A 275081-nucleotide genomic window follows, 5' to 3' on the forward strand; every position below is an offset into this window, starting at 1 on the left:
TTCAGAGTAGAGTTGAATGATTTACACAAAGAAGCAGATTATGTATTGCTGAAAAGTCCATGTTTATCTCACCTGAAACTGTGAATAAGAAGGAAGTCATAGCAATAACAGGACAAAAAAGAGAAGCTGATCATGGATTATCTGACCATTGAAGCTGAGGAAGAAGGTAAGAATTACAGAAATAGCCTTGGAAGAGAGAATATTCCATTTTGCTTGCTTTTGTGATAAAAGGTCACACTTTTCTACTCTCTGTTAGACTATTCCAAGAGGCTGATGAATTGTGGGTCTACAAGTTTAGCTTTTTGGGCAATGCACTTTCACTTTATCATCTTACTCTATCTTCAACCCACCGTTTTGAGTTAAATTGAATAGGCCTTGAGTATATAATTTAGCTGGCTTGTGATAGCTTTTGTCTTAGTGAATAGAGTTTACCTTCTTCATGGCTTTTTCTCCCTCTAGTCCTTCCAGCCATTACTACTGAGGATGCCTCTCTGCCCCAAAAACAGGACACAGAAGAAATGGAACCTACTGTTGAGCTCCTTCCTGTTGAGTTCCAGGCAAGTTAGTTTAAGTTCCCTCCTCTGAAATCTTAGCTTGGTGTTCACGGTGTGTTGTTTCCTTTTTTCATCTTGCTTCAGAGGTCCACAGCAATCCCAGCTACAGAACTGAACCAAAGTAATTTTTCCTTGAAAACTTGAAGGTCTGGGGAGAGCTCAGGCTCGAGCCTTGAATTTGGGAGTAATCTGTGTGAAGGGTATTTTAAGCCATGAAACTGTGATCTCTAAGGGAATAGAAAAGAGATGAAATTTTATTACTGAGTCCTATAGCTTTTCAACTCTTAATGGTCAGGGAGATGAAGAGGAACCAGCAAAGGAGACTGAGAGGATGTGGCCAGTGAGGTAGGGGGAAGTCAAAAGTGTGGCATCCTGGTAACCGAGTGGAGAAAGTGTTTCAAGGAGCAGGGAGTGATCAGCTGTGTTAAACACTGCTGCTAAGTCAAGTAAGATGAGGACTGAGAATTAACCATTGGATTTAAAAATATGAAGATCATTGGTGACTGCCAAGAACAATTGCATTGAATGACAGGAATGAAAACCTGATTGGAAAGGATTCAGGAGAGAATAGGAGAGAAATTGGAGGCAGGGACTATGGACAACTATTTTGGAGAGTTTTACACTAAAGGAGAACAGAAATAGGGTGATAGTGGGAAGGAAGACCAAAGAAGGTTTGTTTTTTGTTTTTTTGTGGGGGTTTTTTTGAGGATTTTTTTTTTTTTAAATATGGGTGAAATAACAGATTGCCTCTAGGTATATAAGAATGGATGGAGAAGAGAAGATGTCTAATGACTGAGTTCAGGGGAACTCTAACATTTAGAGCCACTTTCCAAACATTATTTTAAACAAAAAATCATGTGAGTTAGGGATGATGCCTATTTCACAGTAAAAATGAGATTCACAGGGGCACCTGGCTGGCTCAGTCAGTGGAGCATGTGACTCTTGATCTCAGCGTTGTAAGTTCAAGTTCCACATTGGGTGCAGAGATTACTTAAAAATAAAATCATAAAAAATATCCCAAAACTGAGGTTCACAGTAACTTGCTCAGAATCATAAGGTAGTTGAATCCTAATCAGAACCCAGGTATGTCCGATCCTAAATCCTATGCCTCTAAACCACTGTAGTCTTTTTTTTCTTTTTTTTAAGATTTATTTATTTTAGAGAGACAGCATGAGCAGGGAGAGGGGCAGAAGGAGAGGGAGAGAGAGAATTTTAAGCAGACTTCATGCCAACCGCGGAGCCCAACGTGGGGCTTGATCTCAACACCCTGAGATCAACACCTGAGCTGAAACCAAGAGTCAAATGCTTAACCAACTGTGTCACCCAGGGGCCTCTTAACCACGGTATTCTGTTGATTGACTTTCTCACAAAGTATTCTCCAGTTAATTTTGGTCAACAAAATACACCCACATGACTGTCAATATAACATAGAATATGAAGAACAGTTGATCATTTTTAGTTTGCAATCAGCAAATCCACTCATTCAGAACAACTGTAGTTACTAAAGGATAACTAAATAAATCAAAAAGTCATAGCCTTAAGTACAGAGAAAGAAGAAGCCTGTGTTAGAACAGGATGGCTGTCTATATACATCAGGATATCAAGCAGAATTTCTATAAAATCTCCGAATATTCCAGGAATCAGTATAAATTACATACCTGAGAATTATCCCATCTATAACAACTAAGTACAATTAGTAATTAACATTTGTTTGCCATTCATTGGTTAATTTATATTAGATTTATTTAGTAAACTATGTAAGAGACAGAAAAATATAGTTAAGATATAGCTTTGATGTCAGATCACTATGTTGTATTCCTGAGACAATATCTATGTCAACTATCCTTCAATTAAAAGAAAAAGAGTATAGCTTTGGAGTCAGGCTGCCTGGGTCCAAATCTCAGATCTGATCCTCACGCCTATAAATAATGTTAATAATAGTGCCTGCTTCATAGAGTTATCATTGCAAGAGGTTGTTCAATGGACTTAGCACATAGAGAATATATTATAAATGTTAGCTATTATTATTTTCCTTAACACAGACTAATACTTAGAAATCTTAGGCTGTTCCATTAAATAAAGGTTTAACTTTCAGATTAAAAAATACTTCCTCTTCTAGGTTGTTCTCTTCCCTAAGTCCTATAAGAATGTGCTTGTTCTTCCAGGAATTGGTGACAGTCAAGGATGAGGAAATGGATTTCACTCATGTGGAAGAAGAACAGCTGAATTCTGCCCAAAGGTACATGGGCATGGATATGAAAGTGGAGACTTGTGGGAGCCTGGTATTTTGGGGTAAGGAAGTTATTTTGTAATGCAAACTGCTTACTGGGACATAAGCTTCCTCTATAACTAACAGCGTCTAAAGTGCCATAGTTTTGCTTCAGCTCCAGAGAGCGTTAATCCCCTAGGAGATCCCTGATCACTCTGGGCTCAGAATTGGCTTCTTTTCTCTTTTGGCAAGAAAACGTTCACTATCTCTGGTACTGAAAAAGGACAGCTTCATTACATTGGTTTTAAGATTTATAAAGTTATAGTAATCAAAACAGTGTGGTGGTACTGGTGAAAGGATAGATGTAAATCAATGGAACAGAACAGATGGCCCAGAAATAGACCCATACATATATGGTCAATTAATTTCTGACAAAGATGCAAAAATCAATTCAATGTTAAAAGGAGAATCTTTTCAATAAATGGTACTGGAACAATTGGACATCTATATGCCAAAAGAAAATCCATACCTCCCACCGTACAGTTACTTTCAGTGGATCACAGAACTAAGTATAAAACCTAGAGGAACCATTAGAGATAGTCTTTGTGACCTTTCGTAAGGCAAAATTTTATTAGATATGATATCAAAAGCTCAATCTAGTAAAGCCATCTGGGTCTTGGGTTTGCTTTATTAGAAGATTTTTAACCTTGAATCCTGGTCCCTTGCTAGATAGAGGATGATTCAGATGATCTGTTTCTTCTTGAGTGAGCTCTGGTAATGATTTACTGTCTTTCATTCCCGATATTGGTAATCTGCATCTTCTCTGTTTTAATTTTTTTGGTCTTCCTAAGAGTTCAACAGTTTTATTGATCTTTTCAAAGAACTAGTTTTTTTATTTCATTGATTCCTTCTATTTTCTGTTTTCAATTTTATTCATCGATGCTCTTATCTTTATTATCTTTTCCCTTTGCTAACTTTAGGTCTAATTTTCTCTCCTTCCTTTAGTTTCTTAAGGTAGAAGCCTCATCACTGGTATACAATCTTTCTTCTCTTTTAATATGAACATTTAGTGCTATAAATTTCCTTCTAAGGACTGCTTTGGCTGCATTCCACAATTTTGATATGTGGTGTTTTCATTTTTGTGGTTCAAAATAACTTCTATTTTCAATTGTGACTTCCTCCTTGACTCATGGATTGTTTACAGATTTCCAAATTTTAGGTGATTTCAATAAATTTGTTTTCAATTTTGTGGTTTGGTTCTGTGTGGTCAGAGATACTTTGTATGATTTCAGTTCTTTTACATTTCTGAGATTTGTTGTATTACTCATAATATAGTCTTGATGAGTGTTCCATGTGAACTTGAAAATAAATTTAATTAGGTCAGGTTTGGTTGAGATTATTCAGGTCTTCTATATCCTTACCAATTTCCTGTCTACTGGCTTCTACTGGGTACTGACAGAGGAGTGTTGAATTTTCCAATTATAATTGTGGGATCGTCTATTTCTCCTTTTAGTTTGATCAGTTTTTGCTCAATGTATTTTGCTAATGTACCTGAAACTCTTTTGTTAGGTGCATACACATAACAAATTATCTTCTTGGTGAAATGACCCCTTTATCATTTTATAATGTCCTTCTTTAACCTTGGTAATATTTCTTGTTTGGAATTTTATTTTGTCTGATAGTAATATAGCTACTCTGGCTTCCTGTTTGCATAGTATATTTTTTCCATTTTTAAAACCTATTTAAGGTAAGTTTCTTGTGGACAGCATATAATTGGGTCTGGGTTTTTTTTTTTTTTTTTTTAAAGATTTTATTTATTTATTTGACAGAGAGAGAGACAGCCAGCGAGAGAGGGAACATAGGCAGGGGGAGTGGGAGAGGAAGAAGCAGGCTCCCAGTGGAGAAGCCTGATGTGGGGCTCGATCCCAGGACTCCGGGATCACTCCCTGAGCCGAAGGCAGACGCTTAACGACTGAGCCACCCAGGCGCCCCTGGGGCTGGATTTTTTAAAATTAATTTATTTATTTATTTGAGAGAGAGAGTGAGCAGGGGGAGGGGAAGAGGGAGAAGCAGACTCCCTGCTGAGCACAGAGCCCAACATGAGGCTCGATCCCAAGACCCCAAGATCATAACCCAAGCTGAAGGCAGACACTTAACTGACTGAGCCTCCCCGGCACCCCTGGGTCTTGTTTTTAAATACATCCTAACAATCTCTGCAATTTTCAACTGGTGTGTTTAGATCATTTACATTTAAAGTAACTACTGGTATAGTTGGATTTAAATCTTACATATAGCTAGTTGTTTTCTATTTGTTCCACCTTTTCCTTGTTCATTTTTCTTTCTTTTTCTGTTTTTTGATTGAGTATTCTTTGTTTTTCCATTTTATCTCCACTATTAGCTTATCATTAAACCTTATCTAAAGTTTTTTTAATGGTTGTCCTAGAGTTGCCAATATGCTTCTTTAATTACAGTTTTTTCTTTTTTCTTTTCTTTTTTTTAAGAGAGAGTGCGAGTGGGAGGGAAGGGGCAGAAGGAGAGGGAGAGAGAATCCTAAGCAGATTCCATGCCCAGCCAGCATGTAGCCCACTCAGGGCTCTATTTCATGACCCGGAGATCATGACCTGAGCTGATATCAAAAGTCAGATGCTCAACTGACTGAACCACCCAGACGTCCCAATCACAGTATATTTTTAAAGAATATTATATACCACTTCATGTCTAGTATAGGAACTTACTTCTGGAGACTTCTAATTCCTCTCTCCCATCTTTTGTATAATTGTTCACATGCATTTTACCTTTACATATGCTATAAAATCACAGGACATTGCTACTGTTTTTGTTTAAAACAGTTATCTCTTAGAATAATTAAAAATAAGAAAAAAATAATCATATTTATTTTCATTTATGCCATTGCCAGCACTATTCATTTTATATATAGATCAGGGGCCAGCAAACTTCCTGTGTAAAGTACCAGATGGTAAATATTTTTTGCTTGGTGGGCCATATACTCTCTTGCAATTACTTAACTTTGCTATTGTAGCATGAAGGCAGCCATAAACAATTTGTAAACAAGCAGGAGTGGCCAGATTTGGCCTGTGGTGGGTCAGTTTGGCCCATGGGCCATAATGTGCTGACCCCTGGCGTAGGTCCAAATTCTTGACTTGTATCAATTACCTTCTGCCTATAAGAACATTTCTTGTAGTGCACACCTACTGGTAATGAATTCTCTCAGCTTTTGCTTATCTGAAAAAGTATCTTTCATCTTATGTATTTATTTTTTATTTTTAAGATTTTATTTTTAAGTAATCTCTGTAGCCAGTGTGGGGCTCGAACCCACAACCCCAAGATCAGGAGCCACATGCTCTTCTGACTGAGCCAGTGAGGCACCCCTTTCATTTTCATTTTTGAAGATGAAATTATATTTTCACTGAATATAGAATTCTTAGTGACAGGGCTTTTTTTCTTTCATCAATTTAAATGTGTCACTTCATTGTCTTCTGGCTTACATAGTTTGTGACAAAAAGTTTGCTGTAATTTTTATCCTTGTTCTTCTTTCTTTTTCTATGGCTGCCTTTAAGATTTTCTCTTTATCTTGGTTTTCAACAGTTTGAATACGATGTATCTAGAGTTATGTGTGTGTGTGGGGGTGCACGCACATGCATATGTGCCCATATTCATCCCAGGTAGGGTTCTCTGAGCTTCCTTGGATTTTTGGTTTGATGTCTTTCATTAGTTTTGGAATATTATCAGCCATTAACTCATCAAATACTGTTTCTGCCCATTCTCTGTTTCTTTTCCTTCTAGGATTCCAATTACATGGATTCTGAGCATGAGATATTGTCTCACAGCTCTCAGATGCTCTCTTCTGGTTAGTTTTTCACTGTTTCTTCCTTTTTGTGCTTTAGTTTGAGTAATTTCTATTGACCTATTTGCAAGTTTACTGATTCTTAGCTTTATTGACTTTAATGATGCACCCATCAAAGATATTAATCTCCATTACCACGTTTTTTCATCTCTAGCATTTTCATTTGACTTTTATAGTTTCCATCTCTTTGCTAAAATTCTCCAACTGTTAATGAATGTTGTCCATCTTTTTCACTGGAGACTTTTACATATTTATCATAGTTACTTTAAGTTCCCTTATAGTTCTAACGTCTAGGTAATCATTGAGTCTGGTTCCATTTATTACTCTGACTATGGTTTTATACAGATTTGAGTGGGGTTGGAGAGGGATGCATGGAGAAAGGATACAACTAGATCCACTATGAGCCTGTTGAATTAGGGTAGGGGAGAGATGATGGTAACTGAATTGGGGTGGTAATAATGGGGAGGGAGAGTACAGAATGGGTGAGAGAGATTTGGGAAGTATAATCCGTAAAACTTGGTGATTTATTTGTTGTGGTTGTTAGAGTAGAGGGAAGAGCTCAATATGATTATCAGTTTTCAGACTCGGAGCCAGAAAAGCTCTTTGGGGTTTTGTGAGGATTAGATGTGTTCATATATTTAATCTTTTAAAACAGTAGCTTACACATAATAAATACTATATATACACATATATATATGTTTTCCTAATAGTATTATAGTTCATAGCATATATTAAGCTTTAGGTTGCCATGATATTTTCAACTTCTGAAAATTATGGCAGCATTAAGAATATATTTTGCTCAAACATTGGTTATGTTTCTGAAATGGGATAAAAGGATCTTAAGAAAGGCTTATTACTCTCCAGATTTGCTCACTGCTTGTATTATTTGTGTTCAACTCAGTTCATACAGCATCTATTTCTTTCTTTCTTTCTTTCTTTCTTTCTTTCTTTCTTTCTTTCTTTCTTTCTTTCTCTTTCTTCTTTTCTTTTCTTTTTTATATTTTATTTATTTGAGAGAGGGAGAGCATAAGCCGGGGAGAGGGGCAAAGGGAGAGGGAGAAGCAGACTTCCCACTGGGCAGGGAGCCCGAAGCAGGACCGATCCCAGGACCCCAGAATCATGACCTGAGTTGAAGGCAGATGCTTAACTGATTGGTCCACTGAGTGCCCCCATACAACATCTATTTCATGCATACTTTTTCTTTACCAGAACTATGATAGGCCCTGAGAAATATCAATGAACCAAAGAGGTGTGATTCCTGCCCTCAGAAAACTGCCTTTTTGTGGTGGAGTTCATAATCTTATATCAGTATCTTTTTGTTAACAAGAATGATGGTGGTGACATTTTGTCATAGATGATGAAAGCTGGGAAATATACAGATTGAGGTATAAGATGAATTAAGGTATGGGTATATTGAATTTGAGATTTCCAGATGGATACATGAAGTAAATAGCTGGATATATGGGTGTGAGGGACAGCACTAAGCTGAAGATAAGAATTTGAGATCACTGATATATAGAAGGCAATTGCAACTAGTAGACAAATAAGTCCTAGAGATCTAATTCACAGTAGTGAATACAGATAACAATATTGTGCTATAATCATCAAACCTGCTAAGGACTAGATCTTAATTATTCCCATCTCAAAATAAAAATGATAATTATGTGATGTAATTGAGGTGCTAAGTATCACTACATCGGCAATCATTATATAAATACATCAAATTAACACGTTGTGTTTTAAACTCACACAGTGTTATATGTAAAATATATTCCAATTTTCTAAAATGCAATTAATATCATGGACTGAATGAGGTCTTTAATGGAGACAATGTTGTGGAGGATGGGGCGGGGCAAAAAAGGAGAATTTAGACTGAATACCAAGAAGCATCAACATTTAAAAAGAAGAAACAGAAAAAGTCCCAAATAAAGAGCAATCAGGAGTAAAACCTGGACAGCTTAGAATCACAGAAGTCAAGAGAGAACATATGTCAATTATATCTGAATAAAGTTGGGGGAAAAAGGTGGGGGGAATGTTGTTAGGAGGGAGACATGGTCACCACTGTCAAGTGCTGTTGAGAGGCCAAGCTAAAGAAGGAATGAAAAGAATCCACTGGATCTGGGTCACATATAAATGGTTAGTAATTTCAGTGAGAGCAGTTACAACTGAGTAGTAGGGAGAGAAGCCAGACTACAGCGAGTACAGGAGCAAGGATGTGATGAGAAAATGTACAAAACCTTTTTGAGAAATTTGGGTATGACAAAAAAATAAGGAAGAGGGGAAGGAAGGAGAAAGAGAGGGAAGGAAGGGAGGAATGGAAGGAGGAAGGAAGGAAGAGGAGGAGGAAGGAAGGAAAGAAGGAGGGGAAGGGAAAAAGGAGGGGATAGTGGTTAGTGGAAACACAACATCATATTTAAAGTGTATGGTAAGGGGCGCCTGGGTGGCTCAGTCGTTGGGCGTCTGCCTTCAGCTCAGGACGTGATCCTAGTGTTATGGGATCGAGCCCTGCATCGGGCTCCTCTGCTGGGAGCCTGCTTCTTCCTCTCCCACTTCCCCTGCTTGTGTTCCCTCTCTCACTGGCTGTCTCTCTCTGTCAAATAAATAAATAAAATCTTAAAAAAAAAATAAAGTGTATGGTAAACAAAAATAAAGTGTATGGTAAACACGAAAAAATCTGTGCCTTTAAAAAGGGACTGGAGTGGGGTGCCTGGGTGGTTCAGTTGGTTAAGTGTCCAACTCTTGATTTCAGCTCTGATCATGATCTCAGCATGGTGAGATTGAGCCCCCTCATCAGGCTCCATGCTGGGCGTGCAGCCTGCTTAAGATTCTCTCTCTCCCTCTGCCCCTCCACCCCCTGCCCCCCACTTCTTGCTCTCTCCCTCTAAAAGAAAGAAAGAAAGAAAGAAAGAAAGAAAGAAAGAAAGAAAGAAAGAGGAAAAGAGAAAAAAAGGGGAGGATCCAGAGGGAACTATTTAAAAAGTCAAAAGTGGTTGTTTCTGGGTGATTATTATAAGTGATTTTTTTCATCTTGAACTTTTTCAAAACTGCCCAATCTCAACTTATGTTTTCATCTTTCCACCCTTCCTCAGATATTTTATATTAACATTCCTTCTCATCCCTCTGGCTTATCCTCCTTCCTGACTTGTCTGCTCAGTTTTCCATTCTCTTAGGTAAAGCCTCCTCATTGTCCTCTTATTGTGCCTTGTATTAGCCATTCTCCCATCTCTGTTAGTCCCTGAAACTTCCTCTGCCATTGCCAGGAGGTGCTTTCTGAAAACATTCTAAAAACATGTACAATAAGCATCATTTTTATTTTCTTTTCCTCTTGCCAACTCTGCCGGTTTTTTCTCTCAACACAGAGAACACAACACTTGTACTCTTTTACTTATTTCAGATTCTGAATCTATACCTGAAACTAAAGAATCCTTTCCAAAGCAGGGATTTTATGAAGATGTGTCATCTGAAAGAGAGCTGATAATGGAGAGACTTAAAAAGGATGAGTCCTGGGACTCCAGACTGATAGAAGCCTGGCAGTGTGAAGGCACATTAGAAAGGCAGCAAGGAAATCAGAAGAAAGATTTAAGGCAAGTCATAATTAAACGCAAGAAAAACCCTGTGGAGGATTGTAATGAAACTGGGGAAAGTTCAAACCCAATTCAATGTCACAACATTTACTCAGTGAAAAAGCCTTGGAAGTGCAATGAATGTGGGAAGACCTTCAGCTACTACTCAGCCTTTATCCTACATCAGAGAATTCATACTGGAGAGAAGCCTTATGTATGTAACGAGTGTGGAAAGGCCTTCAGTCGGAGCTCATCACTTATTCAGCATCAGAGGATTCACACTGGAGAGAAACCCTATGAGTGTAATGAATGTGGGAAGGCTTTCAGTCATCGGTCAGCCCTCATCCAACATCATATCATTCATACTGGAGAAAAGCCCTATGAGTGCAATGAATGTGGGAAGGCCTTCAACCAAAGCACATACCTTCTTCAACATCACAGAATCCACACTGGAGAGAAACCCTACAAATGCAAGGAATGTGGGAAAGCTTTCAATGATACCTCATCCCTTATTAAACATCAAAGGGTTCATACTGGAGAAAAACCCTATGGATGTACAGAGTGTGGGAAAGCCTTTAGTGACAGGTCGGGCCTCACTCAACATCAGAGAACTCATACAGGGGAAAAGCCATATGAATGCAGTGAATGTGGGAAAGCTTTCAGTTACTGTTCAGCTCTTATTCAACATCAAGGAACACATACTGGGGAGAAACCTTACAAATGTAACGAATGTGGGAAAGCCTTCAGTGACCGCTCAGCTCTCGTAAGACATCAGAGAATTCATACTGGAGAGAAACCTTACAAATGTAAAGAATGCAAGAAGGCCTTCAGCCAGAGCTCATCTCTTACAAAGCATCTGAGAACTCATACTGGAGAGAAACCATATAAATGCCATGATTGTGACAAAGCCTTCAGCCAGAGTTCATCTCTTATTCAACACCAGAAAACCCATATGGGAGAAAAACACTACAAGTGTAAGAAATGTGAGAAAACCTTCAGTGTGCGTTCAGCCTTTCATCAACACAAAGAAATTCATGATGAATAGAATGCAGTAAATTCATGAAATAACTGCGTAGTCTTGGGGCACCCAGGTGGCTCAGTTGGCAGAGTGTGCAACTCTTGGTCTATGGGTTGTGAGTTCAAGCCCCATGTTGGGCATAGATTTTACTTTAAAAAAAGGAAAAAAATATGTATTCTCTCCTAATTGTGTCGATCTTTTCTAAGTATTACAGGGTATACTAAAAAAACATGAGGCTGTGTCATGCGAAAAAATAGCTCTCTTCCTTGAAAGGCTATTAGGTATGGGAAGAGAACAAACCCCAAAAAGCTGAAGCAATGAAGAGAAATCCTAGAGAAGCACAGAAGGAGGAAGTCTGGTTTAGTCAGAGAAACAGACTCAGAACTAAGCATCTGATATCATAGAAAAACTAACCAGAGGAGCAGACTGAACAGTACTTGAGGCTGATGGCTGTCTAAATAGTAGTTTCAACCTGAAGCCAAGTGGGAAGGATCAGGATCCCAAAGAGGAAAATCACCAGAAAGTTTCTCTAGGGAAATAAAGAGAAAGGAAAAAACAAAAAACAAACAAACAAACAAACAAAAAACAAAGAAACTAAGCCCAGGAAATCCTCCTTCTTCTCTGTCCCTACACTCCACTTGCACACTTGCAAACATTTACACCAGTGTTTGTTAACCCTGGATGTACAAAATCATCTGAGAAGCTTAAAAAAGCTTAAAAAGCTTAAAAAAAAAAATACCTGGCTCCCAGCCCCAGAGATTCAGATTAAATTTGGACTAGGGGGTAGCCTGGGCATCAGGAATTTAAGAATTCCTCAGGTAGTTCCAATATGCAGTCAAGATTAAGAACCACTGATTTAGGCTCTTTCTGCAAAGGATCAACTCAATAAGGTAGGCGGAATTCAGGCAGCTGATAGGATAATAACAATCTACATCAGCTCTCCAGAGTTCTTTGTGTCTTTGTTTCTGCCTTTCCTTTCTGTTGCTAATTATATAATGTCATCTTTTCTTTTACCTGACTTTGGATCCTTTTGTTTGGACCTATTTCATTTTCTCTGACTTTGTGTGAATTGAGCTGCCTGATACTAACTTCTGTTCTGGCCCACACTTTTGCTAAATGTGCTCCTTTAAGCCTGGTTACAGTTTTCTCAACCACTCCTGCCTATGAGGATCATATATTGTGCTTGCTACCTATGGCCTAATGGTGGCAAATATTAACCATAAGAAACAAGAGGAGGACCTACAGACCAGAAATCAGGAGTGGAGACAGAGTGACTAGGAAGGAACCTCAAAGAGTTAAACTTATTTTTTTTTTTAAGATTTTATTTATTTATTTGACAGAGAGAGACAGCCAGCGAGAGAGGGAGCACAAGCAGGGGGAGTGGGAGAGGAAGAAGCAGGCTCATAGCGGAGGAGCCTGATGTGGGGCTCAATCCCAGAACGCTGGGATCACGCCCTGAGCCGAAGGCAGATGCTTAACGACTGCGCCACCCAGGCGCCCCTAAACTTATTTTGTTTTAAGATTTTATTTATTTATTTGAGAGAGAGAGAGAGAGAGTACTAGTGGGAGGAGGTACAGAGGGAGAGAGAGAAGAAGACTCCCAGCTGAGGGAGGGATCTCTACTCAGGGCAGAAGGCAGACACAACCGACTGAGCCACCCAGGTGCCTCCAAAGAGTTAAACTTTTTTTTTTTTAAGATTTTATTTATTTATTCGACAGAGATAGAGACAGCCAGCGAGAGAGGGAACACAAGCAGAGGGAGTGGGAGAGGAAGAAGCAGGCTCATAGCGGAGGAGCCTGATGTGGGGCTCGATCCCTCAACGCCGGGATCACGCCCTGAGCCGAAGGCAGACGCTTAACCGCTGTGCCACCCAGGCGCCCCCAAAGAGTTAAACTTTTGACTCCAATTGTATTGTTGGTATCTTAGGATTTCCTGAAATTGTAATAAAATTTAGTTGTGTGCATGAACTAATAGTGAACTTCAAGGAATGTAGGTGGGAAGAAGGGTGAATAAAAAATGTTTCTACATTTAACATGACCAAGAATAATAATGCTAAGGAGATTATGAGAAATTACAGATGATACTGTAATCCCTATAGAATATCCATTAAGTGATAATGCAAGTAGAGGAATGAAATTACATGTTAAAAAATGTTTAATCCAAAAAAGGCAGGAAAGGAGGAAGAGAGGCACAGGTGGGACAAATCCTAAACAGGTAGCAAAATGGTAGACCTAAATTTAACCCTATCAATAATTACACTGAAGTAAAAGAAACACTCCAAATAAAACTCAAAGATTATGAGACTGAATAAAGAATCATGACCCAACTATATGCAAAAGAGCCACATGTTAAATACAGAAACACAGGTTGAAAGTTCAAAAGATAAAGATACACAGTGAAAACACTAATCTTAAGAAAGCTGGAGTAGATATACTAATATCAAATAAAATAGAATTCAAGAAGAAGGGTATCATCATAGATACAAAGGACATTTTGTAATGATCAAATGGTCAATTCATCAAGGTTGGGAATTCTTACAATGTGTTACTGGGTTACAAATATATGTTAATATTGTAAGTTTTATAATTTTGAGTTATTAATATATTATGTGCCTCACATCAGGGCTTCCAAAATCACAAGGTAAAAACTGACAGAACTAAATTTTTAAAAAGAACAGTCCACAACTTTATAATTAGAAATTTTTTTTAAAGATTTTATTTATTTATTTGACAGAGATAGAGACAGCCAGCGAGAGAGGGAACACAAGCAGGGGGAGTGGAAGAGGAAGAAGCAGGCTCATAGTGGAGGAGCCTGATGTGGGGCTCGATCCCATAACGCCGGGATCACGCCCTGAGCTGAAGGCAGACGCTTAACCGCTGTGCCACCCAGGCGCCCCCTAGAATTTTTAACACTCCAGGAGCGCCTAGCTGGCTCAGTTGGTTGAGCATCTGACTCTTGGTTTTGGCTCAGGTCATGATCTCATGGGTCATGAGACTGAGCCCTGCATCAGGCTCCATGTTCAGCGGGGAATCTGCTTGAGGATTCTCTCCCTCTGCACCCTCCCCCACATGCTCGCGCTCTCACATGCTCTCTCTCTAAAATAAATGGTGAGTCTTTAAAAAAATTTAATAACTCATTCTCAGCAGTTGATAGAACATCTACACAAAAAATATTAAAGACCTAGAAAAGCTGAACAACACTGTCTACCATCTTGAATTGATTGGCATATGTAGAATGCTTTATAGAATGCACATGGAACACACAACAACGTCAGACTGTAAATTCCCTTCAACTGCATATGGAATGTTCACCAAGTTAGGTTATACACTGGGTCTTAAAGCAAGGCTCAGTTAATTCAAAGGACGAGAAAATTCTCTACTACATTTAATGAAAATAGAGATCAATAAAATAAGATAGGAAGTCCCCAAATACTTGGAAATTAAATGCCATACCTCTAATTAACCCAAGTCAAAAATTTTAAAGGAAAATGGGTTGAAATAATATACATTGTACTCTTTGACTGTAGAGGGATTTACCTAGATACCATTAACAGGTATTGGGGGAAGAAGCTTCAACTTCCTAAAAATTAAGAAAAACATTATTAAATAACCAAAGAGAAAAGAAGAAATAAAAATAGAAATTCAAAAACATTTTTTGACTGAATAATAAAGAAGATGCAACATACCCAAACTTGTGGGATATAACTAAAGCAATGTATAGAGAAAAATCGCATTAAACCACCTAACTTTGGAAAGAAGGTTGAAAATCCATCGGCCCAATTTCCATTGAAAGACTAAAAGTGGAAGCAAGTTAAACACAGAGTAAAAGGAAATACATAAGAAAGAGCAGAAATTGGGCGCCTGGGTGGCTCAGTCCATTAAGCATCTGCCTTCGACTCAGGTCATGATCCCAAGGTCCAGAGATTGAGCCCTGAGTCAGGCTCCCTGCTCAGCGGGAAGTCTGCCTCGCCCTCTGCCCCTCCCCCACCGCTATGCTCTTTCTCTTTCTCAAATAAGTAAAATCTTAAAAAAAAAATAAAGAGCAGAAACTTTAAAATACAAAGCAGATACACAATATAGAACTTCAACAAAGGCAAAGGTTAGTACTTTGTGTATGGCTGCTTTTAGAAAACAAAGCAAAACAAAACAAAACTGAAAGAACACATAAGACAATTACATGTGGGGGTTGGAGGGAATGGAGTGAATGGAGCAGGGTAGAGTGCCACCCTTCACTGTATTTGGTTTTGACTTTTGAGCCACTCAAAAAAAATGTTTTTTAGGATTTTATTTATTTTAGAGAGAGAGCATGAGCAGGGCGAGGACCAGAGGGAGGGGGAAAGAGTCTCAAAGAGACTCCACATGGAGTGCAGAGCCACACAGAGCTTGATCCCAGGACCCTGAGATCACGACCTGAGCCAAAACCAAGAGTCAGATGCCCAACCAGCTGAACCACTTAGGCACCCCTCAAAACATTTTAATGCCCCATCAGTGCTATTCCAAGCCATATTGGATACTGAGGCAAAAAGAAACATATGTACCCCTATATACACTTACCAAAATATCTTACCATGTTTTGAACCAGATTGGAAAAGTTAATACAAACTCCATCATTTAAAAGAATGACTATGGGACGCCTGGCTGGCTCAGGCAATAGAGCATGTGACTCTTGATTTCTGGTTTGTAAGTTCAAGCCCCTTGTTGGGCATAAGGTTTAATTAAAAAAAAAAAATTTAAAAATGACTACGTACAAAGTCCACATTGCCCAGCCTGTTTGCACACCACTGTCAACCTGTACAAAGTGAGGGCTTCATGGCCCAGGAACCAGGAGCTGATTGGAAATAACTTCCCAGTGCACAATAACCCTGGGTTATAAAACAAGCAAACAACAGCTTGTCTTATTTAAAATTTTGATATTTTGTTTTTCATGGATTTTTTTCATTGTTTTAAGGATTTTTTAAAAAAGATTTATTTATTTGAGAGAGAGAGAGGGGAGGGGCAGAGAGGGTCCCAAGCAGACTCTGAACTCAGTGCGGAGCCTGATGGGGTGGGGGTGGGGGTGGTCAATCCCACGATGCCAAGGTCATGACCTGAGCCGAAATCAAGAGTTGGCCACTCAACAGACTGTGCCACCCAGGTGCCCCCTTTTTAAAGATTTTTAAGATAATCTCTACACCCAGTGTGGGGCCCGAACTCACAACCCTGAGGTCAAGAGTCACATGCTCTACTGACTAGGCTAGTCAGGAGACCCTGCACTCATTTTAATTTAGAAAATATTGCATCAAAACATTTCTCTTGATTACTGTTTTTTTTTTTTGGTGCCCTCTTACGTTTTGCACCCAAGGTGAATGCGCCACTTGCTTCACCCTAATCCCTGCCCTGAACACATTATATGGGATCACCTGGAAGTGGGAGAGCTGGAATGGAGGAGATTCGGTGATTTTCATCATGCCTGAGGAAAGCAAAGACTCTTTCTGGACATATTTATTTAAAAACTCATTAAAAAACTGTAAAGACAGTGGTAGATTTTAGGAAATTCTAAAACCTCATTTGTACTTTTTAAACTCAGAATCACAGCCTGGAGTTACTGGCCAGTTTGGGTCTTCATCTTTGTGACAGAGGAAATCAAGAGAGACATCCATTTGTTACCAGTCTCACCGTAGGATTTTCCATTGGGGGTCTGGGAGCTTCATCTCAGGGGCCCTTCAGGGAACCATATGCCTCCTGACAGGGTCTGAAAACCCCATATCCAACTACAGCTGCCGAGCTCACCCTCCTCTCCCTGTTCTGATTGGGGATCTCAGCTGGTGCTGTGCATGCCGGTGGCGAGATTGCTGGGACTATACATTTCCCCAGGTGAGCGATTTGAAAGCTCGTTTTCATTTTATCACCCTTTACCCACCAGCCTGACCATCCTCCTTGCAGGTCCAACCCAAAGTCACAGTGCAGCCCCTCTCAAAATGTAAACGAGCACACAGGCATTCCTCCTGGATTTGGCAAACATTTTCCCGCGATCCACTTTCCTCATGTTTACCATGAGGAAAACAGGAGCACCTACTTCACAGAGTTGTTATGTGGCTGCTGTAAATTAATTCATGTAAAGCACATGGAAGAGTCCCTGGCACACAGGGAAATCCTCAATAAATTCCAAGATATTATCTATTAGTTTTGGTCACTAAATAAACTTTTAATAAAAATATATGAATGCTTTTAACGGAGTGCCATCATTGGCAAAGAAATAAAATGCATCATTCAGATAACCAGACAAGTGGTCAGTGACAACTTTGTTCATAGTTTCAAGGAAGAAATGAAAAAATTTTGAGAGCCATGGGAATGAACTGAGCGCCATGGGAAAACACCAAAAAGAAGTTCAAGGAAATAATCAAACTATTCTGCAAGAGAACAAGATATTGCTGAACAGGAAGATGTTCAATCCAGCAAGAGCCTAGAATCTTCATGTATTTGCTGAAAGGAGCTGAGTAGTAAATCACTTAAATGATTTAATCTGAGTCTAGTCACCCTTGAGAATGATATTACTGTACATTACTGCACACACTTTACATGTACACACATTTGCTGTGTACAGGTGTTCATACAAAATCATGTATCCTGTACTTTTGGGATAAGGTAAAGGATTTTACGGATATAATTTTGAAGTCATTTGATTTATCTTACCATCTAACTTCAGAACCTACCCTCCACCTAAGATGTATGTTCACAATAAACAGAATATTTGGGGAATAATAGGATAACTGGTTTGGCTGTATTATGACAGAAAAAGCGTGACTCATATTGAGAGGATCCTGAACATTCGGATAAGAAATAGAGGGACGCCTGGGTGGCTCAGTTAAGCGTCTGCCTTCTGCTCAGGTCATGATCTTGGGGTCCTGGGATGAAGCCCCACATTGGACTCCCTGCTCAGCGGGGAGTCTGCTTCTCCCTCTCCCTCCGCACCTCCCCCCGCTCATGCACTCTGGCTCTCTCTCTTGCTCTCCCTCAAATAAATAAATAAATAAATAAATAAAATGCTTTGATGAGCTGCCTTAGATTAACACTTAAAAAAAAAAAAAAAAGAGGGGCGCCTGGGTGGCACAGCGGTTAAGCGTCTGCCTTCGGCTCAGGGCGTGATCCCGGCGTTACGGGATCGAGCCCCACATCAGGCTCCTCCACTATGAGCCTGCTTCTTCCTCTGCCACTCCCCCTGCTTGTGTTCCCTGTCTCGCTGGCTGTCTATCTCTGTCAAATAAATAAATAAAATCTTAAAAAAAAAAAAAAAGAAATAGGGACTTTATTTTGGGGCCTTAGTTATCTAATGATTTTTTTTTCCTTAAGCAGAGGGATGACAATGGTGACATATACAGCAGAACACCAGTTGCTCAGAATTTCTGGGAACATAGCTATTCCAAATTTATAAAAGCATAATTGTTTCAGCGTCAACATCTTCTGGGTGCATTTTTTGGCTTTTCTTTCCAGTATGTGAATTAAAGATACAATATTGCAATTCACCATCTTGAAATGGTTGTAACTTGCCAAAAAATAAAATGGCTCAAAGGATCAGAACATATGCATTACTAAGCAGGCCAGTTATGAGGTTAGTTCAATTGTCCATTGTAATATACACCATCTTGTCCATATTGTGTGGACAGAGCCATTGTGACATCATCTGTTGGTCACATTAAGCTTTTAGATTTACCATCTCCTTTGCTCCATATGCCATAGGAAATCTTTCTTAAATTATTTCGATCACATGATATTCTTTAATGGGTGATTATTGAAAAGATCCTTTAATTTTTTAAAATCAAGATTATTTATTCATTTATTTAAGTCATCTCTATACCCAACATAGGGCTCAAACTCATGACCCCAAGATGAAGAGTCACATGCTCCTCTGAGCCAGCCAGGTGCCCTGAAAAAAATCATTTTAGATATATACTTTTATTTGGCTACTTTCTGTATTTAAATTCCCACATTTAAAGTAAATAAATCTTCTGTATTCTTTTTTTTTGGTTTCCTTTAAAGTAGGATCCATGTCCAGCAGGTAGCCCAACATGAGGCTTGAACTCACAATCCTGAGATCAAGACCTGAGCTGAGATCAAGAGTCAGACACTTAACTGATTGAGCCACTCAGGCGCCTCTAAATTTTTTGTAGTCTTGTTAGTCTAGGGATGGACTGACCAATTGACAAAGAAATTGCAGTTTAAGAATAAACCAGAGCATTTATGAAATGAATGAAAGTACTCCAAGCTGCTAACACAGCTATGAACTAAAAGTCATCTGTTGATTGGAAACAACAGATTCCACATTGTTTCTATAGCAATGACTCTCCCCCTTGACAATCAGACATGTAGTTAACATGGTTCCACATCCCTCAGGTCCCATCCCTTCCTCCCACAGACCTGCTCAAGAGGAATGTGGTGGTCGTAATCTCGAGTGGAGCGGGAGGGTGTTTCCAGGGCTGTTCTGGTTTCTCACAAGATTCTAAAACAGTGAGGGTGGGTAGCATGGAGGGCAGAAGAAGTGAGCGTGTTGTTGGGGTTAGGCCGCTTCACACCATGCTCTAATTTTCTACCAGAAGAAAGTTCACTTAGGAAACGAACAATAACGATTTAACAGGTTATCGACTTTTTGACTACTTTTGTCAACTTATGTGGAGTTGTGTGTGCCTAGGCCCTTATACTTGGGCCAGTTTTACATTATTATGTTGTCAATTTGTAAATGTGTTCCTAAATAATAAATGAAGCTTTAATAAAGCACTCAAATATCTGCATGACATCTAATTTGAATCAGGTTTTGATTGGTTTAAATTTAACTGTAATTTGAGGCGATCCCTGATTTTGTGCCACCTCCAAATCTATTACCATCTTTTAACCAAGACTTAGCTGTATTTAAAAGATTAATGGGGCACCAGGATTTAGGGTAAAATTTGTGAGTAAAAAAGAAGCAGCAAGCAGATAAAGAAGTGATTGTAATACATCAGGGGCAACTAAAGCCGAAGTTACCACAGTAACATAGTTGAGGGAACAGAAAGAGGGAACAAGTATGAAATAAATTACATGTGAATTATGGGCAGAACTTGCAGAAGCTTAGAGATATAAGATTCAAGATAACTTTGATGTTCTAAGCTTAGGTATACAAGATACCACTGAGGCAAACAGGGAAGTTAGATTAGGATGTCAACTTTGAAGGGATAGACAAATGAATGGAAAAGTCTTGACAAGCATTGTGAGATAGAGAGAATGGAATCCGTGACCCTAAAATAAAGCAGGAAACTATATGGTTAACTTGGGATACCACTACCGCAAGTCAAATTCTCCTATTCGGTGGTTGTCTTTAGACTCCAAGGAAGGTTTGACATCCCCAGTTCTGACTCAGAAACCTATTCTACTTCTATCACCTAAATCCATTTGCATCTTAAGAGCCTCCTGAGTGAACCGCATAGAGCAGAGGTCCTCACGTTTTAGCAGGCATATGGACCACCTACAGTGTTTGAAAAAATTCACTCTCCTGGGCCTCTCCTCCAGAGATTCAGATCCAGCAGATTTAGCTTGGGACAGGTGGATCCTGTTAGATTGTAACACGTGTCTCTGATAATTCTGATGCAGATGACTGATACAACTTGTAAAACACTGTTGAAAAGTCTATAAACATGTGAATGCAAAAGAAAAGAAATGGTTTTCCAATGAAAAATCACCTCATTTCTCAAGACCATTTGCATAGAGAAGCTAGAATTTTGAAGCTCTATTTCCATCAGTCCTTAGAGTTCTTAGGTCCTATCTTCTAAACTGGCTGTTCCTCAATAGCAGAAATACGTTTGTCTTGGGGCGCCTGGGTGGCACAGCGGTTGAGCATCTGCCTCCGGCTCAGGGTGTGATCCCGGCGTTATGGGATCGAGCCCCACATCAGGCTCCTCTGCTGTGAGCCTGCTTCTTCCTCTCCCACTCCCCCTGCTTGTGCTCCCTCTCTCGCTGGCTGTCTCTGTCGAATAAATAAATTTAAAAAATCTTAAAAAAAAAAAAAGAAATACGTTTGTCTTAAAGCTTGGGAATTAAAGTCTAAGAGGTGTGCTGTAGTTGAACCTAGATTACACTGCCCCCTCCTCAGAGAAGTTTAGGGAGAAATTCTTTCCAAGGGCTGAGAACTGCCCCACCTTTATTTAGAAAGTAAGTGAACTGGAGAAAATAATTTATATGTATGTTACGATTTCACATAGAAAAATCATCATACATGTCAGAAACTCTAACTGTAAGGACAGACTTTAGTATTCCTTCTATATGCTTCTGTCAGAATTCATTCTGATTTCTGAAAAAGATGTATTTGCTTTCCAGGTCAGTTATGCACCCACTGAAGTCAGCCTCAGTGATAAGACTGAGTTCCTGTCTTTCATAAGACAATACCCGGTGAACAATCCTAGGCCCAGGGGGTGGCCCTAATCCCAAGCTACTTTAACTGGACCTGAGTGGGCGCTTTGGCTCAAGATGGTGATTTGGGAACCCCGGGGAGCTCCCCTGTTGATCACTGAGCTAAAGAAAATGGGAGCCTGGAAGGATTCCTAATTATCATTCCCACCTCCAAGTCCTAGGAGAACATAGAATACAAGGAACTGTGAAGGGCATCAACTTCAAGGGTCATTGTGAGGTTTCTTAACAGTGTGAGTTTTCACCACATCTAGGCGAGCCACCCAGTAAGTGATATAAGGCGGGAGATATGGATTAGAAGCAACGTTCAAGAAAATGAAATTAACATGTCCCACAAAAAATGGAGCATCTACAAGGATAGTTCATGAGTGCTTTGGTAAGGACTTACATGCCTACACTGCTGTCTAGAGCATTGCCCACACTCTTTAAGGCCTGAGTTCTTGGGATAATGGAAGTAGGCCCTCAAAACACGGGGCACATGCAAAAAAAAAAAGGGGGGGGGGTATGTGCACAGGACAGAGCCATCCAACCCTGGCAAACAAGCTTCCAATCAAGTTTTCAAGAGATTACTCAATACTGGGAGACAATCTGTTCTCCTTCTAGCATGCCTGTTGGCTGCTGTTCTTATTCCCTGGTTTGAAAGAGTGTTATTATAGAATTGTAATAGTAAAATTAACCAGATTCCTCACAAGATGGTAGCAAGTAAGCCAGTTCCCTCTTCTGGTCAAGTTGAATAATACACCACTCCTGGATGGATAGGAGTCAGTAAATTGTCTTCCCTCCCATGTACTTGCTTAATGGTGCCAGAGGTGAATGGGGGTGAAGCTAGGAGAATAATCCCATCATCCAGGACCAAGAGGTCCTCTTATTGGATGGAAATATACATGATTCAGCTTTCAATCTCCTGTAGAGAACAAGCTAAGGGTACATAAAATAGCTTGGCCTTTTCCTTTGGAGAATGCAGGCTTTGGGAAAATTGCTCTTTCTGTGATATTAGTCCAGGTCTCCCAAGAAGCTCATGGCAAGATGGGATGAAATATGCAAGTATTTTATCAGAAGGCATGCTTGTGAGAAAGGAAATGGAGGGGGGAGTCTTAAAGCTGGGGACAGCCCAAGATGCAAGACGACTGCATGTGAAGGAGAGGGGAGAGAAGGTCAGTGGAAGCATTATGCTGCCCTGCAGTTTAAGGAAAAATCAGCAAAGTCCTAGGGGAATCTTGAGTCAATAGCAGCTGACAAAGAGTCCCATGCCTTCCAGGGATGGTCTGCCTTAGCGTCCACCTGCACTTAGTGCCCGGAAGCAGCACCTAGGAGGCATGTGGTGAGGCAGTTAGGACCTCGAGCCAATTGTTCCTGTAGCAAAGGCTCATAAGGCACTCATGGCCACTATGCGAGGCTTAAGAGAATATCCCCGTGGAGACCTAAGAGTATTAGTTTGTGGGGCATATGGCTGGCTGGATCCATACAGTGTATGACTCTTTATCTCAGGGTCATGAGTTTGAGCCCGACCAGTATAGAGACTACTTAAAATAAGTAAATAAACTTAAAAAAAGAGTATTCAGGGGTGCCTGGGTGGCACAGCGGTTAAGCGTCTGCCTTCGGCTCAGGGCATGATCCCGGCGTTATGGGATCGAGCCCCACATCAGGCTCCTCCGCTATGAGCCTGCTTCTTCCTCTCCCACTCCCCCTGCTTGTGTTCCTTCTCTCGCTGACTGTCTCTGTTGAATAAATAAATAAAATCTTAAAAAAAAGAGTATTCATTTGTTAAAATATGATGACAGAGTGTGTGAAAAAATACATAGGACAAATGACTATCAATTTAGGTAAGGCCATAGCCTCAAGCCCATATTGAATTTTCTTTTTCTTTTTTTTTTTTTTTAAGATTTTACTTACTCATTTGGGGCAGAGAGATAGAGAGAGAGCATGAGCAGGAGAAGGGGCAGAGGGAGAGGGAGAAGCATACTCCCCGCTGAGCTGGGAGCCCAACGTGGGGCTCGATCCCAGGACCTGGAGATCATGACCTGAACTGAAGGCAGATGCCTAATCATCTGAGCCACCCAGATGCCCCCCCGCCCCCGTATTGGATTTTCATTGCTAAAAAAAGCTTCATGGTATAGAATTATTGACCTGTCTCATGCAGTTCTAGACGACATTCCTCAAGAGATGTATTTTCCTTAAAAACACACTGCAACTTGGCAGAACTGTGTTTTGGATCCAGGCATGTTTTCAGTGTGGTTGATTTCATATGTTTTGGAGAAAATAGATAAAGTATAGTCTCTACTTATCCCAGCTAAACTCCATTCTTTTTTTTTTTTTATAGAAGTAATCACTTTTCTTTTTTTTTTTTTTTTAAGATTTTATTTATTTATTTATTTATTCGACAGAGATAGAGACAGCCAGCGAGAGAGGGAACAAAAGCAGGGGGAGTGGGAGAGGAAGAAGCAGGCTCATAGCGGAAGAGCCTGATGTGGGGCTCGATCCCAGAACGCCGGGATCACGCCCTGAGCCGAAGGCAGACGCTTAACCGCTGTGCCACCCAGGTGCCCCAGCTAAACTCCATTCTTGCTCTCTAATTCCAGGAAAGAGTGAGGGAAGTGGGGTTATGAATGGGCTGGAGTCACTTGGGTGACAAGAGAATTTATTAGGAGCATTGCTTCATTGGTGCTGACCAGAAAATTCCAGACTGACAGGTTAGGATTACATTCCTAGGGAAGGTCGAAAGTAATTAGGTCAGGTATTAAATCTTGGTTTGGTGTCGTGGGTTTGAGATAGGGAAATTGAAGGAGTCCATAAAAATCTGGGTTGTTTTTTTTTTTGCTTCTTTTCCCACTTCTATTCTTGCTAGGACCTGCACCTCCACACCTCCACTCACTCTACACAGGCCTCAGAATGTCCTCCTTGTAAGGGACAAGGAGCTGATGATTTCCTCAGAATAGATAACATCTAGGGAAGGCCCAGGAGAGAATGGCCAGGGGAAGCCATTGTATAGGCTGCTTTTAGGCAAACAGGTTTGAGCAGGGAATGTTGAAAGGGCCCACAGTGACCCCCTGGCTGAGTACAGACAGGCCCATCAGGTGACCCACCTCATAATATCCATAGGCCCTAACTTACCAATGGGCTACTTACAACTAGGCAGTTACCAGAAAAGGGAAAAATGCCCTATGTCGCCATTACCTCCTCACCTTCCCCCTTTAAAAACAGCCCCCACCCACTGCCTCCTTGCAGATAGTCTCTGCTTTGCTGTCCTGCCCACCGCTCCCTTGGGGTGTATTCAATATACTTCTGTCTCCTTTGTTCTGCCTCAGGTGAATTCTTTCATGGCCCCCGCCACCGGCTTCCAGGTGGCTTCCACCTGATCATCATCGATCATGACCCCACATTCAATCAGAGAGATACCTCATTTAGACACCACGGCCATTATATGCACATTCCAGACCATGGCAGGAGGTCCCCTAGCTCCAAGGAATAACACCTGGGCCTTCGTCTTTGTTCTGACCAGTTCCTACATGCCTGAGGGGACACATTCACCAGACCACTGTCCTCAGTAAAAACCCCCAGACCCTGAACAAAAATGAGTCTCCCTCCTTTCCTTTCTGACTCTCCCGGACACACTGTGTCTGCACTCTCTCTACACCTTTAGTAGACTCTGCTTCCCCTTCCTGCTCGCTTGTGTTTCATTTCTATCCTATGTGCAGCCAGGGACCCACATAGGCGGTCCTGCAGGACCCCCTCTGGGTCCCCAGACCCGGCCTGCTGGCATCAGGTTTAACCCAAGTGACTCCGTTTTGGGCCTGTTGCATCTTCTTCTTCTTTTTTTAGATTTTATTTATTTTAGAGAGAGAAAGAGAGCAACTGGGGGAGGGGCAGAGGGAGAGGGAGAGAATCTGAGCTGAGCACATGGCCGAATGCAGGGCTCCATCTCATGAACCCGAGATCATGACCTGAGCCAAAATCAAGAGTCGGTCACTCAACCAACTGAGCCACTAAGGCACCTCTGTTGCTTCTTTTTATTTTTTATTTTTTTTAATTTAAAAAAATTTTTAAAAAGATTTTATTTATGTCAGAGAGTGAGAGCACAAGCAGGGGGAACAGCAGGCAGAGGGAGAAGCAGGCTCCCCACTGAGTGAAGAGCCCGATGTGGGACTTGATCCCAGGACCCTGAGATCATGACCTGAGGCAAAGGCAGATGCTTAACCAACTGAGCCACTTGGGTGTTTCTCTGTTGCTTCTTTTTAATAGAATTTAAGTATATGAAAATTTTAAGTGCATTTGTAATAAAGGAAATGCATATTAAGGCTATACTGAGATTCCTCTTCTGGCCATGATGCAGTTACTAAGACTGGACTTAACTGAATTCATTGTAAAAAACTATAAAACTAGACAGAACACATGAAAAAATGTTTCAGACTGGGGACAACAGTCAGTACAGACCTGTGATCCCTGAAAAAAAGCACCTTCTATGCCACAGTGCAGGGGAGGAAGAGTCCAAACAGACCACAGCAGGCTCTCTAAGATGAGGACACCGAGATTTGAATTCAAGGAGGTGGAGGTAGCTGGGATTTGGGTAGCAGAATCCTTGGAAGCCAGAAGCTACACAGAGAAAATCTCTAGAAATTTCTATAATGGGTCCTCTTGAGTCTGTTCCTAGCAGAATCAATGCCAGGCAAAGAATGAACAGGAAACTGTAAGCTGAATAATTCTCAGAGTTCACACAGAGCTGGGAGATGCTCCTGTACTGACTGCCATAATTAGTAAAAGTATTAAATCAGCCCTAGAGGATGTCAAGATTTGCTCAAGCTTTCAAGCCAAGGTCACACTCTTCTTGGGGTGACTCATCTTTACAAAGCTTCATAACAAGCCTTGAAAGAGTCAAGCTGATCTGAGAGTAATTTGAACTGTCTTAAAGAAAAAAAATTATTTTATTCTGGTAAAATATATGTAACATAAAATTTAACTTTTTAATCATTTGTAAGTGGACAGTTCATTGGCATTAAGGACATTCACACTGTGTGCAACTATCACCACATTCCATTTCCAGAACTTTTTTCATCTTCCCAAGCTGAAACTCTGTCCCCATTAAACATCAACTCTCCATTTCACCCTCCCTTCAGCCCCTGGCAACCCCCTTCTACTCTTTGTCTCTATGAATTTGACTACTTTAGCTCCCTCACATAGTGGAATCATACAATATTTGTATATCGTATTTGTCAGAATTTCCTTCCAATTTAAGGCTGGAAAATATTCCATTCTATGGATACACCACAATTTGTTTATCCATTCATCTGTCCAGGACACTTGGCTTGCTTCTGCCTTTTGGCTGTTGTGAATAAAGCTAAGAACATGGGTGTAAAAATATGTTTGAGTCACACTGCTTTCATTTCTTTGGGGTATTAACCCAAGGAAGGGTTTCTGGATCGTATGGTTCCAATGCTTTTATTTATTTATTTGTGAGAGACAGCATGAGTGGGGTGAGGGGGCAGAGGGAGAAACAAATCCCTCCAGCCCCCACTGAGAAGGGAGCCCCATGCAGGGCTCGATCTGGGGACTGAGGAATCATGACCTGAGCCAAAGGCAGATGCTTAACACACTGAGGCACCCAGGTGCCCCTGGTTCTAATGGTTTTAAAGGAAAACAACCAACTCTGACACTCAATGCAAAATTCATGATGTCTAGCACTCAATCAAAAATTAATAGGTATGTAAACTAGCAGGAAAATGTAATCCAAAACCAGGAAAATAATCAGTCAATAGAAACAGACAAGACTACCAAAAAGAAACAGACAAGACTACCAAAAAGACATTATGGAGTCAGGAGACAAGCTGTAAGTAGAGTGGAGTGTGGGGATCTCATGACTTGAGCTGAGATCAAGAGTTGGGAGTCTGATGTTTAACTGACTGAGCCACCCAGGTGCCCCAAGAGACATGGCCTTTAAAATAATTATGCTCGGGGCTCCTGGGTGGCTCAGTTGGATAAGCACCTGCCTTCGGCTCGGGTCATGTTCCCAGGGTCCTGGGATCAAGCCCCAGCAGAGCAGGGAGCCTGCTTCTCCTTCTCCCTCTGTCCCTCCCCTCTGCATGTGCTCTCTCTCAAATAATAAAATCTTTAAAAAATAAAATAATAATGCTCAAGGACTTAAAAGAAACAAACATAGCTGGTGCCTGGGTGGCTCATTCAGTTAAGTGTCCAACTCTTGATTTCAGTGCACAGCCCTGAGATTGAGCCCCGAGTTGGGTGTGGAGTCTGCTTAAGCTTCTTTCTCTCCCTCTGCCCCTTTCCCAGTCATGCTCTCTCTATAAAAAACAAAACAAAACAAAACCCCAGAAACAAAAGAAACAAACATAAAAAAGAAACAAATATAATGAACAGAAAAATACAAGGTAATAAAAACAAACAACTTCTAGAGATTAAAAAAAAACAAGTATCTGAAAGGATCAGCTGAAAGGTCAGCTTAAAGAGTAGCAGCAGAAACTATTGCTTGTAAGATTTAGTGATCTCCTCCCTGAAGTGGTCCTTATCTCAAGCACTGGGAGATTGAAAATTCTTCTTTTCCTTTCCCAGTGTTTTAGTAGAGCTCTTTAGCCTCCTGCTCCATGTAGCTTCAGTGATCAGTAAATATCCTAGGAATGAAACTACCTCTGAATTTGAGGCCTCCAAGTCTCCAATGTTATCATGTTAGCACAGCATAATTTTTCAAAAGCTCAACTGGTTTTTCCTGTATGAGATCAGCAGTGCTTTGCCTGGACCAAGTCCTAAATACTTTGAGTAACATTTAAATGTGCAATATTTGAAATTTAACAGTGCCTGGAACACTGTAGGCCCTGAATAAATATTAATTAAATGAATGAATTTCATTTTATTTCCTGATTCTCTCTCTTTTTTTAAAGATTTTATTTATTTATTCGACAGAGATAGAGACAGCCAGCGAGAGAGGGAACACAAGCAGGGGGAGTGGGAGAGGAAGAAGCAGGCTCATAGCGGAGGAGCCTGATGTAGGATTTCCTGATTCTCTTAATTGTCTTTCAGACCTTCAAGATGCAATGAATATCTGCGTTCATCTAACGATGTTTAGAAAACTGAAGATTTTCTCCCTAATGCTTCAGGAACATTTACTGTGGCCAGACATTGTTCTAAACACTTCACATATATTAACTCATTTAATACAGTAGAGAATGAACAGAAAGTGGTCCCCCTTTTTTGTATTCCCCCCTTACCTGTGGAGGGATACATTCCAAAACCCTCAGCTGATGCCTGAAATTGTGGATAGTGCCAAACCTTATATATACTATGTTTTTCCCTATACTTATACACTTAGGATAAAATTTCACTTATAAATTAGGTATGGTAAGAGATTAATAACAACAATAATAAAATAGAACAATTATAACAATATACTAATAAAAGCTATGTGAATGTGGTCTCTCTTTCAAATATGGTATTGTACGTACTCACCCTTCTTCTTGTGATGATGTGAGATGATAAAATGCCTATGTGATGTGCTGAAGTGAGGGGAATAATACAGGCATTGTGAGCTAGCGTTAGTCTACCATTGACCTTCTCAGGATATGTCAGCAGGAGGAGCATCCGCTTCTGGAGTGACTGACCTAGTAACTGAAACAGTGGAAAGCAAAACAAAGGATAAGGGGGTATTACTACTCAGAGCATCCCTATAAAATTCATAGTACTAGTCTCCTCGTTTTACATGTATGGAAACTAACATACAGAAGAGTGAACTAGTTTGTCCCAGGTCAAACTAATACCGTACTGGTAAAACAAACACCCCCATTCCTCTCTCTCCCTCCTCTTCTTTCTCTGTTTCTAGTGTTTTGGCCCATGGAAATAAAGATTTAAAGGGAGATTTCACACGAGTGTTTTTCTTAATCTGTTACGTTTTTTTCTTTGCTAAACATACCGAATCTTCTCAAAGGTTAGTCCTACTACCAATTACAACTAATTGCCGCTGATAAATTAGTCCTATGCTGCTTTGTTTAAATAGTATTCATGTAACTTCTGAATAACATAATTTCAGATAAATACCTATTTTTCATAGTTTAATGTTAAATAACATAGATATGTATAATCATTCATTATATTCAACATACTATGTTATTCGTCTGGTAGGACTGTGTCCAGGGTTAGCTCTCTAAAAAGTTGACCACCCTACACTACACTCAAAAAAGGAGCTTTATTAAAAATACCCAGTCGCACGAAGGCCCACTCCTAAAAATTCGGATCCAATTGGTGTGGAAAATGAGGGTCTCAGTGGTAGAGTTTTATAAAAGCCTTCAGGTAATTCTTACTGGAGATTCCGGACTACTCGGCGGGGCGGGAACTGGCCGGGGCGGGGCCTGGAAGTCACGTGGCCCAGCAGGCGCCCTCTGCGTCCGTTGATTGGCCCCGACCTGAGCGGCGGGTGCGTAAGACCGGAGGCCGCGGCTCCCCTAACCCGACCAAAGAGTTCCGAAGCCTCCGCGCTTCCTAGAAGGTACGCGGGCGGAGACGCTGGGCTCCCTGCGCGCTAGTGAGGGCGGGCGAGTGGCGCGGGTTTCTTCCGCGTTCGCGCCCTCGGGTGGGGTGGGGGGTCATTGGAGGGGCGCCGACCGCATCGCGGGTCCGGCCGGGAACCTGGAGAGGGGAGCCCGGCCCCTATGGCCGCAGCAGGTGGACACTAAGGACTTCCTGGAGGAGGTGGCGCGGCGGAGGGTCGGAGGCGCGGAGCAGGTGTGGGGAGAGAAGAGCTAGTGTGATGGGAGGGGTGGGTGGCCCGGCTAAACCCCGGTGGCTCCGCCACGGCAGGTGTCAGGGCTCGAGAGACCCTCAGGGGAGGTCGCAGGGCATTTACGGAGCGTCTTCCTGAAGATGTCAACTTGTGAATATTTTCCGTGGTGTCAGGTCACCGATGAATGAATGGCTGGTGAATACAGTGGCTTAGTTTCGTTATAGGGGGAAAAGAGATGTGATTGGACGTTTCAGGAGTTCACATTGTGAAGTGGCGTTTTAGATTCTGACTTACAAATGCACCATGCTCACGGTAGACAGTATAGTTCAGATAATGAAAGGGTTGAGGTCCCTTCCCCGAGCTTGAAGCCCTTGGTCAGGACATTTTTTGGAGTGCCTCCTTGCTTAAAAGACAGAGCATCTTCCAAATAATGTTTTTAGGGAACGTGAATGGTGCGAGAGACTTTCTTAAAAATCACTCCCAGAAAGCAAGGTTCACCTGTGGCCAGAAAAACACAAGAAAAATGAAAATCACCTGTATCCCATCACTTGTGTACTCCCCGAGAGTAACGATATTGAGTTTATAATGTTACAGAAAAACCAAAGTAGGGACCACAGTTTGGTTATACTCCTAGGCCAATCACCCATAGCTGTGGAATCAAAACTTGAACTGTCCTAATTTCCCCCAAATCCTGACTCTTCTTCTAGGAAACTTAAGCTGTCTTCATGTCATAGTGACCTTATAGCTTTCTAGCCATTCAGCTAAAGAAAGTAAACTTGTGCAGTGCTTATTTCTAAAAGGGTTGTAAGTTTCTAGTAAACAGTCACAATAGAAAACAAGGTACTTCCTCATTTCATGTGTAGGGGCAGAGAATTTTCTTTCTCCATTCTTAGCTGAGATCCCAGCAATAGAAGATTAAGAGAAAAACCAGTTTATTAATATGTATACCTGGGAAATACCCATGGACAAATGAGTAACTGCTGGAGAGGCTTAGAATTCAGGCCTAAATACCTTCTTAATAGGGAAAGGGGAGAGAGGATGTAGGCCTCTAGAGGAGAGTAAATGAGTTTTAGGAAAGATGAATGGGTCCTTAGAAGAGCAGACAGGTCTGATGGTGTATGACAGTTTGGGTGTGGTGTCAACGTCTTGTCTCATCTCCTATGACAGAAGTCTGTCTTCCCGGGGAGGGGAATTTATGACAATTGAGTTCCTTTTCAAGGATCGGTCTTTAAGTAGATAAGGGGAGTTCAGAGAAAGCTTTTCTCTGTGTGTGCCGCTTTTCAAGTGCCCACAGCTCAAAATCACCATGGGGTGCCATATTCTGCTACCCCTCACGCTTTATGAACTAAGGGATGGCTGCCGAGAGCTCAGCCTCTTCATGCTTTCGGTTTTGAAGTCTCCTTGTTTGCTGTGTGTTTCTCAATAAATATTCATATCAAGTAAAGCTCTCTGAATGTTCTTTTGACAATGATTGCTTCTGTGTGTATAATACGTAGCCTGAAATCTCTAACTGCCCTAAAGTTGTTTTTATACTCTCTGAGCTGATCCTGTAGGTTGTAGAAATACATGAACGCCTCTCCCCCTCCCCCCAAATGAGAACAAACAGAGGCTCTTCATTCAGATGCTGCTACAGCAAGGGAGAAAGCCACCATCGCTTGTTTGGCAGAGACTCAAAGGCAGGCAGGGTAAGCTTTATGGTGGGGAAAAAAAGAAAGCTCAGATGTGCCCAGTTTGGAAGTTGTTGGCTTGCGAAAGCAGGAGGCAGGTTAAATAAATAGAAGCAGAACATCCTATGTGGTTGGGTAGGGGAGTGTATTTGGCTTTCTCTGCTGGTCCTAAATTGTAGGAAGGAAGTCAGAATTAAGGATAAGCTGGCAGTTTTTGACCGGATCTTGACTCGGGGCTGATTGCTGCATTGGGTGTGATTTGGATCCTGGGCTGGTTGCTGCCGGTTGTGGGCCAGAGTTCTGTTCTTATCTGCGATCTTGTGCGTTTGTGTACGCAGTCTTTCAGGGAGGTGCTACGGAACATATTCTAGGGAGAAGGGGAGGGCAGGGCCCTGGGATAAAGCTTTGGAAATTGAGCTAACTTCAGAAGTTCCTAAAAAAGACTATTCTAGCAGCTCCTTTCATATTTTATCCCCTATTTCAGCACCAAACACAGTGACTGTACACTAGCTCGGGTGTGTTGGCCCTGTTGGAATTCCCTGTCCCAGGGCTGCCTGGTGAGAGAGTCTTAAATTGGGACTGGCCTTACTCATTATCTTTTTTCTCCTTCACTCCAGCCTGATGGCAGCCAGCCTGCCCCGTCTCAGAGACCAGGACTTGGAAGCTGTATTCCTGACAGCTGAGTGGAAGGTGAGCTGGGCTCCTCCTCCCCTTCCTCAGCGTAGTCCCTGCAGCCAGGCAATGGCTTTGACTCCTTCGTTCAGGTTGAACCATCTTTATTGATTTGGGGATTTTTCCTTCTTGGAAGGTGTGCTGTAAAGAGCTTGAACTCTGGGGTCAGACAGGTTCAAATCCAGGCTTTGTTTTAGATGTGTTACCTTCAGCAAGTTACATAAGCTTCTTGGGCCTCGGTTTACCGATCTGTAAATGGGATGACACCACCTATCACAAAGAGTTGTGAGAATTAAGTAAGGCACTTAGTAAAATAAGTAAATAATACTTTACATGGTATCTAGTTCTGTTTTAAGCACTCCATGAATTTTAGATACTGTTACCATAGTGGTGTTGATTTTTTTCTGTCAGTGAGTGTTATTGTGTACCAGATACTATCCTTTGTGCAGGGAGATAAACTCTACCTGAAGGAGTTTATAGTTTTTTTTTTGAAGAGTAGATATGTAAACAGACTCTTGCATTACAGGGATAAATTCTGATCTGCGAGTATTAAAGGGCATGAGGGAAGCTTAGTTATTGAATCTGTAACATTATGGAGGGTGATTCTAAAAAGTTGTGTTTAAAAGTAAGGAGACAAGTTAGGAAGCCATCTTAACAATTTTGAAAGAAAGGTCATTCAGGAGGGAGGGAATTCGAGTTACTGCTGTTTGACCGCATTGCTCCAGCGTGCTGGCACTTTCTGAGGAGTCCCGATGTTCTTCCTGCTTCCCTGGCTTCATCTCCAGCCCGCCCTGCCCCCTGCCCTCCAGAGAATCCCCAGTGCTCTTCCGTTCCTCCATTCCTGTGCATAGCCCATTCTCTCCATACACAGGCAAACTCACATATTCATATTTCAAGACTAAACTAAAAACTCCTCTGTGAAACCCTCTGACTTCCTACATTAACTGCACGACTATTCCCTGTGATCCCAAGTGGGGGGGTGGGGTGGGCAGGGACGCCCTAAGAGCAGTTGCAGGGGTATGATGAGGCTTAAATCAGACAGTGGCTTACTGAGTGACTGGAAGTGAGTATAGTTTTCTCCTGGGAGCTGGTCCAGTAAGGGAAGGAAAGACAGCAAAACCAGAGGGGAAGGCAGGCACAGGTGAACTGTGTGAACGGTGTCCTGTAGGGTTGAGCAGTGCACAGCCTGAACAACTGTATCCTGTGGCCTCAGCAGGAGCTGGAACCTTTATTGCTGGCCTACGGCTTGAAGTCTAGCAACTCACTGGTGCTCAGTAAATGTTTCTTGAAAGAATGAGGGTGGTAAAGGTGCAGGAGACCCTGGGGAGGAATAGGAGAGTGAGAGTTTGGGGAAATATTAAAGGCCATATAACTGAATGTATAGAGATTACTCTGTGGGAGATTAAGCCATTTTATTCCCCAGTGCTTGCTAACAGACACATAGCAGCAGAGAATGTCAGCTGAGGAGACCCGCAGGGCAGCTTTGGTAAAAGGAGGGACATTTGGGATGGTGGTGGGAGGGAGCTCGAAACGGGAGCTTGGTAGGGAGGAAAGAAGGGCCCCGTAATTTGGGAATTCTGGTGTCTGTTTCCTGAGGGGTAGGGGTAGTATTTCCTGTTACTGATTGCCCTTACCCTGCTCAGATAGCCCCTCCAGCTACACAGTTTCTCCTAAGGGAAGGAGGAAGGGAGTGTTGGTGGGCAGATACCGGGCCTCTGCTCCAAGGGCTGCATTAGTGTGAGGCACCTTCTGTTCTCGGCCCACCTGAGTTGAACACAATTGCAAGTGGAAACTTCCGCCATATATATTGTACTAAACAGTCTCTGTTTGCCCACCTTTGTTGGGCTTCACCCGTCCCCACTTTGCTCTGTGCCCTCGGAGGCTGACCTTTATATGCCGTCAGTGGGTTCTCTTGCCCTCTGGCTTCCAGTTGGCTTTCGGCAATGGGGTGGAGGGGGTCAGGGGACCAGAAACCTGGAGGAAAGTGGTGTAGGGTTTTATTCCCATGGCTCCGTCTGCCAGGCTGTGGGATGACGGTGTCCACATAGCCCCAGTCTTGCTTCCTTTCCAACAACTTCCTGGATTCTAATAACCCCTCCCCGACCTTCTTCCCCTTCAGACACGGTGGGTGATTGTTCCCCATGAGAGCCAGCCCCTGGCTTGCTTCGGCCTGCCGTGCTGGTTTCCACAAAGCACCTTCCTTTCTCAATAGTCTGCGTGCTGACTTACCTTCAGTGACCTCATTTGGAAGCCCTGATGATCTCATCTCTTCCCGAAGGGGACCCGGGCAGAAACATATTCCATGTTAAAGGTGGTATTGCAGAAGAGTAGGGTCAGCAAACTGACCTGGAACACAGCCATGCCTGTGCACTTACCTGTTGTTCCCGGCTGTTTTTGTGTGACCGTAGCCGAGCTGAATAAATCTCCTGGGAAGCCTAAAATATTTACCATCTGGCCCTTGACAGAAGAAGTTTGTCTCCTCTGTAGCAGAGAAGAAAGAATGAGCTTGGCCGAGTCACCTGACCACCTCAAACCTCACCCGGAGAATAATAGTGATAGCTCACCAAGTTATTGTAAGAATTGAGCCTACAATTAGTCTCTCTTTCCAGGAGTTGCTGTCCTTTGAGGATGTGGCTATGTACTTCACCAGAGAAGAGTGGAACAGACTTGACTGGGCTCAGAAGGACCTCTACAGAGATGTGATGCTGGAGAATTACAGAAACATGATCTTGTTGGGTAATGACTCGGCTTGAAGGTTTGGCTTTGAGCGTCTCCACAAGTCCTCAGTCCCTTATTTGCAATTCCAAAATCAGAGAAACTCCGAAAACTAGTTTTTTTCCTAACTCTATTTGGCGGCAAGACCCAACCTTATCTCTTCCCACAGGAAGCTAGGTCTCATCCTTATTTTTCCCACCTGGTCTTTATCTATCTGTTTAGCATCAGAAATATCAGTGCGTTTGATTAAGGGTACAGCTCCAACCCCTGTTGGGGGCGGTACGTAATAGAAAATATACACACCAGTCACCTTTCTAAAATGTGGAAAAAATTCTGAATCCTGAAACACGTCTGGCCTCCAGGTTTTCAAATAAGGGACTGTGGACAATGAATAGTTTCCTTTTGTTTTAGAGGTCAGAGACACTTAACCCCCTCCCCACCCCGATCCGCATCCTCCACATCCATAAGACCTGTAGGAGCTGAAAAGATTATGGCTGATTTGGATTCCAAAGGTTAGCTTCCTTTCCTCTTGAAAAGTCTTTTTCTGTCTTCTGTCTGGAAATGGGTTCCTTCCTTGTGGGCAGCATCACCGGTGTCCAGGAAATGACTCTTAACTGGCTTCATTTCTGACCCTTCACTGCTTCTGTCCTCGGGGAGCCTGCCTTTGTCTTATTCCAAGTGCAGAATCTCCTCCTATGGGTGTTTCCTCGATAAACTGCTTTCTTTCTGGGGCCACAGCTTTGACCCCCCACACTGACACTCTTGCCACAGTCTTGACCACCTCTTGTGGAATTGTCCGTCCACCTCTGGAGTTTTCGATGTCTGTTTTCCTTGTAAAAGCATTACAAGAGCAGACTCGAATACACAGAAGGTACAGGAAATTAGGACGGGGAGGGGAGAACATTCAGGGGTAACGCTGTTCATATTTTGGAATATTTCCTTCCTGTTTTTTTCCCCCAATGCTTTTAAAAAACGTAGCTGACCATATTCTTTGTATAATTCTGTAGTTCCTTTAAATCTTAACATTATGGCATCAGCATTTTCCCTAGGCTATTAAAAGCCCCCATAAATATAGTAAATGACCATGATGTAATTCTGTTGTATGATCTATAATGTTTAATCATTTTCCCATTTGGGGATATTTTAGTTTGGCTTTGTTTTTTTTGTTGTTGTTGTTGGCTTGTTTATGAATTCATCATTTTCTATATTATAATGTTCTAATGGATGTTTCTGACCATAAATCTTTATATTACTTTGAGTATTCCCCAAGATACAGAATTTTGGTGTTAAACGGTATGGGCACTTTTAAGTCCCAATGACTTTTCAATAACAGAGTAGGAAATAAAAATCCTCTGTAGGCCCACTGCCCAGAAATGATCCCCGTCAACATTTTGGTTGGATTTTTTTCTCATCTTTTCATATATATGTATACTTACATACATATACACACACATGCATAGGTTTTTTTTTCACACATGCATAGTTTTTAAAAACAAAATTTGGATTATACTTCACATGAGTTTTGCATTCTGCTTTAAAGCATATAGGGAACATTTTCCTATTTTAATATTTTTGAACACATAGATTTTTAGTATCTGCCTAATACTGTCGCCTTCCCTGCGTTCACGTGCTCCGCTGTAGACATTGCCCTGTTGGTGTTTACGTTATTTCCAGCTTTGCACTGGTACAACTCTGCTGAACAGCTCTGGTCCGTTCCTCTTGGTCCTAATTGTTCCGTAGGCTGTATCTCTAAGAGCGAAATGACCACATCTAAAGCTGTGATGATTGTTGAGGCTTTCTGTAAAGATCGTCAGATTGTCAGACTACCGAATTCTGTTCTCACCAGCCCTTTTGATTATTGTCCTTATCTGTTTGCCACCGTAGACCCAAGGGGGTTAAGCTGAGCTCTAGGACATCTCTCTGTAACTCACTAACCACATCCCATTTACTTCTCCGTGAGTAGGATTTCAGTTTCCCAAACCTGAGGTGATCTGCCTGCTGGAGCAGTGGGAAGAACCATGGATCCTGGATTTACCAAGAGCTGGGACTAGGAAGGCTTCCAGTAGTGCTTGCCCAGGTGGGTGAGGAGAAGGCCCAGTCGAGTGGCAGTCCTGAAGAGGCAGGAAAGCCACATTAATGAAGCCCCTTGTGTGCCCCAGAGACTGAGCCGGGGGTTTGGTGTATCTCCTCCCACTTATTCATCCCTGCTGCCCTCCGATGGTGGCACGTATGACCATTAGCCCCATTTTCCAGATGAAGAAACTAAGAGATTCAGGGGCACCTGGCTGGCTCAGTCGGTGGAGTGTGTGAATCTTGATCTCAGGGTCATGAGTTTGAGCCCCACGACTGGTGCAGAGATGACTTAAAAATGAATAAATAAATAAACTTTGAAAAGATTCCAGTATCTGTCACACTGCAGATTGATAGTTGGGATTCGATTTCAAGTCTGCAAAGCTCATCCTCATTCCATAGTAGTAGAATGCTTCTCAAGCAGCCGATCCGACAGCTCTTATGCCAAAATAGATATTCCTTATTCTACCCTTGTTATTTTCCCTTCCTCTCTGTTTTCTATTGTTCCTTTGCTCTCATTTTGTTTTTCATATTCCCACAGTGTTTCTTGACGTATCTACCTTTTCCTACTTTGTCGTGATTGCTGCTTCTACCTTTTTCCATATTCCTCTGCTCCAGAGTTTCTCAACCTCTGCTCTCTTGACATTTGGGGCTGGATAATTCTTTGTTGTGCGGAGCTGTCCTGTGTGTTGTAGGATGTTTAGCTGTATCGTTGGCCTCTACCCACTAGATTTGAGCAGCACCACTGCAGTTGTGATCACCAAAGATGTCTCCGGACATTGTCAGCTGTCCCCCAGGAGGCAGAATCACCCCTGGTTGAGAACCACTGCTGTATTCCCTTGCTTTTGTACCTACTTCCCTCTGGTTCCTTTCCTATTCTGTCTTACACTCCCCATTTTTAAGTAGTTGTTTCTCCCAGAACTACGGAAAACCTGCTTATCGAGAAAGTATAAGGTGCTCCCTTTCCTGCACTTACGTGACACTATTGAGTACCCAAAGGAAGTTGTTTTTCCAGGAGTGGTGATGGGTTTGTTCGGTTCTCACTTCTCTGCCACACACTTGTGCATTTTTCTGTCGGTTAGTTGATGTCCAGAATTCTTTCTGCTATTGAAGCCAGGAGTCCTGTGAAAATCCAAATTTTGGCCTCTTTAGCCAGATGATGTAACTAAGCGAGCACGTCTTAGCTTCCTTTGAGTGTCTGATAGCACACACAGTGGGCTTCTTCTCTTTTTTTCCTTCTGCAGTGCAGAGGTCATTTCTGTGTTTTCTTTTTATGTGGTTAGGTTCTGAAGCCAGATGCAAGATGAAAAAGCCAACTCCAAAGCAGAAAATTTCTGAAGATTCAGAGTCCTGTAAGATGTCAGTGGTGAAGCAGACAACGGCCAAGAGACCTGCAGAAAAGTTACATGAATGTAATGAATTGCTGGACATTTACAGACTTGCATTCCCTACTCCTGGCGATGAATGCCACAAGGACTTCCTTCAAAACCTTCACCTTGTTCAAGATCAGAATGCTCAAACAAGGAAGAAGCAGGGCCAATGCGAGGAGTACGGAAAACCTTTCAGTCAGAGATCATTGCTTTTGCGGCATAAGCAACTTCTTACAAACGCAAAATCTTATGAATGCAGTGAATGTGGAAGAGTCTTCAGGCGTCAGGCAAATTTCCTACGACATCAAAGAATTCACACATCAGAGGATCCCTTTGAATGTGACATATGTGGGCAAGCCTTCAAACAGAAGTCTACTCTTATGGTCCATAAACAGTGTCACCCTCAAAAAAAGCCATATAAATGTCATGACTGTGGGAAATTTTTCCGTCAGATGGCATATCTTATTGAACATAAGAGGATCCATACCAAAGAAAAACCCTACAAATGTAGCGAGTGCGAAAGGACGTTTAGTCAGAATTCAACCCTTATTCGACATCAGTTAATCCACAGTGGAGAAAAACCCCATAAATGTCCCGAATGTGGAAAGGCCTTTGGTCGGCATTCGACCCTTCTGAGCCATCAGCAGATTCATACTAAACAGAACACTCACAAATGCGGTGAATGTGGAGAGTCCTTTAGCCGGAGTGTGGACCTCATTCAGCATCAGAGAACCCATACCAAGGAGGAATTCTTTGAATGTAGAGAATGTGGAAAAACTTTTAGTTTTAAGGCAAATCTTCATCGCCATGAGGTCATTCATACCGGAGAGAGACCCTACAGATGTGACAAATGCGGAAAATCTTTTGTCTGGCGCACAAGCTTTATTAAGCATCAGGGTACTCACAGAGAACAGATACCGATGTGAGACTAACTGGAAAAATACCATTTAAAGACCAGAACTTACCACTCTTGTCATTATGTGTAACTTTATTGTTTTATAAAAATTAATAAATAGGAACTAAAATGATTTTGCCGTGGGGACCCTCTTTTTGTAGCTAACCTGCTTGCTGTGGTCAAGAATTAATAAAACGTGTAATAGGCCGTTGTGTTCAGTCTCCCTTGAGCTCCTCATACCTTCATTGTCCCAAGTCCAGGTGGAAGGGAGGCATAAAAACTGTGTGGTTCCCTAGGCTGGAGACCATTTGATGGATTATGAACGATGTAGGAATACTTTTCTTATTTCCTGTACAACTGGGGGAAAATGTTTTTAAGTAAAAGAAAGATGTAAAAAGATGCTTTTCTTGTTTGTATGTAGAAAAATTACCTGATGTTACATTGACTTTTAAAAAAGTAAAATAAGGGCCACTCACAAGTAACTAGTGAGATACTAAGAATTACTAAAATTCGGGTGCCTGGCTGAGGGGTCGTGAGTTCAAGCCCCACTTTGGGTGTGGAGCCTGCTTTAGAAAAATTACTAAACTTTATCCGTAAACTAAAACTGGTGTGCTACTAGATTCTACTGCGAGTTCTGAGGGAGTTGTTAATGGCAGATGCTATTGGCCCGCCTGCCCTCTGCTTACTCCCTCTATTGGGCTTCATCTGACTTGAACCACGTGTCTCTGGGTCTGCAGGCTTTTTCTAAAACCACCGAAGGCCACTGCTCTACTGAGTAATTACATCGTGGGAGCAGGACTCAACTAATGCTTGCTGGGAATTTCACAAATATGATCCTCTCCCCTTGGGTGGAATAGCTCTGAAGCATGTGTTTTACACTCGTCTTTGGTCTCGCCATGGGATTATGCGTTCACTCACCTTGGCAGCTGCTTTGTTAGCGGTCGTCTCTGCTGTCTCTTCTATACTCTCCTGCCAGCATTTCAACACCTCTTCTCCCCACAGGCGAGTTGCTTGTGCTCAGAAAGTGTTGACTTTAGTCCTTGAGGAGCCCTAGCCCTTCTGCTTCTACTTATTCCAAGCACATTGTTACACTTAGGTTATGTAGGTTGAGCTGACCATACGACTTCCCTACAGCTCACCAATACAAGAAACCCGTTTGAAATTCTAATATCCGAAACATCATCCTGCATCTGCGTTATAAACTGCTGCGATTTAGACGTTCTCCTACAAATCCCCTCTACTTTCTTCTTGATTTTATTTTTCTGCTCCTACCAATCCCATGACTTCTTAGCCAACATATAAAAACAAAGATCTATTGAGAAAAAGAAAGGAAGTGATGCTTCAGAAAAGTAAGGAACCTTGAGCCTTGCAGGAGGCAAATAATAAGTAATAGATTGTATATTGGGTTCAAAAAACAGTAATTTTTTTTTAAAAGATTTTACTTATTTGACAGAGAGAGACAGCCAGCGAGAGAGGGAACACAAGCAGGGGGAGTGGGAGAGGAAGAAGCAGGCTCCCAGCAGAGGAGCCAGATGTGGGGCTCGATCCCAGAACGCCAGGATCACGCCCTGAGCTGAAGGCAGACACTTAATGACTGAGCCACCCAGGCGCCCCCAAAAAACAGTAATTTTGTACTGGTCGGCATGCATTGGCTAGAACCTAAACAAAGTTGACTTCTGACTAAGGGGGAAATAAGCCAGTGAGAGATAAGTCCTGCTTAAAACAAGCTAGGGATTTGGGGACCTATGAAAAGTGCTTCCCTCCACTGCTAAGTGGAAGCCATAAAACTCCCTAATAAAACAATAAAATAAATAAATAAATAGGGGTGCCTGGCAGACTCAGTTGGTGGAGCATGTGACTCTTGATCTTGGGGTTGCAAGTCTGAGTCCCATGTTGGCTGTAGTGATTACTTAAAATCTTGAAAAAGAAATACATACATACATACATACATTTTAAAAAATGGCAGCTTGGTTTCCTGATGGCAGCTCTCCATTGCGTGGATGAGAACTAATTTGGAAACCAGCAATCTGGTCTGGGGAGACTCCGTTACAGGCATACGCTCAGCTATGGAGGAACTAGAGGCATTCCCTAAAGGCTATTCTTAGGCTGAGGCCAATAGCTAAATAAGCCATACAGTCTGGCAAATGGGCCTTGGACAATTAAAAATAAAGTGGGGAGCCCAATTATGATAAGCCCTTTGCCCACTAGAATAATCAGGGTGGGTTCTGAGGATAAGATGCTCTAGGCGAACCACTTGAAGCAGTAATGTGGATATGTGGGCATCCACGGTGAGTGGCCACGGAGGCTCCCAAGCCACGTTGTATCATATGATCCCACACGCCGTTGTGACACCTCCTGGGGCACCAATGGTTGCCAAAGATTGTTCAGAATCCTGCCAGGTTGGCACAGTGGGAAATGGGCTCACTTGCTCAGCCTGGCACACCCCACTGTGTGTGCCTAGTAGATAGCCCTGCCCCACGTCCCTTAAAGGAACCACAGATGCCTCACAACCCTCTGGTCCCTCACTCTCTGGTGGGGTTAGTGAGAGGGCCCAGACATGTGCTGCTGTGGTTCCCAGAGCTTCCCTTTCACCTCTAATCCACCGCGCTAGAGACCTCTGAGTCCCGAGCAGGGCACAGGACCTTCCAGAATAGAACTTGGAAATGTTTGAAGACATGCTAAGACGATAGATTAAAATGACCACATCACTCTCTCCTAGCTCAAGTCAGGTCTTCTAACACTTTAACAAAAATCTAGACTTACCATTTTGTAGGACAAGATGCTTTGCTAGATGGTATGGGAGAAAGTGCAGAGTGGAAAGATTGTTCCTCTCTGTTACGGACTGAATTATATGCTGAAGTCCTAACCCCTGGTATGACGTATTTGGAAATAGGGCCTTTAAGGAGGTAACTGAGGTTAAATGAGGTCATAAGTGTGGGGCCTCTAGTGACAAAGACTGGTGTCCTTTGAAGAGGAAGAGATTCTAGAGATTTCTCCATCCACTGCACAGGAAGGGGCATCCACAGAAACCAACCCTGATAGCACTTTGATCTTGGACGTCTAGCCTCCAGAACCGTGAGAAAATAAGCGTGTGTCATTTAAGCCACCGGTCTGTGGTCTTTTGTTTGGCATCAGAGCTAATACACTCACCCTTTACAATCTAGGCATGAGACATGGCGGCATATACACATTAACTTACTGGATGTAATAGTTTGCATGGTAAGTGACAAGCCTACAGATAATGTTACCTCAGTAAAGGAAATATTTTGGGGTAGGATAACTTAAAGAAGTGACATTTAAAAATTATTTTTGTAAGAGTAGACTTCCCCTTGGTGCGTTAGGGTCTGGGAAAAGAGGCTGGGATTAACAGCAGAGGAAGCATCTTGACCAAAGGAATCTATGTGGAAATATGTGGAAAATTCAAGTCGTATGTGGGCAACGGTCAATGTGTAGAGAGGGTGGAAGAGGAAGGGAAGAATGGAGGGAAGGCTAGAAGTGCAGAGAGGACAGTCCGCTCTAAGTTTGCAGCATTCCTCCAATAAGAACACTGGGATCAAAACCTGTACCCCATTATCACTACTACACCATGTACAAATCTCCGCACGCTCAGCCCAGTGCTAGACACAAAATCTCATTGAAATACATGACATTCTCCACATGACACCCAGGCCTGCCCTCTCTCCATCCCGCCTGCTGGTTTCAAGGAAGGTCCGAGGAGAAGGCGCGCACTACTATTCCACTACATCCAGGATCAAGGAAGTGAGCTCCGGAAGGCAAACAATTTAGTTTTGGTTTTTGTACATTTTGGGAAAAAAATTAAGATGAGGTAAGGTGACAAGGCTAGAGAAGGACTCTCAAAATAGAATGTAATTTGATACTTGCTTTGGGGGGGGGGGAAATGGGAGAGTATTTAAGCTCACACATTGATCAAGGAATACTACTTCTGGGAACCTAGCCTTACATTCTAAGGCAAATCACGTTAAAATTACACTGGCGTTCACTACAGCACTGCTTGCCAACAATGAGGAGAAATGTCTGAAATGCCCAATAAAAGGAAAATGGCTCCATCATTAGGTGCACTTGATGTAAAATGATGCCGGCGTTAAGTGTAAAGTTTATGAAAACCATGTAAAATCCTTAAGACATAATATTAAAAAGATGTAAAATATAAACACTATGATTTTCATTATTATCAGAAGTATGCAGAGAAAAAAATCAGAAGGAGATATGACAAGATGCCAGTAACAGGTGATCAGTGTCATAGGATTATGGGTAATTTCTTTTCCTGTTATTTTCCCAAATATCCAATAATGTCCTTATATTCTCTTGATCAAAAACAAAAAACCCAAACAGTTTCAAAAGGAACTTAGATATAATATAGGCTCCTGTGTAGAAGTGGAAAGATAGGGGGCGCCTGGGTGGCTCAGTGGTTAAGCAGGTCATGATCCTGGGGTCCTGGGATTGAGCCCCGAGTCAGACTTCTCCCTCTCCTTCTGCCCTCTGCTTGTGCTCCCTCTCAAATAATAAATCTTAAAAAGAAAAAAAAAAAAAAAGAAGTGAAAAGATAAGATAGGCTTAGGCTTCGTGGCACGCCTAGTTTAATCCACCAGGGGCAATAAAGCCAACCCCATATCCTTCCCTCACCAGTCGCACGGGTGGGAAGATGGTGCTGGGAAGTTAAAGAATGATCAGATTTGAAACCCTTTCAGAGCTGGTGTTTCTCCTCATGATGCGTGTGCACACGACACTGGCCCTCCACCATTACTACCACAGAGGTGCTCCAGCTGGACAGAGGGGAGGCAGTTATAAAACTGAACTCCTAGATTGGGGAAGAAAGAGAAACTCTGCAAAATTAATGTTTAAAAAAGTAAAAAACGTAGAATGCCTCTTGCACGCACCTAACTTTACATGGTGTTTTGGATTATCATGTATTTGAAATCGTGTGCACCATTGAGGTGGAAAGACAATTCTAAGTGACTAAAATATTTCTCGGGGAAGTAAGTGGAGTGGGCAAGGTTTGGGTCCGAAAGTGGAGGTAAGAAGAGGGAAGAGACAAGGACAGAACTGTCACATGTCAGTCCTTGCTGTCGTCAGAAGGCCCTTCCACGGGACCATCCTTTGGAAGGGCTCCCCACTTACGCATTCCTGCCTCACTGCGGTGCTCTAGCTGGGTAGGTACTGAGACTCCAGTCAGCCTGACTGATCTGTCTTGGGTGTGAAGCCTGTGGAAATACGATCCACAATTAACTGAAATACTCCAAATGCCAAAGGATGTAGTTTCTGGACAATGGAAAAAACCCAACCAACAAACCAAAATAGCCAGGCAGCAGCCACGTCAAAACAGTGGGACTTTATTTCTGTGGATCCTTTGGTGTCGGATAAGGTGTGGACTCTGTCTAAAGCTTTCCCCGCATTCAAGACATTTATAAGGCTTTTCTCCAGTGTGAGTCCTCTGGTGTGTAATGAGGGTTGCGCTCTGACTGAAACGTTTCCCACACACAGAACACCCATACGGCTTCTCGCCGGTGTGGACTCTCTGATGTTTAGAGAGGTCTGAGCACCGTTTGAAGCTCTTCTCACATTCTTCACACGTATAGGGTCTCTCCCCTTTATGTATCCTCTGGTGTCTGAAACGGTTGGAAATGCGGCAGGTCTCCCCACATTCGTTACACTTGAAGTGTTTCTCTCCAACATGGATTCTCTGGTGCCGGTTGAGGTGTGAGCTCTGTCTGAAGCTATCCCCACATTTGGGGCAGGTGTAGGGTTTCTCGCCCGTGTGTGTCCTCTGGTGTTTAATCAGGGCGGCACTCTGACTGAAGCTCTTCCCGCATTCTTGGCATTCATAGGGTTTCTCCCCCGTGTGGATTCGCTGGTGTTTAAAAAGGTCAGAACGCTGTTTGAAACTCTTCTCACAGTGATCACATCTGTAAGGCCTTTCTTCACGGAATTGCCGCTGGGTCTCAGAAAGACCTGCCCTTCGAGAATGTTCCTTACTGTCAACAGAGCTGTGAGGTTTCACCCTCTGACGTTTTACTGTGTCTCGACTCTGTTTACAACTGTCCCCCTGTTTGTTCCTGTTAACGGGCCTCTCTGCTGTCTGGATGTGCTGACAAGGAACAAAGTTTGAACTTTGGGCACTGTTCCCAAATTCATTATTTTTGGAGTCTCCCTCCTCTGTCAGATCATTCTTGAGATCTGTGGTGCGGGTGAGTCCTTCCTCTTCAGGAGAATTTTCAAGTTTCAGCAGTGAGGGATTTCCTGACTGCTTTTCTACCCTGTTCTCGTGGGTATCACCACACCTAGAAAACAGGGGACCCTTCCTGTGGGACCCTTCTTGTAGCTGCCCCTGTGGCTCTACTTCTTCTAAAACTTCTTGCTTTGGAATAAATTCTTTGTTCTCCGTTCTGGTTTCCAAACCTGGAACATTAAAAAGAAAAAAAAAAAAAAGGCTAACATTTGCAAGAGCGAAACAAGCAAGCACCTGCAGTAAAATAACCCCCCAAAATATTCTCCATGAACCACTCCCCAAGTTAAATTATTTTAATCAACCTGTCAGATATGCTCATATTTACCAGTACGAACCCCATTTCTTTCCTTTTATACTTGTGCCTACACCCACAAACCCGTCTCTTTTCTCCCTGCCCACTCCACTGTTCTAGGAGTCACTATGTCACAATAGAGGCATATCTGGAAGGGGTATCAAGAAGGGCAGGACAGCCTGTACCCCATGAATGAAGGATAGTTTGAAAAGAGAAATTCTACTCATGTGATGAGCTATAGTAACAAACACACAACGTGTCTCCATTATCTGGAGGCAGGGTCTGGGTGGGAGACAAATCTCAGAGAGACTGAAAGTCTTAAAGGAGGGGCGCCTGGGTGGCACGGCGGTTGGGCGTCTGCCTTCGGCTCAGGGCGTGATCCCGGCGTTCTGGGATCGAGCCCCACATCAGGCTCCTCCGCTGGGAGCCTGCTTCTTCCTCTCCCACTCCCCCTGCTTGTGTTCCCTCTCTCACTGGCTGTCTCTCTCCCCATCAAATAAATAAACAAAATATTTTTAAAAAGAAAGAAAAAAGAAAGTCTTAAAGGAGCAGTCAAGCCACCGGATTCCACCCTAATCCAGAATTTTTGCAGTTTACACTCCAGGGAGACTGAACCAGATATATTCTGAATTGGGGACATTGGGCACAGATGAGAACAGGGGATGGGGACCACTTTCCTATCGGGAGAATCAAGTGAAAATGGACACACAGTTGGGAGAACCTCAGTGCACTGTTTCCTGCTTATGCCCCAAACTGTGAGCTCCAAAGCTAACACCGTCCAGACAGAAAGGGAAGGGATTTTTACGGCAGGAATTTCATAGGTTTTATTCCCTATTATGTCCCCAACACCAAGAACAGCACCTGGCTTACTGCAGACACTCAAAATAATTGTTGAATAAATCTCTCTGTGGTAAAACTTGCCAGCCCAGGCCTGACATATGGGAATTCCCAAATAAAACAGCACCTGACAGCCAAAGCAATGCTGAGAAAGAACAAAGCTGAAGGTATCACAATATCAGATTTCAAGATACACTACAAATCTGTAGTAATGAAAATAGTACAGTACTGGCACAGAAACAGAATAGAGAGCCCAGAAATAAACCCACGCTTGTGTGGTTAATTACTCGATGACAGACAAAGCGCGAGTATACAGTGGGGAAAAGACAGTCTCTTTAATAAACCGTGCTGGGAAAACCGGACAGCTACACGTAAAAGAATGAAACTGGATCACTTTCTAACACCGTACATAAAAATAGATGCAAAATGAATTAAAGACCTAAATGTGAGACCTGACACCACAGAAATCCTAGAAGACAGCACAGGCAGTAATTTGTCTGAATCGGCTGTTTTCTACATATGTCTCCTGAAGCAAGGGAAACGAAAGCAAAAATAAGTTATTGGGATGATATCAAAATAAAAAAAGCTTTTGCAGAGGGCACCTAACTGGCTCATTTGGTGGAGCATGTGACTCTTTGGGGTTGTGGGTTCGAGCCCCAGGTTGGGTGTACAGATTACTTAAAATCTTAAAAAAAAAAAAAAAGCTTTGGGGCACCTGGGTGGCTCAGTCAGTTAAGTGTCTGCCTTCGACTCAGGTAATGATCTCAGGGTCCTGGGATCGAGCCCCGAGTTAGGCTCTCTGCTCACTGGGGGGCCTGCCTCTCCCTCTCCCGCTGCCTGCCACTCTGCATGCTCCCTCTCTCTCTGTCAAATAAATAGATAAAATCTTAAAAGGAAGGAAGGAAGGGAGGGAGGGAGGGAGGGAGGGAGGGAGGGAGAAAAGAAAGAAAGAAAGAAAGAAAGAAAGAAAGAAAGAGCAGGGAAGAACCTAATGTGATCAGTCCACGAGTTCCAGCATCCAATAAAAGAAATCCCAGAAAGAAAACAGGAAAAAAATGAGATAAAAATAGATAAGTAGGGGCGCCTGGGTGGCTCAGTCGTTAGGTGTCTGCCTTCCGCTGAGGGAGTGATCCCAGAGTTCCGGGATCGAGCCCCACATCGGGCTCCTCCGCTGGGAGCCTGCTTCTTCCTATCCCACTCCCCCTGCTTGTGTTCCCTCTCTCGCTGGCTGTCTCTCTCTGTCAAATAAATAAATAAAAAATCTTTAAAAAAATAGATAAGTTTTTAAAAAATACTATAAAAAATTTCTCACAACTCATAGATATGGGTGTCTATGTTATAAGGAAAATGAATGAAAAAAACCCCTCGGGGCGCCTGGGTGGCACAGCGGTTAAGCGTCTGCCTTAGGCTCAGGGCGTGATCCCGGCGTGATGGGATCGAGCCCCACATCAGGCTCCTCCGCTATGAGCCTGCTTCTTCCTCTCCCACTCCCCCTGCTTGTGTTCCCTCTCTCGCTGGCTGTCTCTATCTCTGTCGAATAAATAAATAAATACAATCTTTAAAAAAAAAAAGAAAAAAGAAAAAAACCCCTCACATTAAGTCACATTCATTCTGAAACTTTACGTTAGCAGGAATAAAGAAGGGATCCTAAAGGCTTCTATGCAGAACAAAGAGATCACATACCAAGGATAAAATATCACAATGGCATCTAATTTCTTCTAGCAACACGGCAAGCTAGCCAAGGATATTCGGTCCTCAAAATTCAATGGTAATTTATGAGAGAGGGTGAGGGGAGCACCCGCAGGGGGTGGGTCAAAGAGAAAATCCAAGCAGACTCCATGCTGAGCCCAGAGTCTGACATGGGGCTTGATCTCATGACCACGAGATCATGACCTGAACCGAAATCGAGTCTGATGCTTAACCAATTGAGCCACCCAGAAACCCTGTCGATAAAATCATTTCTAATGGGAATCCAGCCATATTATGATCTGGATATGGGAGAGGAATAGAGACATTTTCAGATGTGCAAACCTTCAAAAACTTAATATCCTGAGTATATGTTCTCTAGAAGATACTGGAAGATGCTCTCCATCAAACTGAGGTGGGTAAACCAAGGATGAGAATGGTATGGGGTCTAGGAAAGAGAAAAGGAATTCCAGAGATATAGTGAAAGAAGGTTTCGGGACAACAGTTGTGTAACAAGCCTGGAGAGAAGCCCATTCACACTGGAGCAGAAGCTTCTGGAGGATTCCTCCAAGGGGAGTATGAAATTGATGGCGTATCTGATACATTTGAACATACAGTTTTACATTTTTAACAGGGAGCCTGTGTGTGAACTCACTTTCAATAGCTAGAAAAGCAGTGCATGCAAAACGAAGCATTATTCATTCCAGAGAAAACTAAAAGTGTGGAGTTTACATTCTAGAAGGGGTGGTCAGACAATAAAATAAACGTAAAATAAGCTATATAAGAAGTCAGAGCGTGATAAATGTTATGGACTAAGTCAAGGAAGGTAAGGGACCAGTCAGCAGTGTGGGAGGAGGAGACAGTGAAGGCAAACTGCAGATGGTCAGGTCAGGCCTCACTGATGACTGAGATCTGAGCAAGACTTGAAACAAGTCAGGGAGTTTGCTTAGTGGAGATCTGGAGCAAGACTATTCCAGCCAGAAGGATCAAATAGAGAAAGAACAGGACGCAGGATGCTCACCATGTTCAAGGAGCAGCAAGGTCAATGGGGCTGAAGCACAGTGAGTGAGGGGCAGAGCAGGAGAAAAGTGGGCAGGGTGATGGGGCCTTGTCATATTAGGCTTTTACTCTGTGTGAAATAGAGAGCCACTGCAGGTTCTGAGCAGAGGTGTGATGTAATACAGTATTTCAAAAGGAACACGTGAGCTACTGTGTTACAACATCACGCCATCAACTGAACCCCAAATGTTGACAAGGATGTAGAGAAAGAATTCTCACATATTGCTGATAGGTTACAGCAATAGGTTACAGTCCTTCTGAACAGCAAGATGGGCAAACATGCCTAAGTTTATTCTCTTTAGGAGTTGCTGTAAATGAACACAGAATGACTCAAGAATATTTGATGTAATGCTATTTGTAACGGTGAAAAACTAGAAGCTTTGATGTCCATTGATAGGACAGTGGATAAATGAATTCTGGACTACTCAGACAATGAAATATACAAGTGTTAAAAAAAAATGAACGAGAGCTACATGTGTCAACATGGATAAATCCCAAAAATGTAACGCTGGAGAAAAAAGGCAAGGTGCAAAAGAACCGTACAGGAATATATTAAAATACTGAAATCTTAAAATTTGATATACCTGGGTGGCAGATACACAGATGCCCATTATATTTTTTCTATTTTTCCGTATGTACTTTATTTAAAACGAACCAAAATAAAAAGCTGAATCTACCACCTACCAATACAGAACAGCAAGGTCCTGTTGGGTCACAGAAGAGACGCTAACAGCTCTCAACCTATGTGGGTGACTGGCCCTCCACAAATCCCACACAGCTTGAAACAAAGTCAGCACTTACTTGGCGAGACCAGCGAGACCGTGTTTCTACAGCCCTTCAGTGCGCTCTCCCGGCAGAAGTCCCTCTGATCTGGGTCCAGACGATCCCACTCCTCCCAGGTTAGAGACACAGCTGCATTGTCAACCGTCACCAACTCCTGAAACAACACGAGGCCTCCACTCAGGGCCTGCTGTCCCAGGACAGCATAAGTGACCACTAATCTCAGGATGAGGCCAGACTCCAGAGGAGTCTGCAGGAAGCCCTGGGAATCAAGTAACCACCATGGCTGTTGAGTCTTTTCCAGTAAGTTTTGTACTGAGTGGAGTTTCAAAGTAACAGAGACAGAGGCTGAAATTCTCTTATCCTGAAAAGGCTTTCTGTGGACGGTCTACACTAATGTGGGGAAAGAGCAAAATCTTCCTTTGAGTTATATCACTGTGATTTATCAAAATGGAAATCTGATATAGATTAAAAATATGCAGGTAACCAGGAAGTCCCAAATTCCAGTGCTGGCTCTGACCCTCTTTTACCTCATGTGTGAAACGCATACAAATAACTTAAGATGAAGGAAGCTCACTGACAGCAGGTGTTCAATGAAATGTACTTTCCCTTCCCTTGACCATTGCACAGTAAGATAATTATCCAGCAAGACGATCTTTGGAGATAGCTTATTTGGAGGTAAGTTGACCATTCACAGAAGGTAAAGCCACAGTTCTTAGACAGGGAAGGTTCTAACGCTGGTGTGGGGAGATGTCTGCCTAGGTTTCAGTGATGGGTCACAAATTGACTCCAAGGATCTCTCATTAAACGACAGGAAAGGGAAATATTTTTTAAATTTTCTGTATGTTATGTTTTGACATCTTAAAAAAACTCTTTCTGGTTAGGGAGACTGCCCTTCCCAGGGCTAGTCAATTCTTAGAGCAAAAGGCTTAGCCAAGACTACTTAATCTCAAGCCATATCTTCTCTACCTGGCCTATATACTCCAGGAGGCAACACTCTACTTTCTTCATTCTAGGACCACGTAAAAGGCCAACTAGGGACCAGCCCTATAGGTTAGAGCCTGCTGAAATTATTCAAACCCACCAATCCTAAACTGTTTCCCCCTGTCCTGCCTTGTCTTTCACTGGGAAACCTCAGTACAGGCTCTGGCCTACACCTTCCCTTATGTTCCAGTTTTCTGCCTCCTGACCACCCCTGCTGTCCTTCCCAGGAAGCTCTGAGCGTCATGCTGTGCCTGTTTCTAAGATCTGTAATAAAATTTGTTTTTTCCTGAACCTCTCCTCTGCTTCCTTGTAAAGGAAAACCACACTCCTGTGTCTCTTCCACTCTCAATACTCTGAATACTTTCCCTACAATACTCCTTCACTTCTGAACACCAGATGTAGGGGTTTTCCACACATCAGGCAATTTTGTAATACCACCTGGGTGTCCTAAAGTTTAACTCAATTCTGATACTATCTACCTGGATATAGAGTCAGATCCTACAGGTTAAGGGCTCGGTCCCACAAGACTATCCTCCCCTCCCAACTTTGGAAGCCAACTGCAAGTAGCAGGTCTCTAGGTTACCCACAATTTCTACCTGACATGGCCACAAATCAGAGGTTCCCATGACCTTCCCCTACCAATTTGACTCTTTGCTTGAAGAGCTCACAGTATTTAGGAAAACACTTAGGTTTACCAGTTTATTACAAAAAGATATGATAAAGGATAAACAGCCAAATGAACAGATACAGAGTAACGTCTGGGAGGGTCCAGAGCGCAGGAGCTTCTGTCCCCACAGAGTTGGGGTCTGTCACCCTCCAGGTATATGGATGTGTTTACCAACTCGTTCTCTGAATCTCACACTTTAGGGATTTTTATCGAGGCTTCATCACATAGGCATGATCAGTTAACTCCATTATAGCCCCTCTCCCCTCTCCGGAGTACCATTATCAACTGTAGCAGGAGGGGGTCGCTAAGCTTATAAAAAGTAAAACAAAGTGGTAGGGAATTGCTGTTCTAGCTTACGTAGTTAAGACATCAAGCCACTTTCCATCTGAATCTTTCTTCCCCAAATAATCGTTAGGCAGGAGGGTGTCTCACAATGGGTAAACAATACTCCCATGTTGGTTTGTGCTCAGAAGTCTATAACTCGAGGACCATTTCCTGGATAGATTTACTTGTCACTGTTTGCCACGAAAAGAAAGTTCCATACACATCCTGAAGTTCAGACAAAATGTAATAAGGAAAGAAGGTCTGAAACTCAAGGCATCCCGTACGCCTCTATTTCCTACACCCCCGCCACCAGAACACTTTCACTCCTCACCTGGGGTGAGGCCCCATCAAGCGCTCTCTGAAAAGCGCGCACCGCGGCCGCAGCCTTCTCCCCACTCTGCGGGCAGTGCCTCCGCACCCAGACCTGGAGCTCCCGGGGCAGGATGCTCAGGAACTGCTCCAGCACCAGCAGCTCCAGGATCTGCTCCTTCGAGCGCATCTCGGGCTTCAGCCACCAGCGACAAAGTTCCCTGAGCCGGCTTAGCGCCTCTTCGGGTCCAGCCACCTCCTGGTAACGGAACCGCCTAAAGCGCTGTCGCGACTTTTCCGGATCCTCACAGTCCCCGGGCAGGTCGGGCTCCTGACCTCCGGGTGAGTCTTCCTCCACTTTCACTATCAAAAGTCCATCACGCAGAGACGGCGCAGCGACCCTGGACCTCGCAGCTGCCATCCAGGCTCCTGCCTCAGCGTCAGTGACTTGACTTGCGGTCAAGCTCGAACTCATCTTCCTCCGACGCGTGCTGACTTTCCCGGAGTTCTGCCTTCAGGTGACAAGACAGCAAACCCTGCAAAATGCCTCGGAACTCATCGGACCTCCCCAGAGCAGCGGCTCCCGACTATCCAGTCCCCAACAGAGCCCTACCCTGCCCGGCCCCCTCGGATACTCCTCCCACCCGCAGGTATTCCACCCACAAACCGCTTCGGCCCGTGACAAAAAGTACTGAAAACCGTGCCGGAAGTGCGTCACCGACTCCCTGCGGCGCCTACCCCTCCCGGGCATTTCCGGGCCCTGTCTAGGCGCCCCGGAGGAGTGAGGTCCATCTCGGTGGTTTGCCGTCCCGCCCCTGCCAGAGATACTGTTTGTGCACCCTCCTGGAGGAGCTTACAGTCGTTTAGCTCAACAGAACTAAACGATACTCTTATTTTACAACTTGAATGTCACTTTCAAACACATTGTCCGTGAATAAAGTTTTGTAAATTTTGTTATATGAAAAGATAAAAATCCAACTGTACAGTGAGTGGTAAACAACCATCCATCCATGTGGTATTTGTTTATACAAGAAAGGTTTGTAGAGTACCTGCCACGCGCCGAGGCATCCTGCTTGACACTACAGTTACAAAACTGAGTAAACAGTCTCTATCCTCAGTCTCCTAGAGAGTCAGACGCTTAGATCGTTACAGGACAGGGTGGTAAATGCAATACTTTGGCATGTAGGAACAGTACATTTATATGACCAGGGGTGGAAATAATCAGCATGGCTGATGGGGAGGGTAAGGTGAAAGACCTCACCTAGGAGATCAACGCTTAAAATATCCATGTGGGCTGAAGACTTATTTTATTTTTTAAGATTTTATTTGACAGAGAGGCCCCAAGAAAGGGAACACAAGCAGGGGGAGGGGGAGAGGGAGAAGTAGCCTCCCTCCCAGGACCCTGGGATCATGACCTGAGCCGAAGGTAGAGGTTGAACCGACTGAGCACCCCAGGCGCCCCAGAAACTCTATTTTAAAAAGATCCCCAGGTGATTTGTATACACACGAATTGAGAAGCAGTGATCAGGTGAACATTTCTGACCAGCACAAAATTTAAATAGTGTGTGTAAATAGATTACCTTTGTCCTTACCGGGATACATAAATATTTTGTGTGACAATGTGAAGCAGAGCTGTATTTCAGGGGAAACTGTGGAAGGAATGGAGCTCCACCACAGGTATCCTGCCTCCAAGCATTTGAAGCTAAACTTTAATTCAGTTTGCAATAGGAATTTTGGAATTTTGGTCATTTTTAAACTTCATTTAAAAATAATTTATGATGTTGGGGCACCTGGGTGGCACAGCGGTTAAGCATCTGCCTTCGGCTCAGGGCGTGATCCCGGCGTTATGGGATCGAGCTCCACATCAGGCTCCTCCGCTACGAGCCTGCTTCTTCCTCTCCCACTCCCCCTGCTTGTGTTCCCTCTCTCGCTGGCTGTCTCTATCTCTGTCAAATAAATAAATAAATAAAATCTTTAAAAAAAAATAAAAATAATTTATGATGTTATTATTTTGACCCAGGACTTATTATGTGACTGTAACTCCTCATTATAGTATGTTTGAAAATATAAATACCAAAGACTTATTTAAGTTTCATGGAGATACCTTAACCTTTGGATCCCATGTAGTTAGAAAAGTCAGAAGCAGAAAATAATCTAGTTATTTAATAGAGGAAGATTTTTTTCTAGTAGTTTTTTTTCTTGCTTCAAGAAACACAATATATAATAAAAATACAATTATCATGTTTTACATGTTTCATATCCATTTATACTTCAACAATGTTCAGAAAACAAATCATGCAGATGAAATGAAAAATACTGTATATTAGCTTAACATTTACATTAAATCATCTGCATAATTTGTTTAACAAGTGAAGAATTATCCAAGTCATATGCTGTGGTAAATTCATTTTAAAAATTCATCTATTTAAATAAGTACAATTAATATCCTGATTTATGAATACGAAGTCCCAGACAAGGTCAGAATTCCATATGACAACTCTATGGACTAAAGTTTAAATTACATGGGGTGCCTGGGTGGCTCAGTAGTTAAGCGTCTGCCTTTGGCTCATGGCGTGATCCCGGCGTTCTGTGATCGAGCCCTGCATCAGGCTCCTCCGCTGGGAGCCTGCTTCTTCCTCTCCCACTCCCCCTGCTTGTGTTCCCTCTCTTGCTGGCTGTCTCTCTCTGTGTGAAATAAATAAATAAAATCTTTTAAAAAAAAGTTTAAATTACAAACTAATGATTTATCCAAAAGTTGTGCAAAAGCACAGGGAGTCAACCCATATTTCATGCTTCAGCAGCTAAGTGGCTGTACTAGTCTGTGATCTGTTTTGGTTAGACATTAACAGGGCAGGAAGGAGGTGAAGGCAGATTTTTCGGGATATATCTTTATGACAAATCCACTTCTAGAGAAACAACTTCATTATTCTCAAGGCTCAGGATTGTCATTCTAGAAATTTGGAGCAATATACAATAACTTAATGACATAACTGGTGCCACGTTTATATCTGATCTCTCCAAATGGTCTGAAAGTCTCTGGAAGGCAGAAGCTTTGTATAAGTCTACTTATTCATCTGTGTGGGATTGTTACCACAATCTGGCAGGATGTCAAAAGTTCTTTTCCCAGTATTACGGGACAAGACTTCCACTAGGGCCAGGTGGCCAAGGATGGACAAAGAAATTAAGGACAGAATGCAAATTCCTAAGTACAGGCAAACCTAGCTTCAGAAAATATCCATTTATATAACTAATTATGGAATCTGGAAGTGAATAGCAAGTACTGTGAGGGCAATACAAGCATTACATTCCCCCTCCCATCAGGTGGTCTGCTCAACAGCTGATTATCAGTCAGGTTCTACCAGCTCCTGCCTCTGGGTTGTGTGACTATGGGCTCTAATCATGATACACTGTCTCACCTTTAAAAAATGATTGGGAAAATAATTTAAAAGTGGGGCAAGGATAAACGGGGCCAGGGATAAAATGAGATTACAAGTTGCCTACTGTAAGCTCCTATGTACTGGCAAAAGATAGCTCACAATTTGGCTCTGAAAAGCGTCAGCAGTCAATGCAAGAGGAAAACAAGATCAGTTACATGATATGCAGTGTGTCTTGGGTAAAAGCAAACTCTTAATAGTAACTTAGGGAAAATCCAGCTATTCTTGATACCAAGTAGGAAGAGAAATTTCCCATGACTGCCCAGGAAAAGGACACTGTATGACATAGTGGACAGTATCTTAAGATCTCTTAATAAATAAAATTAGTGGATTTTAATGCCCTTTCAATGTTAGCTGATGTCGAGTACCAAAGCACAATTCAAAAAAGCTAATTCTGTGGAGGAAGAAAAAGAGATTTCCAGTACTAACTGGATCATCATCCTTTTCTTTCCTCTTGAGAGTATATTATTGTGGTATACTGCAAAAAAGGCCAAAAACGTAAAACAAAAAGTATAGTAATACACTTTGCTGTTCCTCCCTTCTAGAAGTGGAGTCTATTTCCCCACCCTTTAAATTTGGGCTGGTCTTGTGGCTTGATCTGACCAACAGAATGTGGCAGAAGTGACACTGAGTTTCAAGCGTTGGGATCAAGAATCTTTGAAACTTCTGGTCTCTTGCTTTTGTAACCTGCCACCACCAAGTGAACAAGTCTGAGCTAGGCAGCTGGGTGATGGGGAACGTGTGGCCCATATGCCTCCTAGCACTCCAACTGACAATCGGCCAATCCCCAGAGGGAGAAGTACTTATCTCACTAGCAGCTGACCACAGAAAAAAGGAGCCCTGCAGAAAAGTCACCCAGCCAAGCCTGGACCAAATCGCCAGCCCACAGAGTCATAAGCAAAATAAGTGGTTGCTTTTTTAGGTTGCTAAGTTTGGTGTGGTTTGTTATGTAACAAAAACTAACAGACATACTTTTAAAAACAGAGCAACCCAGTTCACAATATTAATAAAAAAGATAAAATACTTAGGAATGAACATAACAAGTAGGTGCAAAATATATGAAGAAAACTTTAAAACACTCCGGAAGGATCCAAAATTAGGCTTTTTTTCCACAAAGGGAAAAACATACCATGTTCTTGGATAGGAAAATCAACTTTGTAAGAAAGTCAATTCTCCCTAAGTGAATATAAATTAAAAATGATTCCAACAGAGACTTCTCTCTGGAACTAGAAAAACTGAATCTAAAGTTAAATTTGGAAAAGAACTTAAGCAAAAATACAGAAGAAACACAACTGGGGGCATTTGCCCTAAGAGATATTAAAACCAGGGGTGCCTGGGTGGCTCAGTGGGTTAAGCGGCTGCCTTCAGCTCAGGTCATGATCTCAGGGTCCTGGGATTGAGCCCCACATCGGGCTCCCTGATCAGCCAGAAGCCTACTTCTCCCTCTTCCTCTGACCCTCCCCCTGCTTGTGCTCTCTATTTAAAAAAGAGATATTAAAACCAATTGTTAATCCTCAATAAATTAAAACAGTCTACTATCACAGGGATAGGTCAATGTAACAGAACAGAAAATCTAGAAACAGACCACAAAACACGAGGATTTAGCGTATGATAAAAGCAGCATCACAAATCAATGGAAGGTAAAGACAGACTTTCTCATAAATGTTGAGACAACCGGGTAGCGATTCGGAAAGATCTATACTTCACACCGTACACCAAGATAATTTTGAAAGTACCAAAGGCTCAGTGTTGAAAAGTGAGCCTAAGCTAAATAAAAGTAAAAAGTGAAACCACACTAATCCTACAATCCACCAGACATACCGCAGTGTCAATTTAGGCGTTTGTAAACACAAACACAACGAGGGGTTATTAAGAAGGGCATCCTTTTGGCTAGAGAAGCCCTGCATAGACAAGTCCTCGTCTTCGCAGGAACGCAGAAGTCCCAACTCCACTCTCCCCAGCCTGGAAAGCAACACTCTCCGCCACCATCTGCCTTCCCGGCGGAGGCGCTCGAGGAAACGCCTCCCTGCCCTCCCGCATTCTGATAGGCCCTCGAGACCGGGGGTGCAAAGGAACTCGCGGCCCTATTGGCTAGTGGGCGTGACCCGCGCGGGGCTTCCTGGGAGTTGTAGGCTCCTGAGACTCTGCGTCTGACGTCGGAGATTTCGGCCCCGTGAGCAAGGCGGCGGTGAAGAGGTGGGTGTGTCTGCAGACGGAGTGCGGGGAGGGGCGAGGATTCAGGTGAAGAAAACGAAGGATTTAAAATTAAAGAGAAATTAGGGTTGCGGCCTCTCAGGAACGGGCGAACCTATTTCGAAGTGGGGCGCAGAGTGTTAGGGGTGGGGGAGCGCAAGTTCCACGGCCAATCACACAGTAGCAACTGTTGCCTTAGCAACCACTCCCGACAGCTAAGGCCCGGTCCCTTGCCCCCACTCCAAGGAAAGAGGAGGAGCCCGGGCTGTTTAAATGGCTTTGGGCTCGGGTGGGAAGAAGCGGACTCCGTTTCTTCCCCCACTCCAGTGGCGCTGAACCTGTGGCTCGGTGGGCGGGGAACGGCCGCGTCCCGGAGGCGCCCCAACTCCCCGCCGATTGGCCCAAGCCCTCCGGGGCGGGGTCTGGGGCGGGCCGCTCCCGCCCGCTGCGAGGCGAGGACCTCCGGGATTCCTAGAGAGGACTCGGAAGTGCTCTCGGCGGTGGGATTGATGGCTCGACCCCGTTGGACAGGGAAAGCTTGGACTTGCTTACTTCCGGCGAGGAAGTGTTGCGAGTGTCGGCTTCGGTTTTCTCTCCGTTTGTGGGAAGAAACCTGTCTTCCCAAGCGTGGCCGCGGGAGCGTGGTCTTCAGGAGAGCTCCCCGGGACTGGTGCCTGGAGGAAAGGGGATGGGCTCTGCGTCCAGACGGGGGTCCTGTCTCTAACCTTGACCCGCCCGGTTTCCGTGACTATGGGGTCAGGGGCGATTCTGAAGAATCCAGGTCCAAATCTGTTCTTGTAACTGTGCTTCTCTTCGGGACCAATGAAGTCTCCTCTTGGTCTGTCATGCTCTTGTGGCATGAAGGACAGGACCCGTTTTGACCATTGTAATGTTTTTGACCCCTGTTTTGACATAAGTTTGGCTTGTGGTAGAGAAAAGCAGAGACTGCGTCTGAACTGGTTAGTAAGTCTTGTCCTATTATTTAGATGAAATGTAATGTTCTTCACCGTTAGAATTGTATTCTGTTAGGCCTAATGTCAGATTTTTATTGCTCTTCTTTACATTTTTTAAATGTTGGAAATGTTCTCTATTAGTAGTAATTTTATGGGCGGAGTGACGGCTGTCTTGTAGTCTATATTTTAAAGGAAATTGCACTGTCGAGTGGTCATCTTTAGTATCAATGACCTCTTTGTCATCTCTTTGCTAATAACGATTTCCAATATATCAGTAGGTTGCACACTAATGGAAGTGTCCTTCAGAAGATCTTAAAGAGCAGAAAACAGATTTGATCTGTGTAACGCAGCTAACCTGGAGACATCCCTCTGAGTTGGAATGATAATGACAGAGGCTGGGGAAGTTATAGACTTAGACCCTCCAGCTGAGACTTCACAGGAGCAAGAAGACCTTCTAATAGTGAAGGTGGAAGAAGAAGACTGCACGTGGATGCAGGAGTACAATCCTCCAGTGTTCGAGACTTTTTACCAGCGCTTCAGGCACTTCCAGTACCATGAGGCCTCAGGCCCCCGGGAGGCCCTGAGCCAGCTCCGGGTGCTCTGCTGCGAGTGGCTGAGGCCTGAGCTGCACACCAAGGAGCAGATCCTGGAGCTGCTGGTGCTGGAGCAGTTCCTGACCATCCTCCCTGAAGAGTTCCAGACCTGGGTGAGAGAACATCACCCGGAAAGTGGAGAAGAGGCTGTGGCTGTGGTAGAAAATATACAGAGAGAACTAGAGGAACGCAGACAGCAGGTGAGCGAAAGGGGGGACATTGGAGCAATGAGGAAGGAGAGGAAGAGAGTTAGGTGCTGTGGAGCAGGGGTGAGATCCTTCGCGCTCTGGTGCTTCATCCATATTCTTTTGTTCTCCTGGGATTAGGTACACTGTGGAGATTTCCTGCCATTCCAGCAAAGAGAAGCAGTATCCAGTGTGTTAACCTGGAGAAGACAGTCAGCGATTTTATTTATTTTTAAAATTACTGTATCTATTTTTTGAATGACATGATACAAAATTCAAAAGGTGCATAAGGTTGTTATGAAAAGTAAGTTTCCTCCCGCCCCTAACTCCCCGACTGCCTAGTTCTTTTCAGATGCAGCCGCTGTCACCTGATACCTGTGTATCCTTACAGAGATAGACTTTCTTCTGTATATATAAGCACACGTGTAGATAACATGGTTTTAAGAAAACACAAATGTTTTTAAATCACTGTGCACTTCTGCCTTTTGCTTTTTTCTTATATTTTGCTTTGTTCCATGTCCGTGCAAGCAACATTGCCCCACTCTCTGCAACTGTGTTATATCCCATTGTGTGGAATTTAACTCCTGTTGAAGGCCGTTTAAGTCATTCCTTTAGATTGCTTCAGAACTTTTACTATAACAAACTTTGCTGCAATGACTGTCTTTTACATACGTCATTAATTATAGACTAAATGCTTAGGAGAAGTCAGATTGTTGGCTCAGGCCATATACATTTGTAATTTTGACAGCTGTTGGCAAATTGCCCTCGGTAGAACTTCTACCAGTTTTTACTCCCTACTGTAGGGTTCGAGAGAAATTTTTTGCTCACAGCCTGTTAATGTGATATTATCCAACTTTTTGTTATTGCTAATCTGAAAGATGCGATATTCCATTTCTGTGCAATTTTAGGATGCATTTCTCATATTATGAGTGAGTTTGACCACAGTATGTATTTTAAAGGGCTATGTGTGTACCCCCCCTTTCTTTTATTATTATTTTTTTAAGATTTTATTTATTTATTTGACAGAGAGAGACAGCCAGCGAGAGAGGGAACATAAGCAGGGGGAGTAGGAGAGGAAGAAGCAGGCTCCCAGTGGAGGAGCCTGATGTGGGGCTCGATCCCATAACGCCGGGATCACGCCCTGAGCCAAAGGCAGACGCTTAACGACTGAGCCACCCAGGCGCCCCCCCCCCTTTTCTCTTAAAGTTAGTTCTACACCCTTTGTGGGGCTTGAACTCACAACGCTGAGATCAAGAGTCACATGCTCCACTGACTGAGCCAGCCAGGCGCCCTATGTGTGTACCCTTTTTTGTGAATCATCTGTTGACATTATTTATCTATTTGAAAAAAGTAAGCATTGTGTCTGTCATCTGAGTCGCAAGTTTATTTTTCCACTTTGTTGTTTGTCTATACTTACGGAGATTTTTGTTTTGCAGGGTTTTTAATTTTTATGTAGTCTGTTTATAGCTTTTAATTTATGGTGTCTGGGTTTTGTGCCATACTTAGAAAGGCCTTCTCGACTACAATATTATAAGAAAATTTTCTACTAGTTGCTTCTCAGTTTTTTTACTTTTATTTTTTTATTTTTTTTTTTGGTGCATGGTGTTTGATATGGTTATAACTTTTTTCTCCCAGATTTATGTTGTTACATCTTCTTGTCTTTCCTTACTCATTTATACTCTGACCCTCTACTTCTTGTTGCTAGGGTCACACTCTGTTACGCTTTAATTTAATTTAATTTTTTTTTTGAGCAAAGAAACAAAAATCATGAGACCTTAGGTCACAAGAATTTGAAGCTAGTTGGAGAATTTCCCTCATCCTCTCTCTCTTTTTTTAAAGATTCTATTTGTTTGAGAGAGAGCATGAGCAGGGGGAGGAGAAGGGACAAGCAAACTCCCCGCTGAGCAGGGAGCCTGACACAGGGCTCGATCTCAGGACCCTGAGATCATGATCTGAGCCAGTCAGCCGTTTAACCGACTGAGCCACCCAGGCGCCCTTCCTTGATTCTTGAAAGCCATTGCACTTCATTGTAAGGTGATAGTCTCATTATTCATCTCTGGATAGGGGGTACTTCAACCTTCCAGAACATCCTCAGGCTCTTCAGCTGCTTTAATTCACTCCATGAGGCAAGTGGGCAGCAGAGGGAATTCCTACCAACCCTCAGCCAGACCCTTGGATATACCGAATGATTGTCCTCCAGATGGCAATGTCTGAACCTTTTATTGCCTCCATCAGGACAGAAAGTAAAGGTTCATGGTGACGTCTTGCTATTTCTTTTTTAAGCCTAATTTGTGACCTTAATGAACAAACTTTTCCTTTTTTTATAGTAATAAATATTCAAAAGTACAGTTAAAAACAAAAAGGATTTTTGAAACAGGATTTACAGCCGCTATGTACATTTACCTCTCTCGTTGTGATAGGCAGCCCATGTTTGGAAGGGACACAGAAAAGTAATTGCTTAGTGGTAGTCAGGGATTTGAGGTCCATAGAGGGGATTTTCTTAAGGGCGTCTGCAGCTCACTTTGTTGGCCTTTCTCTCTGCCTGCCATCTACATCCCCGACATTGCTCAGCTTTATCTCCAGGAAGTTCTTGTCTCTGGCAGGCCTTTTCCCAGTCTTTATCCTTTACCCCCTCCTTGGTTTCTCTGTCCTAGTGTCAGGGGACCTCAAGGGCTGCTTTGCTTCTTCGTTGCCAACGTGCCCTTTGACATACTTGGCATCATCTTAACTCTTATCCTGAGCGGGTCCACAAGGACTCACAAACTTCCATGCCAAATGATCTTTGCCACAACTGTTTTGCAGCCACCTGTTAACGTAACTCCTGTACCACATTCTGCCAGTGCTAAGAAGGTTAAAGTTTAAAGTGCTTTGAAACATAACGGAAGGGAAGAGGGGGATGGCAATTCTCTCTCAGTGCAGGATCTTATTATATGCTAGGATGCTGCTGAGCTAGTACTTTCTGGAAAAGACAGATTGTGGAGACCGGTTGTGGCAGAGTAACTGTGTGTCCCCTAGGGTTGACCGAGAGCCCAGAAGAGAAAGATGGAGTACTTAGCAGGTTGGACAGGAAGTAGCTCTGGTCTTGGTGTTGGTCTGTCCTTCTTGAATGGGGTCCGCTAAGGAACCGAGTGTGGCTTCCTGTGTCTTGTATTGACCTCTGCCACCTCCCTTTTCACTTCTTTCCCCCTTCACTAAACTTGACCCACCCTGACTTTCTTACGGTTCCTCAACTGTACCAGACACCTATTTTCTGCCTGAGAGTCTTTGCTTATATTGTTCTCTCTACCTGGGACACTTCTGACTTTTCCCCTGGTGGGCTTCTTTTGCCCTTTAGGTGTTTACTTAAAGTGACACTTCCTCAGAAAAGCCTTCCTTGGCCACCCTCTCTAAAGTAGGTCTCATCTGTTCTGTCTTAAGGCACTACTTTCTTCTCCTTTCTAACATATAACAGTTTGTAATTATGTATTTATTTGTGTGTGGATATGTTTAATGGAAGTCGTCTTCACCTAGAAATAAACCGTGTTTATTAAGCCACTGTATAGTCAGTTGGCTCGTTGTAGATGCACATTAAATATTTGGCAAAAGAATGAATGGAAGAAGAATGGGGATTTACTGGATTTTTCCACAGCCCTCTCTGCAACGTGTTGATCGGTGTGGTTGTGCTTGTCAGATCGTGGTGTGTCCTGAAGTGCTTCCTCCGAAGATGGTGCCACCTGGAGCTGTGCAGGAGTCCCTCAGCCACCAGCTCCTGTCTGTGGACCCCCAGTCTGAACAGGAGCCACAGAAGCCTCATCTCCTGGAGGAAAATGGTGAGGACGTGTGATTCAGTGGAACAGATGTGGCTAGAAGTGGGTGCCCTGGCCACGTGGGTAAGCGGTATCTGTGTGAGAGGGACTTCGGGCTGGGCAGCCTCTCTGCAGTCAGCAGGATCGGGAGCTTGGGAAGGGCTGGGGACCTGGCATCGAGTCTCTGGCATTGAGAGAGAGGTCAGCTTGTAGGATGGCTAGGCAGTGTACCGTAGTTCCGTTCAAGAGCTGTCATGATGATGACAGCTCTAAGTGCAGGGACTGTCGGAAGAGCTACAGAAGTCCTTTACGAAAGTGTCGTACTTGTTTTACGACAGTTTTCCGGCTCCATCTCATATTTTGTCCTCCTGCTTATGTAAGAACAGCTCACCAGTTCCCGACTGCATTCGTTTTTGGCTGCTCAGTCACTCACCTTGAAATCTTATTTCAAGCAGTGCCTCACAATGACCTTTAGAGCGACTGTTCTCTCCTCTCTCTCCTTTCCTGCCCCCCTCTCAATCTTATTAACTTGTATTAGACACATGAAGGAAGAAAAGTGAACTGCTGAGTATCTTATTTATGGTGGTAAATGTCCACAGGTCTCTAACCCTAATCACAAACTCTCGCTATCAATATATTTTAGGATTCGGAATTTTCGGATTTATTAAGGGAATATGATTTATATACCGTATATTACAGTACCAACAGGATTTGAGGTGGGACTCCACAGTGACACACATTAATATTTCGGCAGTGAAATGTATGCAGCTGTACAGTAAGCGGATTAAATAAAAACTTCAATTAGTTTCCCATCAGTTCTAGTCAGGTTTTGCTGTCAAATTAGTTCAGCGACTAATTTAATGAGAGGAAGTCCTTTGGTATTTAGAGCTTCGGGATTTCAGAATTATGGAGAAGGTATCATGAACCTGTGTTCCAGGTTCGGCCCCAGGCTTTCTTCTGTTCTCCCCTTGGGGGTCAGGTCTTCCATTTCACATGCCCTGACCGCTCTGACCTTTTCCAGTTTTCCTTTCACTGCGATATAATAAAAAGTGGGAACAGCAGCAACTGTTAACTTAATAGTGTTTACTGGGTGTCAGCAAGTGTACAAGTGCTTTACTTGTAGGAATTCATTAAACCCTCAGTGTACCAGAAAAAATAGTTTTCGCTGTTTACCATCTGGGCCCAAGGGATCCTTTATTTTATATATATATTTACTATTTTCTTTTATTATTATATTATCGTATTATTTAATTATATATATTATATATGTTATTTTGTGAATAATTTACAGAAGAATCAAAGGATAATAAAAATAATTCTCAAGGAAGTTTTAATAAGAACTAAACCTCTTTATATCAAGTACATTTTGATAATAGAAAAATTGTAAAAAATGAAAGAATACTGTCACACAGTACTGTCTGTTTTCCCTTTAGAAAAATGAAAACTGTCCCTTTTGAAAAATGGGATAGTCCAGAATCTTGTTGCAAAATCTTGCCTGATGAAGTCCTTCCTGTTGAATAAGTCAGTGGATGAGAATGTCATATTTCCTTTTTGAAATTAGAAATGAAGTGTGTATGATTGATTCTTATGTTTGAGAAAATTTACCTCTGATATTATTTGTAGACTCCTTCGAAGATTTACCCTTTGGGTTCAGTTTCATCATTATCATGAGAAATTCACTGCTCTGTCTCTTCATGTCATCTTCTTACTCATCTAGTAATAGTGAAGTGTTTTCAGCTGTAAATTTTCTTCTCTTTGCTGATGGGGTGGAAAACAAAAAATTCTGAATTCACAGCTATGCTCGATGAAAGCTAAAAGCAGGCATCAACAGTCTTATACCTTCTTGAAGATGATGCAAAACTCTGGTCTGTGAATTTAATACTTGGAGACTAGTGAAGAAAGATGATTTATTTCATTCTTACATCATCATCCTAAGCATTTCCTTTATTCTCCTGTTTTCTTACTATTTTGGTTTTTTCTGCTATCATTGGGAAGAATTAATGAGTAATGATTAGTAAACATGCAGTAGAGGCGCCTGAGTGGCGCAGTCGTTAAGCGTCTGCCTTTGGCTCAGGGCGTGATCCCAGCGTTCTGGGATCGAGCCCCACATCGGGCTCCTGTGCTAGGAGCCTGCTTCTTCCTCTCCCACTCCCCCTGCTTGTGTTCCCTCTCTCGCTGGCTGTCTCTGTCAAATAAATAAAACAAAATCTTTAAAACAAACAAACAAAAAAAAACATGCAGTAATTTCTAGGATGATGAATTAGGAAAATGCTTTATGATACAGGAAAAATAAGATCACTCAGATTTCAAAATGTACCCTCCATGTGTAGAAGAGGCCAGTGGATCCATATAGATATAAGACAGAATGAGTTGTATTCTATTTTTTAATAATACTAAAATAAATTTTCTTTTTGTTCTTCAGAAGACCTCTAAAGGAATAAAAGTCATGTAATTCCAGCCTTTAAAAATAGTTAACACTGAAAAAAAGATATAGCTAACACTGTTCAAAAAAGAAACCCCAAATCCCAAATTGTGTCTGATACACTTAGTTGGCATACTAAGGGTTAATGCCCACACTAACCCAATAGAATAGGTACCACTGTTATCCTCGTGTTAGAAATTAAAAGAAGCTGAGGCCTAGTCAGGTTAGGAAATTTCTTCAAGGTCATGGAGCTGTTAGTGACAGAGCTGGGATTCTAACCCCAGAAATCCAGCTCTACATTTAACCTTTTACCCCAGTCTGAGCTGTGCTGCTTTTGCTTTTGCACCAGGCCCTCCCAAGTGCACACTCCTGTCCTCTTCCCTCTGCTGCCAGAGTCTCATCACGCCAGGCTGCTCTTTCCTTCCGTCCCTAGGTGCTACTTCTCTTCTCTGCCCTGTTAGCTAGACCTAGCCAGTTTCTATCTTCCAACAAAATTACGAGGTTTGTTTTGTGTTTGTTTCGGTTTTTGATTACACACTGGGGAAGGCTGCATTCCTTGTGCCTTAGATAGCACTGAGAGCTGGTTTTCTGTGTCTGGGACTAATTCCACCGTGAGAGGGGAAAGTCATTTGCTGAAAAGCTAAAGAAACAAAAGGTTTTACAGGAACTTCATAAAGTAAGTGGAATTGTCTGGAGTGTTAATTATTATAATTATTCCAGTTGTAATTGGAATGTAGTCTATACTAAAAATCAAAATTACCATTTAAGTACAGATACATTCATCCCTTTCTTCAAGTCCTGTTTTGACTCTGTAGCCACACTCCTGGTTTCAGCTGCTATCTCTGTTTCTGGCTTTCGTCTCTAACCGTTATCTCCTCCTTTTTGTGTCATTGCTGATTACTTCCTGGTCCTTGGACAGAAGCAAGCTGCATAACAACCTACATCTTTAGGACCAGGGAAACCATAGCAACGTCTAAACTGTCAGGTTAAAGATTACCGGGTGGATCTGTCCCAATCAGGGCATACATAGACAATGAGATCGTATGCACCACCGGTCTCAGACAAAGAACAAGCAGAGATGACAGCAGGGGTTAGAAGGTCACCAACACGTAGAGTTCAGACCCTCCAGGCATTGCACATGCAATTCACTCTTCCCAGAAAGACCCTCATCCCCCCAACCCCACCCCAACCCTGCTTACCAGAGTCACTTCCACAGAGCCTGTGGAAAGGCTTTCCTGATGTTCCCACCTCCTGCTGTCCACTCTGTAGGTGCTCCGTCTTCCACGCTTCTGTGGAAACTTGGGTGAATTTCAAGCACATTACCCTGTGCTGGAAGTAAGTGAGGCTCACATGTCTGCTCTCCCCACTAGACAGTGAATTTTATGGAAGACAAGAACTGTTGTATCTGCCTGTTCTTATAACACACAATGTAGACTTAGTACATTACTAATTGGCTGACTCTCCATCAACCATGGTAGCTTCTAGAAGGAAGAGAATGTGGACAAAGACCTTGTAGCCAAAGTGTGGCTCAAGGAGCAGCAGCAGAATCACCTGGCTTTGTTAGGGGTGCAGAATACGGGGGCCGCCACACAACTGCTGAGCAGTATCTGCCCTGTACCAAGACCTCCATGTGATTCGTGTGCGCATTAAAGTTTGAGAAGCCCTGGGCTCTCGGTAGCGCTTCAGCTTTGTGGAAGCTGTGGGACTGGCTGTTCTCTGAGATGACTAGATTTGATCTTGGCGGAGCAGATTGCATCCTTTAACAGGTGAATGGCATAGTCTTGAGATCACTGGCAGGGATTAGCCTGACCAAAGCAGGGAGTCTAGTTTTTCGGAGGGGAGAGTGAGTGTAGTTAGGTGGAGGAGGAGCCACAACGTGGAGGGTCTTGAGAGCCAAGCAGAAAAATGGGGCCTTGCCACAGCAAGGTGCATCATGGATTCTTGAGCGGAAGTGGAACATGATGGCAGTCGTAACTGGGCAAAGATATTCTCACTGACAACTCTTTTTCTCCCCCCTCAGCCCTACCTGCTCTCCAAGTTCCTTCCCTTCCCCTGAAGGACAGCCAGGAGCTGACAGCCTCACTCCTCTCGGCTGGGTCCCAGGTGAGCCGGTGTCCCATGCCCGCAGTGAGGACCCATGTCTGTTCTTGGACAAGTAGCTGCCCTAATCCTGAATCTCCATCGGGAATTCTGTCTCTCACTGCAGACTGGGCCCATCTGGGGTTCCTACTTGAATGTCACTTTCCGTTCTACCCAGTGCTCCCCTATCCTCTTTGAAGCACAGACCCTCCCTCTGTTTTTTCCCTTCACTCTCCCGATTCTTCCCCTCACTTCAAATTTTAACATAGGGAATGGGAATTTAGTGGCGGTCTCGTGTTTCAGAAGTTGGTGAAAATTGAAGATGTGGCTGATGTGGCTGTATCCTTCATCCTGGAGGAATGGGGACATTTGGACCAGTCCCAGAAGTCCCTCTATAGGGATGACAGGAAAGAGAATTATGGGAGTATTACTTCCATGGGTAAGAATGATTTCATCTGCATGGATTAGGACATCTTAATTTTGTTATAAAGAGTATTTCTGGCACATCATACAAAAGCATGTATGTGACTTAATTACTGTGACTTCGCTTATTTTATTTTTTTTCTGTGAAAGAGTAAATTGACATTCCTTTTTTCCTTATTCAGCTTATTCTGATTATTTCCATCATAATCAGGGTATGATTGAAGTCTGATAATACCTGGGGGATAGTATTTGCAATCCAGCAAATGTTCTCGTTTTAGTGCTTTAAGACAAAAGAGCTCAGAACCAACAGGCTTGGGTCTTAAGAGATTTGTGGTAGTTATTGTCTTCTATTCCTTGACAAATTGAATAATTCTTAACTGAATGATTCTCACTTGTGGAAACATCTCAGACTTTGCTGAATAACTGTTTATTAGAGTACATTTGACCCTTGAACAACACAGAGCCAGGGACACCGACCCCCCACACAGTTGAAAGTCTGCGTATAACTTTTTTTTTTTTTTTTAAAGATTTTATTTATTTATTCGACAGAGATAGAGACAGCCAGCGAGAGAGGGAACACAAGCAGGGGGAGTGGGAGAGGAAGAAGCAGGCTCATAGTGGAGGAGCCTGACGTGGGGCTCGATCCCATAACGCCGGGATCACGCCCTGAGCCGAAGGCAGACGCTTAACCGCTGTGCCACCCAGGCGCCCCATGCGTATAACTTTTGACTGCCCCAAAACTTAACTACTTGTAGCCTGCTGTTGACCTGAAACCTTCCGGTAACATAAAGTCAGAGAAAAAGAAAAAGGAACTAAAAAATAAATAAATAAAAATAAGAATAAAAATAAATAAAAAATTTAAAAATTATAAAAACCTATAAAGCCGATTAACACATAGTTTATATGTGTGTCATACTGTGTTCTTATATGAAAGTAAGCTAGAGAAAAGGAATTGTTATTAAAATTGTAAGGAAGAAAAAATGCATTTACGGGGTATGTATCAAAAGAAATCTGCGGGGCGCCTGGGTAGCGCAGTCGTTAAGCGTCTGCCTTTGGCTCAGGGCGTGATCCCGGCGTTCCGGGATCGAGTCCCACATCGGGCTCCTCCGCTGGGAGCCTGCTTCTTCCTCTCCCACTCCCCTGCTGTGTTCCCTCTCTCGCTGGCTGTCTCTCTGTCACATAAATAAATAAAATCTTTAAAAAAAAAAAAAGAAAGAAATCTGCGTGTCAGTGGACCTGCACAGTTCAAACGCGTGTTGTTCAAGGGTCAGCTGTGTTAGAGGATCTCCCTTTTCCCCATGCATGGGTGGCTAGTTGTTCACTCCATCACCATTCTCAGATCACGGGTGCCTATCTCATGACGTTCGCTTTGACATCTACATTTTACATGTCCCCATCTCTTCTTGAATTTTGTGCCCTAAATGAGATTTTGAACCCATTTCTAAATTATGATCCTGGAAACTAATACTCAGTTATGTGCCTGGAGTGGTTATAAAAATCAGAGCACTGCAGCAAACATTTTGGAGCTTATGGCTTTTAGCTTCTTTTGAATGAATTCTCTTAGAAGAACCATTACATACCAAGCACTGTGGTAAACTTCAGATGAAATACATGTATAATGCCAAATCTCTGCCTTTTTTTTCCTTAGGTATATTTATTTAATTAATCTCTACACCCAGCGTGGGGCTCAAACTCACCACCCCAGGATCAAGGGTCGCATGCTCCTCTGAGCCAGCTAGCCCCATATAATGCCAAATTGCTTTTGAAAAGCATTATACCAGTTTACATTATTCTAAGAGTTAGTTCGCTTACAGGCTTTTATTTAAATAATAAAATTGACTCCTACTCTCTGAAATTTTCTTTCTCTTTTAATACTAGTGATATATATTTTATTTCCTTTTCTTTGACTTACTTGTACGTGCCCTCTGCGGCTTTATCTGTGGGGATCTTGGTGGCGTTTCATCTCAAGGGATTACTTATGTAGCTCAAATGTTATATGCAGTGCAGATATTTTATCATTCTCTTTTTAAATGAATTTCAGATACCTCAGTTGTCTAATTTGAGTCTAGTAGTATCATTTTCTTTTTTTCAATTACCTTGCAGGCATTTGATGGGTTTCAGGCTTTCAGAACTTGGCACAGTTCTTTTTTACACTGTTCTTCAAGCAGTTTTAAATTTGTCCTTTCTGGGTTGTTTTTTTTTTTTTTTTTTGGATCCATCTGTTCATCACAACCTCTTTACAACTCTAGTGTACTCCTACATTAAGAACACATTCAATGATTTCTGCCCCTTAACTTCTCTGGGAAGGTCGCATGAGATGATTTTCATGCCTGTGTGTTCCTGACAGCATTGAGAAGGTCAGGATTTGGCACACCTGGGTGTCTCAGTTGGTTAAGTGGCTGTCTTTGGCTCAGGTCATGATCCCAGGGTCCTGAGATCAAGCCCCGCGTAAGGTTCCTTGCTCAGTGGAGAGCCTGCTTCTCCCTCTGCCCCTTCCCCTTGCTCGTGCTCTCTCTTTTGCTCTTTGTCTCAAATAAACAAATAAAATCTAAAAAAAAAAAAAAAAGAGAGAAGGTCAGGGTTTTAAAAGTATCCATTAGATTCAGAAAGGAGATTTAAAAAAATAGATGTATCCTGGAGACAGCCATTACAGTGGAGTGTCCAGGATATTAGGGAATAAGAGACAGTTTCTTTGAAGATTGCAAAGGAGAGGAATTTGAGAAAGCTATCATAGATAAACTTCCAAGAACATTGTGGAGGATATGAGAAAGAGGGCTTATCACTGTAAGAGTACATGGCTTAGATGGATAGATTGGTTTTATATGTTTTCTTTTTCTTTCTTTCTTTTTATTGGCGGGTGGGGGGTCAAAGGGAGAGGGAGAGAGAGAATCTCCAGCAGACTGCCCACTGAGCATGACACCCGATGTGGGGCTTGATCTCACGACCCTGAGATCATGACCTGAGCCAAAATTAAGAGTCGGACACTTAACTAACTGAGCCACCGAGGTGCCTCTGTACGTTCTTTTTCAGTGGAAGAGTTTTAAGCGTACTTAAATGCTACTGGAAAATAACTAATAAGGAGTCGGTTTGAAATGTTGGGGCAAGGAAGAGGAGATCATTGATGAGGGTGGTCCCTCAAAAACAGGATGGCATGGGGTGGTCCAGGGTCCAGGAGGAAGGCTTGGCTTTGGCCAGAGAGACAGCTCTTCCACCATGAGCTGAGGGGAGGATGACAGAGGAAGGCTGCCAGCAAGTTTTTGGTTGCGGCTGTGGGGTGTTCAAGGAGCCTTGCCTTTCTTTGAAATAGGAGACAGTCACCTGTTGAGAATGAGCAGATGATGAAGTAGGTGGCGGAGTAGAGGTTCGAACACATTGGAGAACTTTGGTTTGAAAAAGGCCATACATGCACATAGTAAAATATATGCACATAGTATAAGTGGGTATAAAGTGAAAACTGAGTTACCTACCCCAATCCTCAGTCTTCTGTTGACTATTACAGTTTCTGGATTGTATCTCTAGGCATATTCTGTATACACACGTTTTTGCAAAAATGATAACATACACCATACACTACTGGAATTTTAAAATAACAGATATATTTTAAATAAATTTAAAATTTAAAATAACAGATATATCTTGGAAGCCATGGTGGAGATATTTTGACATAGCTGATGAGAAAAATGAATGGGGAAAAGGAGCCAACTGTAGGAACATAGAATACCAGACAGGGCAGCAGTGAGGTTGAAAGCCTGAAACTTTAAAGCACCAGATCTGCCTGATTGGGTGTTTTTGTCTCCCCTGCTCCCCGCCATTGCATTACTAACCAGCTGGGCAGAGCATTGAGCAAGGAACATAGTCCTTTGTCAGATACACAAATAAACCAAGGAATCAACAGAAAGCTTGTCATGTACATGGTGGAGAGGTGGGGAAAGAGGGAAAAAGCAAATCTGTAAACCCATTGGTGTGACAACCTATATAATTGCCTTCTCTGGAAAAGGGCAATTATTAATAGAACCAAAGAGTTGCATTGGGCTAATCTGATTTTTTTTTTCCCCCGAATTCACGCTTGGAAAAAGAAAACCATGTGCTTTTTTGACTTGTTGAATGGGAGAGAATTCTGGTAAGAATAAAATATGTGGGCATAAGCAGATGTGAGTAAAAGAGAAAAAGAAATCCTATGATGACAGAGATTACCTGCCTACTTAAACCGGGGAGGAAAAAAACAATTCTTTTTGATTATATGTTTGTTTCTACTATTAAGATGTCTTTTAAAAGGAAGAGAATTAAGGAAAAAGTTTTAAGAAATTAAAATTGAAGTTTTCTTGATGGAATAAGAATTATAACTTCTCACTGTCAAAAAAAAAAAAAAGGTTAGTAATAGTATCTACCTCAAAAGGTCATTGTCAGGATTAATGCCATAAAATCGTAAAACACTTACAGGCCTGGTGCATAGTAGCACTCAGCAAATGTTAGCTGTCATACTATTATTCTGTAATATTTGAAAACAACTTTTCTGTTTACAAAAAAAATCATATCAGAAAGTTCTCCGTAGGCCCTGGTCTCTCTCTACAGCATATAAAAAAATAATATTCCCTATCTTTTAATTACCTAAGATTTGTCTCTGCAAAGCACATTAAATGTCGGTGCTTCAAGTGAAATGTAGGCTGCTGATCGAGTTACACAGGGAGATGACTGCAGTCTGTCCAGCACCTGCATTCATCAGTGACTGTTCGGTGCCAAGCTAGCTCTTTTTTTTTTTTTTTTAAAGATTTATTTTATTTTATTTATTCATTCGACAGAGATAGAGACAGCCAGCGAGAGAGGGAACACAAGCAGGGGGAGCGGGAGAGGAAGAAGCAGGCTCACAGCAGAGGAGCCTGATGTGGGGCTCGATCCCAGAACGCCGGGATCACGCCCTGAGCCGAAGGCAGACGCTTAACCGCTGTGCCACCCAGGCGCCCCTAGCTCTTGACAGTACTAGATTCTTCTCTGGGTATAGAAAGAACGCCTTGTTTTCCGTTAGACTAATTCATACCAAACTGGGATTCTTTGGGGATTACAAAAGCTGGAAAGATCATCTTTCTTCTCCAGGCTGTGAATAAATGGGAAGAAGAAGGTGAAGACAGGGTTTAGCTGCACAACCCAATATTACATTTTATGAAGAAAATATTCGATATTGCACAGGTGTGCACAAACAGGTACTTGAAGCACCCCACCAAGAGGACATCACCTCCATTAAATAGAAGGACTGCTCTCCCAGTTTCATCCATTTGACACATCCTTGCCAGCTCTTCCGTCCCCAACCTGTGTGTTTCCGCTGGAGGATTCTTTGTCCCCTCCCTGGAGCATGAAGCCACCTTTGCCAAATCCCGTGGTGCTAGCACGTGTGGGCTTCGTAATTACCCATGTACTTCAGTCATTTTGTCTCTTCCAGGATGGGGAATAGCTAATGCATTTTCCTTCTGTTATTTCAGATTATGAATCTGGACATGACAACGTGGAACTCGCAGTGAAGCAGATTTCTGATGACGCTGAACCCCGCTGGATGACATCAGGAAGCCCTGAAAGAAATGTTCCCCAGAGTCAAGGGTTTGGAGAAGTTAGTGACCTTCACGGCATGGTAGAGAGGTGGCAGGTAAACCCCGCAGTGGGGAAATCAAGGCGGAACCCTTCCCAGAAAAGAGATCTTGGTGCCATCGCGGACGTTAGCCGTAAGCAAAACACAAGTGGCGAGAGAGGTCACAAATGTAACGATTGTGGTAAATTTTTCCTTCAAGCCTCAAACTTCATTCAACATCGGCGAATCCACACTGGAGAGAAACCGTTTAAGTGTGGTGAGTGTGGGAAAAGCTACAATCAGCGCGTGCACCTGACTCAGCACCAGCGCGTTCACACTGGCGAGAAACCGTACAAGTGTCAGGTGTGCGGGAAGGCCTTCCGCGTGAGCTCACACCTCGTCCAGCATCACAGCGTGCACAGCGGAGAGAGACCGTACGGCTGTACCGAGTGCGGGAAAAACTTCGGTCGGCACTCCCATCTGATCGAGCACCTGAAACGCCACTTCAGAGAGAAATCCCAAAGATGTACGTATCGGGAGTTGGTGTTCAGAGAACAGATGGAGGCAAAAATGGTTTTATGAGCTTAGAGCAGCAGGACAGACGGGTTGTGCTACTGGGAGCAGTAGCTAAGGGGCAGAGATCACAGTCCGTTTTGTTGTTTTATACTTTAATTAGTCCAATGAGTAGGCAAACCTGTCCCCTCTCCATCCTCCCCCCAGTTTCCCTTTCCCAGAGATACCTGCTTTCAGCTCTCTTACCTGTTTCTTCTGGTAATTCCCCCTTTTTTTTTTTTTAAGATTTTATTTATTTGAGAGAGAGCGAGACAGTGCATGAGCAGGGGAGATGGGTAGAGGGAGAAGCAGGTTCCCCGCTGAGCAGGGAGCCCGATGCGGGTCTTGATCCTAGGACCCTGGGATCAGGACCTGAGCCGAAGGCAGACGCTTAACCAACTGAGCCACCCAGGTGCCCCACTAATTCCCTGTCTGTCAATAATATAGCTATTGCCTGACTTACTGATTTCAAACATCATCTGTTTGCCTTTCTGTGGTAAATGAGGATTTTGGCTCTCTCGCATGGTTCCTTCCCTTTTTCCCCTTCTCTCAATTTTACTAACACATTTTAATTTTTTTAATTTTTAAATATTTTTTTTAAGATTTTATTTATTTATTTGACAGAGAGAAAGACAGCCAGCGAGAGAGGGAACGCAAGCAGGGGGAGTGGGAGAGGAAGAAGCAGGCTCCCAGCAGAGGAGCCCGATGCAGGGCTCGGTCCCAAGACTCCGGGATCATGCCCTGAGCTGAAGGCAGACACCTAACGACTGAGCCATCCAGGGTCCCCTAACACATTTTATTTTAAAATGATAAAAATAATACTAGAACAGGAAGTTTGGAGGAAAGAAAGCAGAAAGAAAAAAAATCACCCACAATCCCACCATCCTGACTAATAGAGCTGTTATTATTTAGTGTATTCCTTCTGTCTTTTTTTTCATCAGCTTATTTGTAGGTAGGTGTACTCGGAGGGTACAGTTTAAATATTAGACATGCTTTGTCCAGTGTGGCTTGGCCCTCCTGTTCGTTATTTCTGACAACCTGCCATTGTATGGAGACATTGACACTTAATTGTTCCTCAGTTGAACTTCTAATTATTTTTTTCTTTTGTCCTGATACCTGTGCCTATGCCTTTAAAAAAATTTTTTTTCAGATTATTTCCTTATAATAGATGCCCAAAAGTGGGGTTAGTAGATGAAAAGCCAAAAACATTTTTACGGGTCTTGATACATTTTGCTTTCTCAAACAGTCACCACGTATTAGTTTTACTAAATTTCTCCCAGGGTAATCAGACATTTTTTTTTAACAAATGTAGTAAGCAGGAGAGACGTCTTTGCTGTGTTCATTTTCATTAGTTTGGTTATCGGTAAGGCTGAACAACTTTCCCGGTTTGTGTACTTGTGTTTTTTTTTGTGGCTCTTCAAGTGACATTAAACTTATATAAGGAGGAGATCACTGTCAACCGTACTGTGAATTTAAAGGCTCTTTTTAATATTTTTCACCTAGTTCTTAAAACTGGCTTTAAAGTATTTATTTTTAAATTCTGCCTTTGATGTCCCCAAGCCCCGCTACTTGTCATTCGCATTAACAGTGACTGCTACTGTCTCCGTCGAGGAGTAGAAGATTGTGAGTTCTCGAGGCCTCTAGAGTTCTGGGTTGAGCCGAGCTTTCCCCTCGGCCAGTACTTTCCTTCTGCTTGGTGGCTGCCTCGTTGGGGAAACCCATCCAGTAGCACCCGGGACTTGGGAAGCAACTGCTTTAAAGTAGTCTCTGTCCTTTCCTATCTTCTCGACAGTTGTTCTTCCGACTAGTGTCCTAGTTGACACTCACCTACCTCCTCCCCCCCCCATTTTTTTTTGATCCAGAGAGGGATCTTTTGTGCGCTCATCCAGCCCTAATTATCGGGAGCCTGTAGTACTCGGTGCTGGGGGTAGAGGAGTAAACAGAATCACATAGTTTGTGCCCTCGTGGCGCTGATGGTCTGGACCAAGGAGCAGATAGGAAGGGTGGTGAGCATTCACAGGTTCGATGCCCTGCTGGGGAAACAAGCTCAGGTGATGGCTAAGGGTGAAGAGAGCAGAGATTGACCTATCACCCACCCTCCTGACAGTAGGTTTTACTGGCTCATTTCTCTTTTGTCCTGGATCCTAATCAGGTATTCTTCCAACTTTCTGTGCCCCTCATAGTCCTTCGCTCCCCATTGTTCAGTTCTTGTCTGCTTCCTCCATCCAGCTGTGTTTTTGTTCTGTTTCATTGTCTGCCCAACTCATGTTCGCATTTCAGAATACCTCTCTCTGCTTCCTGTATGATAGAGGTGTGGGACTCCTCCTAGCCATTGCCTCCCCTCGGTCTGCTTAGTGAGCCTCTTCGTCTCACTCTTTTCACTAGACAAATACCAAAGGTTCTTTTCACTCCTGCTGGCGTCAGGCGCATACATGCATCCCTCCCTTTCTTACTGCCTTCACATCGTGGTTTCACCTGATTATCCTCTTTTTCCGGACAGTTTGTCTTTCTTCTGTAAAAGAACTGGTGACAGGGGCGCCTGGGTGGCTCAGTCGGTTAAGCGTCTGCCTTTGGCTCAGGTCATGATCCCAGGGTCCCGGGATCGAGCCCCACATTGGGCTCCCTGCTCAATGGGGAGTCTGCTTCTCCCTCTCCCTCTTCCCCTCCCCCTGCTCATGCTCTCTCACTCACTCTCTGAAATAAATAAGTAAAATCATAAAAAAAAAAAGAACTGGTGACAATTGAATTTCCTCTTTATTCTTTCAGGCAGTGACAAAAGAAGTAAGAATACAAAATTGAATGTTAAGAAGAAAATTTCAGAATTTTCCGAAACAGATGTGGAACTATCAGGAAGAATCCAAAGAAATGTTTCTCAAGGTCAAGATTTTGGAGAAGGCCATGAACACCCAGGCAAGTTGGATAGAAAGCAGGGAGTTCCCATGAAAGAGATACTAGGACAGCCCTCTTCAAAGAGGATAAATTTCAGTGAAGTCACGTATGTGCACAAAAAATCATCCACAGGAGAGAGACCACATAAATGTAATGAATGTGGAAAAAGCTTTATTCAGAGTGCACATCTGATTCAACATCAGCGAATACACACGGGGGAGAAACCCTTTAGGTGTGATGAATGTGGGAAAAGCTACAATCAGCGTGTGCATCTGACTCAGCACCAGCGTGTCCACACTGGCGAGAAACCCTATACCTGTCACTTGTGTGGGAAAGCGTTTAGAGTGAGGTCCCATCTTGTTCAGCATCAGAGTGTGCACAGTGGGGAGAGACCCTTTAAGTGTAATGAGTGCGGGAAAGGCTTTGGGAGGCGGTCCCACCTTGCAGGGCATCTGAGACTGCACTCTAGAGAGAAATCCCATCAGTGTCATGAGTGTGGAGAAATCTTTTTTCAGTACGTTAGCCTCATTGAACATCAGGTGCTCCACATGGGTCAGAGAAATGAAAAAAATGGCATTTGTGAGGAAGCATACAGTTGGAACCTGACAGTGATTGAAGATAAGAAGATTGAGTTGCAAGAGCAACCTTATAAGTGTGATATCTGTGGCAAAGCCTTTAGTTACAGTTCAGACCTTATTCAGCATTACAGAACTCACACTGCAGAGAAAACCAGTAAATGTGATACATGTAGAGAAAACATTGGCCAGTGTTCGCACGTAAAACAACATCAAAAAACCTACTCCAACATGAAATCCCATCAATGTAATGAGTGTGGCAGAGGCTTCACTCTCAAGTCCCATCTTAATCAGCATCAGAGAATCCATACTGGTGAGAAACCCTTTCAATGTAAAGAATGTGGAATGAGTTTCAGTTGGAGCTGTAGCCTCTTCAGACATCTGAGAAGTCATGAGAGGACAGATCCCATAAATACCTTAAGTGTATAGATGTTTCTGTCGCAGAACGGCTCTTACTCAATTTTAGAGAAGCCTTCCTAAGAGGAAACCTACTCCTATAATGAATGTAATAATAACTTCCAGCATTCTCTCCAGTGTAACCATCAAACTTACAGATATGTTGAAATCCTTCAGTTAGAACTTAGGAACACTGGAGAATCCACAGTGAATAGCTATCTGTTTGCTTTCCCCTTCGAGAAGTGCTTTTGTTAGCATCTTCATGCTTAAGTATCTAGACAAGAGAGAACCTGTGGATATGGCGGATGAAGGAGAGCCTTCAGGTGGCACTCATTCTTTGGTTGAGTCTCAGAATGTTGACACTGAGAAAAGCCTCACGAATGCAGTAGAAATAAGCTTTATTTGTAGTTTCTGCCTTGTTTGACAGCTTATTCAGGGAAGAGCACAGTGAAAGGAACAGAGAACTCTTCAGCATGATATCTGTTTTGGTACCTCAGCAACGAACCTTTTCTAGAAATCATGATCCCAGCCACTAGAATGCTCCAGCTGTTGTTCCCATCTTGAGTATTAAAGCCTTTGAAAAGAAATCGACTTAAGGTATTTATATTCCGACAAAATTGAGGTTCAGAGGCTGGAGGGGATGTGTTCCCGTTGCATTATTCGGCCTCTGACTTCTCCATGAAACATCCTCTGCCTTGTTTTAGTTTTGATTCTACTATCATCAAAGTTGGCTAGTAGCAGGAGGAGTCAAGTGTGTAAATTCAGGAGAGAAACTGTTGGTCAGTCACATCTTTAGGAGAAGAGAGAGGGACCTTGGGAATAGAGAAGAGAAAATAGGCCAAATGTAGGCTGGTTTTTATTCTGTCACCCACAAGAACGAGGGCAACCATGTCCATGGAAGGACTCGGACCAAGTTGAATTAAGAATCTAGGTCCAAGGAGTATGTGTAGCAATTCCCAGTTGCCTTGGAGATAGACCTCCTACTTGTTGCCTGTATATGTTGTACACTGGTGCCCTGACCAGATCCCCTTTACCAAGCTGGCATGTCCATCCCCCAACTACTCTGAGTTTTGGCTGCTGAGTGCTCACAACTCTCCCTCTTCTCCAGAGACTCTGGAAAGTTTTCCTCAGGTGATGGGAGCTGCCTCCCAGGAGTTAGCTGTCCTCCACAGCCCCCAGCCAGTGGCTGATTGATCCGGGGGAGGGAGGGGTACAAAAGGCTGATTCACTAGGTCTGTCTCAGTGGGGGATAGAGGGAACTGTGGTACAGTTTATGCTCCAGAACCTTCCCTTTGTGGTTCAGGCCAGACTATATCTGAGACTACTTCCATGCTTGGTTCTTGCCATTCTCTATCCTGTTTCATTCCTTCTCATAAAGACTTATCCTGAAGGGACGCCTGGCTGGCTCAGATGGCGGAGCACGCGACTCTTGATCTTTGGGTTATGAGTTCAAGCCTCATGTTGGGTATAGGGTTTACTAAAACAAACAAACAAACAAAATAAACTTTTCCTAAAGAGCACTTCCTCAACAAATCACATGGCTCTGAATCCCTTTCTCAGGCTCTGCTTTAGGGAATTTGATCTAAGACATTTGGTGCCATGAGTGGTCCTAGGATAGTGACTGTAAGAATGGATTGTGGAGATGGCCAATCAACCAGGAGGCAGTGAGGACCCCCATCACTGATGGTGGGCAGAGTAATGGTAGTTTCTGGTGTGAGATGGCTCTTCAGTTGTGGGACATCTGCCGTGGTAAACTGGGACGGGATACAGGTGGAAAGGGATGTGCTGCTGGCTTATGTAAGGTCTGGAGGGGAAATGAAGTAATAGAAAGGTTATGGAATTGGGTGGCTCTTGCTGAAAGCCACTACTTGCTCAAAGAGACAGTGGCACCCTCGAGAAAAATAACCACCAATTTCATGTAAAGTGAGTGTCAGAGGGCCTCACTGGTAGCATTTAAGAGGTTTCCTACAAACAGAATCACAACTGAAGATCAGATATAAGACTTAATGGAGAATGAAAACTTCAGTGAAGACTAGTGTTAATGTTTATTGAGCATTTACCATGTTCTAAACATCACATGCTTTATGTGGCTCATCTCATTTAATCCTTATGACATTATGAGGTGGTTTTACTTAGCACCCTCATTTTACAGTTGGGAAAAACTGAAGTTTAGAATAGTTAATTCACTTGTCCAAAGTCACACAGCATGTGGCAGAACTAGTATTTGAACCCAGCCAGACTACTTTCCACTTTGCCTCCAAAAGCTAAGCTCTTAAGCACTAAACTATAATGTGCCTTATATTATTTTTTAAAGCTTTTTTTTCTTTTCTTTTTTTTTTTAAGACTTTATTTATCTATTTATTTATTTGACAGAGAGAGAGCCAGCCAGCGAGAGAGGGAACACAAGCAGGGGGAGTGGGAGAGGAAGAAGCAGGCTCCCAGCGGAGGAGCCTGATGTGGGGCTCGATCCCAGAACGCTGGGATCACGCCCTGAGCCGAAGGCAGATGCTTAATGACTGAGCCACCCAGGCGCCCCTTTATTTTTCTTTTTAGAGAGAGTTGTGTGTGCACAGGCACCTGACCTGGGATGGGGGGAGAGGAAGAGAGAAAATCCTAAGCAGGCTCCACGCCTATCATGTAGCCCAACTCAGGGCTCTATCTCACGACCCTGCGATCATGACCTGAGCTGAAATCAAGAGTCAGTCGCTTAACTGACCGAGCCAACCAGGCACTCTTGTCTTTTATTATTAAACATCAAACATTAGGAAGTGGTGAAACTCTGTTTTTGTCACCTGTGTGAAAAATAGTTCTGATTCAAAATACCATAAAATCATACGGTTTCAGAATCTTAAAATTGTCACGGGTCCCATGGGATTATCAAACTCAGCCTCCCACCTGTTGGAGGAAGCCCCAGTTTGCAGGCACATTTATGTAACAAATGCTTAATAAACGTGTTGAACTGGAGAAAACATTTGCTGGCAATTGGTTATCCAGTTTCTGATTGCCAGAAACATCTTTCTGAGCTGAAAACTATGTTGATCTGTATAGTCTTACGGCTTTCCCCCATTGCTCCTAGTTGCAGGAAAACAAAAAAAAATTAAGACAGTTTTATGATTTGAATGTTTGAAAAGTCTTTTGCTGTTAACCAGTCACCACATCCATCATACCTTCTTTTCCAAACCTCCAAAAAGAAAGGGAAACAAAACATTAGGGTCATGCATTGTATCTGCTCACGTTTGGGCAAGTTAGAGCAAGATTTATTTGCTCGAGACACTACTTATCCTTTTTAACAAAATGTTGGAGGGACTAAGGCTAAAAGGGAACAGAACAGTAGAGGCTGCGTTCCGATCACATTGGTAAACGGGTGCATGGAGCATGTTGGTCGAATTGCATAGAAATGTTTGCTATGGTACCGGGGGGCACAGAGGAAGCCTGTGATTGATTCTATAAAAAAAATTTCTGATTTTACAAAAGTCCTAGAACCATATGAGTGCAGCTAGGCCCCAGTCATTAGCTTGAGGTACTTTCCCTGCAGAAGGAATTTGTGACCTGCACCTTCCACCCTAGAGGTTATATTCCCCTTCGTTCCCTTATTTCTTTCTCGGTGGGGAGGAAATGCTTCTAAACTTGGGTCTTTTTCCCAGACTGAGGCGACTCAATCCCCCTGCATGTGTAGAGGAGGGCTCGGGCAACCGCCGAGACAGCGAGACCTCCGGATTCCTAGAGAACATCAATGAAGTGGAGAGAGGGGGCAGGGGCGGGACTGGGGGGGCACTTCCGGTGGGCTTTCCGGGACTTGTATTTTCCCGGAAGTTCTGGTGTTCTGCTCTTCTTCCCTCTCCCGGGTCGACCCCGCGGTTCTGAGTTCCGGCGTGCGGCTGGCGGGCGGTCGCGACGTGCACCGTCAGCACCCGGGCGTCTGGCCCCAGCAGGATGTGGAGGGAAGCGCCTCCCCCACGGTGCCCCTGCCCAGCCCAGCTTTGTGCTTTGCCTTAATCCTAAATGATGGGTTCCATTAGGAAAGGCATGGGAGAAAAAACGTGAGATATGAGCGTTTTTTTGCTCTTGTACAGAATCCTAGAATTTCTTCACCGATAAGTGTAATTCTGGAGGCTTGGCCCTGAAGAGAAAGAACAGAACTTAGAGAAGGTCCAGAAAAAGGACATACACAAATCAGGGTGACCACGGATTTGAACCTGTCAGATCCCATGTAGTAGAACTAAGAGACACTAATTGAAATCAGAATGATACAGGGAGGAAATACAAGGGTAGGAAAGTAAAGTAGTACCTACAGAGATACAGAAAATGTAGCAGATAAAAAAATTAGGTATATTCAGGGATGAACACCAAAATGGAAGAACTAGCATGTTTCGGACTTGATGTCAAGGACAATTTTACCTCTTTTCATCTGTCTCTTGGTACCTCTGAGCATAATAAATCATGAGTTTGGTGCAGTATCTGTTTTATCCTTTTCTCTGTGTGCGTGCACTCCTGGTAGCTCTTCCTCCTCTTATAAGGACATCCGTCCTATAGATGAGGGCTAACCCTGTGACCTCATTTAACTTTACCCCCTTGTCTCCAAAAGCAGTCACATTGGGGGTTAGGGCTTCAATGTATGAATTTTGGGAGAGACAATTCAGTCCTACTTAGCAGTGTATTTACAACGTACTGGCTTCCAATGTATTTCTAATACATGCACATTTACAATACAATACATTTTAATAACTACTTAGTAGTGTGTCCCAATTTTATTTTTTTGAAGATTTTATTTACTTAATTGAGAGAGAGAGAGAACTACAGAGGAACACAGGCAGGGGGAGTGGGAGAGGGAGAGAGAAGCAGGCTCCCCTCCGAGCAGGGAGCCCAACGCAGGGCTCCATCCCAGGACCCTGGGATCATGACCTGAGCCGAAGGCAGACACTCAATGACTGAGCCATCCAGGAACCCCATGTGTGTCCCAGTTTTAGAGCTGGGCAATCCGAGTTTCAGAAAGTTAATAAATTGTCTATCATCAGATGGGTAGTAAGGATCAGAGACAGAATTCATCTGTCCAGTTCTGAAGCCTGAATTCTTTCTCACCAGCATGTGGCATATCTTTTTTCTTATGCATTTCTATGAGTATTTACACCCTGTTTATATAGTGCTTTAGGTTTCTAAGATATTTAATATGGTCTTCAAAAGCTCTGCAGGGAAAGCAAGCAGTACAGTCCTCATTTTACAGAAGAAATGGAGGCACAGATATGACTTGACCATAACTTATCATCTCTGAAATGGAGCCTGGAGCCGGGAGCCTCAGGTCTCCTCAGTCCTAACCTAGACAGTGCTCTACACTACAGTGAGAGAAAAGGTCTGTATCTGATGTTTTCGTAGCTTTCTAATTCTCTTTCCGGCAGCAAATCGCGTGAGCTTCACTTCCCATTCCAACATCTTCCCACATAAAGATGGGTGACTGGGATGTGGATACATGTTCGCTCAAAGGGGTCAGTGCAATTCCAAATTGTCCCTGGTTAAATGGTGCTGGTGAGATACATGTACTAGTTGTGTCCTCATGAGAAAACACAAAGGAAGCAGGTATCTGATCCCAAAGGGGCAGGATTTTAGTAGAAAAGACCCATCATAAACTGCACCGGCCCATAAGGATGGCGCTCGTGGAAACCTGCATCTTGGAATTTGGCCAAAGTGCCAAAGGCCAATTGTCACTAATCAGGAGACCAAAAAGTCTTGATTGTGGGCAGAGGAAAACAAACAAAGCTGTCCTCAAGGACACGGAGATAAGACTTGGTCTCTCCTGTCCCGGTCAATTTGGATTCTATTTCACAAGGTCCATCCCGCTCCCAGACTTTACCACCAACCCCTAAAACTCACCCTCTACTCCAGTGGGCAAGCTGCTCCTGGTTTAAGCGGCTGGTCTCAGTATAGCTCACAGAAATTTTGTATGAGTACCTGTTGATTATTTTGCAGCTTTCAAATCTATCAGATGCTTGTTTCTTCTGCTTCCTTTTACACAATGACTTGAAACCATCTTAGTTTTTAACTGTTGGTGGTACCGTCACCTGGTTTTGCTATAGATGATGTCTGTGAGTTTCCGTTTGGCTATCTTGGTTGCTCTGCTTTTAAGGAGGGACTTGGGGAGATTAAAAACTATGCCCCTATCACTATTTTCTCTCGTGTCCCCTTGAGAGCAAGGGACACCTTTACAAAAATATACTGACAGTGTGTCCTACACATGCATCTCATTAGCTAGAATTGTAACACGTGCCCATGCTTAAATAAACCCCGTGTGAGGATGGTGTTAAACCAGGATTAGCATCAAGATTCACTTCCTGGAATTCGAACAAAAAAGGAAGAACACATTAAGTACACAGATGGTGAGAAACTGAACCTGAATGGGGCTCTGCCTGAAAGAGAGAAACAAGGCAGCAGCCGAGGAGAGGGGAACAGATCCGAATATAAGATTATGTATTAAGAGTACTATTTTTCAAAACTGACAGTAATACACAGAAATGTGTTTCACATCATTATTCTGGATACACACATACACCCAATTCGTGTAACTGGAACAGGTTTCCTGAAATGATACTTACTACATAGGAAAATGAAACGGTAAATTCCAAATACAGTTTTATTAATATTTTAAATACAATCTGCTAAAAAAAAAAACCCTTAAAAAGTACAAAACCAAAATTTCATAGAGACTGGATTTAATGTGAGGGGTGTGCTTGCCTGTTCATAAGTTCATTCCAGTCAGGAACACAGGAGGATAAGGCTACACGCATGTCAGGTGCACTGTTGAGCCTATTTCTTTTCTTTGTTTTTAATCGTGTCAAGATTGAAAATCCTAGTTCACACAAATAGGTAGTTGTGAATGGTAATAACAACAATATACTCTTTCTACTTAGCAATGGAAATTCATCTTTAATCTTAATCCAAAATGCTGATAAACTCAATGTCTTATAATAATTCCTCAGTGTGAATGATGAACTGAGCTGTAATAATTCACTCTCTTCTTCGGGCTCCAAGTTTAACTCAATGATTGATTCTGGGGCCTGAAAAACAAATGGATCTTTTATCCAAATATTCTCCTTTAATGATTCAAATTTCTCTTCTGGAAAGTAATGATGAAAGGTTTGAGACAAAGAAATGAGATGCATCAGTATCTCTGATTTTATTTCTTTTAAGCAGTCTTCATTAATAATGTTCTCTTCAATGTGTTGCAACAAAGTTGGGAACATATAGTAGCTGGGACGATTACTTTTAAGTCTTGCTTGCCACAACAATAATGTCTTCTGGAATCCTAGAATACGTTCAAGATATTGAAATACATCGTTTTTCCCCTGTACTTTCAAACTTAATTCATTAAGAATGCCAAAAACATCACTTAAATATGCCAATTTTGTTACCCAAATGTCATCTTCAAAAGTATTTGCCAAATGAGATTGCTTCTCAGTGAGAAAAATGTAAATCTCATTCCTGAGTTCATATACTCTGCTCAGTACTTTTCCTCGAGACAACCAACGAACTTCTGTATGAAACAGTAAGTGGGTGTGGTTAACTCCAATCTCTGAACAAAATATTTCAAGAAGTAGACCGTTCAGTGAGCTTCCTTTAATAAAATTCACAATTTTCACTACATTTTTCAATACATCCATTAGACTTGGTGGAATTTCCTTGGACACCAAAGCTTCTCGATGAATAAAACAGTGATTCCAAAGAGCGCTGTTATGTGTTACTTCTAACAATTTTTCAATAACCCTGCTATGTTTTCCAGTCATATTTGCTGCTCCATCACTCGAAATTCCTTTACAGTTTTTCCAGTTTAATTTATATTGACCAACAATGCACTTTTCTAATTCAGTAAATAAATCTAATCCAGTTATATGTGAATTTAAACTTAAACAACACAACAGATCCTCTATGAAATCATCTTGCCACACGTACCTGACGTAAACCAGGAGTGTTGGACCACTTGCGATCTCGGTGCTCTCGTCAAGTTGGATTGCAAAATCTATCCCGGACTGCAGCCGCGCAATGAGCATTGCCTCTAAATGTTTTGCGATCGTACAGATTCGACGAGATATCGTATTGTCACTAAGGGGTATGGTTCTTAATTTGTCAGCTGATTTATCATCAAAAATTGTCCGTACCATATCCATACATGCTGGAAGAATAATTTTTTCAGCAGCTGTGTGAGCCATTTTTTCTTTCGCTACTCGATAGGCCACCAAGTATGATGATAACAAGGCCCTCTCGTTCATGGTTGTGGACTGACTAAGAAATGGTGGGGACGATTCTGTGCTATTTCTTCCCCTTTGGAAATGGTCTTCCTCATCTTCATCTTCCTCCTCCACTTTCACTATCACTATGCCTTCCATCTCCTGGGTGGCGTGGGGAGACCAACCTGCGGTATGCCTTGTTCAGGTTCAAAGAACTGGCTCACTTGATCCAAACAGGGTCTGTCTGCAGGATTGTCCTTTTTGTCCTAGATATTTTAGACCAGTTTTTGCTATTCTGCAGAGTAGAAAAATTTAATAGCAGTATGAAAAAGTAACCTTGTAGTGAGATGCTAACACCGCATGTGAGTATTCAGGAAGACAATTCACTAAATCCAAAGTCGTCGCATCTGTGTGTAGACAGATTCGGTTCATTACATTGTTTTGTATACAGCTCATTTAATACCCACGCAAACCTTATGCAGTACATGACTACTCCTATTTTAGAAAGCTCAGAAAGGTTATTAAATAATGTGTCTAACACCACAGTGTAGTAGATTCACTACTCGAACCCAAGTCTGAAGCCCAGGGTTCTAACTGTGTTGGTACACTGCCATCGAGTCACTATCAAAGAGCGATCCGGTCACTCTTAAAATGACCAGCCAAGTGGGGTGTACAGGATGACCCACTGGGGCACAGGGAGAAAAAATTAAAACCTGTATTTATGTTTTAAAAATACTGAAACCCACTTAACCTTTCCTGATAGCCCCCCCCCCCCCTTTTTGGTCCCCATCTCATAGCACTTATGTTCTGTCACCATTTGTGTTGCTGAACTTCACCTTCCAACTATTACATTTTCTTTGCTCATTTCTCTCCATGTTTTGTGATAGATCTTCTGAAAATCCCATCTGTCTCTGGTCTTTTAAGATGAAGGAAAAGGCCTCTCAGTCTTTGACATCTGGGTTAACGTTTTAAAGTTGGGGAAGGGGGAATCACACGTTCCAAGATACGTTACCGCAGAATCAAAATGAAGGGACAGAAAGTGAAACTCAGAAGATACACAACTGAGGTCAGGAGCACAGTCACTCCTCCCTGAACTGAACAGGCCTGCAGGGAGTAGTGTGCTGATATTCTGGGCAAGAGCAGCAGAAAGACGGGGTTTTACTTTACATTTCTTGAAGGATCCCAGCACCAGTCCTCTCTCAACTTTAGACTCACTGTTTCCATTACTAGTTTGGTATATGTAATATTCTTGTGGCTTTTACCCTGAAATTTAATTTGAATGTTTTTATGCCTTATCTCGACTGTCCCTCAAGAACAGACTCTCTTTTGCTCTTAGCCTTGCCCTTAAGTCATTCTATGTAGTTCCTTGCAACCCATAGACATTTAAAAAATATTTGTTTGAATACAATGTCAGTATTTGCTGCCCATTTTTAGAAAGATAACAAATTCCTTATAGGCCTGGTATTTCAACATTTGAAAGGGCATGCCCTTTATAAATTAAGAGACTATCAAGTTATTTGTAAAACATCTGAATAAGAATGGGAGGAATATTGCAGTAGCACAATTTAAAGTACAGAAATAAATTACGTGTCCATGGGTAAGTTACTTATGTATCTTCCATTGCACTGTGTAACCAACCTTCTCCAGCAAATAGTAAGGTTTCATTGATGCTTTCAATGAATTCTCCACAACTGATTGAACTGATTAATTGCGTACTATCTCTTCAGCATTGATCTGTGTGTTTGGTTTGTTTGTTTTGGTCCTCTGCCACTTTCAATAATGAAAGTATCTTTCTGGTGGCACTGCAGGAAATGGAGATGGGACATTAGGTTTGGCCCAGGTGATTTTTCAGTTAAATTCCCTTATCAGTGAATTTCCAAGTTGGAAGGGCCCTTTGAGATAATCTAGTCAATTTTACTTAGGACGAAATTGAGACCTGGTGGTGTTCTGTCCAAGATCATCCTGCTAATCAGTGGCAGAGAGAGCACTGGAAATGGTCTCCTAGTAGCCCCACGCATTTTCCACTGCATCCTCACAAATCCCCTTCACCACTCACCGCTTCAAGTCAAGCACAATTACCTTGCACAACCGAAAAATCCACCTGAGGTCTGAAATTAGACATTTAAAAATCAGAACGTTCAGAAACTGCAAGGAAAACAGTGAAGTAGATGTAATATTTTCCTACTGCGTCCAAATCACTTTATTCACTAGGTTTCGAACACTATCACCACCAATATTGGTGATGAGCTTGGGGGTGAGCAAACGATCTGCAAACATTCACGAGGCTTAGCAAACTTGACTCCTTAAAAAAAAAAACCCCAAAAACCAAAAAACCGTGAGAGCTTGATAACCTCGTGGGTCTTCCTCATTTTACATTTTAGGGTCTCTTAAGGACTCGGGTAAAAAAAAAACCAAAAAAAAAACAAAAACCCCCAACAGAAGGAAAGCAAATGCGGACAATTGGGGAACGCTGACATTAGCCCAGACATTCCATGGTGGGGAGCACAAGGAGGACGGGCGCGCCCAGGGGGGGCACGCAGCAGACTGCCTCTCCCCGGTCCCAGAGGCACCTCATCCTAGCCCGGAAAACAAAACGCCGTTCCCTTTACGCTTGGATCCGGGGCTGTCTCTGCTGGGAGACGGCGGGTCCTCCGGCCGAGGCTGGGATGGAGGATGGGGACGCGGACCCTCCTCCACCCGTCGGGGGCGGTCGTGGCGAGGGAAGCCGCGGAACACTGATGGACACATCCACCTCTGTCCCCGCCCATCCTCCCTGGCCGGACCCACGTCTCACCGTGAACCCCGTAGAAGTCTGGGGGTGCTGGGACGGAAAAGGGAGGTGACTCTGGGGGAGTCGAAGGGCAGCACACTTGGACCCAAGCCCTCCGCTCGCCACAACCCTGAGTGCGCGCGCAGGTCCGTGCGGCTCGCAGAAGCCGGAAGTGTAACACCAGCCTTTCTGGACGGGGCTGCCCTTCGGGGTCCTCTCTAGGAACGCGGGAGGACTGCGGCCTTGTTCTCCAACCTCCGAGTCTGGCTTTGGGGATCTCTCACCTCTGATCAGCTTTTCCGGCCTCGGAAAAGGCGGCTTAAATTTCCTGTGATACCATCCTGCTCAAATGCTTACACGCTTCTCCTACGTTTTATTGCTGGCAGTAATCGTAAGAATTCTAGTTATTATCAAACAATACTACTCCTTAGTGATGCTGTGTCTGTCAGAGCAACTGTAACAAAAATGTAGACAGAAGAATATCAAAGGCAAGAATGGTTTCACAAAACCGAAGTGGTGGCTTCTCTGGGGACCCTGATTACGTATGGGCAGTATTTTCAAAAATTTCTTCCGGGGGCAATAGACTTCTTTAGCACTAGGTAGTGGTGAGATCCTGAGCTTGGCTAAAGTAACCAGGGAGTTTTCGGCCTCACAATAATGTAATTAGTACAGTAAGTCCAACTTTGCTGTCAAAATGTTAGCACTATAGTTACGGCTTTTACCATTACTTCAGGAGAAGGTCAAGAAACCACCTTTTATAAAACTGATGTAGGAAAGACGTTAGGGTTCGAAGCCCACAGCCAGGAAAGAATTCTTGAGACGTCTTTGGTGAAAAAAGGTGATTCCATGAAAGCATGGAGACAGGACCGAGGGCCAGAAGAGCTGCAATGGGGTCATGAGGAATGGCCCATTATATACTTTCAAGTTGGGAGGGGGTTAGGGATAGCTAAATCTCTAAGGAATTTTGGAAGCAAGGTTTCCATGACCTTGAGAGGGCTAGCTATTGTTGGGAAAAGGTCATTTATTACTGACTAATAAAGCCTTAGTCATGAGACCCTTCAGATGTATATCGGTGGGCCATTTGCTTGGTGGATGATTGCCAACGCATACCTTGGGGGGTTTAGAGATAAAGGAAGTTTCCAAAGGAATATTTATACGTTAAAGTAGATGACAGGATCCTGGGGGGGGGCAGGTAGCAGTGGCAGTCAGGCTAAGATTACCTTTTTGCCCTTAGCAATGTATTAACACCGAGGTAGTTGAGTCCCTAGAGGAATGTCACTCTGCCTGTTTCAAGGACTTGTCAATGGGCTGTAGGTAGTAAGGAAATTTAATAGTTTTTCTTCTGCCTTTGTTTCCCCCATCGAAACCATAACCAAGACCTTGAAAGACGACACACTCTAAATTCCAAGACAAGTCTGAGCACAATGGAAAGCCCACCAAAGGAAGAGCCACATGCTACAGAGGCAACCAGTGACCAGGTGATATTCTGAGTAACCTTCCAAGCCCTAAATAATACCCCATTCCCTACGAGGTTTGACCTTGCTGTGACTGTCACTGTTTTCTTTCTACTTCCCCATTGACTTTTCAGTAAACCACTTGAGCAGATCTTTGCTTTTTTTTTTTTTTTTTTAAGATTTTATTTATTTGACACAGAGACAGCCAGTGAGAGAAAGACAAGCAGAGGGGGTGGGAGAGGAAGAAGCAGGCTCCCAGCAGAGCCTGATGTGGGGCTTGATCCCAGAACGCTGGGATCACACCCTGAGCCAAAGGCAGACGCTTAATGACTGAGCCCCCCAGGCGCCCCAGATCTTTGCTCCTTCATCACTGGTTGGCTCACTAAACTATGGTTCTCCTTGAAGACCTTGTAGTCCCAGAGCTTCTTCCTCTACATACTTCCTCAAATTTCCTTTATGTTCCAAGTCGTCTCTAAGAGCCATTAAATTGTTACATGTTGTTTTTCTTGTCTAAACCTTGCTCTCTCCCCTTCATCCCTACTCCCCCTCTACTCCATTCCTACACTAAAGTGCCTAAAAGGTTCAGGAAGGTAGGTTATTGAATGCAGATGGCTGGGTATGTTTTTGTATTTATGTAGTGTATGTGGCAGGGATTGTGGGGGCCTTTACAATAACCCCATTCTTTGCCTATTGATCTACTGGCACAAGGAACCTGAAGTGGCCTGGTGATATTCTCACTTTCTAGTTCACTGGAACATTTAATGTAGCTCCTAGAAGCAATGTTCTTCCTGAGAATCAGAACCATAACCCAGAAGACTCTCTGGGCTTGGAGACAGGAAGCACATAATCCACAAGTGAGTTACTGCGTATGATAGTAATAGGGGCTGCTCCTGCTTCAACCCCTTGGTTCCTGTACCCACTTAGTCTTTCTATTGGAGACAAAATATCATATATATGTTATCGGTTCACTGAGTATCAGTGCATATACTGTATCCTAGAGGACAACTCCCCAAATTCCCAAGTTGTAGTTTAGCTGAGTCTTCAATATGCCATTCCATTTTTTTTTTTTTAAGATTTTATTTATTTACTTGACAGAGGAAGCACAAGCAGGGAGAGCCACAGAGGGAGAGGAACAGGCAGGCTCCCCACGGAGCGGGGAACCCAACACTGGGCTTGATCCCAGAACCGTGGGATCATGACATGAGCCAAAGGCAGAAGCCCAACCAGCTAAGCCACCCAGGCGCCTCTGCCATTGCACAGTTCTGTCAGGTAGCTGCTTCTGGGTGATGAGTAAGCACCATGAATTCTGTGGCAAGCTCATTGTCAGCCCTCCTTGACTATAAAATGGGTTCCTTGAATTTAAGGTTATGTCTAATGGATAAGGCAACCTCTAAACCCTCAGATGGTGCTGGTGGAGATAAAGCAGTCAGGGAAAACAAACCCATATTTAGAGCCTGTGTCAATTCTGCTATAATATTTTCTTTCATGACTATCCATGCCTAGTGCAATGGTGGGCATGTGGGAAAGACTAAGGAACTGCTCAATCCCTTGAGAATACTTGTTCATATATTTTTCTTCAAACCAATATAGTGTAAGATAAAAATGACAAATTTTATGAGTTAGCTAATTGTTGCCACCTATGTCATTTTAAGAACTGTTGAAAGAAAATTTTGCTCAAAAGCAAAATAAATTTCTAAGGACTTTTTGTTAGGGACTGATGCCTTCTCTGAAGAGAAGTAGACTTTTTTTTTTTTTTTTGAAGATTTTATTTATTTAAAGAGAGAGAGCACAGAGGGAGGAGCAGAGGGAGAGGGATAAGCAGACTCTTCGACGTTTGGAGTCCGATCCCACAACCCTGAGATCATAACCAGAGCTGAAACCAAGAGTCAGATGCTTAACTGACTGAGCCACCCAGGAGCCCTGAGAAGAGGACTCTTAAATGAGTGCCTCCTAAGGTCCTCTTAGTGGAGCAAAAACACACCACTGCCATAGTTCACCCACCTCTGCTGCAGAAATGCAGCAGTCTAATTGGTACAACTTGTGGGGGAATGGCAACTCAGGAAAAAACCCGAAACTCACAGCAATCCTAGAATATTAGAAGAGCTGTTCATGAAGAGGAGGAAGTAATGGGCCATCCACTGTCTCAGGGATCTCAACAGAAACAACAAACATCACCAGGGGAGTATACTTTTGTTCAACACAAGAAAAAGGTTCTAACTGGAGCTGTACAGAAATCAACTGACTAAGCAGTGCATCTTCCGTGATGCTGACTCCATTGCGCCGGATACTGTGGACTAGAGACTGTGTCATAGTAGGAAGCTGCATGAGATCAATGACAGTCAAGAAGAAAAGAAAGGGAAGGCATATCAGAATCTTCGAGAGGCTGACAGAATTTCAAAAAGCATGTAGAATACTACACTTTTGATTTTTCTTATATTTAATTTGAAATGTCAAACGTCATGAAAGGATTATATCTGATTTGTAAACTTAAAGGACTAATATCTAAAGTCCCTTGCAAATCACTTATTTTTTAAGACACTTGCCAGTCCCTAGCAGATCCCGTTCCACCACAAGACGTCCCATTCTCCAAGGATCTGGGAGGTCACAATGCCCTCAGGGCTTCTGTTCTAGCGCCCGGCCTGCCTGTCCTCCTGCTCCCCGCTTTACTTATCCGCTTCTGTATAGTTCAGTTTTTCCACCAGGAACGCAGCTATCTTCCAGGCTCAATTTCTCTGAGAAACTCCAACTTCCTCAACGCCCTGTCCCTTGCCCCAAAACAATAGATTCTGATCCCACGATTTTCTGTGGTCCTCATACCACCCAAACGCCTTCTACCCTCGTTAATCAGTGTATTTTGGTGGCGCCTGGGGTGGCACAGTTAAGGGACCGACTCTTGGTTTCAACTCAGGTCTGATGTTAGGGTCATGGGATCTAGCTCCACAAGTCTCTGCACTGAGCAGTCAGCCTGAGATTCTCTCCCTCTGCCCCTATTCCACCCCCCTCTAAAATAAGTAAATACATTAAAAAAAAATAATCAGTGTATTTTTCCCCACCCGCACTTAAGGAAGTGGGATCATGAGGTCCGCCACTCCTCATGGCGGGACACACCCCACGTTGGCTGGCCACTACCCCGCGGCGTCTTGACGGTTGGCTGGAGCCAGGGAAGGGCCAGCGGAGCCACTTTCCCAAATCCGGGGCTGTTGCGGTCATTGCCGATATACTGGCTACAGAAGCTGCCAGCGGGGTCAGCACCGAGGGAGGTCAGATGGGGAGAAGCACGCGGAAAAACAACGCACGAGAGCCTCCCGGTACTTACCCTTCATCCGGGCCCTCATCCGGGGCCTGCCTTCCGCCCACGCGGCTGCCGGACTCCGCCTCCGGAAGTGCCTCTGAGAAGCGCCGGCCTCCAAGCGGTGCAGAGCGACCCCGGAAACCCTGGGGCTGCTCCTAGAGCGAGGGTGTTCGCGACGGGACGGCCGTCTGGCCTGCCGCTCCGCTCGGGTGAGTGCCCAACAGCGGTTCTGGGGTCGCGGTGGGCGTCGCCGTTAGTTTAGGCTCCCGGGAAGGAGGAGGAGGCGCCCGGTTCCGGCCGACGGCGGTTCCTGTCCCCAGGAGCGCTCTGGGGGCGGGGTGCGAAGGCCTGTTTCTCTTCAGTCAGGGTTCACCCTGACGCCCCGCGGACCGAGGGCCTCGCCTCCGGGGCCCGGTGACCCTGCCCTGGTGCGAGCTGGGTCTCTGTGGCCCGCTTCGCCCTTCGGGGAGCGCGTTTTCACCTAACAGGGAAGTGGGAGGAGGGCAGCGCTGGGCGAGGCCTTCCGAGGGCTGGGCGCCAGTGCCGTTTCTGAGGGTTGTGGAAGCGGGCCGGAGCCCTGTGGCGTCCTTGGGTTTGAAGGACACGAGCCAAACCTGTTTGAGTCGCAGCTCTTCCCTGGATCACTGTCAGGGCCGTGCGGAGCGGCCTGCCCACCTTGTCTGCGTTGATGAAGGGTCTGACCCCCGCGCCCCACAAAATGGAATTTTGTCATTAGGCAAGCCTGTTTAGTAATTCAAAGTGAGCAGGCAGAGTGTTTGCCAAGTAATTCCTCGGGGGCCTGCTTAAAAAAAAAAAAAAAAAAAAAAGTAATCGTAACTACCATGTTTCTTTGGGTACAAACTTGACCCTTGAAAGAAGTTTGTACGTTTCCAGTATTTTAAACTTCACTCAGAAATCTTTATTAAGTTGTGCTTTCTTGATTTTTTTTTCATTGAAATACCACAAATTCTGAGTTAGTGGAGTTTAAAGCTACGTGCTTGGACCATATGATTTGGTTCTTAAATATTTGAAACTGAATAATTTCCATTTTCTTTTCTGTTGTTTTATTTAGGTGGTTAGTTATTATTAACTCTTTTTATTGAGTACGTGCAGTGTGTAAGATACTTTGCTAAGTCCTGAGAATGTAAAATGATGGGCTGGCTTAACTTAGTACAATAAATTCTCGCAATCTCACCCAGCAGTGATGGTCCTTGTTCTCCAGAACAGGGATGGAGGAAATATCCGCCCAGGAAGCAGCAGGATCACCAGTTGTCCAGTTTCAATCTCTGGAGAGCCTGTCTGAGGGTCTGTCCCCAGAGCCTCTGTTCACGCAGGACACCGACATGGAACAGGAGCTCAACGGGGGTAAGGCTGAGAGAGCACTTAAATCCAAGAGAATGGGGGTACAGTGGGGCTCCTGGGCCTGGTACGAGAGAGGCCGGGAACTTCAATAAGAAGGTGGCCCCTAGGGGAGGTCTGGAAGGGAGGGACAGATGTGACTCAGTTCAGTCCTGGTCTTGGGCTCTTCTGTTAAGGACAACCGTCTTTCTTTAATAGGCAGAGTGGTGGTCATTCACTCTGCTTTGGCTATTTTTCATTCATACAACCTTCACTTTATCCTGGTTTCACATCCAGAAAAATTCTAGGATATGCTGCTTTTGCTGCATCTCACAATCCTTGCCTCGCTTTTATTTCCTCTTAGATTTAGGGCCCTTCTCTCCCCCTGTTCCCTTCACTTAGTTTCTTTCCTCCTTGATGACTTTGCGAGCTTTGCCACCTGCCATTCTGTTGCAGCTGCAGTGTTTGTGACTAATCTAATTTTGGCCAAAAAAGCAACCATTTAATTCCTTGGTTGAGCACAACACCTGTATGAGTGTACACATACCACATATTGACTCCACAGTAACATCTTTATCGTATAGATAGGTTGACATGTCTTGTACTTTTTTTGCTTTATAAGAACCTTGTTTTAAATTGCTTGTGGCCAACTGCAGTGCCTGAAATAACTTATGTGTCAGCAATGCCAATTGAGTGCCATGGTGTGTGGGGTGCTGTGGGGTGTTGTGGGAATGTGGGAAAGGTTGTGAGGAAACAGATGACCATTCCTTATTCTTGGGAGCCTTTACACACTGGTTGTAGAGAGAGTGCCCATTCACATGCGGGCTTACTGAAATTTACAGAACACTGTCTGGGAAAGCGTCAGAAGTCAGCTAAGTAGTTATTGCCCTGGACAAGTTACTGCAAGTCTTTATGCTTTGCTTTGCTGGTCTGCAAAACAGGAATAGTGCTTATCCTGCTGTTAGAGGAATGTCCTGACATGAGAATAAAGTGAAATACGAGGTTTCATAAGAAGGTCCTGTATCACGGGTCTGAACATGGGTAAGGAGGGCATGCCAATGCTGAGAAGGAGCAGAGTAGATGCACTCAGTACCTGATAAACATTCATTGGTTTTATTAGAACGTTGATGTGAAGAAGGGTCCCACTGACTCCCTCTTCTGTCAGGGAGCCCTGGGGAAGGGTTGCTCTCACTCTTGGCTCCTTTCTCCTCCCTCAGCTCCTCCTGTTCCCCAGGTGCCTGCTCTTCCCCATGAGGGAAGCCCAGGAGACCAGGCAGCTACGCTCCTGACAGCCAGGTACCAGGTGAGCTGAGGAACCCTCTGCTTTTCCTCAGGGACTGTTGATACTGATCGAGTGTGGCCCTTCCCTCATCCCATCCATAAACCCTGCCTCAAATTTTTTTCAATAGCAGACCCCAGTTTAGGAATTGATCCTCTTCAGAGGCCTGGACTTCACAGAAACCACCTTCCCATCTCCCCACCACCACCACCAATAAACACTATTCCTTCTCTATCCCTGGTGCTGTGATGGGCATTTATTAGATGTTAAAGGTTATGGAACTTATTCCCTAGATTCTAGTCTGTTTTCCCTCCTCCCCAGCTTTGCTACGCTCTGGACACCCTCTCTGTCATCTCCTTCATTTTCTGGCCACAGTGCTATAGTGGCTTCATTCCCCAGAGCAGCCAGGCTGTGTTATTTCAGGAGTTTGTGACATTCGAGGATGTGGCTGTGCACCTTACTCGAGAGGAATGGGGATGCCTGGACCCTGTTCAGAGGGATCTCTACAGAGAAGTGATGTTAGAGAATTATGGGAACGTGGTGTCGTTGGGTAAGGACTTTCTTGTTACTCAGCTTACCTATTAGGATTTCTTTACTTCCTTGTTTCTGAGGAGGTGTGAGGTCTCTGAGAAAGTAGCGTGTGGCTCAAATTCCAGGTCTTAGAACCTCTTAATCCTCCATCTTCAACGTCATTCTTCTCTGGGAGTGGGTTTTCTTGGGAGGGGTTTCAAGATAAGACATTTTACTCCTTATCTTTAATTAACTGATACCTGCTTTTGTGGGGCATCTGTTTCCTGTTAGAAAAGGGAAACTTGCTTGTGCTTTGCCTAAGTTCTCACCTTCCCTATCTTTTCCTTTTTTTATGAGGGGGACCCTAGAGTCTCCCAGTCCACAGCCAGACATGTTCCTTCCTGGTAATACAGTGCCCCCATGTCTGAAAATTTTCCATTTTCCTCGGAGGAAGAAATCCTTTTTTAAAGATAGGCTAAAATCCTTGTAGAATGATCCCTCACCTCTTAACATTCCTAAATTCATCTCCAAGAGGCAGCGTTTGAGAGACTTCATTTAAAGATATGACTCACTGCGAGTCTATTTCAGTGAGTCATCCAGACGGTAGTCCTAAGTAACCTCACCCGGAGCAGCAGAAGTTTCAGCTTTAAACTGAGTCTCTCCTTTGTCGTTTGGCTGGTGCAGAGGCCTTCCGGGATTAGGCACCCAGTAGTGCCCTAAAGCGGCATCAGTGGGGCTTTGGCAGCCCCCTTGATGAGAGCATTGCTCCTTTTCCTCTTTTTTTTGCCATTCTCTGCTTCTGCCTTTTTTTTTTTTTTTTTAATATGTATATATGTATTTAATCATACTTTTTCTTCTCTCTCTCTCTCTTTTTTTTTTTTTTGGCTTTGCCTATGCTGTTGGCATCCAGGGTGTTCCTTTGTCTCCTTGATTATGTTCAGAATTAAAGAAGTCTTTTTACCTGTGGGGAGGCAGCCTGCCCACTGGGAAGGTTTTTAGTGTGTTTCCCATTCCTGGCTCTTTGATCTTTGTAGGCATACTTCTCCGCCTTCCTACCACCCGGATTCATAGTGTGAATTCCTGTCCGGCCCTGAGTCATACCCAGGCAAGTGCTTTCTCTGGAGAAACACTTGCAGTTCTTTCAGCAGGAATCTCCAAGAGATGGCCCAAGTATCGGCTTCCCATCGATATTGCTCGTCCCCGCTCGGAAACTCCTTTTCCACGATTGTAAGATATTACACTTGATTGATGCTCTCAGGATGCCACCACTATGTAAAATTGCAACTCCTCAGATGACCTTTGTTAAATTTCTGAAGGGCGAGGAGGCCCTCCGTTGCAGCCAGATGAATTTTGATCCTGAGTTCTGAGTTCATTCATAAGCCACGGTTGGTGGTCATCTACTTGTGTTCTGAGAAGCCACAAAGTTCAACTCCAGCTCTTCAGTTATGATCTTTTCATGTTATTTTAGAATGTGGAACTTATGCTGTGCACCCCTCTTTTCTGTAGTGAATATGACCTGCCCCTTCTGTTGTCTGACTTTTCTGTGACCCCTGGGCTTTCCTCATGTTTAGCACTCTAGTCTTCTCCTTTAAGTCCCCATGACCCCCTCCAAGGCCCTGACTTTGTCCCCTTTATTCTTCATGGTGCTATACAGATTGATGCATTTAAATGACCTTTCCTGATCAAGTGTTCCTTAGCTCTGTCCGTGATGGATGGGAAATGGGAGGGAAAAAGAGTTTCTTTATTTCAGGGTATCAAATTGAATGTATATTTAAACAACTTTGTAAACTGTAAAGTGATGTAATTGTAAACTACTGTTAATTTTATCTAATAATTACATAATTTCCAACAGTTAACCTGTCTACTTTTTGGAGTAAACAAACTTCTTAGCACTTTAATCAGCCTAGTAGCACGGTGTGCTATTAGACTGAATTTTATCCCATTTCCTGTGTCATCTCTGCACAAGTACAGGACACGCATGCACACGCACACATACTGGCTACAAACACATACAAGAAACTCTCCTGTTCACCTTGCTTTTGTGACTAAGTCAGCAGCATCTTTTTAGTAATTACTTTTTTACAGTTCTCAGGAAATAATTTTCAAATTTGTGGGCTCAGCAAACTCCATCTGAAATGTAAGTTTATATACTTAATTAGCTTAATGCTTGGTGTTGTAAAATACGGACATTGTAGTTCAGTTCTTGACTTAGCGGCCCCACTGTCAAGTTCACATCTTCTTCCCACGGCAGCAGCTCAGTTGTCAAAGACATCAAAACGTTGTTCCTTTGGGTAAGTGCTTCTACTATATAGTAGTAAATATACATACAGAGTATGAATAGCTGAGTAAAAGAATAAAAAAGTAAGTAAAAAGTCATATTTTTCATTACCAAATCTGAAAAGAAGCATGTTCTTTTGACGGCAAGTGAATTACTGGCTTGAGGGTCATACCCAAAGGGAAGTTATCTGTGACTTAGTGCTGGAGATTAAGGTCAGGAAAGTGGTCTGGGTTGCATTTCACACAGGGTCAGTGTGGCAGGTGCCTTATTAGATGACATCATTAGAAACATGCCTGTCGGAATTCTGGTTGTTAAGTAAAGTTGGTAAATCAGGAAATGTTTGGCACATACCCTTTGCTGTTTGAAGTTGATGTCATAAGGACAAAAATGGTTTTGTATAGAATGTCTTCTACTGCCATGGCTATTTACTGTTTACTGAGGGGCCAGTGTGTTACGAGGTACCATGCATACCTCATTTAATCCTTACCATAACCCTGTGAGCAGATGTTACTCTATTTTATACCTGAGGAAACTGAGGCTCAAAAGTTAAGTGATCCACTCAGGGTCAGAACTAGGTGTAGGACTCAGATCATGCTCTTTTTCATTGTTTTGCCCCTTAGGACAGTTAGTCCAACCACATATGGTGTTTTTTGTTTTTGTTTCTTAAAGATTTATCCATCTATTTATTAAGAGAGAGAGCAAGCCGTTGGGAGGGGCAGAGGGAGAGAAAGTCCCAAGCAGACTCCGTGCTGAGCGCAGAGCCTGACATGGCGCTTGATCTCATGACCCTGAGGTCACCACCCTGAGATCACAACCTGAACTGAAACTGAGTTGGATGCTCAACCGATTGTGCCACCCGAGGGCCCCACATGTGGTTTTTTATATGCTTATGGTTTTTTTTTTTTTTAAAGATTTTATTTATTTATTCGACAGAGATAGAGACAGCCAGTGAGAGAGGGAACACAAGCAGGGGGAGTGGGAGAGGAAGAAGCAGGCTCATAGCGGAGGAGCCTGATGTGGGGCCCGATCCCAGAACGCCGGGATCATGCCCTGAGCCAAAGGCAGACGCTTAACCGCTGTGCCACCCAGGCGCCCCTATATGCTTATGGTTTTATACTCTGATGGCAGTTAGAAAAAACGATGAGAAATTGGACAGATGGGCATTAGGTTATGCAGTTTGGGAGCAGAAAGAACATGCATTCGAGAAGAAATAAAATTGTGTAAGGTTATGTTCCATTAAAATAGGTATCTACACAAGAACAATATTACCAAGGAGAGATTTTATGTGTGTGTTAAGGACCAAGAAGAAGGGCATAAAGCTTCCAGGTGGCTAAAATCTTAGCATAACTGATATAGGCAACAAACCAAATAATGAGGTGAATTTTAAATGTTATTTTTAAAGACCAGATTAAGTTAAAAATAAATCTGATTGGAGAACTGTCAGGGTTTAAATTTAAAAAAATCAAAAGATTTTAATAAAATATTAGGTAATTTTAGATAGGAAAAATTAATTGCAGACACATATTTTGAAAGCACAGAGTTTTGACTTTAAAATTTAGGAAAAAGGCGTTCAGGCCAATAGCAAGAAAACCTGCCTTAATGCTTCCTGTGACCCATAGAAAGACTTGAAAGAAGATAAACTGTGGAATCAGACTTGGGTTCATCTTACCAGCTGTCTACATTGAGCAGATTATTTAAAGTGATACTCATTTTCTTCAACTATAAAACATGAAAAATAATGTCTGCCTTTCTGGGTTTGTGTGAGGGATTAAATTGGATTAAATTACGTTGTATGTGTAAGTACCTGGCTCATGGTAGTTACTTGAATGCTTTTTTGGAAAGGACTGCAAGTGATAAGAGCTATAGATCAGATTTTTTAATACAAATTTCAGGACTATGTTTCACATTATCTTTATAGTGAAATTTCCTCAAATTGAGTATTGCTCATACTTTTGTGTAGGAGTTTGGATTTTTATTTTATTTTATTTTATTTATTTATTTTTTTTAAAGATTTTATTTATTTATTCGACAGAGATACAGACAGCCAGCGAGAGAGGGAACACAAGCAGGGGGAGTGGGAGAGGAAGAAGCAGGCTCATAGCGGAGGAGCCTGATGTGGGGCTCGATCCCACAATGCCGGGATCACGCCCTGAGCCGAAGGCAGACGCTTAACCACTGTGCCACCCAGGCGCCCTGGATTTTTATTTTAAAGAGACTTTGATTTCTTTGACACTAAGTGATCTTTTAGTTTGCTTAATTAGAACGTCCATGACTCCAAAACTGTTGGATCCTGGCTCTCCATGTATTACTCCAATCACTATTTCTCTGTTTTTTTTTGTTTTTTGTTTTTTGTTTTTGAGAGAGAACAGGAGCAGGGGTGGGGGGGAGGAGCAGAGGGAAAGCAGGCTTCCCACTGAGCAGGGAGCCGGATGTGGGGCTCCATCCCTGGACTCCAGGATCATGACCTGGAGTCATGCTTAACCGACTGAGGCAGATGCTTAACCGACTGAGCCACGCAGGCACCCATCTCTGTTCTTATTTATTTATTTTCGCCTTTTACTCCATTGTCAGTATATTGATCTTCTGTTGTCTTTCTGTACATATTTTGGAGGAAGGGACAGATTTCATTTACAATCATAATTTTTTACTAGCAGATTACTTAAAAGCCAGGTTCTGAAAGACTGGGTTTGAGCCCTAGCTTTTCTCGTTATTGTGACCTTGGGCGAGTTACTTAAACTGTCAGTCTTAGTTTTCTTATTTGTAAAATGGGTACAACGGTAGTTTCTACTTTATAAAGTTATGATGAGTATTAAGTTAAAATTTGTCAAGTTCTTGGTGTGGAATTTTGCACCTATCAAATGTGCAGAAAACCTTAGCTTAATATTTTAATGATACAGATGATTTTTAAGTCTGTATTTTAAACCCTGTTCTCTCATCATAACTGTAGTCTTTTATCTCTGTCTACTAGGCATTTTCTCTTATTCCTGACTGCGTTAACTTAAACACAGTCTAAAATCAAACCCTTCTTTCCACATGGAAACAGTCTTTTTTGTTGTGTATGGGTGATGTAGGTATAGATACAGAATAAATAACCAAAATTTGCTTTAGTTATCAAATATTTAGAAACACTTTGATATCTGAGTTAAAAGTTACAAATTCTGTTATGAGAATTCTGAGCAAAGTATTTGCTGCTTCATGCCACACTAACTTTTTTTTTTTTAAACTTGAAAACTATTTCATTTGACACGGAGGACCTCAACTAAGTAAATGTCCAAAGGAGGGAATAGACTATTAATGCCCAGCAGGAATTCAGAAACACAGTAAATGCCTTCCTTATATCTCTTCTGATCTGCTGTTCATAGGCTCTCACATGGAATCCCAAGAGGACAGCTGTTGGTTTGTCATATTTTCCAGGCCCAGTGCCCTTTTAGAAGCTGGTTATCTGTTATATATTGATGCTAGGACACAAATTTGGCACTCAGTAAGTAGCTCTTAAGTAAATAAATCAAAAGAAGTACAAGATACAAGCTATATGGTCCCTGCTAGTAAGAGTTTATAAATGAAGAGGGATGATAATTCATGAAACCAATTAAATAAAAATCTGTAATTCCATTATATAGTGACATGTCAGGATACGAGGAACAAATAATAGAGAGAGGCTTTTGGAGTTGACGGGCTTGAGCTAGACCTTGTGTGTGTGCTACTAGATTTCTGGGCTGAAGATGTATAAAAACTGCCCGTTTGATACTATAATAGTTCCGCCCCCCTCAGGATCAGACTGCTTCTTGCTTTTGCTTTAAAAGAGATTAGATCCTAGCCGTCCATTATGTAAGCCAAGAAAGACCATTTTTATGTGAAGGTGCACTTTTATTGCCCTTGCCTCTCTGTATCTCTGTTTATATCTGTCTCTACATTCCACATAGGAGGCACCCCACAGATGGGTAAGAATGTGTTATTTTTTGTTTCCTCATGTGCACTGAAGTGAATTGAGATTGGTGAAGTTTCTTGAGATTGGTTCTTGGAATATTTATTCAGTCTTCACTGATTATGTTGTTGCATAGCTCACCACACAACGGGAGCTTGAGTATTCACCTTCCTCCAGTCCAGCGAGGTTATACTTTGATGACTTCCCTTTTGACCCGGTCTAATACTTATAGACCAGGTCTAATACAGAGATTGATCTATAGGCAGCAGCTGAAAGTGAAGATGATCACTTCCATGCAGACAGGTACACACTCATGCACCAGTTACCTTGTCTGAGTAATGTTTAAATGGATACTTCTCCCAGAGTCATCAACTTGCCCCATAACACAGCTTTTCTGGAGCACAAGAAGGAGCTCCTTGTAGAGCATCTTTGCCCTTCTCACTTTCCAGGCCTTCCCTAATGTCTTCTAAGAATTTACTTTCTCTCTCCATTAACCATTAGTTAAAAGAAAAAGTGGCTTTGTGTAGTCTGGGGATAAATCGCCACATCCCATTTCCTTCTCTGTGAGCAGGATTTCCAATTTCCAAGCCTGATGGGATCTCCCAGCGGGAACAAGATCTACAGGTCTTTGATCTGGAAACTAAGAATAGAGAAGTCTTAAGAGATGACTGCTCAGGTGAGTAAGGTAGACTCAATCAGATGGAATTAGGGAAGTAAGAGTCAAGTTGTTGAGCCAAAATGTAGCTGCTTTGGCAGTCAGAATGAAGAGCTCGGTCTACATACCAGATGGCGAGCTCCTTCCTTTTCCCTTTGGTTATGTTGAATTCTTTTCATTTATTTTATCCCTTATCCACAAGTTGTACTGGGTCCCTGTTCAAGTTGCTTCTCCATAATTCTTCTGAACTACTCCCTGTTACCTCCTTTGAAACACCTTAGTTGGTTATCTTCTTTGCCAAATGTCCTCCATTTCTACCACACCCTGAACCATTTGTTCATTACCTCACTGTTCCTATTCATGCCCTTACATCTGCTGTTGAGATTTTGTACCTGTGCTTCGGAGTAAATAAACTTCTCTCATTTTAGTAGATTCTAGATTATTTAGTTTTCTTCTCTCTGAGTTTTTTTTCCCCCCTAAGCACAGGGTACAGATTACATTTGCATTTTCTATTTATATATTGAATCAGATGGAGAGACCAGAGAAGAGAACAAGCTGTTGATTCCTAAGCAGGAAATTTTGGAAGAAGTACATTCGTACAAAGTGAGAGTAGGAAGACTCAAAAAGGATATTGCCCAAGTTCCCGGGACTAGAGAAGTGTCTAAACCTGAGGACAGATTAGAAAGGCTTCAGGAAATCCTAAGGAAATTTCTCTTCCTGGAGAGAGAGTTTAGGCAAATAACAATCAGCAAGAAAGCCTTCACCGGTGACAACAATGAATGTAATGAACCTGAGAAAAGCTTCGGTCTGGACTCTACCCTTGATACAGATCAGAGAGTTCTTAGAATACAGAATATTGATGATACTGATAAGTATGACATGGGTGTGAATCAGAATTCAGCTGTTGGTAAACAAGAACAAATAAACCTAATACAGGATGTTCAGAGTAGTGAATACAAGGACAGCTTAATGGATCTCTCCCACCTTAGTAAATGTGACAGCATTCCTGCCCCTGAGAAATCCTATAAATGTGATGCATGTGAGAAAGTCTTCCATCAGAGCTCTGCCCTTTCTAGGCATCAGAGAATTCATACTAGAGAGAAACCCTACAAATGTAAAGAATGTGAAAAATCTTTCAGTCAGAGTTCAAGTCTTAGTCGACATAAAAGAATACACACTAGAGAAAAACCCTATAAATGTGAAGCATCTGATAAATCCTGTGAAGCGTCTGATAAATCCTGTAGTCAGAGCTCAGACATAACTCCACATAAGAGGATTCACACTAGAGCAAAATCTTACAAATGTAGTAATTGTGAAAGAGTTTTCAGTCGTAGTGTACATCTTACTCAACATCAGAAGATTCACAGAGAGATGCCCTGTAAGTGTACTGTATGTGGCAGTGACTTCCATCATACCTCATACCTTGCCGAACATCAAAAAGTCCACTGTGAAGAGAAAGCCTATGAATACAACGATTGTGGGTTGACCTTTGTTAAACATCAAGGAATTCATCTCAGAGAAAAGCCCTATACGTGTAACGAATGTGGAAAAGACTTCAGACTGAATTCCCATCTTATTCAGCATCAAAGAATTCACACAGGAGAGAAACCACATGAATGTAATGAATGTGGAAAAGCTTTCGGTCAAACTTCATGCCTTATTCAGCATCACAAAATTCACGGGAAGGAGAAGTCCTATGAGTGTAATGATTATGAGGAAAGTTTCAATCACAGCTCAGATCTCATTCTTCAGCAAGAAGTCCTCACCAGAGAAAAAGCCTTTGATTGTGATGCATGGGAAAAGAACCTCAGTCAGAGAGCACACCTTGTTCAGCATCAAAGAATTCATACCAAAGAGAAACCTTATGAATGTGATGAACGTGGGGAGACCTTTAGTCAAATTCAGGCCTCATTCAACATCTGAGAGTTCACACCAGGGAGAAATCATATACGTACTGAAGGTGGTGAAGCCTTCAGTCAGTCAACTTTTATTCAGCATCAGAGAATCCACAGCAGAGAGAAACCCTCTGAATGTGATGAATGTAGGAAAACTATTTGTTAGTGTTAAACTTCATCAACATCTGCAAACCCATACCAATGAGAAAATCTACGAATATATTGAATGTGGTAAATGCTTCATGCTATTTTCATACCTTAGTCACCATTGGGAGAATTCTTACTGGAATAAAATTCCTTCACTGTAATAAATGTGAAATAGCCTTCAGTCAAAGAAACTACCTTGTTCAGCATCAAATTCATTCCATGCAGAAAGCCTATGAATGTAACAAGCGTGTATGCAAGTGGGAGGACTCAGTCATATTCCGCCCCTTACTCAACGTCAAAGAATCCATGCCCAGGAGAAGCCATTCAAGTGTAGTGAAGGTGACAAATCTTTCAGTGGGAGTTCAAGTCTTTTTCATCATTAGAATCTCCATACCACACCAGAATCTGATATAATGCAAATGGAAAAAATGTTCCTCCACATTTCAGGCTTTACTCAACATCAAAATATTGGAGAGAAAATTTTATATAAAATTGTTAATATATAGCCCTGATCTTTTTCATTGCAGAAGATAGTCTGAGTAGTGACTTGGTGAATGCAGTGCTGTATCCTCATGGCATTCTTTTATTTAATAGGAGGTATAAGTAGGTATATAAACTTTATTTATGGAACTCATTTAAACTATTTTTTAAAAATATGGCCTATGAACATTTTTATTTTTCCTGAAATTTGGTTCCTGTATGGCTTCTTTAAAATATTGTTAATATAGCACTGTAAAAACATAATTAACTTCTGGAAAGTAGCGCATTTAGCTTTTTCTGCTGTTCGCAGCCCAAGTTCTCTCCAAAACAGACTTTTAGGTCTGCTGTTTTCTGAGCATCCTACTTTCCTGTTCCTTTCCACCACAACACTTGGATTCCTGTTAATTTCTCCATTTTTTTAGTACCTTCAAATGATGGTTTTCTAGTATTAAGCTTCTCACCAGCAGGTATGCCGTCCCTGCGTGATGCTCGTGTTCTGGTGTCTTCTTCCCTAAAATGAAGCATCTACCTAAAAAGAATGGGATTTTCACATCCTGTCCATCCATGAGTTTGAAGGATCCCATCTCTGCTGTGTTTGTGGCAGGCAGCTAAACATTTTCAAATGACACCCAAGTTCTTTGCTGCCTTGTTTGCATCCACAGCCCTCTAAAAGAGATAAGGACATCAGGGAGCCAACAGGACTCCTGGTGGTCTAGCTACATTCATTCAGCACCTATTCTGCATGTCAAAGTTTAGAATTATTTTATATACTTCTGTTGAAGGCCAGCAAAATGCTTAGGTCTGCTTTTGATAGGGCAAAATATGAAGAACATATACAAAAAAAAGAACTTCATAAGGGAATGCAGCTTTTCAAAAAAGATACTGCTGTTCTTCTGTAATCTCTCTAGAGGGAGCATTTCAAGAGAGTGGTGGGTCTTCCTGGTAAAATTTTAACCACTACGATTGCTTCATCATCTGTTTGGATTTTCGCCCCCCTCTCCCATCAACCCAGGACAGTATTTGAAGTGTGGGGGCTTTGTGTATAATTGTTTATTCATTATCACATTTTCTGTATTTTACGAGTCTGTAGGCCATATAAAAGAACTTGGTTTTTTGATTGATGAAAGTGGTCACAGAAGTCAGGATGTCCAGAGTTTAGGGTCACTGTCAACACCTAGCCAAGAATTCATGATTCTTTAGGTGATGTCAAAGCATTTTATTATATTTTTCCATCTTAAGTTTCATAACATTTTGTGAATAAAACAAGTGTTACTTAAAATTCTTATTGTCATTCCAGCAAGTGAGGCCTTCATAGTTCAGATGTTATAATATTCACTAGGGATCCTCAACAGATATATTAGAATTTATTGCTTATTCTATAATGCTCTTATGGCTAAGCTCTAAGATAGTTCTGCCACCATATTTTGCCTCTTAACCATCAGCAAGCATAGGATCTTATCAGGGCAAAGTAGAGATCTAAATGATTTAAATATAAAAGCAAATGAAACATGCATGTTTTTTTCCCTTGTTTATGAATGTGTATGCCCTTATGTACAGAGACCATTGGTCACTTCTGATGATTATGAAACAGATTAATCCCTAAATAGCAGAATATGTAAAAATCACATGTATACATTTGGTTTAGGAATGTGCTTTTGTACTTCCACTTGAATAAAGGTGTGTTTGATACTCAGAATCTGTTTCAAAAAATGTCTAAAGGCCTCAACCAGAAGCATTTGGAAATCTTGGAATCACCTTCCTGGCTGCGACTCTCTACCTTCCAGAAACCTGCTTCACAACAAGAGTGGATCATTCTCCTTCATACTGATACAAAGCTTGCTCTTCCACAGACTTGGGAACAAAGTCTGAATGTTCAGGGTTTTAAGGATTATTTGATTGGGATGTTGGCACATAAATATTTTGAGGTTTCAGTAGAACTGGCAGAATTTGTGTGTGTGTGTGTGTGTGTGTGTGTTTTAATAAGTAAAACATTTTAAAGGGAAACCAAAATAATCCTCAAGGACAATTAACTTGTCTCTTTAAACTTGTAATATTTTATCAGTCCATTATGAGTTTGTGTTTTTAGTCTTTTAATCTTGAAGATGGGAGGGAAGGGGAGAAATCTAATAGTTGAGGTACACCAAATTTAGTCTATCTTCTATCTGTCCACCTACCTACATGTGTATGTATGTATGCTCATATTCAAACTTAATCCTTACAACTCTGCAAGGGAACTAGCTTCGTTTTACAGAGGAACTGAGGTGTAGAGAGGTTGAAGAATCTGTTAGGGTCACTCAGCAAGTTAATGGCTCAAGTCAGGCCTGACTCCCAGGATTTCCATCATCATGATGTTGGTGTTAGACATCCCAGAATGCAGAGAAGTTTTCTTTGATAGCTTTTCATACACTGTTGTATCCTCCGTGATTGACTGTTACCACTTTGCAATTGATCTGAATGCTCCCAGAACTGTCTGGGATACTAGGAGAAGATATCCCAGAATCTTTTGGGAGCTAGTCAGAGACCCTGCTCCCTGAAACAGGCTTAAATAATTTTGACAATGACATGCCACAGGTCAGTGCTCCCAAATTCTTACCTCCTGTCAAGGTATCCCAGCTCCCATTACTAGATTTACATTTCCATTTCTCAGTGCTCAGAATGCTTTTTCCCTGCTAACTGGAACTTGCTGATTGATGGACATGTATTAGATTTCCTATCACTTCTGATTAAATTATAGCAGTGGAGCAAGGTGGGTAATGGAAAAATCAAGTTTGATTTCTAGGTTTTTGACTTGAGCAAAAGAGTGGATAGACATAGACTGGACAGATGGGGACCACTGGAAGAGGTGCAGGGAGAGTATTTCAGGCAAAAGAGCATATCAGGAGGCCTTCAGATGAAAGAGTTTGACATCTTCAAGGTAATAAGCTCTCTGGAGGAATGCCTCATCCTACGAAGTATGTGGGTAATTGAAGTTTAAGAAGTTCAAAGGAGGCCCCTGGGGTGTCGTAACAGCACAGCACAATGGCATTCCCACATTTGAAAATGTGACCTCATCTATCCATTCATTCAGTAGTACAGTTGCCAGATGCTATGATGTTCAGTGCTAGGGCATGGGCACAGCTAAACCATCTATTAAGTAATGACTAAAACATTAGTTGTCACAGCAATGACTTTGGAATTGGACATATCTGTGAACTGAAGCTGTTTACTACCTGTGTGACTTTGGACGTTTTATCCTCTCTGGTTTCCTTATCTATACGGTGGTTAATAATAGCATGAAAATTAAATGAAGTAATGTAAAAGGTACTGGTCATATATTTAGTGCCAAAAAGTTACGAATATAAACACCAAGATAGAAACCAGTGAGAACGTAAGTGTTTAGCATAGAATCTAAAAAGGGAATTAAGGAGCAAGCATTTAACAGTGCAGGACTGGCATTGTTCAGGGAGGGATATCTTGGGTTTGGAGAACTTGAATATGGCTTGAGGTCATCAGGAATCCTAGAACTGTGGTAGGAACTGCCTCCCCATAAACACTCCTTACTGGAGTCAGCAAACCTTGATATCAGTGTTTTCTTGCTAACATTTGTATCCTATGGCATTACATCTTATACTTCCTTCAAAATACGGGCACATGAATGAACCAGTGTTTAATCCGAGGCTGGAAGGATGATTTCAAACACCACACTGTACAAGTCAATGAGAAAATAAATACTGGAATTTTTGATTTTGCCGATGCATCCCATTCACACACTTCACTTCTAGAAAATGGTTAACCTCTTATTGTATTCCATTCATGTTTATAAATTTACAACTTGGGCATAATGACAGTGTCTGTCTTTTTCTTTCCCACATCCCCAGGCGCGGTTTGACTCCAGGCTCTGGTTTGAATTGGCCAGGGTTCTAAAGGATGCTTTTACCTACTTACTGAGTCTGCAGTTTTCAGCACCTAAAATTGTGAAAAAGTACGAACATCATGGGATTGTTGTGAAAATTAATGAGATAATGCCAGTTTATAACTGGTAACTGCTGTTGCTCAGTTTAGCAGGAAACTCCCCCTATCACGAGCAACTCATTTTCCTAACATTTTTCCCTCTTCAACATACCAAATATACCTCTGGCAAGCTCGTCCAAGCATAGGGTACTTGAAATCTTGACACTATTTCTAAAGCTTTTCTTCCTCTTTTAGCCCATTGGTACCAATACGTTACTCCTGCTTGCTTATATACTCCAGGCACAATTGGGAGGCACTGGAGTAGTGTAGGGGAAACACCAGTCGGGTTGAAGCGACAGAGGGAGAGGACAGCCCGGACTGCGGGCATAGATACGGGATTCAGGCCCAGCGGAGTCATCCCCGCCTTGTGATTTGCAAGAAGGGTGGTGGGGATGGGTGGTAAAACGGCACGGGCCAAGGGAGGAGGCAAAGAGGGTGCATATGGGACAGTGGGGATGAGAAAGAAGGAAACAACCAATTTAGATCCTAGGGCCCCATGGGCGATGAGGGGCAAATAGAGAAATCTAGCCCCATTCTCCCTCAATCCCTCCTTGGCGAAGGACAAACGCCGAAGGAGGGGCCATCCCAACGCCGCTCTGGGCCCAGCTCCCCAGCGGCCCCTGGAGAACCCGCGATCGAGAGGAGACCTCCGAGCTGCCTAGACGGGACCCGGAAGTGCGCGCCAGGGAGCCCGAGTTTCCAGCGGTGCCCGGGGTCCGAGGTCGCCGCCGCTGCGGAGCGGCCGTGCGAGTGAGTATCGGGGTCCCGGGGTGGAGGCTGCGGGCTCGCGCTGTTGCGGGGGGAAGCGCGGGATGCGGGGCGGGGCGCTCGGGCTGAGGGGACGCGGGTGGAGTGGGGTTGGGGCCGCAGGCCTGACCGCACCCCCTCGCCGGGGCCCAGCCAGTCCGAGGAGAGTGAAGTGGGAGCCGGTCCTGGAAAAGCTTCACTTGCCGTTTCCCCTACATTTGCCCCCTTCTCCCTCCCTTTCCCGCAGTGACTGCCCGTCCGTTGTGCCGCGCTTTTTAGAAATCGTAGAGGAGGTTCTGAAGCAGCACCGGGGATTGGATCCAGCCCATGGAGAAGCTACCTGAGCAGATAACCCCGGAGTCCCCGTACCCATCCTCCAAGCAGGAGCCCCGAAAGAGCAAGGGTGAGGAGCTGACCTAGCTGGCTTTCTTTGTCTAAACTTTGTCCTTCCAGCCGCGGCCTCGGATTAGATGGACACGATTAACTTTACACTTAGAATTGCCCTGGTGAAAAACTACCCTTTTTTTTTTTTTTTTTTTTTTTTTTAACTCCAAGGCTCTATTACGTGTAAATAAAGCCTGTAACCAGCGTTTCCTCTCTTGACCTGTGGAGCAGACTGGCAGCGGCAGTATTATCCTAGCACTAAGTCTTGGAGGATCTGTCATTCCAGCACCTGCTAACTGGCTTGGCCTTTGGAGAAGCTCAGTAAATGTGTGAATAAATAAATGAACTCAGCCAAGTATGCCCCATACCTCAAGTACCAGGAAAAGAGCGGGCTCCTCCACTCATCCTACCCAAGCTCTCCTTCATCCTTAGGGAAGATACATTTACCACCTAAGGTGTAAACTCCAAGCAGGTGCTTTGCCTGTGGAGTGTAGTAGATAAGCCAGCCACCTGCTGATGGAAAATGAGGTTAAACTGTTAGTATCAACATTTTTTCCTGAAGTATCAACATCTTTATTTCAATCTGCCATCCCACCATTATCCGGTATATGTTTGGCTGTTAAAAAAATGGACTTGGATTATTTAATTGGGTGACAAAGGCTTAGATAATCCACATCATGGACTCTGTGATGGTTTATATTTGGGGAGATTTTCTTTTACACATTTATGTGTAAAAACTATATTTTCAGACTAATTTTTAACTTGATAGGTATTTATTGAGCTGTTATTGTGAGGTGTTGAGACTAAGTTGAAAGAAAACCTAACCCCTACTCACCCGCAAACTTAGAGTTGAAATAGTTAGCTGTGAGAGGCTATGGGACAGTGAACTATGTAGAAGTTTACAAGAGGAGATCCCTGTGAACTGGGGTTTGGCCCAGGAAGTCTTAGAAAGTCACAAGTTTGGCCGTGGAAGAATTCAGAGTAAGGAAGGAATTGTTGGCCTTTCTTAAGTAGTATACTATTGTTATATTTATTTATTTAGAGAGTGAGTGAGCAGAGGGGCAGAATCTTAAGCAGTTTTCATGCCCAGCATGGAACCTGACATGGGGCTTGATCTCACAATGAGATCATGACCTGAGCTGAAATCAGGAGTCGGACACTTATCTGACTGAGCCACCCAGGCACCCCAGAAAGGATTCAAGTTTTAAGTGAGAGGGGATAGATACTTACCACATGCTCCCTGTTGCTAGTCTTTCTAAAAGGCCAAGTGCCCATACTCACCTTCCTAGAATACTCATTTACTCATGTTGGTTCACAGTGCCCACTGCATTCAGCCCATACTCCAAAACCTGGCATCCAGGGTTCTCTGCAGTGTGGCCTCAAGCTACCTTAAAAGTCTTTCCTTCGTGTGCCCCAAAACAAACCCAGTAAGACTGGTGTGTCTGCACAAAGTAATGCCAAAGACCCTGCACTCTACACCGTTGTGCCTTTGTGTCCTTTTCCTCACGTGCATTGCTATCCCCTACATTCTCTGCCTATCCAAACGTCACATCCCAGCGTCCCGTGTAGCGCAGCCTCCTACGGGAATTTTCTGAAACCGACTTGGGCTGTGAGGAAGGAAGCAAACAGATGCAAGAGACATTGACATGAAAACCTGAGGACTTGGTGGCTGATTGAGCATTAGGGAGAAATTGGGTATAATCGCCCTTGTTCCCTTCACTGTCATACCTCTTAAAAACCTTGTCAGTAGTTGCTATTACTTTCGTAACCAGGGCACTGCTTTTGCTCCATCAGAACTGATTATATCCAGATTGCCAGTGGCTTAGCTAACGAATGCACTGGACACAGTTTTTCAGCTTTAATTCTTTGACCCCTTACTATTTTTTTGTTGATGTGATCACTCTTGCAGCTCTTGTTCTTTGTTTTGGAAGCACCATTTTCTTCTGGTCTTCCTCTTGCCTTTTCCGGGTTCTTTCCCACTCCTGTTTCTCCATCTGTTTCTAAACATTGATTTTTCCCCAAGACCGTTCTTAGCCCTCTTTTTTTTTCACTCCTGTAGGTGATCCTGTCCCCTTTCAGGACTTCTCTTAACCGCTCTGTGCTTCTCTTGCTGCCAGCTGGGTCCTGGATGCTAGATGTTCGTGGGTGTACTTTGGAGCTCATTGTTTTCTGCCAGGCCCCCACCTCCCTACCTTCCAGTGACTACCTTGGTTAATTTTAGTAACTGATTTTCCCAAGCTAGAAAACCTGGAGTCGTACTGTACTATTCTCCTTCCCTCCGTATTCAGTGAGCCATCAAATCCTGTCAGTTTTTCTTCAGAAAAGCGTGATTCTGCTGCCTATGACTGCCATGTCCTCATTTTAGGCCCATTCTATTTTTCTTGGATTGTTGACACATCCTTATGCTATTGGTCATGTCCCCTACTCTTGGTTGTCCTCCATTCTGCTGCCTCAGTGAATTTCCCTGGAAACAAATTTGACCATGTCAGTCTCTGCCTATAAAATAAAGTCCAAAGCCTTGGGTGTGGCAAATAAGCCTCTTCATATCTGGCTCTACTCTATTTTTCTTTTTCTTTCTTTCTTTCTTTCTTTCTTTCTTTCTTTCTTTCTTTCTTTCTTTCTTTCTTTCAGAGAGAGGGAAAGCACAAGCAGGGGCAGGAGCAGAGGAAGAGAAAGAATCCCCAGTAGACTCCATGCTCAGTGAAGAGCCCGATGTGGGGCTTGATCTCAGGACCCTGAGATCGTGACTTGAGCCGAAATCAAGAGTCGGACGCTCAACTGATTGAGCCACCCAGGCACCCCATCTGGCTCTACTCTATTTTTCTGCTGTATCTCCTGCTTCCTCCCTGTATGGGGGCATACATTTCACTCACATGGAGTTTTGTTTTTTGTTTTCACTATTCCTTAACTTACCCCTTTCGGTGTTGCCGAGCCTTAGCAGATGCTATGACATTTGCTTGGAATACTCTTCACCTTGTTGATCCTGATCATACTTCAAGATCCAGCTCAGCGTCATTCTTTGAGGCTGCCATCTCCAACTCACCTAGGTAGGGGTTGTCCTCCAACCCCTAATTGCGCTTTGAAGCACCATTATAATCCCTCTACCGGTATCTTGCACGTAGTAGGTGGTATGTACGTTTGCTGATTGGTTAAATCAAACAGGGAGTGTATTCGTTTCCTAGGGCTTCTGTAATGAATGACCACAACTTCATGGCTTAATACAGCAGAACTGTCTTCTCTCACAGTTTTGGAAGCTAGACATCCACAAGGGCTTTGCTACTTCTGAAGGCTCTGGGGAAGAATCCCTCCTTGGCTGTTCCCAGCTTCTGGTGGACCCCAGCAATCCGTGGTGCTCCTTGGCTTAAGGCTGCATCATCAGTCAGTGTCTCCATTGTCACATGGGCTTCTTTCCTCTGTGTTTCCATGTGTGAATCTTCCTCTTCTTTCTTTTATATAGATGGCAGTCATTGGATTTAGGGCCCACCCTAATCCATTATGACCTCATCTTAACTCTGCAAAGACTCTGTTTCCAAATAAGGTCGTATTCTGAGGTTCCACGTAGACATGAATTAGTGGGGGTGGGGCAGGGAAATGACACCAGACCCAGTACAATAAGTATTGCTCATTTCTACTGCTGTTAGGAGTAAATATACTTGGGATCCCACGGCTTTGTAGTTAAACTACTTGAAGAACTGCATAGATTTACCCCCTTCCTTTAAATTAGAAGCAGATCAGCGAAGAAACTTTGTTTTTAAACCTTTGTCCATGGGGACATGGGGACACATTTGATTTGCTTATTTCACAGGGCAACTGCTCTCTTCCTGGGCTTCTCGAGCTCTGTCTCAGACCGGCCACTGTCTGCTGAGGCATTCCAGGGGGTCCTGCTCCCTACCAGACTTTGAGTCCAAGTTTTTGATATTTTTTTCTGTACGTGGCTCTGACCCATGAGGAGATATATCTCTCTGAATGCCATTTGAACCTCAGTCTGGCGAAGGCTTTTTATAACTGGTCTATTTGGGACCCTCAGTGACTTACAGATTCTTCTCTTGATCGCTGGGAAACAATCAGGAGCATTTTTGTTTGTTTGCTTATTTGAAGATTTTATTTATTTGAGAGAGAGAGAGCAAGAGAGAGCATGTGGGGAGGAGAGGGAGAAGCAGGCTCCCCGCTGAGCAGGGAGCCTGATGCTGGGCCTGATCTCAGGACCCCGGGATCATGACTTGAGCCTAAGGCAGACGCTTAACTGAGAGCCACCCAGGCGCCCCCATCAGGAGCATTTTGAAGCACTGAATATGTGCAGGGTTCTTTACATAGTACTGGGTTTGGGGACAAAGAAATGGAAGACATCTTTTAATCTAGAGATGCTTTCAACATAAATTGAAGGGAACGCACACATACAACTAAAAATACTTCTGAGGAGAGGCCCAAAGACAATGTGTTTAAATGCCATGAAGGAGGCAGGAGGCGAATGCTTTCGAGACGCAAAGGAGAGCTCACTTCCAGCTGGGATTAGAGTAGGGTTAGGTTTCAGGAAGGAGGCTCCTTTGAGCTGGGTCTGGAAGGTTGAATAGGATTTTGATAGATGGAGAAGAGGGACATGTGTGGGAATATACATGTTCAGGAAACTGTTCACATTGACTGGAGCGTAGAGGAGATGTGATAGGAGATGAGTCTGTGAGGCAGAGTTGAGTAAGACTGTGCGAGAGCAATGCCAGGCCAAAGAGCTTAGCTTTTGTTTGGTAGATATTGAAGTATGTGTTGTTAGCTTATCTTACTAAACGGCTAGCCGGTGAGCATTGTGTATAAGGAAGAGAATCTGGTTTGTTGAGTGTGGTCTGGGTGGTGAGAGGTGGTTAGGATCTGACTTTAGGACGTCACTAGTGATAACAGAAGGTAGGGACAAAAACCAAGAAGTGTGTTGTGGGTAGAAGCAACAGTACTTGTTTACTGAGTGGGCATGGGGGCAGAGAAAGGAGTCACTGCTCGTTGTCACCCCTTCCCTTCTTATTTTGAAAAACGCTAAAGCTACAGGAGAGTTACAAGAGCAGTAGAACAGATACTCATATGCCAGGAGGAGGAGCACGTATGAGACATACTGAACTCGAGACTGGTATGAGAGCCACGTGGAAATGTCTTTTTTGATTATCGAAGATGCCGTAGCCTGTTATAAATATCCCCCATTTCAGAGATGGGGACACCATCCCTCCAGCTACTCAACCCAGAGAGAAAACTTTGTTCTCTCCTATTCATACCCATCAATCAGTAATCCTGCCCACACGGCCATCAACTTTTTTTTCCAGAATCCCAGTACTTCTTACCACCTTCTCTCTGCCACCATCTTGGTCCAGGGTGCCATCATCCCTCAGCTGAATTATTGCAGTAGCCTCCTGGCTGATTGTCCTGCCTCTTTCATTGCCGGCCTACCGTCTCGTCCCAGCATAGCCGGCAGTGTGATCCTGTTAAAATGTCAGGTCTTGTCTTCCTCTTGTCACGAGCCTCCCAAGGCTTCCTCTCTCACTCAGTAAAAGCACACCTCTTACAGTAGCCTATCGGGTCCTATGTTCTCTGATTCCCTTTGTGTGTCTCTGACCTCATTTCTTAACTACTTTTTCCCCTTGCTCATTGCGTTCCAGTCATACTTGCCTGTTTGAACACCCGGGGCCTTCGCACTTGCTGTTTCTTCTATGTGTAATGCTCTTTCCCAGAAACCCTTATCTCCTTCAAGTCTTTGCTTCAGTGTCATTTTCCTGGTCCTTCTTTGACCATGGGGTGTAAAATTGCTACCCTTCTGCCCACTCCTTCCCTCTGGCACTCTACTCCTTCTTCCTCGCTTTTGTCTTTATACCACTTGCACCATCTAGTAGAATGTAATCTATGAGGTTTCTTGTCCAGCTCCCTTACTATAATAAAAGATCTTAGAGGGCAGAGTTTTTGCCTATTTGCTCCCTGCTGTATCTCAGGACCTGGAACCGTACCTGGCATGTTGTCAGTTGCTCAGTAAGGTAAATATGAATGAGTCAAATGTCACAGGACTGGTAAAGAGGAGAAGAATTCAAGAGTTATAGGAGAAGGATCGCTCGCCTTCAGCTTAATGGAGAAGGTGATACTGAACAGGGCCTGAGGCCTGTAGGATTTACATTCATAAAGATGTTAGGCAGGCTGCCAGTTCTCTTCTAGAACACCTAAGCCTTCACATGTTGGGAGAGAACAAATAGCGTGGTCCAACAGACAGGAGAACAGGCTTGGTGTAGGGGAGGAGATGAGAATGAGGCTGGAAAGACAGGGGCCAGGTCAGAGAGATGTAGAAGAAACCCTCGTTTTAATATTTGCCCAAGCCAACCACAGAAGGCATGTCTCCTGCCTCATGAAGTATTCCAAATCCAAGTCCAAATGGAAGCATGCCCAGGCTATTAACCTTTCTATTTTTTTTTTTAAGATTTTATTTTATTTTAGAGAGAGAGGGAGTGCGAGTGTGGGGAGAGGCGGAGAGAGAGAAGCAGACTCCAAGCTGAGTGTAGAGCCTCATGGAGGGCTCCATCTAACGACCCCGAGATCATGACCTGAACCAAAACCAAGAGTTGGAAGCTTAACTGACTGTGCCAGCCAGGCGCCCCTGATCTTTCACTTTTTGATGAGCTGAGGAGACTTTGTTACCTTCTCTGTCTGGTGTTTCACCTTATTAGTGAACCCAGTTTTGAAGGGCTTCTAAGTTTAGGTGCCCCCAGGCCTGGGGGACAGATGGGGCAGGTTTAGGAATCTCTAGAGTGTACTGTCCCGATAGGGTAGCACCAGCTACAATGTGTTAATTAAATTGAAATTAATTAAAATTAAATACAATTAAAAGTTCAGCTACTCAGTTGCACTGGCCACATTTCAAGTGCTCAGTAGCCACATGTGGCCATTGGCTACTGTATTGGACAGCGCAGATGTGGAACGGCTGATAACCACAGAAAGTTCCGTCGGACTATGCACAGTGAGTGACTTGGATTTATAGTACCAGTTCATTATGGTATCTTGCTAAAAAGAATTGGCCTGCCTAGCTAATAGTTAGACTCGACTGATGCCTTTATCACTTTTTTTTAAGTACCTAACTTTGTATACCTAGTTGGTGTTCTCCAACTGTTTGCAATTTGTATGACATATAAGAGAAACAGTGAAACACATGTACAAGCGGATGTAAAACCATTAAGCCAGTAATCCACTCGCACCTGTTAGAATGGCTATCGCCTAAAAGCCAAGAAGTAAGAAGTGTTGGCGAGGATGTAAATTGGTGAACTACCAGTAGAACTACATATGATCCGGCAATTCCACTTCCGAGTATTTGTCTGAAGGAAATGAAAGCACTGTCTCAAAAAGATATCTGCACCCCCATGTTCATTGCAGCATTATGTACGATAGCCAAGACATGGAAACAGCCTGAGTGTCCATTGATGGATGAGTGGATAAAGCAGATGTGGTGTACATACAAACACGTGAATATACACACTGGAATATTGTACAGCTGTAAAAAGAAGGAAATCCTGCCATTTTCGACAATATGGATGGTCCTTGAGGGCATTCATTACACTAAGTGAAATAAATCAGACAAAGACAAATACTGTGTGATCTCACTTACATGTGGAATCAAAAAAAAAGAAGCAACTCAGACACAGAAAACAGACTGGTGGTTGCCAGACGTGGGGGGTGGGAGTGGGAGAATTGGATGAAGGGGGTCAAAAGGTAGAAACTTCCAGTTACAAGATAAATAAGTCCCGGGGATATAATGTACAGCCTGGCAATTATAGCTGATAATGCCGTATTGTGTGTTTGAAAATTGGTAAGAGAGAAGATCTTAAAAATTATCACGAGGAGAAAATTGTTAAAAACACAATATCTAAACTGAACATAGAGAGGTGGAGAACAAATGTAAATATGGCTCTCTGATAAGATATCACAAATTGTTAAATTCCTTAAAGAAAATGACCATTGACAAATAAAATCAGGGCTGATTATGTGTTAGGCTTTCACTGCTGATGGAAATGCTGCATTGGCTATTTCTCAGAACCCCCTCCTTTCATAAAGATCCCTCTTAGCAGAGGGCCTACTTTCTCTAATATCATTGCAAAACGGCCTCTCTAGCTTTAGTAAGCGGTATTTCAATTAAGAGGAGAAATGTATTAAAGTAAACAGGAGGTGTTTTTCTATCCTGTCTCCCTTGAATGTAGGGAGGGGTACAGGATTTGTTTTTGTATATTCTCTTAGAGTCAAAATCAACTTGGGACTATTTCTCTGTACCCCGTGTTTTGTATTTTAAATAACTTTCCCTCCTCCCCCCTCTTCCTTTATCAAATCTTCCCATTTGCATTATTTCTAAAAGATGTATTTGAGGTCTGAGCGTGTCTGTGTTCACGAGTGAGCATGTGAACATCTGTGTGTAGAGAGAGAGACTCTGGTGAGGAAGGTGTTGGTCTTTGATTACGTGGAGGGAGTCTTCCCTGTTACCTCAGGGATGATCATGTGGCCAGGGTGCTATGTGGGCAGAACCTCTGGGGTGAGGTTCTCTTTATCTGTTCAGTTCCCGCCCCTCCCCACACGTAGCCCCCAGCATCTCCCTTTTAAAGTTCTGAGATGACTCTACTTCCCTCAAACTCTGCTTCCCTTTTCTGCTAATCCAGGTATGTCTGTCTGGTTAGCTACTTCATATATAAACCCGAATTTTAGTTTCCCCACCGCTTTCTCCAAATCTGCTCAACTTGTATCCATCTTTTCCCTATATTGCAAGGCCATTTTTCATACTTTTTTGAACCAAATACTCCGGGAATACTCTGATCATCCTGTTTCCCACCAGGAGTTTTTCTTGTTACATTCTACTTTTTTTATATTTCCTGTCAGATGGTGAGACCTGGACTGAGGATCAATTAATTATAAAGCAGAAAACTCTCGAAGTAGGGCTGCGACTACAAGAAGGAGATAAATGTGAACAAAACAAACACAAGGGACTCTATGAATATGGGCAAAACTTCTGTAACATCACAAACTCTATCCAACAGCCACAGATTCTTAATTGGAGAGAAATCCCAAATGTGTAATATTTGTGGAAAATTATTCAGGCAGAACTCATACCTTATTCAGCATGAAAGGATCCACACACAAGAGAAACCTTGTGAGTGTCATGAATGTGGAAAAGCTTTTGGCCATAGTCCGAACCTTATTCAGCATCAAAGAATACATACTGAAGAGAAACCCTATGAATGTAGTGACTGTGGAAACCTTCCGGCGCAGCTCACACCTTATCCAGCATCAGATAATTCACACAGGAGAGCTGCCTTACATGTGTAGTGAATGTGGGAAAGCTCTTGGTCAGAGCTCAAGTCTTGTTTGACACCAGGGTATGTGTGTAGCAAGTGTGGGAAGGTCTTCAGCCAGAGCTCAAATCCAATAGAACACCAGGGAGTTCACACCAAGGAGAGACCATATGAGCGCAACAACTGTGGGAAAACTTACAGTCGTAACTTGCACCTCATTGACCACCAGAGAGTCCACACAGGGGAGACTCCTTACGGTTGCAGTGAGTGTGGGAAATCTTTTAGTAGGAGTTCACTTCTTATTAAACACCACAGGCTTCACACTGGAGAGAGGCCCTATGAATGTTGTGAATGTGGGAAGGCCTTCAGTCAGAACTCTCACCTTATTCAGCACCAGAAAACTCACGGTGGAATAAAAGCTTCTGAATACAAGGGATGTGGGAAAACCTTTAAGTACAGTTCATACCTTTCCAATCATCTGGGAATCCACACAAGAGAGAAACTGAATGAAATGAAGGTGGTAGAGCCTTTGGTCAGAGTTCAGCTCTGATTGAATGTCAGAGAGCTTGCAACTGGGGAGAAACCCTTTGGGGCTTTATGAGGGTGGATGGCCTTCAGTTCTGGTTCAACTCTTATTAAAACCCGAAAATCCAGATAGTAGACAAATCTCATGGGTGTGTTCAATGCACAAAAATCTTTAGATGGAGTTTCCGCTTACCCAGCATCAGGAGATTCCTTTGGAGGAGAGTGTGTCAGAGTCGGGCGTGAAAGGGGCATAATGCAGCACGACCAAGGTGATGGCTAAGCCGAACCTTGTTAGCACTACTGCTGATTTGATGGTGAGGATCGGCATCAGAGGGAGATTCTGTGGTTTGCTTTCCAAATCTTCATAGTTGTCTTCTGAAAATGGAATGAGTTAGGTCTATCCCAGGGAAGAAAGAATCAGGGAGTTCTAGATTCAGACTTGTAGGTGAAGAAAGCAGCAGGGTGACCTTTGCCCAGTAACACTCCTTCTATCTCATCTATTCCATTTGTTGTAACTATCAGTGGAAGTGCCTCTTGGGTCTTGGACCAGTATTTCGCTCCTCAGTGTTCTGCAGACTGTTGAATCTCTTTTTGTTTTATATGACATAAATGCACTTAGTAAACAGGCAAGTTTTCTAGACCAAACAACTCAGTATGACATGTTATGGGCTTGGCTATGTGTCAAATTGGGTAGGCCGAACTGCATTTGCCAGAATTCCCGTTCCTGTTCCTGTTTTTTGGTTCTTATGGGCTAGAGGGAGATTCTTAGGAGACCAGGAGGGCAGAAGAAAAGCAGCAGTTACTATTTTTGTGGCTCACCCCTGTTGTTGCTGATCTGCTGATTCAGCTCCCTAGGGAGATGCAGCCTCTGGGCCAGCAACTGGTCTACCTTCCCTTGGCTCCTCCTCTGCCTTTGCGGGCTGTGTGTGTGTGTATGTGTGTGTCCTGGTGGTTTTACTTCTCTGATTGAATCCTGGTCATATGCATGCTTACTGTTCTTGAAACAAGTACACATTTATTTTAAGTTTAGATAGAAATGGTTCGTTTCTGGCTGTTTTTGAAAAAAAATCAATAACTTTCAAGAAGTCCTTTGAGAAAAAGCCACGGTTCAAACTCCTTTATAACAAAAATTAAATCATAACCTGAGGCAGAGCTTCACTACTGTGTAATTGTCGAGGAAAAAGTTGAATAGCAAACCAGTTGAATAGTGCAATACATAATGGATAAAACTTTTTAAAAGATTTTTTATTTTTAAGAAATCTCTATAGTCAATGTAGGACTCAAACTCAAGACTCCAAGATCAAGAGTCACACGCTCCGCCACCTAGGCATCCCCATAAAATTAGAAAACAACAACAACTTTTGAGCATCCATTTACCATGAGTATTTTATTTTATTTTTTTAAAAAGATTTTATTTATTTATTTGACAGATAGAGGGAGCGAGAGAGGGAACAGAAGCAGGGGGAGTAGGAAAGGGAGAAGCAGACTTCCAGCTGAGCAGGGAGCCCGATGCGGGGCTTGATCCCAAAACGCCGGGATCATGACCTGAGCCAAAGGCAGACGCTTAACAACTGAGCCACCCAGGCGCCCCACCATGAATATTTTAATCATTAAAAGAAATTCCAAAAGTACCTCTACTGGGTAGTATATTGTTAGATTAGGTATCTGAGAGAAATACCTACTTTGTTGTATGCTTTTTTTTTTTCTTTAAAGTAGGAGTGTTGGGCGCGGAAACCAATGGGGGGGGGGGTTAAACGACCCTGAGATCAAGACCTGAGCTGAGATCAAGAGTCAGTCGCTTAACCAACTGAGCTACCCAGGTACCCCAAGTAAACACTTATTTTTGGTTACAAAAAAATCAGATTATTTTTCCTCCAGTTAGTTTGCATTAATGATTATCTAAAATTATCAGTGAAAATTATACTTACAATGTGGACTCTTAAAATTGAAAATTGCCTGTCCTGTAGCCCCCAAGTCTGGTCTGGTGCTGTGTGCACAGTAGGTATTGAGTGGATGGCTCTCAAATGAATCTGTTTACTGGACACCAAAGTCTTCTTGTCTCAGATCTCCTGTCTGTACTCCTCCACTTTTCTCCTCTGTAAGTGATAGGTGATTATTAGCACTAACTGAAGGTCACCTTGCTCTAAAGACCGCCTTGCCATCTGGATGTCCTGAGTATGGACTTGCACTCTGTGAGTCCGGTGTGAGCTCTGAGTGTGCCCACTTACTCCACATGTGACCCTCCTTGAGTCCCTCCCCACTCCCTTCACCACAGAAAGGGCCCTTTCCTTCTGTGGGGTCTTGAGAAGCTTCAGGGATGAGGCAGGGCTTGACCAGTTGGGGTTGAAGGCTGGGCGGGATTCTGATTGGCAGAGAATAGCAGGGAGGGGCATCCCGGGACAAGGTGAGTGTGCCGGGTCACACGCCAGGCATCAAGAGCAGAGCTGTCTCTGGAGACCGGGGGGGGGAGGGTGTTGGGGAGGCTGGGGAAGAGTTTGTCTAGCAGCATCAAAGGCACTGAAGTTGGTGTGTATGTTGGATGCTGGGAGATGCCTGGCTGGCTCAGTCAATGGAGCATGTGACTCTTGATCTCGGGGTTGTAAGTTCGAGCCCCGTGTTGGGCATAGAGATTACTTAAAGAAATAAAATGTTGAAAAAAACCCCCACTAAACTGAGGCTCTGGTTCTCTGGGCACAAGTATTACTAGTGGCCAATTGATCAAGCCCTTAGACCTCAGGTAAACACAAGGGCAACCACTCAGCCCAGTTGTTAGCCAGGCCTTTCTTGGTCTTTGTACTGAAAACCCCACATCGGGAAATGCTTGCTCAGTCCTGTGCAAACCAGGATGGCTGATCACCTGACCCCATAGCAACCCCACCTCCCTGTCCCCTCATGGCTCCTAGCTGCAATAGGACACAGTAGAGCAGGAATTCTTAACTTAGGTTGCATACTGGAATCACCTGGGGACCTTTCAAAGTACTGATGCCTCAGTCCCAATCTCAGAGATTTTATGGTGTGGAGTATGGCCTGCATATTGGGATTTTGCAAGTTCCCAGTGAATTCTTATGTGCACCGAAGGTTGAGAACCTATACAATACACGGGTGCCGAGAGAAAGACACAAAAAGATCACATAAGATCTGTGGCTCAGTCACGGAGGGCTAGCAAGAGGACGGGGCTGGGAGTGTGGAGTGCATCAGGGGCCCTGTGTGAAAGTGGAGAACTGTGGGAGGGGGCCCTGGCATTGAGAATGGAGCCAGCTATTGGGTGGATTCCCTGAGGGCAGTAAGCTTGGTCTGGGGCTGGGGAAGCAGGCACCTGCTCACTGCCCACTTCTGTTACCTGGTAAAATGAGTTCAGGTGACTTGGGTTTTCCCTTTGGAGCTCTGGCCCAAGGAAGCACAGAGCCTGGGGGAAGTCAGAGCCCCAGCTCATGGGGACTCCACCCCGTTTTCCAGCAGGCAGTTACTCTTCCCTTGCCTGTCCTCTGCCCTGGACCTAGGAAAATATGAAAATGCTTCCAGAAGAGGCTATAACCTAAACCTGTGAACACATCCTAAAATTGCCGGTTCTCGTGGGGGCTAGCCTGGTAGTCCCTATGCTGTGTACACAGCCCTGGGCCCCCTGAGTGAGAGGCAGTTCCTGTGCTCTGGTTAAAGATGTAGGAGTCTCTGGGGGCGCCTGGGTGGCACAGCGGTTAAGCGTCTGCCTTCGGCTCAGGGCGTGATCCCGGTGTTATGGGATTGAGCCCCACATCAGGCTCCTCCGCTATGAGCCTGCTTCTTCCTCTCCCACTCCCCCTGCTTGTGTTCCCTCTCTCGCTGGCTGTCTCTATCTCTGTCAAATAAATAAATAAAATCTTAAAAAAAAAAAAAAAAGATGTAGGAGTCTCTGGGCAAAGGGAAGACAGGAGGAGGAAGAGGAATTTGAGCGCTGGCACCCAAACGTGACTGCTTTACTCTCACCTCTCGTGGTCCCTAGGATGCAAGACCCTTCACATCCCAGCTCTGCCCATTGATTTCTTCAGTCCTCTTGGCGCTACTCCTGCCAGTCATTTTAAAATTAATTGGGTCCTTGAACACAGTATTTTTCAAATGTAGGTTGTGTGCGTTGTGCTGAGCAAAGGTAAGTGAGACTTTTCTGTGTGTGTGTGCACACATGTGTGCCATGTATAGTAGTTCTTGCTATAGAGCGAGCAAAAACCTTTGCACATTGTGGTCACCTCTCGGGGATAAGATTCCGTCTAAATGCTGCCTCCTTGCAGATCTTCCCTTGAACTGAATTGTCCTCTGCAATCCCTTTAGCGTGCTATGCTTCCTTTGTGCACTGATCATATGAAAAAATGATTTATTCAGTTACCTGTCTCTGTGCTAGATTGCAAGTTCCACGAGGCAAGGACTGTCTGCAGCGAACATCGTTATCTGTCATTCGAGAAAGCACTCAGATACTGAGTAGCTGAAGGATAAACCCAGGTTCAGGGTCCAGCTGTGTGTATGTTCTTAAACGATAATTTTATCTGAGAGATTTCAATATACCAAAAAGTTGAAAATAGTATAAATGAACACCCTATATATCCCCTACTCAGATCAATAATTATTATTGTTTTCCCATATCTGCTTTCTATCCATATACTTTTTTTCTGAATTATTTGAAAGTGAGCGTGGACGTAACCTTCACCCCTAAGTACCATGTCGTGCTTCTCCTAGGAGTAAGGTTGTTCTCCTACATAATTGCAACACTATGAAACATACCTAAGAAAAAGAATTTAATTCCCTAATACCGTCTAAAATGCAGTCCATATTCAGACTTTCCCCCGTTACCCCAAGAATGTGTTTTTAGCTATTTTAGTTTGAATTGGGGGGAAAAAATCAAGGGTCACTTTGCATTTGGTTTTATGTCTCTTTAGTTTCTTTTCTTTCTTTCTTTCTTTTTTTTTTTTTTTTTTGAGGGGGGCCCTTTAGTTTCTTTTAATCTAGAATAATTCCTCTACTTTTTTATTTTTTTTTTAAGTGACATTGACTTTTGGAGAAGTCAAGAACAGTTATCCTTTAGAATTTTCCACAAAATTGATTCCTCTGTTTTCCTGTGGTGGTAGTTAACTTTTTTTTCCCAACCACCTGAATTTCCTCTAAACTGGAACGACGTTTAGAGGCTTGATTAAACATGTTTGGCAAGAACACCTTACAGGTCCTGTCTCCATACTGTATCACCTCAATAGGCATGTGATACCGCATTATTCCACCCTAAGTAGTACTCTTTGTTCACCTGTTAAAGGTAGCGACTGCCAGATCTCTCCTACGTAAAGGTATGTTTTCCCTTTGCAATTAGTGAGTAATTTTTAGGAATGATAAACTCTAGCACCATGCAAAAAATCTACTCCTCTGCAGGTTAATGTTTTTAGCAACCATCCATGATCTTTTGGGCAAGTTCTTAACCCGAGAGTCAGTTTCTTCATCTTCAATGAGGATAATAATACCTACCTGTTGTTTGGATTTACTGTGTAATGAGATTTAAAAGTATTATATAACGATGCATATGAAAATGCTGTTGGGGTCTGCTGTAATTTTCCCTTCTGATAACACCATCCCTCTTCCTTTAAGAAAGTTCTTATGTTGCTCCAAACAGGTGATCCAAACTGCTGGCTTCTCAATGACCTAACCCAGACCCCTAACCCCCTGACCTTAAACCCTAACCCTAACCCTAACCCTAACCCAACAGCTGACTTAACCTTCTCTGAGCAGAGTGGAATGAGCATGTGACTCGAGCTTAGCTTATTAGAATACTTCCTGGGAAATTGTGGACCAAGTAGGGGTGAGAATAGGGAGAGGAAAACATTCTTTTTCTCCAAGGTGCCTAAATATAGGGATGTGAGTCTGGAAATGGACTGTTTGCCCCCATCACCTGGAGAATGAATGCGGGCCCGCTGGAGGAGATTAAAGTTATCTGAGATCAAGGCAGAAAGTGTTCCAAGTGTGGCCACTCCTTCCCCTCGAACCTCCCCCTACCAGTCTCCCAAAGCTGGAGACCAGTCCTACCCCCACTCAGTGCCCTCTCTTTGAAGATTCTTCCTGCAGTTCAAAACCAGCCCGAGCAGTGAGCGGTGCCGCCAGCCTTCTTAGGGGAGGGCAGAGAAGGGGAGAGGGATGGAGGATGAGGGAGGCCCGAGGGTGGTCAGGCCCGTGGACAGGACAGGGGCTTGGGATGCTGCAGGGGGCCATGGGGGGGTGAGGGTCTTGGAGAAGGGGAGTGACCTGGCAGGGTCCTGAGGAGTCAGGGGGCTGCTTCCAGGCACTTGTCGTCAGACTCTTGCAGCCATCCAACAACAGGAGGAGTTACTATTATTATTCCTGTTTCACAGATGAGAAAACTGACACCCAGGAAGGAGAAGTAACTTACCCAAGGTCACCCTGCTGGTAATGGCAGAGCTGGAATTCGAATTCATCCGCCCGGCTCCGGATCGCTTCCACTCCCACCCCGTTCGGCTCACGGGTGAGCAAGGCCCACACGGCAAACAGCCCCGGAGGCTGGGTACCGGGTCGGAGGGCCAGGTGAGCGGCGGGCGTGGCCGCAGGGCCGGTGAGCCCCTGCCCAACCTCCGCCGTTCCCCGCGGGCTCGGTGAGCTCTGTCCTCAGACGCCGCATCCTCTCGCTCCGGCCTCCAGGGCCAACGGAAATTCCGGGCCTTGGGCCCAAGGGGCAAGTGGGGGCCCCTGGGGCCGCCCTGCTGCATAGGGCCCTCCTGAAGGGAAACCGTGCTTGGAGGCTGGGAGACCCCGACGGTGCCCAAGGAGTGAGGGGAGGCCACGGGGGAGGGTGAGGCGGGGTGGCTCCACGGATAGGGGAGCGTGGAGAGGGCCCCCAACCCCACCAATCTGCAGGCCACACAGAACTCTACGGGCTGTTGGGACCCACTGCGGGTTGGGGGCGGATCATCAGATCTGGGTCCATTTTGGGGTCTGGAAAATGTCCCAGTGGCTTTGGGGCCAGAGAAGGGCTGAGACTTGTCAGCGGGAAGGTTCCTCTGACCAAATCGGGGTCGGTTTGCTGTCCACGTTGCCCCAAATCACTGGTGGGAAAGGGAGTGAGGCTCCCTGCGGCCCAGACAGGTACCCCCACCATTCCCACCCAGATGTACTGTCGGTCGCCCACCTCTTTCATACCCCAGTACAGTTCCCTGCTGACGCCCGGGCTGTGCGGGGCCTTGGGAGGGACCAGGGCTGCATTCAGGCTGCTGCGGGGTGGCTCAGGGACTCTCCCAGAGGGAACCTGATTGAGGAAGCTCCACCCAAGCCCGGGGCTCCGGGCGGGTCCAGGCCCCACCAAGCGAGCAACTCTTTCACTTTCCTGGGTCCTTTTTAAATAATAATGAAGACAGTGTGGTAGTTGCTGCCAATCGTTTACATTTTGCTTTGAATGCTTTTTAAAAAAAGATTTTATTTATTTGTCACAGAGAGTGAGTGAGAGCGCAAGCAGGGGGAACGGCAGGCAGATGGAGAAGCAGACTCCCCAAGAGCAGGGAGCCCCATGCGGGACTCAATCCCAGGACACTGGGATCATGACCTGAGCCAAAGGCAGACACTTAACCAACAGAGCCACCCAGGCGTCCCTGTTTTGAATGCTTTTGGCAAAATAAAAAGTTTTAGCAATTCTATACCCCCCTTCACTCTCCTTTTCTCACACATGCAAATGAGCATACCTAGTAGGAAGAATTCACTGGTTCCACTAAATTACAGATTTGAGAGTCACCAAACTGAACTGCTGGCCTGAAACCTGAAGTGGGGGGGGGGGGGTCAGCCATGTGGGATTCTGGTCCTTGCCCCAGCACGGACTGACTATGGGTTGCTGGACCAGTGGCAGATCTTTCTCTCCTGTTCTCTGTTTCAGCAGTACAAAGGGATCCGCAGATTCCCTGTTTTATTAACATGTCTAGGGTCCTTTGTTTCTGGCCTAGATCAGTGCGTCCCCCAAGCTGTATATCCTTGGGACACAGTCCTCCAATCCCTGTGCTCAGGGCTGTTCCAAAAGGCTGGCAAGGTCCTCCTCACTGGAGAGCCACTGGCAGCGGGGGAACAGATAGGAGGTGGCGCTCTGGGGTACATCTGGCCCTGAAGTCACCCAGGCAGGGGGGAGGAAAGCATTGTACCCAGTGACATGTTTATGATTCTTTCTCCCCCATAGTTACCAAGAGCCTGTGAGTTCCTGTCTTTTTTCATCCCTGAATCGCTCCCGCTGGCCTAAGCTGGGCATGGGGCGTCCAGTAAGTGTGGAGGGAATTATGGGTAGTGGCTGGTGGCTGAGAGGCTGTGTGCGGTGGATGGGGCCAAGCTGAGCTTTACAGGAGAGGCAGAGAGGGCACCCCCGGGGAAGGAAGGCACACATGAAGGCCAGAAGTGCTTGGAAGTGAGACCTGTGGGTGTGGGGCAGGAAGGGTGGGGGCTTGGGGACTTCCCGGGAGGAAGGCCAATGAGATGGAGGCATGGAGAGAGGGAGAGCCCAGCTTGAGCTCCCTGCCAGCGTGTGGTGACAGAGCATGGCTGAAATGGGGAAAACATGAAGGCCAGTTTTAGACAAGTTGAGGTTGCTGGGGGACAGGCAGGGGCACAGACCATCTGTTGACAGTGTCCACTGTGCTCTGTCCCATCTGGAGCATGGGGGTCAGGATGGAGCCATGTCTCCTACCAGAGAGTTTTAGAGCTAGGACTGCTCTCGGGGCCGACCGACTCCATCATTTTACAGCAAAGGAAACTGAGGCCCGGCAGTTCAGGTGACTCATCAGTGTGGCCTAGAGGGTGGAGGGAAGATCTAAGGGGAGCTTTGGAGAGAAGGAAGGATTATTCAGGTGAGAAGAAGAGAACCTAGTGACAGGAAGGAGGTGAAAGCACACGGGGATGTTTCCAAACCAGTCTGACAACGCTTAGAGAGGAATAGCTGTTTACGTGTTTATAAACAGATTTGGGAGGGGGATGCAAGAGCGCACCCACACTCGGCCCTCTGCGGGTCCCACAGCCTCAGAGATACTCCCCGGCCCGGCTGCAGTGAGGGGGTCTGCCTCGGGACCCTGGAGAGGCCCCAGTGCCTGGGCATGAGCACAGATGTTTGCGCAGGGTGTGGACCGGCACGAGCGGCCCACTCACTCTTGAGGGCCTGTCTTCTACACTTCGGAGCCCGGCCTAAGTACCACCCCGTGGCCCTCCTGAAATCCCCGAAGCCCTTGGCTGTTAGCTGCCTGCGGACCACAGTGCAGAGGGTCTTTGTAGATGGCGTGATTGTTAACAGAATCCAGCGGTGAGAACTTTTGGATTGGCGGGCGTTTGGGGATGGCCTTGTCCAACCTCATTTTATTGAGGTGGAAATTGGGGCTCAGAGAAGGGACCCTCCTTGCCCAAGATCCCCCGGTAACTTAGCAGCAGAAAATGTTTTATGCATATTTTAGGTCTGCCGAAGAGTTCTGTGAGGTTGTATAGTTTATCCAGGCAAAGAAATCACCATTTCCCGAGGCTCACATACATGCTAACATTTCCGCAGGCGTCATCTCCTTTGCCCTGTTCCGCATGAGAAGCCCTCACTTTTCCCTTGAACAGGTGATGCTGACTTTACAGGACAAGGACGTGAAGGGATTCACGTGGGCCATAGCCCCGGCCTTGACCTCTTTGGGCTACCTGCTCATACTGCTGGTCTCCGTCTTCCCCTTCTGGGTACGGCTTGTGAATGAGGAGTCCCATGAAGTGTTTTTCAGTGGCCTGTTTGAGAACTGCTTCCATATCAAATGCTGGAAGCCTCGACCCTTGTCAGGTAAGAGAGATGGAGGCGGGGACAGGACAGGGGGAGATGGGGCCAGTGTAGGGACTTGGGTGACAGAGGACCAGATGGAGTCACAGAGGACAGAATTTAATAAGCCCATAAGGGCATTTTCTGAGTCTCTACTCTTGAGGTTAGAGGAAAGTATGTGGCTAAGCAAAAGGTTAATAATATCAAGTTGACCACCAGGGTCAGGAGCAGTGTGTCAGTAACAAAGTTCATTTCTGGGGTAGGATTGCCCCCACCTAGGATGGAGGGGCGGGGGTCCCACCCTACCGCGTGAGGCTCCGCCACCTCTCAGGGCTCCTGTTAACTCCCTCACATGGGACCTTTGTGGGTGGGCACAGCTCCCAGCCAGGGAAGAGCCTTGTTAGTAGAGCACAGGCTGGATTTCAGGCCCACTTGTCCCCTCTGCCAAACATCTGTCCCCCTGTGGGTGGCAGCTCTGCAGATAACGTGCTTAGGCCCCGAGAACCGCATTTGCAAGGGAATGCACACAAATATGAGCTCAGCGGCCTGTGGACACACCTGAGGCCGTGTTTTACAAGGGACTTGGGAAGGTCGGGAGGATGTCTGTCTTGGAAAAGAGGTGAGCCTCTTTTAGGGGATCTCTCCTGGTAATAGAAGAGGAGAAACCTCTTTGGGGAAGATGGGCCACACTGTGTGAGCTCTTTGATCTGGAGCTCCTCAGCCTTGGCGCTACTGACACTTTGGCTGGATAATCTTTGTTGTGGGGGCTCTCCTGTTTCTTGCAGGACAGTTAACAGCACCCTTACCCTCTACTACCCGGTCGATGCCCTTATTTGCGAGAACCAAAATTACCTCTTAGCATCGCCAAATATCCCCAGTGGGGGTGTAAAACTGCCCCTGATTGAGAACCATTGGTTTAACCCAAGAATAGATTCCAGAACATTTGGGTCTTTAGCAACACCTTTGTCTTTTTTCCCACACCAGCTGTCCATCTCTGCATGCTTAGAAGGATATACGAACTTGTTTTAACACGGGTCTGAGTCACGCCAGTAGTAGGGGATCATCAAGACCCTGGCTCTGCTATTTTGGGTCTGTTAACCGGCATAATTAAAGAAGCATTCCCCCCAGAGTTCAGAACATCTTAACCTCACAAGTTCTGATTCTCCACCGGCGGCTTATATCAGTGTGACCAATACAGATGCAATTCTTCACGTTTCCACATGCAACTTTTATCGTCTGTTGTTTATTAAAATGACCGTTGGTCCATCTAATTTTTTTTTTCCGTACACTTCCATGTCACAGGGAACAAAATGTTGGGGCCAGAGCATTCTGGGGGGCAGAGTGGTGGGATTGGAGCCATGGTCCCAGGCTGCACTGTGGGACTGAGGGTGGCGAGCTGCGGGGGCCTTCTCTGCGCAGGCTCTGCGGGGCTCTGTCCCCTGTCACGGGTCAGGGTGTCCAGCTGCAGCCCAGCCTCCCTCCCCCACAGTGTACATCATTCTCGGCCGAGTTTTCCTGCTGTCTGCAGTTGTCCTGTCTTTCCTCACCACCTTCATCCTGGTGTCTTTTGCATCTCAGCTGTTTCCGAGGACCCGGAAGCACAATTTGGTGTCAGCCTTCATCAGCTTCCTCACAGGTGTGGAAGAAGGAGGCAGGCCTCGTCCTCGGGCAAGCCTCGGCCTCGGGGAGGGGTTGTGGGGGGTACCCAAAGGCAGGAAGATGGTTGGTTTCTGTGATGTGAGGAGAGAGGGAATTTTTAGGACCCATCTTGCCTGCTCCCTTCTCTGAGGCAGCTGCCCCCCAGGATAACAGTTGCTGTCCCGGGGGCCGCTCAGCACCCTGCACTTCCAGCTAGCACAGCCCTCACTGCATTGGCTTGGGGTCATTTGTCTTGGGGTCTTTATACCATAATCTCTATCCCAGCAACTGTCATAGAATCTGGCACAGAATGACAATATGGAAGTGAAATATATAATGTAAGTGAAATATAAGTGTTTCTTGGACGAATGGATGGAAGACACCATCTCTGCCCTTTGGAACCTTTTGACTTTAAAAGGCTGGCCAAGGCCCTACCCGGGGAGGCTCCCATCACATGGAGGAGGTGGAACGCTCACAGTGGGAAATCAGGTTGAGTTGCACCCAAAGCATCACACCCAGGGGGCCCCATCTGGAGTCAGCCAACGGCACGGGCACAGAGGGTACCTGGGAGAGGGATTTCTGGTATGGGGCCCCTGGGAGGTGAGGCACATGGGCTTTGAAATGAGTTGGGATGGAGGGAAAGACAGGCATGTGGGGTAGAGGTTATGGGCTCTGAGAGGGCACAGGTATGGGCTGGAGAAAGGAGCCTCCACACAGGAGCCACACCGGCTGTGGGCCACGTGACTCTGTCTGATGAAGAGCAAATGTGGGAACCATGGGAGGAGAGCAAGAGTGCCTCCCTGTGACCCTGCAGGGGTCTGTGCCTTCCTGGCCTTGTTGCTGCATGCCCTGGAGATCCAGAATCTGAGGATGAAGCCCAGCCCCCCCCAGTTCTCCGTGCAGTGGCCTTACTACGTCCTTGGCTTTGCCATCGTTCTGTTCATAGTGGCTGGTGAGTGTCCTGGGGCTGGTGCCCTTCTCCCTGCCCTCTGTCTGGATTCAGGAGCCATGGACGCTCTAGAACGGTGCTGTCCAAAACTGTTCACTAGCTACTTGTGGCTAATTAATTAATTAAAATGAAATAAATAGAAATTCAGTTCCTCAGTCAAGCTAGCCACATTTCAGGTGTTCGGTAACATTATTATGTATCTAGAAGCTGCCATATTAAATGTGCAGATGTAGAGATTTCTATCATTGCAGAAAGTTCTACTGAACAGCACTTCTCTAGAGCCTCAGCCCTATCTCTCATCCTAGTCCTCCTTGATTTTAGAACCAACCTCCAGATTTCGTATTCTGTCTTATTCTGTCTGGACTCCTACAGGTTTCTATGCCTATCTCTGTCTCTGTCTTGGAATTTCTGATCTTATTCACCTCACCTTCACCTTACCGTCTTATCTTTATATACCATCACCGTCTAAGCCCTCAATCCTAATTTTGTCCTTTTTTCTGAATCTTCCTGCTCTATTAACCTGACCCATGACATAATCTATTTTAACTTGATTTTATTATACAGTGAATATATAAAAATATTTATAATATATGAGATAGGTAATTAAAAATCAACCGTATGCCCATTTCCACCATATAGTTTAAGAACTAGCCATTATTTTCATGGAATCCGTTGTTTGTAAGTTACATTCTCATTTATGTATCACCGAGAAAGAAAAAAGGATGCCAAGAATAATTAATTATAAGGTGCTGTAGCTTGTAAGGCACATCCTTATTCCAGAAATGTGAAAACAGTGGGCTTGTCAACATTGATGAAATATGGTAGAATATTAAGTATCTTTCAAGTTTTCCCTCCTCTCAACCATGTGGATTTTCCTGATCGCGTCCTCTTGTCCCTCAGGAACTGATTATTCTGAAGTTTGTGATAATCATATTTACTACACACATATTTATCTTTAAACAATATTATTACTTAATTTTGCTTGTTTTAAAACTTTGAATAATCATACTGTGTTTATACAACAGTATAACCTCCATGTTAATACCAGGAACTCTAAGGTTCATTTATTTTTACCATTTTAAGTAATTAATTGTATAACTAAGCTTGTCTGTAGAAGGAGCATGGTATTTCTCTGTGGGAGAATTTTAAGCTTATCATTGTTTCTTTTAATGACTATAGGATTATTCAGGTATTTTATTTCTTCTTGAGTTAGTTTTGTAATTTATGTATTTCTATAAGTTTATACATTTTGTCTAAACTTTGAGATTTATTGACATAAAGTACTTGAAATGTTTTCTTTTTTAACTTTATTTTGTGATGCATCTGTAGTTATATGCTTCTTTTTTTTATACTTAATTTCTCTTTTTTCATTGCCAGTTTGTCAGAGGTTTACCACATTTTTAGTCTTCCAAAGAACCACGGTTTAGCTTTCTTGAACCTTCATATTTTATGTTTGTTTTCTATTTAATTTTTGCCTCTTATTTTGAACTTCCCTCCCTACTACTTCTTTGATTTATTCTGCTATTCCTTTTCTTGCTTCTTAAGTTAGGATCTAAACTTATTGCTTACTTCTTTTTTTTTTTTTTAATTTTATTTATTTGAGAGAGAGAGCATGAGAGGGGTGAGGGGCAGAGGGAGAAGCAGACTCCCCGCTTAGCAGGGAGCCCAATGCAGGGCTCTCTCTGGGGACTCCAGGATCATGACCTGAGCTGAAGGCAGATGCTTAACTGACTGAGCCACCCAGGCACCCCTGCTTCTTCTTTTCTAAGTAGGCAACTAAAGCTTTAATTCACCTGTAAGAATTGCTTTATTTGCAGCTCCCATTTTCATATGCAGTATTTTATGTTATTGTTCTATTTCAAATTTCTAGTTCCCCTTATGATTTTTTTGCTCTGTGAGTTATTTTAAAGTATACTTTTAAATTTCCAAGCATATAATTTTTTTATTGTATCGTGTTAATGATTTTAACTTAATTTCAATGTGATGAAAGATCATGGGGTGTATAATCCTAATGTGTTCAGATTTATTGAGACTTGTTTTATAGCCTAGTTTGAGGTCCATTTTCATGTTTTATGTCGAATGCAACTTTTCATTTGTAAACATTAGATCAAGCTTATTTATTATATTGTTCTAATCTTGATTCAGAATTGTTCTACTTTAAGCTGGTCACAGAAAGACAAATACTGCATGATTGCATGATAGGAGATGACCGAAATAGTCAAAGTCATAGAAGCCGAGTAGAATGGTAGTTGCCAGGGGCCAGGAGGGCGAAATGAGTTGTTGTTTGATGGATATAATGTCTCAGTTCTTCAAGATAAATACGTTCTAAAGACGAGCTGCACAACGTAATGCCTACAGTTGACAATACTGTACTGTCCACTTACAAATTTGCTAAGTAGGTAGATCTCATGTTAGGTATGCTTACCACAATAAAAAAATTAAAATAATAGCTGAAAAGAATGAATTTGTGTTTTGAAAAATAGAAATGATAAAGATATCCAAGTATATTTTTTAAATAAAGAAAATTACATTAATTTTAAAAAGCTGGAAAAAAAGTACAATAGAACCTACTTCCTATAGGCCGTTCTCCATCTCATTCATGTATATGCCCTGTTTTCCTTTCTCATTGCTTCCAACTTAACGTGGCAGGAACTATTCCTGACGGATTCAGATGCCAGTTTCAGAGGGGCGGAGCTCACACATATTTGGGAAATTTCTCTTGATTTTTCCCTGCAAAACTCCTCTCAACTGTCTTCATAAGCAGCTTCATGACAGCCTAACGCACAGCCTAACGCTCTACCCCAGAACGCACCAATGTCTTTGGCGTCTCTCAGGCCAGAAACAGAATTGAAGCAATGTGAAAAGGTCCACAAAACCACAGTCTCCTACAAAAGCATACCTTTCAAGAAATTTAGGTATTAACAAAGTCAACTCACGTTTTAATTGCATCATACTTGCTTCAAGGCTAAAGCAAGAAAACATGTGCGTTCAAGTCTACCAGTAAAAGAGACAAATATATGTATAATGAAATTGTATTCACAAATTTTTATAAGCCTAGACTTGCGCTCACAGTGAAGTAGAAAACCACATCAAAGGAGTGGCAGCAGCAGAGAAATTCACAGGTAGACAGATTTCAGTTCAACATGCAGAAAGAAAGTCTACCAATTAAAGCTACTGAGCAGGAAGGTACCTTCTACTTGATGATGAAGCAGGGAGAAAGGTTCAACTTGTCAGAAAAACTGAAGCTTCCTGTCTTATTGTATTGAAATAGGAACCAGCTTGGTTATTCACTGTTTTTCCCCTTTCCTTCTCAGCAACATAAGAGAGTTTAGGCTGAATTTAAGTTTATATAGCAGCGCAAATCTCTGTGGCTGTGAATGTGGATCTATCTTTTCAAACAGATTGCAAGGCTTTTTGAGGACGTGAATTATTTCTCTCCTTTCTAGAACCTAAGCAAGGTTTTGCTCACCACTGCTCATCAGTACATTTGTTGACGCTAATGTAGTTTCCAGTTTAACAAATAAAAAGTGAGGGGCGCCTGGGTGGCACAGCGTCTGCCTTCGGCTCAGGGCGTGATCCTGGCGTTATGGGATCGAGCCCCACATCAGGCTCCTCCTCTGGGAGCCTGCTTCTTCCTCTCCCACTCCCCTTGCTGTGTTCCCTCTCTCACTGGCTGTCTCTGTGAAATAAATAAATAAATAAATAAATAAAATCTTTAAAAAATAATAATAATAATAAAATAAAGCTACCGAGAAAGCCTTTCAAAACACAATGAAATGGAAATACTAGCACAAGTATGGGGAAATACCAGAATGTTCTCTGCAGCATTATCTAAGGAAGGGAAATGTATAAAATTACATTACATTCACGTAATGAAGTACTACGTAGCTGTTAAGAAGTATAGTAAATCTTTATGTGTTGATGTGGAGGGCCATTCATGCTCTATTAACTGGGGGGGGTGAGCAAATTGGGAAAATTATGTATAAAATTATTTTAAAGGCAGAAAAAAAGAATTGTTCTGTTGTACTGGTGAATTGAACTTGTAATCGTTGTGCATGCTGTGATCCTTTTTATTTCTAATAATCCCTTTTGTGAAAGTCTGTTTTATCTGATATTACTCTGGCTACTGTATATTCTTTAGTTTAGTATTTGCCTGTTATATATCTTTCTAATCTACTTATATGTGACACATAGCTTAGGATTGTATTTTTTTTCATCTAGTTTTATAATCTTTGTCTTTTTTTTTTTTTTTAAAGATTTTATTTATTTATGTGACAGAGAGACAGCCAGTGAGAGAGGGAACACAGCAGGGGGAGTGGGAGAGGAAGAAGCAGGCTCATAGCGGAGGAGCCTGATGTGGGACTCGATCCCGGTACGCCAGGATCACGCCCTGAGCCAAAGGCAGACGCTTTAACGACTGCGCTACCCAGGCGCCCCTATAATCTTTGTCTTTTAACTGGAACATTTATTATTCATTTACATTTTTTGTGACTACAGATATATTTATATTTTTTCCTACCACCTTACTTTTTGCTTTCAGTTTTTTCTGCTCCCCAACCCCCACCTCTCTTGCCTTGCTTTCAATTGATTGACTTTTATTGATAGAATTCTCATTACATTTTCCCCCTCTTTAGTTTGGAAGTTATGCAGTCTATTTGTATTCTTGTAGGAGCTACTGTTGACATTTTAACATGCTTACTAAACAAAGTTGAGAGTTCATCAACATATTTAGTCTCTTTATAAATAATACAAGGTAATGCCTTCCCAATTTATATGCTATTTTTCACATTTTAGTTTCTTCTGTTTTCTTTTTAATTCTATATATTTGACATTTTTATTTTATGCATTTGATATTCATTGGTTTAAATTTACCCACATATTTACCAATTTAGTTGCTCATCAAACCTTCTCAGTCCTTCTGCCTGAAATACATCCTTTATAACGGGTTTTAGTCAGGGACAGTTAGAGATACACTCTCACATTTTGTTTGTATGAAATTGTCTTCCTTTCATTTTTGTTTATTAAAATTGGTTTTGCTGAACTTACATTTTTAAGTTGACAGTATCCCCAAGCATTCAAGATATTATTCTATTATTATTATTTTACCACTTCCATTCCATTGTTGTTGACTCTAAAAATATCATTCTTTTTGAAGCAATCTTTGTTTTCTCTCAGACTTTCTTTGGTACTTTACAGGGTGTGAATTTTTGTGTTATGACTTGTGGTGTGAACTAAGTCTGAGGAGTGATGTCCTTCAGAATTTCTCAACCATTTTAATCTCTTTTTTTATCTCCATATTCTTTCCTTCTCTTTTCTTTCCTTTGTGGAACTCCAGGAAGACATCTGTTAGACTTTGTCACTCCATCCTATGTCTGTCTGTCTGTCTGTCTCTCTCTCTCTCTTTTCATACTTTCCGTCTCTTCGTCTTCCTGGACTGCATTCGGAGTAACTTACGTAGATGTGTCTTCTGTTTCATCCGCTCACTTTCCAGCTGTGTCTGTTTGGCCGCTTCACCCGTTCATTACATTTTTATTTCAGTCAATCTGGTTTTATAACTGGAAATTATATTTTCCCTTAATTCGTGTTATCTTTATACTCTTTTTCCTTACTTATATTTTTAATCTATTCTCTAAATATATTTTTATTATACATTTAGTTAAGCATACTTTGCATTCTGTGCCTTATAAGCTTAACAACTGAATGAGTCCTTTGGCTGCTGTTTTTTGCAGGCTCCTGCTTGTGGTGTCTTGTTTCTTGTATGTTTGTGAATTCATTTTCCTTGGAATTTTTTTTTTCGGGTAGAAATTCTTCGAGGCCTGTATTTATTTATTTATTTATTTATTTATTTATTTATTTATTTATTTTTAATAATTCTTCGAGGCCTGTATTTATTTATTTATTTTTAATAATCATTTTGTATTATGTTATGTTAGTCGCCATACAGTATATCCTTAGTTTTTGCTGTAATGTTCCATGATTCATTATTTGCATGTAACACCCAGTGCACCATGAAATACGTGCCCTCCTACATACCCATCAGAGGCCTGTATTTAAAGTGTTTTTTCAAAAAGGTATTTACATTTGGTTCTGCTTGTTGCTTGGGTGCACAACTAGCCAAGGATTGCAATTGGTGTTGTGAAGTTAGTTGCAGACCCACAGAACAGCTAGCCTCTGTTTATGAATTCTTAGTCAGTACAGGTAACTTTGAAGTTCTAGCTTCATATGGCAGACCCTGGTTAGATTCCTTATCTTGAGCAGGCCTGGGGCTTTTCCTCTCATTTTGTGTCCCAAATGGCCAACAGAATGGAAACTCAGGGTCACCTGGGTTGAGGATATGTCTCCAAGGTGAAGGCCAATTGTGTGCTTGCTTAAACTCTCTAGGTTTCTGTTTTCACTAGGGTTTTGCTCCTAAGAATGCCTTACCCTGATGCCAGTTTGACGATGTATTTAGAAATAGGTTTTTGAAGAAATATCTTATATAGAATTTTTGTGGTTTTTAGTGGGAGAGTATGTAGTCTGCTATTGTGCTGAACAGGGAAGTTGTTCTTTCTCTTAGCCTCAACCTTAATACAGCATTTATTATTCACTCAAGATATCTCCATTTGTGGGGCGCCTGGGTGGCTCAGTCGTTAAGCGTCTGCCTTCAGCTGAGGGCGTGATCCCGGGGTCCTGGGATCAAGCGCCCCATCGGGCTCCTCCACTGGGAGCCTGCTTCTTCCTCTCCCACTCCCCCTGTTTGTGTTCCCTCTCTTGCTGGCCATCTCTCTCTCTCTGTCAAATAAAATCTTAAAAAAAAAAAAGATATCTCCATTTGTTTTATGACATCGGTTCTCTTTTTTCTTTCTTTTACTTTACTGGGGGTCTTGGGTTGGGCATCAAGAAGGCTGGGTTTTGTGCTTGACCTTCCTCTCTTACACCTTGTTTTCTTACCTATTAATAGCCAGTTGCTAAGATGCCTTCCAGCACTGCCTATGGTTCTGTGAGTTTATCCGTCTATTTGTATGCCTTGCCATGTGATGCATTCTGTTTTCCGTCTATCTCTGTAATACTCTGTGTTGGAGGGGAGAACTAGGGAGAGCGGGTGCAGGCCAGAGGGGGTCACATTCGAGGAGGGAGTCCCTGAGCTCACTCTCTAACCTGAGCCGAACTTTCGCTGTTACCCAGGTGCCGTCTGCCTCTTTCAAGAAACAGCCTGCTTTAGCTGCCATTGGCTGCCCAATTCCCGGAGTATCGAGGAGACCCAAGGGGTCCCACACCTGGAGAATCTGGAGAGTTTGGGAGGAGACCTGAGCTCAATACAAAAGGAGACACTGCTGAAGGAAGAAACGATAATCTAGTCCGAGAGAGTGTCAGCTGTGTGAATGCGGGGGGCGTGGAGGCTGAAGGGGCAGCCGGTCTCTGCCGCTTCTCATGAGCTTCCTGAGTCAGATCGGTGCTCCCCTTCCCCGTACTCACAGTGATTCTGTCTTGCTTGTATTTGCAATTTATTAAAATTGTTTTTGAATTATTCTGTGTTTCCTGAATGCTTTGTTTTTTGGGGTTTTTTTTTGCAGGTGTTTTCAATAGAAGAACTACTGTCTGTTAATCCAAACCTCAGAAAAACAGCCTGGAGGACAGCAGGGGAGGAAGGAATATGACAAAATGATCAAGTGAAGTAAGCTTTTGTAAAACAAAAACCGAACAGAACATAAACCCAACGAAGTGTGTTTGAGTTAGTGACATTAAAAAGAAAGTGATGTCCCCAGACAAAGGTGTGACTTAGTACAGGACACTTAAGTATGTGTTGGAGGGAAGGGTTGGGAGTGGTTAAAGGTGAATGCTTCTCAGGATTGAGCCCCCAGGTCTGGAAGTCTGAGTCTCGTGGGTCTGTCCCCCCCCACCCCCCCCCCCGGGGGAAAGCAGAAGCAAGTTAGCCAACCAACAATGGGTGTTCCATCCTCTCACTAGAGCCAGGGGCATCTCTAATGTGCCCCGCCTTCACTGTCCTGAGGGTGCTTACAGACTGGGGGGCTCTCAGGTCCCCAGCTAGGATGGGTGTAGCTGGGAAGTACGAATGCTTCCGGGCAGTAGTGGGGCTAGACCAGTGATCCAAGCCCTCTGCTGGCTTCATATCCACCTTCATCTGAACAATACCCACCAGCAACGCCTCCCCACTTAGCTCTCTAGCGAACACATAGGTGCCAAAAGCTCTTATAACTTAAGCAGTGCAACTTCAGAAACAAGTACGGGGAGCTGTGTGTCTTTCTGGACGGGCATGTGATGGAGGCATGTGATGGCGAGGGTCAGGTGGGCTTTGTTGGGACTCTGAGCCAGTGTTTGTTAAAGGTGACCTTGTGCAGTGCACCATGGGGGTCATTTCCTGTTCTCCAGACGCTCACACCCAAGCAGAGAAGCTCAGACATACACACTTAAACACAGTCACTCGGTGTTTTTAGATTGTTTTTAGTTTCTTATTACATTTCTCTCCAAAAGGATTCTTGAGAGTTTCTTCTTCTCACTGAAGTTCGTCTTCTCACTTTTCCTCCTAAAAAACAACAAGAAAAAACCCCATGCAGGAGCTATAATTATCAATGAAACTAGGAATAGAGAAAACTTACGAACTCTAGAATATGTACCTATGGCCCCAAACACTAAACCAGCAGAACCAGGATGGGAAGCCACAAACTGGGAGACTGGCATGGTGGGGAAAGTGGGGTGCTCCAGAGAACACGTAGAGGCCCTAGTGGTGGCAAATTAAAAAAATTAGCAAATATTAACCTTCAGATGTCAGAGAAGGATCTACCCTGAGAGGGAATGGCTATGAACAGGATAGGGAAGAAAGGGGGGTGAGGGGTGCAGTGGGGGGGCCACATATGTCGGGGAGGCAGAGAAGGCACAGAAAGTGCATGGGAGTCTATAAAAGAAAGATTGAAGGAAGTACCACTTTTTAAAAGAGAGACCACCTTGGAGGGTGGGTGACAGTATCGCTTGGGGAAAGAAGGTGAACGGTAGTATAAACCCTCCGAATCAAGTTAGGATGTAAGAATCCAGGAATCCTGGCTACACAGGGATTCTCACACTGAGAAGCAGGGAACGCTCTCCTGCCCTAACTCCCTTCCACAGGATCCTCGTGCAAAGAGCTGGTTCAGGAAAACCAAACTCATCCGAGTAAAAGAGTAAAACAGCAGTATCAATCAAAGGTATTATTATTGAAAAAGAAACCAACAAAAACGGATAGAGAAGTTGTAAAGTCTGGATATGAAGAAAACTCACCAGAAAAGTGTTGCCACAAACTAGAGGAAAATTATAACCCAACATTCCAAGATAAATTTTAAAAATTAGTGAAACAATTGCAGCTAGGAGGACAAAAAATCCCACAAATCAGAATCAGAGGAACTCAGAGAAGAACAGAAGGTGAAGACCAGATAACAAGAATATGACATGAGAATGGACAGAATTCAAGAAAGAACCGGAAAAAGTCGGGGATTGGAGACTACCAAGAAGCACCAGAGAGGGCAGATGCTGGAACAGTAAGAGACACAAAGGATAAGGACAGTAAAAGTGAAGGAAATGAAAGAAGCGAAAGGCTGAGCGGGAAAGCGGAAGCAATAAAAGACAGGCAAAGGAGATTCAAGATGGGTAAAACTGGAGGAAGGGACTGAAATAAAGGGACAGAACAGATATTTAATGACAATGCAAGAAAATTTTCCTGAAGTAGATTAACTTTCTATTGAAAGGGAGTAACATTTACTTGGGACAATTGATACAAAATGATCAACTCCTTCCATGATGGGGCAGTGCTTTGTCTGTTTGTTTGTTTTTAAAGATTTTATTTATCAGAGAGAGAGAGAGCGCGAGAGAGCAGGCGCACAAGCAGGGGGAGCAGCAGGCTCCCTGCTGAGCAAGGAGCCCATTGTGGGACTTAATCCCAGGACTATGGGATCGGACATGCTCAAAGCAGATGCTTAACATACTGAGCCACCCAGGAGTCCCATTTGTTTGTTTATTGAAACACACAGTTACTCTGGAAGGAAGCACTATCCCTATCATGAAAGACCTGGAGCCTTTTTATTTCCTTTATGCACAAATACCGACATCCCATAGAAAATTGCCAGACATGCAAAAATGCGACTCAGACAAAAAAAATAACCCATAGAAGCAGATGCCATGACCATCCAAGCATTGGGGTTAGGGGACACAAACTTTAAGATAGCTATTAATATGTTAAATTAAAAGAAAAGAAGTGCAAAGTCTTCAAAAAACAGAAAACTCTACCGCCATGCCATTTCTCCCCATGAGATCTGCAAAAGCAATTTTTTTTAGAGTTTTAAGTTTCTCTTTTTTTAAAGATTTTATTTATTTATTTTTGAGAGAGAGAGACAGAGAGAGAAAGAGACCGTGCATGCACACGAGCAGCGCCCCTCCCCCCAAGGGAGAAGCAGATTCCCCGCTGAGCAGGGAGCCGGAGGCGGGGCTCTGTCCCATGAACTGAGCATAAGGCAGACTCTTAAATGCCTGAGCCACCCAGGCGCCCCAAAATCAAAATTTTGATGCAACGTTGTGTTGGCTAATGTGTGGGGTGGCGGGCACTGTCACATGTTGCGGAGGGAAGTGCAAAATGACATAACCCCTGCCAAGGGGAATCTTGCAATGTGTGCAAAACTACAGAAGCATTCCTGCTTTAACATTCTCAGTTTAATGATTTATCTGACAGATAGACCTGCACACACGTTTCAAACTGATATAGGTACAGGTATACGAAGTGCTGCATTTGTCACATCAAATGAGCAACTCAAACGTCCATTAACAGGGGACGTGTTAAATTATGTTACATCCACCCTAGCTTAAGAAAAAAAAAAGTGAGAAAGATGTCTGTGTACTGACATGGCAAATTTTCTAGGACATATTACATGTTAAAAAACAAGGTATCTGGGGGCCCTGGGTGGCTCCAGTCGGTTACACTCTGCCTTCAGCTCAGGTCATGATCCTGGGGTCCTGGAGCTCAAGTCCCACGTTGGGCTCCCTGCTCAGCGGGGCGCCTGCTTCTCCCTCTCCCTCTGCCTCTGTGCGCTCATGCTCTCTCTGTCTCAAATAAAAAAAGTAAAATCTTTAAAAAAATACAAGGTATCTGGTGTAGTTCCTTTTATGTAAGAGATGGGGAGAAGGGGGCGCCTGGGTGGCACAGCGGTTAAGCGTCTGCCTTCGGCTCGGGGCGTGATCCCGGGGTTGTGAGATCGAGCCCCACATCAGGCTCCTCCGCTGTGAGCCTGCTTCTTCCTCTCCCACTCCCCCTGCTTGTGTTCCCTCTCTCGCTGGCTGTCTCTATCTGTCAAATAAATAAATAAAATCTTAAAAAAAAAAAGAAATGGGGAGAAGATGGGGAAAAATATACAAATATTAGTATTTGCAAGTAAATGCTTGAAGCCCATACAGTAAGCTAATAAATGTTTGAAGATGGGGGTAGATTAGGGAATGGGCTGGGAGGAGTGGGCAGAGGTAGGAGCAATAATTCTCTGTGGGTAACTTTTTATATGATTTTGACTCTCAGATCATGTAAATGTTTTACCTATTCAAAAATTCATATTAAATTTTAAAGGTTAAATAAATAAATAAATAAAATATCTCAAACTGTCCATATCAACACTTTGAACTTCTATAACCTTCATTATTTCCCCTTCTTCTTCCTCCTCCTCCTCCTCCTCCTCTTCTTCTTCCCCTCCTCCTCCTCCTCCTCCTCCTTCTTCTTCTTCTTCTTCTCCCTCCTCTTCCCCTTCCCCTCCTCCTCCTCCCCTTCCCCTCCTCCTCCTCCTCTTTCCCCCTCTTCCTCCTCCCCCATCCTCCTCCCCCTCCTCCTCCCCCATCCTCCTCCCCCTCCTCCTCCCCCATCCTCCTCCCCCTCCTCCTCCCCCATCCTCCTCCCCCCTCCTTCTCCCCCTCCTCTCCCTCCTCCTCCCCCCTCCTCCTCCCCCTCACCCTTCTTCTTTTCTCCTTCTCCTCCTCCTCCCCCTCCTCCTCCTCCTCCTCCTCCTCCTCCTTCTCCTTCTACTTCTTCTTAGATTTATTTATTTGAGAGAGAGAGTGAGGGGGGCGCTTGAGGGGCAGAGGGAGAGAGAGTATCTTAAGCTGACTCCCCCCTGAACCTGAGCTGAAATCAAGAGTCAGTTGCTCAACCGACTGAGCTACCCAGGCACCCCATGCAACCTTCACTTCTATAGTTAATGCTAAAACAACTCTCACATCTGCCATTTTATTTTGTCTTGCTAAAGACAGGTCAGGTATAATTCTACCCATTTTTCTTATTAAAGAACCAGAGAGGTGATGTCTTTTGTCAGATAATTTTTTCCTCTCTCCCTCTGCCCCTCTGTCTTTTTCTTCCGTCCTCCCTCCCTTTCCCCCTTCTTTTCTCTCAGGCCCTCACAATGCTCTCAACTCATTCAGTGACCTATTCCTTGCTAGGAAAAAAATACCTTCATTTGCTCAGCATCCCTGAAAATCTGTCTTCTTTTTGACTTTGCCATTTCCCTAGCAATCCTTTGGTTATATTCTGATCTCTCAGGGCCAGGAGCATGAGGTTGGAATTTTTCAGGTTTCCTTTGCAGTTTTCAGATTACTGTTCTTATTTTTTTTTCAAAAATCTTCTCTTTATATCATGTGAAAGAAGGGCCAGTGACGTAGAAAAGCTCTGCCAAATGTAAAAGATAAGTATAAAACTGCGGTTATTAAACAATTTGGCAGGTCCTGACACAGGATCCAGATAGATTACAGAATAGGAGTCCAAACATAGAGACAATTTTGTACAAGGAAAAAATAGAGCTTTCAACAAATGGTGCTGAGGAAAACTTACTAGCCATTGGGAATATGGAAGGCCCAGAGATTTTTAAAAATGAATGAAGGGTGCCTTGGTGGCTCAGTTGGTTAAGCATCTACCTCCCGCTCAGGTCATGATCTCAGGGTCCTGGGATTGAGCCCTCCATCATGCTCTGTGGTCAGCATGGAGTCTGCTTGAGGATTCTCTCTCTCCCTCTCCTTCTGCCCCTCCCCTTGTTCTCTCTCTCTCTAAAATAAGTAAATAAATCTTTAAAAAAAAAGACAAATGGGAAAATATTTGCAAGCTATTTGGAAAAGGGCTAATTTTCTTTTTTTTTTTTTTTTAAAGATTTTATTTATTTATGTGACAGAGAGACAGCCAGCGAGAGAGGGAACACAGCAGGGGGAGTGGGAGAGGAAGAAGCAGGCTCATAGCGGAAGAGCCCGACGTGGGACTCGACCCCGGATCGCCAGGATCACGCCCTGAGCCGAAGGCAGACGCTTTTAACGACTGCGCTACCCAGGCGCCCCGGGGGGCTAATTTTCTTAATGTCCAAAAAACATATCAATAAGAAAGAGATAAATTACCTAACAGAATCAGAGGGAAGGATAAACATAGCCGGTCCACATAAAAAGAAATACAAGTAACTAATGTGGTTAGGAATGATTGACTTCCCTTATAATTAAGAAAAGAAAAGAAAAATTGGGGCATCATTTATTTCCCTCGTCAGATTGGCGTGGATAGAAAACTTTGATAACATCCAGTATTGATGAGATTCTCTGTGGGGAAATTAATGTTAATGGCCCATTGTCAGTGGGAATGGAAATTAGTGCAGACTCTGCAGGAAAATTTGGCAGTAGCCGACAAAATTCCAAATGCATATAACTTTTAGACCCAGCAATTCCACGTATGGAAATTCATGCTTCGATTTATTTGCAAAAAGTGCAGGAACATATAACTATGTTCATTCTAGATTTCTGGTAAATCCTAATGCTGGAAACATCCTAAAAGTCCACCCAGTGTCCATAAGTCATGGCGAATCCATGCACTGGAACATTATGCAGCTGATTAAAAAGAGTAGGGTAGATGAATACGTGTAGATATGGAAAGATATGCTGGTTAGTGAATAAAACCGAAGTGCACAATAGAATATAGCATGATTCTGTTTATGGAAAGCAAACAGGATATGCATTTTATGCTTAGTTTGCCTGTAACAATTCTGGAACCTGCTAATGGCTTCATCCCAACTTCTGATTCCTCAGCTGCTCCTTGTTCTTATTGGTTTCCATTCCTCCTCTCCGTTCAGTGGACTCCTGGTCACTCAACACAAACTTCTCCCACCAGAGTCCTCATTCCCTCTGCCTTGGCATTCTCTCATATGTCAAATCCCAATGTTAGGTTAATCCACCTGTTTGTTTTAAGCAGATTTTCCCCCTATCGCACAAACAATTGTGTGGATTGATTCTGTCACTTGTTTTCTTTCAATCTCACTTGGGTGGTTCATTGTTTCTTGACGATCTTTTCACTCACCTCACAATTTTTTCTTTTTTTCTGAAAGATTTTATTTATTTGAGAGAGAGAAGGAGAGAGAGCACGAGTGGGGGGAAGGGTAGAGGGAGAGGGAGAAACAGGCTCCCCGCTGAGTAGGGAGCCCGACTCGGGGCTCCATCCCAGGACCCTGAGATCATGACCTGAGCTGAAGGAAGACACTTAACTGACTGAGCCACCCAGGCACCCCTACAATTTTTTCTTACATTATACCTCACAATAGATATTTTAGTTTTTACTCCATTATTTAAGGCTATCATTGTCCGATGCATTCTCAGCAGGTAATATCACTGGGAAAAGAGGCTGAGAATGAACTCCTCAAAAACCTCTGTAGAATTATTTTATTTTATTTTATTTTATTTTATTTTTTAAAGATTTTATTTATTTATGTGACAGAGAGACAGCCAGCGAGAGAGGGAACACAGCAGGGGAGTGGGAGAGGAAGAAGCAGGCTCCCAGCCGAGGAGCCCAATGTGGGACTCGATCCCTGAATGCCGGGATCACACCCTGAGCCGAAGGCAGATGCTTAACGACTGCGCTACCCAACTGTAGAATGATTTTAAAACCATCTACTTCAGGGATCAGCCAGTTACAGCCCTTGTGTCAAATCTAGTACTGGCTGTGAGCTAAACATGGCTTTGACATTTTTACAGGATTGCAATAATGAAGAATATGTGAAAATGTGTCCAGCAAAACCTACGATAGTTACTTTGTGGCCTTTCATAGAAAAAGTTTGCTGAGCCCCAACCTAGACCATCACTCATCTTTGATTCTTTTCTTCCCAATTCAGAGGAGCCCCTTTCTTCTCTAAAGCTGCCCTGGAAACCTCTGATCTGATCCAATCTCCTCCTGCTTCTGCCAGAATGTTCTCTTCCCTGTCTTCTCATGGCAAGCTGAAGGAAGGTTTTTGATATCACTAGGAATGGCTCAGTTTTCCCAGACAGATTGAGGCAATAATGCAGTTTCATTTGGCCCTGGATGACAAAGTTGCCTCATACCTCTCAGATGTCAGTGCATGTTAGTGGATGGAGGCTATCTGACACTATTTCCACGATGGATTGATCATGTAATTTGTAATATAAAAGAATTTGAGATCCTGTGAGCCCAGCTGGACTTGGTCCTGGAGGCGTGGTATAAGGTATGGACCCAACATTATCTCTTTCCAGATGACCAACCAGTTGTGTGCTTTTTAAATGTTCATTCTTGTAGATATATGTGGTCTTGGTCATTTACTAAATTATTCCACCTTCTCTCTCATCCTCCAGATCCAATCAGTCCTCAAACCTTGGCAATTTTACTTCCCCAGTAAGTTTCCTATCAAATCACTCCTTGCAATCTCTGGTCTCACCAACTGCCCCAGGTCTGTCTCATCCTCTCTCTCCTGGACTGCCTTTTTAAGCCTCTTTTTTTTTTTTTAATTTTTATTATGTTATGTTAGTCACCATACAGTACATCATTAGTTTTTGCTGTAGTGTTCCATGACCTTTGTTTGTGTATAACACCCAGTGCTTCATGCAATAAGTGCCCTCCTTAATACCCATCACCAGGCTAGCCCAACCCCCAGCCCCCTCCCCTCTGAAACCCTTAGCTTGTTTCCCAGAGTCCATAGTCTGTCGTGGTTCATTCCCCCTTCTGTTTACCCCCCTTCATTCTTCCCTTCCTTCTCCTATCAATCTTCCTGCTATTTCTTATGTTCCATACATGAGTGAAACCATATGATAATCGTCTTTCTCTGCTTGACTTATTTCACTTAGCATAATCTCCTCCAGTCCTGTCCATGTTGCTGCAAACGTTGGGTAATCATTCTTTCTGATGGCTGAGTAATATTCCATTGTATATATGGAGCATCTTCTTTATCCATTCATCTGTTGAAGGGCATCTCGGCTCCTTCCACAGTTTATAAGCCTCTTTTTATGTGACAGTCGGCCATCTCATTTGTCCACCTCCTTCCCCTCTTACTCAGTCTTTCTCAAAGTGTTCTCAGCAGCATCTTTCCAAAGTGTGTCCCTTCCCGCCTTTATACCTTTCCATGACTTCCCATTGCCTTTAACTTATCAACCGAAATACCTAGTTTAACCGTCTGCTCGAGTGGCCCAGGTGGTGTGGGAATGCCGTCAATCCCTCCACACTCACTGGGGACCCTCAACTCACTTTTTAAAAACTCACTCTTCAAATCTGAGCTGAGGTGCCGGCTCCTCCAGGAAGCCTTCCCTGACTCCCGCCTCCCAACTACTCGGGTGGAGACCCCTCTTATGTGAACCTATAGGATTCGATGCTTCCTCCGTCACCCTCTGCCTCTGTGCCTCGCACAAAGTACAAGATGCACGGAATAATCACGTGTTGACCGACTGGCCTCTAAAGCCCATTGACAGAGGCTTCGTGTTTGGTAGGTAGTATGTCTGGAGAGTCCTTCTCACGGAGGAAAAGCAGATGCAAAGGCACGGAGGCGCCAACGGTCCTGACGACCGCGAGGACCGCGAGCCTCTAGGGGACGAATTAGCCTGGGAAGAGGCGCTCGGTCTCCGGGGACAGACCCAGGGGACCAGCAGCCATAGAGACGCACCGACCTCCGGGAGTCCTAGAGAGGAAGCGGAAGGGGCTCTTTCCTCACGCACCTGTCTGACAGCGTCCGCGGCCCACTTCCGGTCCGCTGAGGGCTCGGGGTAGGCGGGCGCTGCTGAGGGGCCGCAGGTGAGAGGCGGGTTGGGACGACGCCGGGCGGCTGGGCTGAGGCGGCCGCGGCGGCGGTGCCGGGCTTCGCGGCCGCTGTGGGCCGCTGCGGTGGCGGCGGGGCTGAGGCCGCGGACGGCACGTCTCCCCGGAGGCCTTGGAGGGGCGGGACGCGGGGACTCAGGTGGGAGCGGGGTTGGGCCCGCCCGGCCAGGGTTACCTCAGCGCCCGGGGCCGTCCTCGAACTCGAGACCTGGAACCAGCGCGGATCTGTCAGAAAATTGAAAGTAGCCGTTTTAGAGCAAGACGTGGGACACTCAAGGTAGAGAATGGCTTCTCTTCAAGCCTTCTCTTCGTGAAGTGCCAGGGGTGAAAGATGAATGAGGACCTTTCTAGCCTTCAGGGAATCAGGTAGTCGGAGACGCGTTGGTGAACATTTGCGCCGTAGTGCCCTAAATGCAACAGGGGGGTGAATAAATGCAGTAGCTGGAAGTCTTGAAAGGGAAATCTCAGTTGGTGCAGCGGAGAAAATGAATCGACTGAAAACGTAAAATGGGTTTAAGGAGGGTATCTAAGTACACAGACACCCAGTGGAATATGAAGTAGAAGCTTCGGAAGTACCTTCTGCCAGTTTAATCATTCTTTGTGGCATTAAGAGTGATCTTCCGCTTCTCTGAAAACCGAGCCCCTTCCCCACTTTGGACTCCCAGGTCCGCCTCCTCCGCCTGGAGACCCTGCACCCCCGCCCTGAACCCATCATGAGATTAAATAGTACTCATCCTCCAGTCTAGTGTAAGCCCCTTCTTTTTTCATGAGTACTTGAACCGACATTAACCTTTCTCTCATTTTGGCTCCCCGTGTGGCTCATCTGTGCTGTATCTTTTGGGAGGCAGACCTTGGCCATCTAACCTCTTACATCTCCAGTTTCTTCATTTGAAAAGTAGAGGGGAGTAATACTCCCTATACAGGATGGTTATTAAGTTTTTTTTTTTTTAAGATTTTATTTATTTATTCAACAGAGATAGAGACAGCCAGCGAGAGAGGGAACACAGCAGGGGGAGTGGGAGAGGAAGAAGCAGGCTCATAGCGGAGGAGCCTGATGTGGGGCTCGATCCCATAACACTGGGATCACGCCCTGAGCCTAAGGCAGATGCTTAACCGCTGTGCCACCCAGGCGCCCCTGGTTATTAAGTTTTAAATGAGTGTGTGTTCACAGACTTTCTAACTGGTAGAGCCTACACAAGTTAAAAATCTTTTTAAACATTAAAAAAAAATTTATTATTATTATTATTTTGAGAGAAAGAGAGAGCAGGGGACGGAGAAGCAGAGGGGGAAGGAGAGAATCCTGAAGCAGACTGTATACTGAGCGTGGAACACAAAACAGGGCTGGATCCCAGGACCCTGAGATCATGACTTGAGGGAAATCAGGAGTCTGCCCTTAACTGACTGAGCCACCTCGGCGCCCCACAAGTTAAAAATCTTTTGATCAATTGTAATGATACATGTGTCACTCGGTTGTTTTCTTTAGGCTGAGCCACATGGTCACATCCAAGCCACTGGCAAGTCTATTGGCTTTACCTCCAAAATATGTCTTGACTCTTTCTGTTCTGCAGAGACCATCCTGAGTCTCTCCTGCTTGGACCATTGTAAGTGCTGCTTCCCTTCTTGTCGCCTTTAACCTATTGTCTGTTGACATGCCAAAGGCAAAATGACCTTTATAAAACATGTCTCCCTGTGAAAGTAAGGTTAAGCTATAATTTTTAGTTTGACCCAGTTTTTGGATAATCTGGTTCTGCCTGTCTCTACCACCTCTTCTTGTGCAGCTTTGTTCCTCACTTAATTCTGCGGAAGCCGTACTGCACTTTGGCTTGTTCTCAGATACACAGAGTGATTTCTGGCCTCAGTCCTTGTGCCTGGAAAAATCTGAATGACTGGCTCGTTCTCATCCTTTGGGTCTCAGCCTACATGTCATCTTTTCAGAAAATCATTCATCCTCCATTAACAGAGTACCCTACATATTTCCTTTCTAGAACTTATCTCCATTTATAATTTTAATTTATTTGCTTATATATTTCTTCTCTCTGCTGCAGTAGTGTATGAGTAGCAAAGGGTAAGTGCCTTGTTTCTCTTGTTCTGTATTATATTTCTAGTTTCTGCAGGTCTGGCATATATAGTTACTGAAAGTGTATTACATCTTTGGAAGAGTAGGCCCATGTGACTGATCTAATTATAACCTATTTTATATTCTCTGATTTTAGTATTATCTCCTTAATGAGATCCTGCAGCATTTATGGGTATAAAGTAAACCTTGTACATTTTTCTGCACATACCAGGTGGTTAGCATAAACTTATTGAATTGACATGATTTTCAGGGTACATGTTCAGTCTTTTGAAAGTAATTGTCATGTTCTCAGCAGAAGATCCATTGATGTAGACAAAGAACTGGAACGCACTGACTTTTCCTTTGTCTCATTTATGCTGCCATTTTTGTTTGTCTGGTCTTCCCAGCAGACCCTCAGTCTTCTGGGAGGGGTGTGAAGATGCTTAAGGAGCGTCCAGGGATGGCAGAAGACCCTCAGCAGCAGATGGGTGTTCCTGTGGTAAAGCTGGAGAAAGAGTTGCCATGGGGCAGGGGAAAGGAGGACCCTAGTCCGGAGACTTTTCGTCTGAGGTTTCGGCAGTTCCGCTACCAGGAGGCAGCTGGTCCCCAGGAAGCCCTCAGGGAACTCCAGGAACTCTGTCGCCAGTGGCTGAGGCCTGAGCTGCACACCAAGGAGCAGATCATGGAGCTGCTAGTTCTGGAGCAGTTCCTGACAATCCTGCCGCGGGAGTTCTATGCCTGGGTTCGGGAGCATGGCCTGGAGAGTGGCAAGGCTCTCGTGGCCATGGTGGAGGACTTCACAGAGAGAACATTGGAGGCCAAGGCGGTGGGTGAGAAGGGGGTATCTGGGTGTTGTTTCATTGGTGTGGGAAGGGGAGATTTAAAGAATTGAAAGGTTTGAGGAAGCAGTGGGAATAGATGAGGTGTACAGTCTCCTTCCTCTGCTCCCAGACTCCCTGAGGTACTATTTGGAGGGCAGTGGAGTTTTCAGCAGGAAAAGCTGTTCTCAGGGAAGATGCAGAGCCTGTAGAAGGGCAGTTAGCTTCCTTTTTAGTCATCAGGACAGAGGCCTGGCCATATTTCCTTGTGAGCCTCAGGCCTAAAGAAGGTAGTTGTGACCAGTTTTAAGGTTCTTCATAGACTTATTCCTCTTTGGGCAGAGATGCATGTGGGAATGCAGAGAATTCCACTTGGGTGAATGTTCTTACTAAGAAACACGGTCTGCACAGTGCTGTTTCCACATGTGGGATATCGACTCAACTGGCTCACATTAGCGGTTCTGTGGTGGTGTTCTGGTGACACCAGGCAGCTGCATCTCAGATGCTTCCTTGGGACTTTGGCCACGTGTCTGTGACTCTTTGGTATAGTCACCTGATTGTTGGCTGGGAAAGAAGAGAGCAGGATTTAAGATTACTGTTTTGCTTGCAAGTAACCGTCTTTCTTCACTTCATCCTTCCTTTTCCTACTGTAGTTACCCCAGACTTCCTCCATAATCCTAAGAATTTTATTTTTACTTCCAACCTAGGAGCTTAAAAGTAGACCAAAAAGGGCCTGTTTTTGTGAATGTGTTTCAATGTGAGTTGTCCTGATTTTCCTTGCTGTTTTTAGAGCAAGTTTTTCTCACTAGCTAATTCACTACAGAATCAAGGTTTGTATTTTTTACTTTTAGCATTTATAATTGGGGGATTTTTTTTTTTTTTTTTTTTTTTCTAGTAGGGAGTGTTTGGGCTAAAGTTCTCAACCACACAGTATTTAGCCTCTCTCTGGTATTATTCATGGTGGAATTCGGTCCGGCCGAAGGGACCCTTGCCAAATGGCATGGACACATAACTGCTGTTCAGAGCCTAATAAAGAGAGGTTAGCCTCTTTTTCACCTTCTCTCTGATGTCCTGGGGAAGAACCTAGCCAGCTCTTTATTCCCCTCCCTTGCAGCTGGAATGATTCTTTTCTTGGTTCTCATTTTAGGTTTTAATTCAAATCCCTCACCCAGGCCTCATTCTAATAGATGTTGGGGACTGTCCTTAGGTTCCATGCCTCGTTCAGGGAGAGCAGCAGGAGACAGCACTTGGCAGAGGCCCTTGGGAACCAGGTGTCCACCTGGGGCCGGTGGAGATCAAGCCCGAGTGGGGGATGCCCCATGGGGAAGGAGTTCAAGGCCTAGACCAAGGCACTGAGGAGCAACTCAGTCAGGACCCTGGAGCTGGGACACAAGCCTTCCAGGAGCAGGGTAAGATGCAAACAGTAAAGAAGTAAGGACACAGAAAACCATGCTTTGTGACCCTGTCCTTTACAAGCCCAGCAATTGATAAATTAAGTGACCTGTGGGCTGTAATTATGAGTTTTCCTGGTTACTTCCTTGACTTCAGTAGGAAACAGATGAAGTGAAATTGTTTTCTATATCTTGACTCTCTGATTTCTGCAGGGGATACCTGGGATTGTGCTTTCTTACCTTTTCTTTTCTTCTCTTTTTCCTCACGTCCCTTTCTAGAAACCTCCTGGAAATACGCAGGTGACATGTAGGGATATTTTTTTAAGTGGGCAGACAAACCATATCCCTAAAAGTAATATGTGACTTCATCGTGTTACTGAATCTCAAAGGGGAATTATTGCCAGAGTGTGACCAGGGAGCATGGCTAGCCTTCAAGGGGCAGAGCATATTGGGTCGGGATTGTCTTTCCAGTTGAGAACAGGGTAGGCTGTACCCAAACCCCATCTGTGTGGAGTCTCCTTAAGGTTCCTAGGGCTCTATGTGTCAGACATTGGACACCTTTGAACAAGCTAACTGCAAGGCAGCACTAATCTTTCACATGCTTTTTTCCTTTGCTTAGCTCTGCCAGTTCTTCAGGTTGGTCCAGGCCTGCCTCCAGTGAGCACCAGAGACCAAGAGATGGCAGCTGGGTTCCTTACAGCTGGATCCCAGGTGAGCTGTACCTCTGCCCTTCTGGGGACCATGACGTTGCTTTGAATGAGGCTCACTTTCCCTAAGGTTTCTCTGCATAACAAGGTGCCATTCACAAGTTGAATTTTTCTACCTTTCTTACTCTGATGGATGTGACAGCTTTGTTTTCTCCACTTTATCATCTTCAGTTGTTAACTTGAGTTGAGCCTTAGGCCTTAGGGTCTAAAATCAGTTTTAGATGAGGGGATAAATAGCTCCAAGGCTTGAATGGGAATTGGGTTCTGTGGTTGTGAGGGTATAAGCTCAGTGGCTGCAGCAGAGTCTTGGAAATACAATGGCTCAGACGAGTCCATTACTTCCCTGTTATTAAACTGTTGAGAGGTAGGCCCTTCTCCCAAGACCACTAGCGACCCGGTTCCTTCTGTCTTCTTGCTCTTTTCTTCCCTAGAGTGTTGTCCCCTGTGTTCTCTCCTGCTTTTAGACTCTTCCTACCTTGGGATTATTTCTCTATCCATAACAGTCTCCTGTTGTTTCAGGGGTTGGGGCCATTAAAAGATATGGCCCTGGCCTTCCCCGAGGAAGAGTGGAGGCATGTGACCCCAGCCCAGATAGACTGCTTTGGGGAATATGTGGAACCCCGGGACTGTGGGGTCTCAGCTCCAGGTAAGACTGTTTCCATTCCAAAGGTAAGAAACTGAGGAATTTTGAAAGCTACAGGTCAGGGTTCTTGCCCTTGTCCCAGATTTCAGAACCTGGTACTACCAACAAAAAAAAGATGAGTAAACAGGTCCAAGGAAAGAGTGTGGACCCAAGTTTAAGGAGCTGGCCCTGTGCTTTCCTGTCAGGAGAGGAGCAGACAAGGGGGCAAGAAAACACCAGGTAGTTAGTTGTTCTGGCTGTAATGAGACCGGTCGGTCATTAGGATTCCTGAAGCACCTACTCTGTCTGTGACTGAAGAGTACCCAGGCTCGAGAACAAAAGAGCCGCAAAAGATGATCCTCTGATCTTGTTCACTCAGCAGGGATTTATTGAGTCCCCCCCTGGGTGCTGGCCCCACCTTAGCAGCTTTGTGTTGGGGCAGGACTAAAGGCAGGGAAGCCTTTGGAGCAGGACGTGTGTGTACAGAGGATGGCAGGAGGATGGACAGAATGAAGTTAGAAACCGGAGGGGTCCATGTGGGCCCAGGTAACAGAGCGAGCAGACCCTGGGCTGGGCCTGTCTCAGGTGGTGGCCAGGTTTTACCTGGGATTGGAGCTGGAAGTGTGAGACCATGATGCACATGAAAAGAGCTCGCTGGAGGAGGAGCAGCAAAAGGAATGGCCATCTCCTTTGTTCCGTCTGCTGCTTTTTCTTTCATAACTTTCTAAATTATGTACTGACTACTCATCTACTGACCCCACCCCATCTGGCCATTTTTCATCTTGAGTGGTGAGTGAGAGTATCACTATACTGCCTTTAGCACATGAGAGCCCATTCTGGCTCCATCACTTACTGATTGTGACCTTTTCTGAAAAGGTGACCTTTTCAGGCCTCTGGTTTCTCAATTGCAAATTGGGAACGTTCATAGAAATCTCATGGCATTGTAAGGATTACTGTTTGGTGAATATAGTAGTGCTAGATATTTTTATTAGCTGTACAAATATTATTTCTTTATGAGTCAGTCAACGTTCATTTATTTATTGACCCAAAAATATTTATTTGGCACTTACTATGTGGCCAACATTCTGCCGGTGACTTTGAAGTCTTAAAGGTGCTTGCCTCTACGATCTTAGCAGTTCAGATGAAGAGCCCAAGTGTATGTAATAATGGTCATTATGGAGTAGTGTAAGGGGCACTAGAGGAGGAGCTTAGGAGACTTGGGTCCAGGACAGGGTTGTCACACCATGGCAGTGATGTGAGTGGTCAGAGACTGCCAACATATATTACAAAGAAATGTAAGACCTCTGTAACGGTAGAGGATGTGGAAACCCTCAGACATAACCGTGTAGTGGAGTAGCTCGTGCAGTGTGCCTGAGATGGTGGTACTAGCATTCCAGAACCTTGATCCCCCTCAGGGATGAAGTTCTGCCAGTGGTGCTGCCATGTGCTGAAAGGATTCTGCCTTCCTATTCCCAGAGGGTTTTTACATGCCCTTGGCGATTCTGACTGTTCTAGAGTGTCTGGCTGTGTGCTTGTCCTCTTCCCATTGTTTCAGACAACCTAAGCACTTCCTTGAGTGTTTATGCTGAGTCTGGGTGGGCCAACATCCGTTTCCCATACATACTATCCACTGGCCGTCTCAACCTTCAGATCGTCCTGGGATTTAGTCCCATGTACCTGTGGCTCCTGCATTGACAGCTGTGTAGGATTGGGCCTGAGAAACCAGAATTCCATGATACGTAATACCTAGCACATATTTACATCTCCTCAGGGTCCAGGTAAGGCTTGTGCTTTGCATTTAGTTTCAGTTTTACTATTCATAACACCTCAAAACTGAAAACTACCCAAATGAACATCAGCCAAGTTAATAAATAGATTCCAATATATTATTACAGCGATATACCTTATACCAACGAAAAAGAACATAGTGTAATTATAGCTATGTTTCACAGTGTGGGTGAATCTTAAAAGCATAATAATGAGCAGAAGCAGCCAGAAACAACGTGTGAATCCATTGCATAAAGTTCAAGACCACGCAAAAACACTTTATGGTGATAAAAGTCTGGATAGCATGTTTGCCTGGGGGGCAGAATATAGTCACTGGAGGGCATGGGAGAGGGCTTTCTGGATGCTGGTAATATGTTTCTTGAGCTGGATGCTGTTTACATGGTTGTGTTCATTATGAAAATTCTTTGACCTCTACAGTTATGTTTTGTGCACTTTTACTTTCCTGGGAAGTTTACAAAAGAATCCATCGGCGGTGAGAGCTGTGTCCATCTTTGTTTAGGTCGGGAGGCATGTGATGTTTTTCTTTTTGTGTTTTAACAGCCTCACCTGAAAGGACCCTTTCCATCCCTAAGTGCTGCTTGTTGTCTGTCTCTCTTTCTCTTTTTAAAAATTTTATTTTTAAGTAATCTCTATGCCCAACATGGGGCTCGAACTTAGAACCCTGAGAGTAAGAGTCTCACGCTCCACAGACAGAGCCAGCCAGGCACCCCTTGTCTCTCTTTTTTTCTGTCTTGGGTACTTTGCTCCCTAGAGCCTTCCCTTTTTTTCACCTTCCTCCTGTTCTGTAAATACTTGTTCTGTTAATTTAGAGAGAGTGAAAGAGGGATCAGAGGAAGGACATCTAGAAGGGCTGAGGCATTTCAGTAGCATTTATGGGCATTTCAGTCTGGTAGCGGTCAGTGACAGAGTGGGTTTGTTCATTCATGCAGCAGCCACTAAGCCTGTGCCAGGCTCCCAGGAGACCCAGATTAATAAAACCTGGTTAGGCAGAGGGAACAGCGTGAGCAGGGACCACTTGGTGAGCAAGTGTAGGGAGGATATGGAGAACTCCAAGTAGTTCACCATCCCTGGAATTGGTTTATAATCTCTAGGGAAGGCAGAACACCTTGATGAATGTAAAATTGTATTTTCAGCAAGATTGTATGTAAATAAGTGCAGGATAAGCCAAGTGCTAATTCAGTATATATTAGCTGAAGAAAGCAAGCAGGGCATGTTTCTTCAAGGAAATCATGGAGTTAGATTTAGAAGGAAATGAAAGTCTGAGTTAGTAGAAAGTTAAGTGAGTGGGCATTTTGGCAGACTATTCTGTAAAAAGGTACAGAGATTGTCTTAGCTCGTGTTGCTACAATAGAATATTATAGACTGTGTTGAAATAAACAACAGACATTTATTTCTCAGAGTTCTGGAAGTTCAAGATCAAGGTTCCTGTAGATTCAGTGTCTGGAGAGTGCCCTCTTCCTCGCTTGTAGCCAGCTGCCACCTCACCGTCTTCAGAAGGCAGACAATTGAGGGATCCGTCTTGTGTCTCTGTCTTTTCACAAGGGCAGTAATCCCATCTTGAGGAATCACGCTCACATGACCTCTGTGTGCAAAATGCTCTGGTTTCTCTTCCTTCTCTTATAAGGACAGTAATCCCAACAGGGGGGCTCCACCCTCATGACTGTACCTTATTACTTCTGATAGGATCACATCGGGGGCATAGGGCTTCAACCTATGAATTTGGGCGGTTGGGGACACAGACATTTAGTCCTAACAGATGGAAAGAAATAGAGCAAAGTCTGGTTTTAGAGTCAATGAAAGGAAACTGTATTGAGATTGTTGGTCAAAGGGAAAAAGAAGGAATTGTTAGGAGGACACCCTTAGGAACCAAATTCTAACATATAAGTTTACTTTCATAGTTGCTGCAGAATCAGCCTGTATCTCCTTTGTCCTGTAGGCATTGGGAGCAAGGAAAAGGAGGCTAAAACCCAGCAGGCAGACCTCAAAGGGGCACTTGCTCGGGTGACATCAGAGAGGTTTGGGGAAGCCACGCTTCAGAGCCCTGAGCTTGGAAGAACGTGTGAGCAGGAGCCCAGTAGTTCTGTGGGAAACATGCCAGGGCCGCCGCCTCCTCAGCATGGTGTCATACCCCTTCCGGATGACCTCAAGACCCACAGCTCCTTCTGGAAGCCTTTTCAGTGCCCCGAGTGTGGAAAAGGCTTCAGTCGGAGCTCAAATCTTGTCAGACACCAGCGAACTCATGAAGAGGAGAAATCCTATGGGTGCGTTGAATGTGGGAAGGGATTCACCTTGAGAGAGTACCTCATGAAGCACCAGAGAACACACCTGGGAAAGAGACCCTATGTGTGCAGTGAGTGCTGGAAGACCTTCAGCCAGAGGCACCACCTTGAGGTCCACCAGAGGAGTCACACAGGGGAGAAGCCCTACAAGTGTGGTGACTGCTGGAAAAGCTTCAGCCGGAGGCAGCATCTGCAGGTGCATCGGAGAACTCACACGGGGGAAAAGCCCTACACCTGTGAGTGTGGCAAGAGCTTTAGCAGGAACGCAAACCTGGCTGTGCACCGGCGAGCCCACACAGGCGAGAAGCCGTACGGGTGCCAGGTGTGTGGGAAGCGGTTCAGTAAAGGGGAGCGGCTGGTCAGACACCAGAGGATCCACACTGGGGAGAAGCCCTACCACTGTCCTGCCTGCGGGAGGAGCTTCAACCAGAGGTCCATCCTCAATCGGCACCAGAAAACTCAGCATCGCCAGGAAACCCTGGCTCAGTAAGGGTGCCATGCTGAAATGCACCTTTTTTGCGGATGGAAGGTCCTGGAAGGTGCAGGACCTTTCAGGACCACAATTGGAGGGAGACCTTATTGGAGGATGCATTCGTGTTTGGTCACCAAAGGGCTTTGAGGTGGGGGTTGAAGAGTGATGGGCTGCAGAAAGGCACTTTGACCAATTTTCTTTCCATTTGTTGTCAAACAGAACTAGGGAAAGGCCTTCATTGATTTTGAGTTTCCAGAGGGTACAGCTCCTCATGTCTCTTATCCAGGTGGCGTGAACAGTTTCTTACCGTCTTTTGGAGAAGGATATCCTGAATTTCAGAGCCTCCTTTGGTGGGATGTTTATATCTGCCTCTTGAGCAAGTCTGGTAGTAAAGGCAAAATTCTGTCCCATGTTGGCAGCTTAAACCTCATTTTTATGAGGGCTGTATCTACCTGCAAGATCATCTGCCTTCTTTCTTTTCCACTTAACAAATATTTATTGAACAGCTACTATGTGCCTGGTGCTGGGAACACTGGTGAACAAGACACATGAGACCTGAGCTTCTGGAGCTTGTGATTTAGCAATGGAAACACACAGAACCATTAATAACTCCAGGCATTCTAAGTTATGTTTGTGCTAAGTGCTGTGTGAGAGGATAGTTTCTGGTGCTCACTCGTTCTGCCCTGCTGCTCAGGTGCTGGATCTTTCCCTCCCCAGTTGTGATCTCTCAGGCAGCTTTGTTTGTTTTACTTTATTTGTAGCCCCCTTTGTCTCTGTACCATTGTACCCTCATCTGTAAAGTTTCCCCATTATTCTTTGTATTGTAACAACTGTTCACCCATCCATTAGGAAATTAATATTTTGTTATTGATCACTAAATAAACATGAAAGTATTTTAAAAAGCAGTTCTATATAAAGATCTAATTAAATGAATCTGAAAGATGAACTGGTATTAATTAATACCCTATATTTGATGGCACTTTACAGCATATAAGATGCTTTTTTTTCGATTCTTATTTTATTCATTCCACACACGTTTATTGAGGCCCAACAGGAACTCAGCTAGGTGTTTGCCGTATATCAGTGAATAAAATGGGAAAAGATCCTTGACCTCGTAGAGCTTACGTTTTAGTGAATATATTTGATCTTCAGAACCACCTAAGGTGGAACCCGTCGATACTCCCATAAACACTCTGGACCTGGGATCTGAGCCTTTGTCCTTGGTCCTGTCAATGTCTTACCTTGAAATGCATTCGCCGCCTACCTCCTGTTACTAAATAGTCTCTGTTGATATATCTAGATCCTTGTCATCTGAGAGGCTCTTGGTCGCCAACTGGGGATGATGAGGTGGTAGTGATCTGTGTTGCATGAGTGCCAATTCGGGAAAAATAAAGATGTTTGTAGGCATTTAAAAATACATAATAATGAGAAGATACAGTATTTGTAACTGTTCATGCTTTTTTATTTTGCCATCAGTGAAGGGTTTCCTTTCTGTTTAAAATTCTGGAATATTCTGCGTAAAGTTCTTTGTAATGAGCATGGACCACACTGCAGTATCCTTATAGTGCTGTGCCTTTGAATGCTGGCTGCTGAGTGAGTTAGTCTGAGTACTGTAATTATAAGATGTGATTTGTCTTGTGCCTTTTATTTTTATTTCACTGATTTATTTTTTAAAAAGTTTATTTGAGAGAGCATGATCGAGCATGAGCAGGGAGGAAGGTCAGAGGGAGAGGGAGAAGCAGACTCCCTGCTGAGTGGGGGGGGGCGCGCGGTGGGGAGCCTAATGCTGGCTGATCCCAGAATGCTGGGATCATGACCTGAGCCAAAGGTAGACTCCTGACTGAGCCATCCAGGTGTCCCTTATGGTGCCCCCCCCCTTTTTTTAAGATTTTATTTATTTGTCAGAGAGAGGCAGAGAGAGAGCAGAAACAGGGAGGGGCCAGCAGAAGGAGAAGCAGGCTCCCCGCTGAGCAAGGAGCCCGATGCCGGACTGGATCCCAGGACTCTGGGACCACGACCTGAGCTGAAGGCAGCCGCTTAACAGACTGAGCTACCCAGGCGTCCCAGTGCCTTTTAATATTAGATTCTTTTCCTGAGTTTTTACCTCCCCATTTTTCATTGTAAATAAGATAAATGATGACTTCAACATGGTTGCATTACTCAGTCTACTTTGAAACACGTTATTTTATCAAGTATATAATGAATCCCCGTGTATTCGTTATTTGGCTTTACCCATCATAAACTCATAGCCAGTCTTGTTTTCTTTCTACCCCCTCTTCCCTCTCTTCCTCTCCTACTGAAATACTTTGAAACAGCTCTCAAATGTTGTCTATAAATATTTCAGTGTGTATCTCTGAAAGGCAAGAACTCTTTGAAAAAGAAAACCCAAAATACTATTATCATACCAATAAAAATGAGTAATTCCTTCATTTGTAATTAATGTTTAATAAAAACCATGTACCTTTTAAAGGCTTGTTTGAGTTACTGTCCAGATAAGATCCATAACTTGCAATTGATTGCTTTGTCTACTAAGTCTTAAAATCTATAGTTCCTATTCTTTTTTCTCTTTAAATTCATTCATTGAAACGACTACATTATTTATTTATCCTGTAGAATTTCTTGTCTTTGAATTTTGCTGTTTGCATACTCATGACATAATTTAATATAGTTCTCTGCCCTCTGTATTAACTGAAAACTTGCAAGTCTAGAGGTGTAACAAGATTCACTTCTCGTATTTTGGCAAGAACACATTAGAGATGGTGGCATGTCTGGTTGTTTATATATGCTGTTAGGAGCCTAGATCTATTTATTTCATTAATTCTATAAATGATTCTTCGTTTATTAACTGGGATGCTTCTATCAGAAACTTCCCCTCATTAACTAATAGATTACCTTTAGATACAGTTCATACAGAAAAGGAAATGCTTGATTCTTCCCTTTGCTTGTTTTCACAATAAGGATCTTGTTGCTTTGCTTCCTGTAACTGTGATAGTTATTTTTTCAATCAAAATGCATTCGTGGATTTAAACCAGTCCACTGCAGTTCTTCTTATTGATGCTCAGATAATTTCACCTTTGGTCAGTAGGAGCCTTTTCAACTTGGCTTCTGATTCCTATTGACATAACCCTAAATCATCTTTGATAGTTTCCTTGCTTTCTGGTATGACAAGATGTTGCAAGCTCGTCTCATACATTTCCTGCTCCCTTTGACTGTGAAGGAAGTGCTGTTAATTATGCCAGGACAGTATTGTAAAGTGGGACTCCAGGACAAACAGGGATATTTGGTGACTTTGTTTACAGCCCTCATCGTGTGTGATTGGGGTCTGCAGTTTCTTCACCCAACTATAATGTGCACTTTCAGGGCTGGCTGCATGTGCCATGCTGCTATGATAATGAAGAGTGCCAAGGGGTATGACCTTTTAAGAGAAACCCCTCCTTATCATTTCGGTGGTGAAAAAACCAGGTAACTTTCTGCCCAAGGTCTGCTCAACCTTTGCACTATTGACATTTTGTGCCAGATATTTCTTTGTTTTGGAGGCTGCCCTGGCTGTTTCGTGCATCGTAGGATGTGGAGTGGCATCCTTGGCCTCAACCTACTATCTCGATCTACTAGATGCCAGTAGCACCCCCCAATTGTAACAATGAAGGAGGTTTCCCGACATTGCTAAATGTCCTCTGGGTGGCAAAATTGACCCTTGGCTGAGAATCACTGCTTATAGTATTCAGGATAATAGCTGAAGCGAATCAGATTGTTTAGTTACTGAAAGAAAGGACTGGCCTCGCAAGGACTAGAGCGATTTCCTGCTAAGCTTAATGCCCCAGCCTAACTTTATAGAAAACAAAGGAGTTTTATGAGAGATCACTTGGGTTAAATGTATTATTGCCCTGCAGAGCCAAGAGCTATTGGAATAGAATTTCAGGATAGGGGCCTGGAAATCTAGAACCTAGGTGGTTTCTATGCAGGCAACCTGGCTTGTTGCTTTGGGTTCCTTTTAGGTAGGCACCTCCCATGGATCCTCTACATCATAAAGAACTTTTCTTGGGGCCTAGATTCATCTTCCCTGTAAATGCATGTGTATGGTGGGGCCACTTAAGGTTAGTGCAGCCAGTGCAACCTTTTTTTCCTCTGTAATAAGGTCTTCAAGGCACACAGTAGACAGTAAATATTTGAATGACTGGAAGGCCTGGATTTCTGCCTTTTTTCAGTAGCTAGAAGGCTGGTCAGGTGTCTGAGGAAGAAACAGGACATCGCCCCTAGTGGCCCTTCTGATATGGCAGTCATCTGTAGCTGTGCCACCAATTAGGGTCCTGTCGAAATCACTTAGAAATTCTATAAGCCAAGGAAGTTCACTGGGGCTTCCTACAATTTTGTATTCCTGTCTTACTTTTTTCTCCCTTTATTATCTCAGTTTCTGAAGGACACACTTCTAGAGATTTATCCTGTCAGTCCTGTCCCTAGTATTGACACGTTTTAACAAATTTCAGTAAAAATTTGTTAAGGCAGGCAATGTTCTCCCTTGTGTTTGTTGCTGGGAATTTAAACTGCCAGGAGAGAGAGGGTGGAAAGGGTTGGGTAACGCAGGTGTTGTGCCTTGACAAGCAGAAGGACTTGGGAGAAGCAATTTCAGTTTTCTGGAAGAGCAAATAGGCTCCAGTAAAAGGGCTGCCATCACTGCCACATGCTCCAGCCGTAGCTCTGTCGTCTGAGTGGCCAGACACCAGGAAATGGCAGCAAACTCAGGAGCTTGCCTCATGTGTTTTCCCTTCCTAAGTAAAAATTGTAATCTCTGGAGAAGGTAGTAGATTAACCTTTAGATAGGTTGGGAAAAAGAGGTGCTACAAGGCCATTTATGCCTTCTTGATGCCCACCTCTGGGAGCTATTTGCGTGTTATTTCTGCCTCTGAAACAGTTGAGGAAAACCTGATCTGTATCATCTAGAAATGTCATTGACTCCTGCAAAAGGGCTCAGCATGTTGTATGAACAGGAAAAGTAGAATGAATGATAAGTAGTTTATTATTGAGAGCCAGTCTTCGAACGAGGTTTCTCCAGCCTTTATTTCCAAGGGTTCCTGCTGCAGGGACTGAGGCACTAATGGAAGGAATGGGAAATAAGTGATGGGAAGAAACCCAGCAGTTAAAACAGTGTGGGATTTGCACATGAATGGGATAGCAGGAAAGGTTGAGAAATAGCCCCGGCTCTGTATAGAAATCTAGTTTGTAATAAAGATGGAATCTCAGATCACTGGGCAGTTTTATTTACTTATTTATTTATTTAAGATTTTATTTATTTGAGAGAGAGAGAGAGAAGGAGCAGGGGGATGGGCAGAGGGAGAGGGAGAAGCAGGTTCCTTGCTGAGCAGGGAGCGCGACATGGGGCTTGATCCTAGGACCTTGAGATCATGACCTGAGTCAATGGCAGACGCTCAATGGACTGAGCCACCCAAAGATTTATTTTTTTAAAAAGTTGCATTGGAATAATTGAACAGTGATTTGGAGAAAGATAAAAATAGACCCATTTCTCACATCACATTCAAGAATAAACTCCAAATGAATCAGGAATCCAAATGTGAAAAATGAAATTATACAAGTACCAGATAGCAATGTGGATGTGAATTCCTTTAAAACACGGGTTCAGGGAAAGACTTTCAATCTAGGACTGAAAATCCGGAGGCATAAAAGAAAAGATTGGTGCATTCCCACATAAAAATTTAAAGAAGTTCTGAATGGCAAAAACAATAAGCAAAGACAAATGACAGGTTTGGAGAAGGTAATTTCAACATAACACAAAATTCTAATATTTCTAATATACAAAGAACCTTTTTTAAAAAAGAGAAAAAAAAAAACCCAAACGAAACAATCGCATCAAAAAACTGACAAACTTGACTTCATAAAAAGATTAAAAAAATGGCTATTAACCATATTCAAAGACGTTGACTTTCACTTAAAATAAATTCCAATTAAAACTACACCGAGAGATTTTTTTTCCATCCGATTGGCCAAAATTCCAAAGCTTGACAGTACAGGCTGTTGGTGAGTTTGTGGGGAAACAGGAATTCTTTTGTGTTGCTAATGGCATGCAAAACAGTGCAACCTCATGCAGAGGAGAATTTAGCAGTATCTTACAAAATTATGGATGGGTTTAAAGTGACACCTCTAATAATATGAAAATACATATGCACAACATTATTCATTACAGCCTTCTTGCTAACTGCAAAAATATTGGAAGCTATGTAAATATGCAGGATAGGTGATTAAAAAATGATGGCATGTCCACACAACGTAGTCTTGTGCAGCTTTAAAAAACATTATTGGTTCAGTTTTCACAATTGGAATATGGATCTGGATTAGATAAAATTATCGTATTGATGTTAAAAGTACTAGTGTTGATAACTATGTTGTGGTTATGTAAGAAAATATCTGTGTTCTTAGGCAATACACACGGAAGTATTTAAGGATAAAGGGCCATTGTGTGTGTCCATACACAAATATATACATACATGTATGTACAGAGAGGAGGTGGAGGCAGGGGAGAGGAGGGAAGAAAGGAAGGTAAAAATGTTAATGATAAATGAATCAGGGAAAAGGATATGTGGCTATTTTGCACTATTGTTTTTGCAACTTTTTCTGTAAGCTTTAAATTATAAGAATTTAAAATTAAAAAAAAAAACCCGACAGGATTTACTAGTTAGGAATGTGGGAGGAAAAGTGTAGCAAGTCCTTGTCCGATGATAGTGGCCCTGAGGTGGGAGCAGGAGGGTGATGCAGCGTATAGCTGATGAGATGCACTGAATTCATCATACCTCATCTTGTGCAAGAGCTGCAGATTCATTCCCGTGCTTTTTTCACTGTGTGCGTGGTTGGCCAAGGCTCCTTCATGCAGTGGCTGAAGACAGACCTTTCCTGTGGCAGCTTCCTTTATGGAAGGTCCTGTTTTCAGTGTCTTCACCCTGGGCTTGGTTTTGTGTGGGCGTACTCACAGGATACTTTCACCTCAGCCTTTACACTGGTCATTTGCTTAAGGCCTTGTAGCCTCTCCAGGTGCCTTCAGTTACATTATACCTTCTGCCCCAAATACGGGACCATTTTCCCCAGACTTACTGGTTTTAGCCCATCGCCTCAGGGAGCATCTTTGGTAACTAATTCATGTTCTGGTTAATACAAACGTACAGGTATCCCTGTGGGCATTTAGTCTCAGTTTTGAAATTATTTCACAATTTGTAACTTACTCGGTGCTTATGACAGACCTCTATAATAGGGCAAAATTGATGGTCATATAAATGAAATCTGGAGGGTTAACTGGTTTGAGCAGCAATGAGTTAAAAAGGAAAAGTAAGTCTAAATTTAGAATTGCTGAATATGATAGAAGGATTGTTAGATGTTAGGGACTGGTCTTCAGAAAGCCTCCTTTTTTTGTGTATTTTGTTTTTTAGATTTAGCTGATATGCTGGGAATTAGGCACTGAGTAGGCATTCGCTTGACACCTCTAGTGTATAACAGAGTTTATGTACCATCCAGTGACTGTAGGTATACATCTGAAAGCTCCCCTAACACCAGGGCCTAGCAAACCTCAGAGGACCTCAGCTCCAGCCCACAGCCAGTGTCTTCATGCACCGTTAGACCAGCAGAAGCTGTTCCACCAACATTCCAGCGTCCTTACTGTTCCCTGGTTTCTGTACCCACCCTGACTCCAAAAAGGACCCAGATGCTTCTCAAATCCCACCTGGCACTGATCATACCTCTACATTGAAGTGCTTCAGGAAGCTCAGGGGAGCAGTAGGAGGGGTAACTAGATCGTAGGAGGCTGGACTCTAGAAGATCATTTGCTCATGGAATAACGGCATCTGACTCAAAAGATCCTAGAAGTGAGTGATCCAGCTCCACTGTCTTAAAACCTTTCCCTTGTTTCCGTGATCCTGCAGAGAAAATTGCTGCCTCTGGGTGGTAGTCAACACTCAGTAAAATCAGCTCTGTCAGCTTGCTGAGCTTTATTCACTCCTTTGCTGGGGGTGGAGTTGGCAAGTCCTTGATATACTTGATACTCAAGGTGAAAACTATCCCTAAAACATTCCAGATGGAGATTTTGTCCTTCACGGTGTTAAATTAATTAAAGAAGGCCATTAAACAGGTAATTCTAATGCCATGGCAGCCCACATAAGCTACCCAAAACCTAAGTCTGTCAATGTCTCAAAGTTAAGAAATTGAAACACGAGGGCAAATAATCACAAATAGCCTTTGGCTTTCTCCTATAAGGCAATCTTAAGCTATAGCCAATCAAATAGTTTCTTTGCTTTGCTTCCTATGTTTATAAATGTCTGGCTGCTACCTTCTGTGGGTGGAATGCTGCTAGCCACTTCTGGTTTGTACTGTCTGATGGGAATTGATTTTTGCTCAAACTCTTAACATTTTTAATATGCTTCAGTTTATCTTTTATTATTTTTTTATAATTATTTTTTTTATAATTTTTATTTTGTACCATACAGTACATCCCCAGTTTTTGATGCAGTGTTCCATAATTCATTACTTGCGTATAACACCCAGTGCACCATGCAATATGTGCCCTCCTTACTACCCATCACCAGCCTATCCATTCCCCCACCCCCCGCCCCTCTGAAGCCCTCAGTTTGTTTCTCAGGGTCCATAGTCTCTCATGCTTCATTCCCCCTTCTGATTATCCCCCTTTCTTTATCCCTTTTTTCTCCTACCAATCTTCCTAGTTCTTATGTTCCATAGATGAGTGAAACCATATGATAATTGTCTTTCTCTACTTGACTTATTTCACTTAGCATTATCTCCTCCAGTGCCATCCATGTTGCAGCAAATGTTGAGAAATCGTTCTTTTTGATAGCTGAGTAATACCCATTGTATATATGGACTGATATCTTCTTAATCCAGTCATCTGTTGAAGGGCATCTCGGCTCCTTCCACGATTTAGCTATTGTGGACAATGCTGCTATGAACATTGGGGTGCATATGGCCCTTCTCTTCACTACGTCTGTATCTTTGGGGTAGATACCCAGTAGTGCAATGGCTGGATCGTAGGGTAGCTCAATTTTTAACTTTTTAAGGGACCTCCACACTGTTTTCCAGAGTGGCTGTACCAACTTGCACTCCCACCAACAATGTAGGAGGGATCCCCTTTCTCCACATCCTCTCCAGCAATTGTTATTTTAAGCCACTAAATTTGGGTAGTTTGTTTCTTTGCAGCAGACACCTGAAGCATGACCCTGCCACAATTACACTCCTTATCAATTGCTAGTCCCTGACCTGGATATGTTTTTCTTTATAGCACTTAGAACTTTCTGACATATTGTGTGTGTGTGTGTGTGTGTGTGTGTGTGTGTGTGTGTATTTTTTTTTTTTTTTCTGTTTTCCTCCCCATGGAACATCAGCTGCAGAAACTTTGTTTGCTGATATATCCCCAGTGCCTAGAGTATAGTACCTGGTACAGAATTGTCACTTGAGCTCAAATTGTATGTGTTAAGTGGATGTAGCTGTGGCCCTCTGCTGTGGAAAAGGCATGCAGTGGGAACGAGAAGGTATTGGCGTGAAAGGATTACATGGGACTTGGAAAATGCTGTATAGGTGATATTTATTATTCTCATTATTCTTGAAGATAACTTCCACTTTACTACTAGTGGTACTTAATAATGCTATTTTTAAAATGTGGATAATGGAACTATTTTTCTTCCTTTCTTCTTGAATACTTTATTTTTTTAAATTAAAATTAACATTCTGGTACGTTCATGGGATTGGGTTTATGTTGCCGAGGGTGGTTGACGTCAACTTTTCTCATATTGTTTTTACAGGTTTCAGGTGAGATTTTGTTGGTATTGTTGTGGTTTTATGGTCAGAGGCCCAGGGAAGCCTATATCCTGCCCTGCCAGTCATCCCAACTCCTGAGGGCTCCCAAGGAAACAATATGCTCAAAGAACAATAGCAAACTTTGAGCCAGAGTGCCACTTCGTTAGTGTCTGAGTTACCCAGTAACCTCTATCGTGGACTCACTTGTCAAAGGTGAGCTGGAAAATAGTCTAGACCTACCCCCTTCCCACTCTCAGCCCAAATCGGAATCAAGGATCTGCGTGCTTAGCCATGATGTATATAGAGAGAGGGGTGACTGGGCCCAAAATGAGGACTCCAGGGAGACCATGAATAGAAGAGGAATAACCAGGGGCAGGCTGGAAGGAAAGGGGCTTCATCCCTGGATGCTGACCCGTTAGGGCACACTGCCCTTCGTAAAATATGCACCAGTGAACTCTTTAGGTTCTGACCAGCCAGATTGGTAACTCTTTTTCCTTGGAGGGGGAGGAGGAGATAGAAAGGTATTGGTTAAGACTAAATCATGGGGAGAGAGGACATAAGTGTTCTTTTTGCAGTGTGTGCTACCATTGTCATGGTCATCATCAGCATCTATTAGCAGCATACTTTTATTGAGTCATTATTTTAAACCTAGCACTAGGATAAGAGTCTTCTGAGGATGAGTTTCTTAAGATGAATTGGACCTTTTATAAAATTTAAAAAGGACACAACCATCCTGTTTGGAGTGGAGTTGTGGTGAACATGAATCATGCAAAGCCAGGTATGAAAAGGATTGAACAGAATCAGAATTATATGGCATTCCAGTGGAGAGAAAATACTCTCTGTCAGCTGGGGAGATGTGAGGTGGCTTCCTGAAGGGCATAGTATTTTATCTGAGCTTAAAGGACACCTGAAATTTTGATAGAAATGGGCAAGTTGGGCCTGCCGGAACCACAAAAGTAGAGACTAAAAAAGCACAGTGTGTTTGGTAGAATGGTGAATTTCAGATGGACTGGAGTCAAATGGCCAGTAACTGTGGGGCCAGGACTAGCAGCCAGTGGGTAGGACTTTCTGTGTAATGTTCTTTCAAGCTCTACCATACCCCTTGCAGCCTGCCTAGGTTTTCAGCTGAGATATTGCTGCAGGCACTCCTGATGCAAGTACCTAGAGTATGGAACCCCACCCAGCAGCATCCAAGGCCAAGAGTGGGATGGCTTCGAGGATAATCAAGTCTGTCTCCAGAGCTAGATTCAACCCAGAATGTGGAGATGATGGTTGAGGAAGTAGGAAGTAGTGGAGGAGTTTAGAAATTGCGATGCATGAGGGTTAAGGATTTTGAGGAACTGGGGGTGTCTAGGGCTCTCAGAGGGCATCCCTTTGGCACAGGCTATCAGCACAGGCCATAGATTCCTATGAGTTCACCTCTTTCACATGAACCCTCTCCAGAAGGTCTGCAGATAAAGATAATTTGCATCTGTTTATGTGGTTCTGTCTTTAGGGGAGAGTTTATGCCCCTCAGTAGTCTATGTGTGGGGGCCAAGAAGGGGCTTGCAAATTACTTATGGAGTAATGAGAGAACTCCCTGGCCATGGTGACCCAAACCAATGAGGTCTGTGTTCTTCCAGCCTTCTGTATGTGGAGCCTGTCCCTGGTTCATCCCATTCTCAGCACAGAAGCCCTGAGAGGGGTCTTTGCTGTCATAACCCATAGGATAAAGCCTTCACTCCAAATAGTTTTCTTAGCGCTCCCTTCATGTCTTTGTTCCTCAGGCAGTAGATGAAGGGGTTCAGTATGGGTGTGACCACCATATACATCACTGAAGTCAATGATTCCTTGTCAGCTGAGTGGGAGGATGAGGGATTCAGGTAGACCCCTGTGATGGTCCCATAGAAGAGGAGGACTACAGTGAGGTGAGAGCCACAAGTGGAAAAGGCCTTTTGTTTGCCCTGGGCAGATGGGATCTTGAGCACAGCAGACACAATGTGGGTGTAGGACACAAGAATGCCGAGAAAGGGGATGAGGACAATCAAGCCTCCCACCAGCAGAATCATGAGCTGGTTGAGCTGGGTGTTAGAACAGGAGAGCTGGAGCAGGGGAATGAGGTCACAAAAGAAGTAAGGGATGACGTTGCTGGCACAGAACTCCAGGCGAGCCATGAGGACAGTGTGTAGCAGGGAATGGAGGCTGGCAATGAGCCAGGAGCTCCCCAGCATCAGGGCACAGATTTGCAGACTCATCATGGTGGAGTAGCGTAGGGGGTGACAGATGGCCACATAGCGGTCATAAGCCATTGCTGTCAGGAGGAAGTTGTCCATGTTGGCAAGCAAAATGCAGAAGTAGATCTGGGTTAGGCAGCCGCCATAGGAAATGGACCGAGTCTGCATCTGGATGTTCACAAGCATCTTGGGGACTGTGGCAGAGATGAAGCAAAAATCCACCAGAGAAAGATTGCTGAGGAAGAAGTACATGGGCGTGTGGAGGTGGGAGTTTGAACCAATGGCCAGGATGATGAGCAAGTTCCCTGCTGCCCCGACCAAGTACATGACAAGGAAGAGCCCAAAGATCAGCTCCTGCCTTTCAGGCTGGCTGGAGAGCCCTAGAAGGATGAACTCAGAGGCACTCGTGTGGTTTTCTCCCTCCATGATTGGCTGGTCCTGCTGGGAGATCCAGACCAGGCACAGGCTATAGGGAATAGGAGGTGGCACCCATGCCTCCTTTCTTCCCTCATACAACCCCTCAACTCACATCTGGCTAACTCATCTCTCTGTTTGTTTGGTATGAACTCCAAAGAAGGCTCTCCATCTACCAAAGGAGAAGCTTCAACCAGGGAGTCTTATGGCCCCAACAGACCCCAAAGTCAGGGTTTTAATTATTTCACTACCAAAATGCTGCTGATCCCAAACCTGCAAAGCCCCATCTGCCATCCCTCTAAGGAGAATCCTTGTGACGTATGGCCAGGTACTCAGTGGTGCTAACAAAGAGTGCTTAGGGTGTTTTGCCCCCCAGACTTCTGTTGTACTTTCATTCTTTGATTTGAGCAACTGATGTTATCTTACTATTAACTAAAGAACCATAGAAATATAGTTTCTTCTTACTCCCAATAAGATAGCCACTGGAAGCCCCTTTCTCTACAGAATTCTGGAACCACAATGGCACATATATAGAACCAGAGGGTATTATTTGTACATATCCTCCTTCCCCCTCAAATACTTGGTCTCCCTTTGTTCCCCTAGTCACATATGGCCCAGGGCTTAGGGTGCCCCGGCTGCCAATTGTCACAGGCCGGGGTCACCTTGGGTCCTGGTGATGATGATGTGGATGGAGTGTGTAAGGACAGACCTGGACAGAAGAGCCTGCTGACTGGGACAGCTCAGCCAGCCCTTCCGTTTGGGCTTATCCAGGAAGGGACTTGCCTCTGGAGGGTAAGAGTTGTCCCTGCAGATAACAGAGAGAAACTACTAGTATAATATTGCTCAAAGGAATGGAATGGGTAAAAGGGAAACAATAGGACCGCACTAAACTGGAGTTCATAATAGTTCAGTGTGAGCTCAGCTGAAGTTTCATTAGATATAATATCAATTATTTTTCACTGCTTCACAAGACATAGTTGGGATTTGGGTCCTATGAGAATGTAAATCAGAAAGAGGGAAGGGGGAAAGGAAGAACTTGAGCCAGTGGTGTGCTGAACGGGGATGGGGGAAGAGCTGACAGGGGAAATCAGTCTGGAAAAGCCATGGGGGTGGGGTTATGGCCCACCAGGTACTGGGCAGGGAGTGACAAGGGGAAAACCATCTTGGGAGGTTGCCTTTGTCCACCCCACCATTTTGCTGAGGTGGAGCCCGCTTGGAGCAAAGAACTTACCAGTGCAGGTGGGGAGGGTAAAGGAGGGATAGAGATTTTGGCTAAGCTGTAGATCCCAGTTGAGTTCTTGGCCTGTGTTGAGAGCTATTCCTTAGTGTGGAAGGTAAACGTGCTCCTTCAATTTCACAGCTTTGATTTTCTCCAAAAGACCAAAAAAGTGCTTCCAGGTGAACTTAACCTTGGGACATCTGTGTAAATGGGTCATAGGTCAGAGCTTCCCTGAGTGGCCAGGAGAAGGGGCGCTGGGGCAGGAGAAGAGGTGGAGCCGGTGGGATGGAGCAGGGACATGGCGGGGGGAGAGGATCACCTATACTGGGAGGGATACATTCTGAGACGGGGAGCTGCGGCCGGCCGTGTGTAGTGGCAAATGCTCTGTCCCTTCCTTGACTAGCACTCTTTTCCAACCAGGGTGACACCATCCTCTTTTCCTTCCAATTCTCCACTTCCCCAGAGATGTGGGAGGAGAAGAATTTCTTGTTACTACTTCCCACTCGTTAGGAAAATACTCTTCCCAAATACTCCCTATCTGAAGAAAACCCAAGCTAAGAGAGTCTAACTTAAAACAAAAAGGATTTTTCTCCTAGCTTCTGGATCATTCCTGTCAGCATGCAGACATTACCCAGTTTTAAAAATCCATCCTTGACCCACATTCCCCTCTGGCTGTCAGCTCACTTCTCGACTCCCCCTTTCCACAAAAGTCCTCAAACTGTGGCCAGTACGCAAACCCCAGTTCCCTTCTTCCTGTTTCCTCATGAAGCCCCCTTCTGAGCGTTCCCCACAGTCCATGAAACTTCCCTGGTCAAGGCCACCATTGCCACATCTGAGGTTGGTTCTCAGGCTCCATCCTACTAAAACCATCAAGCTGCAGTTGGTAGGGTCAGTCATTTCCACCTTTTGGAAACACATTCCTCATCAGGTTTCAAGGCACAGTTTTTTTTTTATGGCACCTCTCCTGTCTTACTGGTTTCTTGTTCTCAGTCCTCCTCATTCTTCTGACCTATTATATCATAAGCTCATGAGGGCAGGAGCTTTATTTTTATATATTGCTATATTCCCAGTTTCTTTTCTTTTTTTTAAAAAAGATTTTATTTATTTATTTGACAGAGAGAGAGAGACAGCCAGCGAGAGAGGGAACACAAGCAGGGGGAGTGGGAGAGGGAGAAGCAGGCTCCCAGCAGAGCAGGGAGACTGATGCGGGGCTCGATCCCAGGACCCAGGCCCTGGACCGAAGGCAGATGCTTAACAACTGAACCACCCAGGCACCCCTATATCCCCAGTTTCTAGAACCATGCTTGGACTAAAGGAGACACTCAGTGTTTTTATCCTGTTGTTGGATGAAGGGATAACTGTTTTTAATGTTCCCCTTTGCGACCATACATCTTTGAGATCGGGTGAGACCTTAAAGGTAGTCTTCCTTCACCTGATATTAACCTCGTGTCTCCCAAATGTCACTCACATTTACTTATCACCTGTATTATTGTTTCATTAATACTTTTATTTAACTCACTGATTTTGTTAATTGAAGTTCATTTATTAAAAATGAAAATTTGTACTCCACGATCCGTAAGAAAACAGTATCACTTCCTGAATTTTAGCTAGATACCATTACCGGCAGAGAGTTCTGAGTCTGAAACCTACGTTTCCTTGGTTAAAAAAAGAGAATGTGAAGTCCTAGGGAGGAGTTAGGGAAATAGCACCTGAGGAGTTCTCTGAGAGGGAGTCAGAAAAGCTGAGGGAGAACTCAAAAAGGAATCACTTTCTCACCATGTGATTTGATGCTACTTGTCTCCAACTTTGTAAACCACCTAATGCCACCACTGAGACCCCCGTAGGTACAGGCTCCACACGGCACTAACCCATACATACCTGGACTCAGACACCTACTTGTTGAGGTCTGATCTTGGGCAGCTAGCACACAGACTGGCCTTGTGCTTTGCTTCAGCGGCAGTCCTCCACCTCTCTCTGGTGACCACGACAGCTCTGGGGTTTGTGTTGGCTTGAATACGGGACCTGTTTTGCGAGAGCCCAAGGGGTGGAGAAAATGCTTGTCTTTGACTTTGGAGTCCTCATGTTTAATTTTATCCAGTGATCGAGCCAAATTAGCTCTGCTTAAATAATTGAGAAGGGGAAACAAGTTAAAATATAGATAATAAAAGTAAAAATGAATGACCTAGAAAAAGAAAAATAATTTAAGCAGAAATCTGATAATCGATTCTTTGAAAAAGAGTTAATAAGCAATTTTGATAACCAAATGAGAACGAAAATGAGAATGATGTCAGGATTTGGAATATTTAATAACTAGTACAAAAGATTCGTATTTAAGTTGACTATTATTTTCAGTTAGAGGCTAATACATCTTGTCAAATAAAATAGCTGGCTACTCACAGATATGCTCAATATGCCCCAAAGATGCAAAAAGAATTAGAGAGCATGAATATAACACAGAGAAAGAAATACAAACTTATTAAACAGTCTGTCTCCAATGAAGAAAATATTCCAACTTTCTAAGGACCAATTAATCCAATAATAAAGAGTATAAAAACAAAAGTTATGACATACTAATAATCTGTAAAATGGATTAATAATATCTACGTACAAGGGTTGGTATGAACATTTAATGAGGAAATACCCATAATGTGCATAGAACAGTGCATTGCACACAGTTGGTGCCCACTTAACTTGGCTATTGTTATTCTGTTATTATTCTTCAATTCATTTTTAGAGGCAAATATGATTTTAAACTTGAACTAAACAAGATAATGAAAGGAATATTTTAGACCAATTTTGTTTGTAGACATAGATCCAAATGCCCCAAGTAAAAAAATGTGCAAGCCAGGAAAACAGTGAATTAAAAGGATTATCCATCAGATTCAAGGAAATCCATTAACCTAGTTTAACACAAACAAAATACCAACTCCTGTAATGAGATCCAGATAAACTTATCAAAACCTTATAGATTAGAACTCTGAAAACAGTAATAGTGCTTTTTTTTTCTTTTTTTCTTTTAATGTTTTTTTATTATATTATGTTAGTCACCATACAGTACATCCCTGGTTTCTGATGTAAAGTTCGATGATTCATTAGTTGCGTGTAACACCCAGTGCACCATGCAATACGTGCCCTCCTTACTACCCATCATTTTTTCTTAATATGATAAGCAGTGTATTTAAAAACAAGAGTTAATGTCATGTTCATTGAAGACTTTTACTTTTTCCCTAAAGAGAAGAACAAAATATGGGTATTCTCTGTTTTCTTTCTTTTTTTTTTATAATCATATTTTTTTATTATATTAGTCACCATACAGTACATCCCTGGTTTCTGGTGTAAAGTTCGATGATTCATTAGTTGCGTATAACACCCAGTGCACCATGCAATACGTGCCCTCCTCACTACCCATCACCCGCCTATCCCATTCCCCCACCCCTCTCTCCTCTGAAGCCCTCAGTTTGTTTCTCAGAGTCCATAGTCTCTCATGCTTCATTCCCCTTTCTGTTTTCATTCCTTATTTAATATCTTGCTAGAAATGCTGGTGATGACTATCTGAAAAGAAAAAAGAAATAACATAACTTTTTGCAAAATATCTATCTTATAGCTAAGCTATTAAAAGAAATGAAGTCACTGCTAAAAATAAAGTTAGCTGAGCAGAGTTGTAGAGTGTAATGTCACACACAAATTAGTAAATTGCTTACTGATAGATTAACAGTAAATAACTATCAAAAAAAAAGGAATGAAAATGGTGATTTCATTTCTATCAATGATGAAATTGAATATTTGGATTTTAATTCAACTTGGAAAATGAAATATTTGTTCAAAGGAAATTATGATGGGTAAAGTAAAGGAATATATAAAACAGAAATATATTCTAATTGAAAGGTTTTAATTAATTCAGATGATCATGCTTCCAAGTATATAGATATATTATTAATAATAAATATATACCCTATAGCAGGCACTGTACCAAGTACTTAAACATTAGTTTTTAAATTCTACCCCAGAGTCTATATCTTTGCAACTATGATGTATCAATGCAATGGAATATTATACAGATATTAAAAATGAAAAAGTGTGTTGATTTCCGGATATTTGTCTATGACATAAACTTTAAAAGCAGAACATAAGGTAGCAGGTACATACAGATGACATCTATGTACATCTGACAACAAAAATATGTTAATTTGGAGGGTAATGGGAACAGTTTGAGGTTTAATTTCTGCTAGTTTTTTCTCTGCTAAGTTGCTTCCATTGAACAAGATTAGGCCATTGTAGGCAGTCACCCGCTCTGCTTCTGAGCATATCTGAGCACCAGCAAACATTTTCAGATGTCTCTGTCAAGGATAAGCATTAGAAGGTGTTGGGAATACTGCGTAGGCCCTCATAGTCGGGAATGAGGGTGGGGTTGAAAGAGATTGTCCCGAAATCTAGTCCCGTGTGAGTTTAGGGAGCTTGGAAATTGATGGGGTTGGATCCCTGCATGGTTTCCAAGGTCCCCTACACGTCTCTGATTCTGCTTGTCTTTGAGAAGTGGAGGAGTAGATGTCTTTAGGCTTACACATTTGGGGGCATTGAGAGAGGAGTGGCTTCTTCTGTCCCCACATTATCACTGACCTGTTCAGTTGGTGTGATTTCTGTCAAGCCCACCCAAGGAAGCTGCCTCCTCCTGAGTTGCGCCTCCTTTCTAAGGGGAGACAGATGGCTCATAAACATCCTAGAGCCAGAGACTCAAGCCCGGGCCCCATTGGAAGCAAAATGCAGAGCAAGTGTGTAGGGGGAAGGCAGGGTGAGCAAGGAGGCTGAGAGAGCAGGGCTCGTTCCCTGATTCTTGGACCAAGGAGAGATATGTGGGGCTCACACTTGAATTATTTGCAGGGCTGCTCTTGGCCTCCAGGGAGCAATACTCAGTGGGCATCGTTAAAAATAAATGTGCAGTAATTGCCTTGGGTCTGGCTGGGCCCGATTCTCCTGGACTCCAGACACATCATCTCCTTAGGGTTTTTCGACTGAAAAGTTATTACTTCCAGTGGTTTTATTTGTTACTTTTGTCTACAGGGAAAGTCTTAACATTTTCTTACTTTTTACCTTCCGTGTAGGGAATTCATGTTGTTTATTCAATCAGCGTTCAGGTTGATGGTCATTTTAAAAAAATTGTGATGAAATGCACATAATATCAAATTTACCTTCTTAACCATTGCTTAGTGTACATTTCAGTAGTGTTAAGTACATTCATATCATGTGTAACTAATCTCCAGAATTCTTTTCATCTTCCCAAACTGAAACCCTGTACCCATGGAACAACTCCCCATTCCTCCCTCCCCCCGCTTGCTGGCAACCGCCACTGTAGTTCCTGTCTCTGTGAGTTCGCCTGCTCTAGGTACCTCATCTAAGTAGAATCATTCTGTATGTGTCCTTTTGTGACTGGCTTATTTTACTTGGCGTAATCTCCCCAAGGTTCATCAGTGTTGCAGATGTCAGGATTTCCTTCCTTTTTAAGGCTGAATAATATTCCACCACGTAGATACAGTCCATTTTCTTTTTTTATCTGTTGATGAGACACTTGGGTTGCTTCTGCCTTTTGGTTATTGTGGATAATACTGCTACAAACATGGGTGTACAAATATCTCAAACTGCTTTCAGTTCTTTTGGGTAGATTCCCAGAAATGGAATTTCTGGAGCATGTGGTAGTTTTATTCTTAATTTTTTAAAGGAATCTCCAATACTGTTCTCCACAGCAGATGTACCATTTCACATTCCCAACAGTGCATGAAGGTTCTACTTCCTTCACATCCTCAACACTTATTTTCTGTTTTTACTTACTAAAGTTTACTAAGAACAAAGAAGAATCTGCAGAGGGAACATCAATAAATATAATATACATGTGAAACATTTAGGGAATCACAGACACCAGTGTCAGCAAGTATATGCGAGCATGGGAGGGGCACTGTGACTTGGACGCTTCTACCTATGAATTTATGGTCAAGGGGCTAAAACTTTGTCTTGCCAGAGGGAACTCAGGCACCAGCATAAGGTGGAATTGCAAAAGCGCCTCCTTAACCATGATAATTGAAACTTTTGTAATTATTTTGTGCAACTGGGAGGAAGGTAGAGTGGATACTATTTTTTTTTTAAAGATTTTATTTATTTGACAGAGATAGAGACAGCCAGCGAGAGAGGGAACACAAGCAGGGGGAGTGGGAGAGGAAGAAGCAGGCTCCCAGCGGAAGAGCCTGACATGGGGCTGGATCCCAGAACTCCGGGATCACGCCCTGAGCCGAAGGCAGACGCTTAACGACTGAGCCACCCAGGCGCCCCGGATACTATTTCATATATATACACATACACATACACATACACACACACGTATATGTACATATATATGTACCTATACTATATATATATATATATAATAGTAGACATTCTAATGGATATGAGGTTTTGATTTGCATTTCCTAAATGATTAGTGCTTTGAACATTTTTACATGTGGTTGTTGGTCATTTGTATATCTGGAGAAATGTCTATTTACATCCTTTGCCAATTTTTTAAAATTATGTTCAGTTAGCCAGCATATAGAACATTTGTTTTTAATGTGATGTTCAACGGTTCATTATTTGTGTATGACACCCCGTGCTCATCACATCACGTGCCTTCCTTAATACCCATCACCTGGTTACCCCATCCCCCAACCCTCCTCCCCTATGAAACCCTCAGTTTGTTTCCTGGAGTCCAGAGTCTCTCATGGTTTGTCTCCCTCTCTGAGTTCTTCTCATTCAGTTTTCCCTCCCTTCCCCTGTGGTCCTCCACACTATTCCTTATGTTCCACATATGAGTGAAACCATATGATAACTGTCTTTCTCTGCTTGACTTACTTAGCATAATCCCCTCCAGTTCCATCCATGTCCATGTAAATGGTGGGTATTAATCCTTTCTGATGGCTGAGTAATTAATATTCCATTGTATATATGAACCACATCTTATTTATCCATTCATCTGTTGAAGGACATCTCGGCTCCTTCCACAGTTTGGCTATTGTGGACTTTGCTGCTATGAACATTGGGGTGTATGTGCCCCTTCTTTTCACTATATCTGTATCTTTGGGGTAAATATCTGGTAGTGCAATTGCTGGGTCATAGGGTAGCTCTATTCTTAACGTCTTGAGGAACCTCCATACTGTTTTCCAGAGTTCCTTTGCCAATTTTTTGATGAGGTCTTTTTTAAATTTATTAAGTTGCAGGAGTTCTTTATATATCCTGGATATTAAGCCTTTATCAGTCATATGATATATAAATATTTTGTCCCATTCCATAAGTTGCTTTTCACTCTGTTCATTGTGTCATTTGATATACAGAAGTTTTAAATTTTGATATTCATGTTATCTATTTTTTCTTTTGTTTCATTTGCTGTTGGTGTCATATGCAAAAAATGACTGCCAAATCCAATAGCATGAAGGTTTTACCCTATGTTTTCTTCTAAGAGGTTTTTTTTAATAATAATTTTTTATTATGTTATGTAAGTCACCATACAGTATATCCTTAATTTTTGATGTAATGTTCCATGATTCATTATTTGCGTATAACACCCAGTGCACCATGCAATATGTGCCCTCCTTAATACCCATCACTGGCCTATCCCAGTCCCCCACCCCCCTCCCCTCTGAAGCCCTCAGTTTGTTTCCCAGAGTCCATAGTCTCTCATGCTTCATTCCCCTTCTGTTTACCCCCCCTTTCTTCTTCCCTTCCTTCTCCTACTGATCTTCCTGCTATTTCTTATGTTCCATAAATGAGTGAAACCATATGATAATTGTCTTTCTCTGCTTCACTTATTTCACTTAGCATAATCTCCTCCAGTCCTGTCCATGTTGCTGCAAATGTTGGGTAATCGTTCTTTCTGATGGCTGAGTAATATACCATTGTATATATGGACCACATCTTCTTAATCCAGTCATCTGTTGAAAGGCATCTCGGCTCCTTCCACAATTTAGCTATTGTGGACAATGCTGCTATGAACATTGGGGTGCATATGGCCCTTCTCTTCACTACATCTGTATCTCTGGGGTAAATACCCAGTAATGCAATTGCTAGATCACAGGGTAACTCTATTTTTAACTTTTCAAGGGACCTCCACACTGTTTTCCAAAGTGGCTGTACTAACTTTTTAAAATTTTTTAATTTTTTAAAAAAATTTATTTATTTTAGAGCTGGGGGAGAGGCAATGGGGAAGGAGAGGGACAAGCAGATTCTGTGGTGAGTGCAGAGGCCAGCACAGCTCATTCTACAACCCTGAGATCATGACCTGAGTCGAAATCAAGAGCTGGCCACCCCACCAACTGAGCCACCCAGGCGCCACTTCTTCTAAGAGTTTTATAGCTTTAGCTCTTAACATTTAGAGTTTGATTCATTTTCAGTGAATTTTTATATGTGGAAAAGTGAGGATCTAACTTTATTCTTTTGCATGTGGATATTGCATTTTTCCAGCACCATTTGTTGAAGACTGTTCTTTCCCCATTGAATGGTTTTGGTATCCTTGTCAAAAATCATTTGACCATACTATGAGGGTTTATTTCAGGGCTTTTTATTCTGTTCCATTGGTCTACATGTCTGTCTTTATACAAGTACCACACTGTTTTGGTTGTTGTAGCTTTGTAGTAAGTTTTGAAATAAAAAGTCTGAGACCTTTAACTTTGTTCTTCTTTTTCAAGATAGTTTTGGCTATTCAGGGTCTCTTGATATTCCATACAAGTTTTACGGTTGATTTTTCTATTTCTGAAAAAAATGCCTTTTAGAATTTGATAGAAATTGCATTAAATCTGTAAATTGCTTTGGGTAGTATTGACATCTTAACAATAAGTTTTCCAATCCATGAATATGGGGTGTCTTTCTATTTATTGGTGTCTTTAATTTCTTTTAGCAACTTTTTGTGTTTTTCAGTGTATAGGTTTTTTGCCTCCTTAGTTGATTATATCTGAGTATTTTATTCTTTTTGTTTTTAAAGATTTATTTATCTATCTTGGCAGGGTGGGGCAGAGGGGGAGGAGAAAGAGAATCTCAAGCAAACTCTTCACTGAGTATGGAGCCTCATTCGAGGCTTGATCTCATGACCCTGAGATCATGACCTGAGTGGAAATCAAGAGTCAGACGCTTAACCAACTGAGCCACTCAGGCACCCCTATTTTATTCTTTTTGATGCTATTATAAATGAAATTATTTTCTTAATTCTTAATTTCCTTTTTGGGCTATTCATTGTTAATGTGCATGAACATAGCTGATATTTTTAAAAAATATTTTATTTATTTGACAGAGAGAGACAGCGAAAGAGGGAACACAAGCAAGGGGAGTGTGAGAGGGAGAAGTAGGCCTCCCGCCGAGCAGGGAGCCTGATGTGGGGCTCGATCCCAGGACCCTGGGATCATGACCTGAGCCGAAGGCAGATGCTTAATGGCTGAGCCACGCAGATGCCCCACAGCTGATTTTTGTATTTATTAGTTCTTATATTTTGTGTGTTATCTTTAGGGTTTACAACATATAAGATCCTTTCGTCTGTGGACAGAGATAGTTTTATTTCTTCCTTTCCAATTTGGATGCCTTTTTTTTTTTTTAAAGATTATTTATTTATTTATTTATTTATTTATTTGACAGAGAGAGAGACAGCCAGTGAGAGAGGGAACACAAGCGGGGTAGTGGGAGAGGAAGAAGCAGGCTCCCAGCGGAGGAGCCTGACATGGGGCTCGATCCCAGGATCCCGGGATCACGCCCTGAGCCGAAGGCAGACGCTTAACGACTGAGCCACCCAGGTGCCCCACCTTTTATTTTTCTTGCGTAATTGCTCTGGGTAGAACTTCCACCATAAAGTTGAATAAAAGTTGTGAAAGTGGACATCCTTGCCTTGTTCCAGATCTTAGAGGAAAAGCTTTCAGCTTTTCACTGTTAAGTATAATGTTAGCTGTAAACTTGTCATATATGGTTTTTACTATGTTGAGGTATATTCTTTCTGTACCTAACTTGTTGAGAGTTTTTATCATGAAAGGGTATTGAATTTTGTAAAATGCTTTTTCTGAATCTATTGAGATGGTCAAGCAATTATTTTCCCCACCATTCTATTAATGTTATGTATCACATTGATTAATTTGCATATGTTGAACCATCTTTGCATCCCAGGGATTAAATTCCACTTGATCTTGTCATATAATCCTTTCAGTATGCTCTTTTTATATTATAATAATTTTTTTATTATATTATGTTAGTCACCATACAGTATGCTCTTGAATTCAGTTTGCTAGTATTTCGTTGAGAATTTTTTTTTTTTAAAGATTTTATTTATTCGACAGAGATAGAGACAGCCAGCGAGAGAGGGAACACAAGCAGGGGGAGTGGGAGAGGAAGAAGCAGGCTTCCAGTGGAGGAGCCTGATGTGGGGCTCGATCCCATAACGCCGGGATCACGCCCTGAGCCGAAGGCAGACACTTAACCGCTGTGCCACCCAGGCGCCCTGTTGAGAATTTTTGTATTTATGTTCATCAGGGCTATTGGCTTGTAATTTTCTTTTCTTGTAGTGTCTGGCTTTGATGTTAGGGGTAATCCTGGCCTCATAAAATGAGTTTTGAAGTGTTCCCTCCTCTTCATTTTTTTGGGGGAGAGTTTTAGGAAGATTGACATTAATTTCTCCTTAAACATTTGATAGAGTTCACCAGTGAAGCCATGTGGTCCTGGACTTTTCTTTGCTGAGAGATTTTTAATTACTGATTCAAATTCCTTATTAGTTATAGGTCTATTCATATTTTCTTTTCATGATTCAGTCTTGGTAGATTGTATATATGCAGGAATTTATTCATTTTTTCTAGGTTATCCAATTTGTTGGCATGTAATTGCTCATAGTAGTCTTTTATGAACATTTGCATTTCTGTGGTATCATTCGTGATGTCTCCTCTTTCATTTATGATTTTTTTGAGACATTTTTCCTTTCTTTTAGTCTTGCTAAAGATTTGTCAATTTTGTTTATCTTTTCAAAAAAACAGTTCTTAGTTTGTTGATTTCTTTTTTCTATCGTCCTTTCAGGCTTCATTTCATTTGTTTTTGCTCTGATCTTTGTTATTTCCTTCATTCTGCAATCATTGTGCTTAGTCTGTTGTTTTTCTACTTCCATGATGTATAAAGTTACATTGTTTATTTGTGATTTTCTTTCTTAATGCAGACAGTTATTGCTATAAAATTCCCTCTTATTACTGCTTTTGCAGCATCCCATAAGTTTTGGTATGTTGTGTTTTCTTTTTTCTTTTTTGTCTGGTCCAGTATTCTTTTTTTTTTTTATGTTATGTTATGTTTTCTATTTACATTTGTCTCAAGATATTTTTTGATTTCGCTCATGATTTTTTTCTTTGACCCATTGATTATATAGGAATGTGTTGTTTAATTTCCATATATATGTGAATTTTCCAGGTTTCCTTCTATTATTGATTTCTACTTTCATATCATTGTGGTTATAAAAGATGCTTGATATGACTTCAGTATCCTGAGATTGGTTAAGATTTGTTTTGTGATCTAACATATGATCTATTCTGGAGAATATTCTGTGTGCATTTGAGAGGAATGTTTATTCTACTGTTGAATGGAATGTTCTGTATATGTCTGTTTGGTCCATTTGGTCTAAAATCTAATTCATGTCCAATATTTCCTTATTGATTTTCTGCTTGGATGACCTACCCATTGTTGAAAGTGGGGTATTAAAGTTCCCTACTATTATTTATTATTGTTTGTACTTTCAGATTTGTTAATATTTGCTTAACATATTTAGGTGCTCTGATGTTGGGTGCATGTGTGGTTGCAATTGTATATCCTTTTGATGAATTGACCCTTTATCATTATATAATGACCATCTTTGTCTATTATTACTGTTTTTGACTTAAAGTCTGTTTTGTCTAAGTATAGCTTATGGTTCTATTTGCATAGAATATCTTTTTCCATTCCTTTACTTTTAGCCCATGAGTGTCCCTAAAGCTGAAAGGAGTCTCTTGTAAGCAGCATATATTGGGTCTTATCTTTTTCGGTGTGTATGGGGTGTCTTATTTTTTATTCCATTCAACCTCTATGTCTTTTGAGAACATAATCCATTTACACTTAAATTAATTATTAATAGGTAAGGATTTACTAGTGTCATTTTGTTGACTATTATCTGGGTATTTCATAGATCCTTTGTTCCTTTCTTCCTCTCTTGCTGTCTTCCTTTGTGATTTGATGATTTTCTATAGTGGTGTGTTTTGATTTCTTTCTTTTTATCTTTAGTGTATCTACTGTAGGTTTTTTCTTTGTAGTTACCATGAGGCTTGCATAAAACATCTTATAGTTATAAGGGTCTATTTTAAGCTGCTAACAACTTAACTTCTATTGTATATAGAAACTGTACTCTTTTACAGCCCTCTCCCCTACATTTTATGTTTTTATATCAAAATTTCTGTATTATATTTTGTATCTGTCAACCAATTATTGTAGCTATACTTTTTAAGAAATACTTTTGACTTTATTTGAGAGAGAGAGAGAGAGAGCATGAGCAGGGTGGGGAAGGGGCAGAGGGAGAGAGAGAGAATTTTAAGCAGGCTACATGCCCAGCCTGGAGTCCAACATGGGCCTTGATCTCATGAACCTGAGATCGTGACCAGAACCAAAATCAAGAGTTGGATGCTTATCCAACTGAGCCACTCAGGTGCCCTAATACTTTTGTCTTTTAATGTTTATGCTAGGATGAAGTGGTTTACACACACCATTCCAGTATTAGTGTATTTTTTTTTTTTTGAGAGAGAGAGAGAGCACACATGAGGGGGGAGGGTCAGAGGGAGAGGGGGAGAGAGAATCTATTTTTTTTAAAGATTTTATTTTTTAATTTATTTGAGAGAGAGAGAGCACGCAAGCAGGGGGAGGGGCAGAAGGGGAGAGAGAAGGAGAAGGAGAGCGAGAGAGAATCTTGAGCGATGCCGTGCTGAGCAAGGAGCCCCACACAGCGTTCAATCCCATAACCCTGAGATTATGACCTGAGCCAAAACCAAGAGTCAGACACCCAACCAACTGAGCCGCCCAGGCACCCTGAAAGAGAATCTTAAGCAGGCTCCACGCGCAGTGCGGAGCCTGACTCAGGACTCGATCTCCTGACCCTGAGATCATGACCTGCGCTGAAATCAAGAGTTGGATGCTTAACTGAACTACCCAGGTGCCCCCAGTATTGGTGTATTCTGAATTTGACTATATACTTTCCTTTAACAGTGAGTTTAAACCTTTGTATTTTTTCCTGTTACTAATTAGCATCCTTTCATTTTGGCTTGAAGAACTCTTTAGATTTCCCTAAGGCAGGTCTAGTGGTGATGAATTCCCTCAGCTTTTGTTTGGGAAAGTCTTTATATTTTCTTCCTTTCTGAAGGACAGCTTTGCCAGGTGAGGTAGTCTTTTTAAAGATTTTATTTATTTATTTATTTATTTGAGAGAGAGAGCATGAGCAGGGGTGGGAGCAGAGGGTGAGGGAAAAGCAGATTTCCCACTGAGCAGGGAGCCTGATGCGGGGCTCAATTCCAGGACCCTGAGATCATGACCTGAGCTGAAGGCAGATGCTTAGCCTTGACTAAGCCACCCAGGCTCCCTAACAATTTTTTCTTCCAGCACTCTTTATATATTATCTCACTCTCTTTTGGTCTGCACGATTTCTGACGAGAAAGCAACTGATAGCAGTATGGGGTTCCTTTGTATGAGATGAGATTCTTTTCTCTTGCTGTTTTCAAAATTCTTTGTTTTTGATTTCTGACAGTTTTATTATAAGGTGTTTCAGTGGAGTCCTCTGGGTTGAATGCATTGGGGACCTATGAGCTTCATGTATCTGGATGTCTACATTTCTCTCCTGATTTAGGAACTTTTCAGCTGTTGTTTCTTTAAATAAGCTTTCTTCCCCTTTCTCCCTCTTGTCTTTTGGGACTCCCATTATGTGAGTATGGTTTCACTTGGTAGTGTCTCATGATTTCTGTAGGCTTTCTTCACTCTTTTTTCTCTTTTATCCTCTGGCTGGATAATTTCAAATGTTTTGTTTTTGAGTTCTTTTTTTAAAATTTTATTTTATTTTATTTAAATTCAATTAAATAACATATAGTGTATTATTAGTTTCAGAGGTAGAGTTCAGTGATACATCAATTGTATGTAACACTCGGTGCTCATTACATCATGTGCCCTCCTTAATGCCCATCACGCCATTACCCCATCCTCCCACCCCCTCCCCTCTAGCAACCCTCACAGATTCTTTCTTCTGCTTGGTCATGTCTGCTGTTGATGCTCTCCTTTTCAGTTTTCATTTCAGTCATTGTATTCTTCATTGTGAGCATTGCCATTTGGTTCTTTTTAAGAAATGATTCGTCTCTGTTGATTTGTCTCATTTTGTTCATGTACTGTTTAAGAGGTTTCATCAAATTGTGATGGGTCTGTGTTCTCTTGTAGCTTGCTAGTAATTATTTTACATTCTTTGTCTGGCAATTCATAGATATCAATTTCTTTAGGATCAGTTACTGGGAAATTCTTGTGTTCCTTTGGTGCTATCATGTTTACTTGATTTTTCTTTTTTTGGTTTTGTTTCTTGTAGCCTTGCATTGATATCTGTGCATTTGATAGAGCAGTCACCTTTAACAGATTTTGCAGACTGGTTTTGATGGGGAATACCTTTACCTATGAGTGGGTGTGACGGTGTTTCCTGGGCAGGATGTGGCAATTCCAGCTCCAGAGAAGGCCCAGCAGCATAGTCATTGTGTAGCTCCATTAACTGAGGTGAAGGTTGGTGAAGATAGCAGCAGGAGGGGGCGGTTCTCAGTGGTCAAGGCTGTAAATATCTACAACAGCTCTTGGGGGGTCTTCAGCTACTGGGAAGCTCCTGATCTCTTTTTCTCTTACAGGTTGTCATGGCTGGGAGGACCCATCTTGGCACTGTATCCAGCTTGTGGGGGCCCTTGCACTAGTGGTGAGATTGTGTCTAATGTGCAGATAACGATGTGGCCAGCATGGAACAGGGGACTGGAATGCATTAGGACAGTGGCTCCAGGTTCAGGGACACTGGATTGTCCAAAGTGGGGATGGCTCTGTTGCCCAGGTGCTGGCACTGCAGAGCAGCAACAGAGCCAGAGTCTAGAGTGCAGGTGCTCACAGAGTGACAGTGGCTGTGGAGTCCTGGCATTGGCTAGCCCACACTGGCAATGGCTCTGTTGCAGGAGATGTGAATGTATACCAAGTGGCCACAGAGGCAGGGTCTAGAGCATGGGTGTGTGTGTGTGTAGCAGTAGTGGCTCTGGGGTCTGGGGTGCTGGCTAGCCCATAGCAGTGATGTCTCTGGTGCCTGAGATAGGGATATATATGGAGTAGCCATGGATCTGGGATTTGGAGTGAGAGCACATGCAGAGTGGCTATGGAATCAGGGTCTGCAGTGTGGGCACAGGCAGAGCAGCCAGTGCTCTGGAGTCTGGGGTCATACTTGAGGTCAAGGGAGGCTGGCAGCCCTGGTCCTAAGGTGGCATAATAGCAGCTCCTTCTGGAGGATGTGTGCAGCAGCATATCCCTTTTTTTGGGGGGGTGTCTTCTGTTGCAAAGGCCATTAGTTACCACAGTGGTAAAAGCTTCCTGTGTCTCCTTCAAATCAGGTCACTGGGGTCTTGGTGGGAACCTGGGTGGCACAGGCGGTTAAGTGTCTGACTCTTGATATTACTTAGCTCAGGTGTTGATCTTAGGAGTGTGAGTTCAGGCCCCATGATGGGCTCTATGCTGGGTGAGAAGCCTACTTAAAAAGAATAAAGTGAATCTCTTGGGGCATCTGGCTAGCTCAGTTGGTAGAGGATGTGACTCTTGATCTCAGGGTTGTGAGTTTGAGCCCCAGGTTGGTTATAGAAATTATTTTTTAAAATAAACCTAAAAAAAAAAAAAAGAATCTTTTTTTTTTAAGAGAAGGGGAGAGAGAAGGGGGGAGGGGCAGTAGGAGAGGAAGAGAGAGAATCTTAAGCAGGCTTCACTCAGCACAGAACCTGATGCAGGGCTCGATCTCACAACCTTGAGAGCATGTCCTGAGCTGAAATCAAGTGTTGGACAATCAACTGACTGAGCCACCCAGGCGCCCCTAAAGTGAATCTTTTATAGACACAATATAGTTGGATTCTATTTCTGACAATCTCTGTCTTTTGATTGGGTAGTTTAATTTATATTTGTATTTAAAGTAATTACTGATAGGGAAGGACTTGCTATTATCATTTTGATATTTATTTTCTGTATGTCATATAGCCTTTTTGTTCCTCATTTCCTACCTTACTACCTTCCTTTGTGTTTGGTTGGATTTTGTAGTGACATGTTTTGATTCCCTTCTCATTTGCTATTGTGTATATTCTATAGGTATTTTCTTTGTGATTACCCTGTGGATTATATAAAACATCCTGAAGTTACAGCAATTTGTTTTAAACTTAACTTTAATCACATGAAAAGAACTCTACTCCTTTACAGCTCTGCACTCCGCCCCCCCATTTTATGTTATTGATGTCATAAATTATATCTTTAAATATTATTATCCATTAATATGATTTATAGTTCTTCTTATGCTTTTGTCTTTTAAATTCTATAATACAATAAAAAGTGCAGTTATAAGCCAAAATTACCATAAAACATGTATAATACATGTTTTTATATTTGTTCATATTTTTATCTGTACTGGAGTACTATATAGTTTTTATGGTTTTTGAGTTACTGGTGCTCGCTTCGGCAGCACATATACTAAAATTGAGTTACTGTGTAGCAAAAAAAAAAAAAAAAGTAAAGTAAAGAACAGAAAAGAAAAAAAAGAATCCGTTGCTACCAACCTATCAGAATACTAAGGGAACATTACACAGTCTTGGTCTCCTTCTTGAGAAATATTTGAAAAATTCTGGCTTCTGTCATTGCTTAAGTAACTTCATCAGCATTGGGGTTTGTTGATTTAAGCCCCCCTGTCTCCCAGATAATTTAATGGGTATGGACCTATTATATTTTGGTCAACTTCCATACGGCTTTTTCTTTGGTGAATATAATTCCTGAGCATGCACTTAATAGCCCTGAGGTTCTACTTTAATGTATGTATTCTGAGAGAATTGAAACTGTCAAAGAAATCTTGACTTTGAATGGCAGGCACTCGAGCTGTTTCATAATAGTGTGTTTGTGTGGTGAGCTGAGTTCATATTCTCCACTTGCTTGTACTAGTCTGATTATAATCTGAACTTCCTGTGCCAAGTTGAGGTCACTGTTTAATATTCAACAAGGTTTATGCCAGCAAAACGGTGCTGTGGGAAAACATCAGATATGTGTTGTAACTGGTGACTTGATTTGAGTTGCAACATATTCTATCTGGTTGTTGATTCAGCCACCACACCTCCCTTCTATCTCTGTCTTTTAGGTCTGCAACCGTGGAAGTTTAAAACTTACCTTATAGAATCCTAGTACCTGGGCACCGAGAACATACAGTACAACCTCCTTACATGATGGACAAGGAATTGAGAGTGGAAGGGTCTTGCCCACGGTCAAGTGAATGAATAACAGATTGGAGTGGGACTCTTGAGTCTAGACTCCTGTGACTTCTCCCCAACAATACTGTTCCAGCTGTCCCTTCATTTCCTCCATAATGTCATGTCTGGTCTGATCTGGCTGTTTCCTGCTTTCCACTCTTTGCCTTCTTCAGTGCCCCTGTTTGTAGGTCACTTTGTGACACAGAGACCTTCTGTGGCCCTTGCCTACATTCTTGGGAGGAATGCTAAGCCACAATTTACAAAGCTGATCTGGGTGAAGCTGATGGGAGGCCTAAGCCTTGTCCATTTGGCATCATTGTCTTCTGACATCTGTTTTCTACCTCCATAGGTAGCCCCCATTTGAAAAGAGCTGTTCCAGGAGGTCAGACTTGATCCTTTGGCTGATCTTGGAGTGCTCACTCAAGCTGCTGCCCAGTTCTTTCCTTCCCATCCTTTTCTCATCCTTTAGACATATCCTCTGTTCCAGTTCAGCAATTTTGTGTCTTGTCTCCCTGTGGGGACTTTGCTTTCCAGGACTATGCTAGACTCCATGGAGAGAGCTGCAAACCCATGGGAGTGGCCTGTAGAGGCTCTGGAACAGGGGTGAGGACATCATTAGCAGTTGGCAGGCCAGAAAAGATGGCTGAACATAAAAAGGCTCTCACTGTTGTCCATGGATAAACATGTCTTCTTAAGCTCTCTCGCCGGGCATGGTACTCGATGATGGAGAAATAAAAACAATTTTACCTTTTTTTAAAAAAAAGTTTTTATTTATTTATTAGAGAGAGAGAGAGACAGTGGACATGAGCAGGGGGAAGGGCAGAGGGAGAGGGAGAAGCAGACTTCCCGCTGAGCATGCGGGGCTCAATTCCAGGACCCTGAGATCATGACCTGAGTCAGAGTCAGAAGCTTAACTGACTGAGCCATCCAGGTGCCCAGAACAATTTTATTTCTATCAAGATTTCCAACAAATTAGCTATTGATTTCATTCTTCTGAAAACTTTGCCTCAGGAACTGGGGGTGTTCTCTGCGCACTGGCATGTGTTTGGCTCACTGAGGGACAGGCAGGAAGTGGCAGGCAGTTAATGCCCAAAGCAGCAATCTTTCACAAATAAGAGGTGGAAAAACATCCTAGCTTCCCTTTCCCTCAACACGGTTCTGAGGCACATTCTGCACAATCATCAGAATGTCCCTTGTGGTATGGGGCTCCAGTTTTCCGCAGCAGTGACCTGCTCACGGCCATACACTGTATTCGCATTCCTACCTTCCTTGAGCCATGTCTCCATCCTTTTAGAGTGCTTTCTGGGATCACCCCCTAAATTAACTATTTACATCCAAATATTTGTCTCAGGGTCTGCCTCTGGGGAAAATTCAAACTAAGAGCCCTCTTATATACCAGGGGTTTTACATGTATTATCTCGGTTACTTTTTGCACAAGCCATGAAATATGCATCAAATCCTTTTTAAAAATGAGGATGCTGAGGTTCAGAGAGGTTGAATAGATTCCTCAAGGTCACATAGCTAATACAGGTAGAGCCAGGATTTGAAACTATGTCTGTGTGACTCCTAAGCCTGTTCCATTTCTGCCATTCCAGGATGCTTCAGGGGAAAGCCCCTGGGTGAGGGTCAGCAGATCTAAGCTCTGGGCTCAGTTCTTTCTCCACAACAACGTGTGACCTTGGGCAGACCCCTTGGTTGTTCTCCGTCAAAATCTCATTTGCATTCCTACCTCAGGGCTTTTGCACAACCTGGCTTCTTTGTATGGGATGTTCTTCCTCTCATTTACCTCTGTGTTAGGGGTCCTGAGGACCATACCCAAGTTCAGTGATTTGCGAGAAGGATTCACAGAACTCAGTAAGCTTTTATACTCATGGTTATGGTTTGCTACAGCAGAAGGATATAGATTAAAATCAGCAAAGGTAAAAGGCACACAGGATCCAAACTTTCAGTTTTCCCCTCCAATGAAGTTGTACAGACAGCCCTGAATCCCCCCAGCAATGATGTGTGATAACACGTATGATATGTTGCCAACAAGTGAAGCTCACCTGAGCCTTGCTGCCCAGGGTTTTTGTTGAGGGGTCACATAAGCAGGGGGTGTTCATGTGACTGACTTTAGTTATTCCGTTTCTAGCACCTCCAAAGGTCAAATTAATACAGCATGGCCCAAGATCCCTACCATAATTCACACTGCTGGCATAAACTATCTGGTATGGTCCATGGTGCCCAGGTATACAAAGACTCACAGTAAGCAGCGTATTCCAAGGGCTTACACATTTTTCCCTGGAGCTGGTCAGGATCAGTCCTTTCTTTAGAATATGTAGGGTTTGGACAACTCAGGCCTGCTGAGTTAACTCTTTACTATACGCTCTTGTTGCTTTTTCTTGTCACTCAAGACTCAAACATGATTTCCTCAGAGAGGCTTTTGCCAACCAGCCATCCTGGACTACCCTCTATCACTTCCTATCATTTTGCCTTTGTTTATTTCCATCCTTGCTCTTCTGAACATCATATATTTTCTTGTTTATCATCTACCTCCTCCCTCTAGAATGCAAATTATTCAAGAGTAAGGACTTTGTTGATCATATTATATCTCAAATGCCAAGAACAGAGAGTGGCAAAAAAAAAAAAAATAGGCACTTGATAAACACTTTTTGACAAGTGAAGGAATCTGGACAATGGACTGATTTCTACTATTTTTTTCTAGCTTTAAACTACCATTAATCAAATGAATTGGTTTATATTTTTCTAGCTATATTTTGAGTTCTTATAAGGAAGGACTATTTTTTCCTATGATTAGGCACCTGCAAGTTCCCATGTCTGTGTTGGGCAAGAACAGGTGCCTGAGGAATGCTTGTTCATGCATCACTTCTTCTTTCCTTGGATGAACCACACCTCTCATGCTTTCCCGGGGCTTTCTCTTCCCCTGCCTTCCCTCTTCTTCCCCCATTTTACTATTATGGTTTGTGAATCATGCTGTTTACCTCACGTTGGTTTCTCCCATTTTCTGAAGCTCTTTTGTAGTGAGCTGGCGCTTCCTGAGATGACAAGTGCGTCTCTCTTTTAAGAACTATGGCTGTCTGATGACCCAACTCTAGCAGAAAGTTCAGAAGATGCCCATTGGAAGTGAGCCTTGAGCCGCCCCCCCTTTTTTTTGCCACAGCAACCTAGGAATGACACTCGTATTAGTGCCCTAGGGTTGCCATAGCAAATTACCATACGCTGGTGGCTTAAAATCCAGAAATTTTACCGGAGTGGCAAGGTCAATGGGAGATGGGTCATCACTGGTGAAAGCTAAATGTGGCCATCATCCCCTTTGCCAGTAATTGGTCTAGGAGTGCACGTATGTTTGCAGTTCTAGCCAGCGAGACATAAAGGAAATCTTCTAGGGGCTTCTGGGAAGCATTTTCCTCCATGATAACAGAGAAGTGTGTGAAGAGAGAACTCCTTTTACCCCTACCTTCCCTTCCTATGTTTTCCCATATTTATGTGAAGATGTGATGCTCAGAGCTGCAGCAGCCATTTTGCAGCCATGGTGGAGGATGGGGGGTGGGGGGTGGCGGGTACTCTGAGGATGACAGAGTTGAAAGATTAAATGAAGATGAAAGTTTAGATGAAGTTGAAAGATTAAAAGATTTGAATGAACACATTGTACCAATCCTGGCACTACCTGCCTCCAGAATCCTTTTTATGGGAGGTAACTAAATGTCTTTGTCCCTATTATTCGTCTATTACTTGAAGTCTCACCTCCTTTCCAATATAGTTGATATTCTGTGTCTCTTCACATTTCTATGTATCCTTGAAATAAACTACCATTGCCTAGGGCCACCTAAGCATATCTCTATTCTTTGCAATTTGAAAGAAACTACCACCTCTGGAGTGTGCTGGAGACCATGCATGCAGTATATTCAGGTCCTTTCATAGGATTGAAAGGGAGAGGCTGTGTGTAGCCAGATCTGTTGCTCTTGCCTTCCAGCTTCTTTTCACCCTTTTTTGGGAAACACCCGTCTCCTACTCCAAGTTCATTTCTTATCAATAGATTGACTCTATTCTTCTGCACTGGGGTTGGGCAGGTGAGCTAGGCCTGGCCAATCAGAGTCAGAGTAACTGGTTTAGGGCTGAGCATGTGCCTGATTCAGACCAATGAGAGTTAGACTTGCAGCTTTTGCTAGAACAATTGAGGTTAGAGACATGGTTGTTGTTGTTTTTCGTTTTTTGTCCATTTTTGGATTACTAAAGCTATGAGGATGTGGGCTTGGAGCTGCTGCTGGCCACCTTCCACTGTCAGGGGGAAAATGTTGGGGAGGAAAGCCAACGTGGTTACTAGAGCAGGGGAATTCCTTTTTCCATTTATATCCATTCACATTGGGTTTTTCTTACTTGTAAAAGAAAGAGGCCTCTTTGACACATAATGTCTTATTTTTCCCTTGTCTGTCTCCTAGGAGCCCCCATTCTTTCTCCCTGCTGGATTATGTTAGTATTTCAGGTTTACAAAAAAAGATATTACATCAAAAGGGTTTGCAGTCTTGACCCGACATTTCATCCTCTGGTTTGTTGAGGGTAATTTTGTCTCTGGCCACATAGCTACCCCTTCTTGTGCAAATCACAGTGATGCCCTGAAGAAGCAAGAGTCTACAACAGTGTCTGACAGAACATATATGCATTTCAAATTTTCTGATAACCATATTGAAAACTTAAAAAGGAAGAGATGAAATTGATTTTAATAGTATATATTATTTAATGCAATATATATCCCAAAGACTTATCATTTTCAAACACGTGACCAACATGCAACTTAATAATTAAATGTGTTACTTTTTTTATATTAAATCTTCAAAATCCAGTAAATTCCTATAATGCTTTATAGCAAATATCGATCCAGAGCAGCTGCATTTCAAGTGCTCAATAACCCAGTGGCTGCTGTATTGGACAGTTTGCCTGGGGAAGGAAAAGAAGCCTGAAAGAGGGTCAAGAATTGGGAAAGGAAAAGTAATGGTCAGGGGGTCAATAGACCCCTCCCACCCCTGGGCTTAATTTCAAGAGTTTTTTGTGCAACAGTGGAAACTGAGTTGAGAAAGAGCCTTGTGTCCACATTTTTGCTGCAGTAAGGACTGTCACGAGGAACATCTTCATTCAGATGACAGTGTAGTTCGAGTATTTGCCCTGGAGTTCAATGGCCTGGGTTCAAACTGAGGGCTTCAGAGGGGAGGGCGGTGGGGGATTGGGATAGGCCAGTGATGGGTATTAAGGAGGGCACGTATTGCATGGTGCACTGGGTGTTATACGCAAATAATGAGTCATGGAACATTACATCAAAAACTAAGGATATACTGTATGGTGACTAACATAACATAAAAAATTATTAAAAAAATAATATAGTACCCTTCTGTGTCTCTAACTATATAGTCTTTAGTTTAAAATCCAATCTGTCTGCTATGAGAGTTGCTACCCCAGCTTTCTTTTGAGGTCCATTGGCGTGAAAGAGGGTATTCCATCCCTTTACTTTCAGTCTGAATGTATCTTAAATGTATCTTTAATAAAGTCCTTCCAGAATCGCCAGTCATTGACCAATTTTGTAATCACAAAACCAGCCCTACAGGAGATATTAAGGGGGGGTCTATAAAAGTAAAAAGGCCCCAAGAGTGATACAGAACAGAAAGTCACAATCTACAGAAACAAAGACTTTACTGGCAACATGGCATCATTAAAATCATATCTCTCAATAATCAGTCTCAATGTAAATGGCCTAAATGCTCCCATAAAACACCACAGGGTTGCAGATTGGATAAAAAGACATGACCCATCCATTTGCTGTCTACAAGAGACTCATTTTGAACCTAAAGATACATTCAGACTGAAAGTAAAGGGATGGAATACTATCTTTCACGCCAATGGACCTCAAAAGAAAGCTGGGGTAGCAATTCTCATATCAGACAGATTGGATTTTAAACTAAAGACTATAGTTAGAGACACAGAAGGGCACTCTATTATTCTTAAAGGATGTATCCAACAAGTGGATATGACAATTATAAATATATATGCCCCCAACAGGGGAGCAGCAAGATACACAAGCCAACTCTTAACCACAATAAAGAGACATATAGATAAAAATACACTAATAGTAGGAGACCTCAACACTCCACTATCAGCAATAGACCGATCACCTAAGCAAGAAATCAGCAAAGAAACAAGAGCTTTGAATGCCATACTCGACGAGTTGGACCTCATAGATATATATAGAACACTACACCCCAGAACCAAAGAATACTCATTCTATTCTAATGCCCATGGAACATTCTCAAGAATAGATCATGTTCTGGGTCACAAAACAGGCCTCAACCGATACCAAAAGACTGAAATTATTCCCTGCATATTCTCAGACCACAACGCTCTGAAATTGGAACTCAACCACAAGGGAAAATTTGGAAGAAACTCAAACACTTGGAGACTAAGAACCATCCTGCTCAGGAATGACTTGATAAAGCAAGAAATCAAAAATCAATTTAAACAATTTATGGAGACCAACGAGAATGAAAACACAACGGTCCAAAACCTATGGGATACTGCAAAGGCAGTCCTAAGGGGGAAATACATAGCCATCCAAGCCTCACTCAAAAGAATAGAAAAATCTAAAATGCAGTTTTTATATTCTCACCTCAAGAAGCTGGAGCAGCAACAGAGGGACAGGCCTAATCCATGCACGAGGAAGCAGCTGACCAAGATTAGAGCAGAAATCAATGAATTAGAAACCAGGAGTACAGTAGAGGAGATCAACAGAACTAGAAGCTGGTTCTTTGAGAGAATCAATAAAATTGACAGACCGCTGGCAAGACTTATCCAAAAGAATAGAGAAAGGACCCAAATTAATAAAATTATGAATGAAAAGGGAGAGGTCACAACTAACACCAATGAAATTGGAAGGATTATTAGAAACTTTTATCAACAGCTATATGCCAATAAATTAAGTAATCTGGATGATATGGAGGCCTTCCTGGAAACCTATAAACTACCAAGACTGAAACAGGAAGAAATTGATTTTTTAAACAGGCCAATTAATTATGAAGAGATTGATACAGTGAAAAACAACCTTCCAAATAACAAAACTCCAGGCCCGGACAGTTTTCCTGGGGAATTCTACCAAACATTCGAAGAAGAAATAATACCTATTCTCCTAAAGCTATTTCAAAAAATAGAAACAGAAGGAAAGCTACCAAACTCATTCTATGAGGCCAATATTACCTTGATCCCCAAACCAGGCAAAGACCCCATCAAAAAGGAGAATTACAGATCGATTTCCCTAATGAATATGGACACCAAAATCCTCAACAAGATCCTGGTTAATAGAATCCAACAGTACATTAAAAGGATTATCCATCATGACCAAGTGGGATTCATACCTGGGATGCAAGCGTGGTTCAACATTCGCAAATCGATCGGCGTGATACATCATATCAACAAGAAAAGACTCAGGAACCATATGATCCTCTCAATTGATGCAGAAAAAGCATTTGACAAAATACAGCATCCTTTCCTGATTAAAACCCTTCAGAATGTAGGGATAGAGGGTACATTCCTCAATCTCATAAAAAACATCTATGAAAAGCCTACAGCAAATATCATTCTCAATGGGGAAAAGCTGGAAGCCTTTCCCTTAAGATCAGGAACAGGACAAGGATGCCCACTCTCGCCACTATTATTCAACATAGTACTAGAAGTCCTTGCAACAGCAATCAGACAACAAAAAGGGATAAAAGGTATCCAAATCAGCAAAGAAGAAGTCAAACTGTCTCTCTTCGCAGATGACATGATACTCTATATGGAAAACCCAAAAGAATCCACTCCCAAACTATTAGAAGTTATAGAGCAATTCAGTAACGTGGCAGGATACAAAATCAATGCTCAGAAATCAGTTGCATTTCCATACACGAATAATGAGACTGAAGAAAGAGAAATTAGGGAATCCATTCCATTTACAATAGCACCAAAAACCATACGTTACCTTGCAATTAACTTAACCAGAGACATAAAGGATCTATATTCTAGAAACTACAAATCACTCTTGAAAGACATTGAAGAAGACACAAAAAGATGGAAAAATACTCTATGCTCATGGATTGGAAGAATTAACATAGTTAAAGTGTCCATGCTACCCAGAGCAATCTATACTTTCAGTGCTATCCCGATCAAAATACCGATGACATTTTTCAAAGAACTGGAACAAATAGTCCTTAAATTTGTATGGAACCAGAAAAGGCCCCGAATCGCCAAGGAATTTTTGAAAAGGAAAAACAAAGCTGGGGGCATCACAATGCCGGATTTCGAGCTGTACTACAAAGCTGTGATCACAAAGACAGCATGGTACTGGCACAAAAACAGACACATAGACCAATGGAACAGAATATAGAACCCAGAAATGGACCCTCGGCTCTTTGGGCAACTAATCTTTGATAAAGCAGGAAAAAACATCCAGTGGAAAAAAGACATTCTCTTCAATAAATGGTGCTGGGAAAATTGGACAGCTACACGCAAAAGAATGAAACTTGACCACTCTCTCACACCATACACAAAGATAAACTCCAAATGGATGAAAGACCTCGATGTGAGACAGGAATCCATCAAAATTCTAGAGGAGAACATAGGCAGCACCCTCTACGACATCGGCCATAGCAACCTTTTTCATGACACATCTCCAAAGGCAAGAGAAACAAAAGATAAAATGAACTTGTGGGACTTCCTCAAGATAAAAAGCTTCTGCACAGCCATGGAAACAGTCAGAAAAACTCAGAGGTAGCCCACGGAATGGGAGAATATATTTGCAAATGACGCTACAGATAAAAGACTGTTATCCATGATCTACAAAGAACTTCTCAAACTCAATACGTGAGAAACAAATAAATCATAAAATGGGCAGAATATATGAACAGACACTTTTCCAATGAAGACATACAAATGGCTAACAGACACATGGAAAAATGTTCAAAATCATTAGCCCTCAGGGAAATTCAAATCAAAACCACCTTGAGATACCACCTTACGCCAGTTAGAATGGCAAAAATTGACAAGGCAAGAAACAATAATTGCTGGAGAGGATGTGGAGAAAGGGTATCCCTCCTACATTGTTGGTGGGAATGCAGGTTGGTATAGCCACTCTGGAAAACAGTGTGGAGGTCCCTTAAAAAGTTAAAAATTGAGCTACCCTATGACCCAGCCATTGCACTACTGGGTTTTTACCTCAAAGATACAGACGTAGTGAAGAGAAGGGCCATATGCACCCCAATGTTCATAGCAGCATTGTCCACAATAGCCAAATCATGGAAGGAACCGAGATGCCCTTCAACAGATGACTGGATTAAGAAGTTGTGGTCCATATATACAATGGAATATTACACAGCTATCAGAAGGAACGAGTTCTCAACATTTGCTGCAACATGGACGGCACTGGAGGAGATAATGCTAAGTGAAATAAGTCAAGCAGAGAAAGACAATTATCATATGGTTTCTCTCATCTATGGAACATAAGAACTAGGAAGATTGGTAGGGGAAGAAAGGGATAAAGAAAGGGGGGTAATCAGAAGGGGGAACAAAACATGAGAGACTGTGGACTCTGAGAAACAAACTGAGGGCTTCAGAGGGGAGGGGGGTGGGGGAATGGGATGGACTGGTAATGGGTAGTGAGGAGGGCATGTGTTGCATGGTGTACTGGGTGTTATACGCAACTAATGAAGTATCGAGCTTTACATCGGAAACCAGGGATGTACTGTATGGTGACTAACATAATATAATAAAAAAACATTAAAAAAATAATAAAATAAAAACAGCATAACCCTCTCCCCCCAATAAACAACTGCACTCCAACACAGACCCACTGTGTGATGGAGGGCAGGCACTTCCTTTGTTGTGTGGGGAGGGGAAGGTCACAGGAAAGGTCACATTAGTTTCAGGCACAGAGGTTCTGTTTTTGAATGCTCCAAACTTTTCACCTCCTGTTAAGTTGTCCTCTTAAGGGAGTGATGGGTGCCAAATCAGCAGAAAAATGGTTCCATTTCCTGCAGAGACACAAAACTCTGGGGACAGCTGAAAAGCCCACTCATTTGGAGTGAAGAGAGGAAATGCCTTCACAAGGGAACTGGCAATGCTGGGCATCAGTCTCAGAAGCAACAGTTCTGTGAAAAGAGCTTGGAGCCATCTGGAGTATCTTGCATTATGTTCCATAGCTTTCCAGAATTATGATTTATTCAACCAGTACCTGTTGGACTCCTGCTCTGTGCCAGGCATTATTTCTGTGTTGAGGATACAAGGGCAAACGATAGTCAGGGTTCTTGCCCTTATCATGGGGTTACGTCCTAGTGAGGAGAAAGACAGCCAGTAAGAAGGCAAATATAACAATTAGATGTTGCTGATGAGCCAAGAAGGAAATGCACTGGTGCTGAGATTGCAGCTGGGGGATCTGATTAGCCTGAAGGGCCAGAGAGGGCCTCTCTGCGGAGATGGTATTTTAAGCTGAAACATGAAGAATTAGGCCCCATGAAGGGCCAGGGGAAGAGCATTCCAGGTGGTAGAAACAAGGAATACAAAGGCCCTGAGGCAGGAAAGGGCTTAGCTTCATCTGACAATGATGAGACCTATGTGGTTAGTGGGCAGTGAGTGAGGCTGGTGGTGGAAGGAGAGGGGGCTGCAGGGGTGGGCAGGGACCCCGGGGGCCAGTGGCAGGAGTCTTGACTTGTATTAAGTGCATGGGGAACCCACCGGAGGGTCTTTAGCAGGAGAGTGAGACAATGGGCTTTCCCTGCAGTGACAGCGTGGAGACTGGCTGGGAGCGGGCAGAGTGGAAGTGGGGGGATGCTTGGGAGCCACGCTAGGTATTTGAGAGAAAGATGATGACAGCATGGCCCAGATGACAGCAGAAGGTGGTGGTTTGGAGATGCATTCCGTGGGAGAAATGGACCGGCCTTGAGGATGGATGGAATGGGGGAAAGAGAGGGAGAGAGAGAGAAATCAAGGGGTTCCGGCTTGAGCACTTTGCCATCACTCACCATGATTTTTCTTCTGGCCTGATCTATACATACCTGTTGTGCTTTGGGAGACTCAGCTCTGACTTCTTTGGGTGCCCCAGGGGCTCGTTATGAAGGTAAAATCCCAGAAAAGCTGAACTAGAGGCCAGACGCAGAAACTGGACTGGACGTCCGCTTCACACTTTAATGCATTTATTTACAGCTTCTCAGGCTTGTTTGGGTAGCCTGGGCTCTTTGAGTTCAGTCTTAGTGATTTCTTCCCCCTTTCTCTCATCCTCCAAGATGATGTTGGGGTTGGGACTTATGGGAATTAGAAGGTGGGCCTCAGACTCGTGTTTTGCTCCGGGCCTTGCAGATCTCTATGGTCAGGAGTGGGGTTAACCTGAATCCACCCTGTGGCTTCACCCTAGAGGGAGGGTCATGCAGGCTAAAGGGAAGTCAGGATGTTGACTCCCCTCATTTAGGGGTCTAGGTGTGGGAGGAGGCTGCTGTACAGGGTGAGGCCAGGGCTACACGGGGATGTCCGAAGTGTGACCTTGCAAGCAGAGCATGGTTTGCAGAAACCATGGCTCCCCTACTCTCCCTCAGGCACCCCTGCTCCAAATGTGGTGACTGGGACCCAGATGCCCCCTCCATGAGAGAATGGATCTGTATTAGTTTGCTGGGCTCCCATAACAAAGTACCACTGACTGCGGAGTTTCAACAATAGAAATTTATTCTCTGACAGATCTGGAGGCTAGAGGTCCAAGATCAAGGGATCAGCAAGGTTGGTTCCTTCTGAGGCCTATCTCCATGGCTTGCAGATGGCCATTCTCTCCCTGTGTCTTCATATGTTCTACCCTCTGTGGATGTCTGTCATGTTGGATTAGGGCCCACACTAGTGACCTCATTTAACTTTTATTTCCTTCTTAAAGGCCACATCTCCAACTGCAGTCACATTTTGAATTGCTGGGAGTTAGGATGTCAACATACAGATTTGGTGGGGACACGATTCAGTCTATACCAGGATCTGTGGAGAGAGCCCATGAGCCTGCACGTGGCTGTCACAGGAACGCTAGGGGACCCACAGCAGTGACTATACACTCTCAGCAAGGCTGGGTAGAAGTGGGGCTGGGTCCCAGGTGCCAGTGAGAAGGGCCCAGGTCATCAGGGGCAACTCTCAGTCCTTATAGAGCCATTGACACAGCCACAGACCATCAAGGACCCTCTGTAGACCCAGGGCAGAGAGCTGGTGTCCCTTGTAAGGTCCAGGGCAGAGAGAGGGTCTAAGGCCCACTTTCCCAGCCCAGAAGTCACACTCCCAGACATCCTGAGCTCATTCTGGGAGGAGCAGGGAAAGGGCAGTGGGGAGCAACGATGAACTCATTTTGAAAAGTTAAAAAGCTCTATTTTCTTTGAGCATTTGTGTGTTTTCAGTAGGACTGTGTCTCTTATTTCTGCAAATGGTACCATAACACAGTTGATTGATCAACACAGATGAAAGAATCAGAGAGCTGAAAAGAGTCTTGCTGTTTGAGTCTGAGGCTTTAATTTTATACATTCTCATTTAATCCTCCTAATAACCCTCTAAGGAAACCGAGGCACAGCGAGGTTAATGACTTGCTCATGGTGAAAGAGTAGAAAAGGTAGAGCCTTCCAGACCTGTGGCCTCGCTCTTATGCTGACCTATTTCCAGACAAGCTCATTAGTCCCAGTGCTGGGCTGAAGCCCAGGGGTCCCCAGTGAACAGGGATGACTTTGAGGCTAACGTTGGCCCCACTGATGTCTTCTCAGGGCCTAACACACTGATGAGCACACAGTAGGCCTTCAGTGAAAACATCTTTTTTTGTGTGTTTTGTGGCTGTTTGTGAAACACATACTGGAAACAGCACGTGGACTTCCACCAGTACCACTCATGGTTTTGTCATTTGGGCATTTTCCAACACCTGCTATCAGGAGGTTCATCAGAACCTGAAACATGCCTAGAAAGTCAGCAGGAAGGTTCTTGTCCTGGCTTTTGTTTAGGTCCACAAGCATTTCCTGAGCACCACTCTGGATCAGGCAAGAGATGCCTTTGGTGGGAAAAAGTTAGACCCATGAACAAACTGATTCAATATGGTGGAAGGTCAGCCTCGGTGCTTTGAGAGCACACAGAAGGCATACTTGACCCCAAAGGGGGTTAGGAGGAGCTGATACCTGGTCTGGGGTGTCTAAAAATTTATTTTAAAAAATCAAATGTATAGATGGACGTGCTTTAAAAAGTTGAACAGTACTACAGTGGTTATAACAACGCTAGTGGTGCCTTACTCCACCTGATCTCCATTCCGTTTTCCCCCTAGAGTCCATTTTCAACCAATTTAGTAGTTTCTTCTGGCATTTACTACTGTGTCATTAAATGGCGTACTCCTACTGCTTACTTCTTGATTACTTGGAAGCTGAGAGTTTAGGTTGCTAATATCCTCTTGCCTCACACCCACTTCCCACCCTCCCAAAGTAGGGGTGGGAGTTTGATTCCTATTCAGGGCTGCATCAATATGATTTAAGTACTTGATATTCACAGTTGAGTCACACGCACGTCTGTGCTCCTGTTTCTGTTCTCTCGACAACTTTTATTTTTACTTGGAATCAATATTTCCTTTTTGTACAATTTGATTTTTCTGTGGCCCATTATCCATTTTCCACCAGAAGCGTCACTCCCCTCTCTGCGCGGCCAGACCCTCCTGAGGCTCTCTCCTTGCTTTAGCCTAGTCTGCTTGTTTCCTGCAGCTTGTGTGGGACTGTCATCCTGGGCATTTCCCTCACCTCTCCTGTTCCTGTGGTGCCTCTTTCTTGTTTTTTTCCCTCGTTTTGTAACTTTCATTAGAGTGATGCAGAGGAGTAAGTTTTTGTTTGTTTGTTTGTTCTTTTTTAAGAATGTGCATGTCTGAATATACCTCTTTTCTACCCTCATGCTTGATTGATGGTTTGGACATAGAATTCTAGGCAGGCTAGAATTTTCTCTCTGAATTTCAAGACACAGAGTCTTTTTTGTTTTGGTTTGTTTTGGTTTGGTTTCCTCTCCCATCCCTGACCACGTGCCCTTGAAGACACGGGATGTTGCTTCTGGTATTGCTTTGAGAACTTTAATGCCCTCTAATGTCTGAGCCTTTGTATGTGAACTGTTTCTTGCACCACCCCAACCCCACCCCATTTCTGGAAGCTTGAGGGAAGCATCTTTTCATCTCTGGTGTTCTGAACATTCATGAAGGTGTGCCTTCATTCATTAAGCCAGGCAGAGGTGTCCAGAGACCTTTCTGCAGTGATGCAAATGTTCTGTATCTGTGTTGTCCAGTATGGTTGCCTCCAGCCACATGAGGCTATTGCATACTTGAAATGTGGCCAGTGTGGCTGAGGAACTGCATTCCTGATTTTATCTATTTTTAATAAATTTATGTTACAATGTCACTAGGCACATGTGTCCAGGGGCTCCTTTCAATCTGGAGACTCTTGCCCTTCAGTTCTGGGGAGTTGTCTCGAATTACTTCTTTCATTTTTTTCTATTCTCTGCTCTGAAACCCCAATGTGTTTCAGGATAGAACTCATGCAGTGATCCTTTAGTTTTCTTATATTTTCTCTCCCATTTTCCATGTCTTTGTCTTAATTTTCTTTCCAAGTGAATTCTCTAACTTTACCTTCCTGTCTTTCTACGGAATCTTACGTCTTCTGTTATACTTTTTATTTACAAGAGTTCTTTTAAACTGCCTGCTCCGGTTTCATCTGATCACAGCTTTCAGGCTACTGTGGCTGTTTTCCAAAGCTCCTTTCCTTCCCTTCTTTCCTTCTGTTCCTTAGAGCTCCGTTCCCTGTTTGTGTTGGTCTTTCCCTTGAATGCCAGCCTGTTCCTGCCTGTCTTGCTCATATCTGGCATGTCTGAGATTTGTCAGTGATAGGCTTCAGTGAAGAGCCATCTGGCTGGAGACTCCCTAAATATCAGGGTCAGTAGATCTGTAGGGCTACTCTGTTTCCCAAGAAGGGGTTCTCTGATCTTCTGCCTTGGAGTCAGAAGTGTGGTCTGCTTGCTGGGTGGTAGAGGGAGATGGAAATCTTCTGGATCCTCTTGCTTTCAGTCCCGTGGTCTGTCCTCCTCTCGGCCTGGGGTCTCAAGTCCAGAGTATATCAGCATGTGCAGAGAATAGTCCCTCGGTCTTCTGCAGGGTAGACTAGGTAGCCGTAACAAAGTACCACAAACTGGGTTGCTTAAAACAACAGAAATGTATTCTCTCACAGTTCTGGAGGCCAGAAGTCTGAGATCAGAGTGTGGGCAGCGTTGGTTCTTCCTGGAGACTGTAGGGGAGAGTCTGCTCCAAGTCCCTTGCAAGTTTCTGGTGGTTGCCGGTAGTGCTTGGCGTTCCTGGGCTTGTGGTAGCATCATTCAATCTCTGCCTCCACCTTTACACAGCTACCTTCCCTCTCTGTGTCCCTTTGTCTCTTCTTATAAGGATACCTGTCATTACTTTAGGGCCACTCTACTCCACTGTGACCTCCTCTTAACTAATTACATCTGCAAAGACCCTACTTCCAAATAACACCGCATTCTAAGGTTGCTGGCAGACATGACGTTTCAGGGGAACACTATCCAGCCCAGTATAGCAGGGAATCTGGAAGTCTGACACTTTATTGTACAGACTCTTTGTAGCCTCACTCACGTCTCCCGATTTCAGAGGTACTGAGTACACTTAGTTCCTGAGTCTTTCTGGTTCTGTTTGCTTCCGGTCTCCCTAGTGCTGCAGGCCTCCGCTTTGTCTGCTATGCCAAGTGACCTCTCATGCCAGACATACAATGGTCTTAGCATAGACTATGGGGCCAGACCACCTGGGTTTACAGCCTGGCCCTGTGGCTATGTGACCTTGCCAAAGCAACTTAACCTCTCTGTGCCTATAAAAGGGGGTTGATGATAAAAGTGCGTACTGCATGTGGTTTTTCTGAAGACTAAGGAGAGTGCTTAGGAAGATACCTGGTGTGAAGAGCTCATGATGACTCTTGGCTACATGTACTTGCTAATTTCAAACGTTTGGTGGCTCTTGTCTCCTGTCTGATTGTCTTGGTCCTTGTGAATTTATGTCATTTAAGAAAGCCTTTTAATGCATTTTACTGGGGCTTCAGGAGGCTTCAGAGGTAAATACTGTGTTCAACCCCCCATGTTTAAGTTCTGGGAGGAATCTTAAAGATGAGGAGGCATTCAGGGGAGAATAAAGCAGTTGGCACAGCTTGAGCAAAGGCACAGAGGTACAGAGGTAGCACAGGGTGTGCCGGGAGCTGCAAAGACTCCAGTGTGATGCATGGGGTCTGAAGAGGGGTGCTAGGAATGCAGCTGGGGCAGTCACCTCTCACCTAGATCAAGCACAGGCAGCACCTAACTGTGGGGGTGTCAAATTGGGAGCCCTGATTAGATGTGCAAATGTTGCCTTCTGCAAGGAGATCAGCCAGGAGGTTGTAGTTATTGTCAGGGGCAGAGATGGGGGTTTGACTAGGGCTGGGGAGTGGGGAAATACTGTTAATAGTTTCTTTACCAACAAACTGAGGGCTTCAGAGGGGAGGGGGGTAGGGGAATGGGATAGGCTGGTGATGGGTATTAAGGAGGGCATGTATTGCATGGTGCACTGGGTGTTATATGCAAGTAATGAATCCTGGAACTTTACATCGAAAACTAGGGATGTACTGTATGGTGACTAACATAATATAATAAAAAAATAGTTTCTTTACCAGTTTTTATAACAACAATTTCAGATATGGAAAATTTGAACAGAAAGATGGAAAAATTGTATAGTGAACACTTGTGTCCTCATCACCTGGATAGAACAATTAACATTTTGCTGTATTTGCTTTATCATCTGTCAGTCTCTCCCTTTATACATCCTAAGTCAATGCATTTTACTTTTTAATGTATTTGGTGTTAAGTTGCAGAATGAGGACACTTCACCCCTAAACACTGTAGATGGACCCTGGTGTGTAGATAAAATTAACCCACTGATCGTGTCTTTATTTAAAATTTTGATATTTTGTCCCTCATTGATTTTTTTGCATTAACGTTGATTGGAGTGGAGTGGAGCCCAATGCGGGGCTTGAACTCACAACCTTGAGATCAAGACCTGAGCTGAGATCAAGAGTCAGACACTTAACTGACTGAGCCACCCAGGTGCCCCTGATTTTTTAAAATATTGCCTTAGAATATAATCTGATTGCATTATAATATTTATCTGATTACTAAGATTTTTGACAATTTTGGGCTCATTGGAATGCCTCACTCCCCTCACCCTGGTCCCAGCCCTGCCTACAAGTCCTGACTGAATTTTATGAACACACTGTGTTGGTAAGGAGAGAATGAGCTCTCCTTACACCTGTTTTTTGGTTCCTTTGGGATTTACCTTTTCTTGTCCTACTATGCACTCAACTTAGGAAACTGTTTAGAGACAAATTCTGCCTAGACTAGGAGAAGGAGGATGAGAGGGATCTCAACCAAGTGGGTCTTTAGATCCCACAGGGGTGGGGAAAAGTGAGGTGTGGTGGTCCTGCTCCCTGCCCTGTGTTTACACAACCGGACAAACACTGCAGGCTCCAATTAGAACCCAGGAAATGAAGTCTCTAAACATTTATGATCTCAGTGGCTCCTCACAGAGCAGGCAGTAAAAAGAGCCATTTAAACATAATCGGTAAGAAGGAAGAAGATAAACAGTCCGCATCCAGTAAACCAACTTTTAATCATTTTGTCAATTAAATCTTAAACTCAGATTTCCTCCTCTTGTTCAAAGAAATATGTTACCCAATTTGGGGTTACTCTATAACTCTTGTCCTCTCTCAATCACAAGTTGAACTGTTTATGAGTTCATATGGAGTGAACGTTTGCCCACGGGTCAGGTATCTCTCTGGCCACATGTTCTCTTAAGTCTAAACCACCGTGAGCCAGACTTGCAGATTCAGGCCCAGGTCCCTGCAGGTCATGCACAGGGTCTGGTCTGGTCCTTCTTTTGGAAGCAAAAGACTTAATTGTTAACAGGCTAGGCAGCTGAGGCTTAAGGGTGTTTAAATAACTCACACAGGGCCTCCATATCAGTCAATTCTGCAGATCCCTATTTGCTGACTGTCTACACAATAGAAAGCAGGGTTTTTCCTGGAGTCTACAGAAAGCTCAGGGGCCACCTGGGCCATGTTCCCAATTACACCCTTCCTTGTCCCTCTCTATCTCTGGCATGTTCTCTCAGATTCTTTTTTTTTTTTTTTTAAATTTCAGTTAGTTAAGATACAATGTAATATTAGTTTCAGGTATACAATTTAGTGATTCAGCACTTACATACATCACCAGGTGCTCATCACAAGTGCCCTCCTTAATCCCCATTACCTATTTCATCCATCTCCCCACCCACTTCCCTTCTAGTAACCTTCAGTTTCTTCTCTGTAGTTAAGAGTCTGTTTTTTGGTTTGCTTCTCTTTTCCCATGATCATTTGTTTTGTTTCTTAAATTCCACATTTGAATGAAATCATATGATATTTGTCTTTCCCTGCTTGACTTATTTCACTTAGCCTAATACTCTCTAGCTCCATTCATGTTGCAAATGGCAAGCTGTCATTCTTTTTTATGGCTGAGTAATATTCCATTGTGTATCTATACCACATCTTCTTTATCCATTCATCAGTCCATGGACATTTGGGCTCTTTCCATAATTTGGCTATTATAAATAACTGCTATAAACATAGGGGTGCATGTATTCCTTTGAATTAGTATTTTTGTATTCTTTGGGTAAAAACTTAGTAGTGCAATTGCTGGATCATAGGATATTTTTAACTTTTTGAGGAACTTCCATACTGTTTTCCAGAGCGGCTGCACCAGTCTGCATTCCCACCAACAGTGCGCAAGGGTTCCCCTTTCTCCACATCCTTACCAACATCTGTTGTTTCTTGTGTTGTTAATTTTAGCCCTTCTGACAGGTGTGAGGTGATACCTCATTGTAGTTTTGATTTGTATTTCCCTGATGATGAGTGATGTTGAACACTTTTCACATGTCTATCGACCATCTGTAGGTCTTCTTTGGAAAAATGTCTGTTCATGTCTTCTGCCCATTTTTTGTAAGATTTTATTCATTTATTTGTCAGAGAGAGAGAGACAGAGAGTGAGCACAAGCAGAGGAAGTGGAGGCAGAGGGAGAAGCAGGCTCCCCGCCAAGCAAGGAGCCTGACTTGGGACTCCATCCTAGGACCCCAGGATCATGACACGAGCTGAAGGCAGACAATTACCGACTGAGACACCCAGGTGTCCCTTCTGCCCATTTTTTAATAGCATTATTTATTTTTTGGGTATTGAGTTTTATGAGTTCTTTATAGAATTTTGGATACTATATTCTTTCAGATTCTTAACCATTTTGGTTGCACAGAATCAAAAAGCCCAGAAATCTTATTACTTCATAACCACTCAGATAGCTATAAAAATAGAAAAATAGCAAGTATTGGTGGGGTTGTGGAGAAATTGGAACCCCTATACATTTTTGGTGGCACTCTAAAATGGTGCAGCCACTGTGGAAAACAGTTTGGCAGTTCCTCAAAAAGTTAATCATAGAACTACCATATGACCCACCAGTTCAAGTTATAGTTAAATACCTAAGAAAACTGACAAGTTTCTCAAAGAAACACATCTACCTGCATGTTCATAGCAGCACCATTCACAATAGCCGAAATGTGGAAACGATGGAAATTAATGGATGGATGTGATGCAGGCTGGTGGGTCTGAGGACCCAGGGGGGTGGGTCCTGCAAGCCAAGCCAAGAGGGTCCTTGGCTTTGCACAGGATAGAAATAAAATACAAGCCAATAGGAAACAAGAGCAGAGTTTATTAAAGATATATATAGAGAGTGTAGATATGGACAGATTGTCTGGGTGACTCAGAAAGGAAAGAAGAATGAGTCTCATCGTTGTTTGGGGCCTGGAGTTTTTATCGAGGATGATGGTCTGGTGCACAGTGTATTCTCAGTAATCCAGGAGCAAAGATGAATGTTTAGGTGTTCTCCGTAAGGCACTTATGCCCTGGAACTAGGGGTCCTGATGAGTCAGTGGTCTTGGAAAGCATTCATGATCATCCGCCCAGTCACTCCTTAGGTGTTATCTGTTGTGCTGGAAGACTCCAAAGAAATCATTAACTCCTTGACCTTTACAAGGAAGACATACATTATCTGTTCTATAAGCCGTATGTGAGATGTGGTGTCAGTCCTAGTGAGAATAGAAGCAAGAAAAGGAGCTAAGAAGCAGTTTTCATGGGATCCCTTTAGTTTCCCTGTCTCAAATGGATAAACAATTGTGGTATATATGGTGAAAAGTTGATGTGACTGGAGTCATTTGAAAATAGAGCTGGAGCATTTTTTCATGTGTCTGTAAGCCATTTGTATGTCTTCTTTGGAGAAATGTCTGTTCATGTCTTCTGCTCATTTCTTGACTGGATTATTTGTTTTTTTGGGTGTTGAGTTTGGTTAAGTTCTTTATAGATTTTGCACTACTAGGTATTTACCCAAAAGATACAAATGTAGTGATCCAAAGGGGCAACTGTACCCCAATGTTTATAGCAGCAATGTCCACAATAGCCAAACTATGGAAACAGCCCAGATGCCCATTGACAGATGAATTGATAAAGAAGATGTGGTATATATACACAATGGGTATTACTCAGCCATCAAAAAATGAAATCTTACTATTTGCAACGATGTGGATGGAGCTAGAGGGTATTATGCTAAGCGAAATAAGTTAATCAGAGAAAGCTAATTATCATATAATTTCACTCGTGTGGAATTTAAGAAACAAAACAGAGGATCATAGGGGAAGGAAGGGAAAAATAAAATAAGATGATATCGGAGAGGGAGACAAACCCAAAGAGATTCTTAACTATAGGAAACAAACTGAGGGTTGCTGGAGGGGAGGGGGTGAGTTGGGGTGATGGGCAGTAAGGAGGGCACGTGATATAATGAGCACTGATTATTATATGCAACTGATGAATCACTGAACCCTACCTCTGAAACTGATAATATACTATATGTTAATTAATTGAATTTAAATAAAATTTTAAAAAATTAAAAAAAGAATAGAGCTGGAGCAGGCACTATGGAGAAACTGTCTTAGCAGCCTAGTTTGAACTGGGCCAAAACCTTTGGACCAGGCAAAATGGCAGTTGTTTTAAGCAATTGCTTGAGAAGTCAGGGGGATATTAAGACTGATAGTTACACACTTTCTGAAAATAAAACCAGCAGTCAGAGTAGCTTAGCTTGTCAAAACCTCCATAGAAAACTTTGTTTTTCTTTTCTTCAACTCACATCATTGCTCCCTCCCCTTGTCTCATAAACGTCCTGCTTTCATCCTAAAGTGGAACCGTCTGTGGGTTTCTACCTGAATCTGCGCTCTCTGGATTGCAGTTGTTTGATCCCAAATAAACACTGGTTTGCCTCTCATTGTGGCTGTTTATTTTCAGGTTGATAGTACGTATCATACGATGCTATTCAGCCATGAAAGGAATGAAGTACTGATAAATGCCAGAGCAGGAACAAACCTTGAAAACATTATCCTAAGTGAAGGAACTGTTCAAAAGAAACAAGCCTCAAATGGATCACTTATGTTAAGCCCCACCCACACTTAATACCTAACCCAACTGCAGTTTCTGCCTCTCCCAGGAGTGCAATTTTACACCAGTCTGACTGGAATTTCCTAATCAGCACCAGTGAGAACGTCTGCAATATAAAACCCCTTGCCTTCCCTAAAGGGAAGGTAATTTTCCCTGAAATAGTACATTTTTTTTTTCCTGAAACAATACACTCTTAAATTCCTGTCCCACCTCCTTCTATCTGTAAAATCCTTCCATTTCATATAGTTCCTGGGAACTCACTTCTGTTTACTAGATGGGGTACTGCTGAATCATGAATTGTTGAATAAAGCCAATTAGATGTTTAAATTTAAATTAATAGGGGCCAGACACAAAAAATCACATAGTCCATGACTCCATTTACATGAAACATCTAGAGTGGGTAAATCCCTAAAGACAGAATGTAGATTGGCAATTATCAGGGGCGGGGGAAAGGAGAGAGTGGGGAGAACCTGCTTAACAGGCACCAGGATTTTATTTTGGAGTAATGGAAATGTTTTGGAACTAGATAGAGGGAGTGGTTGTGCAACATTGTGAATGTATTGTTAAAAAATGAAATTCAACTTAGTAAATTTGAAGATCTCATTGGCTTTATGAAGCGATTCATGAATCTTCAGGCTACATCCTCTCTAGCAAGTCGATGCTTTGAGGAGTTGTACAAAATGGAAGATTTTTATAGGCAGGAGGGTGGGGCAAGGGTTATTGGCAAAAGAAAGATTGTTTCAGCAAGGTCATCCTCCCTAGGGGGAAGGGCAGGGATCTTATTAGATGGATTACCTCCTCTTCCTTTGGAGGTTGGAAAAGGGCCCCTGTGACAGGTTACCTCATTGGCGCTGACCGAAAGATTCCTGACTAACTGGTTAAGACAACGTTTCTAAAGAGAGGTTGAAATTGCAGTTAGATTAGGTACTAAGCCTTGGTTTGGTGGGTTGGCCTAGCATAAGTGACTCCATCTTGGGATTGTGGTACCTTGAACAATACAAAGTGACACTGAATTGTTCACTTTAAAAATGGTTAATTTTGCTGCTCATTTCTTGACTGGATTATTTGGTTTTTTGGGTGTTGAGTTTGGTTAAGTTCTTTATAGATTTTGCATGACCAGGTATTTACCCAAAAGATACAAATGTAGTGATCCAAAGGGGCAACTGTACCCCAATGTTTATAGCAGCAATGTCCACAATAGCCAACTATGGAAAGAGCCTAGATGTCCATCGACAAATGAATGGATAAAGAAGATGTGGTATGTATGTGCAATGGAATATTATGCAGCCACCAAAAATGTAATCTTGCCATTTGCAATGATGTGGATGAAGCTAGAGGATATTATGCTAAGCGAAATAAGTCAATCAGAGAAAGTCAATTATCATATGATTTCACTCATATATGGAATCAAAAAAGAAACAGGATCATAGGGGAAGGCAGGGAAAAATAAAACAAGATGAAATCAGAGAGGAAGACAAAGCATAAGCAACTCTTAATCATAGGAAAGAAGCTGAAGGTTGCTGAAGGGGAGGTGGGAGGGGGGATGGGGTAACTGGGTGATGGGCATTAAAGAGGGCATGTGATGTAATGAGCACTGGGTGTTATATAAGACTGATGAATCACCGACCTCTACCTCTGAAACTAATAATACACTGTATGTTAATTAATTGAATGTAAATAAAATAAAAAAATTTAAAAATGGTTAATTTTACATTATATGAATTTTACCTCAATAAATGTTTTAAAATCCAGAAATTACCCTATTGTTAAGACAGGTCACTATGGTCACTTTTTCCAGAGGCTCTGCCCAGTCTCCAGCCTCCTGCTGACCAGTGTAGGCCTTAGCTTTGGCCTAGAAGCAGAGGATCCTTACCTGGGGCTGTGATCTGATTACCTCCTTATTAGCAGCAATAAAAATCGGTTTGACTTTGCAACCAAGAAATGATAAACATACTCAGCAATGATAATGATGGTAAACTGGCCATTCTCACAGCTCAAAACGCCCTCTCTCCTTCTCTTCTTCTGGCCAAACACTCCTCTGTCCATGGTACAACCTGTGTCACTTTCGTATAGGAAGCACCCTCCCCACCCCCTGCAGGGTGGCTCCACATCCCACATTTCTCTGCCTTCCCCCAAGCTCCTGATACCTTTGGAGGTGTCTGCATGCAGCGGAGTACCCCACCTAGGTCCTCTGTGTAAGCGCCTTTGTAATAGTGTTTTTGTTTTTGTTTTTGTTTTGAAGTAGGCTCCATATCTAGCTTGGAACCCAACATGGGGCCTGAACTCATGTCCCTGAGATCAAGACCTGAGCTGAGATCCAGAGCCAGATGCTTCACCGACTCAGCCTCCCAGGCGCCCTTCCCTTGGTAATAGTCATGTTCACTTTTTGCCTCCAGGGTGCGTTCTAGCACGAGGCACAGTGAAGACTGATTCAGACGGATAGAGAGGTCCCTGTGGTCCTGGAAATAACCATGTCACCAATCAGAATCTCCTGCTGGAGCTTGGCAGTAGGCCACAGTTGGCAAGGCAGGGTCTCTGGAAAAAAATCAGTGGGCTTGGTAGCTACCATTGTGCCATGTCTTTTGGGAATCCCTTGGAACTGTGTGCAAAAATGTTTGATGAGTGTTTGTGTATTTTCTAGGGAGAGATTGCATTACTTTCATCTGACTATCAAAGAAGCCCGTGTTCTAACTAAAGGTCAAGAACTCCAGCCCGTGAACCTAGATAATCTTGGCCAAATGAACCCTCTGGCCTTCTTTCCCCTCCTCCCCTTGCTGAACAGTTCAGGAAGATAGAAAAATACATAATTTTTCCAGTGATTTTTGAAGTTTTCACCCTAGGATCCCCAAGCTGGGTTCCTGACAAAAAGAAGTAATGATGTTCTTCCCATGTACAGCAAAAAGTTAATTGATGAGATTTTATTATTTAAAAAAAGTTACTATTTTTGAAAAGGCTGTATGTACACAAAGTAAAACATTAAAGTGGTATAAGAGGAAAGTACTTTTATACTATGAAGAATGATATTTCCTGTAGGTTTTTTGGTAGATACTTCTATCATGTTAAGAAAATTCCCTATTAGTACTTAAAGACTTTTTTATGTCATAAATGGGAATTGAATATTATCAAATGCTTTTTTCTAGAAGTATTTTGATGATAGGACTTTTCTTACTTAATTGGTTAATGTGATAACTGATATTTCTGTTTTTCTTGTTAACCTTCCTTAAGTTCCAGAGTCAAATCCAACTTGGTGAGGGTGTATAATCACAGCTGAATTAGATTTGCTAGCCGAGGGTCAGGCAAAACACACTAGGAGGTCAACAATTAGGGACAACTGCTTGTTGACCCATGAATTGGTCCAGGCAATTGGAGGCTACTACCCTCTCCTCTCTCCTTGGAATGTGTGTTTTGCTGCCTTCCCCATCCCAGAAATTGCCCCAAAGACACAGCTTTGACATAGTGATGTGGTGTTGGGACTATCTGGATAGTACACGTGACTGAACCAAGTTAAGGCCTCTCTATAAACTTTTAAGATGTGGAATTCAGGTGCGGAGATCTGTCTTGCAGCTGCCCAAGGCAAGACTTGTGAATAAATTCCTTTTGCTTATTAAAACTGCTGATCTGGGGTGGTATTCTATTACTTGGATCTTTTCCTGCCTTCTGCATATAGGAACCAGTTTCAGATTACACCTGAATAGGTTGTGAACTCAAGCTTCCTTGAATGTTATTTGAGATTCAACTTGACCAATATCTAAGGAAACAGAAAGCAGATAAGCCATTCCCTGTTGAAGAGAATGCATAGTTACTTTTCCTTGGCTGTACTGTAATTGCTAGTTTTCTCTAGCTACAACTGAATGATGTCTGGGTCTTAGTTATATATTTTACCCCACGCATTTAGAGAAAGTACATGATAAACATAGTACAGGAAGGAGTAGATGAGAGCCACAGGGTGTGTGGGGTGTTCTTCCAATGCACAGTCTCTTCCTTCACACATATTCTGTACAACTCTGAGGATGCGAGTCTCGTCAGGTCTGGCGTTCCCTTCTGGGGAAGGATGGGGCACAAAGCTCATGCCTCTATTATTTCCCTTTGCAGACAAAGCCATCTGTATTGGTTCGGTGCTGCATTTCAGTCCCCAGCAATGACTAGCCTATCATTGTTGGGAGAGATTCCAAGCAGCTGGGGCAGGACCTGAGGTGAATAGGGTAGGTGGATGCTCATATTAGGCTGAGTTACGAGTTATCATAGCCAATCATGGGATTTGGAGAAGGATGAAACTACATAGTTTCCACAGAGGCTGGTTTCCAAGTAAAATAAGAAAGGCTTTGTGTTTAGGTAAGAGAATTAAAATGTCCAGATTATCAGATGACAGGAATCTTCCTTGTTTGTGTGTATTCTGTGTACCTCTCTGCTGGGGATCATAGGGAGGGAGATCCCACTTAACAATACCCTTACTATCATCTTGACCAGCATCTGTCATCTCTGCTGAGATGAGGTGGAGTCCTTTGTTCTGGAAGACCCACAGGGAGGCTGCTGTGTGGGTCACCATGGAGGTGGGGGCAGAATTTTAACCAGTTTGCTATTGTAGCCTGGCTCTCACTATTTCCCATAGAGACCCTTGTCAGGGAAGGGTAAGCATTGAATACTGATGTTGCAGAGCACAGACTTTTCAGTCTCTCTTCATGTTTGCTTATTTACAGTATGCTCTTGTGATCAATGCCTGTTGGAAACCCAATGCAGTCACTGAGTCTCAGTTTCTACATCTGTAAACAGGAATAATAGCATGATCTCATGGAATGGTGCCCAGTGAAGGAACCAAAACGGGGCAGAAATATTTCAGAATTCCTGGGACTCTGTCTCCTACTTTACCTGGGGATCATTTTCCAGCTTCCTATGTCTGTCCACTGTTGCTATTCAAGATTGCAGACACTTCTTTCTTAATTATCTCTACAGGGCTCCATTGTCCCAGAGACTCCAGAGATATGCCACGTAATCCATGGTTTCTCAGGCCATGCAGACACAGAACATGGGTCAGAGTGATGATAATGAGCAGTGTAATTTCCAGATACTATGTTCTTAGATATCTCCCAGCAGGTATGTGGCCTGGTCACCAACGATCCACCCAGAAAGGACATACAGGGAGCTGAGCAATTTCACCTCTATGAACTTAACTCCACCAATGTTTCCGGATGCTCCTCTGAGCATATAGTGCTTGGCTGGGGCCTAGGGACATAATGTTGACAAGCACTCAGATGGCACCCTTGAGAAACTCTTTATCTGTAAGGCAAATAGTTGTGTAGACCAACGATGGGACTGGAGGGTAGAAAGGGTAATAATAGAACTGGGGCTGGGGGGACAGAAACTTCCCAGAGGACAAAGTGGTTATATCTGTTCAAGGAGGTTGAGGAGGAAAGACTCTAACAGAGGGGATTCTGTCGGAGCTGGGTTTGGAGGATGAGTAGGATCCTCGCAGGGGGCACAGGGACATTTCTAGGCAGAGGAAACTACATCAGTAAAGATGTGTAGACCTAGCTTGTTTGAAGGATTTCAAGTATTTAGGGGTACAGGCAGCCATGGTGACAAGGACAGGTTAGAGATTTAAGGAGAGTGGCTTACCATGAGTTTCTCTAACCTTTGAGATTACTGATAACACTGAGTTTATTGATTTCTCACAGAGTATGAACTCAAAGGAGGTCAAACTGGGAGTGTCCATGATGCTTTGCCAACACTCATGGCTGAGGGGCCGCTGCAGATGGGCGGCCCTGCTACTGGCTGTCATTCCAGCCCCACCCCCTTTTCAGTATATACATTCCAGCCTCACTGAATCACCGCTGGTGAGAAGGGAAGCTCCGCACACACAGGCCAGCAAGGACTAGCACGCACTGCTGAACGAAAGTAGAGGAGATTCGCAGAGAGAAAGGGGCCATGGACCTGATTCCAAGCTTTTCCATGGAAACCTGGCTTCTCCTGGCTACCAGCCTGGTGCTCCTCTATCTGTGAGTAACTGTCCAGGCTCATTGCCTCTGGAACCCTGGACTTCGGTTGCTAATCAGCATCCACCCCCTTTTCCTTGTCTGCTTTGAGGATCAAAAGAGTTAACAGAGGGGACGTTGCTTAAGTGTTGGGTGCTTCAAACATGCTAGGAACACATAAAGGGTTATTACTGACCTCACCAGATCTGCTGATCTGCTGAAGCCGCTACACCTCAACTCCCATTTCTGTAGCTGGGAGGTAGAGTGGCATTTTTGCTCCTAGGGATCATGTTCTGCTTGACTACCAGCTGGGACCTAGACTAATCAAGCAGAATTCAGCAGAGGCAGAGAAATCAACAGGCCCCAGTGCTCTGGGGTCCTCACCCCCTTCTCAAGCTGTGGGCATTCTGGAGACAGACGGAATGGCTTGGGTCTTTGTCTCATTATCTTCACCTTCTGGTCTGTGTCCGCTGCAGGAGACGTGTAGAAGGACTGGGACTGTGTCTCTCAGGTGGTCCTGCTCCCCTCCATCCACCACCAGGCAACATGTACACAAGACACCCGGTGCACCCAGACTTCCGGGGGGCTGGAGATGCCTCATCTTCCTCCTATGACTGGGCTGTTCCATCTTTTCTCTATCCCTCTCCTAGCCATCCCTGACCGTGTAATATGCAGAACTCCTTACTCCTAAGTGAGCATCTTTAGAGCTGAGGAGACTTGGCAGATTTCTTAAAATTTTATTCATTTCACCTTTTGCTTCCAGTGTCTGGGAGGGTTAACATCCGTATCGAGATGCCCTCCACCCCCCCGCCTCCCTGCATATGAAATCTGCCAGCAGCCACAAAGACAGATCCTGAAAGCCAATTTGGACTTAATTTTATTTTATTTTTAATTTTTTAGAAAATTTATTTATTTGTCAGAGAGAGAGAGAGCACAAGCAGGGGGAGGAGCAGGGGGAGGAAGAAGCAGACTCCCCCACGGAGCTGGGAGCCTGATGTGGGGCTTGATCCCTGGATCCTGGGATCATCACCTGAGCTGAAGGCAGATGCTTAACCAACTGAGCCACCCAGGTGCCTCCCATTTTGGATTTTAAATATTTTTTTGCCTTTACCTTACAGTACAGGAGGAGGAAATAAAACATCTAGCAGAGGAATTCCTTTCAGTGGTGGGATTCCTGGCATCATGGAGCAGGTTGTGAAAGGATTTGGTTTCACAGCATGGGTAGGGATGGCTCCTCCATGTCACATTTGACCTCTGTCTAAATTTCACTTTCTTTAAGTATAGGAAATAATGGGGACATGAACATAGAACATGGAGACGTCATTTTCATTTTCTGAGAGAAATGTTAGGAATGCTGGGTATTGTGGCAACACATTTTCTGTATGATGACATTTAAGAGTAATTGATGTGGTTTAATTTCATTCTATTTAATAACAGGTTTTCTACTGAGATAAGACTATTTCCAGCATGTTCTTTCTGAGCAATACAACAGGGCTGTTTGTTCAGCTTTTGTGACTATAAAGATAACCTCAGCCTTCTAGAGTAATGTTGGCAATATGAATTTGAAGTACCCATACATACTTCTATGACATAGATTGTGTATTTTTTAAATACATGGGCCAGAAGATTATTTTAATCTTTCAGCACAGATGCGTAGTGAGACTGTGAGCCAGTGCTGATGTGAGAAGCATTCAGATAGGACTGGGGTTGGAGTGGGAGAATATTCCTCCCTCAGAGCAGACCTCCAAGAGATACTCCTTGATCCTGGTCCTACAGGAGGTCATCACGGGACTGCAGGGTTAGCATCTCATCTGCTAGAAGCCAGGGGACAGGACCACCATGTAAGCCACACTGTGTAGTCTGTCTTGTAGTGGGGCTGTCACTGGATATTGTCACCACCAGGCAGACAACCGTGTAGACTGAGAAGACACTGGTGTAGCCAAGAGTCAGTAGCTGTGGACAGTGCCCTCTGCATGCAATGCAATGTAATGGCAATAAAAGTGAGAGACTTTATTTTTAGCTCCTTCATTTGTACCAGCAGCAACATGACTCTGTCAAGAAGAGGGAAGCTGGAGGGGCGCCTGGGTGGCACAGTGGTTAGGCGTCTGCCTTCGGCTCAGGGCGTGATCCCGGCGTTATGGGATCGAGCCCCACATCAGGCTCCTCCGAAATGAGCCTGCTTCTCTCCCACTCCCCCTGCTTGTGTTCCCTCTCTCGCTGGCTGTCTCTAGCTCTGTCCAATAAATAAATAAAATCTTTAAAAAAAAAAAAAAGAAGAGGGAAGCTGGAAAGAATCAGAAAAATTCACCCAGCCCACCCTCTGCCTTCTTATGGAGCCATGTGAGTTTAGACACTAAACCAGATATTTCCTTGGGACCAGTGTTGCTGACACATTCACTCACTTGCTTGGCCTCACTTGGGAGCTCACGGAGCTCGTCAAATATTTAGAAACAGGAAGTGAGTTGTTGTGGTGGTGATGGCAAGAAAGGAACAGAGGTGGGACTAACCAAGGCCACCCCCAGCTTCTGGCATTTGGGACTCATGTGTAACTGTTCTGGAGGTAGCATCCAGACACTCAGCTGGGTCTTGCTACGGCCCTCTGCTGGTCCCTCAATACATGTCTGTTCATGCAATTTTGTGAGTTTATTTGACTATATAATAATATAAAATTTGCCGGATTTACAGAATATTTGGAAACTGTACTGTGTTAAAGGTTAGACTCCAGAGATGAGGAGACAAGGTCTTCATTCCGTTCTATGGAACATTTTATCATTACTCATTTTATGTTGCATAACATGTATTCTGCTGTCAACTGGGAGTATCTGGACTTTGGAAGGCCCCCTATCTGTTAGCTGAAAGCCTTGTGGGGCATGTGACCATTTCTACCTAGCATCCTTTCCTACCATACTTTCCTAATTTGCCTCTTTGGCGTTAGCCTTGTAGGCCTAGCAAGTTCATGGTTAAAATGGTTTCTGGCGGCTCCTTCCCTCAGCCTGTCTTCTTCCTCCACTCTGCTATCTCTCAGCAACACCTAAGTGGAAGGCTTGCAAGGATGCAGTTGTGGGTTTGCACACGAGACCCATGAGATGATTGCAAGCAGGCCCGCCATAGGGAGCACCACCCATAAAGGGTCTGAGACAGTTGATGCGCAGAGGCAGTAAACGAACTGCTTGGTGAGTGACCATCTTGAACAAAATGAGTGTACCTGACGCTGTGCTGAGCAGGTGAGTGTCACAGGTTGAAGGACCAGATGCCATGAGGGGAAGAATGGTCTGGAAATGGATTGTTTCCTTACTGATTCTTTTATATGGTATCACTTAGGGCACATGTGGGTCAGTCCCCCTTCTCTGCAGCTCAAGAGAACCAGAGTGCCTGACAACAGAGACTTGGGTGGAGCTGAAAGCATCTCACTTTTCAATGAGGCCAGTGGAGCCTTGGACACAGTTTTCATTGTACAGAAATAAGAACCCTGTCGTTGCTCAAACCCTCCCTATGAAGATAGATATAAGAAGGACCATAGCCCACAAGGAACAGGGCCTACAAGGAAGGAAAAACACAAGTCTCTGAGCAGACCATCTGAACATTTTCGTTCTAAGCTGTCAGTAACCTTCAGCTCTTGAGTGGATGCAATTAAGCCAAATCTCTTCATCAGAGGAGAGAAACAATCTTTCCTCTTTCCACCTAGAATGAGAATCTCCAAAATCATGGATGAGTCATTTACTAAATAGGCATGAGTGAATTTCCTGGAAGAAATAAGCATGACCCTTTTAGGAGCACTCAAGTGTGGAAACACTTATCAAGTCTTCACTTTAGGTTTGGGACCATGAAGATTTCAGCTGCTCTTAGCGAAGCATCATGACGTTTTGTGGGGCTCACAGTGGAGGTGGGAAAGGAGATGATGAGTGAATGTAATTATTGCTGTTGGAATTGCTGTTATTATTTCTGGCCGACATGTTACCTCCCTCCCTTGCCTGTCCCAGTTCTGCGTCCGTGACCAGGCAGCCCCAGCACCTATTCCACCATCCCTGTGACCTGGTTTTCTCTTTCACTTTATAGATACGGGACCTACACACACGGACTTTTTAAGAAGCTGGGAATTCCTGGGCCAACACCTCTGCCTTTTGTGGGAACTGTTCTGGCCTACCGAAACGTGAGTATTGTTTGAGCTCCCTCTTTCGCTTCTTATGGCTGTCAATCCCAGCTTAGTTTCATCGTAAAAAGGCTTCTCCTTGGGAGAAGTGCTTAGGTTTCAGACTTTCCAGAAATCATGTCACAGGCCCCACCCAGCACATAGCCAGGTCGACCCCAGGGCTCTATCGTCAGCTGTTAGGAGCCTCAGGGTTTGCCTCAGTGGGCAGCCCAGCTCTCTGGCTGCTTCAATCCAGGGCTTGATGTTCTAGCAGCGAGAAGAGGCTTTTGTTTCTGGCAGGTGTGGATTCCCAGGAAGGCATCATCATATTCAGTTTTAGGAGAAGAGCATCAAGGGGGTCCACACCAGTGGTCCATTAAGCTGTGTATGCTAGAGTCAGACTTTTCTGTCACAGTACGAGCTCTGGGTAGCCTTTTGTTTTGCTGGATAGCTCTGGAACTTCAGTTTATTGGGCAGCCCAACTTCACCTTGGGAATGTGCACGTACTGGAATTCTGTCAAGCATTGCCACCCCCCTGCAGTTATTTCCAAGCTGTACCTCACCCGTTGCTAATGGCGCCGTGTCTTGGGATTTGAGAGGTTGCTCCAGAGCTCTCTGCTTTCCTTCTCTACCCTCATTGCAGGCACCTTCTGGGTGAGTTGAGCAGGGAGGGAACTTTGCTGACGGGAGGTGGTGCTTGTCTATCGACTTCAGATTTTAATCTTCGATCGAGTTGTGTGTATGTGTGTGTTGTTTTACGCATAAAGCTAGAACCACTCATACAAAATCACTAGAAAAGAGATGCTTTGACAAAATTATGAAGAAATTAATGTACTGAATGGAACGTACTAGCGGACACACAGACTGATGGAGATGGAGCCGTTGTGGCTCATCCAGCTCTGATGGCTTGTCCGAAGCCCGGCCCCTGGACAGAAGGTTAGGAGCTCACAGCAGAAGGCCGCAGGCAGAGTCTCACGTGCAGGCTGCTCTCTGCTGTGGAGTTCCTTTCCCCCAGACCTGAGGCTTGTTTCTCAGATCCCACTGCTCCCTGCTGAGACCCTCGGTGCCCAGTTAGCACCTACGAACTTCCTGGACTTTTTCTCTCTGAAAAAGCACTAATTTCCTTTCCACTTTTCCTTAATACCAGCACCCCAAGATCCACATCTCTGGGACCCTGTGTTGCATGGTTAGAACATCAGAATCACAGCTGAAACTTAGGGACGGGACGTTTTGTTGTTTTTTTCTTAAGTGACAAAAGTGAAAACTCTTATCAGGTATTTTAATTTGTTCTGCCCTTTGTGGAATGGTGGCATGGTCCCCTCCTTCTGTGTTGGCTGGGTGACTGGGAGGCAGAATCCACCTTGTCTTTCATTCACTCATCTCTCACTTTCTCACTCAAGAAACATGTGTTAGAGTTATGTAAATTTGCTAGACTAAAAGAGGTCACTGGTGTCTTAATATCCTAAATCCACTGGAATTCTAGTAGGGCTCCCGAGATCAATGACCAGGATGCTGACTGGGGGTTCAGAGGGTTCAGGACACACTGATTTTCCCTCAGCTACAGTTTCCCACGTGGCCCTGAGGTAATCATTCACAGGGTTCTGAGATTTAGAGACAACACATGCACAGGCCAAACACGCCAGTAATACCGAGGTTATGTAGTCTTCACAGACGGGGTAAGTTGTTCAGTATCTATAACACGTGCAGAGAATTCAAGAGGGACTTGAATTTCTCCATTTCAATATCCTCTTGTTTTCTCTCCTTTCCAAAAAGACACCTGCGAATAAGAGCTTCCCTGTCACTGCCAGTGAGAGGTAGTAAGCTGCACTTCATGCATCTGAGTCATTTTTGTCCCTGTGGGAGATAGGGCTCAGCACATTTAGATTAGTAATCTGTTTTGTTTCTTCTTGCAGGGTATTACTGTTTTTGACGAGAAATGTTTTAGAAAGTATGGAAGAATGTGGGGGTGAGTATTCTGGAAACTTCTATTGGATAGGCTTATTACGATGAAGCTCCCGTGGTGTGATCAGTCTCAGTCGAGAGCCCCTTGGGATGAAGCCTGCTGTAGTAAAGCTTCTGGAACCTCTGCTTCCTGGGATCCCCTGCATCACCAGGTGTGCAAGTCCAAGTGTGAATCAGGCCTGGAGAGATACAGTGTGGTGCTGGGATGCTCACAGCCAGGATTTTCTCTCCCTGCACCTCTTTATCTTTTCTGGTCACGTCCTCAGAAACTGTAGGGCTCTGAGTGGCATGGGCCATATGCAACGTGATGGCACGGAAGGAACCCAGATCTCTGGATCACCACTGGTTCAGCTCCACTGTCCCTTCCCACATTCAGTACTAGTCAGCTCTGGGTGGAGGCAGTGTTACATCGTGGGCCCCAGTTCTGACCTTAGTACATGGTTCTCATGCTTGGCTGTGGGTAGGAACCATGTGGGAGAGCTTGTTAAAAATACAGATTCTTGAGCCCCATCTGCCGGTAACACTGGATCTGGAGGTTGGAGGGCGGGGGGTCTCAGGAATCTCAGTTTGACTGTAGTGGAAGCTGTATTAGGGCCATGTGAGATCATGAATATATACAGTAACCCAAAAGCACTGTCCCTTGTCCACCCAGGTGTTTTTGAACAAACAGGATGGGACGAGGGAAATCATCCAAGAAATATGATCAGGCTGCTGGGAGAGTAGACCTGAGTGCCACCTCAGTAACTTCTATCACTGCTTCAACACTACGTGTACATGACTCCCACTGAAACACACTGAGTTTTAGAATACTGTTTGGCTACTGTTTGAATAAGTCAAGCAGAGAAAGACAATTAGCATATGGTTTCACTCATGTATGGAACATAAGAAATAGCAGGAAGATCGGTAGGAGAAGAAAGGGAAGCAGAAGGGGGGGTAAACAGAAGGGGGAATGAACCATGAGAGACTATGGACTCTGGGAAACAAACTGAGGGCTTCAGAAGGGAGGAGGGTGGGGGATGGGATAGGCCGGTGATGGGTAGTAAGGACGGCAGGTACTGCATGGTGCACTGGGTGTTATATGCAAGTAATGAATCATGGAACTTTACATCAAAAACTAGGGATGTACTGTATGGTGACTAACATAATATAATAAAAAATTGTTATAAAAAAAAAGAATACTGTTTGGAGATGGGTAGCATTTAGTGTAGTGGTCTCATCCATTTTTAGGTGTGATCACGAAACCATTTGAAATTCCTCTGTGACATCATAAAAAGAATAGAGGACTTGTGGGAAATCTTTCGTTTTGTTCTAGTACATGCAAATGATTTAAACTGGAAAACAAAATGCCAATGGTGATGTAATTAAGCTTAAAGTAAACCCCTACTGGTGACAGAGTCTCATTAACAGGCCATATTGACGGTCAGGAGGTCAGGCTGAATAGGCATGGACCACACATGAAGAGTCCGCTTTGTGTGAGACATGTGCAAAAGTGGGTTTGCCCTGCTGCTCCGGGATGTCATCTACACAAAGGCGAAGGAGCTCACACTTGGGATCCACGTGTATGAATAAATATATGTAATGGAAAGAAAAGATGTCTACAATAAATTATACATGTTCCTCTGTATTTCTTTAATCTCTTTGTTTTTTTGTTTCAAATTTTTCTGACCTAATGCTATCAAGGACCTCTATAATATTTAAAATAATATTTCTTTTAGAATGTAACTAGGAAGTTTATTTTAGTAAATAGGGCAAAGAAATAATTCATAATTTTGCCGTCACTTTTTGAGCATTCCAAGTCTTTTTATTTGCAGGAACCTCTTACATATATCTGATCACTGTGTCTATAATTTTCATCTAATATTCTCTCCTATGCATCATGTGTTTGATATATCTTTAAAATTATAATTTTTAGTGACTGTATGGGTGGACTCTCCATTATTGTTTTGTTCTTAGATAAGTTACTTGCCTTCAGTTATTTACCTCCCTAACTTCCTTTTTGATAATATACATAAATTATTTGCAATGTTTGAAATTTTTCTAAAAAACTTAAAGTATTTTAAACATACGAAAAATAAGGGAGAATGGACTAAGAAATACCCACGTACACATCTAAACTTTATAAATGTTCTCATGTTTTTTCTAACCATGATCTCAGAGAATGGATTAGGTACCATCAGGATAGAAGTCTGGACTTCCAGGCGTGGCTGCAGCTGCAGGACCTGTTGTGTTAAGTGTAATCAGCTCTGTTTTCCCCACACAGGTTATATGATGGGCGACAGCCTGTGTTGGCTATCACGGATCCAGACATGATCAAAACAGTACTAGTGAAGGAATGTTATTCTGTCTTCACAAACCGGCGGGTAGGCATGAATTTATTTTATTTTATTTTATTTTATTTTATTTTATTTTATTTTATTTTATTTATTTATTTATTTTTATAATAATTTTTTATTGTGTTATGTTAGTCACCATACAGTACATCCCTAGTTTGGCATGGATTTATTTTAAATTTGCATAGCTACTTATAAAACTTTTATTTCAGAATACCAGTAGATTCACAGGAAGTTGTCACAGGAGGTCCCATGTCATGTAACCTTTAAGCTGTTTCCTCTAAGGTAATATCTTGCTTAACTATAGTACAGTGTCCAAGCCCAGTTTGACATTAGATTTCAACAGTTTTATATGCACTCATGTGTGTGTGTTTGTATGTGTGTTATTCTCTGAACATTTATCTTACATGTAGATTTGTGTATCCACCCTCCCAGTCACGTTACAGGGCTTTTCCATCACCAAAAGTCTCTCTCTTCCTAACCTTTTATAGGCAGGGTGTGTAGCTTGTCTCTTTGTTGTCTCAGGGTCTTCAGCAGAGCACACATTTTTTTTTTTTTTTTTGATAAGGCCAGTTTGTCCTTTTATCCTTTTATGGGTTGTGACTTAGGCATCAAGTTTGAAAAATCTTCACCTGGCCCTAAGTCCCTAAGATTTTCTCCAAGTATTTAATTTTTTGTTTTATATTTAAGTATATAGTTTTATGTTTTATATTTATAATGTAAATCTTATGTAGTGTTATGTTTTGCACTTAAGTCTGCGATCCATTTTGTGTCAATTTTTAGTGTTGATAGTGAGGGGTGAAGTGTAGGTCAAGGATCTTTGTTTTTGGACTATGGATGTCTAATTGCTCCAGCACCATTTGTGAAAAGGCTATACTTCCTCCACTGAATTGGTTTTGTACCAGTATCAAAATTGAGTTGGACCTATTTGTGAGTGTCTGTTTCTCATTCTCTGTTCTGTTCATTGATCTCTGTATCTCTCCCTCTACCAATGCCAGGCTCTCTTGATTATTATAGCCACATAGTAAGTCTCCGCATCATGAACACTGATTGTTCCCATTTTATTTTTTTTGGGAATTGATGTAGGTATTTTAGGTCTTTTGCTTTTCCACACAAATTAGAATTAGCTTATCTATGTTTACATAATATTTGCCAGGATTTTTTAAGACATGATTTAAACCGATCAATCCATGTGTGGAAAATCTATATCTTTACTAAGTCATGCATCTTTCAATGCATGAACACAATTTGTGCTTATTTAGGTGTTCTTTGATTCTTTTCACCAACATTTAGTTCTCAGCACAGGAAAACCATGTACGTTTTGTTAAATATACATCTAAATTATTTCACCTTCTTTGTGTGATTATAATTGTTATTGTGTTTTTAATGTGTTTTGATATATTCTTGTTATTATATAGAAATGGGGTGATTTTTCCGTTGATCTTGTTTCCTACAACCTAGCTTAGCTCATTTATTAGATGCAGAGGTGTTCTTTTTTTATATTCCTCAAGATTTCCTACATCGACAATTATGTCACCTGAAATAGGGACACTCCTATTTTTTTAATTCATAATAATATTTTTATTATATTATGTTATTCAGTACATCCCTGGTTTTTGATGTAAAGTTCGATGATTCATTAGTTGCGTATAACACCCAGTGCACCATGCAATGCATGCCCTCCTTACTACCCATCATCAGCCTATCCCATTCCCCCACCCCCCTCCCCTCTGAAGCCCTCAGTTTGTTTCTCAGAGTCCATAGTCTCTCATGCTTCATTCCCCCTTCTGATTACCCCCCTTTCTTTATCCCTTTCTTCTCCTACCGATCTTCCTAGTTCTTATGTTCCATAGATGAGAGAAACCATATGATAATTGTCTTTCTCTGCTTATTTCACTTAGCATTATCCTCCAGTGCCGTCCATGTTGCAGCAAATGTTGAGAAATCGTTCTTTTTGATAGCTGAGTAATATTCCATTGTATATATGGACCACATCTTTTTTTTTTTAATGTTTTTTTATTATATTATGTTAGTCACCATACAGTACATCCCTGGTTTCCAATGTAAGGCTCAATGATTCATTAGTTGCGTATAACACCCAGTGCACCATGCAATACGTGCCCTCCTTACTACCCATCACTAATCTATCCCATTCCCCCACCCCCCTCCCCTCTGAGGCCTTCAGTTTGTTTCTCTTAGTCCATAGTCTCTCATGTTTCATTCCCCCTTCTGATTACCCCCCTTTCTTTATCCCTTTCTTCCCCACTGATCATCCTAGTTCTTATGTTCCATAGATGAGAGAAATCATATGATAGTTGTCTTTCTCTGCTTGACTTATTTCACTTAGCATTATCTCCTCCAGTGCCGTCCATGTTGCAGCAAATGTTGAGAACTCGTTTTTTCTGATAGCTGCGTAATATTCCATTGTATATATGGACCACAACTTCTTAATCCAGTCATCTGTTGAAGGGCATCTCGGCTCCTTCCACGATTTAGCTATTGTGGACATTGCTGCTATGAACATTGGGGTGCATATGGCCCTTTTCTTCACTACGTCTGTATCTTTGGGGTAAACACCCAGTAGTGCAATGGCGGGATCATACGATAGCTCAATTTTTAACATTTTAAGGGACCTCCACACTGTTTTCCAGGGTGGCTGTACCAACTTGCATTCCCACCAACAATGTAGGAGGGATCCCCTTTCTCCACATCCTCTCCAACAATTGTTGTTTCTTGCCTTGTCTATTTTTGCCATTCTAACTGGCGTAAGGTGGTATCTTAGAAACTACAAATCACTCTTGAAGGACATTGAAGAAGACACAAAAAGATGGAAAAATATTCCACGCTCATGGATCAGAAGAATTCATAGTTAAAATGTCCATGCTACCCAGAGCAATGCACACTTTCAGTGCTATCCTGATCAAAATACCAATGACATTTTTCAAAGAACTGGAACAAACAGCCCTTAAATTTGTGTGGAACCAGAAAAGGCCCCGAATCTCCAAGGAATTTTTGAAAAGGAAAAACAAAGCTGGGGGCATCACAATGCCGGATTTCAAGCTGTACTACAAAGCTGTGATCACAAAGACAGCATGGTACTGGCACAAAAACAGACACATAGACCAGTGGAACAGAATAGAGAACCCAGAGATGGACCCTTGGCTCTTTGGGCAACTAATCTTTGATAAAGCAGGAAAAAACACCCAGTGGAAAAAAGACAGTCTCTTCAATAAATGGTGCTCGGAAAATTGGACAGCTACATGCAAAAGAATGAAACTTGACAACTCACTCACACCATACAAAAAGATAAACTCCAAATGGTTGAAAGACCTCGATGTGAAACAGGAATCCATCAAAATCCTAGAGGAGAGCATAGGCAGCAACCTCTACGACATTGGCCAACGCAACCTTTTTCATGACACATCTCCAAAGGCAAGAGAAACAAAAGAAAAAACGAACTTGTGGGACTTCCTCAAGATAAAAAGCTTCTGCACAGCCAAGGAAACAGTCAAAAAAACTACGAGGCAGCCCACGGAATGGGAGAATATATTTGCAAATGACACCACAGATAAGACTGGTATCCAAGATCTACAAAGAACTTCTCAAGCTCAATACACGAGAAACAAATAAACAAATCATAAAATGGGCAGAAGATATGAACAGACACTTTACCAATGAAGACATACAAATGGCTAACAGACACATGGAAAAATGTTCAAAATCATTAGCCATCAGGGAAATTCAAATCAAAACCACACTAAGGGACACTCCTATTTTTATATTTCCAATTTTATGCCTTTATTTCTTTGTTTTGGCTTATTGCGCTAGCTAGGATTTCTTTCTTTCTTTCTTTTTAAATAAAGATTTTATTTATTTATTTGACAGAGAGAGGCAGCGAGAAAGGGTAAACCAGCAGGGGGAGTGGGAGAGGGAGAAGCAGGCTTCCCGCTGAGGAGGAAGAATTTTGTTTGTCTGGAAATGTCCATGCGGGGCTCGATCCCAGAACACTGGGTTTGTGATCTGAGCCGAAGGCAGACGCTTAAGGACTGAGCCACCCAGGTGCCCCACTAGCTAGGATTTCTAGTAAGATGTTAAATAAGAGTGGTATGGACTCTGGGAGACAAACTGAGGGCTTCAGAGGGGAGGGGGCTAGAGGATTGGGATAGGCTGGTGATGGGTATTAAGGAGGGCATGTATTGCATGGTGCACTGGGTGTTATACGCAAATAATGAATCATGGAACATTACATCAAAAACTAGGAATGTACTGTATGGTGACTAACATAACATAATAACAAATTATTATAAAAAAAGAAGAGTGGTGAGAATGCACATTTTGTCTTGTTCCTGATGTTAGGGGCGAGCATTCAGTCTTTCACCATTTAAATGTTTATATATATTTTTTACAATGAAAACTGTATATATTTAAGTGTGGTGTTTTGATTTATGTATACCTTGTGAAGTGATGATGACAAGTGAATTAACATATCTATCATCACCCAGACTTTCCCTGTGTGTGTGTGTGTGTGTGTTAAGAACATGTAAGATCTGCTTTTAAAGCAAATTTCAAATATATAGTATAGTATTAAGAATTATAATCACTGGGGCACCTGGGTAGCACAGTCGTTAAGCGCCTGCCTTCGGCTCAGGGCGTGATCCCGGCGTTATGGGATCGAGCCCCACATCAGGCTCCTCCGCTATGAGACTGCTTCTTCCTCTCCCACGCCCCTGCTGTGTTCCCTCTCTTGCTGGCTGTCTCTCTGTCACATAAATAACTAAAATATCTAAAAAAAAAAAAAAGAATTATAATCACCATGCAGTATATTCAGTCTCCAGAACTTTTTCATCTCATTACCGAAAGTTTGTACCATTTGATTTCTAGCTCTCATTTGCCCCTGATAACTACCATTCTACTATCTTTTTTACTGAACTTGACTTAGTTTTTCTAGATTCCACTTATAACTGAGATCCTGCAAATCCGGTCCTTCTGTGTCTGGCTTAGTGTCTTCAGCATGTTGTCCATGTTGTCCAGGTTCATCCATGCTTGGAAATGGTAGGATTTCCTTCCTTTTTAAGGCTAAGTAATATTTCATTTTCTTTATCCATTCATCTTTTCCTTTACATTTAAAGTAATTATTGATAAGGATTTTCATTGTCATTTTGTTAGTCCAGGTGTTTCATAGATCAAGTGTTCCTCCTGCACATCTCTCTTTGTAATTTCATGGTTTGTTTGTTTTTTTTACAGTGGTGTGCTTTGATTTTTTTTCTCTTTATCTTTTCTGTATCTACTTTACATTTTTGCTCTGCAGTTGCCAGGAGGCTTACATAAAGTATCTTCTAGATATAGCAGTCTGTTTTAAGCTGATAAGAACTTAACTTTGTTTACATCCAAACTCAATGCTTTTATTCCTCCTCACCAATTTTATCTTTTTGATGTCACAATTTACATATTTGTATATCGTGTGTTTAACAAATTATTTTATAGTTTTTAAGATTATTTGTGTTTTAAGCTTTTACTAATGTTATAAGTAATTTGTACATCGCCAGTACAATGTCACTGTGTTCTGAATTTATACATTTATATTGACCAATGAGATTTATCCTTTCATGTGATTTCATGTTACTAGTAACTGCCCTTTTTGTTTTTCAGCTTGAAGGACTCCCTTTAGTATTTCTTGTAAGGCAGACTTAGTGGTAATGAATTCTGTCCACTTTTGTTTGTCTGGAAATGTCTTTATCTCTCTCTCATTTCTGAAAGTCTTGTTTTTCTGGGTTAGGTATTCTTACTTGGTATTTTTTTTCCAGCACTTCAAATAAGTCACTCACTCTTCCACCTTTCATGATTTTTGCTGAGGAATCCACTGATAGCCCCAAGGTGTTCCCTTGTATCTAATGAGCTCCTTTTCTCTTGCTGCTTTCAAGACTTTTTCTTTGGGTTTAATTTTTGACAGTTTTATTATAATGTCTCTTGGAGAAGTCTTTTTCAGATTCAATCTTATTGATTGAATGTCCCAAGATTTCCATACATTTCCCTAGGTTTGGGAACTTTTCAGCCATCGTTTGTTTAAGTAAGCATTCTGCCCACTTCTCTCTTCACTACTGGGACTCCCATAATATGAATATTGTTTCACTTGATGGTATCCTGTAAGGCCTGTAGGTTTTTTTCCCCAGTCTGACTGTATCCCACTCAGACTTGATAATTTAAATAATCCAGGAGGGCATGGTTGGTTCAGGCAGTTGGGGGCCACAACTTCAGGAACTGCATGATCCTTGGCAGCAAGAGTAGTGGAGGGTTCTTTGTGGCTGCGGTGCCTGTTGGGGTCTTCAGCAGCACCACCAGATCCAGCGCCAGGAGACTGGGGAAGGAGAATGGTGGCAAGAGTTGGTGCTATGCACACACTCCTCTGTGGAGGCTGAGAGCAGGCTCATGCCCAAACAGAACTTTTGCCAGTGGAGGGGACTGTGCCAACTGTGGGCACACAGGTAGCTTTGAGTGCCTGGGCTATCTGTGTGCACTCACGTGGCTTCAGGGCTAGCCAGTAGTGCATGCACAGCAGTGGGGGCTCATGAGTGGAGTTCAGGCTGGCAGTGTGAAGGTGTACAGCTTCAGGGTTTAGCTGTGGTCTCATGTGGCAGTGCAGTGCAGTGACAGGAGCCAGGCCTGGCCTCAGGCACCTGATAGCTGCTGGGGCCTGGGCTGGTGTTGTCCATATGCTCAGCCAAGACTGACTCGTGGTGTAGATTCTGGGTCTCGCAGTGTTGGCGATGGTGCTGGCTGAGGCAACTCCAGTGAATGCAGATGGGCCACAGGAGGACTCAGGTAGCTGGAGTCTGCAAATGTGAAAACCTCTGGGATGATCAGCAGCAAACTCTTAGAGGGTGCACAGTGCTGGGCTGGCTGTGGGTTCCTCAGCAGCAAAGCCTGCTTGAGACTTCTGCAGAGCAGGACACAGAGAAACACGGTCACTCATGTCACATGGCTGATACTGGTAGTCCTGCCCTTGTGTGTCTGTGTCTGGATGTGTCAGCCATGCCAGTCTGTGGGAGGTTTGAAACCAAAACAGGTCATTTGTGCCATGCCCCGAAGGGCTGAGGCTCATGGTTGCTCACCCTTTCGCTGTTCCCCAGAAAGGGGACCTATCTCAGGTCAGGGAGTGTCCTCTTGGTGCTGAGCAGCGCTGACCTGGGGCGTGGGGTGATGCAGGCAAAATGAAGCTCTTCTCCTTACTTTTCTTGTACAGTTATTCTCAAGAGTTTTGCTCCACTGTGCTGTTGAAGCTTCTTAAATGGACTTCGAAGAACTTGGGCCTATTTTTGTTTGTGGATAGCTTTCTAATTATAGTTGTTTGTGGGATGAGAGAGACTGGAGTGTCTGTTCCATCATCTTCACAATATAACATCAGTCTTTCTTCACTGAGGTGATGTTAGCTGTAGGGTTATTAAGTTGAGAAACTTTCCCTTTCTTCCTAGTTTGTGAGTTTTATCATGAAATGGTGTTTCAGGTATCCATTGTATTTTTTATTTTTATTTTATTTTAATTAAAAAATTTAAAATTAAAAGAATTTAATTTACATATACTGTATTATTAGGTTCAGAGGTAGAATTCAGTGATTCATCAGTTGCATACAACAGCCAGTTCTCATTACTTCATTACTTAATACCCATCATCCAGTTACCCCATTCCTCCAGCCACCTCCCCATCAGCAGCTTTCAGTTTGTTTTCTATAGTTTAGAGTGTCTTATGGTTTGCCTCCCTCTCTGTTTTTATCTTACTTTATTTTTCCTTCCCTTGTCCTATGTCCATCTGTTTTGTTTCTTAAATTCCACATATGAGTGAAATCATATGATAATTGGCTCTCTCTGATTAACTTATTTTGCATAGCATAATACCCTCCAGTTCCATCCATGTTGTTGCAAATGGCAAGATAGCATTCTTTTTGATGGCTAAGTAATATTCCATTGTATATATATATACACACACACCACATCTTCGTTATCCATTCCACTGTCAATGGACCAGATGTGTGTCTGGGCTCTTTCAGTGTTTTGGCAATTGTGGACATTGCTGCTATAAACATTGGGGTGCATGTGTCCCTTGAACTCAGTATGTTTGTATCCTTCTGATAAATACCTAGTAGTCCAATTGCAGGGTTGTAGGATGGCTCTATTTTTAAGTTTTTGAGAAACCTGCATACTGTTTTCCAGAGTGGCTGCACCAGTTTGCATTTCCACCAACAGTGTAAGAGGGTTCTCTTTCTCCGTATCCTTGCCAACATTTGTTGTTCCCTGAGTTGTTAACTTCAGCCATGCAGATATCCATTTATTTATTTATTTATTTATTTATTTATTTATTTTTTAAATGATTTTTTATTATATTATGTTAGTCACCATACAGTACATCCCCGGTTTCCAATGTAAGGCTCGATGATTCATTAGTTGCGTATAACACCCAGTGCACTATGCAATACATGCCCTCCTTACTACCCATCACTGGTCTATCCCATTCCCCCACCCCCTCCCCTCTGAGGCCCTCAGTTTGTTTCTCTTAGTCCATAGTCTCTCATGTTTCATTCCCCCTTCTGATTACGCCCCTTTCTTTATCCCTTTCTTCCCCACTGATCATCCTAGTTCTTATGTTCCATAGATGAGAGAAATCATACGATAGTTGTCTTTCTCTGCTTGACTTATTTCACTTAGCATTATCTCCTCCAGTGCTGTCCATGTTGCAGCAAATGTTGAGAACTCGTTCTTTCTGATAGCTGAGTAATATTCCATTGTATATATGGACCACAACTTCTCAATCCAGTCATCTGTTGAAGGGCATCTCGGCTCCTTCCACGATTTAGCTATTGTGGACAATGCTGCTATGAACATTGGGGTGTGTATGGCCCTTCTCTTTACTACGTCTGTATCTTTGGGGTAAACACCCAGTAGTGCAATGGCTGGACCATAGGGTAGCTCAATTTTTAACTTTTTAAGGGACCTCCACACTGTTTTCCAGGGTGGCTGTACCAACTTGCATTCCAACCAACAATGTAGGAGGGATCCCCTTTCTCCACATCCTCTCCAACAATTGTTGTTTCTTGCCTTGTCTATTTTTGCCATTCTAACTGGCGTAAGGTGGTATCTCAGTGTGGTTTTGATTTGAATTTCCTTGATGGCTAATGATTTTGAACATTTTTTCATGTGTCCGTTAGCCATTTGTATGTCTTCATTGGAAAAGTGTCTGTTCATATATTCTGCCCATTTTATGATTTGTTTATTTGTTTCTCGTGTATTGAGTTTGAGATGTTCTTTGTAGATCTTGGATACCAGTCCTTTATCTGTAGTGTCATTTGCAAATATATTCTCCCATTCCATGGGCTGCCTCTTAGTTTTTCTGACTGTTTCCTTGGCTGTGCAGAAACTTTTAATCTTGATGAAGTCCCATAAATTCATTTTATCTTTTGTTTCTCTTGCCTTTGGGGATGTGTTATGAAAAAGGTTGCTTTGGCCAATGTCGTAGAGGTTGCTGCCTATGTTCTCCTCTAGAATTTTGATGGATTCCTGTCTCACATTGAGGTCTTTCATCCATTTGGAGTTTATCTTTGTGTATGGTGTGAGAGAGTGGTCAAGTTTCATTCTTTTGCACGTAGCTGTCCAATTTTCCCAGCACCATTTACTGAAGAGACTGTCTTTTTCCCACTGGATGTTTTTTCCTGCTTTATCAAATATTAGTTGCCCAAAGAGCCGAGGGTCCATTTCTGGGTTCTCTATTCTGTTCCATTGGTCTATGTGTCTGTTTTTGTGCCAGTACCATGCTGTCTTTGTGATCACAGCTTTGTAGTATAGCTCGAAATCCGGCATTGTGATGCCCCCAGCTTTGTTTTTCCTTTTCAACAGTTCCTTGGAGATTCAGGGCCTTTTCTGTTTCCATACAAATGTAAGGACTATTTGTTCCATTTCTTTGAAAAATGTCCTCGGTATTTTGATCGGGATAGCATTGAAAGTGTAGATTGCTCTGGGTAGCATGGACATTTTAACTATGTTAATTCTTCCGATCCATGAGCATGGAATATCTTTTCATCGTTTTATGTCTTCCTCAATGTCTTTCAAGAGTGATTTATAGTTTCTAGAATATAGGTCCTTTACGTCTCTGGTTAAGTTAATTCCAAGGTAACGTATGGTTTTTGGTGCTCTTGTAAATGGGATGGATTCCCTAATTTCTCTTTCTTCGGTCTCATTATCCGTGTATAGAAATGCAAGTGATTTCTGAGCATTGATTTTGTATCCCGCCACGTTACTGAATTGCTCTATAACTTCTAATAGTTTGGGAGTGGCTTCTTTTGGGTTTTCCATATAGAGTATTATGTCATCTGTGAAGAGAGACATTTTGTCTTCTTCTTTGCCGATTTGAATACATTTGATCCCTTTTTGTCATCTGATTGCTGTTGCAAGGACTTCTAGTACTATGTTAAGTAATAGTGGCGAGAGTGGGCATCCTTGTGGAGTTCCTGATCTTAAGGGAAAGGCTTCCAGCTTTTCCCCATTGAGAATAATATTTGCAGTAAGCTTTTCATAGATGGCTTTTATGAGATTGAGAAATGTACCCTCTCTTCCTACACTCTGAAGGGTTTTAATCAGGAAAGGATGCTGTATTTTGTCAAATGCTTTTTCGGCATCAATTGAGAGGATCATATGGTTCCTGAGTCTTTTCTTGTTGATATGATGTATCACGCTGATTGATTTGCGAATATTGAACCACGCTTGCATCCCAGGTATGAATCCCACTTGATCGTGATGGATAATCCTTTTAATGTACTGTTGGATTCTATTAGCAAGTATCTTGTTGAGGATTTTGGCGTCCATATTCATTAGGGAAATCGGTCTGTAATTCTCCTTTTTGATGGGGTCTTTGCCTGGTTTGGGGATCAAGGTAATATTGGCCTCATAGAATGAGTTTGGTAGCTTTCCTTCTGTTTCTATTTTTTGAAATAGTTTTAGGAGAATAGCTATTATTTCTTCTTTGAATGATTGGTAGAATTCCCCAGGAAAACCATCCGGGCCTGGAGTTTTGTTATTTGGAAGGTTGTTTATCACTGACTCAATTTCTTCATAATTAATTGGCCTGTTTAAGAAATAAATTTCTTCCGGTTTCAATCTTGGTAGTTTATAGGTTTCCAGGAAGGATTCCATCTCTTCCAGATTGATTAGTTTATTGGCATATAGCTGTTGATAAAAATTTCTAATAATCCTTCCAATTTCAATGGTGTTCGTCGTGACCTCTCCTTTTTCATTCATAATTTTAATAATCTGGGTCTTTTCTCTTTTCTTTTGGATAAGTCTTGCCAGTGGTCTGTCAATTTTATTGATTCTCTCAAAGAACCAGCTTCTAGTCCTGTTGATCTGCTCTACTGTACTTCTGGTTTCTGATTGGTTGATTTCTGCTCTAATTTTGGTCAACTGCTTCCTCGTGCGTGGATTAGGCCTGTCCCTCTGTTGCTGTTCCAGCTTCTTGAGGTGAGAATATAAAAACTGCATTTTAGATTTTTCTATTCTTTTGAGTGAGGCTTGGATGGCTATGTGTTTCCCCCTTAGGACTGCCTTTGCAGTATCCCATAGGTTTTGGACTGTTGTATTTTCATTTCATTGGTCTCCATAAATTGTTTAATTTGATTTTTGATTTCCTGGTTTTCGAGTCATTCCTGAGCAGGATGGTTCTTAGTCTCCAAGTGTTTGAGTTTCTTCCAAATTTTTCCTTGTGGTTGAGTTCCAATTTCAGAGCGTTGTGGTCTGAGAATATGCAGGGGATAATTTCAATCTTTTGGTATCGGTTGAGACCTGTTTTGTGTCCCAGAACATGGTCTATTCTTGAGAATGTTCCATGGGCATTAGAATAGAATGAGTATTCTTTGATTCTGGGGTGTAGTGTTCTATATATATCTATGAAGTCCAACTCGTCAAGTATGGCATTCAAAGCCTTTGATTCTTTGCTTAGTTTTTGCTAGGGTGTTCTGTCTATTTCTGATAGTGGAGTGTTGAGGTCCCCTACTATTAATGTATTTTTATCTATATATCTCTTTATTCTGGTTAAGAGTTGGCTTGTGTATCTTGCTGCTCCCCTGTTGGGGGCATATATATTTATAATTGTCATATCCACTTGTTGAATACTTCCTTTAAGAATAATATAGTGCCCTTCTGCGTCTCCAACTATAGTCTCTAGTTTAAAATCCAATCTATCTGATATGAGAACTGCTACCCCAGCTTTCTTTTGAGGTCCATTTGCGTGAAAGATGGTACTCCATCCCCTTACTCTCAGTCTGAATGCATCTTTGGGTTCGAAATGAGTCTCTTGTAGACAGCAAATGGATGGGTCATTTCTTTTTATCCAATCTGCAACCCTGTGGCGTTTTATGGGAGTGTTCAAACCATTCACATTGGCACTAAGAACTGAGAGAGATGATTTTAATGATGCTATGTTGCCAGTAAAGTGTTTGTTTGTATTGGTTGTGACTTTCTTTTGTGTATCACTCTTGGGGCCTTTTTACCTTTATAGAACCCCTCTTAATATCTCCTGTAGGGCTGGTTTCGTGGTTACGAAATTGGTTAATGACTGGTGATTCTGAAATGTCTTTATTTCTCCATCAATTCTGAATGACAGCCTTGCTGGATAAAGGATCCTTGGCTGCATGTTTTTCTCTGAAAGAGCTTTAAAAATGCTCCTCCAACCCTTTCTCTCATTCCAGGTCTGTGTAGACAGGTCTGACATAATTCTGATACCTTTGCCTTGGTACGTGAGAAATTTCCTTGCCCTGGCCGCTTTCAATACTGTATCCTTGCATCTAATATATGCGAATTGCACTATGACGTGACGTGGCGTAGGTTTGTCATGGTTGAGCTTGGGAGGGGTCCTCTCTGCCTCTTGGACACGAATGTTTCCCTCGCTAGATTAGGGAAGTTTTCAGCTACAATTTGTTCAAATATCTCTTCTAGACCTCTGTTTTTCTCCACCCCCTCGGGGATGCCGATGATTCTAACATTGGATCGTTTCATTGAGTCAGTAATCTCCCGTAACCTACATTCGTGGGCGTGGATTTTTTTAAGACCAGCTTCTATTTTCGTTTTTTCCTCTATTAACCCATCCTCCAATTCACTAACTTGATCCTCTGCTTCGGTGACCCTGGCCATCAGAGCCTCTAGTTTTGCCTGCATTTGGCTCATAGAATTTTTAATTTCTGTCAGATTCGCTCTCATTTCTGTCCTTAGGGATTCTATATTCTCAGTAACCTTTTCGTTAATACTTTTTTCAATTCTACTCATCGTTTTGACCATTGTTACTCTGAATTCCATTTCTGATAATTTGGTTACATCCATATCCATTATTTCTGTGGCAGAGGCCACAGACTCACTGTCTTTTCTTTGCTGGGGGGGGGCTTCTCCTTCTCGTCATTCTGATGAGGAGAGGTTGCGGGGTTGTCCAGAGCCCAAATTATTGACTGGGTCCCAGGCCGTGCCCCTTGTTTTATAGGGATCTTAGGGATGTGGGCTTCTTCTTTAAAGATTTTATTTATTTATTTATCTGAGAGAGAGAGACAGACAGTCAGCAAGAACGGGAACAGAAGCAGGGGAGTGGGAGAGGAAGAAGCAGGCTCCCAGCGGAGGAGCCCGATGAGGGACTCCTTTCCGGAACACCGGGATCACGCCCTAAGCTGGAGACAGGTGCTCAATGACTGCGCCACCCAGGCGCCCGGGTTGTGGACTTCTTGGTTTTTCAGCCTGCCTTCTGGGGGAGGGGCCTGCCGCGCCGATACTCAGGCAACCCTGTTTGGGTAGAGTCTCCGTGTCCCCTGCGAGGGGGGATGTGGATGGGCACGCTGTGAGCCGGTATTTCCAGGCTTTTGTTCTCTGGCGGCTTTCCCTAGTGGTCTGCTATGCCTCTTCTGAGAGTCAGAGCAGCAGAGGCTGAATTGTCACAGAACAGAGGGATTGTGGCCCGTTCTCCACTGATGTTCTGGCCACTTTAACTCCGTTACTGTTGGTGCTGCTCAACCCTGCAGCGTCCCGGGATGTGCGCCCCACACCCGGTGTCCCTGCCCTCACTTCCAGGGCCAGCGCGTCTCTGTCCTTTGTGTTTCTAAGGCCGCCAGCCGCCAGCTGCCCCCGCGCGCTCCTGGATCTTCGGGTCTCAGTCTATGCCCGGTGAGCACACCGGGATTCCGGAGTTCCGTGAGAAGCCTGGTGGCGCGTGCTCCTGGCTCATGCGGGTGCGGTCCGTGAGTCCGCCCGCTCCCCCGTGCAGGTGGCTGCCGCTTCCCGGCGCCCGAACACGGCGGCTCCCTCCCCCTTCCGTTTATCTTCCGATATCTGTGCTCGGTTTCAAGGCTCCCCACTTCGTACCTCAATACTCAGCTCTGGAGATGTTCATTTGTAGAGATCCAGATGTATCTTCCTGTGTCTCAGGCTGATTCCGTGGTTGTTTAGGCTGGTCTGGTACCTATCCAGCTCGACTCAGGGGACCAGCTGAAAAAGGGGTCCCCTACTCCTCCGCCATCTTAACTCAAGCCCCCAGATATCCATTTTAAAACAAAATATAACTAATGAATCATCGAACTTTACATCGGAAACCGGGGATGTACTGTATGGTGACTAACATAATATAATAAAAGAACATTAAAAAAAATAAAACAAAATACAGTTTTGGAAAATGGAAGAAATATTCAAATTGGTTGGCTTGCTAGGCCAGTCCCAAGATGAGAAATAGAATTATTTCTCTCTTTTTCCTTAATTCCTTTGGGGAACATACAGGGGGAAGAGATTTCCATGTTATTGCACCATTTCTTCAGAAGAGCAAATAGATTCCTAATCTTTTTAGTGTTAACTACAATTTTTTTAAAAAATCACCATATCATGACATCCACTTTTGAGTTTCTCATGCTATGGATATATGTACAGGCAGAACTGGTGTGAGGCATCATACAGTTTGCCAGGCTATCTGGCTGCCTTCCATCAGTCCAATTCTACTCTGCACAGCTGAGGAGAATGTACTAAGTGTTAATCCTGTGTATTCCTCGGGAGGAGTAGTTTCCCTGCCAAATTTTCCCACACTACATTTACATTGAAAAGGAGCTGGAATATAAAGGCTGGAAAGCACATCAGGTGTCTGGATGTGTCCTGAGCTTTGTAGGAAGCTAGGCATTTGGTATAAGTATCTGTTGATCACCTACCATAGGGCCTACTACTTAGTTGATAATTACTAAATATTTGTTGAATAATTTCTGCCTGTTTAACAAATTTTCCACAATCTTTGAGACCTCCAAAACTTACATAGGGCAAATTGTGTTTTTCTTTGATTCTAGTTTATTGGTCCAATGGGATATATGAAAAGTGCAATCTCTTTGTCTGAGGATGAAGAATGGAAGAGAATACGAACATTGCTATCTCCAACCTTCACTAGCGGAAAGCTCAAGGAGGTAAGAAAAGAAGAGGTTCAATTAGAAAGTTAAGGAATACATCTGGGGGCTGGTAGGAAATAAGATCATAGTCCATCTCTAAGGGGTAGTCTGCTGAATTCGGGCTTCCTAAAAATGGTCTTTTCATGTCCTACAAGAGATACGATAAGATTTGTTATTACAAATCATTGTTCCATGCTTGTGAAAGCCACATCATTCTAGGACTTGATTCTCAGATTTAACTTCAGGTGGTGTTGTATTTTGTGTGTAGATGTTCCCCATCATTGGCCAGTATGGAGATGTGTTGGTGAGGAACCTGAGGAAGGAGGCAGAGAAAGGCAACCACGTCATGTTGAAAGAGTAAGCAGGAGCGGGGCTGCTGGGATTCCTTCTCTGTCACAACACTTTCCAGCTGCTGCCACAGAGCCAAATTCCCACTGTTGAGTTTCTCCAGCGAAGCAGCTGAAGTACGCATGTGGTGTTACAACTCCAGTGGGCCAGCCAAGACGAGGTAGCTCGCCTAATAAGGCAGGGCGGTCAGGAGAGAAAGGGTGTTGTTTGTGTACATGAGGCAGGATTACTTTATCTGCTTAATTGTCACCTTAGATATTCTGGAAGACAAAAATACATGCTTGAAAAAAAGAAACACGATTGCACCAAATCTTTGAGTTCTGAGGGTATGGAATGATGGGACGGGAAGGCACTTGGTACATATCGCTGGGCACTGGGTGGGGCAGAAACACTAACTTGTGGAACTTGGAACAACTTAAGTCCCTTCCTGATTTTGTTGAGAATATTAGAAAAATACTAAATATTAACTTTGACTGTACTTGCCCTCCTTTCAAAATCAAAAAAGAGAAGGCCCTGCTCATGGGATGGCAGGGTGACTCTCTCTCACTCTCTCTCTCTATTTTTTTTTCTTGCCTAACTTGGGATATATTTTAATTATACTAGATGAACAGATGTACATCAGGGACTGTCCTAGGAAAACTACTGGCATATAATCACTTAGCTATGGCATCCCCTAAATTAATTTTGGTGTGATTATATATATATATTTTAAACTAGGAACATTCTTTTTTTTTTTTTAAAGATTTTATTTATTTATTTGACAGAGATAGAGACAGCCAGCGAGAGAGGGAACACAAGCAGGGGGAGTGGGAGAGGAAGAAGCAGGCTCATAGCAGAGGAGCCTGATGTGGGGCTCGATCCCATAACACCGGGATCACGCCCTGAGCCGAAGGCAGACGCTTAACCGCTGTGCCACCCAGGCACCCCTAAACTAGGAACATTCTTAGTTCTTACATTTTCCAGAAATGAGTGAGTCCTCAGGGCAATCTCAGATCACTGGAGATGAGATAGAGTGGGTCTTTCAGAAGACTTAGCAGGGATGTAGAGAAGGGATGGTGTTCCTGGCAGCACAGAACAGGGTGTTGGTGTTCTGTCATGTGTTGAAGAGGAATCAGCTCTGAGCATAGATACTGTGGTGAGAGAAGAACCAGATCAATTTCACCTTTCTTGACTCCCTAAGGAACGGTTAATTAGTCTAGCATCTGTTCTGCTCAGACACAGTGCTTCTCCACCTTCTACTGCCCATACTCACAACACACTACTGTAATTTGTCCAACTTTGGGTCTCTATCCCTCCATGACTGAGCTCCTTGAGCTCAGAGGTAGTTTTAACTTGTCATAGTGTCCGCATGATCCCTAGCACAAGGCCGGTTGCATCATGGCATCACATGAACACCACATGAGTGGCTGTGATGGCATATAAACTCTTCAGATGATCCAGGAGCTGATACTGAATGTGTGGCTTTTGTCTTGTCTGGACATTGGAATCTACATGCACTTTTTGCTCCATGTTGGATAAGGATAGGAAAAATGTTGTGACTATACCAACTTGCATTCCCACCAACAGTGTAAGAGGGTTCCCCTTTCTCCATATCGTCTCCAACATTTGTTGTTTCCTGCCTTGTCAATCTTTGCCATTCTAACTTGTGTAAGGTGGTATCTCAATCTGGTTTTGATTTGAATTTCCCTGATGGCTAGTGATGTTGAACATTTTTTCATGTGTCTGTTAGTCATTCGTATGTCTTCTTTGGAGAAGTGTTTGTTCATGTCTTCTGCCCATTTTTCACCTGATTATTTGTTTTTTGGGTGTTGAGTTTGGTAAGTTCTTTATGACCCAGCAATTGCACTACTGGGTATTTACCTCAAAGATACAGATGTAGTGAAAAGAAGGGGCACAAACACCCCAATGTTCATAGCAGCAATGTCCACAATAGCCAAACTATGGAAGGAGCTATGATGCCCTTCAACAGATGAATGGATAAAAAAGATGTGGTCCATATATGCAATGGAATACTACTCAGCCATCAGAAAGGTTGAATACCCACCATTTGCATTGACATGGATGGAACTGAAGGGGACTATGCTAAGTGAAATAAGTCAAGTAGGGAAAGATAGTTATCATATGGTTTCACTTATATGTGGAACATAAGGAATAACATGGAGGACATTAGGAGAAGGAAGGGAAAAATGAAGGGGAGGAGAATCAGAGGGGAGATGAACTATGAGAGACTGTGGACTCTGGGAAACAAACTGAAGGTTTCAGAGGGGAGGATGATGGGGGATGGGTTAGCCCGGTGATGGGTATTAAGGAGGGCACATATTGCATGGAGCACTGGGTGTTATATGCAAACAACGAATCATGAAACACTACATCAGAAGCTAATGATGTACTGTATGGTGACTAACATAACATAATAAAATAATTTAAAAAGAGGTGGTGATTTTAATTATCCATGTCTTTCTTTCTCTCACAGTGTCTTTGGGGCCTATAGCATGGATGTGATTACCAGCACATCGTTTGGAGTGAACATTGATTCCCTCAACAACCCACAGGATCCCTTTGTGGAAAATGCCAAGAAGCTCTTAAAATTTGATTTCCTTGATCCATTTTTCTTCTCATTATGTATGTACAGTACTAGCTTTCTTTTTTCCTTCCTTCCTTCCTTCCTTCCTTCCTTCCTTCCTTCCTTCCTTCCTTCCCCCTTTCTTCCCTTTCTTCCTTCCTCCCTCCCTCATTTCTTCCCTTCCTACCTTTCTACAACAGTTTTATTGAGATATAACTTCATTTAACAAACCTTCCCCCTTTTGAAATGTACAATTCAATTTTTACGGTTTGAGTGTTCATTGTCCAAGGAATGGATAATGAAAATATGGAATGGATATACCACGGAATCTTATTCAATCATAAAAATGGAAGGACATTCTGTATTTGGACAACATGGATGGATCCTGAAGGCATTACGATGAATGAAATGAGTCAGAGAAAGACAAATACTGTATGAGCTCAATTACATGTGGAATAAAAAAAACAATATAAGAAACAAAGTCATACAAAGAGGAGATCAGATTTGTGGTTATCAGAGGCAGTTGTTGTGGGTGGTACTTCAGTGAAGGTGACCAAAGGTACACACTTTCAGTTACAAGATAGATGGGTACTGGACTGGTAAATACAACATGATGACTATAGTTAACACCGCTGTATGATGTGTTTATAAATTGCCAAGCGAGTAGATTGTAGAAGTTCTCATCATAATGGCAGAAAACTTTGTTTTTATAACTGTATGAGATGATGGATGTTAACTAGTCTTATTGTGGTAACCATTTTGTATATATGTATGTCGAGTATGTGCAGTACACCGTCTCATATACAGTCCTGTATGTCTGTTGTAACTCAAGGAAACGGAAAACTCTGCTTGGTGCATTCAAGGATATGTGCAATTTTTACTGCAGTCAATTGTTGGAATATTGTTATCAACACAGAAATCCTGTACTTTTTTACGATCACTACCCACTTTACTTAGCCCTAAGGAACCACTAATCTATTTTCTATCTTGATAGAATTGCCTCTTCTCGATTCTTCATACAGATAGAATCATATAACACGTGATCTCTGCGGCTGCCTTCCTTCATTACCATCATCTTTTCAAGGTTCATCCATGTTGCATCATGCATCAGAACTTTCTTTTTATGGCAGAACAATATTGCGTTGTATGGACATATTGCATTTTGTTTATCGTTTTATCATTTGATGGACATTTGGGTTGTTTCCAACTCTTGACTATTGTGAATAGTGGTGCTATCCAGGCTATTGTGAATAGTGGTGCTATCCACATTCATGCACAGGTTTTTGCTTGAATACCTGTTTTCAATTCTTTTGGGTGTGTAATCAGCGGTGGAATAGTGAAAGTAACTTTGTCATGTTCATACAATGCTTTGCATTGTAACTTGCTGTGTTGCTAAGGTCTAGTGTGTTTACTTTAATAACTACCAAACTGTTTTCCACAGTAATGACACCATTTTACATTCCCACCAGTAAAATGTGAAGGTTCCGGTTTCTGCCCATCCTTGCCAACATTTGGTCTACACTTGTCTATCTTTTTGATGATGGCCACCTTAATGAGTGTGAAGGGTATTCCATTGTGGTTTTGTTTTGCATTTCCAATGACTAGTGAGGTTCAGCAACTTTTATATACCTGTTGCCTGTTTCATAACTTCTTTTTTTTTACTTTATTTTTTATTATGTTCAATTAGCCAACATATAGTACTTTGGTGTCGTGTTCAATGATTCATTAGTTGCGTCTAACACCCAGTGCTCATCACATGCCCTCTTTAATAATACCCATCACCCGGTTACCCCATTCCCTACCGCCCTCCCTTTTGTAACCCTTAGTTTGTTTCCTGGAGTCCAGAGTGTCTCATGGTTTTTCTCCCTCTCTGATTTCTTCCGATTCAGTTTTCCCTCCCTTCCCCTGTGGTCCTCTGCGCTATTCCTTATGTTCCAGATATAAGTGAAACCATATGATAATTGCCTTTCTCTGACTGACTGACTTCACTCAGCATAATCCCCTCTAGTTCCATCCATGTTGATGTAAATGGTGGGTATTAATCCTTTCTGATGGCTGAGTAATATATTCCGTTGTATATATGAACCACATCTTCATTATCCATTCATCTGTTAATGGACATCTCATCTCCTTCCACGGCTTGGCTATTGTGGACTTTGCTGCTATGGACATTGGGGTGTGTGTGCCCCTTCTTTTCACTATATCTGTATCTTTGGGGTAAATACCTAGTAGTGTAATTGCTGGGTCATAGGGTAGCTCTATTTTTAACATTTTGAGGAATCTCCATACTGTTTTCCAGAGTGGCTATACCAGCTTGCATTCCCACCAACAGTTGAGAGGGTTCCCCTTTCTCCTCCACATCCTTGCCAACATTTATTCTTTCCTGTCTTGTTAATTTTTGCCGCTCTGACTGGTGTAAAGTGGTATCTCATTGTGGTTTTGAGTTGTATTTCCCTGATGGCTGGTGATATTGAACATTTTTTCATGTGTCTGTTAGCCATTTGTATGTCTTCTTTGGAGAAGTATCTGTCCATGTCTTCTGCCCATGTTTTGACTGGGCTATTTGTTTTTTCAGTGTTGAATTTGAGAAGTTTTTTTTTTTTTTAAGATTTTCTTTATTTGTGAGAGAGAGAGAGAGAGAGAGAGAGAGAGAGATCTTACAAGCAGGGGGAGTGGGAGAGGGAGAAGCAGGCTTCCCAGTGAGCAGGGAGCGAGCCCAATGCGAGGCTCGATCCCAGGATGCTGGGATCATGAACTGAGCCGAAGGCAGAGGCTTAACTGACTGAGCCACCAAGGTGCCCTAGTTTGAGAAGTTCTTTACAGATCTTGGATACCAGCCCTTTATCTGTAATGTCATTTGCAAATATCTTCTTTAGATAAACGTGTATTCAAATTCTTGCCCATTTATAGTTCAGTTGTGTCTGTTTGTTTTTGAGTTGTAAGAGTTGTCTGTATCTTCTAGATAAAAGACCCTTATCAGATAAGTGATTTGCAAATTTTTTCTCCCATTCTGTAGGTGTCTTTTCACTTGCTTCATAGTGTTCTTTGTAGTACAAAATTTTTAATTGTTATGTTGTACAATTTGTGTATTTTTCCTTTTATCGTCTGTGATTTTAGTGTTGTATTTAAGAATTTATTGTAAAATCTGAGGTCGTGTGACCTGCCCCAGTACCATTTATTGAAGATTATTTATTCCATTGAATGGTATTGGAAACCTTCTCAAAATTCAGTGGAACATAAACACATGGGTATGATTTTGGACTCCAAATTCGATTCCATTGATCTCCTTATGCCCGGACCACACTGTCTTGATCATTATAGCTGCGTGGTAAGTTTTGAAACTGGAAGTTGGAGTTCTACAATTTTATTCCTTTTTTTTTTCAATATTGTTTTGGCCATTCTGGGTTCCTTACATTCCATATGAATTTTTATTTGAGTATGTCAATTTCTACGAAGAAGTCATCTAGGATTCTTATAGGGAATACATTAACCTGTAAATCAGTTTGAGGAGTATGGCCATCATGACAATATTAAGTTCTAACCCATGATCATTGGATGTTTTTCCATTTACATAGATCATCTTTAATTTATTTCAACAATATTTGTGGTTTTCAGAGTATAAGCACTTCTTTTATTAAATCTATTCCTAAGTATTCTGTTCTTCTTGATGTTATTGTAAAAGAGTTATATTCCTAATTTCACTTTTCGATTTTTTATTGCAGTGTATGAAATAGAATTGGTTTTTATGTTGATCTTGTATCCTGACACCCAGCTAAACTGGTTTATTAGTTACAATAGACTTTTACTGCATTCCTTCAGATTTTCTATGTACAACATTATGTTGTCTTATAATAAAGATGCTTTTACTTCTTTATTTCCTCTACAAATAACTTCTTTCTTTTCTTGTCTTGTCTTGTCTTTTCTTTCTCTACATTTGCTGGCTAAAATTTCTAGTACAATATTGAATAGGAGTGGTGATAGAGACATCCTTGTTTTGTTTAATCTTCAGGGAAAGTGTCCAGTTTATATCCATTGTGTGTATTAGTTATGAGTTTTTCGTAGGTGGCCTTTATCAGGTTGAGGATATTCCTTTCTGCTCCTAGTTTGTTGAGTGTTTTTATGCTAAATGGTGTTGGACTTTTGTCAAATACCTTTTCTGCCTGTATTGAGATGACCATGTGGTTTTTTAAAAATTTTGTTGTTATATAGTATTATATTACATGGAATTGCTGGGATAAAGCCCTCTTGGTTATGGTCTATCCTTCTTTTGATACCTTGCTGGGTTCAGTTTGCTTGTATTCTGTTGAGGATTTGTGCATCCGTGTCATAAGATACGTTGGCGTGCAGTTTTCTTGTTCTGTGTTATCATTATCTGGTTTTAGTATCAGGGTAATACTGGCCAGGTAGAATGAGTTTGGAAGTGTTCCTACTTCTTCTATTTTTTGGAAGCATTTGTGCAAAATTGATGTTGATTGCACTTTATTTATTTATTTTTATAAAAATATTTTTTATTATATTATGATAGTCACCATACAGTACATCCCTGGTTTTTGATGTAAAGTTCCATGATTCATTAGTTGCGTGTAACACCCAGTGCACCATGCAATACATGATTGCACTTTAAATATTTGCTAGAACTCACCTGAGAAAGCATCTGGAGCCAAGCTTCTTTTTGTCGTTTCTTCACTAATAACTCAGTCTTTTTATTTGTCTTTCAGATTGCTTTTTTTTTAATGTCACTTTCTAGTTTATCTTTTTCTAGGAATTTTTCCACTTCATCTAATTTATTGGCATTCAGTTGTTCGTAGTATTCCCCATAGTCCTTTTTATTTTCGTAATGTCCACAGTAATCTCCTCCTTCACTTCTGATCATAGTAATTGGAATCTCTTCTTTTTGCTTGGTCAGTCTAGCCAAATGTCTTTTGAAAGAATCAGCTTTGCTTTTTTGAAGTTTCTCCTGTTTTTTATTCTCTTATTTCCTAAATTTCTGCTGTTGTCTGTATTATGTGCTTCCTTCTGCTTGCTTTTGGTTTGGTGTGCCCTTGTATTTTTGGCATCTTTTTGACAGAAAACTGGGTCATTGATTTGAAATCTTGGCTCTTTTTAAAGGTAGGCATATATAATGAAAAACTTCTTTCTGGTCATTGCTGTTGCTACATCCCAGGAGTGTTGGTGTGCGGTTTCTTCATTTTTGTATTCTCCAAGTAACTCTGAAGTGCCCTTTTGATTTCTTTCCTGCCGACTGGCTGTATAGGAACGTATTGTGTAATTTCCACAGATTCGTGGGTTTTCCATGTTGTTTGTGTTCTTGTTTTCTAATTTTATTCCATTGTAATTGAAGGCATACTACGTATTATTTCCATCCTGACACAATTTCTTAAACAGCATGATTAATTAAAGTAGCATATTATGGTCTGGTGTTTCCAAAGAAACTCTGGTCCAAAAATCAAAGGCTAAGAGATCCAGGAATGTAATCCTGTTCCTTTGGTCACTTCAAAGATGTGCCAGGGACACTGATCTGACTGCTCTAGTGGTGGCCCGTATGTGTGACTTGCTCTGGCTCAGCCATTGGCTTGCAAGTTCGAGTAAAGGTCATAGAGGGAATAACTCCTGATATGAATGAATCCTGGTGTCTTTTAGTCCTCAGGTTGGTAGACCAAATTGTAATTGCTCCCAGAAAATTTTGCACTTCACTGTTATTTCCATTGTTTTTTTTTTCCTTGCAGTACTGTTTCCATTCCTTACTCCAGTTTTTGAAATATTAAATATCTGGCTATTTCCAAAAAAAGTTACTGATTTTTTCACAAAATCTGTAAAAAGGATGAAGGAAAGTCGCCTCAAAGATAAACAAAAGGTAAATCTGTGGTGGTTACATGTGCACGTTCCCTTCTGATCTTTCACTGAGCTGGATACATTTGACGTGCACACTTCTAAGTATGATTTAATGGCAGGTAGGGAACTCTAGGGTTTAGAACAGGAGATTTCTAACATTTCAGAGAGAATGAAGAAGGTGGAGGTCAGGGAAGGAGATAAGAAGATGAGTCAGAGAGCCAATGTTTAAAATTTAAGGATAAGCATGCCAATGAGTATGTCAGTGCATAAACTTTGGTGAGAGAAAAACTGCGACTTCCCTTCACTAAGTTGTCAAAACATAAAAATTACTGTGTAAAATCATTTTCCTGGTAGTATGATTTTGGCAGATATTACACTGGCAAAGGATCCCTTCAATTCTAAGCCTCTTTTCTTATACATTCGCTCGTGGAATTTCCCCTCAGGCACCTGGTCATGTTAAATTTGAGCCTGTCATAGTCTAGAGTGTGCAGGTGTCTTCTTTGGGTACTGAGGCTGCAAGCTGGCTGAGCAGGCTTTGCCTTCCTGAGGCCTGGTGGGCAGCACTAGGATGTGTGTAGGACAGGGAGACAGGGCTGGGTAGCCCAGGATGTCTCTGAAGATTGTGCAGAGTTCTGGGAGGGTGGGGCATTCGAAGATGCTGACACAGAAGCTGCCCGTGGACTGTGCAGAGGTCAGGAGATTGGTCTATGTGGCCATTCATTAAGAATTAAGGCTGGAAAAACAAAAGGACTGAAGTCAGGGACTTTCTCCTGAGCAGTAGGTATGACAGGAGAGGGACCAGGCACCTCTTGGGCCAGGAAGTTGTGTTCAAAGACCAGAGAAGCTGAGGATCAGAGAGAGCAAGAACCAAAAAGCAGTGGGACGTAATGGCTGGATTCCTGCATGAGAAATATCGTGCTCTTCAAGATTTGTAGCTGGACATTTTTGTTCACTTTTGCCTCTGGCAACACTAGTTAAACTTCTGGATGTGAAGGGGCCATATTCTCAGGAGAGAAGTTAGATGCTGCACCCCTGATTTACTTCTGACTTCACAAGTGACTTTTGTCATTGAAATGTCTCTTTCTGTTTCCAGCACCGAGTGGATTTTCTCCAGCTGATGATTAACTCCCAGAATTCCAAAGAAATGGACACCCATAAAGGTAAGCAAGGAGAGCTTCAGATGGCCTTAATGGGGTGGCTCAGAGATAGGGGGTGGTTCTGAGATATGGAGGGAGATTTTTAGCAGATGGAATATCAGAAAATCGAAGAAAGATACACGTTCAGATACAAATGGTAGCCAAAGCATTTTCCAGAACAAAGCCACAGTTTGTTCAAAGCTTAAAGGGCAATGATAGACAAAGCAGTCAGTGGTCTGCCATATGGGAGCTTGTTTGCAATGTCAATTCTCCATCCTAATCCAGACCCACTGAATCAGAACCTCAGTCTGGGGGGCGCCTGGGTAGCGCAGTCGTTAAAAAAGCGTCTGCCTTCGGCTCAGGGCGTGATCCTGGTGTACCGGGATCGAGTCCCACATCAGGCTCCTCTGCTATGAGCCTGCTTCTTCCTCTCCCACTCCCCCTGCTGTGTTCCCTCTCTCGCTGGCTGTCTCTCTCTGTCAAATAAATAAATAAAATCTTAAAAAAAAAAAAAAAAAAAAAAAAAAACCTCAGTCTGGAAATTCACATCAAAGCTTCATCACATCAGAAGGCCCCAGGCCCCAGTGTAGGCGACTTTCACTTGGAACACTTGGTTAAACTTGTGTTCACTGGCTTAATCTACTGCAAGGTGTTTTTCCTTTTATAATTAAGAAGTAACTGGTGCTGGATGCCTTTGGGACTGTATACATATGACATTTCTCTTTAACCTGTCACCTACTACTTTAATCATCCATGGATGGTATTTGGATAAAACCATTATCAGTATGATGGTTGCAAAATGATGACTTTCTACTTCCACCATTCCTTCTACATTTGGAGTGATAGTCCATTGTTAGGGTGAGCTTTCCATTAATCATCATTATTGAATTTGCTTATTTATTTTATTTTATTTTATTTTATTTTATTTTATTTTATTTTATTTTTTACTATGTCCAGTTAGCCAGCATATAGTACATCATTAGTTTTTGATGCAGTGTTCAACGATTCATTAGTTGCATGTAACACCCAGTATTGTGTATATGTGTATTTATATATTTCAGTATGATCTCATATATTACTAACTTAGTCTATTACGTCATTTTTTATTTAGGTTGTTAATTTTCTCAGATATGTCCTTTGGAAGCCCTTTCAATTGGGTTCCTGTGTCCTTTTTTTTTCTTCTTTCTTTCTTTTTCTTTTTTTATGTTTTCAATAGACTTTATTTATTTTAAAAGATTTATTTATATATTTGTCAGAGAGAGTGAGAGAGAACACACATGAGGGAGTGGCAGGCAGAGAGAGAAGCAGGCTCCCCGCTGAGCAAGGAGATGGATACAGGACTTGATCCCAGGACCCTGGGATCATAACCTGAGCCGAAGGCTGACAATTAACTGAGCCAAGCAGGCATCTCAATAGACATTATTTTTTATAGCAGTTTAAGGTTCACTGCAAAATTGAGTGAAAGACACAGTGATTTATCCCATATTCCTCCTGACCCTCTTACATACAGCATCTCCCACTATCAAAATTCCCCACGATGTGGTAATTTTGTTATAATCAATGTCCCTACAATGACACATTATCACCACCCAAAATCCATAGTTTACCTGACAGTTCACCCTTGGTGTTGTATATGCTCTGGGTTTAGACATATGTATAGTGATGTATATCTACCATTATAACACATAGAGTATTCTGTATCCTTTTTCCATTTTATTTTCTGAGCATTTCCTTATATTCTGGTGTAAGACAGTCCAGTTTCTCTTCTGTTTCCCTTGATGAGCCCTGAAATCAGCCATTTTCTCCAAGAAGCTGTTTCTTTTTAGTGAAAATCGTATTTAAAAACCAAAATCTGGGACCTAGGAGTGCTTGTTGCTATGAGGGTTTCTTTGCTTCTGTTTCCTCTCAGTGGGTCAAGCCAAGAATATCAACTATATTTACGCAGGAGTAATCAACATAAATATTTTTATATCCATAACCAGTGATTTAATTATGGTCTCTGCATCTGAAAGAAAAAAGAGGCTTGATTTATAGTTGTTTCTATGACAAAAATATTCCCATTGTGGTTAATTTCAAGCTATGTATGGTTTGACAACCATCTCACAAAATTCTTGAATATATAACAGTTTATTCTAGAGACAAATGATGGGCTTACTGTACTACACCACTAATATCTATATATCTGTATCTAGTACTATGTCTCTTTCTATTCTTTAAAAAAATTTTTTTAAAAGATTTTATTCATTTATTTGACACAGAGAGAGAGAGAGAGACAGTGAGAGAGGGAACACAAGCAGGGGGAGCGGGAGAGGGAGAAGCAGGCTCCCCGCTGAGCAAGGAGCTCAATGTGGGGCTCGATCCCAGGGCCCTGGGATCATGATATGAGCCAGAGGCAGACTGAGCCACCCAGGTGCCCCTGTATCCTTCTATTCTTTCTTTCTTTCTTTCTTTCTTTCTTTCTTTCTTTCTTTCTTTCTTTCTTTCTTTCTTTCTTTCTTTCTTTCTTTCTTCTTTCTTTCTTTCTTTCTTTCTTTCTTTCTTCTTTCTTTCTTTTTTTCTCTCTCTTTCTCTCTCTTTCTCTCTCTCTCATTCTACTACTTTCTATGATGAAGGAAATATTCTATGTATGCTTGGTTCTGTACAGATTCACTACACACATGTGGTTATTGAGCACTTGACATGTGGCCAGTGTCACTGAAAATCAGAACCATATTGAATTTAGTATAACTAAGTACAACTTAAGTATAAATAGCCGCATCTGGCAAGTAGCTACTTTATTGGACAGCACAGGTCTAAACTTTGATTATCATGGGGTTCACAGTAATCAAGGGCAAGAATTCGATAGTTAAATTTATCCACAGCAGCATCACAGAAAGTATGACTGGGAAATCAGAGCTCTATAGACCTTTTTTTTCACTTTTTTATTGTTTTAAGTTGTGAATTACATGTTTGTGTCAGGCGCCGTGTTCATTTCAGTGCTTAAGTATTTAAATGTCCTGATACAGTTCGGATGAAAGAGATTAGAGCATGACCATACAGAGTTTCTGCCAGGAGAAAATCAAAGGAGAGAACAACTTATATTCAGAGTGGGGCCGTTCACTAAGGAAGGTGACTTTGAGGCCATGATTGAATAGGCATTGCTAATTCCATTCACTGGATTCAGTTTGTCTCTATTTCTTGCTGGCCAGTACCCTGCTATTGACACATTCCTTCTTCTGCTCCTTTAATGGCATGAATTATCCTGGTTCAATCACCACTCTTCTCACTTTGTCTGTGTCGTAGTTTCTGTACATATCAGAGGTCATCCACTTGAGAAGTTGTGGGCCAGGTCTTCTATTAGCTGAGACCTTGGAAAGGTATAATCTGTGCTTCTCAAGCTAGGTTGTGCACACAAATCACCACATCTCATGGAAGGTCAGATTTTGATCTGATAGTTCTAGGGTGAAGTTTGAGATTCTTCATTTCTAATGAGCTTCCATGTGCTGCCGATCCCGCACTTTGAGCAGCAAGAGTTTATCTGTAGCCCAATGGTGTTCTCTTAAGTTCCCGCAACTATGTTTAGATGAACGATCATTCATGTTTCCTGGCCATCAAGCCTTAGCATTGCAAACTCTCTGAAGAAATTTAAGTTCCATTTTAGCTGGAAGGATTTAAACTTTCCTGGGGGAGAAAGCTATCCCATGTGACTTAGGACTGAAGTCCTTTTAGGATTCTCCGAAGGACGTACTAATAACTCTGTGTACTTTAGACAGAAATGCCATCTCCTGAAATTACCTACCTATGTGTGTTGGTGGGGAGCATGGCATGAGCAGGAGCAGATGGCCAAGAATAGTTTAGACCATGGGAATAACCAGATCAAGACAACTTCTGGCTTTTCTGGGTCTGTAAGATAGACATCAGAGTGCAAACCACTGTGAATTTGATTCTGAATTGCTTTTACATATTCCCTGCAAGGGAATTGGGAGTTTCAAATAGATTTCTATCACCTAAACTGTGATGTTTTGTATTCACCTGCTCTAGCTAAAATGTCATTCCTCTCCTTTTAGCTCTCTCTGATCTGGAGCTCGTGGCCCAATCTATTATCTTTATTTTTGCTGGCTATGAGACCACTAGCACTTCTCTTTCCTTCCTTGTGTATGAATTGGCCACTCACCCTGATGTCCAGCAGAAACTGCAGGAGGAGATTGATGCCACTTTCCCCAATAAGGTGAGTGGTTCATACCTGAGGAGGGAGTCAGAATAAGCTCGGTTATGTCTCAGTAACAGATTAGCCCTCAAACTGAGTGGGTTTTCATAAAAAGGTTTACTTCTAATTCGCATTTGCATGTCCACCGTGGGCATAGTGGAGAATGGGGGTGAGTCTCTGCTTCATATAGTCATTTGGTGATACTGGGGAAAGAGGCTCCACTTTCTTGTACCTGCATTATCTGGAACTTGGGGACTAATTGTTGGCTGGGGAACAAGGAATTAGAGCATTGCTCACTTGCTTTTCAAATGGCCCTGAACTGACACACATCCCATCAATTCACAGCCCATTTGCAAAGTAGTTTCCCCTAAGTTCACATGGGCTGGGATCTATGGGGTTCATAGATGCCATTCATGGACATTGGGTGAGCAGAGAGTGTCTCTGCCACACACCCTATGTGTGTCAATTCTAATTATCTCCATGTAACAAGTCAGGAAACTGAGCTACAGAGAGACAACATAATGACCTTAGACTCGTACATAACTAGTGGTGAAGAAGCCAAGCAAGGAGCCCGGGTTCCAGGATCCTTACTGAACTCTTAACCTGTACAATGTTGTCTCTTAAATATAACACCCAGTGATAGGCACATATTGCCCACACTGTTTAGAGATCCCTGCCCAACCTGGAGTTCCCTACTTGTGAAGCGACCTGGCCTCTGGGGCTGGAGTGGCCTATTGGGCAAACAGTGAAACCCCAGACCAACAATGAGGAGACCTTTCCAGCAACAGAGGGTGGGGCTGAGTATAGGGTTCTGATCCCCTATTGAACGTTCCATAGAACTGAAATTGTGTGTCCACATTTGGTAGCCTCCAATCCTACCCTTCTCTTGCCCTATTTGTGTTGAGAGGAACTGGTGTCTCCCCCAATTATTTATGGTTTTTATACAGTATAGTGTTTCTCTCTAAATACGGTGAATATAATTGAAAAGCTAGGAAGCAGGATATTTCAACTAGAAGAGATTGTGAGGCAGAGGGGATATTTCTTGTTGTATGTTCTTCCATGGTGCGGATGTGTGACTTCTGTTTTGAAAGGAAATGGTGATTTCAACATATTTTACTTAAGACTAAGGGTCATAGGGAAGGAAATATAAAATAAGATAAAAACAGAGAGGGAGGCAAACCATAAGAGACTCTCAAGTATAGGAAACAAACTGAGGGTTGCTGGAGGGGAGGGGTTGGGGGATGGGGTTAATTGGGTGATAGTCATTAAGGAGGAGACCTGATGTAATGAGCACTGGGTGTTATATGCTACTAATGAATCATTAAATTCTACCCCTGAAACCCATAATATACTATATGTTAACTAAATTGAATTAAAAAAAAAAAAGATTAAGGGTCACAGTCTTAGTCACTTTTGTTCACAGGAGGAAGAAAAAGCACTACCTGGGAAGGATTTCAGGCCCTGTTTAGGGGATTGTCCCAGCAGTTTCCCCTTGTCATTACTAGTACACACATGTCAGTGGGCCGTCGAGCAGGTCAAAGGACATGGTAGACATTAAAATGTTCATAATGCCCTTTAACAAAATACATGATTCTTAGGTGTTCCTAAGACTTCAGTAGTAGTGTATAGAGTGAGTCGGATGTTGATCCCAAATCTCAATGTATCAAAATCTGTTTCTTTCCTTCCAGGCACTGCCCACTTACGATGCCCTTGCACAGATGGAATATCTGGACATGGTGTTGAATGAAACTCTCAGATTATACCCAATCGGTGGTAGACTTGAGAGGGTGTGTAAGAAAGATGTGGAAATCAGTGGTGTGTTCATTCCCAAAGGGACAGTGGTGATGGTGCCAGTCTTTACTCTTCACCGAGACCAGGATCTCTGGCCAGAGCCTGAGGAGTTCCGTCCTGAAAGGTACAGGGAACCCTGGAATGGGGAACCCACCCTCATATTGGAGGATATTCTGATATTTCCTTAGTATAGATGACAAGCACGTGGTTGTATAATTATTTATTTGTACATCTTTTTATTTTTAGAAGTATTTTTCTTATTACAAAATGATCATTGTTGTCAAACTTTTACAAACTGTAGTTGAGAAAAAAGAAAGTTAATGTCATCACCAGTCACATACATCATTATTAATCATGTGATGTACGTCCTTGTGGATATTTTTCTATGCATATATAGATTACTGTAAGTTAGGATGTTATTGTATCTTTTTTGAACTACTTACTTAATGTAACAGTAAGCTGTAAACAACATACCGTATTTGCGTTTGTGATTATATGCATATACCAAGATATACTTAACCATTATCTTATTTAGGAAAACGGGACTTTTTTCTCATTAAGTTTTTTGCCCTCTCTAGCGCTCTGAATTTACTCCTCCCATTCTCACATTCCATCTTTGTAACCCTGGGCCACCGTTTCTGCTAGCTGTAGTGTGACAGCAGAGGCTGTGGAGCTGAGTTCACATCCCTGGCAGGAGGAGCGGCCTCCTGAGGATGGAGGTGTGCACAGGTCCTGTGCTGTCTGTGGCTGCAGACCTGTGCCAGCTCCCACCCCTCTCAGTACCTGGGGTTCATCCAAAGCAAGCTCTTCTGCTCTCTAGCTATGTGAGAGCTATCTAGCTTCTGATCATTCAGAACACAGTCTGGCTTTGGGTGCAGCTTGAATTCTGCTAAGTCCATGCTTTCCTGTTTATTGTACTGGTGAGCAAAATTCGGATGAACTTTTTAGGGATCTAGACGTTTAGCCCCTGCTTCTAAGCTCCCTGATGGCAGAGCCCTCATCCTGTTGCGTGGTGTCCCTAGTGCTAGCAATGCACCTACACATAGTACTTGCTGAAAGAACTCAAAAATGACCAAGGCATCTGTTTTCTGGACCAGGAGACCTGATGGTTCCCACAAGCTCAGCATTTGCCTCTCCTGTCGCTTCTCAAATGGAAACCAGAGAGCACTCCTGGTACTTGTCTGTGATTCATTCAGTCATGAGAGGAAGTGCTTACCTGTGTGTGTCAAGGACTGTGCCAGGCAGTGTGGAATCCATGTATTGAACATGCCTATTATGGATAATTTTATTAAAACTTTTATTTATTTGAGAGAGAGAGACAGAGAGAGAGACAGGGAGACAAGGGTGGAGAAAGAGCACGAGTGGGTGGAGGGGCAGAGGGAGAGGGAGAAGCAGACTCCTTGCTGAGCAGGGAGCTCAATGTGGGGCTTGATCCCAGGACCCTGGGATCATGACCTGAGCTGAACACAGACACTTAACCAACTGAGCCACCCAGGTGCCCCTATTGTGGAGAATTTTTGACATATGCACAAGCATATTCTATAGACACAAGTCTATGAAATACTTTCATTGCATCTCTGTGTGCCCATCACCTGCCCAACAACCACTAACCTGTATCAGCTGCCCCATCCGCACACTGTTATAATTCCATATCTGTTTTCCATTTTACTTTAAAGCATATCATCTGTAAACATTCCACCATCTTCTCCATGATATAATGAGTTTTAAATAATACCTCACCACAATGCCATTATCACTTTCCCCAAATCCACGTTTCCTTGATATAAATATGGAGGAATTAATTTTGAATAAAGTATACGTCAAACCTTCAAGGAATTTAGAGCGTTGGGGAACAGATAGACAAAAACTCAGTAATTATAGTGATTGTTCATATCTGTGAGTATGATTATAGTGGAGTAGCACCACGTGCCTATGTAAATCATCTGAAAATCTGTTCTGTGTAAGTGGTTGGGGTGGTCCTAGCAGGGAGGGTAGGGAAGTAAAGGGGAAAAAAATAATAATGTAAATCATGGGAGGCATTTCTCCTGCTTCCTTTGTCCGTGGATATATGACAAACATCATTCGGTGGAGGCAGGATCCTACCTTTCCTTCAGTCAGGCTTGTTTCTTCCTTGCCTTTCAGAGTGTGAACATCTCACCACCATGAATATAATTCTAGTGTTGAAGATAAATCCTTGCAAAACCATTCACCTCATCTCTTCAACAACACTGAATGCTCCCATAGGGGAAGGGGTATCCAATGTAGCTTATAATTGTCACAGCAGAGTAAGCGTAGCAGGATTTCAGTAACCGGCCCATCAAAGTTTCCCATGTAGCCCTGGTTGAGAACCCCGAATATGTAGCTCTTGTGGTTTTTATGTTTTCCTAACTTGTTTCCAACATGTATGGTGGAACCAGGTTCAGTAAGAAGAACAAGGACAGCATAAATCCTTATATATACCTGCCTTTTGGAACTGGACCGCGAAACTGCCTTGGGATGAGGTTTGCGATCATGAACATGAAACTCGCCCTTGTCAGAGTCCTGCAGAACTTCTCCTTCAAACCTTGTAAAGAAACACAGGTCAGAGAGAGAACTTTCTGCAAAAGGAATGTTTCATTGTTTTTTTAAACTAAGAGATATGGAATAGATGTGTGTGTGTTTGTGTGTGTGTGTGTGTGTGTGTGTGTGTGTGAATGTACTCATTTATGCTTAGTAATTTGTTCTGTCAGCCAGAGAATCTATTTGGAGCCATCTGTGACCTTGAAGGGTCCTTCAGCTCTTGAGTGCCATGTCTGTGGTTTATGACCACCCAACCATAAGGGTCATGTAGTCAATACAGTTCATGTGACATCATTATTCACAGACCTATGACCTTGGGCCGTGTTTTAGATTTCTTTCAAGTCTGCTGAAAAGAAGGGAACACGTTGTGCACAGTCACGTCGTGCAGTGAAAACCATGATGTGACTTTTGAACGATGCTCTTCTCCACCACAACTTACAGACACTCTGGTGACCAGGGTTCTTAAACCCTCATTGTACATGGGAACACTGTGTTTGTTAAAAATCCTGATGACCAGGTCATCTTAGACATTGTAACATGATTCTCCCAGAGCGTGGCTTTGAAAGTGCCCCCATGATTCTGAAGGGCCAGCAAGGTTGAGCATCAGTGGTGTGAAGCATGTCTGCCTGATGTGAAGGACGCCCAGGGTCCAGGCCATCCTGGCTGCTTGGCCCCACCTTCTGCAAGCCTGACTCCAGTCCGGCTACGCTCCCTTCCATCCCAATCTGTCATCATGAATGGATATTTCCACGGCAGAGGTGACAGGATGTTTGGCAGGGTGGATGTCCATACGATAAAATGTGTAATAAATGCTCAGGATTCAATGTATAGAAAACTCAGTCTGGCACTTCTCAAAATTCTTTGCCATAATGGCTAGGAACCTGTTTTAAATTTTAAACGCTCATCCTTTTCCCTTAAAATTAAAATCAAAAAAGAACACCAGCCAACATGAGTGTGTCTCCAGCCTGGTACAGAGTAAGTACTCAATGGATAATCTGTTGAAAGAGTGATGGATGAATGCTTCATGCTCCAGTCTTGACAGTTTACAGAGTAATTTTAAAGAATCAGAGATAGATGATTCTAAAAACAGTATTTATATGTTTGTAATGGATTATTGTCCTTCATGTATCTTGCCTGCTTTGCTTCTGTGGTTGGAAGGGTTTCATTTGTTGGTTCTCATGTGCTTGTTTAACTGTTGCAGATCCCCCTGAAATTATATACTCAAGGGATAATTCAACCAGAAAAACCCATTGTTCTCAAGGTTGAGCCAAGAGATGGGAGTGTGAGTGGAGCCTGAGACTTTCCCTAAGGACTTCCCCTTTGTTCTTCAAGAAGCTGTATCCCAAATCACCAGAGACCTCAATTTCCTTTGTGAGTAAAACCCAGAAATAAAGATGAGCTTCATGTACTGCCCGTGACGGACGAGTAGGGATTCTGTACGTTCGTTAACTTTCTCCAGTGTCTGTGTGGAGCATTAGATATTGTGGAGAGTAAAGGAGGTGATAATAATTGCCAGAGATGTAGACTCAGCCTGTCTGGTTCACACAGGAGACCCCCAGTTAGTATCATCTACTCCCCTGAGCACTGATCAAGACTAAAACTTTCTCAACAATTTTATCAGCAAACTTTAATGGAGACAAGAATTACTGTGGTGACTGTGGCAGGAACATTTCTATCATATGTCTAATTTTGAATATTCTACATTAAATATCCCACTGAGCAAGTCAATGAGCATCACTTTGCAAAAGTATTAACTGATGGTTTCGTGCACATTAAGGGGGATTCTGTAGAACGATGAATGAGAGCCGGTGACCGAACGTTTTGACCATCACAGTCACTGGGTGGATGGAGCTTGTTCAGATTTCCAGTGTGATATGTCAAGATAGGTGAGAGTTAATCCACTGTGACTTTGCCTGTGGCTCAGAAAGTATATTCATAGTTTACTTCTACGGGTTTTGGAGCACGTGTTTTTTATAACTCTCGATTGAGGCACTTAGGATTATATGATTAGTTTTCATGTCCTCTGCCCTGATGTTCTGGTAGGCAGGGAACGTGCTTTCCCTTTGTGCTCCAGCCTCAGCTCCCAACTGTCCTGACACAGTGAACATCAAATCAGAGATGGTTGATTGGCCAGGTGATTGGACAGAAATGCTCAAAGCAGGTGTCCATTTCAGCTGGTATCAGGAGCTGCATAGGATTCTTCCTTTTCCTTCCCTCCCCTCCCCATCCCTTCTTTCCCTTCTCTACTCTTCCTTTGGCTCTCCTTCCTGGATAATTCAGTCCTAAAGCCATAGGTAGGGCACAGCCAGGTGGGCAGCCCCACACCAGGGGGGTCACAGTGACTCCAAGTTAGAGACTGAGTAGGGTGGGGAGGGTGTCCACATAGAGGAGCAGCCTGGCATGGCTATGGGAGCCCAAGCTAGGTGAGAAAGTGCCCACACAGAGGGCTGGTCTGGGAGAGCCTCCAGAGCTGAACTACAGTGTGGAGAACCCAAGGAGCATGGTGGGGGCATACATGAGTGTCAAGGGATGGACTGAGGGTTAGTTACATGAAGGGGGATTGATCAAATAAGTAAATATATTAAAGCTACATGGTTTCAGGAGTTTCTCGGTGTTTGAGAAGGGAGCCACTGATTTGGAAAGGGAGAAAGCCAAATGAAGCCTGTGTATTCAGAGACTGGAAGTGAGTGTGTCAGTGTAGTGTCATGCTTTCCTATGGCTAGATGGTAGATTGGTAGAGAGAGATAGAAATGTGTGTGTTTGTCTGTCTGTGTGTAAAAACACATACCCCCTACCTCTCTCCACAGACAGCTCTTAAAACGGTGAACCTGTTGAGAGCAATGAGCACACCTTGTGCCCAGATCTTGGCTCATAAATGTCTTTTTCCTCTTAAAGGAACTAGGGCTTTTTAGAGAAATGGGTGATTCCAGGCTGAGAGAGCACATGACGAGCCTGGAGCATCTTGTGCTACACAGTGATGGGGACACGTCCACGGGACGCAGAGCTAATGTGAGGGGCTTCACCCACCCATCAGGCGGGATTTGGGCATCATGGTAACTAATGAAAGGCAGAAATTATAACCCATTAAATAAAACCGGAAACTCGAGTACACAGAGGTGGAGATAAATTCAGGGATAGGTTACAGTTGATGAGGACACTCACACAGTTCCAAAGTACTACAGCTCAGACACCCATGAGTTACTGAGGAAAGAGCAGCTCACAGAGCAGAGACCTGGCAGACCAGTGAGCATCATCAGGAACAGGAGGAAGTGATGGCGCATCACCTGACAGGTCGTGGTGAGGAGCCCAGTGTCACCTCTGGGATATTCTTGCCAAGGAGGCAAACCCAAAAAGAAATCCCACAAACTGTCAGACAAACCAAAATGAAGGAATATCTACTCGTAATCTGTACTGGTGTGTAATCTTCTACATAGTCCGGTCCTGAAAGCGGTAAAAAGGAGAAGACAAGCCAGGAGTGGAGTCACTGGCCCCCAACCGCACCTCACAGCAAGCAACGCCTAATTACCCGGATCAGCCTATCCCAGGAAGGTGACCTTTTAAGAGTCCGTCTGAAATTTCCTGTTGGGTACTAATGAGTCATCTGCAGGATAGAAACCCTGCAAGTCCATCCCCCAGAATGAAGGTGTCCTGGCCTGAAGCAATGCTTTGTTTTCCTTCTGTGCTCTTCCTGCCCCACCCTCCTCCCTAGAAAACCCTGCATTTTGTACACCTCCTGGGAGCGTCTGTCAACTTGGCCTGTGGGATGGCTCCGATTCATGAATTCCTTAATAAAGCCAATTAGATCTTCAAGCTGCCTTGCTGGAATTTTGTTTTTTATCAAAAACCAAACAAGGAAGTGTTCCAGACTGAACCAAAGAGACTAAAGAGGGGTGACATGTAATCTCAGTGTGTGAGCGGGGTCCTTCTGCTATAAAGGACATTGTGGGGACAGTTGGGGGAATTGAAGGTTCTGACTGTTACTTGTAGTAATGTGTCAGCGTCCACTTCCTGACTTTGATGAATAATATCTTTGTAGGAATTATACGGGTTTACGAACTATGGCAGCCCCAACCACAAGTGTGGCCACAGCCTCATGAGAGGAATGTCAGGGCCACTGAGCCCAGTCACTTCCAAATTCCTACCCACAGATTCTGAGATAATAAAATCATTGTTTTATGCCACTGTGTTAGGGTAATTTGTTTCCGAATATTCAGTAATGCAGAGCCAGAGGAGCTGGGATATCTCGGATGCCACAGCAGAGAACTCAGCAGACGGTCCAGGGGTTGACTGTCAGCTGGGCTTGCTGGGCAGGGAGCGAGGTGGTGGTGGTGGTGGCCTGTGTCTGTGTCCAGTGTGTCTGTGTCCAGTGTAGTGTATGTGTGTGTGTGTGTGTGTGTGTGACTGTTTGTGTACAGGTGTGTGTGTGTGTTTAAATGTGTTTTGTGTTTACAGGGGACTGTGTGTGTCCAGAAGTTGTGCGTGTTTGTGTGTACAGGATGTGTGTCTATGGGAGCAATGGTGCTTGTGTGTACAGGGCTTTGGGTACAAGGTAGTGTGTGTGGGGGGGTATGTGTACACATATGTAAAGCGGTAGGGTCCCAGCAGTTGTTCTGTTGGGAGGCTGAAGATTACTGCCCCCACTAGGCCGTGCTGCTGGAGATGCAGACGGTGCCTGGATCCAAAGCCAGCTGTGCCGAAAGGAGCCGGAGGATCTAGTTATTTAACCCTAAGGGCCTCAGTTTCCCCATCTGTGATGCAGGGATGATAATTGTGGGCCTGTACATCCCTGTCAGAGGGCTAGAGAACACTCAGGAGTGAATGTATACTCCGAGCAAGGTTGGGGGGACGGTGAGGCTGGGTCTCGGGTACCAGTGAGAAGGGCCCAGGTCAGCAGGGGCAACTCCCGGTCCTTATAGAGCCATGGACACAGCCACAGACCATCAGGAACCTTCTGTAGAACCAGGGCAGAGAGCTGGTGTCACTTGTAAGGTGCAGGGCATAAAGAGAGTCTGAAGCCCTCTTTCCCAGCCCAGAAGTCATACCCCCAAACATCCTGAGCTCATTCAGGGAGGAGCAGGGAAAGGGCAGTGGCAGGGGAGGATCAGAAAGACTGAACTCAGAGAGGCTCATTACCTAAGTGAGACCAAGGAGTTGTTTTATGGTAACAAGAAATCCTCCCTCCCCAGTGTCACCCAGGAAGGGCCTCCTGGGGGTGATGATGTCAAAGATGAAAAATGAAAAAGCTGCATTTTCTTTGGACATCTGTGTGTGTTCACAAGCAGTATGTCTCTCATTTCTGTAGTTGGAACCATAACACCACTGGTTGATTAACAACGATGAAATGGAAGAATCAGAGAGCTGGAAAGATCTGACTGCTCAAGTCAAAGGCTTTAATTTTACAGGGTCTCATTTGATCCTCCTAAAAACCCTCTGAGGAAATTGAGGCACAGAGAGCTTAATAACTCCCTTTTGGTGAGAGAGTAGAAAAGGTGGAACCCTCTGTCCCGTGGCTCCACTCACTATGCTGAGCGGCTTCCAGACAATTCATTAGTCCCAGTGCTGGGCTGGAGCCCACTGGCCTGCAAAGGACAGAGATGGCTTTGTGGCTAATGTTGACCCCACAGCTGTCGTTTCAGGGCCTACACAGTGCTGAGCACCCAGTAGGCCTTCAGTAAATATTGTAGCTGTTTGTGAAACACATCTTGGAAACAGTACGTGGACTCCACCAGTACCTGCATTCTTTTCTGACTTGGGTGCTTCCCACCACCTGCTATTTGAAGTTCTTCTGAACCTCAAACATTTCTAGAGGTCAGCAGGAAGGTTGTTGCTCTGGTTTTTGTTTAGATGCACAAACATTTCCTAGTTACCATTCTGGAACAGGTCCGAATATACCCTGTAGGTAGGGAAAAGTCAGACCGATGGATAGACAGATTCCATATGGCTTGGTGCTTTTTTTTTTAATAATAGTTTTTTATTATGTTCTGTTAGTCACCATACAGTACATCCTAATTTTTTGATGTAGTGTTCCATGATTCATTATTTGCGTATAACACCCAGTGCTCCATGCAATATGTACCCTCCTCAATACCCATCAACGGCCTGTCCCAGTCCCCCACCCTCCTCCCCTCTGAAGCCCTCAGTTTGTTTCCCAGAGTCCATAGTCTCTCATGGTTCATTCCCCCTTCTGTTTACCCCCCATTCATTCTTCCCTTCCTTCTCCAGCAATCTTCCTGCTATTTCTTACGTTCCATACATGAGTGAAACCATATGATAATTGTCTTTCTCTGCTTGACTTATTTCACTTAGCATAATCTCCTCCAGTCCCGTCCATGTTGCTGCAAATGTTGGGTAATCGTTCTTTCTGATGGCTGAGTAATATAGCATTGTATATATGGACCACATCTTCTTAATCCAGTCATCTGTTGAAGGGCATCTCGGTTCCTTCCACAATTTAGCTATTGTGGACAATGCTGCTATGAACATTGGGGTGCATATGGCCCTTCTCTTCACTACATCTGTATCTTCAGGGTAGATACCCAGTAGTGCAATGGCTGGATCATAGGGTAGCTCAATTTTTAACTTTTTAAGGGACCTCCACACTGCTTTCCAGAGTGGCTGTACCAACTTGCATTCCCACCAACAGTGTAAGAGGGATCCCCTTTCTCCACATCCTCTCCAACATTTCTTGTTTCTGGTCTTGTCAATTTTTGCCATTCTACTGGCGTTCGAACACTCTCACCATTATTATTCAACATAGTACTAGAAGTCCTTGCAACAGCGATCAGACAACGAAAAGGGTTAAAAGGTATTCAAATCGGCAAAGAAGAAGTCAAACTGTCTCTCTTTTCAGATGACATGATACTCTATATGGAAAACCCAAAAGAATCCACCCCCAAATTACTAGAACTTATAGAGCAATTCAGTAATGTGGTGGGATACAAAATCAATGCTCAGAAATCAGTTGCATTTCTATACAGGAACAATGAGACTGAAGAAAGAGAAATTAGAGAATCGATTCCATTTACAATAGCACCAAAAATCATACGTTATCTCGGAATTAACTTAACCAGAGAGGTAAAGGGTCTATATTCTAGAAACTACAGATCACTCTTGAAAGACATTGAAGAAGACACCAAAAGATGGAAAAATATTCCATGCTCATGGATCGGAAGAATTAACATAGTTAAAATGTCAACTCTGGAACAAACAGCCCTTAAATTTCGGGCCCAGAAAAGGCCCCGAATCGCCAAGGAACTGTTGAAAATGGAAAACAAAGCTGGGGCATCACGTTGCCTGATTTCAAGCTATACTACAATGCTGTGAACACAAAGACAGCATGGTACTGGCACAAAAACAGACACATAGACCAATGGAACAGAATAGAGAACCCAGACATGGACCCTCGGCTCTTCGGGCAACTAATCTTTGACAAAGCCCTGGTGCCTTGAGAGCAGAGAGAAGGAGCACTTGTCTCCAGATGGGGTCGGGAGGAGTTGATACCCGGTTTGAGGCTTCTAAAAATTTATCTTTAACAATGAATATATAGATGTACATGCTTTAGAAAGTTGAACAGTACTACGGTGGGTATAACAAAGCTAGTGGCACCTTACTCCACCCATCTCTTTCTTGATTTTCTCCTTCCTTTTGGCAGAGGCCATCTCCTTGTAGCTTTCAGGAGAGCGATACAGAGGAGTACATTTTTCTTAATGGGTGTGTCTGAATATATCTCTGCTCTACCCTCTTACTTGATGTCTGATTTGAGCATAGACTTCTAGGCGGGCTAGAATTTTCTCTGTGAACTTGAAGAACCAGACTTGTCTCTAGAATCACTGTGGAGAAGATTAGTGCCCTTCTGGTTTCTGATTCCTTGTACGTGACCCGTGTCTTGCTCCCCTCCCCCTTGCAAGGAGTTGCAAGCATTTGGGATTTCTTTTTGTCCCTGGTGTTCTGAAAGTGGATTACAGAGTGCCTTCCTGGATCTGCTGTCATCCGTTATGCTGGGCAGAGGTGTCCAAGAGGCCTTCAGCAATGATGCAAATGTTCTGTTTCTGAGTTGTCCAACATGGTTGCCTCCAGGCACGTGAGTCTATTGCACACTTGAAATGTGACTGGTGTGGCTGGGGGACCGCATTTCTGATTTTATCTATTTTTTAAAATGTGTAACTAAATGTAACTTGCCACATGTGTCCAGGGGCTGTATATTGGATGGTGTGGTCTACTGGCCTTTTATTCTGGAGTCTTGCTCTTCAATTCTGGGAAATTTTCTCAAATTATTTCTTTCATTTTGTCTTTTCTTTGTTCAGAGACCCCTATGGTCAGATAACGGAACTTCTTGAATTATTCTCTAGCTTTCGTAATATTTCCCCTTCCATTTTTTGGAGTGAATTACTTACATAAAATTAACATAGTGAACGTGTCTTTATTTAAAATTTTGATATTTTATCCCCATTTATTTTTTTCTGATTGACTTATTTTTATTTATTTATTTTTATTTTTTTAAATTTCAGTTGTAGACTTCAGTTATTCGTCAGTTGCATATTACACCCATTGCTCATTACATCACGTGCCCTCCTTAATGCTCATCACCAAGTTTCCCCATCCCCTACCCGTATCTCCTCCAGCAGCCCTGTTTGTTTCCTATTGTTAAGAGTCTTTTATTTTTTGTCTTTTTCTCTGATTTTATCTTATTATATTTTTCCCTCCCTTCTCCTATGATCCTGTTTTTTAAAATATTTTTTTATTATATTATGTTAGTGACCATACAGTACATCCCTGGTTTTTGATGTAAAGTTCGATGATTCATTAGTTGCGTATAACACCCAGTGCACCATGCAATACGTGCCCTCCTTACTACCATCACCAGCCTAACCCATTCCCCCACCCCCCTCCCCTCTGAACCCTCAGTTTGTTTTTCAGAGTCCTAGTCTCTCATGCTTCATTCCCCCTTCTGATTACCCCCCCTTTCTTTATCCCTTTCTTCTCCTACCGATCTTCCTAGTTCTTATGTTCCATAGATGAGAGAAACCATGTAATTGTCTTTCTCTGCTTGACTTATTTCACTTAGCATTATCTCCTTCAGTGCCGTCCATGTTGCAGCAAATGTTGAGAACTCGTTCTTTCTGATAGCTGAGTAATATTCCATTGTATATATGGACCACAACTTCTTAATCCAGTCATCTGTTGAAGGGCATCTCGGCTCCTTCCATGATTTAGCTATTGTGGACAAAGCTGCTATGAACATTGGGGTGCATACGGTCCTATGATCCTCTGTTTTGTTTCTTCAGTTCCACATATGAGTGAATCCATATGTTAATTGCCTTTCTTCGATTGATTTATTTGGCTTAGCATAGCACCCTCCAGTTCCGTCCAAGCTTGGATGTCCATCAACAGATGAATGGATAAGGAAATTGTGGTATAGATACACAACGGAATATTACTCAGCCATCAAAAGGACGAAATGGTACCATTTACCTCATTGATTTCTTTGCATTAATATTGATTTTTAAAAAATACTGTGCTCTAATAAGGTGTGTTATTTATATGATTACCAAGAACTTGGCAGCTTTGCCCTTAAGTGGAATGCCCCACTCTCTTCTTTGGTCTCAGTCCTGCCTGGACGTCCCAACTGAATTTTCTAAAACAGTGTGTTGGCAAAGAGAGAATGAGTTCTCCTTATTCCTGCTGTTTGGTTCTTTTGGAGTTTAACTTTTCTTGACCTACAAGGCACTCCACTTAGGGAACTGTTTAGAGACCAATTCTGCCTGCTAGGAAAGGAGGACAAGTGGGTTCTTATCCTGGAGTTTCTTTCGATCCTACAGAGGTGGGGAAACGTGAGGTGTGGTGGTCCTGCTCTCTGCCCTGTATTTACACAGCTGGACAGACACTGCAGGCTCCAATTAGAATCCAGGAAATGAAGTCTCTAAACATTGTGTTCTCAGTGGCTCCTCGCACAGCCGGTGGTAAAAAGAGCTATTTACATATAATTGATAAGAAGGGAAAAGATCAATAGTCCACATCCAGCAAACTCTCACCTTTTTAATTCTGTTTCATTTAAAACTTGAACTCATGTCTCCTTCTCCTGGTAAAAGAAACTACATTGCATCATTTGGGGTTACTCTATAACTCTTGTCCTCTCTTAGTCACCAGTTGACCTGTTTATGAGTTCATATTCAGTGACCATTTGTAAAGGGCTTGTGAGGGTCAGGTATCTGGCTGGGCAAAGTCAACAGATATACCAAATACCATTACTTTATAGGAGCTCTTGATTTATCGCTCAATAGTTGTGTGGTGATTTGTTTAGTGTCTCTCCCTCCTTTAGAGCGTCAGGTTCATAGGGCAAGGATTTTGACTTTTTTCATATGTCGTGCTTGGCCCATGGACTGAATGCAGCAGGTACAGTCCAGTATCGAATGACAGTGGGAGAGGGGCCCACCTCCTCCAATTGTAGGAATGTCCACGGACCTGTCACTTACCTCACCACTGCCACACCTACCACAGGGCCCTGCCACCAACACTTAGATACCACCTTGGTATCCAAAATTGGCAAGATCAAGCTTGACCTTACCGAGAAGAATGGGAGCTTGATAGCTTAGGAACAGACACAGAATCTTGCTTTCAGTTTTGCACACTCGGGATAGTGACCTGTGAAATTTGAATGTGATACACAAATCATTCCAGAGCAACACTGGCTCCCCTACTGTGAGCAGTTCTCCTGGCCAGTCGAAATCAGGCCCCGCTTCTGAGAAGAGGCACCATCTGGGCTCACGATACAAAGGGATGGGACTATTAGACAGCCAGGGCTCCTTGCATCACTGAGTTTCTGCCAGCCTGTCCACCTACTCTGATATCTGAGCCAAAGGCTTCCCTGAATGGTATTTGAGATTCAGTTTTGACCAATAGCAAGGGAGCCTGAGAAAGCAGATAAATCCTTCACTCTTGAGGAGGACGCATAGTTACTTTTCCTTGGCTGTATTATAATTATCTGTTAGTTTCCTCTCTCTTCAACCTGCATGATGTCTGGGTCTTAGTTATATTTTTACCCCACACATTTAGAGCAGAGTATGGAAAGTACAGAAGGAGTAGATGAGAGCCACGGTGTGTTTGGGGGTGTTCTTCTGACACACAGTGTCTTCCCTCACACGTTCTGTACAACTCTGAGGATGCGAGTCTCGTCAGGTCTGGTGTTCCCCACGGGGGAAGGATGGGGCACAAAGCTCACACTTCTACTGTGTCCCCTTGCTGACAGGTCATCAGCATTGGTTCAGTGCTGCATTTTTGGTGCCCAGCAATGACTAGCCTATTGCTGTTGGGATAGATTCCAAAAGGTTGGAGCAGACTCTGAGGTGACAAAGACAGACGGATACTCGTATTAAGCTTAGTTATGAAATCATCATTGCCGAGCATGGGTTTTGGAGGAGGATGAAAGTGCATTAGTTTCCACAGAGGCTTGGTTTCCGAGTAAAATGAGAAAGGCTTTCTTTTTAGGTGAGAGAATTAAGTTGTTCAGATTACCATATGACGTCATTCTTTCCTTGTTTACATGTATTCTGTGTACTAGGGATCATAGGGAGGCAGATCCCTCCCAACAATACTCTTACTATCATCTTGACTAGCATCTGTCTTCCCCGCTGAGAGGAGGCAGAGTACTTTGTTCAGGAAGACACATAAGGAAGCTGCTGTTCAAGTCACCATGGAGGTGGGAACAGAAATTTAACCAGTTGGCGCTTGTAGTCTCGAGTCTCCGTTTTCTGTCATGACCCTTATCAGGGAAGGGCAAACGTTGAATACCAGCATTGCAGAATTCAGAAGACTTTTCGGTCTCTCTTCCTGTTTGCTTATTTACAATTTGTTCTTGTGATCAATGGCTGTTGGAAAGCCCATTGCAGTCACTGAGTCTCAGTCTCTACTTGTGTAAACAGGGAGAATCACATGACCCCATTGAACAGTGCCCAGTGAAGACACCAAAAGGGGGCAGAAATATTTCAGAATTCCCAGAACTTTCTCTCCTACTTTACCTGAGGATCATCTTCCAGCTTCCCATGTCTGTCCATTGTTGATATTCAAGTCGGAGCCACTTCTTTCTTAATATCTATTTGCAGGGCTCCATTGTCCCAGAGATTCCTGAGGTATGCCACAGAAACCACAGTTTCTGGGGCCGTGCAGACCAGAACATGGGTCAGAGTGATGGTAAGGAACCAGTGTAATTTCCAGATGCTATCTTCTCAGATCTCTCCCATCAAATATGTGGCCTGGTCACCAGCAATCCACCCAGAAAGGACACACAGGAAGCCCAGCAATTTCACCTCTACCAGCTCAACTCCACCAACCTTTCTGGATGCTCCCTGAGCATATAGCGGTCTGCAGAGGACTAGGAACAGAATGTTGACAAGTACTCAGATTCACC

General features: G+C 43.0%; 10 protein-coding genes and 2 long non-coding RNA genes across 42 annotated transcripts in view; 7 read left to right on the forward strand and 5 right to left on the reverse strand.

The window, feature by feature from the left end:
• LOC123777272 (uncharacterized) overlaps nt 1–15249 on the forward strand; it is a 17818-nt gene extending 2569 nt beyond the window's left edge. The window contains exons 2-5 of the mRNA XM_045773811.2: nt 1–166; nt 460–557; nt 2720–2846; nt 10023–15249. The exon at nt 1–166 is cut by the window's left edge and continues 3 nt beyond it. Of these exons, the coding sequence (XP_045629767.1) occupies nt 133–166; nt 460–557; nt 2720–2846; nt 10023–11236 (1473 nt within the window). The 5' untranslated portion in view covers nt 1–132 and the 3' untranslated portion in view covers nt 11237–15249. The remainder of the gene's footprint in view (nt 167–459; nt 558–2719; nt 2847–10022) is intronic.
• The window catches only part of LOC123777275 (uncharacterized), a 32954-nt gene extending 3003 nt beyond the window's left edge, over nt 1–29951 (reverse strand). The window contains exons 1-2 of the long non-coding RNA XR_006775625.2: nt 29818–29951; nt 29072–29230 (exon numbers count right to left, since the gene is read on the reverse strand). This is a non-coding gene — a long non-coding RNA (uncharacterized LOC123777275). The remainder of the gene's footprint in view (nt 1–29071; nt 29231–29817) is intronic.
• A 99-nt stretch (nt 29952–30050) lies between these two features.
• ZNF789 (zinc finger protein 789) lies at nt 30051–39861 on the forward strand. Of its 5 annotated transcripts, XM_087867456.1 has the most exons (6): nt 30324–30340; nt 32623–32695; nt 34797–34988; nt 35287–35413; nt 37356–37469; nt 38746–39861. In XM_087867456.1, the coding sequence occupies exons 3-6, from the start codon at nt 34980–34982 to the stop codon at nt 39756–39758; spliced, it is 1263 nt and encodes a 420-aa protein (XP_087723582.1). In that variant the 5' UTR covers nt 30324–30340; nt 32623–32695; nt 34797–34979; the 3' UTR covers nt 39759–39861. The 5 variants fall into 5 exon arrangements, with proteins under 5 accessions (XP_045629769.1, XP_045629768.1, XP_087723583.1 ...); XM_045773813.2 differs by lacking the exons at nt 30324–30340; nt 34797–34988 and adding an exon at nt 30051–30104; XM_045773812.2 differs by lacking the exon at nt 34797–34988 and having other exon boundaries at nt 30206–30340.
• Nucleotides 39862–45043: 5182 nt separating this feature from the next.
• Nucleotides 45044–55019, reverse strand: ZNF394 (zinc finger protein 394). Its single transcript, XM_045773873.2, has 3 exons — nt 52935–55019; nt 50650–50785; nt 45044–46144 (listed from the first exon to the last, which is right to left on the reverse strand). The coding sequence occupies exons 1-3, from the start codon at nt 53385–53387 to the stop codon at nt 45063–45065; spliced, it is 1671 nt and encodes a 556-aa protein (XP_045629829.2). The 5' UTR covers nt 53388–55019; the 3' UTR covers nt 45044–45062.
• A 4001-nt stretch (nt 55020–59020) lies between these two features.
• ZKSCAN5 (zinc finger with KRAB and SCAN domains 5) lies at nt 59021–83402 on the forward strand. 5 transcript variants are annotated; one of them, XM_045773908.2, is made up of 7 exons: nt 59021–59498; nt 59768–60285; nt 63941–64079; nt 68498–68580; nt 68860–68995; nt 74454–75062; nt 77855–83402. In XM_045773908.2, exons 2-7 carry the CDS (start codon nt 59872–59874, stop codon nt 78979–78981), a joined length of 2508 nt encoding a protein of 835 aa, XP_045629864.2. In that variant the 5' UTR covers nt 59021–59498; nt 59768–59871; the 3' UTR covers nt 78982–83402. The 5 variants fall into 5 exon arrangements, with proteins under 5 accessions (XP_045629864.2, XP_045629866.2, XP_045629865.2 ...); XM_045773910.2 differs by having other exon boundaries at nt 68863–68995; XM_045773909.2 differs by having other exon boundaries at nt 59771–60285.
• Nucleotides 72554–74464, reverse strand: LOC148110464 (uncharacterized). The gene is made up of 2 exons (XR_015726792.1): nt 74210–74464; nt 72554–74071 (listed from the first exon to the last, which is right to left on the reverse strand). It is a non-coding gene; the product is annotated as an uncharacterized LOC148110464 (long non-coding RNA).
• Nucleotides 83403–85556: 2154 nt separating the features above from the next.
• Nucleotides 85557–94789, reverse strand: ZBED8L (ZBED8 like). Of its 4 annotated transcripts, none has more exons than XM_045773920.2 (2): nt 94702–94789; nt 85557–87568 (listed from the first exon to the last, which is right to left on the reverse strand). In XM_045773920.2, exon 2 carries the CDS (start codon nt 87318–87320, stop codon nt 85650–85652), a length of 1671 nt encoding a protein of 556 aa, XP_045629876.2. In that variant the 5' UTR covers nt 87321–87568; nt 94702–94789; the 3' UTR covers nt 85557–85649. The 4 variants fall into 4 exon arrangements, with proteins under 4 accessions (XP_045629876.2, XP_045629879.2, XP_045629877.2 ...); XM_045773923.2 differs by having other exon boundaries at nt 85557–87456; nt 94702–94772; XM_045773921.2 differs by lacking the exon at nt 94702–94789 and adding an exon at nt 89956–94457 and having other exon boundaries at nt 85557–87456.
• Nucleotides 94759–108880, forward strand: ZNF655 (zinc finger protein 655). 8 transcript variants are annotated; one of them, XM_087867485.1, is made up of 6 exons: nt 94759–94886; nt 95900–96042; nt 97233–97318; nt 97616–97844; nt 104579–104683; nt 105192–108880. In XM_087867485.1, exons 2-6 carry the CDS (start codon nt 95907–95909, stop codon nt 106583–106585), a joined length of 1950 nt encoding a protein of 649 aa, XP_087723611.1. In that variant the 5' UTR covers nt 94759–94886; nt 95900–95906; the 3' UTR covers nt 106586–108880. The 8 variants fall into 8 exon arrangements, with proteins under 8 accessions (XP_087723611.1, XP_087723607.1, XP_087723616.1 ...); XM_087867481.1 differs by having other exon boundaries at nt 94775–94886; nt 95880–96042; XM_087867490.1 differs by having other exon boundaries at nt 94775–94886; nt 95880–96042; nt 97670–97844.
• Nucleotides 108881–111632: 2752 nt separating this feature from the next.
• Nucleotides 111633–141974, forward strand: TMEM225B (transmembrane protein 225B). 9 transcript variants are annotated; one of them, XM_087867645.1, is made up of 10 exons: nt 111635–111924; nt 112169–112324; nt 128471–128660; nt 130291–130369; nt 131217–131397; nt 131694–131904; nt 133370–133516; nt 133937–134078; nt 134333–134470; nt 141632–141808. In XM_087867645.1, the coding sequence occupies exons 6-10, from the start codon at nt 131697–131699 to the stop codon at nt 141666–141668; spliced, it is 672 nt and encodes a 223-aa protein (XP_087723771.1). In that variant the 5' UTR covers nt 111635–111924; nt 112169–112324; nt 128471–128660; nt 130291–130369; nt 131217–131397; nt 131694–131696; the 3' UTR covers nt 141669–141808. The 9 variants fall into 9 exon arrangements, 8 of the variants coding, with proteins under 8 accessions (XP_087723781.1, XP_087723771.1, XP_087723777.1 ...); XM_087867651.1 differs by having other exon boundaries at nt 128471–128601; XR_015726785.1 differs by lacking the exon at nt 131217–131397 and having other exon boundaries at nt 128471–128601; nt 133937–134100; nt 141632–141771.
• Nucleotides 141975–151440: 9466 nt separating this feature from the next.
• On the forward strand, nt 151441–164119 carry ZSCAN25 (zinc finger and SCAN domain containing 25). 5 transcript variants are annotated; one of them, XM_045773802.2, is made up of 7 exons: nt 151441–151493; nt 153001–153118; nt 153981–154399; nt 155599–155800; nt 156402–156493; nt 157009–157135; nt 160836–164119. In XM_045773802.2, exons 3-7 carry the CDS (start codon nt 154013–154015, stop codon nt 161666–161668), a joined length of 1641 nt encoding a protein of 546 aa, XP_045629758.1. In that variant the 5' UTR covers nt 151441–151493; nt 153001–153118; nt 153981–154012; the 3' UTR covers nt 161669–164119. The 5 variants fall into 5 exon arrangements, with proteins under 5 accessions (XP_045629758.1, XP_045629759.1, XP_045629761.1 ...); XM_045773803.2 differs by having other exon boundaries at nt 153984–154399; XM_045773805.2 differs by lacking the exon at nt 153001–153118 and having other exon boundaries at nt 151442–151493; nt 153984–154399.
• Nucleotides 164120–173145: 9026 nt separating this feature from the next.
• On the reverse strand, nt 173146–174120 carry LOC123777269 (putative olfactory receptor 1F12P). The gene has a single exon (XM_045773808.2). It carries the CDS (start codon nt 174088–174090, stop codon nt 173146–173148), a length of 945 nt encoding a protein of 314 aa, XP_045629764.2. The 5' UTR covers nt 174091–174120.
• A 46142-nt stretch (nt 174121–220262) lies between these two features.
• LOC148110465 (cytochrome P450 3A12) lies at nt 220263–264096 on the forward strand. The gene is made up of 13 exons (XM_087867549.1): nt 220263–220436; nt 224469–224562; nt 226455–226507; nt 228764–228863; nt 244168–244281; nt 244532–244620; nt 247085–247233; nt 252901–253028; nt 254100–254166; nt 258189–258349; nt 260017–260243; nt 262537–262699; nt 263880–264096. Exons 1-13 carry the CDS (start codon nt 220366–220368, stop codon nt 263973–263975), a joined length of 1512 nt encoding a protein of 503 aa, XP_087723675.1. The 5' UTR covers nt 220263–220365; the 3' UTR covers nt 263976–264096.
• The last annotated feature ends 10985 nt before the right edge of the window (nt 264097–275081 follow it).

Source organism: Ursus americanus, chromosome 2 (assembly GCF_024610735.1).
Source record: "Ursus americanus isolate L20-20 chromosome 2, mUrsAme1.1.p, whole genome shotgun sequence".
NCBI classification, from domain to species: Eukaryota; Metazoa; Chordata; class Mammalia; order Carnivora; family Ursidae; genus Ursus; species Ursus americanus.

What these genes read in the sequence shown, in the direction of transcription:
- ZNF789 (XM_045773813.2), top strand. Translation starts at nt 32,627, where the DNA reads ATGGCAGCCAGCCTGCCCCGTCTCAGAGACCAGGACTTGGAAGCTGTA. An exon ending in CAGAAACATGATCTTGTTGG is followed by an intron (nt 35,414 to 37,355) that starts GTAATGACTCGG and finishes CTCCGTGAGTAG; the next exon opens with GATTTCAGTTTCCCAAACCT. An exon ending in TTCCAGTAGTGCTTGCCCAG is followed by an intron (nt 37,470 to 38,745) that starts GTGGGTGAGGAG and finishes TTATGTGGTTAG; the next exon opens with GTTCTGAAGCCAGATGCAAG.
- ZNF394 (XM_045773873.2), bottom strand. Translation starts at nt 53,387, where the DNA reads ATGAGTTCGAGCTTGACCGCAAGTCAAGTCACTGACGCTGAGGCAGGA. An exon ending in TTGATGGGGCCTCACCCCAG is followed by an intron (nt 50,786 to 52,934) that starts GTGAGGAGTGAA and finishes GTGTTGTTTCAG; the next exon opens with GAGTTGGTGACGGTTGACAA. An exon ending in GGTCTCGCTGGTCTCGCCAA is followed by an intron (nt 46,145 to 50,649) that starts GTAAGTGCTGAC and finishes TTAATGTTCCAG; the next exon opens with GTTTGGAAACCAGAACGGAG.
- ZKSCAN5 (XM_045773908.2), top strand. Translation starts at nt 59,872, where the DNA reads ATGATAATGACAGAGGCTGGGGAAGTTATAGACTTAGACCCTCCAGCT. An exon ending in TCCTCTCGGCTGGGTCCCAG is followed by an intron (nt 68,581 to 68,859) that starts GTGAGCCGGTGT and finishes CTCGTGTTTCAG; the next exon opens with AAGTTGGTGAAAATTGAAGA. An exon ending in CAGAGAGAAATCCCAAAGAT is followed by an intron (nt 75,063 to 77,854) that starts GTACGTATCGGG and finishes TTATTCTTTCAG; the next exon opens with GCAGTGACAAAAGAAGTAAG.
- ZBED8L (XM_045773920.2), bottom strand. Translation starts at nt 87,320, where the DNA reads ATGGAAGGCATAGTGATAGTGAAAGTGGAGGAGGAAGATGAAGATGAG.
- ZNF655 (XM_087867485.1), top strand. Translation starts at nt 95,907, where the DNA reads ATGGAGGAAATATCCGCCCAGGAAGCAGCAGGATCACCAGTTGTCCAG. An exon ending in GGAACAGGAGCTCAACGGGG is followed by an intron (nt 96,043 to 97,232) that starts GTAAGGCTGAGA and finishes CTCCTCCCTCAG; the next exon opens with CTCCTCCTGTTCCCCAGGTG. An exon ending in CTTAAGAGATGACTGCTCAG is followed by an intron (nt 104,684 to 105,191) that starts GTGAGTAAGGTA and finishes ATATTGAATCAG; the next exon opens with ATGGAGAGACCAGAGAAGAG.
- TMEM225B (XM_087867633.1), top strand. An exon ending in CAACGGCACGGGCACAGAGG is followed by an intron (nt 134,079 to 134,332) that starts GTACCTGGGAGA and finishes GTGACCCTGCAG; the next exon opens with GGGTCTGTGCCTTCCTGGCC. An exon ending in CGTTCTGTTCATAGTGGCTG is followed by an intron (nt 134,471 to 141,631) that starts GTGAGTGTCCTG and finishes GCTGTTACCCAG; the next exon opens with GTGCCGTCTGCCTCTTTCAA.
- ZSCAN25 (XM_045773802.2), top strand. Translation starts at nt 154,013, where the DNA reads ATGCTTAAGGAGCGTCCAGGGATGGCAGAAGACCCTCAGCAGCAGATG. An exon ending in GAACATTGGAGGCCAAGGCG is followed by an intron (nt 154,400 to 155,598) that starts GTGGGTGAGAAG and finishes GACTGTCCTTAG; the next exon opens with GTTCCATGCCTCGTTCAGGG. An exon ending in CTGTGGGGTCTCAGCTCCAG is followed by an intron (nt 157,136 to 160,835) that starts GTAAGACTGTTT and finishes TTTGTCCTGTAG; the next exon opens with GCATTGGGAGCAAGGAAAAG.
- LOC123777269 (XM_045773808.2), bottom strand. Translation starts at nt 174,090, where the DNA reads ATGGAGGGAGAAAACCACACGAGTGCCTCTGAGTTCATCCTTCTAGGG.
- LOC148110465 (XM_087867549.1), top strand. Translation starts at nt 220,366, where the DNA reads ATGGACCTGATTCCAAGCTTTTCCATGGAAACCTGGCTTCTCCTGGCT. An exon ending in AACCACGTCATGTTGAAAGA is followed by an intron (nt 244,621 to 247,084) that starts GTAAGCAGGAGC and finishes TTTCTCTCACAG; the next exon opens with TGTCTTTGGGGCCTATAGCA. An exon ending in TCCATTTTTCTTCTCATTAT is followed by an intron (nt 247,234 to 252,900) that starts GTATGTACAGTA and finishes TTTTCCTTGCAG; the next exon opens with TACTGTTTCCATTCCTTACT.